The sequence below is a fragment of the Canis lupus genome, chromosome 25 (genome assembly GCF_003254725.2).
Source record: "Canis lupus dingo isolate Sandy chromosome 25, ASM325472v2, whole genome shotgun sequence".
Taxonomy (NCBI): domain Eukaryota; kingdom Metazoa; phylum Chordata; class Mammalia; order Carnivora; family Canidae; genus Canis; species Canis lupus.
Genome location: NC_064267.1, coordinates 25,549,233 through 25,837,590, shown reverse-complemented (window position 1 = coordinate 25,837,590; position 288,358 = coordinate 25,549,233). Strand labels below are relative to the sequence as shown.

Genomic DNA, 288,358 nt, shown 5'->3' with positions numbered 1-288,358 from the left:
TCTTTACATCTTTCTTGATTATTTTAACTCATTTATCATTTTAACTTAACTTTCTTGATTATTTTAACTCATTATCATTGAAAATATATAAAAAATTCAAGGGGTGCTTGAGTGGCTTAGTCAGTTAAGCATCCAATGCTTGGTATCAGCTCAGGTCGTGATCTCAGAGTTCGTTAGATTGAGCCCCAAGTCCAGCTCCATGCTCAGTTTGGAGTCTGCTTGAAATTCTCTCTCCCTCTGCCCCTCCTACTAGTGCTCTCTTTCTCTCTCCAAAATAATAAATAAATAAATCTTAAAAAAAATACACAAAAAATTCAAGATGGTAATCCAAAATATTACTTAATTGCAATTATATTTTAAAATATAATTTTGAACATAAGAGGGATTATGGATACTTCCTAGTATAATTCTTTTATTTTAGTCTCAATGGTTATTTATGCAAATCACACAGCACACTGATAATTTAAGGATTAATCTGAGGATCTACTTAATACATTTTTACTAATCACTAAAGAATAATCTGGCTATTGTAAGAATTAGCTGCAAAACGTTATCACTATAGTATTTATTTGACAAGTTTTGAAACACTTGGTTAACATAAATAGCTGCTATTTTTAGTATGATCTGGCATTATGAGTTTCACTTTCTTATTAATCTACCTTGATGCTTTTTATTTTCTTATTCTTTCGCTTTGAGTAGGGACCAAAATAGTCAAATATAGGAGTGACATTTTTATCTCCTGGAAAATAGCAATTAAGCAGCCAAGGAATAATACCATATTAATTGATAATAACATTAATATTTATTGAGCACTTGCTGCTTTCCTGTTCCTGTGTTAATTACATAACCTGCATTGTCTTATTCAGTATTCACAATGGTGCTATATAAAAGACAATTTTGAATCATTTAGTGCTAACACATGAAAGTAGATTTCATTTGACTTAAGCAAAAAATAAATGAATTAAAGTGAAAATGGAAAGCTAACAGAATTTCCCAGATGGCTAGAAATCCAGTCCAGGAGGATATATATGCAGGAATAAAACTTAAGCATCCTTAATTCCTATGATAATAGCGGTTAACTGGTCCAGTGGGAAAATAGCCACCATTACTGCCACACAGTAGGTACAGCAACTTGTGTGGCTAATGCTCTGGGCACTGCTTCTTGAGGAATGGGACTTTGTTGTAATTGCCCCTGCTCCCAGAGATAATTATCTGAGAGATTTAGACCAAAGTAGGTGCCTCATCCATTTAGAGCAGTATCTGGTATTTTAAGCTTCACAGTGACAAGAATTCCATCAAGATTCATGTACTTGGGGATTTTATGAAGCTAGGAAGATTTAGATGCTCAGCAGCCTAAAAGAACAACTAGTGATCATTTTACAGGTAAGAAAACTGAAGCCCAGAATGGTCATTTAATCTGCAACAAGACATAACAACTGGCGGAGCCTTGACTGGAAAGTAGGTCTGTATGATTCTCACATTTGTGCTCCTAGCCCCCTTGTGCTCTGGTAGTATCCTATCATGCATTTGTAGTTTGGTCAGCTATTCCCCCAGTCATCATCTCTGCTTCTTAGAAATCACAAGTGTATGCTTTTCATTACTTTCTCTCTGTCTGGCTGCTGATGGCTCCCTGCTACTTCATCTCTATTTCACTTTATGCACCAAAGGAAACATCAATTAGCCTTTGCCTGTGTTACTCATTCTAATAGCAGCTCTTACTATTACTTTAAGATACTTTGCACAGGAAATTCACACATAGTTCAGTCTCATTCACACAGTCTTTTCTTTTTAAATGTGAATTTTAAATTCATTTTACATATTACATCCTATGAGGCTATATATTGATATGATGACCAAGATGTCCAAGATTTCAGACATTGATTCATAATTGAATTTTTTATTTATTTTTTTTTTTTTTATTTTTATTTTTTTATTTTTTTTAATTTTTTTTATTTATTTATGATAGTCACAGAGAGAGAGAGAGAGAGGCAGAGACACAGGCAGAGGGAGAAGCAGGCTCCATGCACCGGGAGCCTGACGTGGGATTCGATCCCGGGTCTCCAGGATCGCGCCCTGGGCCAAAGGCAGGCGCTAAACCACTGCGCCACCCAGGGATCCCCATAATTGAATTTTTTAAAATAAAATTTTGTTAGAAAGGCAAATATAGAAGACACAAAGACATCAGTGAAAATATTTGCAGGCTGTAAACATTTTTGAGCAAAGAGAAGAAGTTTCTAGGCATTGTCAGTTGCTAGGAAACCATATCTCAATTACACTGTTTCAAAATTATTGAGTATCTCATGCCTTGCCCTAGGTTTGTAGAGTACTAAAAGGAACAAAAGAAAATCTGATACAATAAAATGTTGTTCATTTTCAGTGCTTAAAAAAAAAGATGACTCCCAAAATAAGTAATTGAAGAAAATATTGTACTGATCTTAAGATTCAAGTCATACATTATCCATTATTTGGAGACCTGGGCTTAAGCTGCTGTACATTTTATGAAATTATATGAGGACATGAGTTAATTATTTAAATTTTTGGAAGATTAGGGTCACTACTTTAAAGTTATAGATACTGATAACTCCTTCATGGGGCTTTCCTGTAACATCAAAAATAGTTTTTTTTTTAAGATTTTATTTATTTATTCATGACACACACACACACACACACACACACACACACACACACAGGCAGAGACACAGGCAGAGGGAGAAGCAGACTCTAGGTAGGGAGCCCAACGCCTGACCCATCCCGGGACCCCGGAACACGCCTCCGGAGGAAGGCAGGCACCAAACCGCTGAGCCACCCAGGAATCCCCTCAAAAATAGTTTTTGATAGCATGTTATACTATATATGACATGTATTAGGATTTAGTATCTGAATCAGATATGAATTTATTTTGCACACCCTCCATCCTGATGAGCCCTCATGTAGCTCCTTCCGATACACTCCATCATCTCCCATTTGGCTTGTGGCCATAACTTTTTGACCAGCCTCCTGGTCAACAATCTTTCTCTTAGAGCTAGCTATCTTTCCTAAACAAAAAACCTCATCCTCTGGGGAGAAATGCAGCTACATAAAAGCAGTTCAATAAACGTCCTTCTCTAAAATTCAATAAGGTGGACTAAAATAAATAGGAGTAGTAGAACATAAATGAAAGAAAGAGTATAAGTTCATTCTATAAACTTTGAAAATTGGCATCCACAGACAGAGTTTTCCATGAGTTACCTGAATGATTCCTCTCTGATTTCTTCTGAAACAGTATAATGGGACAAAGCGAGTGGACACATTTCTGAAAACTATTACAGTAACAGAGATCTAGAAGAAAGAATTCAGGATAGACATATGGAGTTGCAGATCGGTGACAAATGAAAAATGTAAGTCTTAATCCACTGCTATAGGTAAAGAGCACTTAACCTGGGTCAGGGAATTTTAGAGTTTATCACGTTAATTTTTCTTGAGAAAGGAAGAAAGTGGGCAACGCCTGGTAAGTTCCAAAGCTTCTAGTTTCTAGATCTTACAACTTCCAGAGACTTCAGAGAATGGCAAAAGCAAAGACAAAGGAATAAGAAAATTAGGAACTGGTAGAGATGCTGATGGCCCATAGAAAACATGAACAGAAATGTCAGTTTAGTATTCTCTCCTGCTACAAATGAATAACTATACCAGGAGCTACTTCTAAGTTTTGTTTTAATTTAAAAAAATGATTTATGCTGTCCTTGAAATATTAGGCAATAAATGCACTTAGGAAAGAGAATGGAATGAGTGACATACGTAATGGAAGCCGAGAGGAAAAATATAATTACCAGTAATTATGTGACAGAACACTTTGAATTGCAAGAGACTTCACTGTAAATGGAAAAACATGGAAAGATAATTAATATAGCAGGTTGCATCAATAATATCTCAAAGTCAAAGCATTACTGGTACAATGCTAGTAAGGAAATATAAGGAAGTGAATATTATATTCACATTAAGAACATGAACAATAACACGCCTAATGGGGACATAGCAAGATATATGTAGAATCTACATGCAAATAAAATTTTTGAAATAAACTAATGCACTTAAAAGAAGATTTGACTAAAGAAAGCATCCCATTCTTGAAGACTCTATATTTTAACTATATGGATTTTCCTTCAAGGGATCTATAGATGAGATGTAGACCCAATAAACATACCAGGACTTTTCAGAGTAGGGGGGTGGAACTTCACAAAATTATTCTGCAGTTCTTCTGAAGAATAAAAATAAGTGACTAACCATGGAAGGCGAGGAGGGAGGGGCCAACAGAGTAGAGTATAGCAAACATTCAAACACATCATGGAGGTAAAAGAATAGAAACTACAAGGAAGCTGGGTCTATACGTATTCCTTCTATCACAATACATTTAAATGTCATATAAAAATTAAAGTCATGTAAGTCTGAGAAAAATACATACATTAATATTTTGAATGAAACAGCATCTTTTTTGCTTATGCTAGAAAACTCAGAAGTCCAAAATAAAATGATTCCTAAAAATAAATATTCATATTATTTTTGAAAATAAATGTAATCATTATGACAAAAATAAAAATAATAAGCCTGCATAATGTCAATCTTTTTGTGGCAATGTGGAAATTAATGATTGCAGAAGGAAATTAGCACAAGTTATCAGCCACTGTAGATTCTACAGTATGGGGCATTCAGGACTTCAGAGAGCCTTCTTTTTTTTTTTTTTTTCTCCTTAGGTATATATACATATATATATTTTTTTAAATAATAAATTTATTTTTTATTGGTGTTCAATTTGCCTAACATACAGAATAACACCCAGTGCTCATTCTGTCAAGTGCCCCCCTCAGTGCTTGTCATCCATTCGCCCCCCACCCCCCCCCCCTCCCCTTCCACCGCCCCTAGTTCTTTTCCCAGAGTTAGGAGTCTTTATGTTCTGTTTCAGAGAGCCATCTTATGCTAATCCAGTGCTCCTCTAGGGCATTTTTGTATTGGTGTTAACAAAAGCACCTGTAACTCAGGTCTCACTACTTTCCCACCCCAGTCTGGCCTTTAGTAGGATAAAATTCTATCCACAAAGGTGTGTTCAAAGGAAATTCAAGTTTAGTTTTCTACACTCTATTTCATATTTCAAGTCCCTACTTCCATTGAGAGTTTTCTCCCCTTTATCTCAGGCTTGCATTTGATTTCTAAACCATTGTGATATACAATCTTAGTCAATTTCATCCCTGTTGACATTTATTGACATGTCCATTCTCTCCTTTGGACACAGATAAGTGGTTCCCGTATGTTGCAAGTGTGCCTTTTCACTGCTCTCTATTTTTGGCTTGGAGTCCTAACATCTCCTAGAATTCTATTTGGGGGTGGCAGAGTGGGGATCACTGCAAATGATCCCATTTGCAATCAGATTACACGAAGTTACTTGTATATTCTTTTGCACCTTTCTCACTGGGTTTGAGCTTTTTTTCCTTTTCTATCACTCTATTGACAACGATGCTTGCTCTGATAGAGGAGGTTATATTTCTATCTACAGAGTCCTTTCAAAGGCTCAGATCTGAGTTTTGGAACTCATGAGCCTTTTCTCTTCTCTAACATTTCTTTCCTGAGGCAATGAATGACAAGTGACCCTGTAGGTATTGAAGAATGCTTAGGGGAAAAAGTTGATAATATTTAACAGTATCCGCTGACAGTCAGCTGTTCTCACTTGTAACTGATGCCACCTGCAAAAGACAGACAAGGACAGAAATGTGTGATAACACAAAGGAGGGTGTGGGGGCAGTCTGAAGCTTCCTAGCAGAAAAGTATCTGAGCTTCTTTTGAAGAATGGACAGATGGTGATTGGGTGAATGAGGGAGGAAAATTTATGGAATTACCAATGTGTACATTTTGAGGCAGAAAATGGCTTGAGACAGGCTGAACATATAAGTGGGGACCAGGTGATGAATGTGATGATTAAGAACTCACACTTTGTGCTGTAGATTACGAGAAGCCAACAGACATTTTAATCATGAGAATAACATTATTTTTTTGCATTTGAAAAGATGAGTTGGGTGGCAATGTGTTGCATGAATTTGATGGAAACAAACCAGATTTAGGCACACAAATTAAATTTATAGGCTATTTCCATAGTTCAGGCGATGACTTGTCGATGTTAGAACTTAAAAAGACAAACTTGGGAGGTATTTAGGTGGTGTCTTGTGAGAAATTGGATGTGAAGGGTGAGAAAAGGAAAGAAATGAATTATAGCTTTTTTTTTTTTTTTTGTCTTTGTACTCTTGAAGTATAATAAACCAAAAGAGAGAGAAAGTTGAAGAAGAGAAGGATCCTGGAGGACACTGAACATTGAAATTAGAATAGAAATTTGTTTATTCTGAACTTGGAACTATCAAATATTAAGGTGGCTAGAAATTCCGTTGTTTTCTCTCTTCTGCCACACTATTCAGTTCTTTTAAAGATGGAATTTCCGTATCTGGAATAAGATAAAAAGAATAAGAAAAATCAATATTCTTGAGACAAAATGTTGATATTGAGGGAGTGCTCACTTCTACAGTTTTAATGTACTTATTTAAAAATGTAAACTATTTAGTTATTTGATTTTTCTCCCAGCCTAAATTGATACACTTAAAAACACTTAAAAATGTAAAAAGCTGTATATGAGCTGATCAAATCCAAAGAAGCTAACAATTAAGCCATGCAAAAAAGTATCCACCCGTTTCAATGAATTCACAGCTGTAACACATTTTACTGACATTGGCCCACATCAGTTAAAACAGTTTTCTGCTTACTTCTGATTTTAGAGTGTGCATCATCTGTCCTCCTTATAAATTCTATGCTCTTTTTATGCTTCTACTATTAATTAATGCTCATTTTCTTTTATTTAAACTACCAAATTGTGAACTCAAAAATAGTTGAAGTATGAGGCTTTTAAGTACTCCAAAATATAGCCACTGAATTAAAAAAAAAATCAAGATGGCAACGGTAATCCCACTTTGCTTCTACTCAACTCAACTAGAAATGGACAGTGAGTGTCTATGATCTAAATTACTGCCTGAAATTAGTGAAAGTGTTATCTCTAAAGTCAACTGAGAGATACTTCTGTGTAGGCATTGCTGGAACCAGGTAGATGGAACCTAGAGAGCTGCAGTATATGTTCAGTATTATTATATAATGTCATACTGTTCTCCCAAAAGATCAAACAAATGTATACTTGCCCCAGTTGAAAATTAGAGTTCCTATTGTTCCAAATCTCAAGACTTGATTTTTTCCAACATTTAATATTTTGTTATGAAAATTTGTGGTTGTTTCCCTTATTGGTAAAAATTTAAAAATGCCATGTTTTGTCCATTTAACTGAGTATTTTGCAAATATCTTCTCTCAATATCTCTTCATTGTTTTTATGATATCTCCTCATGAACAGAATTTTAATGCCTTTGAATGTATTAATGCTTAATTTTGTAGTTGGTGCTATGTTTTGTATTTGTTTCCCTTCTCTGCCTTGATGTAATAATCTCCTGGTCTTTTTCTAAAATTGTGTACATCTTTCCTTTTTTAGTCATGATCCTAGAATTTATTTTTGTGCATAATCTTCTTGAATTTGTGGAGCTTTGTTCTATGTCCTAAATGTGATCCAGGCTAGAAAATGTTCTGTGTGTGCTTGAGAACAATGTATATTCTTCTGCTGTTGGATTGAATGTTTGGTATGTGTCTGTTAGGACAGTGTGGTCTATAGTTTTGTTCAAATCTGCTGTTTTATTGATTTTTCTGTCTGGGTGATCTATCCATTGTTGAGGATGGGGAATTCTGACCCTCTTTTAAGAATAAGAAATAAAACTGTGAATGAACACAAATTTAAGCTCAAAAGTGAATTTTTCATTCAAACAAGAATGAAATCAAAACAAATTAAAAATTTTGAAAAGCATACAGATGTCTCAAACATCATATAATTCTTAAAAATGTTTATTAAATTATGAACATTTATATTTAATATAAATATTTGATTTATAACAAAGTAATCTTGTAAAAATTTTGTTAATAGATGTAGAATTTGGGAAAACAAATTTCAAAATATTTTTTAATGTATATGAGCTGTAAGATCTCAGTGCCTTCTACATTTTCTTGTGAAGTGGAATCTTAGATACTTTTTTAATCAGTTGGTCACAATGTTAAGGTTTTCTTAAAAAGTCTCATTTCTCTTCATTAACTGGATTATTATAAAATCCAAGAGATTACTCAGCCATAAAGAAGATAAGATTTTGCCACCTGTGACAACATGGATGGACCTAGAGAGTGTAAGTGAAAAAAATCAGGCAAATACCGAATACCATATGATTTCATTTATATGTGGAATCTGAAAAACAAATGAGTTAAACAAACAAAAAGGAGAATTGGACCTATAAATACAGAGAACAAACTTGGGGAAGAGGTGAAGGGATGGGCAAAAATGGGTGAAGGGAAGTGGGAGGTACAGGCTCCTAGTTATAGAATGAAAAAGTCACAGGGAGGAAAGATACAGCATAGGGATATAGTCAATGGTATTGTAATAGCCTTGTGTGGTGACAGATGGTAATTATGCTTGTGGTGAGCAAAACATTATGTATAGAGTTGTTGAAGAATCATGTTGTACACCTGAAACTAATGTAACATTGAGAGTCAACTATACTAAAAAATTTTTTTTAAATGTCACTGTGGTCAGCTTAGATTCATGAGGAAGGGAAAAAGACTCCACAATTTGAGGGGGGTGGCAAGGTCATGTTGCAGACAAACACATAACATAGGAGATTACAGTTATGGCCATCTTTGGAAAATGTGATATGCAGTATATCTTTCTCACAACATATTACAGCCACTTCATGTGTTTGTTAAACCATACTTTGCTCTTCACAATTTCTGAAAATAAAAATATGTGCATACAAGTATAAGAAATTCTGAAAATCTAAGAGATTGTTCTTTTCCTTTGTATTTCTTAATGAATGAAATAAAAAAACTTATCAAGTAGTTTACTAAATCAGAATAATTTGTAATTATTTCATTGCTCAAATGTATTACTTTTGATTCATATTCCATTAAGTGATATCTGAGTTTTCTTTTGCCTTTTGATACATTAGCTTAAAGATAGTAAAATAAGATATTCATGCATGTCTTCTTCTGGAGCTTAACTTATCACTTGTTTTATTGAAACTTTCCAACATGTTTTTAAGGTTATTAAGATAGTATATTTGAATGACTTGTTATATTTGAGTGACTTGTTTAATACAATTCTTCATTCTTATATATTTGAATTTCTCTTCTGAGTTTTTAAATATACATATTAGAGTCTTTAAAATGTTGGATGGGTTAATTAGCTTTTTAGCAAATGGCTCTTAGTTTCTTAAAACGGTGAAGGAGTATGTGTTTAAAATATTTCAAACAAAGAAGAACTTGAAAAGAAAACCTATGTATTGCATACTGTATATATATGTGTATATATAGGAAATATTGATTATTCAACAACTTAAAATATTGTAGATATAGATTTTTATTTGTCTGAAGGCATATATCACTTGTACATATTAATGCATTTAAAGGGAGTTGTAGTCCTTAGTTTTCACCTTTCAATGTGACCAAAGATGATACTGTTCTTCAGCAGATTATAACCATCCCATCTGTGCCTGTGCTTGTGCTATATGAAGTCATATATTGATGATTTCTGTATGGCAAAAACATGTTAAAATAGCTGCAAATACTTTCTGTTTATTTAAAGATTTTTAAAGATTTTATCTTATTATGTATTTGAGAGAGAGAGAGAGAACAGAGACAGAGAGAGAGGGAGAAACAGACTCCCTGCTGAGCAGGGAGCCCGATGTGGGGCTTGATCCCAGGACCCTGAGATCATGACCTGAGCCAAAGGCAGATGCTTAACCCACGGAGCCACCCTGATGCCCCAGTAGCTTCAAATACTTTCTAAAATAAAATAATAAAATAATTAAATAATAAATAATAAAATAATTATGTACAATAATCACTAACAGATCAGTGTTGACCATGTAGTTTCACATGGTGATGTGTGGGTTAAATGTAAGTCAGCTGAATATTCGCTCTTGCCTGTTTGACAAGATGTTGAGCTAGTTCATTATTATTTGATTTACATACATTCCAAGAAAATATAAATTTCTCATGTTCTCTGGAATCTTCATGACCTTTAAGGGGTGTCAAAATATTTTGGTCTGAGAATTCATCGAGGTTGAGTAAGAAGTTTCTTATTGAAAATAGTTTGAACAAAAAACTGTTATATAGCCTTTGTCTTGGAATAGGCTAGCTAGGCTTTCAAAACATTTTGATTATTGGATTAAAAATAAATCAGTTTGAGAAGCATTAATTATGTCAATTGTCTGTTCTATGTGATTTTCTGTAAAAATTATTGGGAGTGTGATTTTGAAGAAAACAAGTTGTCTTTCAATAACAGAATTGAATGGAATTATGGTTCATTGTAACAAACCATAATAAAAGAGCACAGTGCATAACAAGTTAATGCATTCACCAAATGAAGCTGCTACTGACCTTTGGGGGTGCCCTATTTTCTCACAAATTGCGCATCTTGAAATTGCTGTGTTTTACTGAGCCATATGATTGTGTAATCAGATTACTTTTATTCTGAATACATTGCATTATTAACGAATATGTGTGCATATTGGACACTTGTTACCTAAGGCTGTTCTTCCTTGTTAGGACTACATTGCATGCCATTTCATCTAGTGCCACCATCTAGTGCCATCTAGTTGTCAGGGCCAATGTGTCAGATCTGCTAAGATGCGATCCAATACATTGGTATGAGCAAAACATGAATATTGGCACACAGAAATACCTACTGTTTAATTACTGTTTTAAATTTGTGCCCTAAAAACACAAATATTTGGAAAAATTCTATTTCACCTGATTCTCATGAAAACCTGTGGTGCATTTATAACTGCATTTATCACATTATCACATATATTTCACTTGCATTCAATCCCTGCTCTAAGTATTCCTTAATTCTTGGTTCTAAGTGTTCCTTAATTTCCTGCTGGTTTATTGACTCATTCAAGACGAATCTTTAAATATCTTTGTTGTTGTTGTTTTTGTTTTTAAACAGCTTTATGGTTTGGTAACTGATATACAAAAAATAGTGACATATTTAATAATATGCAATTTGATGAATTTGGAGATAAGCATATGCTCATGAAACCACACTCAAGGTAGCAAACATATCCATCCCCTCCAAAAGTTTCACCCTGTCTTCCTTTTCAAAAAACCCTTAACATGAGATTTACTCTCTTAACCAATTTTTAATGGGTATGAAGTCGTTTCAGTTATGCAAGAGGAAAAACTTAGAGAACTGCGGTACTCAACATAGTGCTTCCAGTTAACAGTTCAGTATTATACACTTACAGTTTTGTAAGGAGGGTAAATTTCCTGTTAATTGTTCTTAACACACACTCACACATCTTATTCCCTGTGTTTGGGTGATTCCAGGTAGAGAGTTTTGCTGTTTTGTAATCTCCAGTGACGCTGGAATTAGAAGTACTAAATTAGATTATTCTTATATTTATTCCTACTTATTTATGAGTACAGTTTCTTCCCAACTCTATTCCTAATGTCATCTATTTACAAAATGGCAACAGACTCATATTTGTTCTATCAACTAAATATGATATGTTATTTATTGTTCATGTAATATTAATTTACTTAGTGCTTTTTTTTCATAAGCAAGGTGCTCAATTAATTGTTTTTCAAAACTTTTTCTGGTATTAATAATATCTCCTTGAAATATTGGTTTTGTTTTTACTACTTCTCCTCCATCTTGTCCTGTATTTAACATTTGCCATTAATATATGTTTTAGTCCTTTTGGTCTAACAAAATGCCACAGAATAGCTAGCTTATAAACAACAGAAATTTATTTCTCACAGTTCCAGACTGGGAAGTTCAAGATTAAGGTGCCAGCCTGGTTGGATGAGGGCCTCTTTCTGGTTTATAGAACCTTCTCCTACATCTTCACATAAAAGGAAACTCTTTTATAAGAGCACTAATCCCATTAATGAGGGCTCTGCTCTTGTGACTTAAGCTTCTTTCAAAGGTCTCACCTCCTAATATCATCATTTTTGGAGGTTGAGGTTTCAACATAAATTTTAGGGGGAACAAACATTCAGGTCATAACAGTACATAAAGAGATTAAATTGTTACTGTGCTCGATTTAAATTGTTAAAATTTTTCATTTGGTGGCAATTTTGTTCCCTATAGACCCAGTTTGGGCTAATGAAAGATTCTTCATAAGGTAAAATCTTTTAGTTTTCTCATTATTTTAATTTTATAGATCACCACTATCACTGTATTGACTTTCTCATATAGCAAATACATTTTAGTCTTATTAATAATTCATTATGTTATGATGGGATCTAAAGAAAGACATTAAAAAGTTGAAGAGAGATGTTCCCTTGTAAAACATTTGAATGTCTTTTAAAAATCAAAGTAAGTACATAAATTTGAGTAATGAGGCAAAACAGATGGTTCTCAGTAATTAAAAGCATTGATTTCCAGGTAGCAATTAAAATATTACTTTCTCTGTGTAATTCTCCTTGACTCCAACTCTAAATTGGTTTATTAAGTTACTTTCTCTTCTTCCTTTCCCTGTTCTCTTCCTTTGTATCACAGTTTATTTCTTCTACTTGTCACAATTTGTGATTGTACCCTCAATTTTGTTTTACATCTTTAATATCTTCTTATCCATTAGATTCTAAATGGATAGCGTGGGCACATATTTTGGTCACCTATTAATTGGCAGCATCTTCCACTAAAGTTGAATGACTGAATTAGTTTGTTAAGCAGCCCCTACTGCCAGGCCAAGTGCGAGGAGAGCAGGAAAAAATGGATTGTGGTGGGACCTGCCATCAAGGAGCCCACAAAGTAGTAGGAAGAAAAAGTATTTAAAAAAACCTCCAACAACACTAAATTGAGAGTGTGGTTATAATCCAGAATTGAATGTATGCTAAATTAGTAGAAAGGAAGGTCATTTAACACTATAAAGTCAGGAAGGATTTATGAAATGCTTCAGCTAAGATTCAAAGAATGAGTTCACATGGACTAGAAGGGAGAGAATGATATGCAAAATGGAACAAAATATAATAAATGGAATTTGTAAAGAGGTAGAAGGCAGGAGAGAACACTTTAAAGATATTCTTGGGTTGTCTTTGGATTTCCATTGCTTTTGATGTAATTTATTATTAGTTTTTTTCCCCTGATTACTTTCAAATTTTTCCGTTAGGTTTTGGTTTCCAACAGTTTAATTCGATGTGCCTATGTGTAGTTTCCTTTCATGTTTATATTGCTTCAAGTTTATTGAACTACTTGTAAGTATAAGTTTGCAATCATTTGTTGAAATTCTCACCCATTACCTCTCCAAACATTTTCTTCTGTCTCTATCTCTCTGGTATTCCAAGTGTTTGTAAGCTAGACTGCTTTTTTGTAGTCGTTTTTATTTCTCTGTCTTTAGACCGTTTCTATCGACCTCTTACAGGTTCATTGGCATTTTCTTTTGCGATCTGCATTTTGCTACTAAATCTATCCAGTTATATTTCCAAGATGCAAGGCATGGAAGCAATTCAAGTGTCCATCAATAGATGAATGGAAAAAGAAGATGTGATATATACATATATATACTCAGACATAAAAAAAAATGAGATCTTGCCATTTGTGACGACATGATTGGCCTAGAAGGTATTATGCTAAGTGAAATAAGTCAGAAAAAGACAAATATTATATGATTTCACTTATATGTGTATCCTAAAAAATAATACAAATGAGCAAACAAACACAAAAAAAAGGAGAGACAGACCCATAAATACAAACTGGTGGTTGCCAGAGGGGAGAAGGTGAAGGCATGGACAAAATGAGTGAAGGGGACTGGGAAGTACAGGTATCTAGTTATGGAATGAGTAAGTCATGGAGATGAAAGGTATAGCACAGGGAATATAGTCAGTGGTATTATATTAGGGTTGTATGGTGACTGATGGTGTTCTACTTATGAGGACAGCATAATGTATAGAGAAGTTGAATCACTATCTTGTATACTAAAAACTAATGTAACATTGTATGTCAGCTATACTTCATTAAAAAAAGTGAAAAAATCCAGAACATTATTTATGTCATATATTTTACTATTTCAGTTCTAGAATTTGTACTTCATTCTTTTATACTGTTTTTGTATCTCTGCTGAGATTCCTCATTTTTTTGTTGAATGTGATTTATTGTATTTTAAGACCTAGAGCTATTTTAACATTCTTATCTGCTAACTCCAAAATATGACTTGTGACCTATTGTCTGTTTTTCTCTGGACCATCTTCACATTTTTCCGTTTCTTTGGCTGTCTAGTAATTTTTTATTGCAAAATGGACATTGGGATTATATATTGCAAAAATTCTAACTTCTGTTTTCTTTTTTTGAAGAGTATAGTTTTTATTTTAATAGGCAGTTAGCTTGTTGAACTGAGACTTCGAAGTTTGTCTCTCTTGTTTTGAATAGCAGCTGAAATCTGTTCACCTCCTCTAGCCTTCTGGCTATTTTTTCTTAGAACCTATAATCGTATAGTCTTCTCTCTGTAGATAGAGTTAAGAGGTCATTCATGGCTTTGGGCCAATGTTATACATAGATTTTAGGGGTCCCATATTTAATATTTTTTCCTGATCCTCTACTTTCTAGCTGTCTGACTCCCTTAAAATCCATTCTGTTGTCTTTCTCTGATTGTCTTGTTTCTTTTTTTTTTTTTTAAGATTTTATTTATTTATAATCATGAGAGATACACAGAGAGGCAGAGACACTGGCACAGGGAGAAGCAGGCTCCCTGTGGGGAGCCTGATGCTGGACTCAATCCCAGGACCTGAGATCACGCCCTGAGCTGAAAGCAGATGCTCAACTACTGAGCCACCAGGCATCCCTCTGATTGTCTTGTTTCACTCAGCATAATATCCTCTAGTTCCATCCATGTCATTACAAATGGCAAGATTCCATTTTTTTTGATTATCATATGCTCTCACTCATATGTGGAAATTAAGAAACAAAACAGAATCATAGGGGGAAAGAGGAAAAAATAAAATGAAATCAGAGAGGGAGACAAACTGTAAGAAACTTTTTAAAATTAAAAAAATTTTTTTTATTCGAGTTCGATTTGCCAACATATAGCATAACACCCAGTGCTCATCCCGCCAAGTCCCCCCCCAGTGCCAATCACCCAGTCACCCCATCCCCCCACCCACCTCCCCTTCCGCCTCCCCTGTTCGTTTCCCAGAGTTAGGAGTCTCTCATGTTCTGTCTCCCTCTCTGATATTTCCCACTCATTTTCTCTCCTTTCCCCTAGAATCCCTTTCACTATTTTTTATATTCCCTGAATGAATGAGACCATGTAATGTTTGTCCTGTTCCAATTGACTTAGTTCACTCAGCATAATACCCTACAGTTCTATCCACGTTGAAGCAAATGGTGGTATTTGTCGTTTCTAATGGCTGAGTAATATTCCATGTAAGAGACTCTCAATCATAGGAGACAAACTGAGGGTTGCTGGAGGGGAAGGGGGTGGGGGATGGGGTAACTGGATGAATGCATTAAGGAGGGCATGTGATGTAATGAGCATTGAGTGTTATGTAAGACTGATGAATCACTGACCTCTACCTCTGAAACCAATAATATATTATATGTTAATTCATTGAATTTAAATTAAAAAATAAATAAGTAAATGCACCTGTTTCCTTAAGTCAGTAAGACCACAGCACAGTCTGTGAATGGAATGAGGAATGACCTTAGGTAAATATTAATCTTATCTACTGCAGATCCCTGATTCAAGTGTCAAATTCCCTCTACCTTCTGCTTGGTTTTTGTTCCTCATCTATTGCCTTTAAGCTCTTTTCTTTTAGTACATAAACATTGTGGAATTTTTAGTTGTTATTTCTGGGAGAGTTTGTTAATACAAGTCCTGCCTTTGTTGTAAATAAATTTCTCTATTTCTTCATATGGCATGTATTGGAGGAAACACGAAAAAATTATACAAATTTAAGAATTTTGAAAATGTTTGAGAGCCTACCTAGTCTCTCTCCTTGGCTTACATTTGGTTCTCCTCTTGCTGCCTCTTCATATTGTTGTCCCTTTGTGGGGATGCACACCTCTGGTGTGTCCTTTTTGTGTCCAAATTTCCTCTTAGAAAGATACCAGTCAGAATACTTTTAGGACCCACTATAATGGCCTCATTTTAACTTAATCATATCTTTAAAGGCTCTACCTCCCAATACATACTGAGGCACGGGAGGTTAGGATTTCAACATAAGAAGTTTGAGGGAGGGCAGCCCAGGTGGCTGAGTGGTTTAGTGCCACCTTTGGCCCAGGGCCTGATCCTGGAGACCAGGGATTGAGTCCCATGTCGGGCTCCCTGCATGGAGCCTGCTTCTCCCTCTGCCTGTGTCTCTGCCTCTTTCTCTCTGTGTGTGTTTGTGTGTCTCTCATTAATAAATAAATAAAATCTCAAAAAAAAAAAAAAAGGAGTTTTGGGGACATGATTCAGTTTTTAACACTTACTAGATTTGAATTTCTCAGAAGATTATAGATTGTATTTGTTTTTGCTCATCAATATATTCCTAGCAACTAGTATATAGAATAAAAATTTAATAAATATTATTAAATGAAAGAGGGCTTGAATGAATGGAATATAGAATATGTGTTTTTGAAAAACATAGTTTTCAAGACTATGGGGTCTTTTTATTTTATGTGAGTGGTATTGTGTTATACTTCACTCTGGTTTTGCTTTTTCTTTTTAAACTCAACTTTAAAAGATAGGTCTATGTACATCTACTTGCTCATCCTTCTAACTGTTTCATAGTTTTTCATGGTGTATATCTACTATATTTTATTTATCCATGCTCTTCATGATGTATTTCAAAGTTTTCACCCCACGACACTACTGCAAATAATCTTGCATTGCTAACTCATGACTGTGTGAGAATTTCTTGAGGATTGAGAGTGGAATTGCTTCATGAAAGGGTTTACAGCTTCTCAATTTTACTGTGTACTGGTTCACTTTTCCCCAAATTCCTTTAATAGATGCTATTCTGTTTTCTAATTTTTGCCAAACCAATAGGATTAGAATGTTTTGATTTACATTTCACTAGTTACTATTGAGTGTGACTAACACCTCTGCTTAATATCATTGTCCTTTTCCCTTGTGATGGGCTTTTTCCCAAGAAGTGTATTTCCTTATCTTTCCTTTTCTTTCTTCACAGTTGCTCACTGTGTTATTCCGTCTTTGGTTGTCATATGGTGATATCATATTTCAATTAAAGAAAGTGATTACAGAATATGATCATCGTGAGGATGTGTGTAATGGAGACAATGGGTCAGAAAATTTTCAGGAGGGACTGATTGTGGAAAACACTGATCATGTTATTACCATCTTTGATATATCAAATAATCCCTGGAATCCTTGACTATAATATTTACTTATCTTATCCTTCCGGCTTTTGCCATTCAACCATATAATCAATCTGCTATAAATTTGAGTCAATGTGATGATGTTTAATATATTTAGTGGAAGTATGAGGCAGTTCCTAAATAATTATCGAGCTATAGGAGCCATCACAAACTCCCTCTAAAGAGTGAAAAAATGGAATTTTAGGAACTTTAAGAAAACCTGTTTGGGGCATGTTATAAGGAGTAGATTCAGCTTAGGTGCCATTTAGATGTTACTAACAAAATCTATTCCTTTTTAGAGGCATTTGTTTTTTCCTCTCTCTTTCTTTCCTTACAACTCCTCAGGGAACAGCAGACAGGGGAAACATGCTACCCTTTCTTCTTCTGTTTCCTTAGGCAAGTGCTCCCAACTTGGATATCATTGGCAGAGAGTACTTTTGGAGACCTTGTGGTCATGCATTCTAGGAACTGATCACTGTCAGGGAGACAAACTATTTTCTTTTCCCTGACATAACTGTCACTGTTTCACTTTTAGATTTTGTTTTTTTCCATTAGTACCTCCTTTTTTCTTGTTCTCATTTCTCTCTCCCAAGAGGACTGCTCCTGCCAGATATACTTTAACAAGTTTTACTCAATTTATTTTTTTATACAGTTGAATATTGGATTTGTTGGTAAAAGTTTTTGTTATTAACATATTTCTATATCCTTTGCCCTTAAATAGATAAACGTTTCAAGCAAATAATAGTTATTATAGCCAGAAAACCAAAATGAATACTGAAATATAAACCTGGCAGTCAAGCATAAGACAAATCTAGTTTTCTTTTGCATGCTTCAGAAATGTTTTTTTTTCCCATTATTTTAAAGGACCACTTTGAAAGTTGCAATTCTTTTCACATAATTATTTAATAAAACATCAGAAAGGTATTATTGTACTTGAGCTATCATTCAAATAGTTGCCAGAAAGCATCTTCTTTTCCTAATTATGATGAAAATACCAGGTTTGTATGTTTGGTAGAATGTTCCTCCCTCCTTATACCTGTTCTTGAATGGGACAGTCACCTACCCACTCCTCTGGGGTTTTTACTTACCTTGGAAAAACAATGAGAATAGAAGTTGGGAGGGCAATGCAGTGGAAGATGGAGGAAACGGATATTCTTCACATAATTAATTAAAGTTGGCCTCTCAGAGCTGGGACATTAGCCAGAAATTGGTTTTGTCCATGGGAGGCCTGACCAGGTTTTCCAACAACCTTTGAGACTCTGGGAGAGTGAGTCAGAGGCAAAAGTAAGAAGCAGAACTATTTGCAAAGGACAGGAGTGAGGTAAGCCATGGCTGAGAGAAGAAGCAAAGGGGTATATTTTAAGGATGGAGAACTCCCTGCAGTCCATTCCAGGTGAACTGTATATGAACACTGGAAATGTGAGAGGGAAGATAAAGAATGACTGGATTCTTTTAATATGCCTGATTATTTATTTCTTTTTTAAAGATTTTATTTATTTACTCATGAGAGACACACACACAGAGAGAGAGAGAGAGAGGCAGAGACACAGGCAGAGGGAGAAGCAGGCTCCATGCAGGGAGCCTGACATGGGACTTGATTCTGGGTCTCCAGGATCAGGCCCTGGACTGAAGGCAACACTAAACCGCTGAGCCACCCAGGCTGCCTATATGCCTGATTATTTAATATCACATCTCCCCCTCCCTCCCCACCGGTTTGACACTACTCATTGAATATTTGGGAGCTAATCTGGGATTGGATAACATGGCAATATGCACAGTCAAGCCTGACTGGGCCAAGTCACATTGCCTTTGACTTCAAAGCATTTGAGGACTAGGATGGTGCTAAATGGGTGCAGTATTTCTCCCAGATAGCTGTGGGAGAGAAGATTTTGGTCTAAGCTCTGAATTGCTAGGGGCAAAATATTTAAGAATGGATACTTCATCCAAGTAGTATAGATTATACTGTGTGAGATAATCAGGGTTATTGTCTCAAGAAACTTCCTGAAAGAACTTCCAGGGGAGGGAGCTTGTGGAAGAAAAGTTTGTATATTGTGTCATGTAATGTGAGATTTCAAAAATACGTTGTTAGAAGGAGTTTCTCTAAGTACATAGAGAAGCCAGTGAGAGATGACTCCATGGTAGAAGTAAGACATCAAATTGTATCAAGAAAGCCTTGCATTTGGGTCTGGACCAGTTTGGGATTTTACTACATAACTGTGTGGTGTTGTGTATAGAACACAAGACCTGGATACTAAGGTGCTTAGTTAAGAAAAGACACCAAGGATCATATATTTAGGCTCAGAGAACCCACCAACAATTGTAGTTTTAGCCTTGTGCAAGGATTGTTGGAAGATACCAGTAGCTAAACTAGACGCAACCACTCTTGCTATGCCTCATCAGGTATGAGAAGATGTGGGAGGTGGATGACATCAAATTTTGGGCAAGTACAGTAAATGTAAAATGTGGCTTCCTCACCACCACTGGGGGAGTATAGAGTGATGCTAAGGGCCTTAAGAGAGATGCTTTTTCAATTCGAGGACCACAATAAATAGGCACTAGAATTTTGTTTTCAGGGTGGATTTTGTTAGTAGTTTACCTCAACCACTTTGATACTATCAGAAAAGAGAAGAATACTGGAAGAAGATGGCCTGACTACAGAATAGTAGATAGAATGTATATCAGTATTATTATTCCCTTTCATATTCCTTGTTCCATAGAGGAATTAACAGTGAATTTTGCAGGTACCAGCAAGGCTAAAAATTGGTATAAAAATTAGTTTGGAGAGCTTATTGAAGACCACTGCAGAATGATTCAATTGAATTGAGATGCCAATCAACTAGGAAGACAGGTTTAGAAGAAAAAATTTATGACATTACTAGAAAAATAAAACTGTTTTATGTTTATACTTACATAAATTTAGGCTCCTAACTAAACCAATTAACACTAGTTCATAAATTTTACCAAAAGTTGGAGTTATAGCTAATTCTCCTAATTAATGAATCAAAACTAAATTAGAACCAAAATAATAATCAATGGGATTATCCAGAAGTTCTTTCCTTAAGTCTAGAGAGATGTCCTACCTTCCCACAGGTGAGAAAGGGAAGAGGATTAAAAAAAGGATAAAAGGAAGGGATTGTGACTGGAATACCTTTGACTATATATTATATTCTATTGCTGTGTAACAAATTATCCTATTTTAACAGTTTGAAAAAGAAAACATCTACTTTCTCAGTTTCTGAGGAATTTGGAAATAGATTTACTGAACAATTCTGGCTCGAGGTCTTTGAAGAGGTTGTTATCAAGCTGTTGGCCAGAGCTACAATCATCTCAAGGCTTAGCTGGGGCTGGTGAAGTGGCTTCCAAGTTTATTCATGGTGTTTGGCGGGCCACTGTTCCTCACTGACTGATGTCTGAAAATTAGTTTCCCACCACCTGGGCCTCTGCATATGGCTGTTTACCATATGGCAGTTTGCTTTCCCTAGAGTGAGACCTCCAAAATAGAAAGAGGAGATGCCCATGATGAAAGCCAGAGTCTTTTATAAGCTAAACCTAAAAGTGGCATACTGCATTGTTGCCGTATGTTCTTGGTCAAATGGACCAATGCTAATTCAATATGGACTGGGCTACTCAAGAAAAGGGATCATAGAGGACTGCCTTGGAGGCTTGTTGTCACAATCAGTGCTTTAGTGACTCTCTACATTAAGGCAGGGGTGGGGAAATATTTCTCATTGCCACACAGATGGTGAGTCTATCTAGTAAAGCTTAAACTAGAAAATGTAAAAGGTTGATCTAGAGTATCGTAGGAACTATATATACCAAAAAGGAATGGATGTTTAGATTGTAAACATTCCTGTAAACAGGAATGGATGATTGTAGATTCCAAAGCTGATATCACAGAATCCATCCACTGTCTATTCTGACCTGGGCCTGTGGTCCTGCTGACTCTGGATTTCAGTTTCTAGCCCCTTGAGCCATGAACAATAAATTTCTGTTGTTTTCAGCACTCTGATTGTGGTACTGAGTTATAGCTGCTCTGAGAAACTGGTAGAGACTTTATTTTGGACCAAGGCACTTACCCAAAGTGCTTTGTGCCCTTCTCAAAGCAGTGAATGTAAGAGAAGTTTAGATGAAGATGGAGAAAACATAGAGTTTGTAAGCCTAACAATCCACTGGAGCTAAACTAGAGGAGGTCATCAATATCAAAGAAACAGGTTCAGAATTTACCTTAGATGGGCAAAATTTTCTTAATTTCTCTAAAGCTTATCTCTTGCACTGGTAAAACTATTCCTGCTGATCCAGTAACAGGAAAAATCCCATAGGATTGAATGGAAATAGGAAACATGCTTTCTGTGGTTTCCCACTTCCCTCCTCACTTCCCCAGAGCAGAGCCCTAGGAGGTGCAGTCCCTTCCACCATCTGCTCATCAGACCACTGCCGGAGCCTGCCTTGCTTCCACTGAGTCAGAGGTCTCTCTTTTGTTATCACCTCCCCAAGTGCTCTTTTTGTCTCTAAAGCTTTGTCCTTGTTATGTAAAAAAGCCCTCTTTGGAATTTACAAAGCCTCTTTCTCTCTCAACAAAAGCTGGATTTCCACACCAAAATTCCACAATGAAATTAACAAATCAATTTGGAAAATGGGAAGCAGAGTAGTACTGAGTTCCTTTTCAGAGATTTTCATTTTCAGATGCACTCTGTACTTTGCTGCTTATTTCTCCACTCTAGGAAAGGCTTCCATTTCACTTTTCCTTTTTTGCAACACTGTATCTCGCATGGATTTGCCTGTACTACCTGAAAAACAGGAGTGGGAGAGAAACATATATTTTCTTTAGCAAAATGGTAGTTGTGATTGAAGTCTAAGCTAAAAACACGTTCCTCCTGTTAGAATCATGAATGTCATGCTAAATTATTTTGTTTGTTTGGGGGTGGTGGTGAGGTGGGGTGCTTATGAAAAACAAATTTATTTCTCACAGTTCTGGAGGCTGGAAATCTTGAGATCAGGGTTCCCAGCAAAGACTGCTCCTGAGTGGGGCTCTTTTCTGGATTTGTAGACTTGGGACCTTTTTTTTTTTTTTTTAAGAATTTATTTATTTATTCAGGAGACACACACACACACACACACACACACACACACACACACACACAGAGGGAGAGAGAGAGAGAGAGAGAGACAGGCAGAGGGAGAGGCAGGCTCCATGCAGGGAGCCCGAAGCAGCACTCGATTCCAGGACCCCAGGATCACGCTCTGGGCTGAAAGCAGGTGCCAAACTGCTGAACCACCCAGGGATCCCCGAAGTGGGACTTTTTATATCCTCACATGACAGATTTAGGGAGAAGGATTTAGGGAGTCTTCCTACATGGGCACTCATCCCATTCACTAAGGCTCCACCCTCATGACTTCATCCAATCCTAATCCCCACCTCCTAATATCATCATATTGGGGGGTAGAGTTTCAACATATGAATTTTGGAGGTACACAAATGTTCAGTCTACAACACAAGATTTGATTTTTCTCCCTTCTAACTCAGTATTGAATCATACTGTTTCTTTATAGCATCAAGTCTCAAAAAGGGGAAAAAAATAAAAAATATATTCCACTTGAGTAAACAGATTTCTAGAATTTGATGATTGAATTATGTAGTTTCTAAATGGCCTCTGACTGGATGGGGGCCATCAAGTTTAGGGCAACGATTGGGTGGAAGCCAGTAGTAAGGTTGATTGGAGCATTCACCTGAGGCAGAACAAAAGAGATAGAAGTTTATTGAATACACTGCAATGGAGCAGGGGACAGGACAGCAGAAGAGAGACTGTCTCCAAGGAGGCAGTGGTGGAGCTGTTCTTAAAAGAGGAAGATGAAGATTTATGGTGACGTGTGAATCTCCCTTTTTTGGTAACTCTGCCTACCTGTAAGTAGCCCATTGGTCATTTAGGGCTTATGGATGTTATGATGTGGGCCACCCACCCAATGGGCCTCGCTGTAGTCAGCCACGTGGTTGCCGTGGGCCCTTTCTACCTTCCATCGCTCAAGCCTGTTTGCCTAAAAGTGTCCTCTCCAGATTATAGATGTTTGTATAAAATGTTAACATATACTTTGAATTGAGTTTTATTCATTCAATAAACATTTTATTGAGTGTTATCACTTCTGTACTAGCTGCTGGAGGTACAGTGGTGAAGAAGCCAGCTAAAGCCTCTGTTCTCATGGGGTTTAACTCTGGTGGGAAAGACTTGACAATGAATGATCCAACAATCATTCATTCATTTGTCAGACAGCAGGAAAAAATCAGAAATATCCCTGCATTTTGACTAATGCTTATACCTGTGTAACCCAAGCCCTCATTGACACATGGAACTTTATCCAATTCCAGAGAGTTCCCTAGTGTTCTCTAGAATTTGGCATGACTGATTCCCTTTTGTCATTCAGAGCTCAGTTTAGATGTTTCTTCCCTGTTCCATCCCACCCCTCTGACCATGCTAGTTTTACCCTAACCTTGTTAAACATTCCCTCACTGTGTAGCAGCTCAAGGATGGTACTGCTTAAGAAATCCCTGATTATTAATATGTAACCTGTATATTCACATCAGTATTTCACTGCGAGAGAATCTCCTCAAATGTTTTGAAGATCAAGTTATGTTTTACTTTTCACTGCTGTCCACATTGCTTTCAGACCTCCACTAACCATTTTGATGATCAAATGATGAAGCAATGCTGTTTGTTTAGAGAATTTCCTTGAGCCTAATTAGAATTTTGAAATTCATTTAACAGATATCAAAAACCATGGATAATTGTTATAAATTATTAAGGAAAGGATTCAAGTGTTCTACTGTAGGATCCAGGTTAATTTTTGTTTCTCATGAAATCAGTTTGCATTGTTTTTTCTCAATCATTATTTTGAAGTAGATACATAGTAGAAAATTTCTTTGTAAGAACTTCTATCTGTGCTGTATAGAAACAAGGTGTAGGATCTATCTCTATACCATGTTTATTTTCAAAGAGTTTTGAAAATACGCTTCTCTTCCTCCATCCCTCCTCCTTCCTCCCTTCTTTCCTTCCTTCCTTCTTTCTTTCCTTCCTTTCTATTTTCTTCCTTCCTTCCTCCCTTCCTTTTTGGAAGTACGGAGTATTTTACAGAATAATATACTAACATCCATTTTCTCTTTCTGTGTTACATATTTGTTTTCATCTTCAGGGATTCCAATCACATCAGTGATGACTTGTATGAACTACCATCTAATTCTTCCCTCTCGCTGCATCTGCTATTTATATAGGCATAATGTTACCTGAATTGGCCATCTTGTCAGAAACAGCTCCAACTAAAGTTCAAATTCTTGGAAATAAAATCTTGTAGTATGAGCAAGAAACAAGATTTTTGCAAAAAGAGTGACATATGTTACGACTGAGCAGAAACAACAAGTCTCTCTTGGCATTAATTACCCCGTACCTGATACTACTCATCTCCAATGTGAGTAATTCAGTTAGTGTTATTTGTAACCATTTTAACCTCAAAGAGTATGGAATCTCAAAATACTCCCTAATCCTCCCAAATATTAGGCAAGTGGGTATCTGGCAAATAAGTATGAAAGACAGACTAAAATGGAAAATTAAAAGCTGGTGACATTTAAAAAGAAGAGGTTAAGATAAACACAATCATACCAATGGATATTTGTAGAAATAGAGAAGCTAGTTTTGTACTGTCAGCCAGATAAAAATGGAGATCATAAAGTATTCATGTATATTATTAATAGCAGGTCTTCTTAAAGCAAACTAAACTATCTCCTGAAACTATCTCCTGCTTGCAAGGGACTGCCTCTGAATTAGTGCTGAGAAAAGATACCTGGTTCCTGAGGCCATGCAGTCTGCCAAGGTTCTAGAAGCGGTTGTTCTTATTTGTCATTCTTGAAGGCAAGACTCTGCTTTGCCACTTTACACAGGTCTTTGTTTGCATCTCCAATAGGCAAATAAATGTAACCTATTGAGCTGCTTCTGAAAAGGGTAAGGAGAGATGAGTGCAGCACAGTGGATTAACTTTCTAGCCAAGTTTTTCTGGATCACTGAACATCACCCCATAAACAAACCTTTGACTGTTAAAAGCTGAAAGTCCACTTACACTTTTATTTCATGAATTTTATTTATGTCATTTATTTTTAATTCATTCTTTTTCAAGGTGGGGATGCATTCTGAATTTGATGTGTTGGTTCCAGGGAGTAGCTCTAAAAATACTATTAAAATAATATGTGCTTGCTTCTTTACCTTTGGGTTTTATAAGGTTTGAACACAGTGAAAATGAATATAGCTTGACAATATTAGTTACATTTGCATGTATACATGAAAAGTGCATTTTGAAATACAAAAATATTGAAAATTCTTTAGAAGGGAAGAGAAAAATATCTCACTATTTTTGCACAGCTGTCTCAATTTAGTATGCATATATTTGCTCCAGTTCAGTGAACATCTAGAATGAAAATTCAACAGAATTTACAACAGAATAAAATAAATCTATTTTAAAAGCTAGTAAGCCTTGCTTTTGATGTTTTCCCTTCATAAGATGAATCTTCAGTTTTCGTACTAAAGGCACATGTAAATTCAGGACTCATGAATTAATGAATCATGTAGGCATAAAGAATTAAATTAGAATTAACATATGCATATTCCTATTCTTTTTCCCAGTGTGTACTCCTTTAGTACTACATATTTTCCATTTAGGAGAGGCAGCAAAAGCATAGAAGGAGGTGGAATAATTAAAAGCCACTTAAATTTGATGTAAGTGGACTGAAATTTGGTCAAAATGACAGTTTATCATCTGTATGAAACTTTTTGTAGGAATAAATCTCCACTGTAAGGATAAACATTGGCGAGGCTTTCTTTGTAAAGGAAAGGTGATGTAGATGCAAACTTTCTCTTGGTTTGCCAAAATCCATTTTATCTCTAGGAATTGTGTTATGAAGATAGGAATCATAAGAGCTAGTTGTCTGCATGCCTCCCAGGAATACTATATCATTTCATTTCATTACATGTTTTGTAAAATTCTGTGAATGGAAATGGTTAGCATTACTATTTACTTGGAAACACAACAAATAAATGCAGCTGATCTTTTAAAAATTAAAAAACAAAACAAAACAACAACAACAAAAAGATTGGAGGAAGGTAGTCAAAAGGTACAAAACTTCCAGTTAGAAGATAAATAAATACTCAAGATGTCATGTACAACATGACTAGAACTACCACTGCTCCAGGATATGTAAGAAAGGTGTTGAGAGTGTAAATTCTGAGTTCCCATCAAAAGGAGAAAAAAATTTCTTTTTCTTTTTATTATATCCATATAAGAAGATGGATATTAGCTGAACCTATTGTAGTAATGATTTATTTCACAATATATGTAAATCAAACCATAATGCTATGTCTTAAACTTATACTGTAATATATATTAATTATTTCTTAATATAACTGGAAGAAAAGGTTAAAAAATAAAAACTGTTACAAATACAGCTGCATTTTCTAAAAATGATCAAAAATTATTTTGTAGATCAAAATTATTTTCTAGATCAATATTTAATAGTAAATATACTTGCTTAATCCAGCAGCAAATGGATCAAGTATATTTACTATTAAATATTTACATATAGAGTATGATTCTGTCTCATTAATTGTCATTATGTCACAACAAGATTTAGTTTTTCTGATCTTGCTACAGATTATTTTTCTGATCTTGGCTGCTTAAAACAAAAGGATATTCTGGCTTATCATGTGCTGTTGAAAATAAATATGACAGTTGCTGTGTGACCAAAACAAAGACCCATCTAATTGCTTTCATTTGGGGTCAAGAATTCTGTTTGCCTCAGAGCAAAAAGGCAGCCAAGTAGTGTGGTGGATATATTTTCCTTAATAAAATTATTCAAATAAAATATACTGCTCAATGGGAAGAAGGGTTAGGGAATAGAAATATGATCATAAAAATATTTTACATCCTTCAGAAGTATAGATTACCTTATAGGCAGGAAAGAATATGCCATTATATCTCAACAGTACTACATGTACTTACTAATCAGGGTTCTCTCACAGACACACCTAAAATAATGTTTGGCTAACTATCTGGGAGGCCTATGGCTCAGTCAAGTTGACACACAAAAAGAACCATAAACAGGAAAAAAATATTGCCCCTAGCAAACTGTGGTGGAATTGTCAAGGGCAGATTCTCTATTCTTTTTTCCCGTCACTATAATGGTAGCTACACATATGCTCTGATGCTCATCCCATCAATTTAAACTACTTGTGAGAAGGTGAAATCACATTAGGGTCCAAGGACATAGGAAGCATAAATCAGTACTTTTATAAGGAGTTGCTGATGCAACACGTTCAAGTTAGGCACTACATATGTCATTCTATATGTCCTCATGTTCTATATGACCGTGTCCTTCATTAGAGCAATTATTAACAACTGTCTGTGACTTGCTGGTGTTCTTTATTAAGTAGTAGGTATGATATTGAGAGCAGTCACAGCACCTATTTTTGTTGTGATTTTCCCAGAGCCAAGTGTGTAAGAGTAGACATTGAGTAAATTCAGATCAAAAGGAAGGAAAATACAGATAGGTAGGTTCAGAAATTAAAATCAATCTAAATAATAGTGGAAGAGCTAAACACACAGGAATTGGAACAGTATTTTCTATTAGAAAAATAGAATACCTTTGGCTGGAGGTGGGCAGATTCTGGAGTAGAGCATTATTATAATAGAGGTATAAATTTTGGAAGCACAGTATGGGAGTATAACATTAACAAAGCTCTTTATATCCTAATCTTTTCGGTTGCCTTCAGATTGCTCTGATCTGCTTCCACAATTTATGGATATAATTGAGTTTTGTGAATCCTTGTTGGCCTTTGGTCTCCTAGTTTTCTCTTGATTACCACCTCACTTTTTGATTTATATGTACCTCCTGCTAAGGGGTTATTTTTATAATGTTGAATACTAGAAGGGTCAGGCTTGGGTCAGAAGAATTGGTAATTGTAAAACTCAAAGCTGTTGAACTAGAAGGGATAATAATTAAAGTTAGTCATTTTGAGGAACTGGGGAAATTTTATATGCAGTTTCTGACCTCAAATTTGCCATTTTCAGAAAGCTTCACCAGAAATGTTCCAGCCTTTGACTGTGTGTATTTGCTGGTCTGTGACAATCTAAGGATTTAATCAACAGCCCTCCTAGAGAACAGCAGGTTGTAATAGGTAGATGAACTTCATATCTGTCAGAGTATGTTCTGAAAAAATGCTTGGCGGTCATGGAGAGTTCAAACATGCAAATATAGGGGTTGCAACACATGTTCAAGTTTAGAAGCATTTAAGGAGCTTCGAGGTACTTCAACCTGTTCCACAACTGGGGTAGATGCACTTGGGTAGATGAAGCCCCTAGGAAAGTCATACTGAGGGACAGGAAAACCAGCTGGTGAGGAAGAAACTCAGAAGGCCATTATGAGCTTAAGTGGGACCAACCACCATGTTCTGGTTCTCAGAGGGAAGTAAGATCAGGCTGTACATTGCTATCTCCTGCAGCCAGACACCACCTTTCTTCTCAAATGTTGATGGTGACTGGAAGGAGGAGGTCTGTGGAATGAGGTAAGACGTTTTCAAAATCTCTGCTATGAGAAACTCTTTTGAAAAAGGCTGTTTACCACCAGCTCAAGGATGGGTAAGAATATAATCAAGTGCTTGGGAAGGGCCTGCAGGAGTTTGGTGACAGGGCTGGCAGTGACTAAAATTAGCTTGATAGTTCAATTTGGTGATTACAAAAGTAAAATGTCAATGGAAAGAGATGAAGAGAAAATTGTTTACTTACATTAACTCTTCATTTTTAGTGTTGGCAAATCTAAATGTCAACGACAGATCTGATCTTTATAGTGAAAGGGTCAGAAACCTCACAAGATCAACTCTAAGAAATAAAACAGTAGTTATGGAAATGTGTGTTGTATTTTTTTAAAGCTAAATACGCACATTTGACTCTGACAAGGAAGCTAGGGCCTGTCTGTGTTTAGTCGTCATAGCTACAGGAAGGATGAGTCAAAAAATATTATACAATTTTCTTCCTTAGCATCAGCTGGGGACCATCTTTGAGTGTGAAGCCTACCAGAGAGGAAGAGCTGTCTCCAGCAATTATCCTCTGGGGTCAGCTTTGCCCAGTTGCTTCTACGTTAATAGTCTTTTTCCTTCTTCCTGCTCTGACTGAACCCATTCCTTAACAGCTCTCGATTTTATTCTCAGAAGCTCTCATGGGAGCAGCACATTGTGGATTGACAGTAAAGAGGGGCGATGTATGTGGAGAGCCTCTGTTTTACACAAGATTTATAGTAGCTTATTTTGCCATTGATTGCAAAGCTAGCTGCTCACTAAAAACCTTCTTTGTACCCCTAACCCGTCCACGTTTAGCATGCTGAAATAAACACTAGACTGTTTACCTAGTGTACAAAATAATTTTCCCTGTGATGTATTTCCTTCATTTATTAGCACCAATACAAAGCACACAAGGAGATAAAATGAAAATCAGTGTTTTCACAATTAGTTTGATTTTAGTGTAAGTCAGGGGAAGAGGTATACACTAAGCATTTTATGTTCAATTTCATTCATCTCTAAAATAATTGAATAGCTTTTTGTTTCATGATGTGTGTGTGTGTGTGTTTTCTTTTATATAGAGAGATCTATTAATAACACAAAAAGTGTCTTTAATCTGTGGTGACATTCTGTAGTTCACTGCTCTTAGTTTATTTGTTGGGAGTCTTTGGGGAACTCTGTTGTTTCATAGCTGGCTTACTGATATCTCCTTGGCAGAGTTCATTAAATTAGTTTTATTGCTCTCTGACATGGACCGATTTGATTTCCATTCACTTGTTTACTCTTATTTTCCATTCTCTCAACCTCTGAAGAATAGTATCTTTATTAACACTCTGGAATTGCACTCCCACAAAACAGATAAACAATTGAAACTCCTAGTTCTGTCAAAATTCTTTTATCTTTAAAGGTCAGCTCAAATTGTACTTCCCCTCTGTGGTTTCTCTAGATTTCTCCTGAGTCAGAAGTATTTTTTGAATCTTGTATGATCCTATAGCACATTGTATCGTTTAAAAAAAAAAACCTTTTTCTGTAAATGACATTTGACATTCAGGAAAAGTACATCCCAAGGCTTTAAAAGTCATGAAATGCATAAACACAATTTAGCTTGCAATTTTTTCTTTTGCAGCAGTAGTCAGTGAAGCCACTGCTTTATAAATTTTTCTTTTTGTTTCTACATAGTAGGATAATGAAAGATATCTATATATATTTTTTTTTTTTGAGAGAGAGAGAGAATGTGAGCAAATGGGGGTGGGTGGGGAGGGCAGAGGGAGAGGGAGAGAGAGAATCTTAAGCAGGCTACCAGCTGGGCTTGATCTCACCACCCTGAGATCATGACTTGAGCCAAAATCAAGAGTGTGACACTTAAATGATTGAACCATCCATGGACCCAGGAAGATATCTATATTCTTAATCAATTTACTGTTTGTCACTTTATCTCAAATTTCTATTTCCTGGTAGAGGGTAGCAGTGGGGAAGCTTTTTTAAACCCCTCTACTTTTTCTGTCCTTCGATCACAGCGCTAGTAGCTGATTTTCCTTGGATCATTTTTTTAAGAGAGCCCCCTCATTGAGACGCATGTGCTAGAAGGACAGTTAGGTTTACTCACTATCTGAGTGCTTCATACACACAAATTAATGTCAAAGAGAACCCAGTTTTAATGTCTGTTAGAAGAGAGCCAAAAAAAAAAATGGTTACAGATCATGAACTTTTGGAACTCTGTATGAATAGTAAAAACTACAGTTGTCAAGGATTAATGGTCTTCTGTGGTTATTTATGTCCCTCACTGGATTAAATGAATATTTAAAGAAAAATGCAATACTGATTGGCTTTTTTTTATATATATAATTCATTTTTTTAAAAGAATTTATTTATTTGAGAGAGAGAAGGAGAGCATGAACAGGGGGGAGAGGTAGAGGGAGAAGCAGACTCCCCACTGAGCAGGGAGCCTGATGCAGGCAGGACTCAATCTCAGGAGGGATCTCTCAGGGATCATGACCTGAGGCAAAGGCAGATATTTAACTGACTAAGCCACTCAGACGCCTGACTTTCTCTCTCTCTCTCTTTTTTTTTTTTAATTAAACACACTACCTAGATCAATGCCTTATACAAAAATGGTTTTATACAAAGTGGACTTGTTTGTATAGGTTTGTATTTGGTGGACTGGTCATAGCAATGTGGTGTAAGGGGTTTTAGGGGAAGAGGAGAAGGTGATAGTTAAGAAACAGCACTCTGAATCAGAAATACCATTGTTTAAATCACAGAATTTATGTTCTTCTGCTTATTAGATTTCTCATCTTGGAGGAATTATTTACTCTGAAAATTTTGGAAAAGTTCATCCACAAAATGGAGTAGAAAACTATGGTACATACTCCTTAAAATTCTCATTAGGATTAAATTAGGGAACACAGTCAATTAATTCTGGCACTAATAAGCATTCAATAGAGATCAGTTGTTGCTATTAATTTTAATTATGATAATTGATCCATTAGTTATATTTATTTTCCATGAAGGTGTTCATGGAGGGATATGCTTAGAAGGTATTAAATGAGCAGAGAACTGACAACAATGGCAAGCATTCTTTACTAGGGTAAAACCCACTGTGGATATGATGTGGGAGTCACTTGGAGCATGATGGGTTTCTTTATAGTATAGCATTGTTGTTGATTTTTTAAAAACTAATTATCTAGTGTAAGCCAAATCTCCTTGTATTTTTCATCCACTGATCTTGATATGCACTATTATGAAAATTACAGTATGTGTCCTGTGTCATCTGACAACTCTGTGCTTCATTAGCTTTTGTGTAAATAAGGTTATGTAATAACAGGTGATTTTTAATTGTTGTGACAGTTTTGAATTTCATTCTAATAAAGTCTAATGAATGTTGAAAGGCATTCTCTTGCCTTAGTCTAGTGATTGAGATCACAGACTCTGGTATTAGATTGCCTGGATTTGAAAATTTGTTCCCAAGAGTTGGGAGCCTTTACTAACCTCTCCTTTTGGTTTCCTCAATGGTAAAAAAATAGATGTTAATAGTAACCTACCCTTTTGAATTATTGTAAGAACTAAATATCTTAGTACATTTAAAGTGCTTGGAACAGTGTTTCACACAAAGTCAGTGCTTAACGATTATTAGTTATAATTATTACTAAACATTTTTTTTAAGAGACAGAGACTCTCAAGCAGGCTCTACACTCACTATGGAGCCCAACATGGGGTTCAATCTCATGACCTTGAGATCATGACCTGAGCTGAAACCAAAAGTCTGAAGCTTAACTGACTGAGCCACTCAGGCACCCCTAAGTATTTCAAATTGCTTTGGAAAGAAATTGGTCTAGAACTTAATATACTTTATATACTGTGAACTTCATATACTGTGTAGCCTGAATACAAATACACCTGTAGGACAGACCTCTTTGTTTGCCTGGTATGAATTTACGTATGTGTGTGTATGTGTGTGTGTACTGGAAGCTCTTCCTTGTCATAGAGGTCAAAGTTCAGCAAAAAGGCAAGTGGGTAGATGTACATTATGACTGGGACATATGTAATGTCCACTCAGTCCCCAAATGGCTGACTTGATGCCAGTGTTTAGACTGCGTAGTTCCATAATCTATGCAACAATGCCTTCACCATTCTATTTATTCTTTCTTTTGAAATTTAAATCTTTCAACAATGGCTAGCTTCAATGAGAAAATTTCCTCAGTAATCACCATGGCTGATCAGGTGTAGGGAGACATTTATTGTGACATGTATTTGGAAGGCAAACTGTCAACAACAAAGCAGGGTTCTTGACATGATTATTACTTTTGCTGGAATAAAACTTCCCAGGATAGAAATCTCAGAAAATAGCTGCTTTTCATTAGTACACAATAGCATAGTGTATTTTCAGCAGTAAATCTTTTATTCAGATATACAGAGCACATTATGTAATATAAATTTATTTCTTTAAAGCACTGATGTCTTTGAAATAGACCTTGAGTTCCCAGAGTCTCTCTTACTAAAGGCTCTACTAACCTACATTGATGGTTCTGAGACATTTCCATGGAACTATCGGTACTTCCAAGTCTACTCTTGGCTAGGGATTTTACGATATTTGCTTTCCTGTAAACTTAATCATTTAGTAGTGGATGTTTCACTTTGGGCAATTTCTCTCAATCTGGGATTATTTCCTTAAATTTAAAATGGATTTAATGACCCTCCTCTGTCATTTTATATGGTAATCATGGGGATAAATGAGATATATGTAAAGACATATTGATTGATAAAAGGTACCAAATATAGATTTTATATATGTATCTTTTGTGTTTTGTCTCCCCCACACCAAAGAACTCTTTGAAGTATATGGTTGAAGTTAAAGTTTTATATATTCTCCCAATTAGATATTTTAAAATTAAACTTCTTATTTTGAGATAACTGTAGATTAACATAGGACTATAAAAAATAATACAGATTGGTGCCATGAACCTCTTAGCCAGATTTCCCATTGGTAACATCTTGCAAATCTATGGTATGATATTACAATCAGGGTATTAAAGTTGATATAGTCAAGATACACAACATTTCCATCATCACAAGCATTTCTCAGTTTGCACTTTTGTAGCCACACCCATTTCCCTCATATGGCATCTGCTCTTTAAGCCTTGGCAAACATTAATCTGTTCTACATTTCTATAATTTTGACATTTCAAGAACGTTGTATAAATGGAATCAAATGGTATGTAAACCTTCGAGATTGACTTTTTTCACTCAGCATAGTTCTCTAGAAATTCATCCAGGTTTATGTCTGTATCTCTGTATCAACAGTTCTTTTTCTTTCTTTCTTTCTTTTTTTATTGCTAAGTAGTATTCATGATCTGGTTGTACCACAGTTTGTTTAACTGTTTACTAGTTCAAGTGTATTTGGGCTGTTTTTAGCTGTTGGCTAATATCAAAACCTGCTATAAACATTCATATATAGATTTTTTTTAATGAAACTAAGCTTTAATTTGGGGGTGGGATCAATGCCCAGAAGTTCAATTGCTTGCTTAGATAGTAGTTGCATATTTAGTTTGTACAGAAACAGAAACTTTCCAGAGTAGCTGGAAAGTTTATATTCCTACCAGCCATGGATGAATGATCCAGTTTCTCTGTATCCTCACAAGCATTTTGTGTTGCCACTATTTTTTATTTTAGTCAGTCTAATAAGTGTGTAGTGATATCCCAATGTTGTGTTAGTAGGCAATCCCCTCATGGCTAATGATGTTGAGCTTTTGGCATAGGCTTAATTGTCATCTGTATAGGCTCTTCAGAGAAGTATCTTTCATGAAATTTGCTTACTTCTAATTGCATTGTTTTTATTCTTACTGTTGTTTGAGAATTAATTTTTTTTAGATGCTAGTCCTCTGTCAGATATGTGGTTTGCACAGATTTTCTTTAGTTTAAAGCTTGCTTTTCATCTTCTTATCAATGTCTTTAGCAGAGCAAAATTGCATAGTTTTGTTGTTCTCCATTTAACCACATTTTCATTCTAAGGCTTTTATATTTGTCATTAAGTTAAAGAAATCTTTTCCTGGCCTTAGATCTGAAGATTTTCTCCATGTTTTCCTCTAAAAGGTTTATATTTTGTATTCAAGTCTGTGATCTGTTATGAGTTTATTTTTGTCTAAGTTGTGAGACTTTGTGAAACTTACTTCAAGTTTTTTTTTTATGCCTACAGATGTCTACAAGCTCCAGTATCATGTGATGAAAAAGCTATTTTTCTTTTATCAAATTCCCTTTGTAACTTTGTCAAAAATCGTATGGGGGAATCCTTGGGTGGCTCAGCGGTTTAGCACCTGCCGTCTGCCCAGGGCGTGATCCTGGAGACCTGGGATTGAGTCCTGGGATCCAGCCCCCTGAGATGGAGTCCCACATCGTGCTCCCTGCATGGAGCCTGCTTCTCCCTCTGCCTGTGTCTCTGCCCCTCTCTCTCTCTCTCTGTGTCTCTCATGAATGAATAAATAAAAAATCTTTAAAAAATCATATGGACATAGTTATGTGCATCTATTTCTGACTTCTCTAGTCAGTCTATCTATATGTCTATCCCTTAGCAATATCACAGAGTTCTGATTGCTATAGTTATAAAATATCTTGAAATTGAGAAAATTGATTCTTTCCATTTTATTCTTTTTTTCCTCAAAATTGTTTTGACTATTTTAGTTTCTTTTCCTTTCCTTATAAATCTTGGAATAGTCTTTTCTATATCTGCAAAAATATCTTGATATGATTTTGATAGTAATTTTGTTAAACTTGTACATCAATTTGGAGAGAATGTCTTGTCTATGTTCAATTTTCCAGTCCATGAACATAGTATCTCTTCATTTACTTAATTCGTTATTGATTTCTTTGCTTAGCATTGTGTAGTTTTCGACAAATGAGTCCTGTGCGTGTTTTGCTAGACTTAATACACCTAAGGATTATTCTTTTTTTGAGTGGTGGCTAATGCTTTTGTATTTTCTGTATCATTGTACATGTGATGTTCATTGCTAGTATAGAAATATGGTAGATTTTTTTTGTATGTTGATTTCTATCCTGTAGAAATTGTTGAACTAATTTATTAAGTAGGTACCTTCTCTCACTTCTCATTACTCAATATCTCCTGTATTCATATTTAAAACTTCATTAGACAGTATTATAAGTTTGTTTATACGATCAAATGTAATTTTGAAAACTCAAGAGGAAGAGGAAAATATATTGAATTTACCCAAGTTTTTCTTAGCATGTTCTTTTTTCCTTCCTGGTGTTCCTAGATTTTTTTTAAAAAAATCATTCTCTTTCCATTTAAAAACTTCCTTTTGTCAGTTCTTTCAAGGTAGTTCTGCTGGCAACAAATTATTTTGGTTTTCCTTCATCAAATAGGGAAAATATTTGATTTCCTTTTAATTATTGAATGATATATTCATGGATATAGAATTCTGGGTTGGCAGTTTCCTTCTTTGAGCATTTATAGATATCCTGTTACTTCCTTCTGGTTGAAACAGACTTTTATGAGAAATCCGCTGTCATTTGACTTGTTCTTCCCTTATCAATAAGATATTTTTCTCTCTCAGTGCTTTTAATATTTTTTTCTTTGTTTTTAGTTTTCAGAAATTTGACTCTGATGTACTTGGTGTGAATTTCTTTCTTTCTTTCTTTATTTTTTTAGGGTTCAGTCAGCCTTTTGAAATTGTAGGTTTACATCTTTGTAGAATTTTGAAGATTGTCTGCCATTAATTCCTGAAATACATTTTTAACCCCACCATCTTTTTCCTGTCCTTCTAAGATTCTGTTGACATTAATATTTGATCATTTTTATAGCCCCCTACACCTGTGAGACTGTCTGGATTTAAAAAAAAAATCTAATTTAATCTCTGTTGTTTCGATTGGGCAATTTCTATGGTTTCATTGTCAAATTCACTGATTTTCTTCTTCTGTCTATTCTGTTGTTGAGCCCAACACTGAAATTTTTCATCCTCTTAGTTTTAGTATTTTTCAGTCCTAGAAATAGAATCTCTATTTGTAAATTTGTTTCAAGCATGATGGTGATTCTCATTGTATCACTTTAATGATGGCTGTTTTAAATTGTCAGATATTTCTAACAATCTGACATCTCAGGGCTGACATCTATCTGTTGTATATTTATTTTTCATTCAATGTGATATTCTTGTAGCTTTGGTATACAAGTTATTTTTAACTTAAAATGTGGATTTTTATGTATTATGTATGAATATCTGGATCTTATCAAGATCTTCTTTTCTAGCTTGCTTTCTGAAATGACTCTGGTAAAAGAAGGGTAGGGTGCTGCCTCATTACTACCAGATGTGAGTAGAAGTGCAGATTCCCCACGTGTTTACTCTTGACAACCAAGGGGAGAGGAGTCTCATTATTTGTGGGTGAGGATAAAACTTCTGGCTAACCGCTAGGCCTGCATTGATGCTTCCTTGGCTGAGAGGGATAGAAGTTCCTTTCATCTCCTTGGCCTTGACTTACACCGTGGGATCTTGCTGTCATTGGGATGTAGTTAAAATCCTTAGTGTACACTAAGTCTCCTTTGACTCCATAGTAGAAAAAGAGAGAGGCATCTTGTCACTGCTGGTTGAAGTAGAAATCTAGGCTCTCTACATGGTCTCCATTGACACTGAGGTTCAGGCTCTTGTTGCCCTCCTAGTAGAGAAGAATGTACAAGCTTCTTATCTGGCCTTATCAGATAACATTTAGGTGATGGTAAAGATGGGAGTGGGAAATTAAGTTCTCCTTGTTACAACCTGGCGGTGGTGCAAGTCTAGATAGCCACTGCGTCTTTGCTGGCTATAATCTTTTTCTGTGCGTATATTTTTTTTTTCCAGGTAGAGTGATTATTGTCCTTCAAATATGGTTGATGATGTTAAACTTCCTTGCTTGTTTTTTGGTTCTTCACTGTAACATTAGGTGAAGAGGATATGATCTTGATCATAAAGAACTAGATAATATAAAGCCGCAAAAGTCTGTGTATTTACAAACTATGGAACTTCTGCTTCTTGGAAGATGGAGTAGATGCACTTTTACCAATTTTTTCACTAATTACAACTACAAACCCTGAACATTGTATATAATACAACCATAAAAAGATTTTGAAAAGTGGAGAGAAGAAGGTAGAATAGAAGAAGGCAGATTAGCTAGGGAGAGGGAGCCTAGCAAGACATCTAAAACTTTAGACTTTAACTTTGACTATATACTTCAAAGAGCTCTTTGGTGGGGGGGGGGGGGGAGACAAAACACAAAAGATATATATATATAAAATCTATATTTTGTATCTTTTATCAATCAATATGTCTTTTACTTTTGTTTTCTTTTAGTTTTTGTATAACATGAAATTTTTTGTGAACTTATAAATTTTTAAAATACTACTTTTTTTCTATACAAACATGAGAACTAATGGACAAATTAAGTTCTATACACATTTTTTATTGTCCAGATACACAGCCTCAAGTATGTAAATAAACTGCACCTTCCTTAGTTCTAGACATAAAAAAGTGGGTGTCTGGAGGCTGCCATACGCCCAGGGATGCAAAAGCAACAGGTCAGCATTCACAGAAAGTTAATAACTGACTTCATTTCACTCATGTTCAAACTTGTAGTAAAATGGCATTCTGTCACAAGTGTCCATAGTTTTTTTTAAAGTAACGCTTATTCACGTTGTTCCTTTGAAACTGTCTCATTGCTTCTTATTGACTCCAGCCGTAACCTCTGCTTGCTTGTCACTACTTCATACTTCCAGTGTCAGTGACAGTGAGGAGACCTTCTTGTGACAGCTAATGAGGGTACTGTTGCTGGAGTTAGCATTGGGACCCTGTGGTTTGCTCCTGTTGGCCAGAGGCCTGACACTCTGAGAGAATGTCAGTCGTGTCTGGTTCCTCCATCAAGGGTGGGCTGTCTTGATTATTACCACCAGTCAGAACCCAAGCAACTCATCTTGTTTCATCATCAAACCCTCTGAAAAGGCTTTGAGGCATGCTGATGGCATCTAAGCAAAAGGCTGTGCCCCACTATCCTGCCTTGACATTCTTGTGCTATGTTGTTGTTTGAGGGCTGTTGGACCCTACTCATTCTCTGGGTCCTCTTTACCCATCACGAGAGAGGAACAGGCGTTTTTAAGTATTGTGCTGTCTTTCTGTTCTTTTTTTTTTTTTTTTTAAAGATTTATTTATTTATTTTAGAGAGAGAGAAAAGAGATAGAGGGGGAGAGAGAAAGAGAGAGGGAGCATGTGTGAACAGAGGAAGGGGCAGAGGGAGAGAAGCAGACTCCCTGTGGAGTGGGGAGCCCCATGTGGCTCAATCTCACACCCCTGAGATCATGACCTTTGCTGCAATCAAGAGCTGGTTGCTTAACTGACTGAGCCACCCAGGCACCTGTGTCTTTCGGTTCTTAAATGGAAACAGTGAAAAAGAAAAAAGAATAGGTGGATATAAAGTAAACCAATCCAAATTGCATTGTTATTAGAAAACTTGGCACTTGGGAATCTTGAAATCTTACAAAAGACTAGATAAAAATGGACGTTCGTATAAATTTGGGCTGACAATGGACCTCTCACTTGCTTAGCTACTAATGCACTTAACTACTTTCCATTGTAAATATAAAGTTTATGTCTTGAAGGGCTATAATATTTCAACCTGTACAACCAAGAGATGGAGAAATCACTCAGGTGCAAAATTCTTCAGATTTATGGGCTCTCAGATCACTCATATAAATGGACTGAGACTTTGAGACATAAAACAAGTGACTGGGTGATGAATGAACTGAGAAACAAAGCCATAAACCAAAAATGAGTGTAGATGACAAATGAATGAGTCTAGAGCCAAGACAGTGAAATGGCTTTTTTATTTGTAGAGAAAGCTGCTTCCACATGAAATGGTTTTCATTCTGGATGGCCTCCTTCTCTATTCCTATACAACTACATGTATATTGTTCAAATAGATTAAAATAAACCTGACGAAATAGAATTCACAGTGCCTATAAAATACAAGAATAGCGGAGACTATTTTCCTGAGTGAACACTATATTTGTTAGTAAGTTGTCAGAAAGGGAAAAAATGCCTTTGGGCAAAAGAGCAGATAGAGACCAAAAACAAATAAACAAAAAACCCCCCAAAACCCCCAAACAAACAAACAAATATCTTTTTGCAAAATTTTAGAAATACTGCTTCATAATGAAGCTAAGATGGTGAGTATTTGCCTATGGAAATGCATTTTTATTTAAAAGCACAATGATTAACATATGTATTTTCTTTTAAAGTTTGCGTATTTCAATGTTTGTGTCACTCAGTTCTGAGGATTTAACTTCTTTAGGGTTTATCCTTATCTACTCAATTCTATCTAAATTCTTTAGCATTTGGTGAATAGTAAATTGTTTTTATCCTGCCTAAAATTTTCCTGGTGTTTTTGCTAGCATTAGTTGACATTGAGTAAATTTAGAGGAGAAATAATATGAGGTTATTAATTAATTAAATTTAATTTTGTATGCCAGGCACTATGCTCCAGGTTGGAGATGTGACGGTAACCACAGCAGATTGCAGAATTTTTATCTTTGAGTCTCAAATTCACTGGAAATCTAGAAAGGCATGGATCTAGTCAAGAATTTTTATTTGTACTCTTAGTTTAACACAAATGATAATCAACAGGGAATATTATCCTCCTTAGAGCTTAAGAAAGAAAGATTCTTCTTTATTTATTTAATTCATTTATTTTTTAACAAATTTATTTACTTATTTTAGAGGCAGGAAGGGGCAGGAGAGAGAGAGAAAATCTTAAGCAGACTCTGCACTGAGCACAGATGGGGGACTTGAGCTCATGACCCTGAGATCATGACCTGAGCTGAAACCAAGAGTCAGAAGCATAACTGACTATGTCACTGAGGAGCCCAAATCGGAGTACTTTAAATTCATATGGTACCAAGTTGCTTCTATTGTGATATGTAAGAAGTGATGTGGATTCTAAAAGATTATTACAATTCAAAAAGCCTAGGAAAATAGTATTTTTAAAATTAATTAATTTATTATTTTAAAAGATTTTATTTATTTATCCATGAGACTGAGAAAGAGAGAGAGAGAGAGAGAGAGAGAGAGAAAGGGGGGGGGGGGGAGAGAGAGAGAGAGAGGGAGAGAGGCAGAGATATAGGCAGAGGGAGAAGCAGGCTCCATGTAGGGAACCCATGGATCCCGGGTCTCCAGGATCAGGCCCTGGGTCAAAGGCAGTGCTAAACCGCTGAGTCACCCAAGCTGCCCAGAAAATAGTATTTTAAATCGTTATTTAATAGATAAATTCCTAGGTATGTAACATGAAAAATAAAAGCCTGTTTGTTATGAATCAAGTGCATACTTTCATAATTCTGGAAGTAAAGAGAATGCTAATGTACTTTATATAGTCATATTATTAAAGTTTTATAAATTTCTTAATTGGTGGATATATTTTTTATTCTCTGATACAACAATTTTTTGTAGCCAGATCTGGCATTCTCATTCCATTAGAATTTACATAAACAGGAGCCATAACAAATATTTTTCTGACCTCAAGAAGCAAAAAAATTTCTCAAACAATCTAATCTTATACCTAAAGGAGGTGCAAAAAGAACAAACAAACAAAAAATATTTTTTCCTGCTGACAAACAAGAGATGAAACACCCTGTACTCCTGCAAATTCAGAGCAGACACAGATAATAAGCACATTTACAATCACCCGGCAGCAAGGCTGAAATTATCCCTGCTCCTATTAGACTAAAATATAATGAGCAGTAGTAGGTAACTACATGGTCACACTCCCACAGTCACCATGAGAAAATGAGTTCTGTTGCTAAAATAATGAGAAAAGAAGCAACTCTTCTCTACAAGATGTGTCTTTTTAAAAAACGTTCTTTGCCCTCACATAATGAGAAGAGACAGATAGCGACTTATTTTGCTTAAATTTGCTACTGTAGCTACTTCCAAGCAATACAAATACATTTTTTCCTCTCTCATACTCAAATCCTTTAGGGTATCTGGAAAAATTCTAGGGCATGTAAAATGGTTTTTCTTCCATCCTGTTTGATTTCTTCTGCTTTCATGTGTGTACACACACAGTGGTCAAAAATCAAGCAAGAAAATTAAAAAACAAAATGAAAGAAAACTAGTTAAATTTGGTAAAACATCCCCTTATTTTGAGAACAAGTTAAAAAATGGATAAAAAATTACATATTAAGTTTGAAATTTGATCATTTGGACAAAGTTTTAGAGTCATTTTTGTATGAAGACTATTATATGTATTGGATCACTAATTGAGCATGAAAAATACCAGAAAACTCTAAGAAATACCTCAAAATAATGATTTCTTGGGATTCCAGAGTTTAAATTTATTTGGGAAAGTGAAAAAGGAAAAAAAATCAAGGAATTCCATTGACTCTAAAATGGATATTTTCTGTATACTGTATCTCGAAATATTTTTTATCTTTTTTTTCCTATTCTGAATTGGAAGGAAGAAGCACGATCAAAATTAAAGCACAGCTATGGCCATTGATACTGACTATTATGTCGTTTTTTAAAGTCACTTTCATTCACCATTTCAAATTCCAAAGTCACTTTCAAATCACCACTTTCAGATGTGCCCTGTGTTATGCCCTGAATGTTTGTGTCCCCCTCAACTTCATATGTTGAAGCCCCAACTCCAATGTGACTGTATTTGGAAAAAGGGATTTTACGTCATAAGGTTAAATGAGGTCACAGGGTGGGGCCCTAATCCACTAGGATTGGTGCCCTTATAAAAAGAAGAGACATTTGAGCAAGTGCTCTGTCTCTGTCTGTTATGTGAGGAGGAAGCAACTTAGTACCATGTAACCATCGGGAGGTGACCATCTGCAAGCCAGGAAAAGAGGTCTCACTGGGAATTGAATTGGCCAAGACCTTGGTCTTGGACTCCCCAGCCTCCAGAACTATCAGAAAATAACTCCCTGTTGTTTAAACCACTTGGTTTGTGGTATTTTTTTTTTAATGGCAGCCCATGCAGAGTAAGGCAGCCTAGAAAAAAAAATCAAACCCTAAAAAAAAAAAAAAAAGAAAATCTATATACTGTCAGGTCTGGAAGCCTCAGGATGGGGCAGTTCAACCCCTGAGGCCACGTTCAGGGCCCTGAATAGGAGCCATTGGAGAGAAAGAGTCATTAATCAGTGGTTTACAAAGCTCAGGTTCAGGCATTGACTTCATTTTCACCTGAGAAATTCTCGCTAGCTACCAGAGACTTTTTTTTGAAAAAGAATTAGGAAGGAACTCATTTGCTTATAAACACGTAGAGTCTAGAAACTGCTGAGTTTCAGACAATGCGGAAATGACTTTATTTGTATTCTCAGACCAATGGGAACTGGGGACTTTCTGATGAGAATACTTATTTCCTGATTCTTTTTTTTTTTTTGTATAATATTTATATATTTTATATTATTTTAAATATACGATATTTGTATATCATGACTGACATGTTAATTGTATGTTATCTAATATTATAATCATGTTATTAATCATTATTATATTACTTTATATTGTTTTTTTTTTAATTTATTTTTTATTGGTGTTCAATTTACTAACATACAGAATAACCCCCAGTGCCCGTCACCCATTCACTCCCACCCCCATGCCCTCTTCCCCTTTTATCATCCCTAGTTCGTTTCCCAGAGTTAGCAGTCTTTACGTTCTGTCTCCCTTTCTGATATTTCCCACACATTTCTTCCCCCTTCCCTTATATTCCCTTTCACTATTATTTATATTCCCCAAATGAATGAGAACATATAATGTTTGTCCTTCTCCGACTGGCTTACTTCACTCAGCATAATACCCTCCAGTTCCATCCACGTTGAAGCAAATGGTGGGTATTTGTCATTTCTAATAGCTGAGTAATATTCCATTGTATACATAAACCACATCTTCTTTATCCATTCATCTTTCGTTGGACACCGAGGCTCCTTCCACAGTTTGGCTATTGTAGCCAGTGCTGCTATAAACATCGGGGTGCAGGTGTCCCGGTGTTTCATTGCATTTGTATCTTTGGGGTAAATCCCCAACAGTGCAATTGCTGGGTCGTAGGGCAGGTCTATTTTTAACTCTTTGAGGAACCTCCACACATTTTTCCAGAGTGGCTGCACCAGTTCACATTCCCACCAACAGTGTATGAGGGTTCCCTTTTCTCCGCATCCTCTCCAACATTTGTGGTTTCCTGCCTTGTTAATTTTCCCCATTCTCACTGGTGTGAGGTGGTATCTCATTGTGGTTTTGATTTGTATTTCCCTAATGGCAAGTGATGCAGAGCATTTTCTCATGTGCATGTTGGCCATGTCTATGTCTTCCTCTGTGAGATTTCTGTTCATGTCTTTTGACCATTTCATGATTGGATTGTTTGTTTCTTTGGTGTTGAGTTTAAGAAGTTCTTTATAGATCTTGGATACTAGCCCTTTATCTGATATGTCATTTGCAAATATCTTCTCCCATTCTGTAGGTTGTCTTTGAATTTTGTTGACTGTATCCTTTGCTGTGCAAAAGCTTCTTATCTTGATGAAGTCCCAATAGTTCATTTTTGCTTTTGTTTCTTTTGCCTTCGTGGATGTATCTTGCAAGAAGTTACTATGGCCGAGTTCAAAAAGGGTGTTGCCTGTGTTCTCCTCTAGGATTTTGATGGAATCTTGTCTCACATTTAGATCTTTCATCCATTTTGGGTTTATCTTTGTGTATGGTGAAAGAGAGTGGTCTAGTTTCATTCTTCTGCATGTGGATGTCCAATTTTCCCAGCACCATTTATTGAAGAGACTGTCTTTCTTCCAATGGATAATCTTTCCTCCTTTATCGAATATTAGTTGCCCATAAAGTTCAGGGTCCACTTCTGGATTCTCTATTCTGTTCCACTGATCCATGTGTCTGTTTTTGTGCCAGTACCACACTGTCTTGATGACCACAGCTTTGTAGTACAACCTGAAATCTGGCATTGTGATGCCCCCAGATATGGTTTTCTTTTTTAATATTCCCCTGGCTATTCGGGGTCTTTTCTGATTCCACACAAATCTTAAAATAATTTGTTCTAACTCTCTGAAGAAAGTCCATGGTATTTTGATAGGGATTGCATTAAACGTGTATATTGCCCTGGGTAACATTGACATTTTCACAATATTAATTCTGCCAATCCATGAGCATGGAATATTTTTCCATCTCTTTGTGTCTTCCTCAATTTCTTTCAGAAGTGTTCTATAGTTTTGAGGGTATAGATCCTTTACATCTTTGGTTAGGTTATTCCTAGGTATCTTATGCTTTTGGGTGCAATTGTAAATGGGATTGACTCCTTAATTTCTCTTTCTTCAGTCTCATTGTTAGTGTATAGAAATGCCACTGACTTCTGGGCATTGATTTTGTATCCTGCCATGCTACCGAATTGCTGTATGAGTTCTAGCAATCTTGGGGTGGAGACTTTTGGGTTTTCTATGTAGAGTATCATGTCATCGGCGAAGAGGGAGAGTTTGACTTCTTCTTTGCCAATTTGAATGCCTTTAATGTCTTTTTGTTGTCTAATTGCTGAGGCTAGGACTTCCAGTACTATGTTGAACAGCAGTGGTGAGAGTGGACATCCCTGTCTTGTTCCTGATCTTAGGGGAAAGGCTCCCAGTGCTTCCCCATTGAGAATGATATTTGCTGTGGGCTTTTCATAGATGGCTTTTAAGATGTCGAGGAATGTTCCCTCTATCCCTACACTCTGAAGAGTTTTGATCAGGAATGGATGCTGTATTTTGTCAAATGCTTTCTCTGCATCCAATGAGAGGATCATATGGTTCTTGGTTTTTCTCTTGCTGATATGATGAATCACATTGATTGTTTTACGGATGTTGAACCAGCCTTGTGTCCCAGGGATAAATCCTACTTGGTCTTGGTGAATAATTTTTTTAATGTACTGTTGGATCCTATTGGCCAGTATCTTGTTGAGAATTTTTGCATCCATGTTCATCAGGGATATTCGTCTGTAATTCTCCTTTTTGGTGGGGTCTTTGTCTGGTTTTGGAATTAAGGTGATGCTGGCCTCATAGAACGAATTTGGAAGTACTCCATCTCTTTCTATCTTTCCAAACAGCTTTAGGAGAATAGGTATGGTTTCTTCTTTAAACGTTTGATAAAATTCCCCTGGGAAGCCATCTGGCCCTGGACTCTTGTGTCTTGGGAGGTTTTTGATGACTGCTTCAATTTCCTCCCTGGTTATTGGCCTGTTCAGGTTTTCTATTTCTTCCTGTTCCAGTTTTGGTAGTTTGTGGCTTTCCAGGAATGTGTCCATTTCTTCTAGATTGCCTAATTTATTGGCGTATAGCTGTTCATAATATGTTTTTAAAATCGTTTGTATTTCCTTGGTGTTGGGAGTGATCTCTCCTTTCTCATTCATGATTTTATTAATTTGAGTCTTCTCTCTCTTCTTTTTAATAAGGCTGGCTAATGGTTTATCTATCTTATTAATTCTTTCAAAGAACCAACTCCTGGTTTTGTTGATCTGTTCCACAGTTCTTCTGGTCTCGATTTCGTTGAGTTCTGCTCGAATCTTTATTAACTCCCTTCTTCTCTTGGGTGTAGGATCTATTTGCTGTTTTTTCTCTAGCTCCTTTATGTGTAAGGTTAGCTTTTGTATTTGAGTTCTTTCCAGTTTTTGAATGGATGCTTGTATTGCGATGTATTTCCCCCTTAGGACTGCTTTTGCTGCATCCCAAAGATTTTGAACAGTTGTATCTTCATTCTCATTAGTTTCCATGAATCTTTTTAATTCTTCCTTAATTTCCTGATTGACCCTTTTATCTTTTAGCAGGATGGTCCTTAACCTCCACGTGTTTGAGGTCCTTCCAAACTTCTTGTTGTGATTTAGTTCTAATTTCAAGGCATTATGGTCTGAGAATATGCAGGGGACAATCCCTATCTTTTGGTATCGGTTCAGACCCGATTTGTGACCCAATATGTGGTCTATTCTGGAGAAAGTTCCATGTGCGCTTGAGAAGAATGTGTATTCAGTTGAGTTTGGATGTAAAGTTCTGTAGATATCTGTGAAATCCATCTGGTCCAGTGTATCATTTAAAGCTCTCGTTTCTTTGGAGATGTTGTGCTTAGAAGACCTATTGAGTATAGAAAGAGCTAGATTGAAGTCACCAAGTATAAGTGTATTATTATCTAAGTATTTCTTCACTTTGGTTAATAATTGATTGATATATTTGGCAGCTCCCACATTCGGGGCATATATATTGAGGATTGTTAAGTCCTCTTGTTGAATAGATCCTTTAAGTGTGATATAGTGTCCCTCTTCATCTCTCACTACAGTCTTTGGGGTAAATTTTAGTTTATCTGATATAAGGATGGCTACCCCTGCTTTCTTTTGAGGACCATTCGAATGGTAAATGGTTCTCCAACCTTTTATTTTCAGGCTGTAGGTGTCCTTCTGTCTAAAATGAGTCTCTTGTAGACAGCAAATAGATGGGTCCTGCTTTTTATCCAGTCTGAAACCCTGCGCCTTTTGATGGGGTCATTAAGCCCGTTCACATTCAGAGTTACTATTGAGAGATATGAGTTTAGTGTCATCATGATATCTATTCAGTCCTTGTTTTTGTGGACTGTTCCACTGAACTTCTTCTTAAAGGGGAATTTTAAGAGTTCCCCTTAAAATTTCTTGCAGAGCTGGTTTGGAGGTCACATATTCTTTTAGTTGCTGCCTGTCTTGGAAGCTCTTTATCTCTCCTTCCATTTTGAATGAGAGCCTTGCTGGATAAAGTATTCTTGGTTGCATGTTCTTCTCATTTAGGACCCTGAATATATCCTGCCAGCCCTTTCTGGCCTGCCAGGTCTCTGTGGAGAGGTCTGCTGTTACCCTAATACTCCTCCCCATAAAAGTCAGGGATTTCTTGTCTCTTGCTGCTTTAAGGATCTTCTCTTTATCTTTGGAATTTGCAAGCTTCACTATTAAATGTCGAGGTGTTGAACGGTTTTTATTGATTTTAGGGGGGGGAATCTCTCTATTTCCTGGATCTGAATGCCTGTTTCCCTTCGCAGATTAGGAACGTTTTCAGCTAGAATTTGTTCAAATACATATTCTGGCCCTCTGTCCCTTTCGGCGCCCTCGGGAACCCCAATTAAACGTAGGTTTTTCTTTCTCAGGCTATCGTTTATTTCCCTTAATCTATCCTCATGGTCTTTTAATTGTTTGTCTCTTTTTTCCTCAGTTTCCCTCTTTGCTATCAACTTGTCTTCTATGTCACTCACTGGTTCTTCCACCTCGTTAACCCTCGTCGTTAGGACTTCTAGTTTGGATTGCATCTCATTCAATTGATTTTTAATTTCTGCCTGATTAGCTCTAAATTCTGCAGTCATGAAGTCTCTTGAGTCCTTTATACTTTTTTCTAGAGCCACCAGTAGCTGTATAATAGTGCTTCTGAATTGGCTTTCTGACATTGAATTGTAATCCAGATTTTGTAACTCTGTGGGAGAGAGGACTGTTTCTGATTCTTTCTTTTGAGGTGAGGTTTTCCTTCTAGTCATTTTGCTCAGTGCAGAGTGGCCAAAAGCAAGTTGTATTGGGAAAAAGAGAAAAAGAGAGGAGAGAAAGAAGGAAAGAAAAGAGAAAGAGAAAAAAAAGGGAAGAAAAAAAAAAAGAAGAAAAAGAGAAAGAAAACGAAAGGAGAAAAAAAAGGGGGTGGGGGAAGGAAACAAATCAAAAAGCAAAACAAAACAAAACAAAACAAACAAACAAAAAAAGAACCACGGGGGAAGTATCTTCTGATTCTGTGTACTTTAAGTCCCTTGGCTTCCCCTGGAAATTGTCCGTCTGGCTGGTCTTCTGGGGGAGGGGCCAGCTGTGCTGATTTTCAGGTGTTAGCAGTTGGGGGAGCTGCTGTGCCCCTGCCTGGTGCAGGGCTCAGTGGGGGGTGTTTACCCCGTGAGGCCGCAGGAGGAACAGCCCCAGTGGCGGGCCAGCTCTGGAAACCTGGATTCAGCTCCGGCAGGAACTCCGGAGGTCTCCGTCTGCAGGGCCTGGAGGCTCTGGGGCGGGGCCGCTGATCTGCTCAGCTGGGGCAGGAGCGTCCTGGCTGTCCTGGGCCCTCCTGGCCTCTGCCTGTCCCGGGGGAGGCGGGATCCTGGGCTGTGTCCCGGCGCCCTGTGCTCCGGAGCCTGCGCTGGTGGATTCACGCTCCCGGGCCGCGCAACCCCCTCCGCGGAGCTGCCGCCCGAGCCCCGCCGAGCTGCTCCTGGAACCGCGCAGCCCCCTCTGCACGGAGCCTCTTCCTCCGCCCGAGCCCCTCCGCGCTGCTCCGGGTCCCGCGGGTCCCGCCGTGCGCGCTGCAGCCCTTAGGGAGCTCGGCGCACTCTCCTGGGCGCGCAGTTGCTGTCACTGTCCCGGGGAGCCCGAGGGCATCCCCGCCCTCCTGGGTCCTGCTCCAGCTCCCCGCGAGCCCCTTTCCGCCCGGGAAGGTTGGTGCAGCTCCTGCTCCTCCGGGTCGGGGCTCTCCTGTCCTGGGGACACTCGCCCCGGCCTCAGCCCGGCTCCTCGCGGGGCCCCTCCCCCTTGGAGGCCTTTGTTTCTTTATTTCTTTTTCCCCGTCTTCCTACCTTGATAGAAGCGCGAACTCTTCTCACTGTTGCATTGCAGGTGTTCTCTCTTTAATTCTCAGGCCGAATTCATAGATTTTCAGGATGATTGGAAGGTTTTCTAGGTAATTTGGTGGAGACAGGTGATTTGGGGACCCTACTCTTCCACCATCTTGCTCCCAGAGCTTCCTGATTCTTAATGTTACAGTTAATTATTTAATAAGCACACGTGGATATTGCATACTAAAATAAAAGTAGTAATGACAGTTGTAAAAGTCATATGTAACATACCAAAAATATTTTCTACAAAGGAGGATAGATATTCACAATTATATATTAGCATTTCCTTCACCCTTCCTGCACTCTGCCACTCCTGCAAAAATGCAGCAAGTAGAACTTGTACAATCAATTATGTATCTGAGATAGTCTAGAAGTCTTTATAGGAAAGAAAGACTTTATGCCTATGATGCCTGCTATGGAATTCAACAAATTCAAATGCTGAATCCCTAATACCCAGTCATTGTATCTGGAAGTAGAATCTTTAATGAGGTAATTAAAGTGAAATGACATCATGAGGGTCTGATTAGGTTCTAATATGATAGAATTAATGCCCTCATATGAAGACGAAAAGAATCTGGAAAAAGTACCGCATGAGGACTCGTAGAGAAGGTGGTCATCTGCAAGCCAGGAGGAGAGCCCTCACCCAAACCCAACCTGCTGGCACCTTAATCTTGGGACTTCAGACTCCAGAATGGTGAGAAAATAAATTTCTGTTGCTTAAGCCATCCCGAAGGTGGTATTTTGTTATGCAGCCCAAACAGGCTAATACAATACCCTATGGTGCTAATACCAATGAAGATTTTGCTATAGGTGACACATTCTTATATATGATATTGCTCCTCTGATTGCAATTGGGTCAAGTATTTGCCACATCTCAAACCTGTAATATTACATAAACAATTATAATGATGATAAGTTCTAGACAGTCAAAGCAATGAATGGTTATAAAATGCTGGTAGTTATCATTTTGGTTAATTGATATTAAAATCACTCTGGATATCACTTCCAAAGCAAACAGAAAATAATATTTTTCTAAGAAGTGAGAGCAATATTAACATGACCAAATTTTAGACTACTTTCATCATATTATTTGGAAAATCCCAGATAATGCAAATGCATATGCAAATGATAAAATGTGAAAACAAATTTCTATTTATATATCAAACATCAACAGTATTTTTTATGCAGTTTGTAGTGTTATAACAGATTTTTCTCTTGAATATACAAATTATGACTTACTATGTTGGAGTTAAATCCATTTTTAATTTTATTTCTTTCATATTACAAAAGAAATAGATAATACATATTTTTAAAATTTCCATTGTGAAGAAAAAATAAATTCATTAGTAAAAAATAAAAATAAATAAAAGATTCATTTCATTTAATGTTCTTTAAGACCACCTTCTTAAAAGAACACTAATAGTTTGATGTACAAATAAATATATGTGCACATATGAGATACACTTATACATATAGTTTTTAAAAATATGATCTTACTACATATAATGCAACATGCTTTTTTTGCTTCACATTATATCCTGGTATTTTAGTCTGTTTGGCTGCTGTAACAAAAGTGCTATAGATTGAGTAGCTTAAAACACAAATATTTCTATCACATGATTCTGGAGGCTGAGAAGTGCAAGATAAAGGTGCCAGTTGATTTAGTAACTGAAGACACCCTGCTCCCTGGTTTATGGAGGGCTGTATCTTCACATGGTGGAAGGGGCAAAAGAAACCTCTGGGATCTCTTTTGTAAAAGCACTAATTCCATCCATGAGGACTCGAACCCCTTGACCTAATCACTTACCCAAAGTCCCACTTCCTAATAGTATCATATTGGGTTTAGGCCCTCAATATGAATTTTTGAGAGACACAAATATTCAGCCTGTAGTATCTGGATACAGTTTTATGTCAGTAGGTAGAGATCTGCCTCAAATTTTTAAAGATTTAAAGACTGCACAGTATTTCATCATATGTAACAACTAATCATTTATTTGGCCACTCCTTTTTTGATGCACAGTTGGGTTGCATCAAATCATTGACAATTTTTCTGTTGAAGATGTTTCATAAAATTACACACTCACCAACCTAGCTAATATTGACATTATAATTTAAATATTTGTCAATTCAATAAATGGAGAGTTTTATATTGTTCAAATTAGAAACTTAAAGCTATTTTTTTTTAAGATTTAGTTTATTTATTTGAGAGAGAGAAAGGGAGAGAGAGCACAAGCAGTGGGAGAGGTAGAAGGAGAAGCAGGGAGCCCAATGCAGGGATTCCTTCCAGGCTCCTAGGATCATGACGAGAGGCAAAGGCAGATGCTTAACCGACTGAACCACCCGGGTTCCTCTAAAGCTAAATTTTAATCACTAAAAATAAATATACTGGAGTCAGACAAAACTATGGCTATTTCATGTATTTGCTGTAAGAAATTGGTGAAGGCACTATAATTTGCTAAACTTCACTTTCCTGGGGTGCCTGGGTGGATCAGTGGGTTAAGCGTCTGCCTTAGGATCAGATCATGAACTCAGGGTCCTAGGATTGAGCTCCAAGTCAGGCTTACTGCTCAGCAATGGAATCTGCTTCCTTCCCTCTGTTCTCTCTCTCACTTTCACTCTCTCATGTAAATAAATATATAAAATAAAATCTCTAAACTTCACCTTCTTTCTTTATAAAATGGAGATAATAATACCTATGATGTGATAATTACATGAAGCTATAGCTATAATACAGTAGCACTGTGTACCGCACTAATAAATTCTTTATGTACATTTAAAAGTAGTAGCATTATCATGTGCCTATTGTTGAACTAACCTTCATTTTTACTGGCAGTTTTTTAGTAAAGTTCTTGTTCATAGCCTTTACCTTTATGCTTTTATTCAACATCAGTATTGTTGATTTGAGGAGTTGGCATGGAAAACAGGTAAGGCTTTTCTTTAGGGTGTTCATGTATTTTGTCATTTGGTATTGTTTTCATGGGTTTTCTGGCCTCTTGGGCCATCTTTCTCTCTGTAAAGCCCAGTTTACTAGTCTTCTACTACAGAAGTCTATATCCTGATAGACTCCGAATAGACAGAGCCAGTCACCTGCTATGGCTATGTCATTGGGAAAGTGCGTGTAGTTGATTACAGCCTTCTCTAGTTGCCCAGTGGACTCCTCTTGACCCACTTCTTTCTCATCTCCGGCTGCTTCTAATCTTGTGGTATTGTAGCTGCATTGCAATTTTCCAGGCCTTCCAATGTTGGTTTGGACTTAATTTTATTTTTATAAAAGCCCTTGTCATTTCAATGAAATTTTTGAAGGAGTAATTTTTTTTGAAGGAGTGAATATTAAAAGCTACATGTAAGTAGTAAATATTTAACAGTATTAAATGAAAAATAAGTATTTTTAAAAAATAAAATAACAATGACAATAAATGATAGCAAAAACTGTAGCTCCCAAACCCTTCTAGTCAATGGTTTAAGGTGTTGGCAATAAATAAAGCAACAAACGCTTCAGGAAGAGGAGGCATTCATCAAATAAAATTGTATATTTGAGAGAACCAAGACTATCTTCACAGCTTAAGCTCCATTGGTTTGTGAGACTCAGGTAATGATTTTGTGTTGAATAATAGAAATAGGTCTATTTTGGGTATTTTGAGATACCTGGAGAAATGACCCAGGTATGAAAAACTGGAAAAGCAGTTAACTCTGAAGCTTTGTTCTTTTTCTTCCCTACTCCACATAATCTGGGCTGCCCTGATTTTAAGGTGGAAACAATATAGTGTGGGAATAAGGGACCATATATGGCAGCAGACAATTGAGAAAGAAGGATGGAGAGGTTAAGAAGAGCAATGAGGAAGTGATGAGTTTCTATAGCCACTTCCTTAAATGGATAGAGTTTAGGTGAATTTGAAGATACTTAAATAAAAAAGAAACATGATAATAAATCTCTAAGTAATTATTGATAGTGTTTTCCTTCATTTTGAGAAAGACAGATTACCAGAGAAGTAAGTTAGAATTAATTGATATATAATTATTCAGTGCATAGTATTTGTTATTTGAATAATACATTTAGACTTCTATTTTCACGAATGATTTACATAGAACTGTATCAGAATCAAATGTACACTACCTTTAATAATGTCTAAGTTAGAAAATCCCTGCTCTTTAATGATGTATCTTAATTTTTGAAATTTCCAAAATAGAGTCAAGTTAGGGTATAAGGTTTTCATGAAATTCAACCTATACCTGTCATTTACTCATAAGGCTCATATAGTGACTTTTGAAACAAGTCTAAAAGAGTTACTGCATTAATAGAAAGTGTGGGAGTACCTATGTGGCTCAGTGGGTTGAGTGTCTGACTCTTGGTTTTGGCTCAGGTCCTGATCTCAGGGTCACATTAGGCTCCATGCTGAGTGTGGAGTCTGCTTGAGCTTCTTTCTCCCTCTCCTTCTGTCTTTCCTCTCCTGCACACACACACACACTCTCTCTCCCTCAAATAAATTAATAAATCTTTAAAAAAGTAAATGTGCATAATAGCAAAATAAATTCTACAGGGAAAGCGCATAGCTTTCTTACCTGTCTTCTCCCTGTAGGTGAAGTGCTGAATGAATAGGAAAAGAGAAAGAGAAAAAGAAGTATGAAAAAAAGAAAAAAGACACAGAGTAAGTGATGGCTAATATCATTACGTTATATTCACATTACAAGTCACTTCTGGGTACATTAACTTTAGGACATACACAAGTATAATAAGATAAAGACTTTTGAAAAATTATATTCTGAAATATTCTGTTATATTCATAATTAGTCTTTATTCTCATGCTAACTTTAAGTTGTAGACTCAGTTTTTAATACCTAAGAAAGACATGTAACATCTTAGAGCTTGAAGCAAAGTAAAACCAGGGTTAGCATAATGAGATTGTGGTAGAATTTGTTTAAGGAGGCACAAGAAACATGGTTGATTTAATTTTATCAGAGAATTTCATTTATTCAATTCATGGATATCTAATTCCAGATGAAAAATGACAAACCTACTGCAGCATTGTTTCCCATTTTGATGTAAATTTGTTTCCTTTAAAATATAGTTCAGTTTAAAAATATTACTATTGCTTTATTATTTATTTTTTGGTTGCCTGGATAAAGTGAATTGGAGAGATATATATAAACATTTGTGTCTTTTCTTTTTTCAGATTTTCTTTTCTGTTTAATTTTCTTTCCTAGTACTTTCTGCTCTGACCCTCATCCTGAATATAAAGTATACTAAAGATAGTGACACTTTATATTCTTTACTGGTGATAAAATTCCAGATCTAAGTGTTCTAAAATTTAACAAAAATTCTTCCTAAAAAAGAAAGTATTGGACACTCACTATTCCAAAATATAAATTTCTTTTAAAAAAAGATTTTATTTATTTATTTGATACAGTGAAAGAGCACAAGCAGAGGGAGAAGCAGACTCCCTGCTGAGCAGAGAGCCCAATGTGGGGCTTGATCCCAGGACCCTGGGACCATGATCTGAGCTGAAGGCAGACACTTAACCAACTGAGCCACTGAGGTGCCCGTATTCCAAACTATAAATTTCTCATGAGTGTTTAAAATTTTTTGTTTGGTGCTTGCTTTGGCAGCACATATACTAAAATTTTTTGTTTGATGTTGACAATATTACTTTGGATTTTATTTTTACTCAGAGTGAAGTCATATAAAAATAACATAGACTTTTTAAAAATTTAAGCCTTGGGCAAAGCCTTGGGCAAATTAAATTTGGTCTTCTAAAATATTCACATATTTCCCTAAAATCTGAGATGTGTGGGTTTCGTTCAAATGCCTATGTGTCCATTTCAAAATAGTTGCATGTTTTCATTCGTTCTATAATAAAAAATGGAGGATCTCAGAAAATAGTCTCACTAATTCAAAATGAGTTAGCTTTCAATGAGTTAATGCACAGTGAGAATATTTAACTGTGCTTCGTTCATGAGAAAATATTCTTTGATGTTAGTGGATTAGTTAAAAAATGCAACACATCACTTGCATCTAATACATAGCAAACTTTCACAACTATCTCAACTTCTTATACTAGGGAAGAAAAAATATGAAATATTTATTTCTAGAGAGGAAGTAAGTACGAAAATTAAATTTTTTTATTACTGTACTAGCTCAGAACTGCGTCAGGCCCCTTGTAACCATCCTTTGTAAGAGGCTTATAATTTCTATTTTATGGATGTTAAATAGAAAACTCAAAGAAATTAATGAACTCGCCTCCAGTCACACAAATAGAATGTAGGCGAATCATAATTTGTATTCAGATGTTTCTGCAAAGAATGCCTCTACTATTACTGCTATATTGTACTCTCCCTCCTGTTTTCTCTTTGGGCATTCATATGCGTTTATCTTGATGGTAGCACCATTCTAAATATGTAATTTCCATTATCACACAATATTCATAAATGTATGAGAAAGGAATAAAAATGAAGGGGAAATGAGAAGGAACAAAGGTGGTGCCAGAGCTACAGTGAAAAGAAAGCGTGAAAGTGAAAGCGCAGGCGCACAAGAGAATAGCATTTGCAAGGTCTTTTGCTTTCAAAAGGTAAACGAGGACAGCCAGTCGACTTCTGGTTTTCCTTTGCCGTGGGCAATTTCTGCAGTCATTCTGAGATAAAATTTATTCCCCACATATTTCTGAAGCCACTTAAATGCCCTTTCTTCTAGTACACAAAAGAATTCCTTGGTCATTTGCTTAAATGAACCTAGGGAATAGAAGGGAACTGTCCTCTAGTGATCTTTGCTAGTTGATGTGAATACCCAGTATCACTGTCTAGAGTTTGTCAGTGCCTTTGCCTAAGAGTCTCTGCTCCTCTGAGGCAGTAATAGTTCTCATATTATCCAGTCTAAAAATGTCCTCTGCACTCTTTCATTGTTTTTGTATTTAGTTTTTAGATAAGAGCTATGACATTTAAAAAATTTTCTTATACGTTGCCATTTGACATCCATGGACGAATCCACATGGGTCAAAGTTTTAACAGGCTTAGTGAGAGAGGCTGTGCATGTGTCATTCCTTACTCATAAAGCCACATTTATATACAGACCACTGCTTATCTGGATACTACTAGCCTTCCACACTACAGAAATCTTAACTTGCTCATGACATCTTCCAAGACACTTGCAATCACAGAAATGTCATCTCTCTGTGAATTTCAGTGGAGGAAACATACTGACTTAGAGTTTTCCTTTTACTTTCTTGAATGATTGTTTTCTAGCTGTCAATTTCTTGCCTCCCAAAAAAGGTAAAACCTATTCATTTAATGACTTTTTTTTTTTTTTAATGCTGTCTGCACTGGTTCTACCTCCTAAAGCCTAACCCAGCATCTAGCAACTTGCAGGGAATTAACAAGTACTTCCATCAATATTTTTTCTCAATCCATATTTAACACAGTAATAATGGTGATGATAGGTGACAATAATCTGTTCTGTGATTCCTTAATGGTAATTATAAAAAATTATTGGGTTTCAATGTCTATTGCTTCCGTGAAGTGTGTTATAGTAGAAAAAGTGTTAACTTGAGAACATAAGAGACTGTTCATTGTTCTTGTGTCAACTTGGCATCAATCCATTTGTGTCTGGGCATATCGCTACATCTCCCTGGAACTTTTCCTTATCCTTAAAAAAAGAATGTGGCAGATATTATTTAGTTTTTTGGTTTTTTTTTTTTCCCTGCACCAACCTTTGAAAAAAAAAATCTGATTCCTCTATTTTATCTTTATAATCTATAACTTCAGATGCTGTCAATATGTAGGCAACATGTTATGGATCTTTTCACACATTATGGTTTCTCCTACAGGTTCAAATAGACTCTGAAAATGAAACTCGGCACTTTTGGCTATTGTTCACAAGGAAATTGCATGCTTTAAAGTTAACATTTTCCTACGATTTCTTAGAAGAATGTTAAGGAGCAGCTGGTGTGCTTAGCCATTCTCAACTAGTCTGAAACACTAGATACTACTTTATAGCTCTAAAGGAGAACTCACATGGAGGGAACATAAAAAAGACCATTTCACCTATAGTACAGGGCTAGATTTTTTTGTCTTGTTTTTCTTCACAGAGATGAGCTCTCCCCTGGTTACTGTGTTCTGTCTCTTTAACCAGCAGTAAGGGACTCAGACCTAACAATAGCTTCTGGTGTATTCTGTTTTGTTTGTCTCTTCTGAATACTCTCTCTTAGATCTCCAGCATTGAAATGGGAAAGAATGGTTGAGGGAATAGGGATAGTGAATTACCAGGAAGAAGTAAGTCAAAGAAAAGTCAGTGAGTTACAGTTCTTGCTGGAGTTTGCAGAACACCAGTACTAGGGGAAGAATTCACTGGTTCTCCATGGCTCAACATTCCCATTGTGCACAACAGAAATTTTTGGAGGTATTAACTGACTGCCAGCCATAAATGATTCCTTGGAAAAGTGAAATGCTTTCAGAGTGACTTGTGTGAATATGAAATGAAATGAGAGGAAAGAATGAGCTTCCATCTGAAAGAGGATCAAATATGTCAGAAAAAATCTGAAGGAACTCAGTTGTCATTCACTAGACGGGATAATGGATACCTTCTAGGTGATGGAACTATACCACAGAGACATTTAGGTGCTTACTGGTATCTAGGGGTGAGCCTAAGTGACTAACCAAGGCTTTCCAGTGCTTATAAGTTAACCATGACTAATCTTCTATTTTAGGTACTTCTAAGCACATAAGTATATCTTGGGATAAAGAGAAGGTGGAGTAGGGTGGTGAGTATGCCTGATTTAGAATTGTTAAATCATACTGTGACTAGAACACAAGTGTCATGTTTTTCAAGAAATCAATGGCTTGGGCTAAACATTTAAAATCTGTTTTCTGATATCAGAGAAATGGGAGTTCAGAATGAAGAAAAAATATTTATTAGTTAAAATTTCATTTTGCGTTACTTTTATTTTGTGTTTTAGAATTCAAGGCTAAAAAATTTATACTTATTAAAATTTTGTCATGAGCCTCAGTAATATAATGGTTTATTAAATAGATATTATTTATAAATATTATTTATAAATTATATGATGATATATAAGTTCTCTTTCAATGTCTTTGTAACTTAGGGTCTAAATTACTTGGCAAAAGGATTGGGTGCACCAAGAGACATAATCATATACCACAATATCGACAAGATCATGCCACACATACACCGTTTAATTATTGATCAAATGGGCTGTTGAGTATTATGAATATTCAAAGTAATGGATAGATGTTCTAATAAGGAGATTATTTGAGAGACAAAGCACTTTAAGATTAATTCTGTAGACTGATTTGTACCACACTCCATAAATGTTCACAATAAGAAAACAAAGGTCTGGGGACATACTTTAGTCTATAAAACTTGCTGGGATCACAGGGTATTTCCTTCGCTTGTTGTAGGCTTTTCCACAGTGTTTTAAGTTATTTTTTTCTCTCTAGAGATGGAAGATCTAGAAGGAATGATAATATAATAATGAACCTTCAAGAACTCCTGAAGCTAAACAGAACTCTAAGTAGTTGAGAGTCATTTCCAAGTGTGAGGAATTCCACAGACTGAGTTAAGCATCTGACTCTCGGTTTTGCCTCAGGTCCTGATCTCAGGGGTTGTGAGATGGAGCTCTGTGATCCATGTCCAGCTCTGTGATCAGTGGGAAGTCTACTTGAGATTCTCTCCCTCTGCCCCTCCCCCCACTCACATGTGTGCTGTCTTTCAAATAAATAAATAATCTTTTGATGAAAGGCTTCCCCTTCCTCTCTCTCATCATTCCTTTCTTTTCCTTCCTCTTTATTTCCATCTCTCCATCTTCTTTTCTTGATTCCTCCCTTCCTCCTGCCTGCCCCTGTCTTCCTTCTTTCCTCCCTCCTTCCCTTCCTTGCACAACCTTTCATCCATTCTTTCCTTCTTTTCTATCTTTCCTTTTTCCTTCCAACTTCATTTTCTTGTCATTATTATTTTCCTTCTTCCATGGCCATTTGTTAGAATTCCTATGAGGTAGTAAATTCTATTCTGATTTATGCATCTTTACTTTACTCTTCACAGGCTCCAAATAAGAAATAGAATAAAGAGTGAGCTATTCTAAGATCCTGAAAAATCCCATAATTTTGTTAGCACCTTGGTATCTTGAGCAATATGCTTATTAGCTCAATATTTACTAAACCCAAATTAGAAGCACTTAACTTGAAATAGTGTGTATGTTTGAATTTGTGTATGTACTATAAAAAGAGCACTTTTTTCTCTTTATAGAGCATACACACAGATTAAATTCTTTTGCCTAAGTAAAGGTAAAGAAAGGGTTCCATTTTTCTCAAAGAGTACAATTCTTTGGTAATTATTCTTGGTCGCCATCATGTATTGAATATAATATAAATTAAATGTACCTATATTAATAAAATGTTTCTCCCTTTTGTGATGGACATAATTATTTCTGATTTTTCTAAGTTAAAGCCTTTATTTTCTTATGCAAAAGTCTCCTACTGCTCAAACTCACATTAGCTTCTCTCTTTAGCAGTAGGAGATAATCTGGCTGCTGGTCCCTTGAATGTATAAGATTAAGTAAAAAGAGACATCTACATCATTTTCCATTTAACACACTAAAAATTCTAATAGTTTTTATTTCAAAAGAAAAAAGTATTCTTGAGTTATATAATCAGAATTGAGCAAGGTATTCCTAAAGATTCAAATAACCAAATAATCTGGCTCTTGGTTCAAATAAATTCATACTCAATTTGAGGAGACAAACTAACATACATGCCACTATTAAAGGGTTACAAACTATAATAAAATGTAATATATACTCAGAATATTTTTTTAGTAATCTATAAAGTCAATATCAACTTGATTTATAAAGTTCTACATATCAAATATATAGACATTAAAATAGATTAAAAAAATCAAGATCTTTTCAGTGTACTTTTCTCCATGTCAATTCATGTTATTTAAAAAAAAAAATAGCTGGGGCAGCCCCGGTGGCCCAGTGGTTTAGTGCTGCCTTTGGCCTGGGGTGTGATCCTGGAGACCTGGGATTGAGTTCCACGTCAGGCTCCCTGCATGGAGCCTGCTTCTCCCTCTGCCTGTATCTCTGCCTCTCTCTCTCTCTGTGTCTGTCATGAATAAATAAATAAAATCTTTAAAAAAATAGCTGGATTTGAATTATTCTGATAAAATTCCTAAAGTAATTCACATCATTGTCATATGTATTATTTATAATCGAGGATTTCTAAGGCTGTTTTTTGTAATTCTTTACAATTTTCTATACAAAGAGGTCTAATGTAATAGGTATTTATCAGTGAGATGGTATTTTTCCTCACTGTGGCACAATATGAATCATTCTTTTTCAGAGAACAACTCCTATCATGCCATTCTTCAAGATGATTTACATATCCAAGTCTTCAGCTATTTACACATTTATACACTGATGAGTCTGTGCTGTGGGGCCCATTAAACATCTTCATTTTGGTGTCTCATTCAAGCTCACCATGCTGGAAGCAACACTCATGAACACCTCCAATCTCTACCAGCCATCCCTAAAGCCAGTTTTCCCTCCAGCATTTCTTACGGCCCTGAGTGTGCCCATTTTCCATACATTTGGATAAGCCCCAAACTGGGTTTGTTAAGCTGACCCCGACATTTCCCTAACTTTTACCCCCTTTCTATATCATATACATCATCAAATCCAGGCCATTTTTCTTGCTACATTTTCCTCTGATTCTATATTCTTTCTATTTACAGTACCGCCATCCTATTCTAATATCCAAGATAATTGCAACCACTAACTGGACCCTTCATATTTATTTGTCTCCTTAAAAACCAATCTCTACTCTGCAATTGGTTATTTTTTTCATAAAACATATGTCTGGTTATGTCAATTATGTCTAAAGCCTTTTATGTTTCCCCATGACCCTAAGGGAAAAGTTTGCAATTATTATTTTGGTCTATAAGACCCAACGTGATTTGGTTCTTGCTTGCTTCTCCAGTTTCTTTTTTGTCCTCTTTCTCCATGCATTGGGCACACTGACCTTTACGGTCTCATTTTCTGAATATAAGGGATTCCACATAGAACTGCACAATGTCCTTTTTTGTCTCCTAGTTTTTTTTCTCAAGCTGAAAACAATGCAAAGGTTTCATTCTCAAAATGAAACAACCTCAGAATTATAAGGATTATTTTTCAAATGCATATTATGGGGTTTGATTCCAGAACTTTCTGTGAGTGGGGTTGAGACTGCATTTTATTAGATATCCCAGGGAAATTTTATACACACCAAAAATAGAGAACCCCTATTCCATATGTTAGGTTCCTTTATATTTGATAATGGGTCTTCTCTCCTCAGTCAGTATGCTCATTGTAGGTAATGGTATTGATTCCCCACTCCTTAGACCTCATCTATATGCAAGAAAAACCGACATGTAAATCTCAAGCCTTTCTTTGAACTGCAGACTTGGAAGTTTAATTTCCTCCTTAACATCTTCACTAGATGACTTATAGCATCTCAAATTAATAAATAGGGGTGCACTGACTTCCTCATGGCGCCCCTGCAAATCTTTCCCTCCTCCAGTGTGTCTCCACCTCAGGTATTTGCCCATCCACTTGCTCTTTCAAGAAATTGTTCTTTCATCTCCCACAAATCCATAGCTTATGTCTTGCCTTTATATTAAGAAGTTCTTGTTTCTAATCACCTTTTCTCTATAAAAGGTAGCCCTCTTGGCCAAGTTCCAACAGTTTTTGTTTGTACTACTACGTTCTACTTGGTTTCCCCACTTTAGTAATTACATCTCATATTCATCCTAACAATTGTATGCATTATAGCCAGAGGAAAACTCTTATTCCACTATTCTGTTTAAGATCTTTCAAAACCTTCCCATTACATTAGTGTAAAATTAAAAATCTCTAGGGACATCTGGGTGGCTCCGTGGTTGAGCATTTGCCTTTGGTTTATGTCATGATCCTAGAGTCTGGGGATCGAGTCCCATATCAGACTCCCTGCAGGGAGTCTATTCCCTATGTGTATGTCTCTGCCTTTCTCTGCGTGACTCTCATAAATAAATAAATAAACAAAATCTTTAAATAAATGAAAAATGTCTAATATAGCCCATAAATCTGTGCATAATCTGGCCTTTTACTCCATCCTGGTTCTATCTCTTGCTAGCTCTCTATGCTGCAGCCACACTGGGCCTCTGTCAACTGTTTCTGAAATCAGGCTTTTTGCATATTCTGTATCTTTCTTTCTTCTCTCTTCTTTCCAACTTTGCTTGCATAACTCCTACTTATGTTAAAGTATCTGTTTACATGTATATTACATATACATATACATGTTATGTATATGGTATACATTTCTGTATATACACACAAATATCTGTATCTATGTGCTGTGTAAGTATCCATGGAGAGTATAAACATGAGCAGGAATTACATGTATGTGTGAAGATTTCTCTGAGCCCTAAATTAAAATCATACTTTATTTTATTGCTATTTATTATTCTTCTTAGAGTATATCTGTCATTTTTAATTGTATATTTGGTTTGAAGAATTAATGATTTAATACCTGTTTACAATCAGATGGCAATTTCAGTAGGACAGGGACATTTGCTCTTCATTCAGCATTATATCCCTCATGCTTAGTCCAGTGTTTAGCACATAAAAGGCACTCTCAATAAATATTTATTGAGTAAATGAGCAAACTTGCAAATGGAGTACCAATGTGAAACTACTGAAATGAAAAAAAAAAATCATCCCTCATCTTCATTGTATCTTTTGTTATTTGTTTTTTAAACTTTAAAGAGAAGGCAATGTTAAGTATCAAAATTTCAATGCAGATTTGATATTTTGGACATTTGGAAAGTTGAGGATCAACATATTTGTCAGGTTTCTTGGTATGAATGCAGGTATTCTGAATAAAACATTGTGGTGGTGGAAAACATGAGAAAACAGAAACAAAAACTAGTAGGCAATGCTATCAAATACCAAAATTATAATATAAAGAGGGAGTAACAATGTTTAGGTATTTAGTACAATACAATCATTATGATGGCTTAAATACATGAACAGATATTTATCTTACAGTGAATATATCCCTAAATGAGCTAGCCAGCATGAATAGATAGTTGATGAGCACTCAAACTGATTCTCTCATCTAAAAGTTTTATCAAACGAAAGATGCCTGAGTGGCTCAATGGTTGACCTTCTGCCTTTGGCTTAGGTGGTTATCCCTGGGTCCTGGGATTGAGTCCCATATCAGACTCTCTGTAGGGAGCCTGCTTCTCCCTCTGCCTATGTCTCTGCCCCTCTCTCTGTGTCTCTCATGAATAACTAAATAAAATCTTTAAAAAAAGATATCCTAGGGCTATATTGGAAAGAGAAATAGCATAAGGACAGGATTCAAATATTGCATATTTGTTAAGGTAGAAATACTATGCAAGTATTTCTCATCAATTCTTTTATTTACAATTTATGAAATGCTTCTCTCATGGCATTTCTATTTTGATCTTTTTAAATATTTATTTATTTATTTTAGAGAGAGAGAGAGAAAAAGTGAGAGAGTGCAGTGGGGAATGGCAGAGGGAGATGAAGAGAGTCTTTTTTTTTTTTTTTTTTTAAGATTTTATTTATTTGAAACAAAAAGAGATAGCCAGAGAGTACAAGTGGGAGGAACGCCAAAGAGAAAGGGAGAGAAGTAGGATCCCCACGGAGCAGGGAGCCTGATGAGAGACTTGATCCAAGGACCCTGGGATCATGACCTGAGCCGAAGGCAGACACTTAACTGACTGAGCCACCCAGGTGCCCAGAGGGAGAGAGCCTTAAGTAGACTCTTCACTGAGTGTGGAGCCTGATGTGAGGCTCCATGTAGAGCTTGATCTCACATCCTTGAGATCATGACCTGAGCTGAAACAAAGAGTTGTATGCTTAACCGACTGTGCCACTCTATTTTTAACATAAAAATTATATTCCTCATGTGGAGATAAGGCTGTTTAGAAAGTAATGGGATAAATAGTACGTGGGGAGAAACTCGGTTTACAGATGAACAAAATATTTTATATCATCTTATTGTTTCATTTAAAAAAGAATAGTTGTTATCTAAAATGATTTTCAGTTTAACATGATATTTACTGATTTTTTATAATCCTTTTTCCAAACCCTGAACAGACACAATGAGCACATTTTAAAATTATTTCTATGAAACTGATTTTATTTTTTTATTGAAATTGTCTTTAATTGTAACTACTGTTCCATGTAAATTTCTATAGCAATATATGATTTGATAGGAGACAAAGTAGATAAAATAAAGCTGAGATTAGCATCTGCATTATTTTTAGTCTTTTCAGTTTTTTCTAGTAGTGTCCAATCCTGAATTACTTGAAATCATGTGTTATGCTCTACACAGTGCTTACCTTTGAAAAATCATTGAAATGCATGTTTTCCTTATATTTGGAATAAGAAGTGGAGGGAGAAACCATGGCCTCATTCCTCAAGCAATTTTTAAAAAAGATTTTATTAATTTATTTGAGAGAGAGAGAGGGAGAGAGAGAGAGAGCATGAGTGTGGGGAGGAATAGAGGGAGAAGGACAAGCAGACTGCCAACTGAGCATAGAGTCTGATGAGGGCTTGATCCCAGGACACCGAGATCATGACCTGAGCCAAAGTCAGATGCTTTTACCAATTGAGCCACCCAGCTATTCCTCCTCAAGCAATTTTTATTAACTATAAACTATTATTTTAAAACATCTTACTTAAGACACATGTCAATAATAATACAAAAATTAGCCACATGAATTAAAAGATGGAAAATGGTTTAAAATAAAATAATTTTTTGGGTTTGTCTTTTCCTCAAATGATTGTTTTTAGGTGAATTCTTTTGTTTTGTTTTGTTTTTTTTTTTGGTGAATTCTTTTTGATATATGAAGAGATAAAAACTATAATTGCTCTGTAATAGCTTATATTTGTATTTCCATATTTATTATGTCAATTGCATATTGAAGTGGCAATATTATTGAAAATATATTTGCATTTATGACTGTCCACAAATCTTACTTAAACATGTATTAATCAATGGAGAATTAAATGAGAATTGGATATATAATATATAAATTTCAAATGTCTGAAACTTGATTTTTGATTTAAGAAATTAGTGATTTCTCAAGCTCTATTACAAAACTGTAATCACCAAAACAGTATGGTACTGGCATGAAAACAGACACATAGATCAGTGGAACAGAAGAGAGAACCCAGAAATGGCCCTCAACTCTACGGTCAACTCATCTTCAAAAAAGCAGGAAAGAATATGCAGTGGAAATAAGACAGTGTCTTCAACAAATGGTGTTGGGAAAATTGGACGGCCACAGGCAAAAGAATGAAACTGCACCATTTCCTCACACCATACACAGAAACAGATTCAAAATGGATGAAAGACCTAAATATGAGATAGGAATCTATTAAAATCCTAAGGAGAACACAGGCAGCGACCTCTGTGACCTCGGTTGCAGCAATTTCTCGCTATACATATATCCAAAGGCCAGGGAAACAAAGGCAATAATAACTATTGGGACTTCATCAAGATAAAAAGCTTTTTCATAGTAAAGGAAACAGTTGACAAAACCAAAAGACAACTGACAGAATGGGAGATGATATTTGCAAATGACATATCAGATAAAGGGCTAGTATTCAAAATCTATAAAGAACTTCTCAAACTTAACACCCAAAGAACAAATAATCCAGTCAAGAAATAGGCAGAAGATGTGAACAGACATTTCTCCATAGAAGACATACATATGGCCAACAGACACATGAAAAAATGTTCCACATCACTTGCCATCAAGGAAATACAAATCAAAGCCATAATGAGATATCACCTCATACTAGCCAGAATGGCTAAAATTAACAAGTCAGGAAATGACAAATGTGGGTGAGGATGCAAAGAAAGGGGAACCCTCTTACACTGTTGGTGGGAATGCAAGCCACTCTAACAAACAATACAGCGGTTCCTCAAAAAGTTGAAAATAGAGATACCCTATGACCAGCAGTTACACTACTGGGTATTTACCCCAAAGATACAAATGTAGTGATCCAAAGGGGCACCTGAACCCCAATGTTTATAGCAGCAATGTCGACAGTAGCCAAACTATGGAAAGAGCCCAGATGTGTATCCACTGACTGATGAATGGTTAAAGAAGATGTGGTTTATATATAGAATGAAATACTACTCAGTCATCAAAAGGAATGAAATCTTGCCATTTGCAATGAGATGGATGGAGCTAGAGGTCTTATGCTGAGTGAAATAAGTCAATCAGAGAAAGACAGTTATATGATTTCACTAACATATGGAATTGATGAAACAAAACAGAGGATCATGGGGGAAGGGAGGGAAAAATAAAACAAGAGGAAATCAGAGAGGGAGACAAACCATGAGACTTTTAATTCTAGGAAACAAACTGAGGGTCACTGAAGGGGAAGGGGGTGGGGGAATGGGGTAACTGGATGATGAACATTAAGAAGGTGACATGATGTAATGAGCACTGGTATTATATAAGACTGATGAATCACTGACCTCTACCTCTGAAATCAATAATACATTTTATGTTGATTAATTGAATGTATTTATTTATTTATTTATTTATTTATTTATTTATTATTTTTAGATTATTTATTTATTTGAAGGAGAGAGAAGGCACAAGAAGGGTGAGGGGTAGAAGGAGAAGCAGACTCCCTGCTGAATGGGGAGCCCAATGTGGGACTCAATCCTCCGACTCTGGAATCATGATCTGAGCTGAAGGTAGACCCTTAACTGACTGAGCCATTCAGGTGCCCCTAATTAATTGAATACCAATAAAAAAAATAAATGCTCTAAAAAAATAAGCAATTTCAGGATCAAAGATTTAAATGTAAAAATGAAATAATTCAAGTATTAGAAAGAAACCAGGAGGGACTCCTCCATAATCTACAAATAAATAAAGGTTTTCTAGCTATGACATACAATCCAGATGTAGCTGAAGAAATGACTGATAAAATTGTCTAAAATTCAAAGAATGCCATGTAAATGCCCTCCCCCCAATTTTTTTTTTTAAATGTCAAGAGATGACTGACAAGAGACAATATTAAGACATCTGGGAGATAATATTTGCAACACCTATCACAAATGGCTAGTGTCCCAAGTAAATAACTCCTATTGGTTGAGGAAGACAAAACCAAAACCAGATATAAAATGGGCATCTCCCTCTCCTCCCCACCCCCAAACCCCCACATGTGTTTGTTCATTTGTACAGTACACATGCACAGGATAAATCAGAAACTAATGTGATTATTTTACTTACAGATGGCAGATGGGAAGTTCGTAGAGAAGAGCACACGATTGGAACAGCAGGAGTGATGTGGGCAGGATACTTCTCCAAGTATAGTTTAAAAAGAAAATTCTGAATTTTAAAATCATATTAATGTTTATGAACTCAAAAACTGAATTCAGTAAAAGCATAGGGAAAGGTAAATAAAAGTAGAATTTAACTAGACACAAATGAACTTAACTGCATTTCAAATGAAGAACACACACACTGAAGGGGGAAAAACAAAGCAGTATATTAGTTTTTTTTAGTATAATTAATTTCATAAGGAGTTAAAAGAAGTGAAACCAAGTGTATTTTTCTCTTCCCTGGCTATATTTTAAGCTTACCTGATAATTAATATTTGCTTTGGAAGGAGAGCAACTTAATCACATCATAGCATTTATTTGGTTCTAATGCAAGCATTTTCTTAATATTTAATATAAGTGGGAAAGTAAGAGAAATGCCAAAAGTTTATTTTTAACACCCTTCTCCCTTTCTCTTTCCCACTTAAATGATGGAAAATGAGATACTTAATTTCCCAGACTCCCTTGCAACTTTGTGCAGGAATGTCACTCAGTTCCAGTCAGTCAGACATAGAGAAAATCTCACTTTTCTGCTAATGACGGATACAGGAGGCACCACCACTTTCCACAAAAATGATGCTCTGACTACCAGAATTAGCCTACCACTCTATTATTTGTTCTAGCCATGGAAAATATAAACCTATTCCTTCAAACTACTTTTAGTTTGCTTTTCTGTTAAGTGAAAATAAAAAGCTTCATTTATACACAGAAGATCTGCATGTTCAGATGATGCTTCTAAACTAGGATTATATAAAGTGATTTCAGGTAACAAAGATCAATTAGTTCTTACAGAAATTAAGATATTCTATATATAATAGTTTCATGTGAATAATCTCATTGAACCCTCAGTATGCTTAAGATAAAGGATAGTTAAATCCATCTTACATAAGATAAAACAAATTGCAAGATTTTGATTATAGAACCTTAAGCTTATTCAAAGAGCCAGGATTCAACATCAGGACTTTCTTACCTGATTTCACCACATCATTCAGCTTTATATAACAGATACATTCAAATAAATTAAAAAAAAAAACCCTTAAATCATGATACTATTTTGGAGACAGAATCCAGATAAGTATGGTAAATATAAACCTTGATAGGTACCACCAGAGCTTCTATTTTCTTTTTTTTTTTTCAATTTTTTTATTTATTTATGACAGTCACAGAGAGAGAGAGAGAGAGAGAGAGAGAGAGAGAGAGAGGCAGAGACACAGGCAGAGGGAGAAGCAGGCTCCATGCACGGGGAGCCTGACGTGGGATTGGATCCTGGGTCTCCAGGATCGTGCCCTGGGCCAAAGGCAGGCGCCAAACCGCTGCGCCACCCAGGGTTCCCCAGAGCTTCTATTTTCTAAGTACATGGGATTATAATGGCCTTCACAATTACAATGTGTGTTGAAAGATCAAATAACATTTGTTTCATTAATAAAAATATTTCAAAGAGTTATGACTTTGCAGTTTTTCCTGATTAGACTTTAATAATTTTTTGATTCTGGGCAGAATAATCCTCAACCAGATTACTTATTCAAGATGGTTATAATACTGAGAAAATTTTCTTTTTTTCATAAGTGGCAAAACAAATAACTGAATATACTGGTATTTCTTAGAAATTATGTATAGGATTTGAGGCATAGAATTAGTAACATTTTCATTGAAACATGACCAACTCAGTAGTATATGATTGCGGTGAGCAGGATAATATTTGTAAGATTAAAAAACTGTATTGGGATTTGAAGTATCCTACATTACAATTTAATTAATTCAATAAAGTTTTATTGCATGCTACTACAGATCAGTTAGTTTGTTAATTCTTGTTAATTCTACTGAGAGTATAAAGACAGTACAGTGAGCTTATTGCTTGGTAGGGCAGACAATCTTCAAAGCAACTACTGAACATAATATCCTCTAGTTCCATCCATGTCATTGCAAATAGAAAGATTTCTTTCTTTTTTCTTTTCTTCCCCCCCCCCTTTTTTTTTGATGGCTGAGTAGTATTATGCTAAGTGAAATAAGTCAAACAGAGAAAAATAATTATCATATGATCTCACTCATGTGGAATTGAAGAAACAAAACAGGATCATAGGGGAAGAGAGGAAAAAATAAAACAAGAGGAAATCAGAGGGAGACAAACCGTAAGAGACTCTTAATCCCAGGAAACAAATTGAGGGTCGCTGGAAGGGAAGGGGGATAGGGGGATGAGATATCTGGGTGATGGGCATTAAGGAGGGCACATGATGTAATGAGCCCTGGATATTATACAAGACTAATGAATCACTGACCTCTCCCTCTGAAACCAATAATACATTTTATGTTAATTAATTGTATTTAAATAAAATTAAAACAACTACTGAGGAAAATGCATCGTAATGAAAGGCTAAATAAATATGGAAATTCTATTTAAAAAGTGATGACATAGAAAAGCAGTGAGTGATGCTTCAAGGGAAGCATCTCAGATGAGGTACTATTTGCTCTGATTTGTTCTCTGGTGAGAGAAGTCCTGTGAATTTCTCCTGAGAGAAGGAACAGCTGATAAGACAAGGATAAAGGACAGCCAACTACAGCATATTTGGGAAAGGCTGGACATGTGTATTGGAGTCAGCTTATGAAAATCCATGAAAAAAGTTTTACTGTAATAAATAAAACCCTGGAGGAGATTTTAAGGAAGGTAATGAACTTGTAAACTTTTGAAGTGGTTGTTTCTTTGTTTGTAATTCTGCTTTACTTCATTTTGCATCATGTTTCTTTTTTTTTTTAGGATTTATTTATTTATTTATTCAGAAAGAGAAAGAGAGAGAGAGAAAGAGAGAGAGAGAGAGAGGCAGAGACACAGGCAGAGGAAGAAGCAGGCTCCACGCCGGAAGCCCGACGTGGGACTCAATCCCAGGTCTCCAGGATCACACCCCAGGCTGCAGGCAGCGCCAAACCGCTGCACCACCAGGGCTGCCCTGTATCATGTTTCTTCAATTAAGTCTAAGAATCCTTTTGAGAATTCCAAATCTTCCTTAGATAAGCCAAGGAAAAATGGAATTTACATACATCTAATAAAAAATCACTCAAGTTGGTGGTGGTAGCAGCAATAGTTAGAAAGAAAAGGGAGGACACAGGGAAAATTAATCATAGCCTTTCTTGCTTATCCTTTGCTCTGTGGTCCTCCATAGGAGAGGATAGGTATAAATATTAATTTCCCCAAACGTTTCCATCCATTGGAAAAATGCAGCATTAAAAATATATGCTGTTACAATCAGTGTGTGAGGAGGAGTTTAGTTACACAGTTAAGCACGTATCTTCAACTTCCTGTGTTTGTAGTATGTTCCTTCTCCAGCTTTACAGCATTTGAAGGCATTAGTGGCATAGATAGTGCAAACTCAGGCTACATTACTGCCTGGCATGGCATGCTTCTCATTGGAAATCAACAATCTTTGGGGAAGTGTAAGCTTGCCTCACCACTCCCCTTTCTCCTCCTCCCAACCTTGTCTTAGAACTTATCAGAAAATCCTTTCATTCTTTCTGACAGGGAGAAATTCATCTTTAAGAGATTGTCTCTGGCTTCTGGATTACTTAGGCAAAGCTTGCTTTATTTTATATGGTATTTGATGCCTAAGAGATATACCCGGAATGTTTCTCAACCTATTCACTTTCCTGAACTCAGTTAACTCATTGGGATAAAGCAATTGGAGAAATGAATTACCTAATAGATAGGTGAGATTTATGAATGGAATGTTGGTAGGTAGCATTTTGTATTTTGATTTCACACTAGTAGTAACATGTCAAGATCCTTGTCAACACTGAATTCATTTATTTTATCATTTCTGTATTCTCTGATGCAAAAGAATGATAAAATAACTACATCATCCATTTATTTTATTTATCTGGAGTATTTAATTAGCACAAATAGCTTATGAATTGTGGGTCTCTATGAGAAGAGAAGACAAATATGTATTTTTAAGCTGGATTGTGTGCAGAATTTGCAGAACTGAGATACTATGGCATCCAAATTAACAAAAGAAATGGAGAAATCAAGAAAAAAAATCTTTTTTTTTTGCTAAAAAATAAGATAAAGCCATATATGCTAGTCCCACAAAAAAGAAATATGCCTGGTAGCTATACTTGCTAGAGGTGAAGTGATAAATTGATTCCAAGCTTTCTTATGAAAAAGGATGCAAACAAGATCCATTATGCAATACCTAATGTCCAGAAAAGAAAAGAAAACCAGTCTTTTTTTTTTTTTTCTTTTTAGAAGTACAGCTATTTCTAGTCCTTTTACTGAAGGGATTTTTTCCCCACAGGCCCACAAAATATATGCTGCATAAACTCAGTTCTGAAAGATATCCCTGCAGTGAACACTTCGTGCATTTCTTAGTGCTTCTCACATAATGGCCCTCCATGTCTTATGGTGGTAAAATGCTTACCTGTATTTTGTTGAAAGTTGCTTTGCTGGTACATCTTAGGGAAACTTCTCAAGATTACCGTGTTTCATGAGTAAATGAATAGCACTGTACTGACTTTGCTCATGCAACTCTTGCTTCAAAAATGGAGCATGAATAGTAAGCATGAAATAGGAAGAGTATTACTAAGAGTAATAGTAAGTAATAGTTTTGATTATTTCATGCTGATTGCTTTCTTTAAAAAGGTTTCATTCATTTACTCAGGGGGAGAAAGGTGGGGGCATGAGAAGGGGTGGGCAGAGGGAGAGAGAGAATCTCAAGCAGAGATTCTCAGTGAGGAGCTCTACATAGGGCTCAATCTCACCACCTCAGATCATGACTGAGCTGAAATCAGGAGTCAGTTGCTCAACCAGGTGCCACCCAGGTGCCCTTCATGCTGATTGTTAATATCTCATAACCACAGGTAGTATTAGGGTCATTTAACAAAAGACGAGACTTGTGAGGTGGGAAAGAATGATAAAAAGATGAATAAAATTTGATTTTTCCCAATGCTGGTCTTATATGTTGATTTATAATGAAGATAATTTCTTTCTGTGAGGCATATCAGAAATCTGGGGCTTTCTACCGTAGTAAATGCATTTAGTGCTTCCACCTTATCTCCTTGCAATGGTAGTGTGGTATGGCTAAAAGTGAACAAGTACAACTGAGATGTGCTTGATGCATTGAGTGTAATAGAATGTATTTTTTACACATATAGGATGGTGGATGAGGACGTCAGTGGGGAAGTCTTTTTTTGTGCAGTTGTTCATGTACCACACTCAAAGATGCTCTGTCTTCTTCCAAATGGAATTATTGTCCACTAGGGATAGTTGCAAAGGTGACTGTTAGGGACTGAATGTTTGCATACTTCTTGCCAGTTCATATGTTGAAGCCCTATCCCCCCTTGTACCATTACCCATGTAATGGTAATGAGAGGTTGGACCTTTAGGAGATAATTAGGTTTAGATAAAATCATGAGGATAGGGCCTTCATAATGGACTTAGACATTTTAAAGAGAGACCAGAGACCCTGCTTTATCTCTCCTCCCAAACACTTGAGGGCATAAAAAGAAGTTGGCCCTCTGCAAACCTGGAAAAAGGCTTCTTATCAGACACTGAATCTGGCATACCTTGATCTTGCACTTCAAACTCCAGAACTTTGAGAATGAGTATGTGTTGTTTAAGCCACCTCATCTATGATATTTTGTTATGGCAGTTCAAACTGATGAAGATAGTAACAGAATAGAGGAAATCTGTGTTGGAATTTTTGTGATCAGTCCTGGGAGTGTAAGTTATCACCTTCACAGCCACTTCATTTGTTGGAGTCTGGTCTAAGGTAAGACCAAAACCTATTGGTAAGAGGATCTAGGACATATACTTTCTGACTGGGTAGTCATTTCTTTTCTTTTCTTTTTTAAAATTTTTATTTTATTTTATTTTATTTTATTATTTTATTATTTTATTGGAGTTCAATTTGCCAACATATAGCATAACACCCAGTGCTCATCCCATCAAGTGCCCCCCTCAGTGCCCATCACCCAGTCACCCCAACTCCCCGCCCACCTCCCCTTCCACTACCCCTTGCTCATTTCCCAGAGTTAGGTGTCTCTCCTGTTCTGTCACCCTCACTGATATTTTCACTCCTTTCCCCTTTATTACCTTTCACTAATTTTTATATTCCCCAAATGAATGAGACCGTATAATGTTTGTCCTTCTCCGATTGACTTATTTCACTCAGCATAATACCCTCCAGTTCCATCCACGTCAAAGCAAATGGTGGGTATTTGTCATTTCTAATGACTGAGTAATATTCCATTGTCTACATAGACCACATCTTCTTTATCCATTCATCTTTCGATGAACAGCGAGGCTCCTTCTACAGTTTGGCTATTGTGGACATTGCTGCTATAAACATTGGAGTGCAGGTGTTCCGGTGTTTCACTGCATCTGTATCTTTGGGGTAAATCCCCTAGCAGTGCAATTACTGGGTCGCAGGGTAGGACTGTTTTTAACTTTTTTTTTTAAACTCTATGAAGAACCTTCACACAATTCTCCAGTGGCTGCACCCGTTCACATTCCCACCAACAGTGCAAGAGGGTTCCCCTTTCTCCACATCCTCTCCAACATTTGTTGTTTCCTGTCTTGTTAATTTTCACCATCCCACTGGTGTAAGGTGGTATCTCATTGTGGCTTTGATTTGTATTTCCCTGATGGCCAGTGATGCGGAGCACTTTCTCATGTGCTTGTTGGCCATGTCTATGTTTTCCTCTGTGAGATTTCTGTTCATGTCTTTTGCCCATTTCATGATTGGATTGTTTGTTTCTTTGCTGTTGAGTTTAACAAGTTCTTTATAGATCTTGGTAACCAGCCCTTTATCTGATAGGTCATTTGCCAATATCTTCTCCCATTCTGTAGGTTGTCTTTTAGTTTTGTTGACTGTTTCTTTTGCTGTGCAGAAGCTTTTTATCTTGATGAAGTTCCAATAGTTCATTTTTGCTTTTGTTTCCCTTGCCTTCATGGATGTATCTTGCAAGAAGTTGCTGTTGCCTGTGTTCTCCTCTAGGATTTTGATGGACTCTTGTCTTACATTTAGATATTTCATCCATTTTGAGTTTATCTTGGTGTATGGTATAAGAGATGGTCTAGTTTCATTCTTCTGCATGTGGCTGTCCAATTTTCCCAGCACCATTTATTGAAGAAACTTGTTTTTCCAGTGCATAGTTTTTCCTGCTTTGTTGAATATTAGTTGACCATAGAGTTGAGGGCCCATTTCTGGGTTCTCTATTCTGTTCCATTGATCTATGTGTCTGTTATTGCGCTGGTACCACACTGTCTTGATGACCACAATTTGTAGTACAACCTGAAATCTGGCATTGTGATGCCTCAAGCTATGGTTTTCTTTTTTAATATTCCCCTGGCTATTCGGGGTCTTTTCTGATTCCACACAAATCTTAAGATGATTTGTTCCAACTCTCTGAAGAAAGTCCATGGTATTTTGATAGGGATCTCATTAAATGTATAAATTGCCCTGGGTAACATTGACATTTTCACAATATTAATTCTGCCAATCCATGAGCATGGAATGTTTTTCCATCTCTTTGTGTCTTCCTCAATTTCTTTCAGAAGTGTTCTGTAGTTTTTAAGGTATAGATCCTTTACCTCTTTGGTCAGGTTTATTCCTAAGTATCTTATGCTTTTGGGTACAATTGTAAATGGGATTGACGCCTTGATTTCTCTTTTTTCAGTCTCAGTGTATAGAAATGCCACTGATTTCTGGGCATTGATTTTGTATCCTGCCACACTGCTGAATTGCTGTATGAGTTCTAGCAATCTCTGGGTGGAGTCTTTTGGGTTTTCTATGTACCATATCATGTCATCTGCGAAGAGGGAGAGTTTGACGTCTTTGCCAATTTGAATGCCTGTTATTTCTTTTTGTTGCCTAATTGCTGAGGTTAGGACTTCTAGTACTATATTGAATAGCAGTGGTGAGAGTGGACATCCCTGTCGTGTTCCTGATCTTAGGGGAAAGGCTCCCAGTGCTTCCCCATTGAGAATGATATTTGCTGTGGGCTTTATGTAGATGGCTTTTAAGATGCTGAGGAATGTTCCCTCTATCCCTACACTCTGAAGAGTTTTGATCAGGAATGGATGCTGTATTTTGTCAAATGATTTCTCTGCATCTATTGAGAGGATCATATGGTTTTTGTTTGTTCTCTTGCTGATATGATCTATCACATCGATTGCTTTATGAGTGTTAATCAGTCTTGCATCCCCGGATAAATCCCACTTGGTCATGGTGAATAATCTTCTCATTGTACTGTTGGATCCTATTGGCTAATATTTTGTTGAGAATTTTTGCATCTGTGTTCATCAGGGATATTGGTCTATAATTCTCCTTTTTGGTGGGGTTTTGTCTGGTTTTGGAAATAAGGTGATGCTGGCCTCATAGAACGAGTTTGGAAATACTCCATCTCTTTCTATATTTCTGAACAGCTTTAGTAGAATAGGTATGGTTCCTTCTTTAAACGTTTAATAGAATTCCCCTGGGAAGCCTTCTGGCCCTGAACTTTTGTGTCTTGGGAGGTTTTTGATGACTGCTTCAATTTCCTCCCTGGTTATTGGCCTGTTAAGGTTTTCTATTTCTTCCTGTTCCAGTTTTGGTAGTTTGTGGTTTTCGAGAAATGCGTCCATTTCTTCTAGATTGCCTAATTTATTGGTATATAGCTGCTCATAATAAGTTTTTAAAAATCGTTTGTATTTCCTTGGTATTCGTGCTGATCTCTCTTTTTCATTCTTGATTTTATTAATTTGAGTCTTTTCTCTTTTGTTTTTAATAAGGCTGGCTAATGGTTTATCTATCTTATTAATTCTTTCAAAGAACTAACTCCAGGTTTTGTTTATCTGTTCCACAGTTTTCTGGTCTCTATTTCATTGAGTTCTGCTCAAATCTTTATTAACTCTCTCTTCTGCTGGGTAGGCTTTATTTGCTGTTCTTTCTTCAGCTTCTTTAGGTGCAAGGTTAGCTTTTGTATTTGAGTTCTTTCCAGTTTTTGGATGGATTCTTGTTTTGCGATGTATTTCCCCCTCAGGACTGCTTTTGCTGTATCCCAAAGATTTTGAATGGTTGTATCTTCATTCTCATTAGTTTCCATGAATCTTTTTAATTCTTCTCTAATTTCCTGGTTGACCCTTTCATCTTTTAGCAGGATGGTGTTTAACGTCCACGTGTTTGAGTTTCTTCCAAACTTCTTGTGATTTAGTTCTAGTTTCAAAGCATTATCGTCTGAAAAAATGCAGGGGACAATCCCAATATTTTGGTATCAGTTAAGACCTGATTTGTGACCCAGTATGTGGTCTATTCTGGAGAAAATTCCATGTGCACTTGAGAAGAATGTGTATTCAGTTGCATTTGGATGTAAAGTTCTGTAAATATCTGTGAAATCCATCTGGTCCAGTGTATCATTTAAAGCTCTTGTTTCTTTGGAGATGTTGTGCTTAGAAGATTTGTCAATTCCAGAAAGTGCTGTGTTCAAGTCTCCCAGTAAATATGTCTTAACTTTGGTTATTAATTGATAGTGATATACTTGGCAGCTCCCACATTCAGGGCATAAATACTCATGATTGTTAGATCCTCTTGTTGGATAGATCCTTTAAGTATGATACAGTATCCCTCTTCATCTCTTAGTACAGTCTTTGGGGTAAATTTAATTTATCTGATATGAGGATGGCTACCCCTGCTTTCTTTTAAGGACCATTTGAATGGTGGGTTCTCCAACCTTTTATTTTCAGGCTGTAGGTGTCATTAGGTCTAATACGAGTCTCTTGTAGACAGCAAATAGATGGGTCTTGCTTTTTTATCCAGTCTGAAATCCTGTGCTTTTTGATGGGGTCATTAAGCCCATTCACGTTCAGAGTTATATTGAAAGATATAAATTTAGTGTCATCATAATACCTATTCAGTCCCTGTTTTTGTGGATTGTTTCCTTGGATTTCCTCTTTCTTATACAGAGTCCCCCTTAATATTTCCTGCAGAGCTGGTTTGGTGGTCACATATTCTTTCAGTTTCTGCCTATCTTGAAAGTACTTTATCTCTCCTTCTATTCTGAATGAGAGCCTTGCTGGATGAAGTATTCTTGGCTGCATGTTCTTCTCATTTAGGACCCTGGATATATCCTGCCAGCCCTTTCTGGCCTGCCAGGTCTCTGTGGAGAGGTCTGCTGTTAATCTAATACTTCTCCCCATAAAGGTTGGGGATTTCTTATCTCTTGCTGCTGTAAGGATCTTCTCTTTATCTTTGGAATTTGCAAGTTTCACCATTAAATGTTGGGGTGTTGAACAGTTTTTATTGATTTTAAGGGAGGATATCTCTATCTCTTGAATCTGAATGCCTGTTTCTCTCTCCAAGTTAGGAAAGTTCTCAGCTATGATTTGTTCAAATACACTTTTTGGTCTTCTGTCCCTTTTGGCGCCCTCTGGAACCCCAATTAAATGTAGATTTTTCCTTCTGAGGCTGTCATTTATTTCCCTTAACCTTTCCTCATGATCTTTTAATTGTTTTTTCTCTTTTTTCCTCAGCTTCCTTCCTTGCCATCAAGTTGTCTTCTATGTCACTTGTTCGTCTACCTTGTTAACCCTCGTCGTTAGGACCTCCAGTTTGGATTGCATCTCATTTAATTGATTTTTAATTTCGGCCCGATTAGATCTAAATTCTGCAGTCATGAAGTCTCTTGAATCCTTTATGCTTTTTTCCAGAGCCACCAGTAGCTTTATAATTGTGCTTCTGAATTGGCTTTCTGACATTGAATTGTAATCCAAATTCTGTAACCCTGTGGGAGACAGTACTATTTCTGTTTCTTTCTTTTATGGTGAGTTCTTCTAGTCGTTTTGCTCAGTGCAGAGTGGCTAAAAACAAGTTGTATTGGAAAAAGGAAGGAAAAAGAGGGGGAAAATGGGAGGGAAACAAACAAAAAACAAAAAACAAAAAACAAAGAGGGGTATCATCTGATTCTATATACTGTAAGTCCCTGGGCTTCTCCTGGAGCTTTCCAGTGCTGCTCGGTCAAGAACTTGCTATTCCCCTGTTCTCCAGCTGGTCTTCTGGGGGAGGGGCCTGCTGTGCTGATTCTCAGGTGTGTGCACCTGGGGGAGCTGCCCCGCTCCTGCCAGGTGCAGGGTTCAGTGGGAGCTGTTTATCCTGTGAGGCCCCTGCTCCCTGGCGGCCCGCTCATCCCAAGCACAAGATGACACAGGAGGAACAACAACAGTGGCAGGGCCAGCTCTCCAGCCCTAGAGTCAGCTCCCACAGTAACTACCACAGGTCCCAGTCCGAGGGGCCTCTTTGCTCCGGGGGTTGGGGGTGCTGATCTGCACAGCTCGGGGGCACCTACTGTCCTCGCTGTCCTGTGCCCTCCCCGCCTCCGCCTGTCCCGGGGGAGGGGGGAGCGCAGGATCCTGGGCTGTGTCCCCCAGCGCCTTGGGCTCCGGGGCCTGCGCTGCTGGAATCGCGCTTCTGGGGTGCCTGGGCCGCTGCCGGAGCTGCTCCCGAGCCCCTCCAGGCGTGTGGCGTGCTCTCCCCAGGGCGCATTTCCTCTGTTAGTGCCCCTGGGAGCCTGAGGGCATCCCTGCCCCTCCTGGGATCCTGCCCGAGCTCCCTGCGAGTGCCTTTCCGTGCAGGAAGATTGGTAAAGTTCTCGCTTCTCTGCGGCTGGGCTTTTCTGTCCTGGAGGCTCTCCCCGCCCCCCTTAGCCCGGCTCCTTGCGGGGCCCCTCCCCCACTGGATGCTTTTTTAATTTATTTTTCCGTCTTCCTACCTTGATAGATGCCTGTACTCTTCTCACTGTAGCATTCCAGCTGTTCTCTCTTTAAAACTCAGGCTGAATTCGTAGGTTTTCAGGATGATTTGAAATTTATCTAGGTAAGTTGGTGGGGACAGGTGACTTGGGGACCCTACTCTTCCACCATCTTGCCCTGCCCCAGGGTAGTCCTTTCTTTTCTTTTTTTTTTTTTTAATAAATTTTTATTTATTTATGCTAGTCACAGAGAGAGAGAGAGAGAGAGAGGCAGAGACACAGGCAGAGGGAGAAGCAGGCTCCATGCACCGGGAGCCCGACGTGGGATTCGATCCTGGGTCTCCAGGATCGCGCCCTGGGCCAAAGGCAGGCGCCAAACTGCTGCGCCACCCAGGGATCCCAGGGTAGTCATTTCTTAGTGACAACTCCGCACCACTAGAAGTGGAATTTGAGTTTGGAGTGTAGCTGGACTGTTTTAGCCAGAATAGCTGTATTATAAGCCTAGAATTATACAGACACTTGTAGAATATATTCATAAACTTAACTGACAGAAAATAAAAGATAACACACATAAAACAGCAGTTATAGAATTTCCAAAATAAAAAGCATATGGTACATGACAAGTGGGTGTTATTTGTCTCTTAGTTTTTCAGGCTTTAGAAAGTTAATTTGGCAATATGTAAACTTTTGCCTCAAGAATGGTCTCAGATGAGTCATTCTTCCAGAAACATATACATAAATATTTAATACCAATTTATTAATTTACATTGAAGTATACAGCTGTGGAGGGGACATGATTTTTATCTTCCACCCAGAATTGTCTATGGGAAAATTAGTAGTCAGATGTTATAATTTGGCATTTCCTTAACAGTCAGCCAAATAAATACTTATTTTCACAAATCTATCCATTCATTGAACAAATATTTTTTGAACATTTTCTATATTCCAGTTTTTGGTACATGTCCTTGATAAATAATCAGGGGTGAAAATTTTCTGGACCAAAGAGCATGTAGTATAGGAGATCAACGAATGTGGAAAAATAATTTAAGTAAAGAATCATTTCTGGCTTTTGTCACTATTGTAGAATACTCAAAAAAGAATGAAATTGTTTGAATTGTTTTTTCAACTTCAATTCTCCCACTATTCAGAGAGTAATGTAACCCAACTTGGAGTGCAGGAAATTGTTACTTCCATTTGTCTACAGTGGAGAACTAACAGGACTTTAAATCATGTGGGCTAAAACTTCAGGTGATGACTCTGAGTTCTTAATAATGGGATGAAGGAGTTGGAAGTAGAAGTGGCAGATCCAAAACAGAGACAGTGAGATCAGTGATAGACTTCCACAAGAGGCAGGGGCCTACATGTCACAACTGCACAACTCCAAGATGATATTTGATGGCATGTATCTGTGAAACAAGTAGATATTCTGTCTTGGAAGCTCTGGGAAGGGCCTATGGCAACTCTTCTGGTTAGCATAGATACATACACAGAATTGAATATAGGGGCAGGGCATAGGCAAGGGTGATAACTGGTGAGCTCTCCAGCAATAACCATTTTTAAATGAAAGAGTAGAGGTCATATGGAATCATTTTACAAACTTAAAAGTAGGAAAACTGCCAAAACCATTTTGGAAGAAGTTTCCTGACAAGTCACTCTTCTAAATTTTTATCATTTAGAAAAAATAAGGACAACAAAGTGTGCTATGACCCTATGATTCTGGATTATTTCAAATCTGGTAAGTAAACAAGGCAGTCATTACACAGTGCAATATATGCTATGATTTAGGATCCTATGAGACTTTGTCATCCAACCTAGTTGTTCCTAAATCATGGCAGAGATCAGATGCCAATCTTGAAGAGTAAGTGCCTTAGTATGCGCTAAAATAGGAGAAAGTCAGTACGATTATGTAGTGAATTTTCATCAAGCTAAATATATTAAGCTAAAACAGTTTATTCTGAGCTTATAGTTTTCCCTGTGTTTTGGTGCTAAAATATTTCTTAAAAAATTTTCTTTTTTAGAGAGGACAAGTGGGGTGGGGGGAGGGCAGAGGAAGAAAGAGAGGGAGAATCCTAAGTAGGTTCTATGCCCAGCACAGAGCCTGATGCAGGGTTTGATCTCATGACCCTGAGACCATGACCTGAGCCAAAATCAAGAGTCAACTGCTTAATTGACTGAGCCACTCTGGCATCCCTCAAATATTTCTTATTTTATGGAATTTTAGTGACATTAATGTTGAATGTTTTTCTTAAAAAAGAAAACGACTTTCCAAATCAAAATAAAAAGTTAAAAAAATGAAAGTCTATAGCAAACCTTGCTGACTGTCATGTGTAGTCACAGGGTCCTATCTGGGTGCTTCCTAATCAGCTCTGCCTTCTCCGAATGATACGTTATTATTTGGGAAGACCTCAGTTACTCTAAAACCCATTCTTCAAATGCATTTATTTGCATATTTATGAAATATACTGATATCTAAGTACCTGTCCAAATTGTTTTAGGTACATAGAATTTAACAGACAAAACGTATCTTCATGAAATTTATATTTTAAAGTGGTAATATAGACATGAAAAATAAACACGTCAATGTCTAGTCTGTTAGATGGTGATGTGTGTTTCAAGGAAAAATGAAGGATGAAAAGTTAAATTTAGAAAGATGTAGTAGAGATGATGCTGTTTTGTATGAAGGGATGAATGAAGCTCTCCCAAATTAGATCACATTTGAGAAGAGACCTGAAAGAAATGAGGGGACAGGTCATGTTTATGTACTTTTCCAGATTTACTCTGCCATAGTTTTCTGCTCAGTGCATTTAATGAGAAATTGCTTGGTACCAAATCCAGTCTTATAAACCACAGAGATGAGGTTTTGACCATTGTTGGAAGGACAGAATCATTGAGCACCATTATTACCTTTATGACAGAGTCTGGGTCATGAAGTTTCTGTGTGTAGCACTATCTGAGAACATACAGAAGAACTTTTCTATTGACCTAGTATTCCTTTCAATATTGCCTGAGACAAAATAACCAGTTTTATGGCATGGAAGTTTCAACAATGTGCTTTTAAATGTAGGATTCATGGGACTTACCATGTACCCAATCTTAGAAACAGCTCTCCTAGTAAAACAGTGGACCAGCTTGTTAAATGCTTATCTAAAATGTTTTAGGCTTAAGACTCTCTTCCAAGAAGCAATTCCAGCATTGAACCAATGGCCCATCTACAGTACTGGGTTTTCAAGAACTGGCAGACATGGATCCAGGAACAGAAGTCTGGAAGTAGGCTTGGCTCCTCTCACATCACTCTTAGTGAGCAACTGTGTAACTGTGTTCGATGAATCTGCAACTTTAAGCTTTGTCAAGTTAGTCATTTTTTTCTGGGAGTAACACGTCTGTCAGAAGACATTCTACATATTGTAGTGACCTAAATAGATGGAAGCAACTGCTACCATCTATTTAGATATCTTAAGCCAGTGAATCAACAGAAAGAAAAGGAATTATTGTACTCCTGGAGTACAATTACTCTTGGAGTAATTGACCCTGGCTTATCTGAATTTTGTGAAGCCTGAGCCAATAAAATGTGGTGGGGTGTGGGATGGGGGGATTTCTTTACAAAAACAAGAAGGAAAATTAACTAATTAGAAATTAGGTACAGGGTTTTTGAAGGGATGTTTATAAATTATAGGCATTGATCTGAAGACTAGTTTCATAATACATTTCTGTTAGCTGGGGCTTATTTTACATGAGACATGAAGGTATATGTTTGACATCTAGGGAATTTTCTGAGGCATTCATGTTCCTTATTTTATTCTATTTTATTTTACTTAAATTTTGTTAGTTAACATGCAGTGCAATATTGGTTTCTGGTGTAGAATTTAGTGATTCATCCCTTATATATGGCACCCAGTGCTCATTACAACAAGTGCCCTCCTTAATATCCATCTAGCCCATCCCCCACCCACCTCACTCTATCAACCCTCAGTTTATTCTCTATTATTAAGAATCACTTATGGCCTGTTTTCCTCTCTCCTTTTTTCTCTTTTCCCCCTCCCCATATGTTCATCTGTTTTCTTTCTAAAATTTAACATAAAAGTGAGATTACATGGTATTTGTCTTTCTCTAACTGATTTCACTTAGTATGATGTACTCTAGCTTGATCCACGTCATTGAAAATGGTGAGATTTCATTCTTTTTTATGGCTAAATAATATTCCTTTGTGTGTATGTGTGTGTGTGTTTATGTGTCTGTGTATCATATCTTCTTTATCCATTCATCAATTGGTAGACATTTAGGCTCCTTCCATAGTTTGACTATTTTTCATAATGCTGCTATAAATGTCGGGGTGCATGTGACCCTTCGAATCTGTATTTTTGTACCCTTTAGGAAAATACCTAGTAGTGTAATTGCTGGATCATTGGGTAGTTCCATTTTTAATTTTTTGAGCAACCTCCAAACTGTTCTCCAGAGCAGCTGCACCAGTTTGCATTCCCACTGACAGTGCAAGAGGGTTCTCCTCACCCCTGCTACCCCCCCATCCTTGCCAACGCCCATTGCTTATTGTGTTGTTAATTTTAGTCATTCTGACAGGTGTGAGGTAGGATCTCATTATGGTTTTGATTTGTATTTCCCTGATTATGTGTGATGTTGAATATCTTTGCATGTGTCTGTTAGCCATCTGGATGTCTTCTTTAGAAAAATGTCTATTCATGTCTTCTGCCCATTTTTTAACTGGATTATTTGTTTTTTGTGTTGAGTTTGATAGGTTCTTTATAGATTTTGGATACTAATGCTTTATCAGATATGTTTATTATAAATATCTTCTCTCATTCTGAAGGTTCCCTTTTAGTTTTAAGATTTTATTTATTTATTCATGAGAGACACAGAGAGAGAGGCAGAAACATAGGCAGAGGGAGAAGCAGGATCCCTGTGGGAAGCCTGATGCAGGACTTGATCAGAAGACCCTGGGATTACGACCTGAACCAAAGGCAGATGCTCAACCACTGAGCCACCTAGGTGTCCCACCTTTTAGTTTTATTGATTGTTTCCTTTGCAGAAACTTTTTATCTTGATGAAGTTGCAATAGTTCATTTTTGCGTTTATTTTCCTTGCTTTCGTGACATGTCTAATGAGAAATTGCTATGGCCAAGGTCGGAGAGGATTCTGCTGACATTCTCCTCTAGGATTTTGATGGGATGCCCCTGCAGTGTGGCATTCATGTTCAATGAGAACAGTGATGGGTAATTACAGCAACTGTGATCTGTTAAGGACAAAGTAAAGAAGAGTTCTGACCCTTCAGATTCAGGAAGACTTCCCAGGCAAGAAAATTAGATCACTCAAATTTATAACTCACACTGCGAGGAATATGGAATGGGAAGTTGAGTTGACAAAGACCAATTATGACTCCCAGAATGGCTGTCATCTCAGGAGTTAGAGTTTTAGGTATTTGGTGTATTATAACTGGTCTCATCCTTATTGTGTTTGTACTTCCTCAATTTAGTAGAATTGAGGGCATCATGTTCTTAGAAGAGGGTGTATGTGAATCTACATATACAAGGAGTGGGCTGTACCAGATTCAGTGCAGCTGTTCACTCAGATCACTCAGCCATGTTTTTGCACTCAGTGCTTTTGATTAACTTAAGAAGTATAGAGAGTTGAATCTATAGGGGTTGAATGATAAGCAGTGAGACACAGGAGGGAATTAGCAACCAAATTCTTCTTCTTCCTCCCTCTGAAAGACTGCCCTGAGATGCAATTCATCCATAGACCTGTCCAGAGACTTACTGCCCAGACTGGCAATCAGCTGTGTTTTTCCATATATCTGGTCAGCTCAGACACCACATTGTATTTGCATTTCATTATTCCTTATCCTACTTCCCTTCTGCCCCACAGTTTTGTTTCTTTGAGATTACAACATCCAATAAAAGATTATCACTAAATTTTTTTCACAGGCTCTGGTATCAAAGAAAGCCATGGGAAGATTGCTCAAGGCAGCAGGAACTGTAAATTCAGAAGCTCTGAGTCAGCGGCATGCTTGAGGAATAGCAAGGCGTCTTGTGTGGCTGGAGGTTAATTAATAAGGTAAGTATGTTAGAGTTGAGGTGAGTGTTAACTAGGCACTTGATTTTATGTGGCCTATTTGGTGTCTGTAAAAAGATTTATCTTCCCCCCCACCCCGCCGAAGGAAAAACGAAGCTACTGGAGGGCTTTGAAGATTAAGTGAAATGTTCCTCTTTTCAGGAGTTGTGTGCAGAATGGACCAGAGGGGAGATAAGATGAAAATGGAAATTAGGAATTTTAATTAGGAAGCACTTAAAATAACATAGGTAAAATAATAGTGGGTGAGGCAAAGGTAGTATTGGTGAAGGTGTTGAGGAGTGACCAAATTCTGAATACATTTTGAAAGTACAGCTGACAGAATTTATTACTGGATCAGATAAAGGGTATGAGAGAAAAAGCTTTGGTCTGAAGTATAATAGGAAGAATTGAGTTAGCATTACTGATATGGGGAGATTGTCTGATGAACATAGTTTAGGAGAAGTGAGTTTAGTGTTAGACTTCATAAATGTAAGATGTCATATGTATGACACATATACGTGATATGCACATATATGTATATACACATATACATATAAAATGAGGAAATCTCTACCTCTCCAAATTAGAAATCAACAGTTGGTAATGACTAGCATGTTGCTATTATTTAAAATCATGAAAGACAAATAAGATCACTGTAGTTAATAAGAAAGAGAAGTTCCACAAATTTAAGGTAAAATTCCTCAATTTTATAGGATGAAAAATTAGAGGAGACAGAAAACAGTTCCAGAAGCCAAGTATAGGGAATGTCTCAGAAGGAAGAAGGGATGAATTGTGCAAAGCTGCCATAGATTCCATTTGGCAACATGGAAATTATTCATTACAGAACAACCTTTTCTACAAGGAAAGAAAAGGGGATACATTTAATTCCATTTAAATTTAGCCTCTTTTCTCTCCCGATGGCTCACTCTAACTTGACTATTCCCTATCACTTTTTACTGGTGTGAAGAGTATAGTGGATATATAAAGAGGATCCTTGATCATCTCCAAGGCCATCCCTCTATCTCTCTGTACTCACAGTCTCCTTCTGTATCCTTCTGGCATCAACAATAATTCCTGTAATGCTGTCCTAGAGAGGAAGGCAGATATATAGAGAAAAAGCAGAAAAATCTTCCTTTATATTCTAAAATATTGAAATATTGAAAGCTTATGATGACAGCTTAAGAAAGAAAATAGTTTTTGAAATCACTTTAAAGATAAAGAACAAAAGCCAGAGAGACTATGAGCTTCAAATTTAAGACATTAACTGCAGAATAGGGAAGACTACTTGGTGATGAGGAAAGTTATTTCTGCTCTAAAAGATGTAAAATCACCATTTCTGGGAAGAAATGGGGAACTGGAGGGGCATGATGAGATTTAAATGCTGGTTTCTTGAGCAGGAAGAAGCATCCCACTCCCCACTTCTCCACACCTTTCTAGTGGAACCATAAAAAATGTAGTAAAAATCACAATAATTTTGGGAATCCAGGAGCTAAAGTCTCCATGGCAAGCCCTGTAACCAGTATGGTGACTAATTGGTAGGCTAGCAATTGGTGAGGGTAAGTATTGAGTCAGATGGCCTGATTCGATTCAGTTTTCTTGGGGAATCTGAGTGACTCAGTTGCTTAAGCATCTGCCTTTGGCTCCGGTCATGATCACGGAGTCCTGGGATTGAGCCCTGTGATGGGATCCCTGCTCAGTGGGGAGTCTGCTTCTTGATCTTCCTCTCCCTCTGTCCCTCTGCTCTTCATTGGTATTCTCTCTCTTTCTCTATTTCAAATAAATTAAAAAAAAAATCTTAAAAAAACGATGGGCTGACTCACAGTTTTCTTTAGGACAACGTGGCAAGAAACATAGCTAAGTATTACTCAGCCCGTATAGAAATACTGAGGGGCTAATAGACTATCAGAAAAAAATCTGTGGTCAGAATGAGAAAGATGCTGAATACATGGCTCTTGCCATAGGAGGACATGGGAGACCGTAGCAGATATCTTCACTCCCCTCTCATTCAATCATGACAGATGTCAGGGAATGATGATGGCCAGAAATAGGCAGAAGCCATATTGTGTGTTGGCCAAGTCAGCCACCCTACACTGTAACAGTGTAGAACAAAGAAAGCAATGAGAACAAAGAAAGTGACATGGAACAGACATGCCTATTTTGCTGCCAGAGTGTAAATGAAGATCTTAAGAAATTAGATAGCAAAAAAAAAAAAAAAAAAAAAAAAATTTAGAACGCTTTAGGGGAAGGAAATGGTGGGAGCTGAATGACCACATTTTAATTCAGAAGGAGCAACATTATTGTCAAGTGCAAGTCGGTATTCTACTACAACACAAATAGAACATATATGATACGTTGAGTTCACCTTTGAAGAAAGATAATTCTCTCACTGCACAATTGCCTTTTTATTTTTTAAATTTTTTTTAATTAAAAAAACTTTTTTTTTACGATTGCCTTTTTAAATGGAAAGTTTAAGCTTACATCACAGAAAATATTCTATTCCCTAAGGGAACCTCCCTCTTCACCTTACGGGTGAGATTACAACTTTGGCCAGAAGTATTGGCCCACAATTCCACTTATTACTTGTGATGACTTAGGGAAAAGTAGATGGCTCCACAGAGCAACTAACAGATGCTTATGAACGTACATGAGAAAAATTTGGGTCCCACATTACCATTCTCTGAACAGTGTGGAGTAGGATTAGTGGCACCCTTTTATACTCTTTATTTTACATAATTTGCATTGAAAAGAATAATGAGGCAGTGGACAATACAGTGGACACTATATACAAAACAATGACCAAAAATATGTGATGACTTCAAGTTATGCAAGTCTATTAAAATAATCTCTTTTTTTTAGTTACCTATTTCTTCTGCGCAATAAGTATTAAAATACTTACTTTTTCAAAACCGTTTTGGGTTATTCAGACATGTATTTTGGAAGTCAGAGTTGGGAAATTTGGTCTAAGGGTTCAAGAACTTCATTTAGGATTCATTTTTTAAAAAAGATTTTATTTATTTATTAATGAGAGATACATATAGAGAGGCAGAGACACAGGCAGAGGGACAAACAGATTCCCTGTGGGGAGCCTGATGTGGGACTTGATCCCAGGAGCCCGGGATCATGACCTGAGCCAAAGGCAGACCCCTCAACCACTGAGCCATCCAGGCGCCTCTAGGATTCATTTTTTTTGTGTGTGTAGAGTAAGACACCATTACTCTAAGAATCATATATCCTGATTAGGATAAAGTGGCAGGTGAATATGTTAAAAAAAAAAAAAAAGCTCTGGGACATAATGTTTCCTACGCACATGAAGTTAAATTTTGCGAGAGACATTGGGCACCAGGAGAAATTGATGGTTATTGGTATCAGACCTACCTATGTGCTCAGTGTACACTCTGCGACAATGGCTTCACTTCTCTGAGCTTCAATGTCACCTTCTGAAAAAGGATAACCAAACTACACCTACATGCTATGATTATATGAGATTATATACATGAATCTTTGTATTATATTCACTTAATATTTCTTTACTTAGAGACCTAAAGGTTATAACTTTCAAAAGGCAGGGACTTTCCCAGTTAAAATAGGTTCTGCCATTTATCCAAGTGTGAATTTAAAATTCACAAAGTGTTACTAAACACAAATATAAAAAGTAAAGACAAAGAAAAAAACAAATTATAAGTGACTTTGTTCTAATTACTCTGTTTTCAACTTAAAATCATAGTTTTTGCTCAGAGACTGATAGATCAGTTACATAAAATCTTTAAAAAGTTTCTGCATACTAAAATATCCTTAAATATGACATATTGAGAGGAAAAAATAGTCATATATGGACAAGGCTAATTTTAGCAATTTATAGAAGGGACATACAGACTAATTTTCTTTCTTTCTTTTTATTTTTTTTACTAATTTTTTTCTTAAAGAGAAACAACCATTAGAAAAAGAGACCACAGAGATCAATTCTTGATTTACAAACAAATTTACATTGGTAACAAATATAGGAAAGAATGCTCTGCAGAAGGACCAAAGGGTACAACTGTGATAACATTCTTGTTTGTGAGAATTTGGGAAACTTTTACTGTTAACCAGTGTGGAGGTATTAATTAATGTAATCAGATTGGAAGACAGACAATATTCATTAAAAGCTAACATGCATGTGCTCATTGACCTAGCGATTCAGCTAGAAATTTATCACATGGGTATTCTTTCAAGTTTTCCATGATACATATCCAAGGATGCTTTTTGCAATTTAGTAACAGCAAAAGAATGGAAATGATCTATATAATTATCAGCACAGGGTTAGTTTATTTTATTTTATTATTTATTTATTTTTAAGATTTATTTATTTATTTATTTATTTATTTATTTATTTATTTATTCATGATAGACATAGAGAGAGAGAGAGAGAGGCAGAGACACAGGCAGAGGGAGAAGCAGGCTCCATGCAGGGAGCCCGACGCGGGACTCGATCCCGGGACCCCAGGATGGCGCCCTGAGCCAAAGGCAGGCGCCAAACCACTGAGCCACCCAGGGATCCCCACAGGGTTTAATTTTATATTTTATATTATTTATAAAATAATATATATTTTTAATATATACATAAAATTATTTATATATATAATATATAAATAATATATATAAAATTATTTATATTAATTAATTTAATAAATGTTTTATGTCCCTGGAATTCAGCTACTTAATACAGTGTGGAGCTCTATTTACACTGGTGTTGGAATGTCCCCAAGTAGATTATTAAGTGAACAAAACTCCCAGTCATAAAGTAAATAAGTCGAGCAGCACCAGATCCGAGATGACGGCCAGCAGGAGGCTGATGAAGGAGCTTGAAGAAATCTGCAAATGTGGAATGAAAAACTTCCGTAACATCCAGGTTGATTAACTAATTTATTGACTTGGCAAGGGCTTATTGTTCCTGACAACCCTCCATATGATAAGAGGGCCTTCAGAATCGAAATCAACTTTCCAGCAGAGTACCCTTTCAAACCACCGAAGATCACATTTAAAACAAAAACAAAGATCTAGGGATCCCCGGGTGGCGCAGCGGTTTAGCGCCTGCGTTTGGTCCAGGGCGCGATCCTGGAGACTCGGGATCGAATCCCACGTCGGGCTCCTGGTGCATGGAGCCTGCTTCTCCCTCTGCCTGTGTCTCTGCCCCCCCCCCCCCCCCACCCCGTGACTATCATAAAAAAAAAAATCCGAACATCGATGAAAAGGGGCAGGCCTGTCTGCCAGTAATTAGTGCTGAAAACTGGAAGCCAGCAACCAAAACCGACCAAGTAATCCAGTCCCTCATAGCACTGGTGAACGACCCCCAGCCCCCAGCCCGAGCACCCACTTCGGGCTGACCTAGCTGAAGAATACTCTAAGGACCGTAAAAAATTCTGTAAGAACGCTGAAGAGTTTACAAAGAAATACGGGGAGAAGCGGCCTGTGGACTAAACTCTGCCACCACCGATTCCAGCGAGCGTGAGCGGAGACCCAGAGCAGCGCATTCAGACACCCCGCAAAGCAGGACTCTGCAGAAAATCGACACGTGCCGCCTGGCGTTTGCTTGTGGCAGTTACTAACTTTCTACAGTTTTCTTTCTTTCTTTCTTTCTTCTTTCTTTCTTTCTTTCTTTCTTTCTTTCTTTCTTTCTTTCTTTCTTTCTTTCTTCTTTCATTTTTTTATTTTTATTTTTTCTACAGTTTTCTTAATCAAAAGTGGTCTAGGTAACCTGTAAAGAAAGGATTAAAAATTTAAGATGTTCTAGTTCTGCTTTCTTTGTTTTAAAAATCGCTGCTTCAATCTACTTTAAAATAATGGTGTTTCTTTTCTTGTCCCAATTGATCCAAAACCTTCAATTTACACTTAGCCCTTAAGGTTAAAACAAACAAAAAGGTTGCAGTTCCCCTGCCCTTACAATTCCCACTTTCTTGCATTTGGTTTGTTTTTCACTTATTCACTTCTCCCAGACCCAGGACTATCTCTTCCGCAAAGGAGGAGAAAATGCTCCTGGCGATTCTGGTGGCTTCCCTACTCCCATGTTGCACTGCCCTGTGTGGGAGTTTGTTCAAATTCTCCTGGCTCCAATTTATAACATCCTTTTAAAAAAGATTAAAAACAAGCAAACCACCACTCACCACCCCTCCACCCCTACAAAAAAAAAAAAAAGCGGCGGTGAAAAGGGAGGCCCAATTCTTATGTAAAAATCTGGCCGGTATTAACCACAATAACGTTGATTAAATGGGCAAGCCCTGATGTCTGTGTGCCTGATTGAATTTCAGCCTGGCCTGGCCTGCTTGGGAAACCCAGGTCTGGGCCAACGCCAGAGGAGGGCCTGCCAACCAGAGGATGCTGTGCACTTGTGTGAGGAATTTCTCACCAGAGAGGCTCCTGAGGCCAAAGGTTGACGCTCCTCCCTGCAGCCACTGTGCAAGATGTGCTGGTCACTGCAGACAACTCTGAAGCCAGGATGTCCATGTGAAATTCCACGCTCACCTGTCACTGAGCTCGCTCTCCCAGCTCCCCAGGGCAGCGCAGCCCCACCGCGACCCTCCCTCGGCACAGTTTGGCCCTTTGCGGGGTTGGAATTGGCCGGACTTGGCTGTAGCCAGCAGCAGTCTGGGGGTGCCGGCGCCCTGCTGGCCCCTTCCTTCGGAACAGCCGGCCAGCCCAGAAGCAAGACCGCCTTCCCTCTCCCTCTGGACACACAGCCTTTGCAGAGTCAAGCTCCACTTGAAGCTCACTCAGTAATATCCTTTACATGTGTTTTATATTGTTTTGACTGCCTTTTTTTTGTAGAAATAAAAATTGACCTTAGAATTACAAAAAAAATAAAGTAAATAAGTCATGGGATGTAATGGTGACCATAGTTAATAATATTGTATTGCATATTTGAAAGTTGCTAACAGGTCTTAAAAGTTCTCATCTTAAGGAAAAAAAATTGTAATAGTTAATAATATTGTATTGCATATTTGAAAGTTGCTAACAGGTCTTAAAAGTTCTCATCTTAAGGAAAAAAAATTGTAACTATGTATAGTGATTTAGCCAGGCTTTCACAATATATGCAAATAACAAATCATTATGTTATACACCTGAAGATTATGTAATGTTATAGGTCAAATATTTCTCATTAAAAAACAGATAACACCCCCCCCAAAAAAACAAGACATGAAAGAATTTATCTAGTATACTTAAAATTGTACAAATAAATCAGAATTGTATATATCATTTGTAGGAATGCATTTTTATTGGAAAGATAAAGATTTCTTTAGAGAAATTAATTCCTGGAAAAGAGACTGGGACAAAGGTAAAACTTAAGTTTTTTTATTTTGAACAGTTTAGTTCGTAATCCTCTGCATGTACTATGTTTATTTTAAAAATGTGTTGGTAAACTTTGGGACAATTGGAATAGTTCTCAATACAGGCTATTTATTAAAGCAAACATCACACTTTGAAGTGTTTTAATTATTATTTTTTTCTTTTCCATTGTGCTTCAGTACAGTTTAAATGACTCTGGTGATAGTTACTTTTAGAAACATTCCAGAATTTTGAAGGGCAGAACTTAGTTTGAAGGGCTTGCTACAGTTTTTTTTTCCCTAAATAATTTATAAATGTCCTTCTGAATATGTGACAATAACTATATAACCTTGTTTTTCGTGTATTTTCAATAGTCTCTAAGGGACTGATAAAACACCAATGAAAAGGACTGCACTTTTCATTTTTTTTTCACTGAGAAAGAATAGAATTACCAGCTCCCTCCCCATATATAGATTTAAAAAAGAAATGATCACAAGAAGCTGTTTCCCTCCTTGGGCAATCGCTAGCCAGATAATGGATGGAATCAAAAAGATTGGTAGAGATGTTCATTTGGAGAGAATCATTACTGTACTCTGAATCTCTCCACTCCATTTCCCGGAAATTGGAGGAGTGGGGTTGGGGTGAGAACTACACTGTAGCCCAAACCCAGTCAAGGGACTTCAAGGGGACCATTTGAAATGTGCTTCTTGCATATGAGGACTAGAGTCTAATCTGCATCTGATTAAGACAAAATGCAATTAGGACTAGTTTTGATCTTTCTTGGGAAACCAACATCTCATCCAAAAGAATGACATTAACTTCTTTGGTATTGGAGCCAGAAGAGTTCTGCTCGGATTTGCAGGCTTTTCTTAAATTTACTAGAGTAAGAGTTGCTTGAGTCTTTTGATGGACCATGCTGTGCTGTGCAGGAGAGAAAGCCTGCGTGTGATCCACTTGGTTCTGTCCACAAAGACTGCCCATGTGGAAGTCTCAGCAGAAGGAAGATAGAGTTTATAGAGTTTAGAGCTGGATGCACAGCCTTGGTCATATGCCTGAGTCAAAGGAACAGCAGAAGAGAGGAATTCAAGAGGGAGCCTCTATCTTCAAAAGCTTATGACTGTTCTAGAGAGAAAGGATCCACTTTCACCATCTCAGAAATCAAAAGCCCAAAGCTGCTTAGCTATGCATGAGTCAGCCTACCCCAGTCCCCACTTGCACAACTTAACACTGTAGCTGGAAGGGAGCTCAAGCTAAGTCAAGTTCAGAGTTTTTACTGGCTTTCTAATTACTGCATGCATTCTAATTACTGAAATAAATTACTTTCAATGATTAAAGTAATAAGCAGACTTTTAAAATTATCTTAGTAACCAGAAGGCCAGTCATGGGTCTTCCAGGTTTTTAATTGAGAAGCAGGATAAGATTATCCCTACTGAATAAAGTTGTGACCAAAATTAAAGTGTCATGATTGTCCCACATATGAGCTAACATTAATTAAAATTTTTCTAGGATTTTAATCTATGCTGTGGTTGCAAGCCATGAGTCCATTCAGGCCTGAGTGGGAGAGCTATTCCTTTGACTACCTGGGTGATTGTAGTGAATTATTTAACTTGTATGAAACTTGGTTTGTGTGTTCATAAAATAATTTGGAAATATTCCAAATATGCAGAAATGAACAGAGAATCACTACACTACACAGCCCCAGGTAGCATTAGTCACAGCATGGTTTATGTGATCATCTCTCCAAGCCATAGTGTGGTACTCAGCTGCTCATCTGTCTATGATATCATTGTTTTTAGAGAATGGATATAACAGCTTCATCAACATATTAAAAGTATGCCAGTCTTCTTTAGATATATCTTAATGGAATAATAACTACAGTTAAAATATTACATTTACATTGAGACTGTGTATATCTTCTGATCATACCTTTCTTATCCTGTCATAATTTTCTGTTCATAATTACTACATACTTTTATAATACTAATAAAATCAACATACAATCTTGTTTGCAAATTTTAAAGATTTTTTTTTTTTTTTAATTTTAAAGATTTTGACACGTGGGACTCTTGTTGTATTTACTGGTAAGAGTGTTTCCTTCTCTGGGATCCTGCATCTCTCGATCTCTACACCCTCAGAACCTGAAGATGCAAGTTTCACAAATTCCTCAAGCAACCGCTAGGAGTGATGGTAAGCAGAGCCATGCTTACTTCTAGCCTCTACTCCTCAGACCCATGTGTTCTATATATTGTAAACACAGTGCCATAGAATGATCATTGTTTCTGAATGCATACTACAGCTCGATTGGCATTGTTTTCATTTTGTATTTCTGAGCTGGCATTCGGTTATGCTTTTCAAAAGCTGTTCCATCACTTTATCTCTCTAGTTAGAAGGAACTTTTATCCCTTAATCCAAGGTAAACATAGGCACCAGTGCAATAGTGGTTGATGGTGTGGGGGTCTAGGCCACCTTTCCATGCAGATAATTTGTATATTCTGGCCTTGTTTATGCTCCATACTGGATACCCCACCTGCAATTTTTAATGGGTTGCTTTGAGGATTACCTAACCTTATGGCTAGTAGCGTCTGATAGATCATTAAACATGTTGGCTATTTCTGGTTACAAAGTCAGGTGCTCTGTCTCTTTAAACAGAACCAGGAGCTGTTTTTCTAAGGCTGTATATTTCTCTGTTGCAGATGGTCTGTATCGTGACTCTCTCCCTGGGGCTAACCATAAACTACACATGTAGTCTTTTTCCATCTGTGATACCTGTACCATAGGTATCATCATATGGATCAAGTGGCAGGATGCTTGCACTTAGCCTGAATCCACTTCCCAGCCCTTTCCTTTTTTAGTCACTTGAAGTGGGAAGTTTTCCATGTACCTTGGTAGATGGGATAAGGTAGTATTTCCAAATGAGAAAGAGAACCTAGATGGCTTCTAGCTATTGGTCTTTGTTCTGAGCAGTGAAAGATGAACATTGTGGTAGCTTCTCCTTTATTTTGGGGAAAATGTCATGGCATACCACAGATCACTGGATCCCTACAAATATCACTGGAATTTTCGTAGGATTTATCTCCCATTCTGTGGAGTTCATCTGTTTTACAAAGCCTTTGGTATACTTCTTACTTACCTACTCCTTTTAACAAAATTATATCCATATAGTGAACCCCCGTGATGTTCTGTGGGATGACTAGGTCATTCACGTTCTTTTATGATAGTCCAGGTCCAGGACTATGTTATAGTAGATGTAGCATAGCCCTGGTCTAAGAGCATATATATGTATTTTTATCTTTTCCATATGAATAAGTATTACTTCTGGGTACCTATTGGTTTGGACAATAATGCAGTTTTCCAGATCAGTGACACATTGAGGTCATGCTATATATAGCTCTAGCAAAAATAAAATATCTGGCACTGAAACTGAAATTATGACTATTACTAATTTGAGTTTAGACAGTCCAATGTTATTTTCTAGATTCTTTCTTACCTTTATTTTTGATGGGGATAGGATACATATTTATTACATCCTTTAGGTCTTTAAAGATGGTATTAATCCTGTCCATTGTGTCTGGGTGTGTGTGTGTATGTGTGTGTATTTTAAACATGTACATATATTTGGCCAGGGAGGGATGGGACAAACTTCAAGTGGGCTTTCCCCACTATGATCATTCTTATTTTGCAAGTCAAGGAAGAAATATGGTGGTTGTATTAATTTCCAAGTATGTTCATTCCAATTATACATGTGGGAGCTGGAGAAGTGACCATGGATTGGACCCATGGACCTACTTCAAGTCATATCTAGACCACAATTTTATTAGTTATCTGGCCCTGATAGGCTCTTATCATCCTATTGAGAGGACAACTGATGAGACTTCAGAATGCATGATATCATTGTCAACTCAGATCTTCAATCTAACAGCCCTTGAAATGTCTAGCTAATCTCGTTTCCTTAGTGTATGACTACCTAAGTGGCTGTGGTTCCTTGGGGGAAGGCCTGGGAGAATCATTACCAGAAACATTTGTTGTAATATATTTGTTCTCCTGTTGACCCAGTCTCTCCTTAAATCACTGTGTTCCAGGTCTGAAAAATTAGTTCAAACTAAGTCTGAAAACTAGATCAGTAATCATTACTTTTATTGGACTAGCTGGCCTCAGCCTCCTGATCCTTGATTTAATATTTTAAAAGTAGAGATTGAGCAGTACTCTTGATGGCTGTTCTTCTATCTTGTCTCTGGGATGTCTAAGGGTTGTTTCACCTGGCTGCCATTCTGAACTTTCTGCTTATTAAATAATTGTACGCTCTTGCTTATTTCAGGGTCCTATGATCCCCATTTTATTAAAGAATCCAGTTCTGTAATTCTTACCTTCAGATCATCTCTACAGAGACAGTCTCTGTAGGCTTCTCAAAGATGATGGGGCTTCTCCCACTGGTGCATTTTCATCATTTTAATAAGCAAAGTATTCTCTGTATCCCTGTGGCCCTGCCCTGGATATAGGTTTCTGGAATTGTGTAGCGTATCTAGCATAGCATCCTTTGAAATTTTCTACCCTTTATCTTACCATTTACTAAGGCAATTCTTCCATTTCTATTCCTTTCAGTACCAGCCATAGATATTTGTAGTTTTTTAAGAATGCCACTCTAGCAATGAGTTTATACCATCTCCCTGTATGCTGGCCAGTATGTGAAATCTTGCATTATAGAAAAGTGGTAGCATATCAATAGCCTCTCATTTATCTAATTTCTTTATCCCCTCCACTGCATTTATCTCTTTTAGGATCCCATTCCATAGAGACTTTCACAGCTCCTGCCATAAATGTTGGCTTGATACCATATGCATACTGGGGTACAATCTGTCTCTCCTTTGAGCAGGTCTAGCACTTTCTTTGTCAGTTTATGTTGTATCTTGGCATTTACTATATCCTGGTGACCAGGAAGAGAGGTGGGGAAGTCTTGAGGGGGATCATATTTATTGTACAAGGGAGAGCAAACCCTCTGTTATCTTCATGCAAAAAAGGAAAGCAAATCCTTATCAGGCAGGAGTAGGCCACTTGTTCAGGCTCAGATGCTTCAGAGTGATCTGAAGTTTCAAAGTTTTCAAGAGCATCAATCCAATCCAGATATCTCCATCTCAAATCTCACAGACTAATTCTTTCTCCAATAGGTCCTTGGAGTACAGACTTTTAGGTATGAAAACTTAACTTTCTCTGGAGTGCTTTACTCTTCTAATTATGTCCTGGACTTGACCCTCAGTTTTTCTTGCTCTGGCTGCTGGAGATGATAATTTTTTGTATGCCTCCATGGAGGCCTTCTGACTTTCACACTTTGCTTTAGAGGTTGGTGATTAACCAAGGTTAGCCTTTCACTATGTTTCTACAACAGAATGCACATTCTATGCTCCTTATAATTGCTGGTCCCCTGAAACTCCAAAGTCCTTACACCATTCTCTTTCATTATGGGCCCATTAGAGTACTAGTGGTGAAATTTAACAACTGGAATGTTACAACTTGTTGGGGTTGTCAGTACTCCCCCTAATGTAGGCGATGTGCTCTTCTTTTCCCCCTCATTGTCGTCAGTGGGTGACGACAACCGCATTATAGAGTATACTTCATAAGACCACTCTTAGCAATAATTGTAGTGTGTTGGGCTTGAGGAAACAGATTCTGAAAAAGACATTATCTTGGATGGCATTTATGTGGGAAGGAACTCCGAAACAACACCTAAAAAAGAAGAAACTTTGGAGCAGGCAGAGGGAGAAGTTTATTGGTGATGTAGTTACCATGGAGGCTGCCTCAGATCCCACGGGGAGCTTTGACACAGAAATGGCCCTTCAGAGATGCCCACATTGAGGCAAGAGGCTGAGATTTTGTACCACCACACTGACTGCATTTGATGTGGGTTACCCATGAGACAGGCAGGAGCACAATTTTGGGCTGCCTATTTATCTCTGCTAAAGTGATTCTCACGGAGGGAAAAGCCTACAGCAGCTAATATTCCTGGCATCGTGGAAAATACCTGCATTGGTCCTGGAGGATTATGCTATAAATTTTTTGTGAACATGAACATGTCTTCATAAGGATTCTTTAATCTTTTGTCCACATTTTACAGATAAGGAATGTGCCAAAAACTTGGGTAACTAGCCTAAGTGGATATGACTATGAAGTATGGAAGCTAGGATTCCAACCCAGGCAATCTGACTCACAGACTCCCAATCACTGTCTCTTGCCACCCTAGTCACTACCTTTAAATGACTATATATACTAGATTGTGTAGGTGAATGGTATGGCCTATGTGAAGTATAGTATACTGTGCCTCAATATGCTAACGGGTGTGGACAGAAACCACATTAAGAGGCTTCTAAAATCAATGCTTGCATGTTTCAAATTTCAACTGTTTTTCTTATATACCTAATTGAAAGATACCTACTTGTGGGGACCTGAAATGAAGACAAGGGCATTAATTGTTATTTGATATGCAATGGATGCTTACATAAATTCTTGATGCTTTTCATTCTTGCCCTGTCTACACAAAGAGAAAAATATTTTAAAGAAGCACAGTTTAAACTCTATTTACTTTCATAGCACAGTTTAAACTCTATTTACTTTCATAGCAATTTTCATAGATTACCCTGCTCCATGATACACCAAGCAACTGACCGACATATACACATAGTGCATACACTATATATACATATATATATACACTATATAGACCACTGTACATAAAACATTTAGAATAGTCATAGAATGCAGTCATGAGAGGAAAAATGTAATGATAGAACTCACTGATTATTTCAAGAGGAATTCTAGATTTTTGAGTGAATAAATAAAGAGATAAAAAGTATTCCAATTTGGGGGCTCCTGAGTGGCTCAGTCAGTTAAGCATCTGACTCTTGATTTCTGCTCAGGTTGTGATCTCAGGGTCATGAGATTGAGCCCTGTGTCAGGCTCCATGCTCAGCATGGAGTTGGCTTAAGATTCTCTCTCCCTCTCCCTCTCCCCACTCATGCTTGCTCCCTCTCTCTTTCTCTCTCGATAAATAAATAAAATATTTAAAAAAGTATGCCAATTCAGAAAGTATATTCTAAAATGCTTAATTGGAACTTACATTGGCCATGAAGTTTTAACATCTTTAAAATATATCTAAAAATAATTTTTCTATTTATCACTTGTAACCAGTATTAAATCAGTGGTGAAATTGGTAAAAGTGAGTGCAAGACAAAGTCTACTGTGCCCACAAAAATGCATGTACAAGTTTGATACATAACAAGAATTCATTTACCATGACTTGTTCATCACTCAAAAAAATATCCAATGGCATTATTTTTGATAAAAATGTAAACAAATGATGTTCATTGGCACTTTCTCCAGTAATGGAAATGTTCTGTAATATACAATTATTTTTATCATGACACCATATCTAATGATAAGATTTTATTTAACTTAAAAATAAAGACTTTTAAACATCTCTATGGGTTAGTTTAGCTGGTACAGTTGTTACTACTCATAGAGAAGCTCAGTCTGCTAGAAATGGAATATTGTAAAATGTAGACATGGGTTTTCTTATATCCAATCACATCTCCAGTCTTAAAACTTCAATTGGTTTATATGGAGATGTTATTGTCATTCCTAGTTATGTTGTCATGATCAGCTTTGAAATTTAAATTTCAATGTTTATCTGGACCTGCTTGTCCAATATGATAGCCACTAGCCATGTATTTCTATTGATATTGAAACTGAAATTAATCAGTTTAAATAATATTTAAAAAAATCACTTTGACAGTCATACCAGCTACATTTCAAGTACTAAATAGTGAGAAAGTAGAGCTATCTTATCTTGTAGGCTAAAATTTCCAAATAGTTGGAAGAAGTAGCTAGGGGGCGATGTGGGGCTTCTTGTTTCTCATTCTTGTAAAGTGGGAACAATTTGAGGATTTTAAAGGTTAATGTGAAGCAGCCAGCAGAGTGCAAGAGGTTTGTCAATACAGGAAAGAGAGAGAAAAATCAATATAATAAAGTCCTTGAGAAGGTGGGAAATAATGAGGAGAGCACAGATAAAGATATTAGATGTTGAAAATAGAAAGGAGATTTCATTGTAAACAAGAGAAGGGCGGAGACCTGGGGATAGGGGTGGGAAGATGGATTGTAAAGTCAGTGACAGGAATTTGAGGAAGTTTTTTCCCTCAGTACTTATGTTCCTTATGAGCTATGAATCAAAGAATCTTTTGGGACTCACAGGGGATAACAGGGAGGTCAGAAGCTGGATATGGTTGACAATATAAATCAGGTGACCAGTGGGTAAAACAGCAAGACTAAGGAAAAAGTCGTAGCATTGCTGGCTGGCAATGCATGAGGGCCCCAGGTGAGGTTGGCGATGATCAGATTATAGTTTCAAAGGTGGGATGGTGGTGTGACTTTCCTGCAGCTGTCAGCAGCCCAGTGTGGGTTCAGTGAGTGAAAACAGTTGAGTTACACCAGGATTAATTAAAAAAAAATTACTTTCCCTCAGGTGCTCCGTAACATCTGAATAACAGATTTCAGATAAGTTGCAAGAGTTGGCACATGGAGATGTAAGAAGCTCAGCTGAGCTGGAGGAAGAACTGAGCTGCCTGGTGGTAGAGTGGCCAATTAGAAACAAGCAGCCCCAAAATGAAAGTAACAGTTAAACCTTTAATCACTGTGATAGTATAAGAGGCTAACCCAGAAAAAGTTCTGACTCCCACTCTATTCCATTTAACCTGTGGTTGAGGGTCTCTGGTTTAGGGGCGGGTAGACCAGCACAAAAGTAAGGATCCTATTATTGACGAGGGAACCCCAAACAAAAGGTTCCAGCAGTTTTGTTGACCTGGGGGGCCAAGGAAGGATGGAGAAGAATGCAGACCCTTGAAGAGCAAGGTTAGCCAGGAGCCTAAGTCCTTGCCTGCAACACCCCACAGCACCTGCAACGCGTTTGCTGGGCATCAAGTCTGGTGCAGGAGGCAGTGCTCCCGCTCCCAGAGGAGGCCTGGCAGGTCAAATCTTTGTGATTGCTTGCGTTTGGCCTGATAAATCACACGTAGTTATTTTGGTCTGGAGCCAGGTTGCTCACATGAAGCTTATAAAAAGGGTGAAGAGCAGCTGTCTGTGTGCTGGAATTTCCGACAAAAGGTCAAAAAAGTCATGTATTGGGAAGTTTTTTCAATTTGAAGTTATTTCAGAGGTGATGAGGCAGATTGGGTCAGATAAGTCAAAGGTTAAGTCAGACAGTCAGGTGTGCTTCCAAACTGCCATGAAATCAATCTGAGGATTTGTTATGAAGCATATTTCTAAGTCTCAGTGTAGACTCAATGATCGGCACATACATGCCCACTTCAAGCAAACAGCTGGGGGATTTTGCTGCCAATATATGACCACAGGTTTAGAAAAACTGTCTGTTTTAAAAGTATGGGTGGATTGGGGCACCTGGGGGGCTCAGTTGGTTAAGCGTCCAATCTTGACTTCAGCTCAGGTTGTGGTCTCAGGGTCCTGGGATCCAGCCTGGATGGGGTCTACAGTCAGTGGGGAGTCTGCTTGAGGATTCTCTCTCTCCTCCTGCCTGTCCCCCTACTCACACACGTTCTGTCTCTCTCTCTAAAAAAAAAATAAAATAAATCTAAAAAAAATGAAATAAAATAAAAATATGGGTGGCCATATATAGAGTGAAAATGAATATTGTCAAACATGAGATCATCACATGTGAGAGAGGTATAAATTAACATCAGAAGCAGAAAGGAACCAAGAAACTTCTCAGCAAGGAAGAGGGAGAGGAGAGGAGAGGAGAGGGGCTTAACTACTGATGACATTAGAAAAAGCAGGTAACACTAGCTCACTTTCTACTTTCTAGTGTGATCATAATAATAGTGCTAGCAGCATCCTCTGGATGGCTCTTCTTTTTTTTTTTTAAGATTTTATTTATTTATTTGAGAGAGAGAGTGCACAAGCAGGGGAGCAGTAGAGGGAAAGGAAGAAGCAGGCTCCCCACTGAGCAGGGAGTCCCATGTGGGGCTCCATCCCAGGACCCTGAGATCATGACCTGAGCTGAAAGCAGATGCTTAACCCACTGAGCCACCCAGGTGCCTCTGGATGGCTCATTTTATACCCATTTCACAAACTAGGCCATTGAGGCTCAGAGAGTTTTAGAGACTTGTCCAAGATTGTCACAGCTAGTAGGAAAAAATCACATTCAGTCCGCCTATTATGCTGCTCCATATCCTCAACTTTGTCTCTCAATCAGCATGAAGTGTATTTGGCTTCCTTCCCTACGTACCTCTGATAGAATAGTTCCCCCACAGCAGAAATCTAGAGGTTTAATTCAAATCATTTGCAGTGATTTGGCCTTGCTCTTCTTGTTTTCCTTTGTTTCTCCTGCAAGCCTGTCATGTTGGACAACCCCCTCTTTGAGGTTACTTTCTGTCTTCCATCTTTCTCGCAGGGACATTGACTTTCTCTTCTGACCTCTTTTGCAGCAGGTTCAACAGTCCGCAATAAACATACAAACAGGGATGCCTGGGTGGCTCAGTGGTTGAGTGGCTGCCTTCCACTCAGGGCATGATCCCGGGGTCCTGGGATCGAGTCCCATATCGGACTCCCCATAGGGAGCCTGCTTCTCCCTCTGCCTCTCTCTGAGTATCTTATGAATAAATAAATAAAATCTTTAAAAATAAATAAACACACAAGCAGACACTAAACTAACATACTAAAGTCTATAATTAGATAAAATTTCAATGCATGATTTTTTTTTTTAATGGAGATGGTCCATTTCTAATGGAAGACCAAACAAAACTGAAGCTTTGGTAGCCACTATTCATTCCTTTTGAAAACAACATTCAAAAGTATATCTCTTTTGAAATTTTATACCTTCACTATTATTTTGAGAAAAGTCACATTTTTAAGCTGAGATTTCACAGGGGATTTAGCATCTACCCATGGATCTGTGAACACTTTTTACTGTATTGATTTGTGACTATTTTAACAAGAAAAAGTAGGCCATTTATTTTCAAACCGATAGAGTCGATTCACTACCCAAATAAACACAAATTTTTGCATCCCAGTTATTTTCAGAAAATCAATGTAAAACTGGAATTTGCCAAGAGAAAGAAAATGAGTTAGCTGGATGCACACTGAAATAAATCTTTATTCTAGCTTAAAGCTGTTTGCGTACATGCTCCTAAAGCGGATCCATAGCAGACAAATTGGATTTCAGATTGCTTTAACTTCAGCAAATAGACATTCAATTGTCTTTCTCAAAGAAAGGATATGTTTGCAAAATAGCATGTATTTATAGGCTTCTCAAACAAAAATCTTGTCACTGGCCTACTACCATGATTATTATTTACGGTAGCTTTTTTTTGAAATGAGAGAAGGATTCATACCAATTCAGGCACTGTCTCACTAAATCTCCATATCAGGGTGCCTTGGTGGCCCAGGTGGTTAAGTGTCTGCCTTCAGGTGAGGTTGTGATCCCAGGATCCTAGGATTGAGCCTCGTGTCAGGCTCCCTGCTCAGTGGGAAGCCTACTTCTCCCTCTCCTTCCTACTTGTGCTATCTTTGTCACTATCTCTGTCTTTTTCTCACTCTGTCAAAATAAAATATAAAATAAAACAATAAAATAAAATAAATGAAATGAAATTAAATTAAAAAATATCTCCATTTATCAACAAAGTTGATCCCTGTGAAGATAAAAAGGTTTGGCATAAACCCTAGTATAACTAACTTGGTTTTTGGAAACTGAACCCTTGGCTTTATCTAACCAGATCATTAAGAGGCCCTGCTTGGCTTTCAGGAGGCAATGCATACTTTTAATTTTTTTTTCCTGTGTGGCATTTTAGAATACCCTCAAATTATTAAATTTAGGATTCTCAGGTTAGGACTTCATTTTATACCATGGAATTGAGAAATAGTAATTGAAATGCAGAATATTTTTCAAAAGTTTTTTTGGTTTAATTAATCCATCAGATATTCATAGAAAAGTATGGGAGATAAAATGACTATTCTTTTTTCTTTTTAAAATTTATTATTTTATTTTTTATTATTTAAAAAATATTTTATTTAAATTCAATTAGCCAACATAGAGTATAACACCTAGCACTCATCTCATCACATGCCCTCCTTAGTCCCTGTCACCTAGTTACCTCATCTTCCCCACCCACTTCCCCTTCTGCAACCCTTTGTTTCCCAGAGTTAGGAGTCTCTCATGGTTTGTCTTCCTTTCTAATTTTTCCTCACTAAGTTTCCCTCCTTTCCCTATGGTCCCTTTCAGTATTGCTTCTTTCCACATATGAGTGAGACCATATGATTGTCTTTCTCCGATTTACTTATTCACTCAGCATAATACCCTCCAGGTCCATCCATGTAGAAGCAAATGGTGGGTATTTGTCCTTTCTGATGATTGAGTAATATTCCATTGTATATAGAGACCATATCTTCTTTATCCATTCATCTGTCGAAGAACATTGTGGCTCCTTCCACCATTTGACTATTGTGGACATTGCTGCTATGAACATTAGGGTGTAGGTGTCTCTGCGTTTCACTACATCAGCATCTTTGGGGTAAATACCCAGTAGTGCAATTGCTGGGTTGTAGGGTAGCTCTATTTTTAACTTCTTGAAGAACCTCCACACTGTTTTCCAGAGTGTCTGTATCAGCTTGCATTCCCACCAACAGGGCAAGACGGTTCCCCTTTCTCCACATCCTCTCCATCATTTGTTGTTTCCTGTCTTGTTAATTTTAGCCATTCTCACCAGTATAAAGTAGTATCTCATTGTGGTTTTGATTTGTAGTTCCCTGATGGCAAGTGAATGTGGAGCATTTTTTCATGTGCTTGTTGGCTATGTGTATGTCTTCTTTGGAGAAATGTCTGTTCATGTCTTCTCCCTATTTCATGCCTGGATTTTTTGTTTCTTGGGTGTTGAGATATAGACAGAGAGAGAAGCAAGCTTCATGCAGGGAGCCTGATGTGGGACTCGATCCTTGGATTCCAGGATCATGCCCCAAGTAGAAGGCTGGTGCTCAACCACTGAGCAACCCAGGTGTCCCTGATGGTTACTTTTTAATCTTTTCAATTATTATTTATTATGATATCATTATTATTCTCGGCTACCACATATAAATAACTAAATCCATTTTACAGGAAACAAAGTTCAATCTGAAATATGCTTCTCTCCCGGTGCCTACTCTAATACTGTCAAATACTACCAAGGAAAGAGGTCATAATTTGATTTCTGGTACACTCTACATCTGTATTACCTAAGCAGTACTTGGAATGTGGAGAATGTGTGGGGAAGATGTCATGACTGAACGAACATACAGGCAATCGTAAGGGCTTAGTACTCCAGTGCTCACTATGGAGAAACTTTTTGCTTGTTTTTGCATTTATTTAAAGGTCAGTGTTACAAACAACTTTGATTTTTTTAAAGTCAGGAATAAATGCTTATAATTTCCCTATCAGAATGCATTTTATAGTAACATCCTGGCATTGATTAATCTTATGTCTTAAAATATCCTTTCTAAAAATTTTTTTTTTAATAAAATAAAATAAAATGTCCTTTATGCCGCTTTTTCTTAGGGTATAGAACTGCAGAGGGATTGCAGTTGAGGAGGTAGATAAATGCAATAAAATAATAAAAGGCCTCAATATTTTGTTATAAATTTTCAGTCTCAGACTGTCTTAAAAATACTGTTCCTCCTATTGTTGTCAATAATAGTCATTTTATCCTAGAGGAGAGCACAGGCAACAACCTTTTTGAACTTGGCCACAGCAACTTCTTGCAGGGGCCACAGCAGCTTCCCTTGAAGGCAAGGGAAACAAAAGCAAAAATGAACTTTTGGGACTTCATCAAGATAAAAGGCTTTTGCACAGCAAAGGAAATAGTCAACAAAACTAAAAGACAATCTACAGACAGGAGAAGGTATTTGCAAATGACATTAGATAAAGGGCTAGTATCCAAGATCTGTAAAGAACTTATCAAATTCAGGGACGCCTGGGTGGCTCAGCAATTGAGCGTCTGCCCAGGGTATGATCCCGGAGTCCCGGGATTGAGTCCCGGCCTATGTCTCTGCCTCTCTCTCTGTCTCATGAGTAAATGAATAAAATCTTAAAAAAAAAAAAAAAATAAATAACCATTAATTACTTTTTCTACATAAGATCAATCTATTATTCTTGGCAACATATGAGTCTGTTTCTTTATTTGAAAGAGAAATAAATGGGTATCCTAGCTAATGGTAAAGTTGGTTTATTATGGTATTTGTCTACCTAAATGATTTTGTCTGTCAAATGTCTTTTGAAATAGAAAAAGAGAAGATCAATACCATTATTGTTGATCAGGTTAGTCCATTTAGAGTTAACTAAAAATTAGAAAACTCTGGGATCAGTGTTTTTGTTTGTTCATTTGTTTGTTTTAGTAAAGTTTAGTTTTAGTTTTAGTAAAGGCCCTACTCTAAGGTTTGGCAAAGTCTAGCCTCTATTTACTTGATTCATGACCTGAAGATACTAATTGATCTTCCATAGTTACCAAGAGCCCTATGAGAAGATAACTTTGAAGAATTTTCTTCAAATTTTGAGGAAGAAAGCTATTTCCTCATTGGGCTCTCAGTAACTATGGAAGCTCTTTGACCATATTTTAGCATATATACAATAATATATTCATAATATACAATCATATGTATATATAGCATCTATTAACATGTATACAGTTTTGTCAGTTAGTGCTTCCGAGTAAATAGTCAATATATAATTTATCAAGACGATAGGTTGAAATGTATTGTCATGAACCTTGTGGAGAAATATCTCCTGACTTGGAACCAAAAAACACTTCTATTCTAAAGTTGTCTACTTAATTAGTTTTGTATCTTTAGATAATTCATTTCTACTTTCTGCCCCCGAGTTTAGTCATCTGTGCTGAATAGACTACTGTTTCACAGATTTATAGTAAGAGGCATATGAGATTATATAACTCAAACCATATAGTAACTATAAGAAGTACTGTATCTATAAGATGGTAATATTATCACTGTTAAATAGATTGATAATAGATAGTATTTTTAAAATATCTATGTGGATGAATACCACATGAGCTTAATTCTCCTACTGAGGATCATGAACACATGATCAGGGACAGGTTAGAGGTGCCTCTTCTGAGTTGGCTTTGCCTCCCTACATCTTAGGTAAAATGGAGTGAAAAACAAAGAAAAATAACTCTGGAAGAATAATGCATCAGGAACCAAGTATAACTTGCACATACATGTGATTATATCTTTAAGATGATTCCTGGAAGTGATAGTGCCATGTCAAAAGTTGATTGTCTCCATAATTGTAATGAATGTCACTAAACTGGCTTTGATAGGGTTGTACCAATTCATATTCTTTCTATTCATGTATCAGACTGCCTTTTACCAATACCTCTGTTGGTGTGCTGCCAAAATTGAGACACTCACTCTAAGTAAAAAAATGATATATCAATTTGGTTTTAAGTTTATCTTATTATGAGAATTATTTTATGTATAGAAGCTTTTGGTCTTCACTTTTTCTGGTGAGCTATATGTTTTGTAAATAATTCTCCCCTTATTCCATCTATTCTTTTTTGACATTTTTCTTTTGATTATTTTAAAATTATGTATAAACAGAATATGTATTTTTGTACTTTAGCATTATTTTTCTACTGTAACTTCTATGTTTTATGTAATTTTTAGAAGTTTTCTCAAATTTGAGGTTATAGGATAGTTGTCTTATGATTTGTTCTAGTGCTTTTATGTTTTCATATATTATATTAAATCTGTCAACAAACTGGGATTCATTCTGGTATAAGTCATGGGATATAAATTGAAATTTATTTTTCCAGCTGATTTGTTAGTTGTTGCAACACTATTTATCATATTATACTTTAAAATATCCAATAGGGATAGTCTATTGTATTATGTAAACTTTATTCACAGATAATTGCTATTTTTATGAACTTTGATCTTCTTTAACTTGAACATGATATACCTGTCCATTTATTACATCTTTTATTCATTCGGACTTTTAAAAATATTTTATTTATTACAGAACGTGTATATTTTCCTATTGAGTTGAAATTTCTGTTAGATGATATGAATGGACTGATCTTAAGTGTAAGATCTATATTTCAACAAATGTTTACATCTGAATAACTATCATCCCAACCAAGATAAATATTTCCTCGGAAATTTCCTAATGTCAAAGTCCAGTCAATTCCCACCACCCAGAGGCAGCCGCTGTTAAATTTCTATCACTACAGCTTAGTTTTAAAATGTTTTGAGATTCGCCCACCTTGTTATGAATAGCAGGATTCTTATTGGGGAAAAATGTTCCATTTTGTGAGTATACCACAATTTTCTATTCATTCTTAGATTCATGGACACTTCTAATAGTCGGATGTATGAATATTCTTTTAACAATCTTTTTTGTGGACTTATATTTCTTTCCGAAATATATAGGAGTGAAATTGTATGCTAATATAATAAGAAACTGCCAGTTTCTAAGGTGCTTGACAGTTTTCCTAATCCTCCTAGAAATATATATAAATAGCTACTCAATTCACCAACATTTAGTGTTGTCAGACTTTTACCCATGTATATGGATGTGTGGTAATATGTCATTGCGGGTTTAATGTGTCTCTTTCTCCTAATTAGTGATATTGAGCACTTTTTCATGTAATTATTGGATACTTGAATACCTTCATTTTTTCTGCGCAACTCTTTTTTGTTCCATTAAGATATCATTTGGATGTGGAGAAAGGGGAACCCTCTTGCACTTTTGGTGGGAATGTGAACTGGTGCAGCCACTCTGGAAAACTGTGTGGAGGTTCCTCAAAGAGTTAAAAATAGACCTGCCCTATGACCCAGCAATTGCACTCTGGGGATTTACCCCAAAGATACAGATGCAGTGAAAGGCCGGGACACCTGCACCCCGATGTTTCTAGCAGCAATGGCCACAGTAGCCAAACTGTGGAAGGAGCCTCGGTGTCCTTCGAAAGATGAATGGATAAAGAAGATGTGGTTTATGTATACAATGGAATATTACTCAGCCATTAGAAACGACAAATACCCACCACTTGCTTCAACGTGGATGGAACTGGAGGGTATTATGCTGAGTTAAATACGTCAATAGGAGAAGGATAAACATTATATGGTCTCATTCATTTGGGGAATATAAAAAATAGTGAAAGGGAATAAAGGGAAAGGAGAGAAAATGAGTGGGGAGTATCAGAGAGGGAGACAGAATGTGAGAGACTCCTAACTCTGGGAAACGAACTGGGGGTGGTGGAAGGGGAGGTGGGTGGGGGGTGGGGGTGACTGGGTGATGGGCACTGAGGGGGGCACTTGATGAGATGAGCACTGGGTGTTATTCTATATGTTGGCAAATTGAACACCAATAAAAAATAAATGTATTTTAAAAAAAGATTTCATTTGTATTGATGTGTAATTTAAATGAAATGCACCCATTTAAAAATGTACAGTATGAGTTACGAAAATTTATACTTTATTGTGACCGCAACTAAAATTAAAATGTAACATTTCTACCACCTGAAATGTTGCCTCTTTCAATCAATCCTTACTCTAAGATTTCAATCAATCTTACTCTATTAACTTCAGAAAACAACTATAAAGAGAAGAAAATAAACATCACTTTAATCCTATCTTCAGCTAAAGTAATTTTTAAAGCTGTGATAGCTATCATATTATTTCTTCTTAATTGACCTTAGTCTCTCTTTTGTATTTGTTTTATATTTTGTCCCAACTTGAGGTTTATACATATTACTTTGTTTAATTAATGCTTAATTATGAATATTTTCTTATTTAATTAATCATTATTTAAAACACAATTGTTAATAGATACATAAAGTGACAGATGTAATATTTATTAACAATTTTCTCCCTTATTCTTTCATTCAAAAACTATTTATTGAGTATTCTCTGTTATAATTGCAATATAGAGTGTAGACATGACATAATTCAGAAGTTGAGTGTATTTATCCTTCCCACTAGCTAAGAGGGGTGTGTATTCCTGATTATAAGTCATTTGAAAAGATCTTTTCATTTTCCTTTGTGTTTATTACTATAAAATAACATGAAGATTGGAATTACCAAGGTGCAAATGTACTTTTAATGAGATGAAAGACATACTTTAGTTTGATGGGATGATCATACTTGGAGGTAGGAATACTCAAGCATGCACAAGTGATAGGATACATTTGTAATTTGATGGAAAAGAGAAAATAATGTTTGAGAAGCATGTAATATGCATTTTATAATGATAGAACAAAGAAATAATAGTTTGGAAGCTCAGATGATTTTACATATATTCATCCTTCAGTGCAAAACAGCAAATAGTTTAAACAGAAAAAAACTTTTGTCTGATCGAATGTTGTGCTAATATAAATATTGTATTAAATACAAATGGTTTGGGTTTAAGTAATCCAACATGTATTTTAGTCCGTGTATCATCTTCCACAAAATATTGTTCCCTGGTTTGATATTTCTGTCCTAGTTTTTTTTTTTCAAAGTAATTTTCAGTGCAAAAGTGTAGCATCTGGGTAGAGTTAATTGGCTGGCTGGATTAGTTGCTTTCTGCTCACTTCATGTTATTGTGCATACGCTGTACTTAAAAGACCATAGCTAAATCTAAGCATGATTAACTATCTGGAAATTCCACAGACACAACAAATTTCTTATCAAACTGCAAATGCTTCTTTGTTTTCCATAAAGATAATTTGGTCAGTTTTTAGCATACTAAAAATGGGGCAGTGGAAAGTTCTGTCAGTTTGAATGAACTGAAATCTTCATGTTCATTAAGTCCAGATATAACTTAATCTGAGCTTAATCTCTTGTGGAAGAGGTCATTTTTTAATATACCAACTCCTTTCTTTTTTCTTTTTCTTATCTCCTATCCCAACAGGGTACCTATTAGAGAAATTCTTCCAGGATATATGGATTCTACAGGTGTGAAGCATTCAAAGATATAACCCTAACAGTCAGGAGGAGGAATCATGACTCCTGCCTGGGAAAGACAGTGACATAAAGAAATCAAAGCAGTGAAAGAGCTTCCTAGGGAAGTTGTCTGTGCGCCTTTGAATGAAAACCAGATGGAAGAAGCAGTGCTCTCAGTTCCCTGAAAGCCCAAGGTAAGTTTCTTCCAAAGTCATAAATGATGCAATTACACTTTAGATGTCTTTGTACAATATTTTGCCTTCTCCTTTTATTGAGGGCCTGAGACTTTGGGATGTATTCAATATAAACTGTTTAAATGAAAGAAAAAAAGAGATAAATGAGTATACATGTTTAAGTAGAGCAATGTTGGTAACAGTTGTCTGTTTTCCTATGTTTGGCCAAATATAATCCCTGAGAACCCCGTTCTTCAGAATTCAAATATGAAAACTACTCAGTATTAATTCAGGCAAGAAATTTCCATGCTGAATCTATGGCTGTATCTATTATGAAGTTTCATAAAGAAATACTGAACTGCCAATTAGTTAGGAAAAGATAGATGTCTTTAAGTATCTCAGTCTAACGAGACCATATGTCTTATAAAACTTCAGCTGTCACTAGGAAAGAAAACCTAGTAGACAAGTATTTATTTAGGTATAAAAGGGCAGTGAGTAATTGGGAGCTGAATGTTCTTACACTTTAAAGAATTCTTACACTGACAAAAGAGAATGATTATAATTATTGTGAAAAATTGGAACTGAATTAAGGTCAGTGTCTATAATGTTCTGACTACATGGGTGTGACTCAGGTCATTATAGTACCTGAGATACATTAGTGGCAGGTGAAAAGACAAGGGAGGACTTGTGAAATACAAAGAAAAAAGGGTCTGACGATAAAGGTGTCTAAACCTTTTAGGCAAATCCATGTGAAGATTTATCTAGGGGAAAGTGGAGTGGATGAGGGGAAACTCACTTGGAAAGTATGGATATTCTAAGCCATTTTCAAAAGCTTTGTGTGAAGGATAAATTTCCAAGGGATCCCCATGGGGCACAGTATTTATAGAGTAATTTGCATCTCAAAGATCTTTCCTTATCTCTATGTCACATCTCATTTTTCTATCAGTTTTGTAATCTAAGCGAGACATCCTATTTGATGGATGGTCACACAATTTTCTGTGTCAGAGCAGGCCCTGAAAACAAACTTGGTCCTCTCCAAGGTCCTATGCGCTTTTCACCACACTATACTAAACAGGATGTTTTCCACATTCTATTCTTTTCTAGGAGTGGAATGTTTCACCTGCCTCCAGTTCAATATGTACTGCAGTTGCCTATTCAGCATCAGAACATTGAGGGCTGCTAGTTTGTCCCTAGCTGAGAGAGTGCCAGAGAGGCTTTGCTCACCTAAGGACTAAGTGTGAGTACATCCTCAGCAATCCACTGATTGCTATTTCTGTGGTGCAAGATGCAAAGGTGGCTAAAAGGCTAGGTAACTGTGCTTCCTAAGAAGCTGTGGTGGACATTGGCCTCATCTCCTGAGAAGAGGCAAGCAAGTGTTCATGTAAGTAATTTACCTCCCCTGTTTAAAAATAACTGTGGCCACTATAATGGGAAAAAAAAAAAGCACCTAATATTAAAAAGAAAAGTGATTTTCTTGGAGATGGGAAAATAGTGTTATGGTTGCTGTAACTTTTTATTTTTTAAGAAGATTTATTTATTTATTTGGGAGAGAGAGAATGAGCAGGAGGGGCAGAGGGGGAGGGGGAGAGAATCTTAAGCAGATTCCAAGCTGAGAGTAAAGCACAACTGAGGGTTGGGTCCTAGGATTTGCCTAGATGACCTGAGGCAAAACCAAGTGTTGATGTTTAACCAACTGAGCCACCCAGGTGCCCCCCTTACTGTAAACTTAAAAAAAGAAAGAAAAAAAGATGATGGTTTCTAGAACTGATATTCTGGTTTGCTGAAAAGTATTTGTGACACGAATTACTGATTTTCAAAAAAAAATTAAATTTTTGGAACTTCTTAAGAAATGCTTCTCACTACTTGTTAAAGAGCTCAATTTAACTTAATTTCGGTTTGATAAATCCAAAGAAATCCAAGGACTCTGCATTATACTGATAGCATACTTATCAATATTATCATTACACAGGTTAAAGTTAAGATACAACCTCTGGCCCTTTATATTATCTGCTTATTTGGATTCTGGATTAACTGCTATGTTTTGTTTAATTTTTCCTAATAACACTGCATTTTTATTTGTGCATTTATTCAGTTTATATTTACTGCCCTATTTTCAAATATAACATTTTATTACTCTGGAGAACAAATTTTCCCTTTAGGTATATTCTGACTTCATGGGTACATTTCAAATAACAAAGTAGGCAGAAAATGCTGTCTCTGTATAGATCACCAGTTCAGATAGTTCTCTTAAAATGAATTTCAGTAAGTACAGTTCTCAATTTTTATCTTTGGAATCAAATGGCACTGAATATTAACAAAGATGTGAGTTCACTGATGCTATACCAAAATCATTAGCATTGATGAGACAAAAGTGAAATTAAGATAAAAGAAAAAATCATGATAAAAGTGAATGCTCTATCTTCTGAAGTCTTTGGCAAAAAAATAAAAAGCTTTCATTTTTATTTTTCAAGTATTTGATAGTCAGAGTCAATTTAAAGTAACCTTGTCTTAGATCTCAGTTTAATTATTCACTTAATTGTTCTTACTGATAAAAATGAAGTCACTAACCAAATTATTTATAAGTTGTACTTGATCCTATAAACTGTAAAAGCATTAGGGCTCTACATGTCTTATTTAGCTCCCTCTTCCAGAAACAGGTCCTGGTGAAGCATATGTCCTTGATATAGTTCTTTAGTTTAATTATTAATGGCACCTGCCATTAAGACCAATAAGAGGGTTAACCAGAAAAAAGATAGAGTTACACATTTGGGTGATTTTATATCGTTCTTACAATGAAATGCAAATAAGTCCATTGAAAATTAAATCCATAAGTCTTCTGTTTTCAAAGAAGGTTATAGAGAGTTTTCAGAAAGAAAGAATAATAATGGAAACAAGAGGAGAAAAATAGTTAAGAGTGCATAAGAGAACGTGATTCAGCACCAAAGGTCATCGCCACAATTGCTGTGATTAAGAAGAAAATCTGGAACTAAGACTTCTGGCAGCCAGAGCAAGAGGTTAAGTGCTTTGCTCTGATTAGCAAAAGGGAGAAAATGTCAGTTTTCAGAGGAAAGCAAGATGTTCTAGGACTGTGTTTGATGATAGTAGTGCCTAGCTATCAGCAACAGATGCAGGAGGATGATAGCCTAACATATCAGGCTTATTCTCACATATGAGGAGATGTTTGAGGTTAGACAGTTGTGGTGCTGATGTACCAGGTCAGGAGTGTCAGGGCCAAGCTCTCTGCAATTCTCCTGATCTCATCTTTTGTTCTCAGATGGTTTGCTGAGCTTCAGCCACCTAATACCAAGGGAGATCATGTTTGAGATACCAGTAGTTGGTAGTATTTAAGAGATTTTGGTATCATGTAGCAAAGTCCCACATGTAGAAACTAGAGTTTACATGGGAGGACCCAAAGCCCAGTCATATGGGATCACTGGCCATACAAGACTGGGTTCATACAGAAGGGACAGAATGAAGATCTTGTGGGATCTGGTGTCCGAAGTGTTGGTTTGCTCACACAGAACAATACAGAAGCCAGTGTACATGGCTAGCTGGGCTGAAAATACAGAGACAGTTTAAAATTTATACCTCCCTTAGCATTTTCCAGACCAGTCACAAGATGTGGAGTCAAGTGCAAGAGGATCTAAGTTGTGGGAACTTAAACACTACCATAGAAGGAAGTAGATGAATCTCAATTTTAATTCAGAGATAAATACTAGATGGTAAAAAATCTGGTATATTTTGATTGATAAAGCAGTAGAAAATGAAAACATTTCATGCAGAGGGAGTAGAATTTACAGTATGTATATTCAGTAAATACAGTAAATCCAATGGCACATTAAACAATTTTTATATGTATTTCTTCTAATACAATATTTAAATATTATGGCACATTTTTAGGAGGATTCTATGCTTTTAAACACAATACAGCAATTACACATAGTAATACTTAGGAATGTTCAACCAGTTGACCCATTCAATGTAAATGTGTTTACAAGTGCATTTAAGTTTATTGTTTTATTTGGCAATATCCCAACAAGAAGACTAGCAACTAAAGTTATGCTTTTGAATTCTGTATTCTACTTGGACATCTCAATCTTGAAAAGTGGTCACTAAACACATATTCAAATGAATTCTTAAATATTGGTAGAGAGAATGGTTTACCCATATTTTGAAATTTTGATTTCTCCTTGGTTCACAAGGAAATTCCAACAATTATAAAGTTATTATTGTTTTGGAGCCACTAAGGTTGAAACTTCATAGATGTTAAGATTGAAAAAAAGTCTCAATTTTGTAAAAGCCTTTCCCACAATTCATATCTTTGTGCATTTGGATGAAATGTTAATGATAATGGACAGCTGTGCTTTGTATCCGAAAATAGCATCTGTGGAATGCTAGCATTATAAAAGAGTGAAAAACACAGCCACATATCATGGAACTGGTAGGAATTACAACAGACATATAACTGAAGGTCAAATCATTTTAAAACTGAGATTTTTGTTGTTATTCAATTAATGACTTGGAAGATGTCCCTGAAGGAGTTTTTTAATTATATAGCCCAAAATTTTAAAAAAGGCATTTCCTGCAATGCTTGTCTGTATAACACTTGTATCTTGTTTTGAGATGTGATAATAAGTTAAGAAAAATACTCATTTTCATAAACACAGATTTTCCTGTTCCTCATCAGAAATTTCCCTAGAGATACTGTAGCAATTCTCCAGCAACATTCTATGAATCAGAGGTCATTAACTGTATAGGTAGAAAACTGACTACCTCAGGGTAGACTTCCCAGGGATGAAGGATGGGTTTTTCAGTTATTTTCATCTTTGTTCAAAGTGTCTTGACTTAGCACTGGACATAACAAATTAAGCAATGCAGACAAAAATGAAGTATAATAGTAGATGTATATCAAGATAAGTTAAGGGGTTGTTTTTTTTTAAATTCTTTAATTCACATCAAATAGAAGAAAGGTCTCTACAGAATAAGTTATTTACAGAATGAAGATAAACATCAGTTGGGGTTTCTTTTAATAATTTACCTAAATATGAAAAGCCTGTCTTCAAGTGTCTTTGCCTATCGTGTTTGATTCAAGAAAATCTAAATGCTATAAAAATCACCAGTCTGCGTCTCCATGACATAACACACAATTAATTCCTCCCGCATGTGGCAATCTGCTGGGCTGTGTCAGGTCTGCCATCCACGTGGTGATTCAGAAAACCACCTTCTTTTTCTTTTGTGATTTTGCCATCTCCTAGCACATTGGAGTCCTTTGCTCTTAGCTAGAAAACGGAAAGAGAGAGGATGGGTAAGGCAAATACTCTTCTTAACCATATCAGCCTCGAGGTGCAAAATGCAACTTCCATTTGCAGTGCTACTGGCCGGAATTAGTAATATGGCCGTCGTGGAATTCCCCAGAGAGAGGGATAGAGAAGTAAAGACTGTCAGAGTAGCTGCTTTGCAGACACAACTTTACCCAGCAGAAGAAGGCTAGGAAATTTTAGTGGACAGCTGACTCAAAAAGCTTGGAATTACTTGTGTTGGGGTGGACCTTCTAAAATCTTGGAGAAATATCAAAATGTATGAGAACAAGGTCTCTGTCTCAGGATGCTACAATTTTCAAACATATTGAAAGCTCAAATCTTTTCTCTGAGGACGAGAAGTAAGCAGCAAGATGCCAAAGTTAGGTATGTATACTCACTTGGAGGCTCAGCCCCTAAGCTACCTGTCTGGGCCTTGCTGATCATGGACTCCACACTGAAAACATGGATTTATTTTAAACTAGCTATGTATAACACAGCCTGTTTAGTCAGGAAGGACTTATGGAAGGTTCTTACAGAATTCCACCACTAGCAATATTGCCTCTTTCCATTTCTTCAATGCGCTGCATGAAACCCTTGAACTAATCAATGCATGACCATGCCTGAAAAGTTACTGGGACATTTTCCTTCCACTCTATATAAATTGAATCATCCACAGTGGATCAGGTGTTTAGGCTCACATTATAAGTACGTTTCCAGAGTGTTCAAATTGGGTTTATGCTCTTTAATTTCCTGACTTAAAATATATTGAATATTAGACTAGAAGTGGTGTTTTGGGAGGATGTAACCCATCCTGACTTTGTTTAAAAGTGAGTGAATATGCCAGAAAGAATATTCTTGCTAGACATTAAGCAGCTATGTAGTGCAGAGCTGATGCCCATGTCTATAGGATCATGCCTTCTCCTCTGGGACTGCTTTCTAATTCTTTTTTCTTCCTTACTGATGAATATATGTGAATATTAACTTTGTTTTATTTAATTAGCCATCAGCTAAAGAATAAATCTAGACACTGGCATTTTTTTATTACAAGCATATTCTTTTGAAATGTAATTTATATAAATGAATACCAAGATGAAAAGTTGAAATCAAGATGTAATTGATTTTTTTTTCAGCCAGCTGTTGATAGGGTTTTGAACTACCAAAGAAGAAATAATTACAGCTATTCTTGCAGCACGAAACAGTTAGAAGTAAATGTCATTTACTCCTGAAATATTTTGTATGCTTTCAGAAAGTTAGAACCATGTTTAAACCAGGGTGGCAAAGAGCATATCTTCCGAACTGAAAACAACAAATTCAAATTAAGAGAATCTTTGGGTGAATATCTTCTTAACTAAATATATCTAGAACACCACGTAGCATTCAGCAGTGGGAAATTTATGTTCACCTAGTTTCTTCATTCATATATGTTCATCGAATAGTCATTTCTAGAAGGACAAAAATGGACATAAGAACACAAAATGACATAAAATCCCATTATGAGCTACTTTTTGTTATTTTCATTTGTGGATTTACAACTAAACCTCAAAAGACCAAAGGTATTCAGCATGAAAGCAAGAATCTCATAAGAAAAGGACATTTTTGAAATTAGAAGCTTACTATTACTTCTCTAGGAGAGATGAGATGTGTAAGAATTGAATAAATTTCATATGCTTGCCAATGAGATCCAACCAACTTTCCTTCAAGAGAGCATTAGTTTCTTTAAAATAAATAGATTATTTTTTTAAATTCAGGCAGAAATTATAAAGTGGGAAAGGAGTTATAAAATGAAACCTCTATTAAACATATGGAAAAAACCCTCTGTTGATTATATTAAGATAATTATACTGATTTGATGAGGAGGGACATTCCACCATGGGTCTATCACATTAGTGGGATTGAGGTATTTTTATAGCTGTGCTTCATCTTTCTACCTTTTACAAATATTAGGAAAGATATAAGGATAAAAAATTATCGTGTGGGATTAAACAATATTATGTTATTGTAGAAGCTGTGCCTAATAAAAAAAATAGTATTCTGTGGTAAGAGATTTTTCCAAATTTCTGGGTTTTATAAATACTTTTTTAAGTTACCTGTATATTTACATTTTCTGGATAGTTGCAAATGAGAACAGAAAAATTTGGTACTTGATGAGACATCCTTGATATGCAGGAATATCTGCATATCAGATATTGATATGCAGATATTGATCTGGGGCTTCTCTTTGTTGTCACAAACCAGAGCACTTCTGAGTTTATGAGAAACATGAGTATCCCATTTTTAAAATACAATTATTTCTTTCTAATTGTGCCCTTTAGTGATATGTTACATTCAGTAATATCTTTTGCTTTGTGTACTCTTGGCAGAATTACCCATTTGTGACAGGAATCCAATTTTTTTTTTTTTTAAGATTTTATTCATTTATTGAGAGAGATACGGAAAGAGAGAATGAGCGAGCACGAGCTGGGGGAGAAGCAGACTGTCTGCTGAGTAGCAAGCCCGATGTGGGGCTGGATCCCAGGACCCCAAGATCATGACCTGAGCCAAAGACAGACGCTTAACCGACTGAGCCACCCAGGCACCCCCAAAACCCAATTATTTTGATTAAACTATGGATTCTTGTGTTGGAATTCAGCTCCACTGGACAGATTGGAGAGAGGCAAGAGGCTTAAAGATTGAGAAATATCTGTGGTGTTATAAAAAGAATATGTTAAGATTGTCTCATATTTATGCAGCAGAGGTACTTAAACACCACGAACTATTTGTAAACAAAATCTTCAGTGGATGCCAATGTCCTTGATGACTGATTTTGTCAAAAATAGAAAACAAAGTGCTAGAGAATGTAAATATTTCTTAAGAGTTAACTCTGGGAAAGAAACTAATTTAAACTTACAAGCATCCCAGCATAAGCATACTGTATGCTTATATTATTATTTCTAGTATCAATAGAAACTTGGAATTTATTTTATTGATTTCCAAGTTCTCAACACCAAATATCCTCATGTAGTATTCTGTGCTAATTGATGAGGTCTCACATTGAATGGGTTCGCCAAGTTTTTGGGAATAGGAATCACTGAGGGGTGAAATAAGGCCAGTTAAAGAATTAACTTGAAATTCTCTATAATGAACTGTTTTGGTGAAGATGCATGATTTGAGTATACTTGCAATTTTTCATCCTAACACTAATGGATTGTCATAGAAAAAGAATTAATCTCTGCCACCCTGAAGAAACCATTGTGACTAAAGAAGAAAGCTCTAATCTCTGACGTGAGTGCACTGCCAATCAACAATTTTCTTTTGAAATGGAGCCATTTTATTTCACATAGTTGTTTTTAAATCTTAAATCCAAAATACCATTTCTTTTCTTTCAGAATAGTGTCAGGTTAGAAACAACTTTTGCTGTCTAGCAAATATAAAAATTTGAATGCAAGCCCAGCACAGCCTTTAATATCACAGAGTTCACCTTATTTTTCCATTGACTCTTGAAATGTGACCTAATTCTGTTTATTATGTCCCACTTCTGTGTCTGTTTACTTCTGTGCTTCTATATTACCTGTGAAAATCTCCGTGTTTCATATTTAGAGGATCCACTTTATTTGAGTTCCCTTGGACTTTGATCCATTTGCCTCTGGCCAAGTTAGCAGCAGCTCATAAAGCAGAGTATGGCCACTTAATGAGGCAGGAATCTTCATAAAACCTCATAGTATGTTGGGGTTTTCTTCCAGATAATGTGGGGACTATAGGTTATAAACTTTAAAAGATGATTTTTAACCTAGCTTGTCCCTTTTTATCCATTTTATCACAATAAGACACATCTATTTGCTTTATCCCATTATATATTATATCATTTTCAAGAGGAACAAAGAACAGTGTCTCAAGGATCGTCAACTCATTTTCTTTTTTAAAGATTTCATTTTTAAGCAATCTCTACACCCAATGTGGGGTTCAAACACACAACCCCAAGATCAAGAGTTATATGCTCTATTGACTGAGGCCTCCAGGCACCCTTCAACTCTGTTTTAAAGCTCAGAGTATAGAATACTTGACCTAAGCTACCACATAAGATACTATGTAGAGCTGGAGTGATGTATCAGATCTTCTTACTCCTGTCAAATGGCTTATTACATGCAGATTTCGAAATTGTAGATTTAAGGGTCTAATCCTTTATCTTTATAAGTCTTGAAGCAACAAGTTTTCTGGAAATCAGTTGTCCTGGGGCTTAAACACATATTTAAAAAATCCTTCTAAGACAAGAACTAAAATATCCTTTTAAGAATATGTTTAATTCACTTACAGGGGAGAGAGGAGACAGTAGTGGCCGTCCCTTGGGATTCTGTGGGTGACAAAGGTCTGAAACTCTGTGAAATGTCAGAAGGTCAAGGTCTGAAGGAAAAGGAAAAGCACATTTCAATACTGAAATGAAGAGTTTAAATATATAAACAAGTTTTAAATTTAGTAATACTGATAAATCAACAAAAAGACCCAGATTTACTTGTACTTAATTATAATAATTTAAAAATATTTGGAGTCTATGAAGTAAAATTTATTGGATAAAAATAGAATTTGAGGGGCTCCTGAGTGGCTCAGCCATTGAGCATTTGCCTTCTCCTCAGGTCTTGATTCCAGAGTCCTGGAATTGAGCCCCATGTGGGGCTCCCTGCTCTGGGGGAAGCCTGCTTCTCCCTCTCCCTCTGCCCACTACACTTGGCCTGCCATCAATGCATGTGCACTCTCTCTCTCAAATAAATAAATAACATTTTAAAATCAGAATTTGGATGTCCAAACCATGTATGAAAGTGATTAACCAGCAGTGTTCTAGAAGTAAATCTCTCTACAATCACTTAAAATCTTACTCCATGTGTTTTAATTACTTCCTGTTTTTTCCACTTGATATTTTTTTCAACAACATTAATTTGCATGTGTTTTGGTATTTTGATTTTGATTTGATTTGTATGCACTTTGCTATTTTGGCTAAATATGTGGGGGTTTTTTTGTTGTTGTTTTTAAGATTTGTTTATTCATTCATGAGAGACCTAGAGAGGGAGAGAGGCAGAGACATAGGCAGAGGGAGAGGGAGCCTGCTCCCTGGCAGAGTCTGATGTGGGACTCGATCCTAGGACCCCAGGGTCATACCCTGAGCCAAACGCAGACGCTCAACTACTGAGCCACCCAGGCGTCCCTAAATATGTGTTTAAAAACCAACTCAGATATGGTAAAGTATGCTTCTATTACCGAAGCATAACATTATTAATACCTCATCTTGAATCCAGATGGTTAGTAATTTATAAGAAATGTTCAACCAGTATGGTCAAAACTGTTAAAAAGACTAGATCGTTGCAGATACCAGTCCTATTGAGGCCAAGAGAAAAAAAATTAATTGTAAAATACATATGAGTTTAAGTGATGGCATGGTCAGGAGAGATGAAAGCGACAAATTAAATCAGAAGTTGATGATAATTACATTAAAAAATGCTCTGTAAGCAACATAGGAAAGTAAAAGGCACTGGCATTTAAAAAATTTCAATATGTTATTTATTCTTTACAGAGATATTACTTTCAAATTCATGGATCTGCTTGCAAGCTTTATAATGATTCAGTATTCTCTCTGAAAGCTAGTTTTTTTTATTAAATAAATACTATATTTGAATTTATTCTCTTTTAGCTTTCTTAGATTTATTGAGTAATGCAATTATTAAAATGATACAGATAGCTTTGCACTATTAAAATGTTTCATTTTTTTTCAGTGTAGGAGCATATCTTTTGGCTAAATGTCAATAGCCCTAAATGAAATGAGATTTTTTAGAAAGTCTGTTTTTTTTTTCCCTATCTTTTTTTCCTGGAAGAGAGCATTGAATTTCTATATTAAAAGCTTTTTCATTAATAATGTATATGTTACATAGGTATCATGTTGGCAGATTGGTCCTTCTAATGCAGTATTGGTACTTACTGAAGTTAAGTGACAACAGTTTCTGATTTTCAAGTAATTTTTGTACTTTTACAGTAGTTACCTTTGTATATAAATACATATCTGTGTATATATATGTACATATGTTATGTGTATACACATATGCATGTATAATACATATATTTATATACTTAAAAGCAACATATATGTGGATATGCCCATCTCATTCTGAGAAAGGAATGGGGAGCATTCATTGGCTCCTGCCTTGGCAAATTTGTAGTTGGTGGAAATGCTTCTATAGAACTTAGAGTTCAAGTCCACCATCTAGCCTTTTGATCCTGGAGATAGTTGCATATAATGTCAATTTTGTCCACCTGCCTTATAAATTACACATCACAGATATTTCTTGTCTACCTTGCCAACAGTGCCAAAAAAGTGAGAAGAGGTGGTGAGAGTGGGTGGGTTTGGGAAGTGTTTCAGTCGGGGAGAACCAGCACTTATAATAGCCCAGTAACAATAGGTCTTATGATGTAGTCTCATACAGGTGGAGGTCAGAGAGTCACAGGATAGAGTGTAGGATGAAGTTGGTGAGGGAGTCAGGAGAAACACCTTGTGAGACATTTTAGGTCATATAAATAGTTAGTTGGGTCAAAATCCTAAGAGCAGGGACACCTGGGTGTCAATGGTTGAGCATCTGCCTTTGGATCCTGGGGTTCTGGGAACCTGCTTCTCCCTCTGCCTATGTCTCTGCCTCTCTCTTTGTGTCTCTCATGAATAAATAAATAAAATCTTAAAAAAATCATAAGAGCAAAAGGAAGGGCCAGTAAGAACAAATTTGTATTTCAGAAAAAAACTGTCTGGGTACAGTGTGGGGAAGTGTTTAAAGGGAGCAAAACTGTATACAGATACCATTTGTATGGTTATTACCCAGGATCATCTAATGTTTATTGCAAGTGAAATCACCAACTGATTACCTTTAAATATCAATGAAATACCCTACTCTTCAGAAAAGAGATTTCTGTGTATTACTTCCTATATTGAGATACAGATATTATTTTTTAAAAGATTTATATATTTATTTGAGTAAGGGGAGATCCCTGGGTGGCTCAATGGTTTAATGCCTGCCTTTGGCCCAGGGCGTGATCCTGGAGACCTGGGATTGAGTCCTGCATCAGGCTCCCTGCATGGAGCCTGCTTCTCCCTCTGCCTTTGTCTTTGCTCTCTTTTTCTGTGTCTCTCATGAATAAATAAATAAAATCTTAAAAAAAAGAATTATTTATTTGAGTGAGAGACAGAGAACAAGCTCAGAAATGAGGGTAGGGCCAAGAGAGAGGGAAAGGAACAGAGTCCACACTGAGCATGGAGCCCTACTCCAGGCAATTCCAGGCTTGACATCACCAACTGAGCAGAAGTCAATAGAAAGACATATAACTGACTGTGCCACCCAGGTGCCCCTTGAGTTACAGATATTAAAGACACATGTAGAAAGAACAAGGTGTTCTTACTGAACATGAAGGATGGCTTACTTTATGGACTGTAAATGGTGTTAAAATATTTTGTACATTAACTTTTTTTTTTCTGAACAAATATATAACAGATTGGTTGAGGGGTTATCCAAACTCCCAAAGATAGAATGATCACAGAGGAAATTGGGAGCAAGATTTATAAAACTTTGGCTTGTGGATCTCAAAATTGAAGCCAAAATTAAAGATGGAAACATTTAGAAAAATATATGAGGATGGGGATGATTACGAGGAAAGGTGGGGGAGACTTGAAGAGGGTCACATGTGGTTGGGGCTCAGAGATAATCCCAGTGCCTGCCAGAGCCACGTTAACACAAACAGAATCAGCAGGGAAATGCTCAGTGACATCCACCAACAGTGCAAGGCAAACACATAATTATTATCAATGTCTTAACTGCTCCAGTGTTTGAGTTAGTGCCTGAAATTGCCCGTGCCAGGGAACTCGGTTAATTGTCCTCTTGTCGGCATCTCATATGGAAGTTTTATCAAAAATAGGGAGTATAGCACCTCTTAATGTGCAATAAGGATGCTTCCCCATAACTCTATAATTGTGTTTGGACTCTCACCCTTGGTATAAGAGCAACGGTGAAGATTCCTTTCAATAGCCTCAGACACGTTTAAGATCCTTAAAAATGGGTGGGCATCTAGGTGGTCTGTGGACAGAGACCAATTCACAGTTGTGCTACTGTTGGACTGAAATGAACCAGTAGAGTCATCTCCACACACCTTGGTATACACGTATATTTACATATAATTTAGCACAGAACATATCCCCTAGAGACCCGCACATAATAATGAAGGCAATTTCTCAGAAACCAATTTATAAATAGGGAAAAAGCTTTGATGTGGAAGGAAATGAACTCAGTATTAAAGAAACAATTGTAGCCATATATATACATGTAATAAGTAAAAAGAAGGCCTAATTTAAATTATGAGTCAGGAAATGTCCTGTATTAACAGTGAACTAGAATATACATTTTTGCCATTTGTTGAATTTAAAGGTCTTGCTCAGGCTTGTTCTTCCCACACTAAGGAAAATATTCATTGTGAAGGCTTTTGCAAACCCACAGGGTGCTTCTGCAGCGTGAATAGTCCATTTGTTATCTAGTGGGAATTCTTCGAGATTGTGCAAATAATGCTATTCAGCCTTTATATTCATGAGGTAAGGTTGGTTTGAGATATCATATTTGTTATATAGTTTGGCTGAAGTTGTTCTTATAATGATGACAAGGCTTCTCTGAAGCTGGCATTCTATAAAGTAGTTTAAAGTTGAACCATTTTGAACACTTTATTTGTTGTATTTTCAGAGTATTGCTCCAGGATTTATTCTTTGATTTAAAAGATGGATGCAGTTACAGGCATTTTTGTCTGCCTTATAGTTTTTAGGATGCTGCTGAATATTTTATATTTATTTATATATGTAGATATATAAATTAATATATATATAAATATTTATGTATTTATATAGTGTTTTATGCGGCTATACATACACACAAATAAACACCTATATACATACATGTAAAATTTATATATAATGGAATCCACAAATATAATAGATCCTACTTTTTATGTTTCAAAAACTCAAGTACCCTGATTATGTGTATTTTTGAAGAAGCATTCATAACACAAAATATTATAGGTCTAAATTTTTTATTATGTTCTATTTTCTGTTTTTGTTTTAAGCAATTATATGTTGAATTTAAAACAACATTTAGAATAAAGGTGCAGATTTCAGCAATTATATGTTGAATTTAAAATAGAATTTAGAATAATGACTAACATTTTAAAAATATTTCATGTTCATAAAAAAATTAAGCAATAGAAAAGCAGAAAAGGTAACTCTCAAATTCCAACACCAGAGGTAGCATTTATTTGTTTTAAGTGAATTTCACTCTATGCTTATGTCTATTCATATATTCTAATAGAATGGGAAAGACATATGGATTTACAATAAAGAATTTATATGGAATTATACTTAATTTTAATTAAAAATATTAAACATAAATTTACTTGAACGTAACAAAATAGTGATTGAAGGTATTACTAAAATGTCTATAAGTGCATATTATCAGCAAAATTTTAATACAGTTTTAATAATACCAATAAGATATTAACGAATAAATTATCTTCTAAATTTAAAAATATGCAAGTTATTATAATACCAAATTTTAATTTTATATAGTTTACTGAGAAATTATGTGTAATTTAGTGTCTTTACACAATTTTACCTAGTTTCTCATAATTTTCGCTATTTATAATACTATTATTAACATTATCATGGTAAGTTTTCAATGTTTATGTCATTTACATTCTCAATTTTAAAGATAATTCCCAAATAATTTCCATCTTTGATGTGTTTTTTAATGGAGTTAAAGAGAAACAACACTATTAGGGACAAAGTTAACCTTCTAATGTATCATTCTACACTGGATTTCTTTTCTCTACCACATTTTTTAACCAAACACTGTCCTGAATTGGGGTTTAGTATTCCCAGGTTTCATTTCTTTATAAAAGTTTTCCGTATAGGAATATACTTATAAAATTTTTTTCACTTATTTTAAAACTATATCAATGTGGCAATACCATGCACATTGAATATCCAAAGTGATCTTGGGGAGGAAGAAAACTGGAGGCATCATGCTTCCTGGTTTGAATATATTACCAAATTACAATAATCAAAATAGTATGGTATTAGCAGAAAAACAGACAGAGAGATCAATGGAGCAGGATAGAGAGCCCAGAAATAAGTCCAGAATTCACCTTTATGGCAAATTAATTATTGACAAAGAGCCAAGAATATACAGTGAGGAAAATTTAGTGTTTACAAGACATTTGTTGGAAATGTGGGACAACCAGATGCAAAAGAACCAAACTGGACTATTTTATGCTGTCCACAAAAATTAACTCAAAATGTATCAAAGACTTGCACATAGACATAAAACTCCTGGAAGTAAACATAGGCAGCAAGCCTCTTTATATCAGTTTTGGCTATGATTTTTTGGATTTGACAACAAAAGAAAAAAAAACAGAAGTAAATATAAACAAACAGGACTACATAAAACTAAAAAGATTTTGGTCTTTTATATAACTGCAAATATTTTTTATTTGAGGTAACATTTATCTACCATAACCATAAAAACACTCTACTTCTCCAAAACCTACCAACTGAGAAATGAATAACCAGGTAAAACCAAGGTTTGGCAAAACTATGCACAAAACCCACAGTATTGGAAAAGAGGAAAGGTTGATTTAAACAGTAGAGATATTTTTAATCAACATTTTTAATCATTTCCACATTCACATGCAGACAGTAACTGAAAATATGCTAACACGTATTAATCAAATAGATGGTGGTAATCTTTTCACAATAGAAAAGAAAGAAAAAGAAAAGATGCCAAACTATCATGTCTGGAAAAGCAGTTTAACATTAAAAAATTTTTTTATTTTATTTATTTACTTGAGAGAGAGAGAGAGAGAGAGAGCACTTGAGCAGGAGGAGGGGCAGAGGAAGAGGATCTCAAACAGACTTCACCCTGAACTCAGAGCCAGACATGGGGCTCAATCCCACAACCCTGAGATCATGGCCTGAGCTGAAAGCAAGAGTCAGCTGCTCAACCAACTGAGCCATCAGGTGCCTCAAGTTTAACATTTTCTAAATGGATTTCCCCACATTTACAGTATAATATAGCTTTTAATACTGAACAGGTACAATTAATCATATGTATACTTCGAACAAAGATAAAGGGATTTTCTCCCCTAATGTAAGTTTCAAATATCAAATTTATACTTTGAAAATTTAAAATTTCCAGCAGTCTAAAAATTTCAAATGAAAACCATTGCAAACTTCCCAAATGTTGTTTATATTCCAGGTACATTATCCTCATCATCTAGTGAGAACTGAGATTTTTCAGTCTCTTTCTCACTGGATGGCTTTTTCCTGGTATTTGGCCTCATGCTTGTCTCTGCTTTCTTCATTGATATCTCTGTTCTGCTGTGTCTGATTATCTTCTTGAGGAATATGTCCATAAATTCCTTGCACCTCCTCTCTCCACATACTCAGGGCTGATTAACTCATTTTTAAAAATTTTTACTTTTAATTCCAGTATAGTTAACATATATTAGTTTCAGGTGTATAATGTAGTGATTCAACAATTCTATACGTTACTCAGTGCTCATCACAACAAGTGCACTCCTTCATCCCCATCACCTCTTTCACCCATCCCCCCACCCACCTACTCACTGGAAACTATCACTTTGTTCTCCACAGTTAAGAGTCTGTTCCTTGGTCTCTCTTTCTCTCTCTCTTTTCCTTGCTTATTTGTTTTTGTTTCTTAAATGTAATCACTAAGATTATACAAGTGAACAGCAGAGAATTTCCATTCTCTCACCAATATGCCTACCTATTGGCATCCATACCTTTTCTGCTTTCTTTTCTGTCCTTGCAGATGAACTACCTGTATTCACTTGATTTCATCACAGATCCTTTCAAAGGCTGCACTCCTAGGATTCTCCCTCTCTTTCTTGCATCATCAGGTTTTTTTCCCCCTCCTTATTAGATCATTAACATTAACATTCAAGTAAACAGTAATATCTCTCATCTTAAAATCTTTCTTGGCTCCACAGTTTCTTTAATACCAACTCATTTATAAATTACTTGAAGTGATCTACATTTTTTTTCCTTTCAATTCGCATCTTCACAAATCTTTTAAATATCAGAAGTTGTTCCTTCCAGGTGCTCATTTGAATCCACTCTAATATAAGTCAGAAAAGATCTCCACATTGCTAGTGGTAATTTTTATGTCTGAAGCTGAGCAATAGATCAGCACTAATCTTCCATAAAGGGAATGTTCCAGGCCTAGGGCATTAATTGGGTAAACCCAAGGAGTAACAACAGTTGGAGGATGGCTCCTTTCTCAACACTTAGCTCACCCTTACATAATTTATCCAAGTTGTGATCTTAATCAGCTCTTGTCCCCTCTATTAGGAAGGTATTTTTATCTGCATATCTTTCAATAAGCTTAGTCACTCTTTCCATGAAGAGACAGTTTATAAATGATACAGGGTGATATCAGTGCTATATTTTTAGTATATAATATATTAAGAGTGATAGTTATATAAAATTAGTTATTAAAATAATGCTCTAAACTGTCAATAACCCTACAAAACCAGTGTTTTGATGCTTTTTGTTGGAAATATAAATTACCAAAACATATGGAAAAGCAATTTGGCAATCTGAGCCAAGTATGTTAAATTATTCATACTCTTTTACCTGGTAGTTTTAATGGGAGAATTAAATCAAAGGAAACTAGTCTAAGTATAAGCCTTAAGCACAAATAAGTTGATCATCGAATTATTTATGATTAAAATACTGGAAACTACTTAAGTGTCTCAAAGGGGAAATAGAGGAAACTGTGGTACAAATCCCATGCAATATTTTATAGCCAATTAAATGATGCATAAATAAATTCTAGTAACTGGAATATACCCTCTGAATAATAAGATAAATGAATTTATCCATTGTTGTCCTGCCTGGAAATAGATGGCATATTTTAAGTAGGTCCTTTGGGTTAATGAAAGCATTATGTACAAGACTGTAGAAAACTATAAGGAATAGTACATTATCCTGACACTCATTCCTGAAGAAGCAAGGGCTGGAGACAGTTGTTGTGGAGAGGGAACCATGTAGAAGGATCTTCCCATCCTTGGATATCACTGAGGAAGAAGACAGTAGACTAAAACCTGTCCTTACTCTTTTCTCTCTCCATTTCGCTCCACTACTCATCATTGGTGGCACCCGAGGAGACAGAGACACTAATGTATTCCATGTGTGAGAGGAGAAGGGTGGAGAGTGGATCTAAGATATGTAAAATAGAAAAGTCTGTGTGAGGTATGAACATGTTTAAGTTTTTCTCTTTTAGCACTTTCAATCTGTTGATATTGGCCTACTATCTGAAGTTTCTGATAAGAAATCTGCAGATAACCTTAGTGAGAATACTTTTAGGTAGTGAGTCACTTCTCTTTTGCTACTTTCAAGATTATTGCTTTTTTTTTTTTTTCTTAAAGATTTTATTTATTTGAAAGAGATAGGAAGCACCACTGGGGGATGGAGAGGCCAAAGGAGACAGAGAAGTAGACTCCCCGCTGAGATGGGGGCCCCATGCAAGACTTGATCCCAGGACCCTAGGATCATGACCTAAGCCAGAGGGAGACACTTAACTGACTGAGCCACCAGATGTCCCATCAAAATTATTTCTTTGTCTTTCCAATATTTGGCTATGATATGTCTTGGTGTGGGTCTCTTTGAGATTGTTTTACTTGGAATGTCTTGAGCTTCTTTGATATTTATATTCATATTTTCAGCTATTATTTCTTCAAATATTCTCCCTCTCCTGCTGGAATACCTTTAATGCATATGTTGGTCTGCTTGATCGTGCACCATGAATCTCTTAAGTTTTGCTCACTTTCTTTCAGTCTTTTTTTTTTTTTTTTTTTACTGTTTCTCAGATTTGATCATTTCCATAGTTTTATCTTCAAGTTTTTTTTTTTTTTAATTTTTATTTATTTACTTATGATAGTCACAGAGAGAGAGAGAGAGAGGCAGAGACACAGGCAGAGGGAGAAGCAGGCTCCATGCATCGGGAGCCTGATATGGGATTCGATCCCGGGTCTCCAGGATCACGCCCTGGGCCAAAGGCAGGCGCCAAACCGCTGCGCCACCCAGGGATCCCATGTTTTGCTGATTCTTTCTTCTGCTGCCCAAATGTGCCTTTGACTCCCTCCAGAGAGTTTTTAATTTCAGTTCTCATACTTTTTTAGCTCAGGATTTTTGTTGTTGTTTCATTTCAGACTTTCTTAAGCTTTATGTTATTTTCATTTTTTTCATACATTTTTCTTGACTTTCTTCACATTTTTCTTTAGTTCTTCGAACATCTTGTAGAGAGCAAAATGGAGTTTCTCATGTCAAGCAGAAGCCTGTGTCAAGCAACGATGCAAGCCACAAAGGGCACTGCAGCTAGGAGATATCCCTGAGACCAGTGTCAGCTGACATTCCAGAAATGATAACGAGCAGAACCAGAGGAGGTCTATAGGGGCCTGAAACCAATTAAATCCCTTTTGAAAGGGGTGGATTTTGGCAGCAAACTGTTAGACTCTTCAGACCTGACCCCTCTGTGTCTGACCACTTAAAGGCAACTGCTGCTGAAGGCTCTGCTGGATTGACCTCTGAACAGAACCTAGATCCTTCACTGCTTGAACATAATAAGCAGTAAGTGCCAAGAGCTGACCCAGACCAGACCGAGGCCTTATCTCAACTGCTCGCCCACAGACTGACTTTGCATTTGGTTCATTAACTTCCTGCACCCTTCTGTTATCTCATTTGTTGTGTGGTTTGTCTTCTGTTCTGCTGTGTGTGCTGTGTAAGAAGCCAAGTTTAATTACATGGTTAAACATCACTGAGTTTGGAATCCCCAACTTGCTTTAAAATTGTGACTCAATTTTGCTTTATAATTGAGTAAACCTGGCATTGAGGAAAGACATAACTCGTGTGTGTGTGTGCCTTCATAGCATGCTCATGACACACCTTTAAGACAGTTGTTTTGAAGTTTTTATTTTTTAGATCAGATCTTTTTCAGGGACAGTTTCTGTTGATTGATTTTTTTTTTTCCTCTGATAGGCCATATTTTCCTATTTTTTTGTATGCCTTGTGAGTTTTTGTTGAAAACTGGGCATTTGTGTCTAATAATATGGTAACTGGAAATCAGATTTTCCTCTTTCCCAGGGTTGACTGTGTTTTGTTGTTTTGTTGATTTTTGATTTGTGTGATTGTTTGTATTGTTGTAGGCTGGAGAAGGGGTGCTGCTCCTTTAAGTCCTCTGGGAATGACTTCAGCTGGCATGGGGGGTAGGGACTTGTAAAAATGGGGAAGGTATAAGACAAATGGCTACCATCTCTCAGTATGCATCTCTGGCATCAGAAGGACTAATTAGCAATAAGCTACAGATCCTTAATATTTGGAGAACACAGAGTTTTTTAAAGCCCAACTTGGTTCCCTCAAGCTGAATGCAAGTTGTCCCTGGAATGTATTAAGAGCTGCCTGCCATGGAGCTGAGGGATTAAACTGAATGCAATCAACCACACTTTATTGTCTAAGACTTCCCCTGTAAATTATAAGCCTCCAACAGATTCCAGAATTCCAAAATAGTTGTATTAGAAAGATTATACTAGGAAATTATTATTTAAGTGGGAAGAGAGAATCCTAGTGTTTTGGACTCTGTCATCTTTCCAGAAGATGGAGTCTTTGGGAAGCAATTAAGATTTAGATAAAGTCATGAAGGTGGAGCCCTCAAGAATGGGATTAGGACCTTTATAGGAGTTGGAGAAAGCTTACTTCCTCTGCTCTCTACCATGTGAGGGTACAGTGAGAAGTTAGCAGTCTGTAAGATGGAAGAAGGCTTTCACCAAAACCTGACTGTGCAGGCACCTGATTTTTGACTTTCAGCCTCCAGAACTGAGGCATAAATGTCTATTGTTTATAAGCTAGTATGTGGTATTTTGTTATAGAAGCCAAGATTGACTATGTCCTATGCTTTATAGCTCATTATAAAATTATTGTAGAATATAGGCTAGAGTCAGCACCAGATTGTCAGAAGGCTTGCCCTTAGGTCTGCCTTCTATCTGCGATGCTCTACTAGGTCAAAGTGAAAGAAGTTTATCACTTAAAAAAGTTTAAACTGACAAAATTTAACTATTATCTCAATTCCATTCTTTAATATATTCCCCTACTTAGTGCCACCCCAAAATAAGATTCCTCATCTTAAGATTCCTCATGTGCTTTACCAGTTAATCTTACTAGTAGAAAGTAGTTAGAAATTTCTCTCTTCCCCATAACAATTAAACTTTTCTTGTTACAAGTCTTATTTTTTCCCCAAAACTTAGAAATGTGACTGATTATTTTCTAATAATAAAATTTATGTTTATTACAGTAGTGGCTTGAATATTTCCCTCTTTGTGGTGTCTGTGTATGTGTGTATTTTGTTTCATTTTACTTTGGTCAAGCTAAAGAGAGGTTCTAGAAAATGGGACTTTCATTCCCATGAGGAGATATTTTGTTATTGGTAGTGCCTTTGAAGACACCCCTGAAAGTCTTTAAGCTATACACAATAGTAACAAATCTTATAGCTCTGTAATATATTTTACGTAGTGATTCTGTGTGCCTTAGGTAACCAAGGCCTTCTCTCAAGGCTGAGATAATAAAACTTTAAAGTGGAGATGGATGTATCTTTCTCTTAGAAATTTCATAGATCAAGATGCCCTGCTGGATCATTCTCCACTCAAAAGTACAATATAAGGCTTATCTCTCTAGTATCCTATCACCCAGAACTCTCAGCACTACTCTATATTGAAGCATGATAGTAATTGATGCCTATAGTGATAACAACGAAATACGAAGCTTTGAGGTGACTTCGAACCATCAAACAATATCAAGTTATATTTTAACAGAGACACTATGGGCTAAAAATATAAATAACGATTTAAAGGAATATTTGATTAATAATAATACTATATACTCTTGATAGATTATATTTATTTAATAAAAATTTCAAGATAAGGGATTGATTTGCAAGGTGAATTTTCAGAGTAGAAGTTTAAGTTTATTCTCTTTCATATGCAGATAGAACTATTTGTGCTGAATTCCAAAATATGTTCATAAAAGAATTATAATCAGTACTTATTGGTGAAACATACTTATATAGATAAAAGGAAATAAAATTATATTCAAACAAAAAAGATTTTCTTATATTCTTATTTTATCTCATCTAAATTGCATGAATGCTCTTCATGGATAGAATACTGCTTAGCTGTTGCCAACCAAATGAAAGTTGAAACTTGAGAAAAGTAAGAAAAGAGTTGATCAGACATTCTTTTTCATTTTCTCATTACAGTTTATTTTTCAGGAGTTGGATCCGTTTAGTTGCAGTTTATTTAGACATTTAGACATTTAGACACAAAATGTCATATTCAGGTTGTCACCACTGAATTGGTTTAACATTTTAAAAATCAACTAAATTAAAAATCAAAAATATTTTCAAAAAGCATGCACATCTGATATTTTTCCTTCATTTGCATTCTAATTAAAACCTGTTGAAGCCATGAGGGACATATATCAATTACCTATTTTAAACATTAAATTAATGTTGATATTTACAGCATACAAAAAACATGGGTGAAAGTGTTTTTCCTTAAAAAAAAGAAAAAGTAATACCTTAAGTTCTGTACAATTTCTGTACAAGGAACTAAAAATTTCCATGAGCTCTTAGCTTTTTTTTTTTCCTTAGTTGAATCATCCACAGCTTATGATGTGGAAATCATCTTGAAAGAAGCCTTTGCAAACTATTTCTATAAAATCAGGATCTTTAAATGTAGATCATACTTAACCTGAAATATAAACATCAATTTAATGTTCTTTTTTATACTGATTACACAGTATGTGCTGTGGATAATAACTCTAGCGTTGCTACAGTAACCATTTTGTTATAAATGGAAGATGAATAAAAATTTCATAGAGAACATTTTTTACTGATGTGAAGGTAGAGCAAACCCTTCTATGCTGATCTCAATGGGAAGACAATTTCAACAATGGTAAAAAAAATTGTCATTCCAAGGAAGTAAAAGAAAAAGTTTCTATGCTTCATGGATTGTAGAATGGTCACTTGCAGTGACATACTAAAAGAATTTCAGCTTCCTAAGTCAAGGCTATGCTGTAAACCGGGAGCAACTGCTGCTTTGGGATGGAAGCCAAAGCACAGGGGATTGCAGGAAATTAGTACATTTAGTTGGAAAGCATTTGAAGAAAGCACAGAGAACATGAAATCAATCAAAGAAATAAAAGTGACTTAGACCCAAGAAAAATGGGTACCCACTGTCTATCAGTGAATTAGAAAGTTATGACAAAAAGAATTTAAGAAAAAATCTGAGACGAGGTACGTAGAAATAAAAAAAACATTTATGGCAATCAGTTGGTTTATGACTAGCATCTTTGTCATTCCTGATAAAATGGTTCAAACTTAAATTTTGAATCTAAAAGGAATACAACACTAGCTGGTAGCAGGTAGAGAGAGTTGTTTGGCTCATATATAAAAAATGGCTATTTGACAATTACACACCGTTTTACTTTAGAATTTGTTCTTTTATTTATCCATCCTGAGCAGGTAGCAGAATTAATCATTGTTCCATTTTAATCAACTGTTCCAGGCCACTCTTTCTTAATGGTTTTTGAACATCCCCTACAAACTGGTTAAAAATGCAGAATCACTGGCTCCATCCAGACCTGAATCAGAATCTGCATTTTGAAAGATCCCCAGGCGATCTGTATGTATTTTAAAATTCGAAAAGCATAGATCAATGGAACGGAATAGAGAATCCAGAAGTGGATCCTCAACTTTTGGTCAACTAATATTCAACAAAGCAGGAAAGACTATCCACTGGAAAAAAGACAGTCTCTTCAATAAATGGTGCTGGGAAAATTGGACAGCCACATGCAGAAGAATGAAACTAGACCATTCTCTTACACCAGACACAAAGCTAAACTCAAAATGGATGAAAGATCTAAACGTGAGACAAGATTCCATCAAAATCCTAAAGAAGAACACAGGCAACACCCTTTTTGAACTTGACCACAGCAACTTCTTGCAAGATACATCCATGAAGGCAAGAGAAACAAAGGCAAAAATGAATGATTGGGACTTCATCAAGATAAGAAGCTTCTGCACAGCAAAAGAAACAGTCAACAAAACTAAAAGACAACCTACAGAATGGGAGAAGATATTGGCAAATGACCTATCAGATAAAGGGGTGGGGGTGACTGGGTGATGGGCACTGAGTGGGGCACTTGGCAGGATGAGCACTGAGTGTTATGCTATATGTTGGCAAACTGAACTCCAATAAAAAAATAAAATAAAATTTGAAAAGCACTTATATATAACTATAATTTAATCAGTGGTTCTCAAATATGACTACATATTAAAATTATCTGGGGAATTTTTTATAGACAAGATCCATAAGTAGGGATTTTGATTCAACAGATCTGGAGTTCAGTCTGAATATTGATTATTTTAAATTAAGTGACCAATGGATAGTTATAACAACTGTGCTAGAGAAAAAAAATGAACATTGTTTTGCAAAATGCTTAAGCATTTCAAAATGTGTAAGAAATGAGTATAGTTCTTAAAATATCACATTCACAGGACCATGTCTAGAATCTGATTCATTGTTTCTGGTTTAGGGATACGGATCTTAGCTTGTATTATAACATGCTACTTAGGTAATTCTTATGATCAAACAACTGGGAGATCATGAGTACCTGCAAGACAAGCCATTTCATCAAAAGTTGTATCCTTCTGATTGTCAGCCAAGTGACGTCAAAAGTCTTTCTGGGATTGACCTTTCCAACATAAAATTCTACTCTAAGGGTTAATTTTAATTGATTTTGGTATCTCCAGCAATATAAATTTTCATTGTGAGTTGGAGAGTTTTTTTTTTTTTTGAGAGTTTTTTTTTTAAAAGATTTATTTATTTTATTTTAGAGAGAGAGTGAGTGGGGGGTGGGGCAGAGGGAGATGGAGAGAACCTCAGGCCGACTCTGTGCTAAGCATGGAGCCCCATGCAGAGCTCAATCTGAGGACACTGAGATCATGACTGGAGTGGAAGCCAACTTAGCCACTCAAGTGCCTCTTTGGGTCAGAGTTCTAAAAATCATTACATTTTTCATGGTATCCCTAAAACATGGCTCACTGGAAAGCCTAACCTTTCAGAAGTAGACAAATCTCACTTCCAAATTACCTCCAAAGAACCTGGATAGGCAACCTGGATAAAGTACTCAAACATGATCATTCATGCTCTTATTGGGATAAAAAGTGAACAAAAACATAAGTAGTATGTTTGTCCTCAGTTTCCTGGACCTCATGTGAAGTAGTACACCCTCCAAGACCAGTGGCTCCCCTTTGGTATGAATGTGGAGTGGTGACTTGGACCACAGTTTGTTTATGGTTGATCTCTGCCATCAAATTTAAGTTTATTGAAACAGGACAAATAGAAAATGTTCAATAAACCAATTGCCATGGTTGTAATTTATGCTAACATTCACGTACTCTTAATCTCCTTCCACATCTCATACTTACACTGAAAGAAGAGCATGTCTACAGATTTTTTGTTTCCAAAGGTTGACATACATGAAGGATCTTTTGCCTTGAATTTTCATAAGCTGACCTGATTAGAAGCTAAAATAATCTTCTTATTGAGATAAGTGTATTTTCCCACTAAATAGAATATTCAAGAATACTAAAAGAAATTGAAGAAATCCTCTAATAAGCAACTGTAATCTATTGTCTTTACTAAAATTTGTGAATTATAAATATAATCAGATGCTGCTGTAAATCTTACTCCCCTCTCCTTAAGGCAAAGTAATCATACCACTCTTTTTAACAAATTGCCCTTTATTCGCTATACAACAAACTAGAAAATCATGGAACAACTGGAAATCATTGAACTACCAATCCATTCTTTTTCAGATAATGGAACTAAGACCAGGATGGATGGTATGGCTGGTATGGCATTTTTCATCTAGATTCTAACTTCAGATTGTTGTAAGTCAAACCTCTTATGTTGCTGTCCTTAGCCACTGCCTCTCAGGTGGGGTGAATTCAGGTGACCTGGTTTGGGTTAACTGAGGTCAAGGTGATGGGAACTGTTTACTGACTGGCTAAGTCATAGCAAGACTCAGCAGGAGTAGGAACATGAGCATTTTATTGAATGTATTATTTACATAGTGCTAAGTAATTATCCAAAGTGACTTTTTTTTTGTCAGAGTATAAAATTTTATAAAAAATTCTGTGTTTATTGAATAATGAACCTCTTTCGAGAGTATTTGGTTTGCAGATGTGTAGATTGAATGCACTGAAATGTGGACATCAGTATGTGTTGTCCCAATGTGCAAAAACAGAGAATATGCTAGATATATTTATAAAGGGAAAATAAAAATGATCATTTCCAATATGAAGCTTCTCAAATTTCAAATGCAAAATCATAAAAGAAGCATTATTCTAATTTTGATTACCAGTGTTTCTCCTGGAGAGGGATTTTTTTTTTTTTAAAGAAAATACCTTAATAAGTCATATGAATGGTGAGGGGCACCTGGGTGGCTCAGTTGGTTGAGTATCTGACTCTTGGTTTCAGCCAGGTCATGATCCCAGGGTCCTGAGATTGAGTTCCACCTTGGGTTCTAAACAGGGGGTCTACTTCCTCTCAATCTCTATCTGTCTCTCCCTCTACACCTCCCCCACTTATGCACTCTCTCCTTCTCACTAAAATAATGTTTCTAAAAAATTAAGTCATATGAGAAAGCTTAGGCATAGTTTTGAGGATATCATCTTTTAGAAGATTGTCAAGTAAGATCGAACAAGACTTTCCACTGAAATCATTCAAAAATTGAAGAAGAGAGGAGAAAGGAAATGATCTTTGATGTGGGGGAGATTCATAGGTGGATTAAGCACAATCTGTAAACTAGGGGAGGACAGGACCTTGATGCATATGAACTCAGCTGATCAGCAGAATAAATATATAAATATATATAAATATATAAATAAGTGTATAGATGGAAAATATTAGTACCATTGAAAAAATGTTTAAATCATTTTAACATGAGATTCTTGGAAAGCAGTTACTATGCATTTTTATACATAATTTTCATGTAAAAGATATTGTACTTTTTTTGTTTTTTGGTGTTTTTTTTTTTTTTTTCTGAAAGTAGCATAACAAAACATTACAGAACAAAAGAAATGAAAAAGAGAGCAATTATCTAACATGTGACCTGCACTTATAGATAATGAAAATGAAACTCAGGAGTGCAAAATAACTTTCTCAAGGTTATACAGTGATAATGATGATTTTAAAGACACATTATTATTCTTACTAGTACTACTGTGATTACTTTGAGTCAAACTATTTGGTAACTACAACATTAATAGATTATTTTTATTTGAATACAATAAATTAAAGATTTAATAACTTAAAAGATATGGTAATATTGTCATTAAATTTCTGTTCTTTGCAATCCACAATGAGCAGATCAAACAGTGAACGCCAAACTACTGGTCTCAGTCATTTTTAAAGAGATGATATTAAGTCTGTTTTTAAGTATTAGATATTGAGTATATTTTCTAACAATTAAATAGAAAGAAAAAGCTTTACCTAGGTTTTGTTTAAAATTATTGCAAATTCTCTTTTTATTGATTTATGTAATCTAGGCATAGAAAGATGGTGAAGGATAGTTTGTATTATTAAAAATATACTCCTCAAATGAAATGATAAATTTTGACTATAAATTTAACTAAGAATATGAGAAAATTATAATGTGATTATATAGAAAGGTGTAGACATATTTTTACTGTAGTTGTCAAAAAGCATTTATTCAAATTATGATAAACATACCAATGTCATTTCAATTCAATTGGAAATCCTTTGTGTGAAAGCTTTTAAATAACCAAGAGACATATACAATGTACATTTATACATTTTGTAGTCAGAAAATGTGTACTTGTGGCTTCTTATTGTTCTTATTGTCACTTCTTATTGTTCATAAGCCATAAATTAATTACACCTTTAATTTTTATGATAGATTTTGTGGTTTATGACTACATTTCTTTCAGGAGTTTAGAGATAATTTAGATGGCTGATTTTAATATGATAATTAAAAGAGTAACCATTTAAATTAAAGTAAAATTCTATGCCAGTAAACACACACGAACATACACACACATAAAATGAAACTGCAATGGGATCTGGAAGAGGCAGTAAACATTTGAAAGACCTACATTTTTTTCCATAAAACACCCATAGGTTTCTAAATCTCTAGAGATATTTAGTATAAATTAAGTTAGCTCCTTTATTTCCACCTCTACTTTCAATATTGAAGCATATCTTTTGCTTATTGATTTATTTCACAGAATATAGATTTAGAAAAAGACATTTCAAAAACAAAGCTTTTTTGTTATTGATAAAGAAATTCACATGATTTAGGAAGCAGAGGTTTGAAATTCAAATGGGTTTCAGGTAACAACTTGTGTTATAAACACTTTTGATACTAAAAAAAAAGCTCCCAGAATAATGGGAAATTTACCGCCTCAGCATTTTAGTTGTGAACAGGAACTACTGAATATGTATTGAAATTTCTTATTTGGCTGAAATATGGAAGGACTTGACTATACAGATGATAAAGTGTGAAACAGAATTGTAAAATTAGATGGTGGTTGAGATATTTTACAATAGCTAGACATGAGTATTAAAAATCAACAATGTAATAGTTGCTTATGCTAACTTCATTGTAATTTTACATCTTGTCAGAATAATCACATAGGGGATTAAAAATTAAAAAGTAATCTGGCAAAAGAGTTTAACATTAATTGTATCACATGTATATACTTCAGGCATAGTGGGTATTTGGTTTGTGGTGGAATAAAAGTTTAGGCAGCAATACTTGTGAAATAAAAACTTACTAATGGTCTTATTTTCATCTCGCTTCTGGTCCCAAACCTACCTATAGTTTTGCTTAGAGCAAATGTTTTTAAAGTGTTTTTATTTTTTATTTCTTAAGTAGGTCATTCATATTTATCAACCACATATTTTTATTGGAAATATCCAATTAGAGAATAAATATGAAAGTATTTGAAAAATACATAGAACAAACTGATGGTTGTCAGAGGGGAGGCGGGATGAGATAAGTGAAGGGAATGAAGAGGTACAATCTTCCAGTTATAAAATAATAAGATGTGAAGATGTAATATACAGCATAGGGATTGTAGTCAATAATATTGTAAAGACTAAGCATGGTAAGGGAGTCTGGGTGGCTCAGTTTTAAGCATCTGACTATTGATTTTGGCTCATGATCTCAGAATGGGGAGATCAGTCCCGTGTTGGGCTCCATATTCAGTGGGGAGTCTGCTTGAGATTCCCTCCCTCTCCCTCTGCCCCTCCTCTCATTTGTGACACACACACAGACACACTCTCTTTTTGAAATCAATCAATCAATCAATCTTTTAAAAAAAACTGTATGGTGACAAATGGTAGCTAGACTTATCATGGTGATCATTTCTTAATGCATATAAATACCAAATTGCTACATCATGCACCTGCTACTAATATAATACATCAATTATACTTCAGTGAAGAAAATCAACAGATATTAAAGCTGTTGTAGTCTGTCACTCCTGATATTAACCAATAGACATATAAAATAAATTGGCTTTCAAGAATATAAAACAGTCTCCAAATATGTTTTAGAATTACTTAAGGGTTGTGGCCAAATGGAACATTGTTTCATGACTTTCTTATTACTTTAAATAGAAACTTGAGGGGTAGTCTCAGGGTCTGAGACTCAGCTGGCTTCTGATAGAACTTTGAGTGGGTGAATTAGTCATTAGCAGCCATGCCTTCCCAAGAGGATCCACACAAGATAGAAATCTTTTGGAAAACAGTTTTTCCAAAATTTCTATCACCTAAGATTTGTGGGAGAGCTGTATGTGAAAAAGAGGTGGAATCTTAATCTCTAAGGGGAAATAAAAAGCCACTTTCTGTATTATTTGCAACTGTCTAAAAGAGCACATGACCTGGAACTTGGGTATATGTTTCTCTATTTGCTTAAACTTTTACCAGGCTTTTTCTCCATAGTAATTTCACACACTGCACATGGTCAGATTTCTTCACACCTTGAAAGAATTGTAAACTTCGTCCTTTCATTCTTTTTCCTAAAGTTAATTTCAGGGACCAGGAGTAGGATGCCAATTGGTTACTTCTGTCTTGCTGATATTAGACATGAGATTTAGTGTGTATGGAGCCAGGACTGTGAATGGTGCCAGGATGTCCAGAACAGCACATAACTTCTAGAAGTTTCAAGATCATTTGAGAAGTTTCAAGATGCCCTTCAGAAACTTTGGGATCCATCCAGTTTCTGCTCTTTCCCCTATATACTATGCTAGTCATATTCAAGCTGTTTATAGGCTCAAAAAGAGAAAGCAGATTTGGGAATACTCCTCTATCTTCATAGTGGATTGCCCTTCTGATAATAAAACTTTACTCTGCCTCAAACTCAGGGACTTAGAGGTTGGCTTCTGACATATATTGGACACAAGAATCTGATTTCAGGGTTCAGTAACAATTTGACCTCTCACATCAATTAATGTGGAAAAAGAAAAATCTCATAATTATCTTAAAAATTAGTGTGTTGTGTCTGCTTGAATAGGAATGGAAATTTCAAAAGGCTAGACATTTTTATATTTCCTCTAGAACCTACTTATAAATGATAAATTAATAATTTAATTGAATCCAATTTAATAAATCCTACAAAATGTGTTAAATCTCAATAGTAAGACAAAGTCAAAGTGAACTTTTATATTTGAAATCTCTTAAAAGATATAAGGATGGTACTTCGCTTACTTTGAATTAATTGGCTTACTGAAAGCTAGAATGATGAAATGGATCATACCACAAACTGTTGATCAATTGTGGAGGAACTGTCTGTAGCTGAGGAGACAATTTATTACAAGACAAAGTTTCTTTCATACTAGTGGCCATTAGGCCATAGATGTATGTGTCCAACTCTGTGACTTATAATAAAAAATAGCATTTAAAAATTTATTTTGCCACCTACATAAACAATTCTTAAATTAACATTGACTTGTGTTTCTTGACAGTTTCAAAAGTAACAATGTGAGAAGTGAAGTTTTCATTACTTACCAGATTAAAGACTCTGACAGAATAGTTTGGAAAACATTCCCTCTTTAAAACTGGTAACAAAACAAAACAAAAAACCCTTTATGTTTAGTAGGGAATAGAAAATAAATTTCAGGAAAAAGTAAATGGGCCATGGAAATTATTATCTTAAAAATATTTATAATTATTTATGTATGTATGTATATTTTACTATTGGGGATTGCTGTCACTCATCCCCAATAAACATATAGTTAAAAAATGATCTAGTAGTTAAAGGCATGAATATGTTTCTGATATTTAAAAAAATCACATTTAAGGGTGACTGGGTAGCTTAGTCTGTTGAGTGTCTGCCTTCAGCTCAAGTCATTATTTCTGTATCCTGGGATTGAGTCCATCTGACTCCCTGCTCATAAGTAGTTGTATGTTATCTAATGGTCATTGATTTTCTATACAGTCTATGGTTGACTTGGGTATTTACACTTATTTTGGGATTTTTCCCTTTAGTTAAATTTTAAATTAAATCCAAAATACTGGCCATAATATTGTCTTATCATTTCTTATTTTATTTATACATATTTCCTCATAATAATTCCTTACATATTTTCTTAGTGCTATCTTTTATTTTATTTTTAAATTTTATTTTAATTCTGGTACAGTTAACATACTGTTATATTAGTTTCTGGTGTACAATATAGTGATTCAACAATTCCATACATCATCTAATGCTCATCACAAGTATACTCCTTAACCCTCTTTACCTATTTAAATCCATCCCCCTATCCACTTCCCCTCTGGTAACCATGAGCTTGTTCTCTATAGTTAATAGTCTGTTTGTGGCTTGTCTCTCTCTTTTTTTCCTCTGCTTATTTGTTTTGTTTCTTAAATTCCACATATGCATGAGTCATTAGGTATTTGTTTTTCTCTGATTGACTTATTTCACTTAGCATACTTTCTAGATCCATGCATGTTGTGTGGCAAACGGCAAGATTTCATCCTTTTTTATGGCTGAATAATATACCATTACATAAATATATAATGTTTATAATATACATATTTCACATCTTCCATATCCATTCATCCATTGATGGACACTTCGTTTGCTTCCATAATTTGGCTATAGTAAATAATGCTGCTATAAATATAGGGGTGCATGTATTACTTTGAATTTGTGTTTTTGTATTCTTTCAGTAAATACACAGTAGTGTGATAGTCAGATCTTAGGGTATGCCTATGTTTAACTTTTGTGAGGAAACTCCATCCTATTTTCCACAGTGGCTACACCAGTTTGCATTCCCACCAACAGTGCAAAAGTTTTTTTTTTTTTTTTTACATTTCCTTACCAACATTTTTTCTTGATTTTTGATTTTATTTTTAATTTTTCAAAAGAGTTATTCATTTATTCTAGAGAGAGACAGCAAGTTGGGAGAGGGGTACAGGGAGAAGGAGATAGGGAATCCTCAAACAGACTTCCTACTGAGTGCGGAGTCCATGTGAGGCTCCACTCAGGACCTCAAGATCATGACCTGAGCCAAAAATCAAGAGTCAGATACTTAACAGACTGAGCCACCCAGGTGCCCCTTGTGTTTTTTATTTTAGTCATTCTGATAGGCATGAAGTGATGTCTCATCGTAGTTTTGATTGGCATTTCTCTGATAATGAGTGATGTTGAACATCTTTTTATGTACCTGTTGGCCACTTTGATGTCTTCTTGAGAGAAATGTCTGTTCATTTCTTCTGCTCTTTTTAAAGTGAATAATTTGGGTTTTTATGAGTTTTGATTTATATAAGTTCTTCATATATTTTAGATACTAATATATCAGATATGTCATTTGGAAATATCTTCTCCCATTCTGTAGGTTGCCTTTTAGTTTTGTTGGTTGTTTCCTTTGCTGTGCAGAAGCTTTTTATTTTGATGGAGGCCGAATATTTATTTTTACTTTTATTTCCTTTGCCTTAGGAGACACATCTAGAAAGAAGTTGCTATGGCTGATGTCCGTGAAATTACTGCCTGTGTTCTCTTCTAGGATTTTTGTGGTTTCAGGTCTCACATTTAAGCCTTTAATCCATTTTGAATTCATTTTTTGTGTGTGGTATAAGAAAGTGGTCCAGTTTCATTCTTTTGCACGTAGCTGTCCAGTTTTCCCAATACCATTTGTTGAAGAGACTGTCTTTTTCCCCATTATATATGCTTTCCTGCTTTGTTGAAGATCAATTGACTATGTAATTGTGAGTTTATGTCTGGGCTTTCTACGTATCATTTTTATGATCTACGTATCATTTTTGTGTATGCTATTTTTAAATTTTATTTAAAAAATAATTTTAATTTATTAAAAAATAAATTTTATTTATTTATTTGAGAGAGAGAGAGAGGGGCAGAGACACAGGAGGAGGGAGAAGTAGGCTCCATGCCGGGAGCCCCACGTGGGACTCGATCCCGGGACTCCATCCCGGGACTCCAGGATCACGCCCTGGATCAAAGGCAGACGCTAAACCGCTGAGCCACCCAGGGATCCCCTACTATTTTTTATTTTTAATAAATTTTCTATAATTCTTTCTTAAATTTTTTTCAAAGAATCTTTTATTTTGAATAATCTATATCTCTGCTATTATTTGTTCATATTTTGAAAGTTTTTCTGCATTATTCTTTATGTTCTACTTATTGTTTGCACACTCTCCTCACTGAACTTCCATATCAAATGCTTTTTTTTAAAATTTAAATTCAATTTGCCACCATATAGTATAACACCTAGTGCTCATCTAATAGTGCACCCTCTGTAATGCCCGGTCACCCAGTTACCCTACCCCACCACCTCCCCTTCTGTAACCCTTTGTTTGTTTCCCACACAAATGGTTTTAATACATGTTTTAAAGCTATTTATGTTTCTTATTTTTTTTATCACTTGTGATTGATAATTGCCTCCTCTTCATCCTTCATCTTGTTTTCCCCACCAGTGTTATACAATTTTTCTTAGTCTCCATTGTTAATAGTAGAAAATTAAATTTCTTATTGTACTCAGAACACACATGCTTTGTAATTTATCACATATGCTGTCTCATCTTGGAGTCCTTGTTCTACTCACTCCATGGGCCACTCATGGTAACTTCCTGGTAAATTTGTATTATAGAATGACTTCTCCAGAAACTCAGTTTTTTCAGAACAATCTGTGCTGATTGGTCTCTAGGAAACAAAGTAACACACATTTCCAAAACCTTCAAGGACAAAATATGACACTTTATTCATTGTCAATGTTAAATTCAAATGCCAAGTGGGTTTGAATAATTTGTGTTGAATGTTGACTCTCTAACTGTAGGAAAGCCCATGGGAAGCGAAATTGTAATAGAGTACAAAATTTAAAAAATAGTAGTTAAGCCAAAAGAAATCAGTTGAATGACTTCAAGTGATTATTGCAACTATTTACACTCAGCAAAGACCATGAGTACAAGTAGACTGAACCCAGTAAAATAGTTCAACTACATCTTTGTGGGATGATGCAAAATAAATATTATTATCAATCTATTCACTGAGTTATTTTTTATTATTTTGTTTTTATTTCATAATGACCATTCTCCTTTTATTGATATATTATTTTTCCTATATATTAAGTATGAAATTTAGTTAAACTCCAGGCTCTTTATGCTAATTTTATCCAGAAAAACTGAAAGTGCTAGATTGGGGAACCCAGAAATCCTATACTTGCATCTGAGACCTTCCCTTTTATTTTTTTTTTAAAGTTTGTATTTATTTATTCACGAGAGACACCCAGAGTGAGGCAGAGACACAGATAGAGGGAGAAGCAAGTTCCTCACAAGGAGCCTGTTGTGGGACTCGATCCTAGGACCAGGATCAGTTCCTGAGCAAAAGTTAGACACTCAACTGCTGAGCCACCCAGTCATCCCTCATCTTAGAGCTCCTGCTTTGACTTCTGAAATTTCTTTCTATGTGTTTTATTTATCATTAAAAGAATATCCATCTTTAATGTGACTGTTGGCCTTTTTCTTTTGGTCTTATTGCTCTTCACATCGTGACTAACACACAGGATATTTTGACTGGGCATTGGCTAAGATTTCTTACTAATGTTAAAAGAGAATTACAGATCATCAGGTAACATGTTGAAATGAAATATAGTTCCTGCTACCATTTTGATGAATGAAATAACAGATTTTTAAATTGTACTTTTAGCAGAGTGAGATGCAGCTGAGGTAGATGGTAATTTTAATTTTTATTCTTTCAACAAATATTTTTGAGTGGCTCCTATGTACCAGAAAATCTTATGCATGCCAAAAGCACATATATGACAAAAAGAAACTTCTGCCCTCATGATCCTTGCCATCCTAAAAAATATTCTTTATGTTTTTGTATATTTCTATCATTCTGAAAACCTGGCTAATCCTAGAATCAAGATTAAATAATATACCACCACGTTAGAGAAAGATATATAGTATCACAGCTGTGTGATTAAAGTATAAAATCTCATTTACTTTAAAAATCTTAGCTCTTCAAGAAAATTAAGCCCTTAGAGATTAGTATTTTATTTTTAGATCAAACCACTGCTGTATTCATAAGACATGAAATAGAATCAAATAATTTCGATTTTTAAAGAGACAGTAAAAATTTTGAACTAAAATATATTTTAAATGCATTATTTCACTTCATAGCATATAGTCTTTTTTTTTTTTTTAGTATAGTTGACACATAATGATATGTTAGTTTCAGATGTACAACATAGTGATTTGACAAGTTTATACATTATGCTATGTTCACCACAGCTACCAAATCTCCCAATATATCACTATTACGATATCACTGACTATATTCCTTATACTGTGACTTTTATTCTCATGACTTATTCATTCCATAACTGGAAATTTTTTTCCCATGCCCCTCACCCATTTTGCTCAACCTCCTCACCACCTCCCCTCTGGCAACCATCAGTTTATTTTCTGCATTTATAAATCTGATTCTGCTTTTTGTTTATTCATTTTTTTCCAATGGCTATCTGAATGCATATTCAATCTTAATTGGGAATACATATTCATTTTTAGTGTTAGTATAGCTTTCAGAATTACATAGATAAAAATAAGATATTTTACTAAAAAGTAGCAATAAATTAAAAAAAAATACAAAGAAAAAGTCATTGTTATGACTCCAATGTGGGAAAAAATAACTCTATGTGCTTAGGAACTTAGCCCTCCACCTATACTTATATTGTTTGTGATATCTATTCAGTCTTATGGTTTCACATTTCTTCAACATCCTGGTGATATTTAAATATATGTTTCCATACAGACTTTACTCCTGGACTCTAAAATTCAACACCTGACCTTTCCCTAAAATCTGCTCAATTCATAACTTTATCCAGTCCAGCTTGATGGGAGCCTCATCTTTCAAGATGCTTAGATAACATCTTGAGATCAAATTTCATCCATTGCTTTCTCTAATATCTCACACCAAGGAATTCAGGAAATACGTTTGTTCTGCCTTCCAAATATATGCAAAATCTGTATTTTTTACTACTTTCACTTCTGTAACCTCGCACTCAATCATTATCACCATTCACTGTCATTAGTGGAATAACCTCCAAATTTGGCCACACTTCTTAGCTTATACTACCGGATGCACTTTTGAAAGATAAATAATCTGCTCTTCCACTGAAAATCATGCAATTGCTCCTCTTTTCACTTAAAAGTAAAAGTGAAAGTCTTTATGATGGTACCCACCCACCTCATCCTCTTTTCCTCTCTGAGTTTATCTCCTATTACTCTCCCTCATTCCTCCATGTTAATCACACTCAATGTTCCTCAATCTCTATCATAGGATATTCATACTTGCTAAGTCCTTTTCCTATTGCTCTCTGTTAGCTCTGCTCAGATAGTTCTCCTTGAAATTACAACTTCTCTCATCCCCTGGAAAGTCTTAGCTCTCTTTCTTGCTCCCAATTTTTTGTAAATAATTTATTACCCTTTAATAGCATACATAAAAATACTTATTCCTTATGTCCATTGTTCAGTAAGGCACCATTAATATAAACTTAATGAGAACATGATATTTTGTCTATCTTATAGCCAGATTAATCACCAGTAGAGAGAAGACATTCAGTAAATATGTTTTAAATAAATGAATAAACTGTTATATATTTCAGTAAATCTTATTAGATGATTAGCAAAAAGAAAAGAGGATCTTATTTGATTAATTAATAAGTGCAATGAGATTTCACTAGCAGAAATATGAGGTTTGAGCAATTATTCCTTTTGTGGTCTTAGCCTAACACTAACTCTTCGTTTAGTTTGATTTACTAAAGACTGTTAATAAATTAGAGATGTCTTTCTTTTTTACTGACTCCTGCCAAGAGTCAAGAAAAGCCTCCACATATATGTATATATACTCAGCATAAATGGAAGGAAGAATTAGAGAATTTTTGAGAGTAATGTTAACTAAAGTATCTTGGTAAGGATCAGACATTTAAGGGGATGATGTATTTAGACAGACAAGCCTTCAATCAAAGTTCTTAAACTTTGGATCTCTGGAGCTTCAAGGGTTTCCACACCTTTTGTGATCTGTACAAAATCTCACATGGATCAATACTGCTTATTTTTTCCTGGGTAGAAGGTTCATTTCACCAAAATTCTTGTATAACCTCAATAAAAACAATATGGTTAAAGAATTGTAGTAGAGACTAGAGGTGAACAACATATATTCTCATCTCTAATATTTTAAAGGAATGCAGGAAAATGGTAAAGTATACAGTTATTTCTTTAGCTGGACACTGGCTGATCAACTTTCAATTGTGAATCAACACAACGTGAATATATAAAAACCTATATCTACATATTAATAATGAAATGCCCATATTTAAATCACCATATTTCCAAATTTCATGCTTAATTATCTCAATACTCATGCATCTCTTTAAATAATATACTGTCTTTAGAATTGGTTATAAATAAAACAACTAAAATGATTAGCTAAGTTCTAAGTATACCACTAGCATATTTGCTTTCTAAAAAGTGTTTTACATCTTTTTTCTAGATAAGTACCAATAAATATAATACATACAAACAATTTCTTGTAGGCCTATGCAATATTCTTCATTTCAACATATATATGGGCCAAATGTAAAGCACTATGGCATTTTGAATTCACTTTAAAAGGGAATCTCTTGAAAGTTAAATGCATAAAATTGTTCCTTATTTACTATACAATCAAACTCATATTCCTAAACAAAAGAATTTTCATAATCAGTCTGTTTGACCTATCTCCCATAGACATCTCAACAAACAAACAAATGCAGCTTTTGTTTTAATTAGACATGTTTATTTAAGACTGCTACCCACCATGAACATTTGTGCCTTCAGATATTATTTCATAATACATAAAAATTTTTCCTGTATACAAAATATCAGAAATTCCACTAGAGCACTCTGGAAATGTTCAGAACATGGCAGAGTGGAAAGCAGTTCTACTAAGTATGGCTTGAAGACCAGGGCAGTACTGTCAACCATTTGTTACCAATTTTTGATGAGAAAAGTACAGCAATTGAGATAAATTTTGGAAATTTGTTTAGTAATTTGACAGAAATATTTTTAATTAATTTAATTTTTTGAAGTAATATCTACACCTAACATGAGGCACAAACCCATAACTCTGAGATCAAGAGTCCCATGCTTCTCCTACTGAGCCAGCCAGGTATCCCAAAGAATGGTTAGATGACACAAAATAGGTGGCAATGCCTTCCCCATATGGGTGTTGTCAGGCCAGAGATAGAGTTGACCTTTTGTCCTTTCATACAACTCTTGTGTGCTTTAAGTAGAGAAAATTTGGCTTATATTTTTACATAATTTAGAAATTTTTATATTTCTATTAGTTTAATTTCATTGTAGTTTATAAAAGTATTGGCCCTCCATTTCTATACACTAACAATGAGACTGAAGCAAGAGAAATTAAGGAGTCAATCCCATTTACAATTGTACCGAGAAGCGTAAGATACCTAGGAAGAAACCTGACTGAAGAGGTAGAGGATCTTTACCCTAAAAACTACAGAAACTTCTGAAAGAAATTGAGGAAGACACAAAGAGATGGAAAAATATTCCATGCTCATGGATTGGAAGAATTAATATTGTGAAAATGTTAATGCTACCCAGGGCAATTTACACATTTAATGCAATCCCTATCAAAATACCATGGACTTTCTTCAGAGAGTTGGAACAAATCATCTTAAGATTTGTGTGGAATCAGAAAAGACCCTGAATAGCCAGGGGAATATTAAAAAAGAAAACCATATCTGGGGGCATCACAATGCCAGATTTCAGGTTGTACTACAAAGCTGTGGTCATCAAGACAGTGTGGTACTGGCACAAAAACAGACACATAGATCAATGGAACAGAATAGAAAATCCAGAAATGGACCCTCAACTCTATGGTCAACTAATATTTCACAAAGCAGGAAAGACTATCCACTGGAAAAAAGACAGTCTCTTCAATAAATGGAGATGGGAAAATTGGACAGCCACATGCAGAAGAATGAAACTAGACCATTCTCTTACACCAGACACAAAGTTAAACTCAAAATGGATGACAGATCTAAATGTGAGACAAGATTCCATCAAAATCCTAGAGGAGAACATAGACAACACCCTTTTTGAACTTGGCCACAGCAACTTCTTGCAAGATACATCCATGAAGGCAAGAGAAACAAAGGCAAAAATGAATGATTGGGACTTCATTAAGATAAGAAGCTTCTGCACAGCAAAGGATACAGTCAACAACACTAAAAGACAACCTACAGAATGGGAGAAGATATTGGCAAATGACCTATCAGATAAAGGGCTAGTTTCCAAGATCTATAAAGAACTTATTAAACTTAACAGCAAAGAAACAAACAATCCAATCATGAAATGGGCAAAAGACATGAAGAGAAATCTCACAGAGGAAGACATAGACATGGCCAACAAGCACACGAGAAAGTGCTCCACATCACTTGCCATCAGGGAAATACAAATCAAAACCACGATGAGATACCACCTCACACCAGTGAGAATGGTGAAAATTAACAAGACAGGAAAAAACAAATGTTGGAGAGGCTGTGGAGAAAGGGGAACCCTCTTGCACTGTTGGTGGGAATGTGAATTGGTGCAGCCGTCTGGAAAACTGTGTGGAGGTTCCTCAAAGAGTTAAAAATAGAGCTGCCCTATGACCTAGCAATTGCACTGCTGGGGATTTACCCCAAAGATACAGATGCAGTGAAACGCTGGAACACCTGTACCCCAATGTTTATAGCAGCAATGTCCACAATAGCCAAACTGTGGAAGGAGCCTCGGTGTCCATCGAAATATGAATGGATAGGGACGCCTGGGTGGCTCAGTGGTTGAGCGCCATGCTTCAGTGCAGGGCGTGATCCTGAAGTCCAGGGATCGGGTCCCACATCGGGTTCCCTGCATGGAGCCTGCTTCTCTGCCTGTGTCTCTGCCTCTGTGTGTCTTTCATAAATAAATTATTAAGAAAAAAGAAATATGAATAGATAAAGAAGATGTGGTCTATGTAGATAATGGAATATTACTCAGCCATTAGAAATGACAATTGCTTCAATGTGGATGGACCATTTGCTTCAATGTGGATGGACCTGGAGGGTTATTATGCTGAGTGAAATAAAAGTCAATCAGAGAAGGACAAACATTATATGGTCTCATCATTTGGGGAATATAAGAATTAGTGAAAGGGAATAAAGGGAAAGGAGAGAAAAATATCGGTGAGGGTGACAAAGCATGAGATACATCTAACTCTGGGAAAAGAACAAGAGGTAGTGTAAGGGGAGGTGGGGGGGGGGTTGGGGTGACTGGATTATGAGCACTGAGGGGGGCACTTGACGGGATGAGCACTGGGTGTTATGCTATATGTTGGCAAATTGAACCCCAATTAAAGAAATTAAGAAAATAAAATAGTAAAAAAAGTATTGGCCCTCAATGGATCTATGTTCCTTCATTGAAATATTTTGACAAGCACTGATATAAAGGACCTGGGTTTTATAGAATAGTTATTCCAAGCCCTGGTATGTATTATTTTTATGTCTCTCAGAATACTTCAGTTCTCCTAGTCTCAAGTTTCATATATGTATAACAAGGTTCATCAAACCTAATATATAGCATTGTTTGAAGTATCCAGCAATACTGGTCATTGGGTTCTAAGCACAGAATAAAAGGTGGATTTTGATAAATAATGTATTTATCTTTATAGCTTATCTTGTGATAGCTGAAATAATGTATTTTTTCATGTATTAATTTTTTATCTAACTCAGTTATAAACTAAACATATATTCACAGCACCTAGGAGAATGCCTTGTATGTACCTATGCTCAGTAACTACATATTTGATTTGTTGAAATTGCTATGGAGTTGCAGGTTTTCAGGCAGAAAAGTTAACGTGGTGATATATAAAAACTACAAATGTATTTCAATTCACATTAATATTGATCCTCTATTCACCAATAGACATAATACATGTTCCAAGAGACTGGTGGACTTGTCTGTATTGTTTACACAATAGTCTCAGCCTAGAATGATCGATGACATTGTTAGTATGTCTTGAAAAAGTACTTGTTAATGTATCAAAAATAATTCCTTTCTATAATTGAAGAACTCCTTAAATAATTATGCTAGTTTTCTAAGATTCCAAACCTACTATAAAAAGCTGATGGACTTCTAAGAATTACTTAATTCATAAGCATTGCTAATGAAACCACATAGTTGCTGCCTGCCAATGTGCCTGACCTCCCAATTAAAATCCTGGACACCAAAACTTGGGTGAAATTCTGATTGGCAATACTTTGCACATGCTGTTCTACATTCTTGCTGTGAAAATTAAGCATGTCCATGTGACTCCACTGGGAGACAACACTTGGAAATTTGTGCCGGGTTTCCCCTGGAGTTTGTCCCATGTGTCTTTTTCCCTTTCTGATTTTTAATCTCTTTCTTTGTAACAAGAAGCATGAGTGTAACTGCTTTATTTTTTTTAAGATTTTATTTATTTATTGATGAGAGACACAAAGAGAGAGAGGGGCAGAGACATAGGCAGAGGGAGAGGCAGGACCCTTGTGGGGACCCTGATGTGGAACTCGTTCCCAGGACCCTGGGATCATGACCTGAGCTAAAGGCAGACACTCAACCACTGAGCCACCCATGTGTCCCATAACTGGTTTCCTGAGTCCCATGAGTCCTTCCAGTGAAGGGCATGAGCATGATAGTAGAGACCTCAAACACAGGCTACTTTATTAAGCTCTCTCGAATTTGAGTTTTCTCAGTTGATCCTGTTAAAATTTCTTGGTATATACATCATGGTTTCTGAAGGAATTGTAATATTTACAGCTTGCATTTCTATTTATTTTTAATGGCACTTACCATAATGATCAGAACAATATTCAATTGCAGTGGTGGTAGTGGGCACTCTTGTTATTCCTGACCATAAAGTGGAGAATTCTCTATATTTTAAATTTGTAAAATGAGCACAATGGTATTACTACTTGGAATTACATGTGCCAGGTAAATTAAAGGACTTATGAAATCCCACAGGGTATGCTCATGTAAAGATGTAGTGAGGGTAAAACAGAACACAATCATGAAAGACAGAGTGCAGGCAACCCACAGGATCCTTTCTATCATATAGGATGTACTGGGTTCAGATTTCGATGACAAGTAATCTTTGAAACACCCTGGTCTCAGTGAAGCCATATAATTATGTGAATAAGACGTCTTTAAAATTTTTCTTGTCATATGACCCAAACCAGGCTGCCTGAACCATCTGAACAACAGAAACCAAAAGAATCTGACAGCAACCAGCTAGCTGAAAGGCAACACTACATGCATTTTTTGTAAACGATACTGAGAAGCTGGCATAAGTTGCCTCCTACTCTGCTTTAGACCGTGCGACATACATACACCACTAGCTAATACATTTTATTGAAGGAGGAGTTTTTGCATGAATCACTTGGTACTTGGCCTGTCTACTAAAGTGCATAAGAAACAAATACTTATTTACTCAGTTATTAGTTGTTTTCATATGCCATTTTTATTTTTTTTATTTTTTTTATTTTTTTGGTTTATATGCCATTTTTATAATGTTTAACCTATATTCTTCTATTTTGAGTTTGTTTATAACAATTAAAAAATTTTTAATGTGTTTTTTAATCTCTCTAATAGTATCATCTTTGTATTAAGCACTGTACATAATATTAAATATGATACACACTTGTGAGATATTTCTGATAATCATCACTCAGGTGCAAACTGTTCAATGTACCATTATTCTGAAATATCATCATGAATATGAAACTCCTCTCCCAATCAAAGCAATATTTTTCAAAGACTCTTGGTACAGCAAAAGCAAAGCAAAAACAAACAAAACTCCCTAAAAACTATGAGCAAAATGAAAAGGCAATGTATGGAATGGGAGAAAATATTTGCAAAGCATGTATCACATAATGGGTTAATAAAAAATATACCAGGACTCATGCAGCTCTACAGGAAAAACCCAAATAACCCAATTAAAAATGGGCAAAAAACCTGAATAGACATTTTCCAAAAACATATAAATAGCCAACAAGTACATGAAAAGATGCTCAACATCAGTAATCCTCAGGGAAATGCAAGTCAAAACTACAATGAGATATCACCTTGCACTTGTCAGGATGTCTATTATAAAAAGATAAGATCGAGCAAATTCTGATGAATAGTGGAAGAAGAGAACCCTTGTACACTGTTGGTGGGAAGGCAAACTATGCAGCCACAATGGAAAATAGAATGGTTCCTAAAAAAGTTAAAAGACAACTACCATATGACCCAGCAATTCCACTTCTGGGTATATCCAAAGAAGTTAAAAACCACAATCTCAGAGATACATGCAGTCCAGTGTTCACTGCAACATTATTTACAACAGCCAAGGTATGGAAACAAACTGTATCCATCCACAAGTCAATGGATAAGCAAAATATCATATATATCCAACAGAAAATTACTCAACCTTAAGAAACGTTGTCTTCTACAGCAATGTGGATGAATCTGGAAGGCACTGCACTCAGTAAAACAAGTCAGAGAAAAAAAATTCCATGAGGTATTACTTAACATGTAGAATTTAAACAAATTGAACTCATAGAAATGAGTTGAAAAGTGGTTGCTGGGGGCTGGGGGTGGGGGAAGTAGGAAGAGGGTGGTACAAGGATACAGAAATCAATCAATAAAAAATTAATACTGTTCAGAGAAAGAGCCGCTACATGGCCAAAGTAGTTTGCTTTTAATAAATCAAGGAATGTTTAAGATAGACATTACTCAAAAGATTCAGATCCCAGAATTTCAATGATTCTAGCCAAAATCTAAACATACTAAATTGACAAATCTGATTTTGATATTTTCTGGCATATACCAACATAACTAAAGCTATTGCATATATTTTCCTTAAAGCTGTGACTAAGGGAATTTTTTTTAAAGATTTTATTTATTTATTCAGGAGAGACACAGAGAGAGGGAGAGAGGCAGAGACACAGGCAGAGAGAGAAGCAGGCTCCATGCAGGGAGCCTGACGTGAGACTCCATCCTGGGTCTCCAGGATCACACCCTGGGCTGAAGACTGCAGTAAACCGCTGAGCCACCCGGGCTGCCCCTAAGGGAATTTTTAAAATGCTAGATAATAACTGGCTACATAATGCGGAAAGTGACTTCTTGAAATGAGATCGACAAATGACACATCGTAAATTTCTCTATTTATATTTATTAAAAGCAATATTCCTTATTTTAAACATTCATCAAACTTTCCTTGATAGGTAGCTAAATTTGTTAAGATATTAACCAATAATTTGCATAGGTGGCTCCTAGGGATCACCAAAAGGAATATTTCCTCAGAATTGAATCCGTTCAAACCTGCCCTCCCACATTGATACCAGTTCTGCCACCTATTTCAAAAAGAATTTAACATTTTTTAAAAATTGTGACTTTTTTGGTATTAGTTTTAAAAATTTAATTTGTTTGAAGTTACAATGAAAAAGATATTAATTTTTATCCTCTTCTTTTTGGGGGATCCTAAAAATATATATTGTCGGCCTGCAAAGATAAAAATTTCTTCCTAGCTTTTGTTTCTTGTAATTAGCTCTCATATAGATTTGTCTTGCTGCTGCTATTGTTAGGCTTCAAGCTCCCATGTTCCGTAATGAATTATTCTTACTTCAATTATAATAAAAAAATACTGTCACTTATGACCAATAATATTTTATAAGAAGGGCTGATTTTTTAAAAAGATTTTATTTATTTATTCATGAGAGACACAGAGACAGAGAGAGGCAGAGCCACAGGCAGAGAGAGAAGCAGGCTCCATGCAAGGAGCGTGATATGGGACTTGATCCTGGGACTCCAGGATCACACCCTGAGCCGAAGACAGACGCCTAACAACTGAGCCACCCAGGTATCCCAGGGCTGTTTTTTTTTTTTTTTTAAATATTTTATTTATTCATTCATGAGAGGTGGAGAGAGAGAGAGGCAGAGGGAGAAGTACGTTCTCTGTGGAGCCGGAAGCCAGATGAGGGACTTGATCCCCAGAACCCTAGGATCACATACCTGAGCCTAAGGGAGATGGTTAACCAACTGAGTCACCCAGGTGCTCCAGGGCTGATCTTCTTAATTGAAATGTTCTGTGTGCATTAATGTGTTTGCCAGACAAATCTGTGAAGAGCTGAAAATAATTAAAATGTTGAACATGATAGATGGTAAAAACATTTGGCATTTTCAGAGCAAACCAAGAAAAAGAAAAAAACAAAGACAAAAGGTGGAAATGATCTGGAGTCAGCAAGATTTACAAAATCAGTGGAGGCTGCATATATGTGACAGAGTAGGTGGGAAACCCTTGGTGGCAAATAAATGAAAGTACTTTTGGAACAGGAATATAATATGTTATTTAATTGTCTACCATGCCAGGATCAGTGTTATGACTCCTTATGGTCTCCAAATAATAAATGTACTCTATTATGCAGACACTCATCATTAAATTATTTGTTGTATAGTTTCTCTCCCTTTCTCTTTTCCTTCCTCCCTTCCGTCTTCTTTTTGCCTTTTTTGAAATTGTTAAGAAGCATATCTCTTGTTTGTATGACTCATGACCTAGATAAAAGAACAGCCACTGAATACAGAAAATCCTAGCAAGCAGCAATATGAAAATTTAATCTCACCAATACATCTCTTACTTTAAGATTTACAAGTATCTTAAAAAATGATTTGAATATCCACAGTTAAGCCTAACATTTTCTCTAAAAGTCTAGAGATCATGGGTAAAACCTAGGTTAAGAAAAGATAGAATCATCTAAATGATCATCTTAATTGTGATCGTATCATTTCCCCCAGTCAAATAAGAGGGGGATCCCACGCTCTGACAATGAGAGGGATTTCCTCTTGTTCCTCATGGTGATAAAGTCAAAAAGAGCTAAGGCTGGGACATAATTCCTCCCTCAAACATGTGTTGTTGGTGAATAATTTCATGTTAAACATATTTAGAAGAAAACTCACAGTCTTGTCTTACTGAAACTTTAAAGTATAAGATAAATCCTAAATACTATCCTGTAATTTTACTGTTTGTTTCTTAACATAGCAAACAACCTAAGAAGCTCCTTTAAGTTCTGTCCACGTGTAAGAAGGTTTTTATGATAATTTAAAGACAATTTCATCATAACTTAAAGAACAAGTATTTACATTTTCCTTGAAATTAAATGTTTCGTTTTCCATTATATAGCTCATATTGTATTTGATTTATTTTCAACTAATTTATATATAAATAATGTTATTTATATATAGCTCATATTGTATTTGATTTATTTTCAACTAATTTATTTTCAACTAATTTATATATTTGTGCTGTTATTAGTAACAAATATCAATTTAAAAATTCTAATGTTAGGGATCCCTGGGTGGCGCAGCGGTTTGGCGCCTGCCTTTGGCCCAGGGCGCTATCCTGGAGACCTGGGATCGAATCCCACGTCAGGCTCCCGGTGCATGGAGCCTGCTTCTCCCTCTGCCTATGTCTCTGCCTCTCTCTCTCTGACTATCATAGATAAATAAAAAAATTAAAAAAAATTCTAACGTTAGAAAAAAAATTCTAATGTTATATTGCCGGGATTCATGGAACTGATTTTGTATAATGATTTTATCATTAGTCAAAATGCTAAACTTTCATTGATCTTAATTTATCTATACATACTTCTGATTTTATAAATTAATAATAAATAAGTCAAATAAATATATTACTTTATTTCATCCTTTTCAACATTTACAACTTATATTTTTCTTGTCTTCCTACATTGGTTGGGTCATAAATAAAAATGTTTGAAACAAATAATTATAATAAACATCCAAATCAAGTTCAAGTTTTAAACACATTTTTGCAGCAGTTCATTGTTTAGTAGGTATTTCTTGTGGGATAAACTATAGACAATTTTATTAAGGGGCCATTTATATCTAGGTTTTGTTAATTATCCATGAACAAATGCTAGATTTTCCCAAACACTTTACTACAATTATTGAGATTATTAAAGACTCTTTTCCTTTATTTGCTTAAAGTGTTGAATTGCATTGACACATTTATACAATGGTAAATGAAATTTGCTTTTCTGGGACAAAATCAACTTGATCATTGCTATAGTCTGTATGTTTGTGTCTTCTAGAATTTGTATATTGAGCTCACAACACCTGAAGATAATGATATTTGGAGGTCATGAGAGTGGAATGCAAGTGCCCCTTCAGATCACTATGTTTGTATCCTTTGGGTAAATATCTAATAGTAAAATTGCTGGATCATAGGATAGTTCCATTTTCAGATTTTTGAGGAACTTCCATAGTGTTTTCAGTGTGGCGGTATCAGCTTGCATTCCTACCAGCAGTGTCAGAGGCTTCCCCTTTCTGCTCATCCTCACCAACCCCTGTTATTTTCTGATTTGTTAATTTTAGCCAATCTGCCTGGTGTGAGGTCGTATCTCATTATGGTTTTGATTGGTATTTCCCTGATGTTGACTGATTTTGAACATTTTTTCATGTGTTGGTTGGCCAAATGTCTGTTCATGTCTTCTGTCCATTTTTTTGACTGGACTTTTTGTTTTGGGGGTGGTGAGTTTGATAAGTTCTTTATAGATTTTGGATACCAGCCCTTTTGAAGACATTTGCAAATATCTTCTCCCATTCACTAGGTTGTCTTTTGGTTTTGTTGACTATTACTTTGCTGTGCTTTTTATCTTGATGAAGTCCTAATAGTTCATTTTTGCTTTTATTTGCCTTGCCTTTGGAGAATGTCTAGCAAGAAGTTGCTACAGCCAAGGTCAAAGAGGTTGCTGCCTGTGTTCTCCTCTAGGATTTTGATGGGTTCCTGTCTCACATTTAGGTCTTTCATCTATTTTGAGTCTATTTTTGTGTATGGCATAAGAAAATGGTCTAGTTTCATTCTTCTGCATGTGACTGTCCAATTTTTTCAATACCATTTGTTGAAGTGACTTTTTTCCATTGGATATTCACCTGGTTTGTTGAAGGTAGTTGACCATAGCATTTAAGGTCCATTTCTGGGTTCTATATTCTGTTCCATTGATCTATATCTGCTTTTGTGCCAGTACCATATTGTTTTGGTAACCACAGCTGTAATAGAGCTGTAACCACAGCTTTGTAATAGAGCTTGAAGTCCAGAATTGTGGTGCCATCAGCTTTAATTTTCTTTTCAACATTCCTTTGGCTATTTGAGGTATTTTCTGATTCCAGCACTATGAAAAATGTTGATGGTGTTTCTATAGGGATTGAATTGAATGTATAGATTGCTCTGGAAAGCATAGAAATTTTAACAATATTTGTTCTTCTAATCCATGAGTGTGGAATGTTTTTCCATTTCTTGTATCTTCCTCATTTCTTTCATGTTTTCAGAGTACAGATCCTTTGCCTTTTTGGTTTTCAGAGTGAATACAGATCCTTTGCCTCTTTGGTTAAGCTTATTTCTAGGTATCTTATGGTTTTGGGTGCAATTATAAATGGGGTTGATTCCTTAGTTTCTCTTTCTTCTGTCTCATTGTTAGTATATAGGAATACAATTGATTTCTGTGTATTGATTTTATATCCTGACACTTCTCTGAATTCCTGTTTGACTTCTAGCAATTTTGAGGTGGGATCTTTTGGGTTTTCCACATAGAGTTTCATGTTATCTGTGAAGAGGACTAGTTTGACCTCTTCTTTACTGATTTGGATGCCAAATTTTTATTTCGTTTTGTTGTCTGATTGCTGAGGCTAGGACTGCTAACACTATGTTGAACAACAGTGATAAGAGTGTGCATCCCTGTTGTGTTCCTGACCTTCGGGGAAAAGCTATACTCTGTTCCATTGATCTATATCTGCTTTTGTGCCAGTACCATATTGTTTTGGTAACCACAGCTGTAATAGAGCTGTAACCACAGCTTTGTAATAGAGCCTCCATTGAGAATAATATTTGCCATGGGCTTTTCACAAATGGCTTTGGTAAAATTGAGTTTTACCTCCATTGAGAATAATATTTGCCATGGGCTTTTCACAAATGGCTTTTATGATATTGAGGGGTATTACTACTATCCATACATTGCAGAGAGTTTTAATCAAGAAAGGATGCTACATTTTGTCAAATATTTTTTCTGTATCTATTGAGATGATTGTATGTTCTTGTCCTTTCTTTTATTACTGTGATGTACCACATTGATTGATTTGTAGATGTTGAACTACTCCTGCAGCCCAGGAATAAATCTCACTTGGTTGTGGTGAATAATCCTTTTAATGTACTGTTGGATTGTTTTGGCTAGTATCTTGGTAAGGATTTTGGCATCCATGTTCATCAGGTATATTGGTCTATAATTCTCCTTTTTGGTGGGGTTTTTGTCAGGGTTTGGGATCAAGGTGATGCTGGCCTCATAGAAAGAGTTTGGAAGTTGTCCTTCCATTTCTATTTTTTGGAAATAGGTTCAGAAGAATAGGTATTAATTCTTCTGTAAGTGTTTAGTAGAATTCTGTTGGGAGGCCATCTGCTCCTCGAATCTTGTGTTTTGATTACTGATTGAATTTCTTTGCTTGTTTTTGGTCTGTTCAGGTCTTCTATTTCTTCCTGTTTCAGTTTTGGTAGTTTATATGTTTCTAGGAATGCATCCATTTCTTCGAGATTGCCTAATTTGTTGGCATGTTGTTTCTCATGATATGTTCTTACAATTGTTTGTATTTCTTCGGTGTTGGTTGTAATCTCTCCTCTTTCATTCATGATTTTATTTATTTGAGTCCTTTCTCTTTTCTTCTTGATAAATCTGGCTAAGGGCTTATTGATCTTATTAATTCTTTCAAAGAAGCAGCTCCTAGTTCTGTTGACCTGTTCTCCTGTTCTTTTGGTTCTGTTTCATTGATTTCTCCTCTCATCTTTGATATTTCTTTTCTCCTGCTGAGTTTAGGCTTTATTTGCTGTTCTTTTTCCAGCTCCTGTAGGTGTAAGTTTAGGTTATGAATTTGAGACTTTTCTTGTTTCTTGAGAAAGGCTTATATTGTTATATAATTCCCTCTTAGGACCACTTTTGCTACATTACAATGGTTTTGAACTGTCGTGTTTCCACTTTCACTTGTCTCCATGAATTTTTAAAATTCTTCTTTAATTTCTTGGCTAACCTATTCATTGTTTAGTTGGATGCTCTTTAACCTCCATGTATTTGTGTTCCTTCCAATTTTTTTCTTGTGATTGAGTTCAAATTTTAAAGCATTATTGACCAAAAGCATCTTAAGGCTTAAGAAAAACTTGAATGAAGAAAAAGGAAAGCAATTGCTTCTCACATTACAGAGAAAAGGCTATTTCTCTTAACATATATAGAACTCTTTAAAATCAATGTGAAAAATGCCAATATGCCAGTGCAAAAAGGACAAAGAATATGAACAGATGGTTCACCAGAAGGAGGTGTATGTAGGTATAGATTTTGTGACCTTGACAAATCTTTTTCAGTTCCTGTGAAGGGCAAAGGACTCATTTATTGTACACTAGCACTCTGATCTCTTGGAGTCTCCAATGTGAATCTTTGTCCCCCAGTCTAGATAGTTTTATCTGATTTCCTAGTCAATAACTACTTGAATGTCAGCTATTCATCTCAAACTTCCTGTGTTGAAGTATGACCTCCTACTCTTCTGTCCCACAGCTTTTGTTCTCACAGTCTGCCTGTAATAGATCATGGTATTTTTATGGTTTCATTGTTCAGGCCCACACTGTGAAGACATTCTCCCACTCCCCACATCTGGCCATTGGCAAATTGGGATGTCTCTACCTTCTGGTCACCTCTCAAAATCTCTACTATTATTTCACAAGTCGACATGCTGCAACTCAGTGTGATAATATTAGTTATCTCTTGCTAAATAAAGTAATTATTTATATGTGATCTCACCATATATTGTTTTCCATCATTATTCCTTAAATTCCTTTTCCCTTGGCTCTTGGTACCTTACACTTTCTTGTTTCTCCATCATCCTCATTGGTAAAGCCTTCTTGATCTTCTTGGTGCCTACTCCTCTCCAGACCTCTACATAATGGAATACCTGTGACCTATTGCTAGGCCTTCACTTTTTTTTCTCAATCTGTAATGCCCCGTGCAAGTGATACATAGTCCCACAGCTTTGAAGAATGCTATTTTGATATTAAGACCCTGAAATTTATATCTGAGATTCTAATCTTTCCAGACTCATCACAGTACCTACCACTTTTATATCTTATAGCTGCTCATATCTTTGGCCTCATCTCTTATTCATCATTCCCTTTTAATTCTACCCTATCTACACATTAAAAACAAATCTTAACTTGTTCATAATTGTTAAAGATTGTGGAGTCCTTCAAAATAACAGTAAAAAGTATAGCTCTATAAACAGTCTATTTTAACTTTTCAATTTTTAAAAAGATTTTATTTATTTATACATGAAACACACCCAGAGAGAGAGAGAGAGAAAGAGAGAGGCAGAGACATAGGCAGAGGAAGAAGCAGGCTCCCTGCAGGGAGCCCAATGCAGGACTCGATCCCAGGACCCAGGATCATGCCCTGAGCCCAAGGCAGATACTCAACTGCTGAGCCACCCAGGCATCCCAGCCTTTCAGTTTTCTATCACTATTATTGCCTGTGTAGTAGTGTCCACATTTTCTATACAACTATTTGTATGTCAAAGCTCTAATAATGATTATGATTAGAAAGGAAAAATTTTATATACTTTTAAAATTTTATGTTGAATATTTGTTGAGTGCTCATATATTTGGAGAAAGTGAAAATTGTCATTTCTCCATTAAACTTCTTTATAATTATGTGATCAGGAAGTTCTAAAAGCTCCAAGTGGTTTATTCCACACTAATACCTATATTAAGAGTAAGACAGGGGTTGACATTTATTTCCTCCCACATACCTACTAATTTTACTTAGTTATATTGGTTGGATATCCAGATGCCATGGAGACAGATATCTTAGAAATATATCCAACTGTAAAAGATCAGTGGTGGGGGAAATCTAAATTAAAACTCATATAAACTTAAAGGACAGTGCCAATGAACTGTACTCTAGCAAGCAATAAACTAAATAATTAAATCAGAGTCCTTTGAGTCAAAAAACTATTTTAAATCATCTTTATTTCAAATCTATATTCTTATTTGCAAGATTACTGAGACCTTGGAAGATTATTTGATTTACCTAGGGTTATTCTACTAGATGGCAACATAGCTAGAAATAGAATTCACTCTTTTTGACTCACCTAATAAATACTTGTACCACATTCAGTTTGGTGTATCTCTAGTTTAGAGACACAAACCAAAGTTCTACAATTTGGTTTTAGAATGCATGACCAATGCATAAATAAAATAGAAATTTTGCTTCAGTGACATATAATAAGTTGTTCCTACTGAATATGTTCAAAACCATGGAAGTGACTACGCTGAATGGCATTAATGTTGACTAACTTCAATGTCCATGTGGATAACTATTTTCATGAGAGATATGGTCTTGTCCTCTAAATTTCTAGTATCTCCCCATTGTGGTCCATTTTCTTCCCTCCATACCAGGATTCCACTCCCATGATACTCTCAGGATGTCATAATCAGAAATATAAATTTATTTCTAAAATTTCTATCTCAGTCATCCTGTTTATTAACCACACATCATAACCTTCTTGATCATTTTCTCTAGCAACCTCTCTGCTACAGATCTTCAGTTCCATTACAATTTCAATCTATGGATCTTACTATTTTCTCTCCATTTACTTGCTTCATTGTTTTACATTTCCTTCTATTCAATGGTTCAAATAGAAACCGTCCCCTTGCATGTAGTCTTAAAACTTTTGCTTTTTGATCCTTCCTCTTTCTTACTTGCCTTGCGATAGCTGGAGGTGAACACAAAAACTTACCTTCTACTTCCCATATAAGAACCAAAGTGGTACTGTTGGAGAATTGTGATACTTTTGTTTATTGGCTTTACTTTAATCACTAATTTCATATTAGCACTCATTCTTGTATGGTAACCCTATCATTTCTTGAAATACTTCACATTCTCCATGATGATTTTTCATGCTTTATTGTATCTCCTCAAATCCATCAAATGATTACTCCCCTCAGATGGAAAGTCAGATTAATACTAAATCTAAAAATGTCTCTGTGGCTACCTACCTATATTCATTATCTTCTTTATTTCTCTTACAAAGGAAAAAGCACGCTCACTCAATTTATACTATGAAAACCAAAGACAGGGAAACTATAACTTCCAAGTATTGTGTACTCAGTAAAACTATTTTTCAAAAAAGGACAAAATAAATATATTTTCAAAAAAGGACAAAATAAATATATTTTCAACACACACAAATAAAATGGAGCTTATTATCTGTTGACATCTATCAAAGGAAGGTCAAACAGTCTTGTTTCAGGGAAAGCCTGGGTGGCTCAGTGGTTGAGTGTCTGCCTTTGGCTCAGGTTGTGATCCCAGGGTCCTGGGATTGAGTCCCATATCAGACTACCCGCAAAGAGCCTGCTTCTCCCTCTGCCTATGTCTATGCCTCTCTCTGTGTCTCCCATTAATAAATAAATAAATAAATAAATAAATAAATAAATAAATACATACATACATACATACATACATAAAAAAGTTTTGTCTCAGGTAAAGAATAACTACAGAAGGACAGTCTCAGATGCAAGAAGAAATTATAAATAAATAGTGAACATATCAGTAAGGCTAAATCAGTGGGGCCCATGTAAAAATGTCTAATTTTTAGAATAAACCAAAATATTATCTAAAATTTTAGATTAAATGATATGTAAGTCAGGAAAGACATACAGGCTTCAAATGATCAAGGTCACTTTATGATTTGGAAGAGAGGTAACTATGTGGGCCATAGCAGAAATCTCTATGAATTATAAACCAGAAGTTGTGAAATATGAGAGAAAAAAAAATAAAGTAAGTAATTTTAAAAAGTTGACCTCCCAGTTAAAGAGGAAAAGGAGAAGGAAAAATAAAATGTAACTACAGGAAATAAATTGAAACTAAAAAAAAAAAAAATGTGAAAAACAAAAGAAAAGTAACAGCCTAGTGCAATCTCACATATTCAGCAATGTGGATAAAAATGTCAAACCTAATAATTGTTACATAGCAATCACAAGCTATTGTTCTTGTTAAGAAATACTTGGATGACATTTATGATATTTACTTATCTAACTTGTAACTATGTATATTATTGTACATATATACAAATACCTATAATAACACCTTACATAACAATAGCTTACATAGCTTATTGTTCTAAGTATATATGTATCTATGTATGAGTAGAACACAAAGAAATAAAAATAGAGCCAAACTTTTCATTACTTTTAAAATCCTACATTAATAAAGAAAAATGCTTTCAATTTCTAGAGATCTACTGTACAACATTGTGCCTTCTAACAATACTGAATGGTACAGTTAAAATTTGATGAGAGAGATTTCATGTTAAGTGTTCTTACCATAATAAAATTAACATTTTAAAAAGGTTGTGTTAAATATTTGTTACTTTACTATTTTTCCTTTTTATTTTGGGGGAAAAACAACTAATACAACATTCTGGAAGGAGTGGATTTGACTCTCCATCTTTAATATAGTGAATCTTACAAATCTCAGAAGCTGCTTGCTTACGAATCTATTTTTAATGTTAGAATGTATTTAATTTCATAATGGCTTTCTGTTTAAATTGACCTGCACAGAAAAAAAGAATCAGCAAACAAGAAAAGAAGCAACAGATGTTTTACACACACACATACACACACACACAATTCTTTCTTCTTTATTACCTGGATAATTACAAATCAAGTAATATTCATGTGCTTTTCTAACTTAGTCTTGTTATAAAAATTCTGCACACAGAGCAAATACTACATATTGAATCATATCTACTAACAGAATGGTAGAGGGTTATTCAGTCTTTCCTCCCCTCTTTATTGAAAGGATGGTTAGTGAGGATCAGGGGTACAATTCTTTTCATGGATCAAGTGTTGATACAGTACCAATACAGATAAATATGCCTAGGGTAGAAAAATGAGCAGACTGATTATTTAAAAACATTGTTTACTTCATTTTAAACATCAGCAGAAAGAAAAATTTGATACATGTAATAGTAATAATAACATGTATTAAGTGCTTTCAATGTTTCAAGTACTCTACCCACAAAAATTATGAGATGCGTAATGATATCTTTATTCATTAATTCATGTATTCCTCCTTGGCACAAATAATTCTTTTTTTAAAAAGATTTTATTTATTTATTTATTCATGAGACACACACAGACACACAGAGACAGAGACACAGGCAGAGGCTAGAAGCAGGCCCCATGCAGGGAGTCCAACGTGGGACTCAATCCTGGGTCTCCAGGATCATGCCCTGGGCCGAAGGCGGCACTAAACTGCTGAGCCACTGGGGCTGTCCACAAATAATTCTTTATTGAGTATGTACTTGGTGTCATCTACTTTGGTTTGATGAAGAAAATTATCCAACTCTCTCTTGTTATGGAGCTTCTGTCCTAATCAGGCAAAAACCGGGGAATTACATACACACAAATATTCACATGTATACATGTAAACATGTTTGTAATAGAATGTCAGTAATGAATATTATGGAGGACAAGTTAAATCAAATGGGTTATGGGCTCCTGCCTGGCTTAGTCAATAGAGCTAGTGACCCTTGATCTCAGGGTTATGAGTTTGAGCCCCACATTAAGCATAGAGCCTACTTAAAAATAAACAAAAAACAAGCAAATGACATAAAGTGACAAAGAGTAACAGAGTGGGGATATGCTGTGTCATATAAGGAGATCAGGAAAAGCTTGTCTGAAGAGCCCAAACTGGCATAGACCTAAATGAAGGGAAAGGAGTACGCTATTATAATGTCTGGAGGAAGAAGTGCAAAGACAAGCCTTGATTGATTGGAATATTTTAGGAAAAGCAAGTACAGTGTGAGGTAGAGAGACTGGTGGAAAAATAGGTCAGAAAAATAGCAGAGACCAGATTGTGTTAGGCCTGGTAGGCCAAGAAAATGCATCTAAGACCAGGATAAGTGAAAGATGTTTCTCGGACTCACTTAGTTTAGACATATTGGAGCCAGGATTTGAAACCAGACATGCTTTCTCCAAAGCATGTGCTCTGAACTTCTACTTTATGTCTCTGTCTTTCAAATATATGAGTAACAGCCTTTATTTGCCAAATTTACCACCTTATTGAACAAATACCAATAGAGTTGTAATCATACTTCATTTTCTTTTTACTTTGGTAATATTTCAGTGGCTTTTTGAAACACTATTTGTAGACCTATTGAACATCGGGTGATTTCTTCACAAACTTTTTCTTTGAGGATACTTTTAGATTTTATCTTTTATTTTGTTCCTTCTCTTACTATATTCTCCTAACACATAAGGGGTCTTACTCTTTTATATGTTTATAAATGTTAATTTGATAATGTATTTCTGATATATAGGAGATCTTGGGAAAAATCCATTTCCAATGATTTAAGACATCGTAGACACTTGGATCTGCTCTTTTGTTGACCTCTTTTTCTTTCCTCCATATTGGAGCTTGACCTCTCAGCTACTGTAGCAAAGTGATTGTTATTTGTAACGGAATTGTTTACCTCTGTATCATTATCAGGCTTTCTCTACAGATACATAGTTGTGGGAAGGTTGAAATAAAATATAAAACATGTTGAGGTTAAATGACAGTGCTTTATGACTTAAGTAGCAAATATTCTATACTATATAGAAAGTCTTCCAAAAGAATATGTTGCTCTATCTGAATTCTGAATTAAAGTATTAAAAGTCATTCTCCTGTGCATTATCATCTTCCTCTCCTAGATAACACCATATGGGCTCTTCTTAATACTTTATATCTCATTGCCTATTCCGTTAGTCTTTAGATTTGATAAGCTTTAGTGTTACTTGCAGATACTCCAGGCTAGACTTAGTAAAAACACAGGGGTCTGAGGCAGAAACAAACCAACTGCCTTTGACATACTCATTGCTCATGAAATCAAGACTGGCTGTTCTGACAAGGACAGATAAAAATGAACAAGCAGTAAGATGTTAGAAAGAATGCTAGATATCATTTCCCAAATCTTTACAAGTGAAGATGCTTCTTATATTTGTGTTCCAGATATTTTAGTTGGAAGAAAATTTAATGGTTTTTTTCATACATAATGTTGTATGAAAACGTTTCTTTGAGTTAATCTATTAGCTATAACAATTAGAATAAAATTATTTTTAATAAAATGTTTCATAGATTTTTCTAAGATGACAAACCAAAACTTCATAAAACATCTTCTAGGCCAAGATCATAATCATATTAACAAAAAGATATTGCACAGGCTTAAATTAATTCAATTAATTTGATTCAACAAATTTACTCCTCTTGTTTCAACAAATTTTCTCTTAAGGGAAAAAGTCAAGAAATTTTGATAAAAGGTAGAATAATTAACTTAGAATTTTGGGAAAGTTGAAGATAAAGTGATTTCAAAATAGGGATAAAAATAGGCAAAAAAGTGTATGCACTTTCTGTGCATGTGGAAAAATACTAGATAAATTCACTTATTGGTAGGAATATAGTAAAGTTGGCTTAGAATTCCATCTGCAGACATCCTGATGAAATAAATGGCCTCATGCAGAAGCAAGCAAATTCTCTCCTAGATAGTAAAAATTCATACCTATGCATAATTACCTGTGTACTTTGGCCAGTGAAGCCACCATTTGTCCTTCTCAAATGTAGTCAAAAAGGAACACTAAACATTAAACTTATCTAGGCTCCAAACAAGCGACTTTTTTCAAAATCATCCTTTTATGTGGTTTTCTTTCAAGTGATTTTTCTTTCTTTGGGAAGAACTTACTCCAAATATATACCTGAAATGTGTATATAAATATATAAACAAACAAACAAATAAATATTTATATATGTTCATATATAAACATGCATATATATGGCATCAGAAATTGCATCAGAAAAATTATTTTGCCTTCAGAGAAAATCATATTCCAAATATATATAAGTAAAATATAAATATATATAGCCAAAATTGTACATTTTTTCTAGCTTAAATTAGCATAAATAAAAACTCCTCCACAAAGTGTTTTCATATATAAACTGTTAACTTTCCCTTAAAAAAAGAAAAAGTATACATTGGTGTCTTCATATTTCAATCCTTCTTTATTAAGATTGTAATCCATATGTAAGACTTCATCTGGATGTGATTTCAAATCAAGAGATTACCCCTCCTAATTCACAGTTATTAAAACATGAGAACCCTTTACTTGTTTATAGAAGTTAATGTCTCACTGTCTCACATTTTCCTTAATGACTATTGGTCAATTAGGTTATTTTGCTTTGAACTTTTTACCTTGCTAAACCTATGCTTCTCTTCTGGGTGCTCTCGCCTCTTTGCTGGGCACAGCAACCTTTCCTGGTGACCTTGTCATTTCCCTCCACAACTTTGAGAGGAAATATTTCTCTTAGTAGGTTCAGCTGGCTCTGTACCTATTAGTAGATCTGGGATTCAGACACACATTCTTGCCCTGAGTACAAGCCACTCTACAATGTCACCATAGCAACTATTCCCATTTTACTAGTGAAAAGGATCTTCATAATACGTGCATTCTTGCCCTGCCTCTGCTTGGAAGCAGCAGCTCATACACACCAAAGGAAAACCAAGCATCTCTCTCTTGTTGAGTCCTCTCTCAAACGTCAAGAGACAATATTCCTTCACTCAGTCTGAATATATTTTTAAATTCTGTTCTCAATTTTCTTAGAAAACTGGCATAGGAAAATTATTTTTCTTCAAAAGAAAGCCATATTCCAATAATAATAACTCAATGCCCAAAAGTGTACCACCAGCACATTTTTCAGCTTTATTCACTGTCACTTTGTTACATGATGATTTATGTTTGTGTCTCTCTTGCCTATTAGATTGTGAAGTATGTGAAGGTGTAATTGTGACATAAGTAAAATTATATATCCCACATTCCATTGCACAGGGCGTCACACAATGGAAAGATGCAGTGAACAAATGTTTCTTAGTTACTGTTTTGAGGAGGCTAGAAGAGGGAAGTGTGAGTCTGTATGCCATCTTTGCAACTCTGGAAATTTGCATGTTATATGTCTATTATTAAATAAACAGATGGTATTAGTTAAATTAAATCCAGATGTCTCAACAACAATTGAAACATCTGAGAGGAGAAGCAATTCCGGTTCTGATTATAGACAGGTTGTAGTCAAATGGCAGCCACGTGCTCTATCAGGGAGGATATATACCCAATTAGGCCATATCTTCTTATTTTTCAGGATTACGAGCATTCAAGGCTTTACAAAAACTATCCCAATGTATATATCATAGTTGAAATTAAATTAAAAATACACTGTGCTGCCAAAATAAAAGATCTATTTTTCACTGTTAAGTTTCATTAGTGTTATATTTTTCGGTGTTACATAGTTTAAAATTATAGTAGTGGAATAATGCATTAAAATTTGTTAAGTCTTAATTCTTTCTTCTGCTAAATAGTGGTAGAATGCCATTTCTCGGGGTTAATTTCTTGTTCTTAGGAACAACTAAGCACAAATATAAAGATATCTATAAAAATTAAGTTTTCTTTTTCCAACTTAGTAAGAACCTGAAATTAGATTCAGTTATGGTATGTGTGAAACAAAAATTAAAAATTTGGGTCATGCTCTTGGAAAGTTTTTATATAATTGGATCTTTAAAATATAAATTAATGTATAGAGTTTAATAGTAAATTCCAGTAGAACATAAAGGCAACATTGAAAACCAGAATGCATAACTACTGAAGGATGATGGATATTCAAGAATCCTATATATGATATGATGGTACTCATGTATCATGACAAATTGCAGACACACACATATGTCAGGATTCAGAAAGTATAACATCCATTTGAGGAAGTCTAAATTTCTATAACAAAATAAAAAGTGAGTTAAATCAGTGATGTCAAATTACAAAAGAAGAAGTGAAAACACAGTCGTATACAATGAATTTATGTTGTAATGTACATAATATTGGAGACTTAGAGGAAATGAATTCCATAGGAATTATGGATAATAATGCTGCCTTTAATTTACAAGGGGTCTGAGGAAAAGCTAATATGGCAGCGTGGTAGGAGGACCCTAAGCTTGTGTGGTCTGCTGGATTCAGCTAGATAATATTAAATCATCCTGAATACCCAAGAATGGATCTGAGGACTGTCAGAACAACTTGTACAACTAGAAGGGGAGAAGAGGTCACATTAAAGAAGGTAGGAGGTGCAGAGATGTGATTTGGGGGGGAATAAGATTGTGAGTGTCATGGAGGGGAGGGCGCCCTTGTCATAAAGAGAGAGAGACAGAAAGAGAGAGAGAGAGAGAGAGGCAAATACACAAGAGATCACGCAAGTAAAACACTCTCCCAAAGCCATTGACTGGGGAAACAAGAGGATTTGATTTTCATGAGTTTTACAACCATGGGTTTCAAAGACTGGGATTTTAGAGGTCTGCAGGATGGTAGGTGTGGAACCTGATGGATGCTCTTGAGAGGGAGGGCAGATAGTTTGGGTGGTTGGCTTGATCTGAGACTCACTTGGGATGCACTGAGACAGATGATTTCCCCTTCTTTGAGAGCATCTGAGAGAGGTGGCATTGACTCTGGGGACAAAGGAGTCAGCAGGTGCCATTTTTCTCCCCTGCCTCTCAACATGAACTAACTTCAGTAAGCAGCATGGTGCCAATAGTGGCAGTGTAAACCACTTACCTTGAACCCCATCCTTCTGTGCTCTGCAAGTGCTACTTTTCTAGGTCAAGTGTGCCAGAGAACCAGTGCAGCAGGCTCCTCCCCCAGAAGACCAACACAAACTGCTCCACACTCCCTGCACCACATCTACTGGTCATAGAGTTCTACAAAACTTCAGTTCTACTGGAAATAGCATCAGGTCTCTTTTAACAAGCAGATAAGAGCACAAGCAGATAAGAGCAGATAGTTAAAACTCACCACTCTATGGCCAAAATCCAGACACTACCCACTGCAGGCAAGGAAGAAATCTGCAGAGGACTGACCCAGGAAAAGAACAGCCAAAACACAGCAGCAGAGTGCACACAGCACACACCAGAGACACTTCCTGAAGTGGAAGGCCCTGAACAGTACATGACCTCTTCTTCATAAAGCCATTATTCTCAGAAGCAGGACACATAACAGATTTTCCTAACAAACAGAAGAAGAGACCTAGACAAAATACCAAGATGGAGGAATTTATCCCAAAAGAAAGAACAAGAGGTCACGCAGGGAATCTAAGTAAAATAGATATAAGTATTATAATTGATCCAGAATTTAAAGTAACAATCATAAGGATACTAGCTGGGATTAAGAAAAGCATAAAAGACACCAGGGAGTCCTTTACTGCACAGATAAAAGACCTAAAAACTAGTCAGATCATGATTAAAAAAAAAAAAAAACACGCTACAATCTAAATGTAAAACTGACTGAATATAACAACCATAAGAGCGGAAGAAGTAGAAGAATGACTAAGTGATATAGAAGATGCAATTATGGAAAATAATGAAGCTGAAAGGTGCTTCCCCCCAGAGCACAGGGAAAGAAAAATATTAGATTATTAATGTAGACTTAGGGAACTCAGTGACTCCATAAAGCATAGTATCATTGGAATCCCTGGAGAAGAAGAGAGAGGAAAGGTTTATTTGAGGAAAGTATAGCTGAAAACTTCCCTAATCTAGGGAAGGAAACAGACATTCAAATCCAGGAGGCACAGAGAACTCCCCATCAAAATCAATAAAAGCAGGCCAACACCAAGATATAGCATAGTAAAATTTGCAAAATATAGAGATAAAGAAAAAATCTTAAAAGCAGCAAGAGAAAAGAGATCCCTAACTTACAAGAAAAGACAAATAGGGTTAGCACCAGATCTCTCCACAGATTCTTAGCAGGCCAGAAAAAAGTGGCATGTATATTCAAGATGCTGAACAGGAAAAATACACAGCCAAGCATACTCTATCCAGCAATGCTGTCATTCAGAATAGAAGGAGAGATAGAGAATTTTCCAGAAAAAAAACAAAACAAATAAAGCAGAAAGTATTCGTGACCACTAAACCAGCCATGCAAGAAATGTTAAAGGGTTCTCATTGAGTGGGAGAGGAAGAACAAAAATGACAAAAACTAGAAAGGAACAGAAAAAATCTCTAGAAATAATGACTTAACAGGTAATTCAATGGCACTAAATTCATATTCACTCTGAATGTACTCTGAATGTAAATGGACTAAATCTTCCAATCAAAAGATAAAGGATATCAGAATGTGTAAAAAAACAAAAACAAAACAAAACAAAACAAAACCTGACCCATCTATATGCTGCCTACAAGAGACACATTTTAGACCTAAAGACATCTGGAGATTGAAATTGAAGGATGGAGAGCCATTTATTTTGCTAATTAATGTCAAATGAAAGACAGAGTAGCCATACTTATATCAGACAAATTATATTTTAAAACAAAGACTGTAACAAGAGATAAATAAGGGCACTATATCATAATAAAGGGGTCTATCCATTGAGAAGATCTAACAACTATAAATATTTATGCCTTCAACTTGGGAGCACCAAATATATAAGACAATCAATAATAAACATAAAGAAACTCATTGATAATAATATAATAATGATAGGGGACCTTAACACTTCACTTACAGCAATGGACAGATAATCTAAGCAGAAAATCAACAAGGAAACAATAGCTTTGAATAACACACTGGACCAGATGAACTTAATAGATATATTCAGAACATTGTATCCTAAAGCATTCTTTGTGAGTGAATAGGTCACACTCTGGGTCACAAATTAGACCTCAACAAGTACAAAAAGATTGAGATCATACCATGCATATTTTCTGACTGCAATGTTATGAAACTTGAAGTCAACCAAAAGAAAAATTTTGGAAATACCATAAATACATGGAGATTAAAGAAAATCCTACTAGAGAATGAATGGATCAAAGAAAGTAAAGGAGAAATGTAAAATACACTGAAACAAATGATAATGAAAACATGAAGATCCAAAACTCTTGGGATGCAACAAAAGTGGTCATCAGAGGAAAGTATATGGCAATACAGGCCCACTTCTAGAAGCAAGAAACATCTCAAATACACAACCTAACTGTACACCTCATGGAACTGGAAAAAGAACAAAATGAAGCCTAAAGTCGTCGGCAGGAGAAGGAAAATACTAAAGTTTAGATCAGAAATAAATGATATAGAAACAAACAAAAAAGCCCCAGTAGAACAGATCAATGGAACCAGGAGCTGGTTGTTTGAAAGAATTAATAAAATTGATAAACCCTAGCCAGTTGATAAAAAAGGAAAGAGAAAAGACCCAAATAAATAAAACCACAAATGAGAGAGGAGAGATCACAACCAGTACCACAGAACGATTATAAGAGAATATAATTAAAAATTATATAGGAACAAATTAGGCAAACTGAAAGAAATAAATAAATTCCTAGAAACATATAAACTACCAAAATTGAAACAGGAGGAAATAGAAAACTTGAACAGACCAATGACCAGCAAAGAAATTGAGTTAGTAATAAAAAATCTCTCAATAAACAAAAGTCCAGAGCCAGATCTCTTCCCAGGGGAATTCTACCAAACATTTAAAGAAGAGTTCATATCTATTTTTCTCAAACTGTTCCAAAAAAATAGAAATGGAAGGAAAACTTCCAAACTCATTCTACAAGACTACCATTACCTTCATTCCAAAATCAAAGACCCCACTACAAAAGAGAATTACAGGACTATCCCTGATGAATATGGATGCAAAAGTTTTCAACAAGATATTAGCAAATCAAATCCAACAGTACATTAAAAGAATCATTCACCACAATCAAGTGGAATTTATATCCAGGCCACAAAATGGTACAATATTTACAAATCAATCAATGTGATATATCACATTAATAAAAGAAAGGATAAGATCCATATGATCATCTCAATAAATGTAGAAAAAGTATTTGAAAAAATGCAACATCCGTTCTTGATTTAAAAACTCTCAAAGAAGTAGGGATAGAGGGAATATATCTAAACATCATAAAAGTCACATATGAAAGACCTACAGCTAATACCATTCTCAATGGGGAAAAACAGATCAGGTATAAGACAGGGATATCCACTCTCACCATATTTCTGGAAGTCCTAGACTCAGCAATCAGACAACAAAAAGAAAAAAAAGGTATCTAAATCAGCAAAGAAGAAGTCTAATCTTCACTCTTACCAGATGATATGATATCCTATGTAGGAAACATGAAAGACTCCAAAAAATTGCTAGAACTGATAGACAAATTCACTAAAATCTCAGGATGCAAAATCAACATGCAGAAATCGGTGGCATTTTTCTTTAAGATTTTATTTATTTATTCATGAGAGACACACCGAGAGAGGCAGAGACACAGGCAAAGGGAGAACCAGGCTCCCTGCAGGAACCCTGATACAGGACTTGATCCCAGGACCCCAGGATCCCAGGATCATGACCAGAGCAGAAGGGAGAGGCTCAACCACTGAGGCACTCAGGTGTCTCCTGTGGTATTTCTATACACCAATAATGAAGCAGCAGAAAGAAATCAAGGAATTGATCCCATTTACAACTGCATCAAAAACCATAAGATACCAAGGAATATGTCTAACCGAAACAGTAAAAGATCTGTACTCTAAAAACGATAGAACATGTATGAAAGAAATTAAAGATGACACAAAGGAATGGAAAGACATTCTGTGCTCATATTTTGGAGGATAAATATTGTTAAAATGTCTGTACTACTCAAAGCAGTCTACACATTTAATGCAATCATTATCAAAATACCACCAGAATTTTTCACAGAGCTAGAACAAACAATCCTAAAATTTATGTGGAAACAAGAAAGACCCTAAATAGAGCAATCTTGAAAAATAAAAGAAAAGATGGAGGCATCAGAAGCCTGGACTTCAAATTATGCTACAAAGCTGTAGTGATCAAGACAGTATAGCATTGGCACAAATACAGACACATAGATTAGTGGAACAAAATAGAAAACCCAGAAAGGGGCTCTCAACTCCATGGTCAATTAAACTTTGACAAAGCAGGAAAGAATATCCAATGGAATAGAGTCTCTTCAATAAATGGTGTTAGGAAAGTCAGACAGCCATATGCAAAAGAATGAAACTGAACCACTTTCTTACACCTTATACAAAAATAAAGTCAAAATGGATGAAAGACCTAAATGTGCGATAGGAAATCATCAAAATCCTAGAGGAGAACACAGACAGAAACCTCTATGACCTCTGCTGTAGCAACTTCTTGCTAGACACGTCACCAGAGGCAAGGGAAACAAAGGCAAAAATGAAATATTGGAACTTCATCAAGATAAAAATCTGCACAGTGAAAGAAACAACAAAACTAACAGGCAACCTTCAGAATAGAAGAAGATATTTGCAAATGACATATCCAATGAAGTGTTAGTATCCAAAATCTATAGAGAACTTATCAAACTCAACACCTGAAAAAACTATCCAGTTAAGAAATGGGAAGACACGAAAAGACATTTTCCAAAAGGAAGCCTAGATGCTAACAGACACATAAAAAGATACTCAACATCACTCATCATCAGGGAAATACAAATCAAAACTGCAATAAGATACCACCTCACACCTGTCAGAATTAACAACGCAAGAAACAGGTGTTAGTGAGATGTGGAAAAGGGGGAACCTCTTTCACTGCTGGTGGGGATGCAAATTGGTGTAGTCACTCTGGAGTACATTTTGGAGATTCCTCAAAAATTAAAAATAGAACTACTCTCTGACCTGGCAATTCCACTACTAGGTATTTACCCAAAGAACACAAAAATACTGATTTGAGGGGGCACATGTATCCTGATATTTATAGCAGCATTATCAATAATAGCCAAACTATGGAAAGAGCCCAAACATCCATCAACTGAATGGATTCATCAGTTGATGGATGTTTGGGCTCTTTCCATAGTTTGGCCATATATATATATATATATATATATATATATATATATATATATATATATATAATGGAGTATTACTGAGCCACCACAAAGAATGCAATCTGGTTATTTGCAATCCTCTGAATGAAGCTAGAGTGTATTATGCTAAGCAAAATGTCAGAGAAAGACAAATGTATAATTTCATTTATATGTGGACTTTAAAACAGATGAACATAGGGGAAAGGGAGAAAAAGAGAGGGAGGCAAATCATAACACATTCTAAACTAATAGAGAAGAAATGAAGGATGAAGGTGCTGGGTGAGGGTGGGAGAGTGGGTGGGTTAAGTAAGTGATGGATATAAAGGAATGTACTTCTTATAATGAGCATTGGGTGGTGTATGTAAGCAATAAATCACTAAATTCTACTCCTGAAACCAATATAACACTATGTTAACTAACCAGAATTTAATAAAAACTTAAAAAAAAAGTGTGAGCTAGAGTCCAGAGACAATGTTTGACTTATTTTATTTATTTATTTATTTATTTATTTAAATAAAAAATTTATTTTTTATTGGTGTTCAATTTGCCAATATACAGAATATTACTCAGCCATTAGAAATGACAATGTTTGAATTATTAAAAAAAAAGACAAGAGCTCTACTTTAAGGAATTGTTTCAGCATTTTAAATTATGTCCTAAAATTCTCATGCATTTTGATATTTATATATTTTTGTAGTATAAAATCTTATTGTTTTCTTTCTCGGTTTCTCAAATATGTTTCTTCTATAAGCCAAGGGAATTTTCTGAATGGTATCAAATTGAAAATGTTCCAATTGGAAAGGAGATGAAAATGTGTGTGTGTGTGTGTGTGTGTCTGTGTGTGTATTTTAAAGTTTTTACAAGAATTCATTGTATATATTTTTACATTAAAAAAACCTTATCCCAGATTAACATGTCTCATTTCTGAATGTCTATTTTTAATGTATAAATCTTTTCTTCGTATATATATTCTTTTAAATCCTATTAATATCTATCATGATAGGCTTATTTACTTAACCTCATCATTATTATTCACTGGTAATTTTCTAAGTTATAATAATGTCATATTCCTCCCTCATTCTTGGCTGTTAGTTGCAAAATAACACATCTTCTACTAGCAACTCTGCCTATTCAAAGTATTTTTCATATTTGATTTTACTTGATATAGATTTTAGTAATTAAATGTCCAAAGATACTAGAATTATGTGTACACTCAAATGTAATAAAGTCTAAATGAAGTCTAAATATTAGCAATATAAAATACATGAGTTGGTTTGTGGATTTCATGACAGATCAAATATTCACCCCTAAATGTTTCTTGGTATTTTTATTTTTTCAGTTGTATAAAAAATATGCATTTTGGAAATGCAGGAAGACTAAATTTTAAATCCTCAAGTAAAAGGATATTGTTAGACAGGAAAAAAAGGAATTGTTAAAATAATATTCCATGCATCATTATACATACTAACTCAACAGGAGGTTAGTATATATCACCTTGACCTAAAAATAGCCTAAAAGAATATTTTTTAGAAATACCTAACTTTAAAAACAAAATCACTAATGTACTTTGTAAATACCACTCATTACTATACAATGAATAACATACTACATATTTGAATACTGTTTTATAATTAAAAATTAATTTCATACATATATTATGTAGGAATCATTATGACAAACCTAAGGAGACATTTTTATATATTTTCCCTTTCAGATACATTAAATGGCTTATGGGAAGTTATACTAGATGCTGCTGTCATCCTGGAACCAGAGACCCTTCAATAAAACTTTTGCTTTCAGCTGATAGTTAGAGGCCCTTAGGGTTCTCCCAAAACTCTAAAAAGTGGCATAACCCACTTTATGCCAAGGATCCCTTTGGTAGATTACCGTTAATACACTCTGATGTTCATATATAATCGAAGAAAATGGTAAATTGCATTTACAGGTTTATAAAAATGAAACTATTCTTTTCCTATCTAATCTTATGGATGTCATAAGCTCAGTCCTTCTTGGGTTTTGCAGGCCTCAGGATGAGAATATTTGCTCTGAAGTGTCTCAGAAGTTACTTTCCCATTAGGACAGAGCAGAGGAGAGAAGAAAAGTGAGGTGTGGTTCAAGATCTCTCATGTCTTTGTTTGTATTAGGCAATATATTTTTATAGGAAAGGAGGTAAACATGCTTGACACATGGGTAAAGGTAAACTGTGTGTTCTTTTTACTGATATTTTATCTGCCTTTTATTCCTCCCTCGTTAGTCTTACCAATGAGTCACTGCACGTGTCTTTCTGTCTAAGTAAAGAAGCAGTTGCTACAGATATTTCAATCATATATAATTGTGAAGGAAGTAAAGTTAAAATGATATGTCATATTTGTTAGGAATACAAAGCCACATTTTTATGGATTTGGCTGGACCATATCCATTTTCCCTGTATGGATTCTTCTCAACAGAGCATCTGAGAAGTCCATGTTGAAATTTGTAAATAAGTAAACACAGAAAAGTTAAAAGATTTTAAAATTTTGCTTAATTTTAGCAAATGGAACTTCCGATAAAACTTTATTGTTTCGGCAAACATTTACTGAACACTTTCTCTGTGCTCAGCAATGGTAATGGGTTTCTCAAATAGAAATACGGATGACACAGGATTCCTGTTAAATTTTTTCATTAAAATTCTTAATATGTTTAATAATAGCCAATGAATATTGATCTTTTCTTCATTTCAGATGATAATATTGTCCTCTTTATGAAAGATCCCTTGTTAAAACTGCTAATGTTTCTATTTATTCAAATAACAACGACCAGAAAAAAAACCCCATAGGAATAAATAAGCTTGTACATAAAGAATAGAATGAGAAGGCAAAGGCCAGAAGTTTGGAAATGCTGAGAAATGGGAGAAGCCAGAATTCTTTTATTCTTTGCTTACTAAACATGACTTATTTAGAAGGGAAAGAAACTTCTGGGGCACATTTTAGGACCTATGCTCATAAGAGAAACCCAAGTAATAAGGGGTTTCTGCAATTAAGAATGAGAGCCCTGTAACGTAAGATAAGAATAGCTACTTTGGTATGTTTTCTACTGTAGAATGTATAGAATGTATTTTCTTTAACTGAATAAGGGGTTATTTTATGTAACTTAGGGAAACAGAAAGCACACATCAAAATAATACAAAGAATTTACTAAACAGTAATCACTTTGTAATAATCAGACATAAAAATGTTTCAGGCAATATTTTTCTAGAATGTAAATTCCAAGAGACTAGGCATTTCTGAATATTTGGCATAGTATTTTTAAAATATCGTGATCAAAACATGAGTTCCACTTAAATATCCACTGATAATGAATAGTCCTATAACTTGTTCCTTTCCAATTAATTAGAGTATAGTTCAATGAAACAATATGCTCCTTTACAAACAGCTCCTTGGTTAGAGTTAAGGTGGTGGAAAAGTAGGGGTCCTCATTTCATCTTGTCCTCCATATTTAGCTAGCTAACTTTAAAACCATCCAGAGCATCTATGAATTTAACCTGAGATGTAAATAAAGAACAGCTGGAACTCTACAAATAGAAAATAGAAAGACTACTTCTTGAAAGGTAGGAGTGTGGAGAAGAGAAATGGAGGGAACATATGGGAAGATAAATGGCTGGGGGAGAAAGCCTTGCAAACTGGCTGCAAGAAAGTGATACAGCTTTGGGACTCAAAATCAGGATCTTTAGGAATCTGCTCCTGAGAGAGTCTTCCCTGCCCAAAAAGTGTTCAGTGGTGAAATGGGGTAGAACTGCAGGAGGGACAGTGAGGTCTCAGTATTCCTAGAGGCACAGAAAGAACAGGAGTACCTGAACTGGCAGAGTTCTTAAGCATTGGAGCAGAGAAACGGGTTTAGGTCAGCAAGCCCAGGAGAAGGCTCAGCTTGTTGTGCCATAAACCATAAACTGCCGATGGATCAGGGTCCGTGCTGGGTCCCCACTAAGGACTGGAATGCAGCAACCCTTTATTTTCATCTGGAAGAAGTGGAGCGGTGTGCACACAAGTGGACAAAATTTCTGCTGGGGCTCTGAAAATTGTGCAAATCAATGTCCCCCCTGCCCCCAGGATGATCTGAGTGAGTGGGCCTCAAGAGACGCATGGAACTCCAGGGAACGAATGCCTCACAAGGCAAACAGCTTACAATGAGCCCAGCCACCTGTCAAGTGGTGAGGCATCTCTGCCCAGGCCAGACACCTGTGAATCAGCCCAGCAGGCCCCTCCCCCAAAAGACCAGCTGGAAGTAACCTGACCAAGCAGCACTGGAAAGCAACAGGATTGAGGGAAAATAGTATATAAAACTCAAGGTTTTTTATTATTATTCATTTATCTTTCAGGTTAAATTTTTCCAATATTCTTTCTTTTTTCCCATCTTAACTATAATATTCAATCAACTCTTCATTTTTAAGTTTTTTCTTTTTTGACTTCCATATTTTATAATTACATGTTATAGATATATTCTTCATTTTTTACTTTCTTTCACCATATTCAATTTTATTATTGTATATATATGAGTTTTGTTGTTGCTGTTGTGTTTTATAATTTTGGAATTTAAAACCTTCTAGCATACAGTCCAAAATATACCCAGAACCAAGTGGATCATTGTGTTGGTCCACTCTTTGAGATTATATTCTCTCTTCCTTCCCATTCCCTCCCCTACTTTTTTCTTCTTGTTTTTGTTCTTGTTGTTGTTACTGTTGTTTCTATATATGTTTCACTTTTTTGAAAAATATTTTATTTATCCATGAGAGACAGAAAGAGAGAGAGGCAGAGAGAGAAGCAGGCTCCATGCAGGGAGCCTGATGTAGGACTCGATCCCAGGACTCTGGGTTCACACCCTGGGCCAAAGGCAGACACTCTACCACTGAGCCACCCAGTCTTCCCTAAATTTCAATTTTTTATATAAATTTGGAGTGTATTACCTTCTAACATGCATACTAAAATACACCCAGAACCAAGTAGATCACCATCTTGGTTCACTCTGTGAGATTATATTCTCTCATCTCCAATATTCCTCTCCCTCCCTTTTTTTTTTACTTTGTTTTTCATTTTTGTTTTCTTTTATTTTCATGTTCCTGACCTTTTTGGAATTGTCTAGTGTGTAATCATCAGCCGTGGTTGATGTTTTATACTCTACTCACTCATATAGCCATTCTGCACTGGACAAGATGACTAGAAGGAAGAAATCATCACTAAAGAAAGAATTAAAGGTAATACTCTCTGCCACAGATATAATGTATATGGATTTAAATAAGATGTCAGAGGAATAATTCAGGATTACAATTATAAAATTACTATTTGGACTTGAAAAAAGCATAAAAGACTAGAGATTTTCTTACTGCAGAAATGAGATCTCATCAGGCTGAAACTAAAAATACTCTAATTGAGATGTAGTCTAAACTTGATGCTTTAAATGCTAGAGTAAGTGAGGCAGAAGAGAGAATAAGTAACAAAGAAGACAGGTTGATAGAAAAGAATAAAGCTGAGGAAAAGAGAAAAAAATAAAAATAAGAGCTCATGAGGAAAATTGATAGTTTGAAGAACAATAACATCCATGTTATTGGGATTTCAGAGGGTGTGGAATGAGAAAGAGGCCCAGAAAGTATGTTTGAACAAATCATAGTTGAGAATGTCCCTAATATAGGGAAGGAAACAAGCATTCATATCCAATCCATTGATTGCTACCAAAATCAACAACAACAAAAAAGTGATCAACACTCTGACATATAATAGTGAAGCTTACAAATTTCAGAGATAAAGAGAAAATCCTAAAAGCAGTTTGAGACAAGAGATTCCTAACTTATATGAGGAAAAATACCAGATTAACTGCAGACCAATCCACAGAGACCTGGCAGGCCAGAAAATGCTGGCATGATATATTCAGGGTACTAAATAACAAAGACATGAAGCCAAATACTTTATCCAGCAAGGCTGTCATTCAGAATAGAAGGAGAGATAAAGAGTTTCCAGGACAGACAGAAACTGAAAGAATATGTGACCATCAAACCAGTCCTGCAAGAAATATTAAGGGAGATTCTGTAAACAAAGAGGGAACCAAAGAAACAGACAATCTGTAGAAACAGGGACTGTACAGGTACAATGACACTAAATTTATATCTTTCAATAGTTACTCTGAGTGTGAATGGACTATACCCTCCAGTCAAAAGACACTGGATATCAGTCTGGATAAAAAAGCAAGACCCATCTATATGCTGTCCAAAATAAGCTCATTTTAGACCTAAGGACACCTTCATACTGAAAATGAGGAGTGGAAAATCATTCACCATGCAAATAGACCTTAAAAGAAAGCTGGGGTAGCAATCCTCATACCAGAAAAATTCGATTTTAAACCAAAGACTGTACTAAGAGATGAAGAGGGACACTATATCATACTTAAAGGGTCTATCCAAGAAAAAGACCTAAAAATTATGAATATTTATGCCCCTAATGTGGGAGCAGCCAATTATATCAACCAATTAATAACCAAAATAAAGAGACACATAGGCAATAATACATTAATAGTAGGAGGCTTCAAAACTGCATTCTCATCAAAGGACAGGTCTAAGCAGAAGATCACCAAAGAAACACACTGGGCCAAATATACTTCATGGATATATACAAAACATTCCATCATAATGCAACTGCACATAAAACTTTCTCCAGAATATACCGAATACTGGGTTACAAATCAGGTCTCAACCAGTACCAAAAGATTGGGATTATTCCCTCCATATTTTCAGACTACAATGCTTTGAAACTAGAATTGAATCGCAAAAAGAAATTTGAAGGAATTCAAACACTTGGAGTTTAAGGAGAATCCTACTAAAAAATGAATGGGTCAACCAGGAGATTAGAGAAGAATTAAAAAGATGCATGCGAACTAACGAAAATGAAAGCACAACTGTTCAAAATATTTGGAATACAGCAAAGATGGTCCTAAGAGGGACGTATATTTCAATACAAGCCTCTCTCAAAATGTTGAAAAAAATCTCAAATACACAAGCTAAGATTACAGCTAAAGGAACTGGAGAAATAACAGCAAATAAGCCTAAACCCAGCAGAAAAGATAAATAATAAAGATTAGGGCAAAGTTCAACAAAATAGAGACCAGAAGAACTGTAACACAGATCAATGAAACCAGGAGCTGGTTGTTTGAAAGAATTAATAAGATAGATAAACCCCTAGCCAGACTTATCAAAAAAAAAAGAGAAAAGACTCAAATTAATAAAATCATGAATGAAAGAGGAGAGATCACAACCAACACCAAGGAAATACAAACAATTTTAAGAATGTATTATGAACAACTGTATGCCAACAAATTAGGCAGTCTGGAAGAAATGTATGCGTTCCTGGAAACCTGTAAATTATCAAAACTTAAAGAGGAGAAAATAGAAAACCTGAACAGACCAGCAAGGGAATGGAAACAGTCATCAAAAACCTCCCAAGAAACAAAATTGCCCCCCATCCAGGGGAATTCTACCAAACATTTATTTTTTAATACATTTTTTAAATTTTTTTTATTTATTTATGATAGTCACAGAGAGAGAGAGAGAGAGAGAGAGAGAGAGAGGCAGAGACAGAAGCAGGCTCCATGCACCGGGAGCCCGATGTGGGATTCGATCCCCGGTCTCCAGGATCACGCCCTGGGCCAAAGGCAGGCGCCAAACCGCTGCGCCACCCAGGGATCCCTCTACCAAACATTTAAAGAAGAAATAATACCTATTCTACTAAAGCTGTTTCAAAAGATAGAAATGGAAACAAAACTTCCAAACTCATTCTATGAGGCTGGCATTTCTTTGACCCCAAAACCAGACAAAGATACCACCAAAAAGGAGAGTTACGGACCAATATCCTTTTTTTTTTTTTTTTTTTAAGATTTTATTTATTTTTTCATGAGAGACACAGAGAGAGAGGCAGAGGGAGAAACAGGCTCCATGCCGGGAGTCCGAGCCGGGACTCGATCCTAGGTCTCCAGGATCACGCCCTAGAATGAAGGCGGCGCTAAACCGCTGAGCCACCCGGGCTGCCCCAGACCAATATCCTTGATGAACATGGATCCAAAATTCTCACCAAGATACTAGCCAATAAGATCCAACAATATATTAAGAGGATTATTCACCACAACCAAGTGGGATTTATCTCTGGGATACAAAAGTGGTTCAATATTCATAAATCAATCAACATGACAGGTCATATTAATAAAAGAAAAGACAAGAACCATATGATTCTCTCAATTGATGCAGAGAAAGCATTTGCAAAACATAGCATTCTTTCATGATTAAAATTCTTCAAAGTGCTAGAGGGAACATATCTCAGTATCATAAAAGTCATCTATAAAGAGCCGCCCACAGTGAACATCATTCTCAATGGGGAAAAACTGATAGCTTTTCCCCTGAGGCCAGGAACATGACGCTTACCATTTTTGTTCAACATTGTACTTAGAAGTCCTAGCTTCAGCAATCAGACAACAAAAAGAAAAACATTCAAATTGGCAAAAAAATTAAACTCTCCTTTTTCACAGATGATGTGATACTGTATATAGAAAACCCAAAAGACTCCACCCTAAGATTGTTAGAACTCATATAGCAATTCAGCAATGTGGAAGGATACAAAATCAATGCACAGGAATCAGTTGCATTTCTTTATGCTAACTATGAGACTGAAGGAAGAGAAATTGAGCAATCAATCCCATTTACAATTGTACCCAAAACCATAACTAGGAATAAGCCTAACCAAAGAGGTAAAGGATATGTACTCTAAAAACTACAGAATACTTATGAAAGAAATGGAGGAAGATGCAAAGAGATGGGGAAACATTCCATGCTCACGGATTGGAAGAATAAAAATTGTGAAAATGTCTATGCTACCCAAAGCAATTTACTCATTCAAAGCAATCCCTATCAAAATCGAAAAGTCCATGGACTTTCTTCACAGAATTAAAACAAATAATCCTAAGATTTTTGTGGACTCAGAAAAGACCCCAAATAGCCAGAGGAATGTTGAAAAAGAAAACCAAAGCTGGGGGTATTACAATTCCTGGCTTCAAGCTATATTATAAAGCTGTGATGATCAAGACAATATGGTATTGGCACAAAAACAGGCACATAGGTCAACTGAACACAATAGAGAACACAGAAATAGACCCTCAACTCTATGATCATCTCATCTTTGACAAATCAGGAAAGAATACCCACTGGATGAAAGACAGTCTTTCAATAAATGCTGTTGGGAAAATTGGACAGCCACATGCAGAAGAATGAAACTGGACCATTCTTTTACACCATACACAAAGATAAACTCAAAATGAACTCAAACTGGTTGAAAGATCTAAATATGAGATAAAAATCCATCAAAATCCTCGAGAAGAACACAGGCAACAATCCATTTGAACTTGGCCACAACAACTTCTTGCAAAACATATCTATGAAGGCAAGGGAAACAAAAGCAAAAATGAACTATTGAGACTTCAAGATAAAAAGCTTTTGCACAGCAAGGGAAACAGTCAACAAAACTAAAAGACAATCTACAGAATGGGAGAAGATATTTGCAAATGATATATCAGATAAAAGGCTAGTATCCAAGATCTATAGAGAACTCATCAAACTCAATACCCAAGAAACAATCAATCCAATCATGAAATGGGCAGAAGACATGAACAGACATTTCTCCAAAGAAGATATATATATATATATATATATATATATATATATATATATATAATATACTCAGCCATCATAAAGGATGAATATGTACCATTTGGTTCAATGTGGATGGAACCGGAGGGTATTATTCTGAGCGAAATAAATCAATCAGAGAAAGACAATTATCATATAGTTTCACTCATATGTGGAATATAAGAAATAGTGAAAGGGACCATAAGGAAAGGAGGAAAGCTGAGTGGGGAAAAATTAGTGAGGCAGACAAACCATGAGAGATTCCTAACTGAGAAACAAAGGGTTGCTGGAGGGGAGATAGGTGGGGGCACAGGGTAACCAAGTGATGGGCTTTAAGGAGGGCACATGATGAGATTAGCACTGGGTGTTATACTATATGTTGGCAAATTGAATTTAAATCAAATTTAAAAAATAAAAAAATAAAAACAGCTCTATTGGAAATTATAATTTATTGATAAATTCTGTCAGACTTATGGATATTAAATCACAATGATAAGCTCTATGTATCATTAATGCATTTTGATCAATGCATTACTTAGCAATATAGTGGATTAGATGCCTGATAACAATATTGTGATCATTACCATCTGAAGCAATTTAGGACTTAGTCCTGAATCAACAATGTGTGCAGACACAAAATTAGGATAAGCTTCAGTAAGCAGCTTACAGAAGTGATTCTTTAATGAGTTCTTTGTATAATTAAGTTCAATAGGTTACTTGGTATCTTCTTGAGTTAGTAATCCAACATGCTAATTAAACACTTAGGGACTTATTTGGGCCACTTTTCCTTTGCTGCACATCATTTATAGTCTAATTAAATGTTTTGTTCAGACTAAGGTTAGAACATAGAAGATGTGTCTTTGTAGGTGGAATGAATCAAAGAAACATCTAATATAGAATATAAAGTACTTAGTATCAGTAATCTTTGACATTGTTGACCTTTAAGGAAATTAAATTAATTTGGTTGATATTATTAAAAAATTAGAAGCTTATACTTTCTATTAATTATAATGTTGTAATCTGCATAAAGAACTTTGTGTGTAGCATTGCTACTACCAATATCAGATTTCAAAGATAACTCAATAGTACACTGTTTGTTGAGTGTAAATATAGGATTTCAACAAAAAAGGCAGACCTCTCCACTTATCCAAGATTTTCTCACCTTGTACTCTGTTACATATTGAAATTCTGATTTCCATATTTTGCTTTGGCTCTATAATTTATAGCTTGTTAACTAATATGAATAAATAAAATTTCAACGAGCCCTTAAAATGTTTCTTCATTTTTGTTCATTATAGGAGATAATGCATTGGACAGTCCTTTGTGGGCAGCCCTGGTGGCTCAGCAGTTTGGCGCCACCTTCAGCCCAGGGCGTGATCCTGGAGACCCAGGGTGGAGTCCCACGTCGGGCTCCATGCATGGAGCCTGCTTCTCCCTCTGCCTGTGTCTCTGCCTCTCTCTCTCTCTGTGTCCTTCATGAATAAATAAATAAAATCTTTTTTTTTTTTAAGGAAAGTCCTTTGTAAAGCCATTTGTAAATGATAGGTGACATTATTTTAATAAGCATATTATTATGTTCATCCTGGGGATATAAGCTTCAAATTGAACATTCTTATTTTGATAGGTCCTGTCAGAAGACAGACTATCTCACAGAATACCAATGTTCATAATATTACCTGAACAAGATGTTAAAATGATCTCATGAATTACCACTCAGCTCTCTCAACATCAAGGTCTAATAACTATAGTTAGTGAATGTCAAGAGTTTAGCTAAGCTACTCTATAGCGTAACTATGCCAGGACCCATTTTATATGGTGATCCATTTTATTTAAGAGGCCTGAGGAAGACTTAAATTGAACTAGCCCTTCATGCAAGTGCATACCCTAGATAATACCCACAGAGTCACAAGCAAGGGTAGTTCCTGGTATGACTTTATCCCATATTCCCAGAGTTCACACGTTGATAAGATCCTTGTGGAGCTTACTCAAACACTGCTCTCTTTGGTGTGAATGCAGTTTTGGCCCTGGAACACCAAACCACTCCACCCATAGCCACTAATTTAGGAACGTACCAGAGTCCTATCTGGATGTCTGCCCTGACTACCCCGTGTGGCTTCTTGAGGCTTGCCTTGTACTTTTTCCAGGACCTGTGAGTAATAAAGTTTTCTATTTCAATTTTTCTTGTGGTCTGTTGTGGAACTGCAACTCTTCACCTGGCACCCCAGCCTCTCATTTACAAATGTTAATTGAACAAAGTCATAACAGTGAATGAAGGATGTTTATTTGTATTACACAGATAGTGATATTCTCATTTCAATTTTCTTGAGTTTTAGTTTCAAAAATGATCTTGTCCTTCATTTAGTTTAATCTATCTGCCTATTGTTGAATATTATATTGATTCTATGAACAGTATATTTGGTTTGTTGAACTGATTCTATACAAAAAGGAATCATAAATGGTTCCAATTGGACCTAAGGACAGGCAAAATTAACAAAACTGATCATGTAAAAATACTTTCCAGAGTTACTAAAAGTACATCTTTAATTATAATTTAATTACAGACTGTGACAAGATTAAACTGTTATACAGATTATAATCTTTTTAGGTGTTTTTTTTTTTAAATCAATAAGTAGAAAAGACTGATTAGAAAAAATAAATATTATCAGCTGTCTTAGTAGAAGCTAAATCTGAAATCAAAATGTGTTCTTTAAATATAAAGAGTGTGGGAAAAACCCTCAAATTATGTAATTTCTTATGAATGAAATAGAGGCCTCTTGGCAGAGACGGGATCTGATGTGCCCCTAGGACATATGCGCAAATAGATTTTATGTTTCATCTTAATCATTAATCATGATTAATCATTGATTTATACATGCATGAGCTCAGTTACAAAGATCTACATTTTGGTATTTTGGCACTGATGATTTAAGCTTTAGGCCATAGTAAATTACTTTGGAAAAAATTGACAAAGTTTATATTTTTCCATTGATGAATTTTTAGACTGACAGGATATTTTCACTGAAATTAGACTTAAAAGTTGGAAGAATACTTCAGGATGATCTAATTAGGCAAATTTCAAACATGGCTGGGGTAAAAAGACGTCTTGAGGATTTAAGACAGATTTCTGATCCGTTCTAGATCTATTGGTCCAGGGGAATAGGGTGATAATCTTTGTTAAAAAAATAAATAGAAACAGGAAGATAATAACACTCAAAAAAAGTGGTTGTAAAACTATTGTTATATTCTCACCATTACATTTTTGGAACATTGAAATGGCAGGAAAAACTGTTACTCCTAAGGGTTAGAGTCTCCAACATTTTGTGGCAGTAGCAGTTATTGTGAAATTTGTATTGCTTTAACTTCTGATCATTTCCACATTGTGCTTTGTTATTTTTTTGTCGTCACAGCTTCACATTCCTTCAGAATGATATACTAAAAACATGACTTTTATCATGCAACTTACTTGGTCATATAATTATAATAGCATTCTTTTTTTTTTTTTTAAAAAAAAGATTTGATTTATTTGAGAGAGTGAGTGCATGTGCAGGAGCATGGGCAGAGGGGTCTGGGGAGAAGCAGTGGGAGAAGGAGAAGCAGGCTTTCCATGGATCAGGGAGCTCAATGCTGTGGGGCTCAATCCAAGGACTCTGAGATCATGACCTGAGCTGAAGGGAGCCATTTAATGACTGAGCCACCCAGGTGCCTCTGTAATAGCATTCTGATGCCTGTAATTGACACATGTAACTCCCTAACTTGTCATAGCATATTTCTACAATTTGGAAGTCTTCTGTGTATTTTATTACTTCAAATTATTACACAACTCAAATTTTCTTTGGAAGCAAACTATACACATTTGTCTCTTCTTGTGATTTTGATAATATTTATTTTCTGGAATGAATTTTTTCCTCTCTTTTATGGATAAAGAAAACGTGATATACACACACATACAATGGAATATTACTCAGCATTTAAAAAAGAAGGAAATCTTGCCATTTGAAATAACATGAAGAACCTAGAGGACATTATGTTAGGTGAGATAACCTAGACACAGGAAGGCAAATATTGTATGATCTTACTTATATGTAGAATCTAAAAAAAAAAAAAAATCAAACTCCCAGAAGCAGAGAATGGAATGGTGGTTGCCAAGGGCTGGACTGGGGGCAGGCATGGACTAAGAGATGTTGGTCAAACAGTACAAACTTTTATTTATATTATGAACAAGCTCTGGAGATCTAATGTACAGAATGGTGATTTGATAACTTCAGTTGATAATACTGTATTATATATTTGAAATTTCCTGATGGTAGACTGTTAGTGTTCTCTCCATGTAAAACATGCACACACACACACACACACACACACACACACACAAAGATAACTGTGAGGTGATGGATGTGTTAATTAACTTGATTGTGGTAATCATTTCACAATGTATAATATATCAAATCATCACATTGTATACCATATAGTTTTTATTTATCAATTATACCTCATTAAAGCTGGAAAAAGTGTTCTTCATGAATTTTATGTTTCTTATCTAATTCCAAAGGGTTATTTCTTGACTGAAATTTAACTAAAATAGATTAATAGATTAATCAATTTGTTCCACTTTATAGTTCTATATTCCTGCTAGTCCGTGTATAAAAGCTTACTGATTGTCAATTGTCACTCTGCAATATTCTGGTATCTCTCCCTGAACACCTCAAACTTTCTCTCTTAGCACAAACAGGTTATGGGTCAAAAGTTTGAAAAGGCAGGACTCTAGATCTATGCCCTATTCATCCTATCAGGCTAGAATGGTTTTGGATATAGCTTGTTTTATTTTAGAAGATAAATACAAGCTATGTTGACTTCTCCATATGAATTAAGATTTTTTTGTATTTTATAGTCCACAGCAAAAACTCTACACTACATATGTTTATTCCTCAGTCTCTTCTCTGACAAATCATAATGAGATTTTCCTTTTTCTCTTTTCCTAAATGCATGAGGATGTGTTTTGAGATTTTTAAAGAGAAAAAATGTAAGGAATGTAAGAAATATCATGGATTGCAGTCATCTAAATCATCTTGTAGTTTCCCAGAACATCATCCTATTTAAAACTCTTAAAATTTGTTATTTGCATGAAATTAGAACAAAACTTGCATATATTCAAGTATAACAACACTTGAACATTGAATAAAATGTGCTATACAATTTTCTAAGCTCCCTACAGGTGTTATCCTGACAATACTGTGAGGTAAGTAGGTACTGGTATTTATCTTGCCGGATATGTAAAGGAAGTGTGGTTCAGAAAGTTTAAGTAATATGAAAAAGGTCATATAACAAATTAGAAGAACAAGGACTTTAACTTGCAAGTTAAACACTTCTCTCTTATAATATTGCTAACTCCCAGAATATTTGGCTTGTATATGTGGCTCTCCAGAATGAACTCCACATTCCCCAGCTTCTGCACAGTCACATATGGCTGGTTACGTGACTAGATGCTGGTAATGAGATGTAAATGGAAGCAACTTGTGGTAGCTTTTAGTTGACTTTCTTCAAAGATAGCTGTATGTGTGCTTGGTGTTTCTCTTCCCATTTCTTAAAGCTGTTGTTCAAAATAGAAATATAAACTGAAATTCCATATTGGATCATAATGGTGATGACTTCTGTACCATCAGTTTGGCCTGCTATGACCAATCTAAACTACTGTGGGGTCTTTGTACAACATTCAATTGCCTATATCTCCAATTTTCCATAAGAATGAAATTTACTCTCATGTTTAAGCCACTATTTTTCAGTTCCTTATTATTCACAGAAAAATTTAACCTTGACTGGTAGATTTCTTAGGTTATTTTGAAAAACCTTATAGATACAAAAATACTGATTTGAAGGGGCACATGCACCCTGATGTCTATAGCAGTAATGTCCACAATAACCAAATTATAGGAAGAGCCCAAATGTCCATTGACTGATGAATGGATAAAGCAAATGTATATACATACAATAGAATATTAATCAGCCATCAAAGAGAATAAAATCTTTCCATTTCCAATGACATGGATGGAGCTAGAGTGTATTAGGTAAGCGAAATAAGTCAGAGAAAGACAAACTCTATATGATTTCACTTACATGTGGAATTTAAGAAACAAAACAGATGAACATAGGAGAAGGGGAAAAAAGAGAGAAGCAAGCAAATCATAACAGAGTCAACTAGAGAACAAACTGAAGGTCGCTGGAGGGGAGATTGGAGAGGGATGGATTAAATGCTTGATGGGTATTAGGGAGGGCACTTGTGTTGAGCACTAGGTGTTATATGTGGGTGATGAATCACTGAATTCTACTCCTGAAATCAATATTATTACACTGTATGTTAACTAACTGGAATTTAAATAAAAATTTGAAACAAAAAATTAGGGCATATATATAATACATTTGTTATATATATAATAAAACTATTATACATTGACAATCTTGAGGTAGAAATGGTCATTTTAATATGTTACAAAAAGCACAAAAGATACATTTGTCTTTATAAAAATAAAAACCTCTTTTGCAAACAATATAACCTCTTCCCCCCAAAAAGAAAAACTCATAAAATTCATGTACTCTAGAATACTGGGCTATATGGTGATATTTACAGTATTAAAATTAAAATTAAGGAATTAAATTTTTGAACTAATTTATTTAAAATAACAATTAAAAACCCATTACACATTAATACATTTAATGAAGAACAATCAAATTTTCCAAAGAAAAAAATTAGTGAGAAAAGTTGTATTCTTAATATTTGGCTTAATAGAAAAGAGATTGAGTGGATTCTAGTATTTGATTTTGAGTTTAATATGTTGCCATATAATTTATTGATGAAAATATACGAACAAAATCTGACTTCAGAGAGAGATGAATTTGGAAAGGAAGGAGTATCTTAATAATATTTTTAGATAACTATAGATAAGCTTCTCAACAATTATTTCAAAATTCCACAAGTGTTAGTTTTTCAAGTGTTAGTTGCCCTCAGTAAAACTAACTGAAAGCATTTAAGTAATGATTTTATACTCATTACAATAAAATTTATTGGCATATCTTGTATTTTGGATGAATATTTTACCAGTTTGGGAAATATCAATTCACTAACTAATATAGAACTTTCACATTTGAGACATTTGAATGAAATTTATATTTTATTTTTTCAATTTATTTTTTTATTGGAGTTCAACTTGCCAACATACAGCATAACACCCAGTGCTCATCCTGTCAAGTGACCCCCTCAGTGCCCATCACCCAGTTACCCCATTATCCTGCCCACCTCCCTTTCCACTACCCCTTGTTCGTTTCCCAGAATTAGGAGTCTCTCATGTTTTGTCACCCTCACTGATATTTCCCACTCATTTTCTCTCCTTTCCCCTTTAATCCCTTTCACTATTTTTTATATTCCCCAAATGAATGAGACCATATAATGTTTGTCCTTCTTCACTTACTTCACTCAGCATAATATCCTCCAGTTCCATCCATGTCGCAGCAAAAGGTGGGTATTTGTCATTTCTAATGGCTGAGTAATAATCCATTGTATATATAGATCACAGCTTCTTTATCCATTCATCCTTCGATGGACACCGAGGCTCCTTCCAGTTTGGCTATTGTGGACATTGCTGCTATAAACATTGGGGTGCAGGTGTCCCGGCGTTTCACTGCATCTGTACCTTTGGGGTAAATCCCCAGCAGTGCAATTGCTGGGTCGTAGGGCAGTTCTATTTGTAACTCTTTGAGGAACCTCCACACAATTTTCCAGAGTGGCTGCAGCAGGTCACATTCCCACCAACAGTGCAAGAGGGTTCCCCTTTCTCCACAGCCTCCCCAACATTTGTTATTTCCTGTCTTGTTAATTTTCACCATTCTCACTGGTGTGAGGTGGTATCTCTTGTGGTTTTGATCTGTATTTCCCTGATGGCAAGAGATGCAGAGCATTTTCTCATGTGCTTGTTGGCCATGTCTATGTCTTCCTCTGTGAGATTTCTGTTCATGTCTTTTGCCCATTTCATGATTGGATTGTTTGTTTCTTTGCTGTTGAGTTTAATAAGTTCTTTATAGATCTTGGAAACTAGCCCTTTATCTGATAGGTCATTTGCCAATATCTTCTCCCATTCTGTAGGTTGTCTTTTAGTTTTGTTGACTGTTTCTTTTGCTGTGCAGAAGCTTTTTATCTTGATGAAACCCAATAATTCATTTTTGCTTTTGTTTCCCTTGCCTTTATGGATGTATCTTGCAAGAGGTTGCTGTGGCCAAGTTCAAAAAGGGTGTTGCCTATGTTCTCCTCCAGGATTTTGATGGATTCTTGTCTCACATTTAGATCTTTCATCCATTTTATCTTTGTGTTATGGTATAAAAGAATGGTCTAGTTTCATTCTTCTGCATGTGGCTGTCCAATTTTCCCAGCACCATTTATTGAAGAGACTCTCTTTTTTTCCAGTGGATAGTCTTTCCTGCTTTGGCGAATATTAGTTGACCATAGAGTTGAGGGACCATTTCTGGGTTCTCTATTCTGTTTCATTGATCTATGGGTCTGTTTTTGTGCCAGTACCACACTGCCTTGATGATTACAGCTTTGAAGTACAACCTGAAATTTGGCATTGTGATGCCCCCGGCTCTGGTTTTCTTTTTTTAATATTCCCCTTTTCTAAGATTTTAATATTTAGGGACACCTGGGTGGCTCAACGGTTTAGCGCCTTCCTTCAGACCAGGGCGTGATCGTGGAGTCCCAGGATTGAGTCCCACATCAGGCTCCCTGCATGGAGCCTACTTCTCCCTCTGCCTATGTCTCTGCCTCTCTCTCTCTCTTTCTCTCTCTCTCTGTCTCTCATGAATAAATAAATAAAATCTTTAGAAAAAGATTTTAATATTCACCTGAAACTTAAAATTTATCATTAATAAAAATTATTATCAGTTGCTTTTCCTTGTAGTGATATGTTTTGTTCATTTTAAAAAGAAAATATACCAAATAATTAGGATTGAATAACCATTGTTCATCAATCATTCTTTTAGTAAATATTGTAGCCTGTGAAAGAAACAACTATTCAGATTACAATTCAATCATATGAATTGGGTTTTTTGTTTGTTTGTTTGTTTTGAGATAATCATCATACTTCAGTGTTTAGCCAGAAGTTTTTTACATGCTTTTCCCATTTCATCACACAGAATAATAATTTAAAAAAATATTTGTAGTCAGGGACCAATATGTGATAACATTAATAAATTCCACTGCTTTATCAGGTTGAAATTGGCTTTTTAAAAAGTTCTAAGTGAGTAGCTTCATCACATAAAGGTGATGAAATAGAGATGTAGCCGGAGGGCAAAGAGATCATAGAACAAGAAATGGAAGTAGAAATGTAAGGAATTTATTCCATCCTCACATTGGGACTTCTCAGCCTCCATAGTCTTCTGAACCAATTCTCAGATCTGCAGTCAGCAAGCTGGAGAATCCAAGGGTGGATGGTACAATTTCCAGGTTGGAAACCCACAAGCTTCAGATCAGAGGACAACTAATATTTCTGTTCCACTGTAAAGGAAAGTTCAAATAGTCTCTCTATCATTGTCTCTATCTACAGATACTGTTCATTTCTTTGCTGGTTCACTTATATTGCTAGTTCTCTCATCTGCTGGTTCCATTTCTCTGGAGGAGCCTAAAACACCCCGCCTTCATGATTATGGCAAAAGAATGGCCTGCGTGTCATTTCAGACTCAAGCTTAGGGTCTGTTTTTCCAGCCCTTCTTGTTAATTTTGTAATCAATGAATTCCCAGTATCATATTTTCTTTTAATATAGATAAAGAAGTTTTCTTTCTCACAACTGAAGCTGGACTGATACAAATAAAATTATCCTAATATCACTTAAAATATGTTATAATCAGTTGCTTTGTGCTTTTTTTCCCAGTTAACATTTTATGTTTCTTCTGAGCCTAGTCAAAGAATTACTTGATATCTCAATATAATGCTTCTTTTTAAAAATTAGGATATGCTTTGGGGCACCTGGATGGCTCAATAGTTAAGCATCTGCCTTTGGCTCAGGTCATGTTTTCAGGGTCCTGGGATCCAGCCCCAAATGTGCCTCTCTGCTCAGTGGCGAACCTGCTTGGCCCAGTCCCTCTGTCTCTCCTCCTGCTTGTGCACACACTCTTTCTGTCAAATAAATAAAATCTTTAATAAAAATTAGGATATACTTCAACTTAAAAAAAAAAGAAATTGCATATAAAACATGCATCTTCTACCTCATTTCCATTAAAGTTTTACATTTTACCACACTGCTTAAAAAACAAACAAACAAATAAATGCTAGAGATAACATATACATATTAGTTATCAAAGAGTACTAGCTCTAAAGAGTGCCTTACCCTGGCCCTTCCCTCCTTTACTGTATCATATTGTGTTCTGCCTTTTTAGAAGTAACTAATATTAAGAATTTTATAGTGATTTGGAGTGATATCTTTCTAAAGTTTTTTTTTTTTAATTCTTATTTATTTATTATAGTCACAGAGAGAGAGAGAGAGAGAGAGAGAGAGAGAGAGAGGCAGAGACATAAGCAAGCTCCATGCAGGGAGCCCGACATGGGATTCGATCCCGGGTCTCCAGGATCGCGCCCTGGGCCAAAGGCAGGCGCTAAACCGCTGCGCCACCCAGGGATCCCTGGAGTGATATCTTTCGATGACATACTAGTATTTGTCCAGAAACAATATAGGCTTGTTTTGCATATTTTCAAATTGTATATAGATGGCAGAATAATGTGTGATTTTTGGCAACTTGCTTTTTCACACAGTGTTATCATTTCAGACACGTAGCCTTATTGCTACATACGCCTCTAATTTATTTACTCAAACAGCTATTAGTAGTATATTATATGACTATTTAAAATGTGTACAGTCCTTTCTAAACAATGGGTAATTAAAATATTTCCAATTTCTTCTTAAAAAACTCTGTAATAAGTACTTAAGCTTTTTTCATATGCACATGTGTAAGAATTTATCTGATATATATATGACTTGGCTAAGAAATTCCCAAGTCATTTTTGTGACTATTCTTCTACACAGAAAATTTAGGTAGACATAGGAATAATATCTATAATTATATGTGAAATTTAGGTAAAGTCTGGTTTCCAATGTCACTTTTTCTGACCAGTATTTTGGATAACATTTTTTGTGGCTTTTGCTTAATATGAGGCCTTGGTCCTTAAAGACAACTAAAAAGTATATTTTCTACTTTTGCAATTTTAGTGTTTAGAAGTGAAACTTGTTCATAACTCTTAAATGTCTTATCAATTTGGAAGCAAGTGAGTAGGGAAAATTGAGTTCCACCAATGGAATTCTTGATTGGAAAATAGACTTCTTTAAATAGCCCTCCTGCATTCGGACTCTGGAATGACCCATCCCAGCGAGAATTAAAGTCTGAAAAGTAGATAGACTTGCAGAGAAGTTTTATTCAAATTTGGATGAGACAGAGAAAAAGCAAGAATAATGTAGGCATTCAGATTTCCACCAGAAGTTAGTCTGGGGCCTTGACTCTTGTATCTACAGAAGGAAAACAGGAGAAGAACAAGAGATGTCCATCTTGGGAGTGAGTGAACCCTAAAAGGAGGTAAGACCTGAGCCACATATGGCTAAATCCATTTTATGGTTCATTGGGTATTTACTACGTCTTCTTTGACCATGAGTAAGTAAAGGGTTTCCAAGAAGGATAGAAATGCTTCTCTCACAATTTTTCCTTTTTGAAGCACAGCACAAATATTATCTGTCCTTTAAAAATATGGGAAATGGGGGCTCCTGGGTGACTCAGTGGTTGAGCATTTGCTTTTGACTCAGGTCATGATCCTGGGGTCCTAGGGTCAAGTTCCCCATTAGGGTCCCTAGGGAGAGCCTGTTTCTCCCTCTGCTTTTGTCTTGGCCTCTTGGTGTCTTTCATGAATAAATAAATAAAATCATTTAAAAAATGAGAACTAGAACTTTTTTTCCTCACTAACTAATTTTCTCAAACCATCAAATATTTTGGGTGGTAAATATTTTCAGGTTCCTTTTACAAATTGTTATAGCCAGAAGTTTACTTAATATATTTTTAAGTTTTGAATGAAGGATTATGAGTTTATTCTTGATTTCTGATATATACAAGGGACTCCAAAATCCAGTAGCAACCCCCTCTAGATAAGTCAACTAAAAAGGGACAAAGGACTTGAATAGATATTTCTCCAAAAAATACATAAACATGGCCAGCAGGCATATGACAAGATGCTCAAATCACTAATCACAAGGTGAGTGCAAATCAAAACCAAAATGAGATATCACCTCACACCTTTTAGAATGGCATTATAAAAAAAACAAAACATGTGTAGACAAGGATGTGAGAAATTCTAATCCTTGTACACTGTTGGTGGGAATGTTAAATGGTGTAGCCAGTGTGGAAAACAGTAGCGATGTTCCTCAAAATATTAAAAAATTGAACTATCACATAATCTACAATTCCACTCCTGGGTATGTATCTAAAAGAATTTTGATCAGGATCTTAAAGAGACATTTGAACTCTCATGTTCTTTGCAGAGTTATTTGCATTTGGCAAGATAAGGAAACAACCAAAATGTTCATTAACAGATGATTGGATAAAGAAAATGTGGTATATACATACAATGGCATATTATTCAGCTTCTTTAAAAAAGGAAATCCTATCATTTGCAATAAGATCCATGGAACCAGAGGAAATATGCTAAGAGAAACAAGCCAGTTACCAAAGAGCAAACACTGCATAATTCCTCTTATATGAGTTATCTAAAATAGTCAAAGATATAGAAGTAGACAATAGAATGGTGGTTGTCAGGAACAGGGAAAGGAGGTATGGGCAGTTGTTCAGGGGTAGAAGTTATAGTTACACAAAATGAGTATGTTTCAAAGAGATTTGTGTATAGCATAGTGCTTGTAGTTAACAATAGGGAACTGTATACTTAAAATCATGTTAAGAGACAGATCTCATGTTAAGTGTTCTTAAAAAAAAGGACACAGAAAACCTTTGGAAGTAATGGGTATGGCTATTATCTGGTTTGAAGTGGTGATAACACAAGTATGTACTTATATCAAAACTCACCAAATTGTATATAGTAATTATGTGCAGTTTTATTTTCTTTTTTAAGTTGAATACTTTTAAGAAGAAAAGATCAAAGACTAGAGATTCTGTGAGGGTTTATTGAAGTAGGTAAATTCATGATTTATAATGTTAGTTTCAAATAGAATACAATTTCTATTTCAAAACTTATGAGGCCATTTTTTTTTAACGAGGCCAGTTTTATACATAAAATATTTCAGGCTAACACTTATTTTTTGTCTTTATCAACTTTAATGGAAGTTTTCCCCTCTGAGACATTTTTGGGATACTAAATTTACCCTAGATCTAGATTTACCCACCATCAGTGGATCAGGCACCAGAATCAGCTGAAACAGTTTTCTGGACCCCATCCCTTGGGTTTCTGATTGAGATGGTCTGGGACGGAGCTTGAGAATTTCCATTTCCAATCAGCTCCTAGATGTTGCTGATGCTGCTGGTCTGGGACCACCCTTTGAGACCACTGGTCTGGAGAACAAGATGGTATCTGACATCATAAAAATTTTGGTTTTGAAATATGTCAGAATCTAAAGGAATATCGTTTCATATTTGGCAACTATATGAATAAGTACACATTGCAATATTAAAGAGGATAGCTTCATTGGAAAGGTGAGAATTGACCAATGACTTAAAGGAGCATTCTTCTTATGCCTCAGCATTAATAGCTCTTTTAAGATTTGTCAAAAATTCATCTGTATTTTAACCTTTTAAAAAAGTGATTTATAATTTATGAATTGTTTATCTTTATTTTTTGTGTTTTTTGAGATATAATTGACATGTAATATGTCAATTTCATGTGTACAGTATTATGATTACATATATGTATATTGCAAAATGATCACTACAGTGAGTCTAGCATCCATTGCCACACAATCTTATAAATTTGTTTTTCTTATGGTGAGAACTTTAGAAGTCTACTCTCAACAACTTTTGAATATACAAGATGGTATATTAACTACAGTCAGCATGCAGTCATTATATTCTTAAAACTTATTTCCTGGAAGTTTGTATTTCTTAATTCCCTTCATTTTCCCCCAGCCCTTATCTCTCATTTGCATTTTTTATATACCAATTGGATCTGCTATAGAGTTGGAAAAGACAAGACAGATATTAATTCAAATAATCTCTGAGCTATGTGCTCATTAGCTATGTCTGTTCTTTTACCAAGAAGATGCCAGATATTATTATGATACTGTTTATAGAAAAAATTGTAAAATGTTTTTTAAATGAATTTAAATTAATATGTTATTTTAATATCATATACAAAGTTTTGAATACTTTTGAATTATAACAATATAATAAAACATATTCTATGGACACTAACAATAGCATTTGGCTGTCTAAGTCATAAGTGGGATGCCAACCAGGCTCACTTTTTCTTTTTTAGGATTTATTTATTTATTTATGATAGACAGAGAGAGAGGCAGAGACACAGGAGGAGGGAGAAGCAGGCTCCACGCCGGGAGTCCGACGTGTGACTCAATCCCGGGACTCCAGGATAGTGCCCTGGGCCAAAGGCAGGCGCCAGACCGCTGAGCCACCCAGGGATCCCCCCAACTAGGCTCACTTAAAGCACATTCTTTAAGTATTTTTGGGGATCAGAGAAACTCTTGAGTATAGACAGTGTACATTTTTGGTTGTTATTGACAAGGCATATTTAGAAATAGTAGTATGGGTTGCAAATATTATCCTGTAACCTTACCTGCAAAGAGAAATCTGGCATTTGCATTTTGGATACAAGAAAAGGAAATGAGACTAAACAAGAAAAAATGGCCTTCTATTTGAGGTCTCGGAATTGCAATTTGGGAAGAACAGTTTCTGGGAGCAGCCAGAAAAGTATCCTGCTTATGTGAAGCAAGCAACAGGTTTTTATGAGAAAGAAGAGGGAGATTATATGACTTAGATAAGAGAAGAGAAAAAAACCCCACACTTATTGGTGCAACCCGTGGAGCTGCTTTTGATGATTCTTGGATTAGGTATTTTATCGGTGCTAGCAAACAAAACTATTCTTGGTATGCATTAGTTAATGATTCTGTCTTCATTAAGTTCATACCAACAGGTTTATGGTCTGATGCCAATTGTTTTGTTGAATTTTGAGATCAACTGTTTATAAACAATTAGGACTTCTGGCTCAGTTTAAGAGTCCAGTAGAATTGAAAATGGAGTTTCAAAACAGATTCTCTTATGTCCAGAAATTTTATACAATTTCACACTTAGATCTCTTTTTACACTTGGTGGCTTTCTAAGTAATTCATAGTTCTTTTATGATAGTAAAGAGGAATAGTTTTTTGTGCTTGAGTTTAAGAAAATCCTCCACAAACACTCATAAAATGTTTTTTAGTGTGTGTGAAAGTTTTGGGAAGTTATATTTTGGTTTGAAAAAACAAAGAGTATGTTTTTTTCTTTTGTAAAGAGAAGAACAGCATGATTAGAAAAAATGTGTAAGGACATCAGTTTCTCTATAAGCTCAAATGTGTCAGCAAGACTCCTGTATGTCAGAAAGTATTAAGGGTTTTAGAAGATATTTATGTATGCAGCAAGAAAAAAAAAGTGTCTTGGTGAGTAAGGGCAAATGTGGGATGAACATTCCTGCCCTTTCTGAGTATCCATGACAAATGTCATTCACTAATCTTGACTGAACTCTTTGAAGCATGCTCAATCAACATGGTATTCCAGACAGTATTCAAGTTGGTAATGATTAGCACTTTCATCTAAGAACAATGTATTGCTCATGGCTAACTGATGGCTATTGGTCTCTTTTACTTGTGCCACTATAAGGTTTATTTTGAAGTCAGCTCTGCTTCTTAGAAGTGAATCCTCATGATAGCCAAACATCCCTAATTTAATTCCTCCCTTGGGTTCAAGCTGACTGCTATGTGGCAGTTTGTCAGAGATCAAAGAATACTAAGACATGTAGTATAACAACAACATAGGTTTGGGAATCAGAAATTGGTTTGATCGCAGCTTTGATATTTATCACTGGGTGACTCTTCGGAGAGCATGTAAACTTATTTGATTTTCAGCTTCATAATTTCTAAAGGATAGTAACAATATTATCTAACCTACCATAGTCTTGGGAAGGATAAATGAAATAATACATTTGTAATTGCCTAAAGCAACATGTGAGAATTATAAATAATCTAGAAGTAGAATGTACCAAGATGGGAAATACACTTGATTCTGAGTTCAAACTGATACTTTTAATTTAACATTATCAGGAATTTCATAAACTTCTATTTTTATACGTTTTCTTATACTGAAAATCATGTTTCTAATAACCTTCATATACTTCTTTATATTTGCCGTAGTCTGTTTTGGATACTATAACCAATACCACAGACTATCTAGCTTATAAGCAACAGAAACTTATTTCTCATAGTTCAGAGGCTGGAAGTCCAAGATCAAGATGTCAGAAGAGTAGGGTGAAAACTCTCTTCCTGGTTCATTGCCAGCACCTTTTCAGTGTTTTCACATCACATGGTGGAAGGGACTAGGGAACTCAGTGGGATCACTTAATAAGGGCACTAATCCCATTCATGATGCCTCCAACCTTGTGACCTAATCATCTTCCAAAGGCTTTATACCTTCTGGTACCATCATCTTTAGCATTAGGATTCAACATAGGAATTTTGAGGTGACACAAATATTTAGACCATTGTAATATTTATACTGTTATATGCTAAATTAATTTCAAATAACCAAGACCATGTTAGTATTAGCAGTAAAACTGACTATGTATAAGATTTTTGGCTTTTCAACTATTTAACATTAAAGATACATAGACAACTATGTTCAAATATCATTTGAAACCATTATATATGTATTATATTGCCAATGTGATACTCATTTAGATTAATTTGTTTAATTTTTTATTTCAATGATTTGTTTCTTTTCATTATTTTTCTTTTGATTGAATCTTATTTTGATAATGCAAAACATTTATATGGTTCAGAGGCCAAAATTACTTAAGAAGATAAATTCATCTTGCTTCCATTTCTGGTCCATCCTTTGACATTTCACTTCCCATCCTTTAAGTTAACCATTTTTATTTTATTTATTTCTTTGAAAGATTTGGCAAAAACTAAGCAATTATACAGATGGAAACATACTTTTCTTTTCCTTACTTATTAGACAAACACAGGGAATACATAGTTCTGCTTGTTGCATTTTTCACAAGATAATAAGTGAAATGAGCAAGGTTGCAGGAGACCATCAACATACAAAAATTGATTGTATTTTTACCTATAATAGACAGTCTGAAAATAAACATAAGGAAAAATTCCATTTCCAGTAGCATAGCAACATATCTACGAATACATTTTTTAAAGAAATGTAAGACTTGTAAACTGAAAACTACAGAACTGATGAGAGAAACTAAATATCTAAGTAAATGAAGACTTACTCCATGTCCAAACATCAGAATTGTGGTTAAGATGGCAATTCTTACAAAATGGTCTATTGATTCATTAAACCCCTTAAAATCCCAACAGGAATTTTTTTTCTTACGCAGAAATTGACAAACTGCTCCTGGTGTTTATATAGAAGTGCTATACATTTCTTTAACCATAAAATTTGGGGATCCCTGGGTGGCTCAGCAGTTTAGCGACTGCCTTTGGCCCAGGGCGCGATCCTGGAGTCCCGGGATCGAGTCCCGCGTCAGGCTCCTGGCATGGAGCCTGCTTCTCTCTCCTCCTGTGTCTCTACCTCTCTCTCTCTATGTCTATCATAAATAAATAAATCTAAAAAAAAAAAAAAAGCAAAATTTGAAATTTGAAACCTTTAGTGAACAATGATCTGATCTCTATCTACTCTTTTTTTCTGGTTTCCTTCCAGTTTACTTTGCTCCAGGCACCTGTTTTTTTTCCTTCTATTCTCTGAGTTACAGCTTTACTTTCAGGTCCCACATGAGCTGTTTCTTTGCTCTGTACCCTCCTGACAAAGCTTTTCAAATCCCACCAACTGCACACATTCTTTGCTTCTTTTGAAAAGAACTTCTTCATTCTTCAGATTTTTACCTTAACCTTATTTCTAGTTTTTCCCATCATCTCCTCCATAAATTACTGCTCCCTACCCTGTTATATATCCTCTTCTACTGTGAACATTTCTTTCATATACAAAATAGTAATTGTTGGGAGAAAAATTCTGTACATATTCTAAGTAGAGACATGGACTTCCTTTGTTCCGATCTATGTTTTCAAGGAATTTTTTTTTAATTTTAATTTTTTTATAGTAAAGAGCCTTGCAAGGTAGAGCTCATGTTTTCTTCTAGAGCAAAGTCAGGTTTGTTTACTGTCTGGGATAATAATGATAATGTCTCCCTCTGGAGCAAAGTCAGACAGACTTACCTTAGCATCCCCTAAGATTTGAGTTCTTCTGTAATAAAACCCAACATGTGTGCTGGATTCTCTGGCTCTCTTTTAGCTGTCCTGTGGTAATAGCATAGGGAATCCATACTGTGCTCCTAGAGCTGCTAAAGCTGAGATTAATATAGGCTTTTATTTTAGGCTTCATCATTGTGTTTCTTCTGCTAGCATCCAAGAACCAGTGGCAGGCTAACTTGTTAGTTCCTGATAGTAATACTAAAAAGAACTAATACTTCTAGCATTTGTTATGTGCTAAATATCTTGTATCAATTGGTGTGATAATTTCCAAAGCAATTCTAGTATGTAGGAACTTTTATTTTATATATTCGCCAAAAAGAAAACTAAATTCTTAAACATGTTAAATACTACAGCTATTATAAGTTGTTGAGATGAGGTTTGATCCCAAATTGTCTATCTTCAAAGACCACACATTTAATAAATATATTATTTTGCTTTCTACATGAATTATAAAGAGACTTTTGATAAATTTGATTTTGTATAAATACCTTTGCTTTTCAAAACCCACAGTGAATAAAAGACTAGTACAAAATATTTGCAAAGTATGTTCCAGTTGAGGAGCTGTATCCAGAATATATAAAGAAAATTTACAACCCATTAATAAGAAAACAGTCTATAAAAAGGAACATAATTTGAACAGACACTTCACAAAATAATATATATGTCCACTTGCCAGGTGTTGGGTGGTAAATTAGGGCAACAAGCTAAACTTTTAGTTTATTACTTTTAGTAATAATCAAGCCTTTATTTATTCACTGTGACAATGCCAACAAAAGATAAAAGAAAAAAGATATGTCTTGGATGTTCTATTTTTTCCCAAAGAATGGTACCAAGCAAGGGTGAAATGACACAGTGCAGATGGCAGGGAATCATCTCATTTCCAAGGGGCTGGAGCAAAAGATTCTGAAATGGGGAGTGTGAAGAGTGGAAAAATATTGTGTCAGCTTGGAGAAAAGTACCTAAGCTAACCCCACTGGGAGGTTTCAACCAAAAGGAGGCACCTGGGCTAGCAATATAGCTATTTCTAAGAGCACAACTAGCCAGGGGTTCTTGATTTCATCTTCTTCTAGAAAACTATAATACATTGTCTACCCACAAAGTCTTGTGTAAGAAGGGCACGAGGTTTACTAAGCCATGTAATTGCCATTGATTGGGCCTCCAAAATCATATTTAGCATTTTGCCCTGGAACCAGGCTACTTAATTTGAATAACAAATATGTACAATGTGATTAGTCCTGTATAAATGTTAATTTAAAATGAGAATATAGTACCAGTATTGCATCACCAAAAATGGCTAACATTAAAAGGAATGGCAATATTAATTGTTACAAAGATGTGGAGCTACCAACTCACACATAGCTTAATAGCAATTCAAAATGATATGGTCATTGTGGAAAAATAGTTCAACAATTTCTTATCATGTTAATTATTTACTCAGTGTACGACTCAACAATGCAACCTTTATGTATTTAATTAAGAGAGGGAAACTTACATCTAAAAAAATTTGCGTGTGAATGTTCATAGCAATTTTATACATAGTAGACCAAGTTTTGTGACTATACCACAATTTATCTCTTCTGTTGATGGACATATTGTTTGTTGAAAATGATTTTTTTCACTTTGTAACTATTTGTCATGAGTGGACTATTGATTGCTACAAAGTAAGACAATCAGTTGCCCATTAATAAACCAGCAGAACGTGCATCATGAGAAATAGCTAAATTCCACTATTAGTTCTAGTTTTGTAGATTCTTTGCGATTTTCTATGTAAAAATTCATGTGGTCTGTAAATGATGGTCTGACTTTTATTTCTTCAAAAACAACAAAAAAATTAGAAACAACACAAATGTTAATTTAAACTTTGTTTTTGGGGGAAATTATCATATCATTAGGATGTTTTCTCAAATAATTTTGATCATTTTTTAAAAATTTCAAGTTTTTACTTAAATCCTGGTTATCATGTATGATGAAATTGGTTTCAGGTATAGAATTTAGTGATTCATCACTTACATATAACACCCAGTGTTCATCACAAATGCCCTCCTTAATACCCGTCACCCACTTAACCCACCCCCCAACCCTTCTCAACTCTGTTTATTCTCTATAGTTAAAAATCTCTTACCATTTGCTTACGTCTCTCTTTTTCCCCCTCCCCCTATGTTCACCTGTTTTGTTTCTTAAATTCCACATGCGTGAAATCATATGGTATTTGTCTTTCCCTGACTGACATATTTCACTTAGCATATGGCTCATAGTCTCCTTTGCAACTAATATGGAACTAAGGGATAAAGGTTGTATTAAAGTTTACAAACGTAGGGCTTTGATCCAGGAAAAAAGAAAATAACACAAACCTATTCTAAAGGCCTTGGTGACAGAAATTACATTTGGTTTTTGATGGTCAGTGGTGGTTGAGTGGTCAACTTTATGATACTGAAATGTCCTTGAGTAACCATCATCATATTCAATATCATTGGAGTAAATTTTAATCCTGAACATTAATATTGGGTGATGCCATGAGCTGCGACTTCTTCATCAGGTCAGTTCTACTCCTTGTGTATGCTAATTTCATTGGCATGAGACTTATGCAGTAACATAAGGACCTCACATCTGATTTGATGACCTGCTGTCACCATCTGGAATTTTTAAATAATTTTATCTTTGAATATGTGTTTTGAAAGCAAAGTGTGATGACAATAGAACATGCACATGAGCAGAAGAGAAATGTGTAATATGCTTTGCTGTCATTGTTCCTTGTTTTTGCATTCACATAGAATGTTTGCAATGCCCACATTAGCACACAGTCTAATGAACCGGTGATTGAGAGTTCCAAAAGGCTCAGAATGAGTACAAGGCAAGGATGTTAAGTCTTAATGACAGAATAAATAAGATTGGTGATGCCACTCAAAGGCCACACTTTTAAAATTTTTTTTAAATTTTTATTTATTTATGATAGTCAGAGAGAGAGAGAGAGAGAGAGGCAGAGACATAGGCAGAGGGAGAAGCAGGCTCCATGCACCGGGAGCCTGATGTGGGATTCGATCCGGGGTCTCCAGGATCGCGCCCTGGGCCAAAGGCAGGCGCTAAACCGCTGCGCCACCCAGGGATCCCCACACTTTTAATTTGAACAGGAACTTCCAAATATGAAACTATGACAATGACATTTTAAGAAATAAGTAATCAAGAAAGCCTACCATGTCATTTCTTACTTGTGTTACTTTTGGGGCACCAGACAATTATTTAAACCTAAAGTGAACATAGAAGGAAAAGGAACCCATAGTTCCTTATACCTTAATTCTTTCTCTTACTCATAAGTTAAGTCAAAAGTAGAGAATACTAGTATGTGTTTTTGTCAAAAAGCGAAATAACAACTGAGTTTGTTTGGTCAATGATTTTCACTGTTCTGGTAAGAAAAAAGCATATACATGTAGGGGCTGTGAAATTTTGTTAATTCTGGATGCTAAGTACTTTTACACTTGCATTTAAAACTGGCATGGCATACTATAAAGATAAGTGTTAAAACTTGAGAGACATGACCTAATGATAAGACAGCCCATTCTCTAAGAAGACATCACAATCCTTAATGTGTATATGCCTAATAACAGAGCAGCAAAATATGTGAGCCAAAATCTATTGCATTGCAAGGAGAAATAGGTGAATCCACTGTTATAGTTGGCGACATCAACATTCCTTGATCAAAATAGGCAAACAGTAGGCAGAAAATCAGTAAGGACATGGTTGAACTAAAAAAATGTCATGAATTGACTGGATATAATGGACATGTAGACTATTTTGCATATTATCAGACTATGCATTCTTCTCATGCTCATGTGGAACATTCACTGAAATAGATCAGATTCTGGGCCATAAAATATGCCCTAACAAATTTAAAAGAATAGAAACTCTATAATTTCTCCTCTCAGATCATAAATGAATTAAACTAGAAATCAATAACAGAAAAATTGAATAGAAGATTTTGCAAATGATATATCTGAAGAAGGGTTACTATCCAAAATATATAAATAACATATTACTCAAAACCCAAAAAATAAATAATCCAATTAAGAATGGGCAGAAGACATGGACTGATATTTCTCCAAAGAAGACATAGAGATGGCCAACAGACACATGAAAAGATGCTAAACATCACTCATCATCAGGGAAATGCAAATCAAAACCACAATGAAATATCACCTCACACCTGTCAGAATGTCTATAATCAAAACTCAAGAAACAAGTGTCAATGAGGTGGTGGAGAAAAAGAAACTCTTGTGCATTGCTGGTGGGAATGCAAACTGATGCAGCCACTGTGAAAAACGGTATGGAGGTTTCTCAAAATTAAAAATAGAACTACCCTTGGGTGCTTGGGTGCCTGGCTCTGGTTTCAGCTCAAGTCATAATATCGTGGGTTGTGGGCTTAAGCCCCAGGTGTGTTCAGTGGCAAGTCTGCTTGAATGATTCTCTTCCTCTGCCCCTCCCCCATGCTCTCCCTCTCTCAAATAAATAGATCTTAAAAAAGAAAGAAAGAAAGAAAGAAAGAAGAAAGAAAGAAAGAAAGAAAGAAAGAAAGAAAGAGAAAGAAAGAAAAGAAAAAAAGAAGAAAGAAAGAAAGAAAGAAAGAAAGAAAGAAGAAAGAAAGAAAGAAAGAAAGAAAGAAGAAAAAAGAAAGAAAGAAAGAAAGAAGAAAGAAAGAAAAAAAAAAGAAAGAAAGAAAGAAAGAAAGAAAGAAAGAAAGAAGAAAGAAAGAAAGAAAGAAAGAAAGAAAGAAAGAAAGAAAGAAAGAAAGAAAGAAAGAACTATCCTATGACCAGGAATCACACTACTTGATATTTACCAAAAAAATATGAAAATACTAATTTGAAGTGATATTGCACCTTTATGTTTATTGCAGCATTATTTATAAAAGAAAACTATGGGAAAAGCCCAAGTGTCCGTTAATAGATGAATGGTTAAAAAAAGAAAGAAAGAAAGAAAGAAAGAAAAGAAAGAAAGAGAATCTAAACACAGACCTTATATCCTCCCCCCAAATAATCCAAAATCATAGAGCTAAATGTAAAATGGAAGTTAAAAAAAAAAAAAAAACCCTCCTAGAGGATAACATAGGAGATAACCTAGATGATTTATGTTTGGTGATGACCTTTTGGATACCAAAGTCACTATCCATGAAAGCAAAAATCAATAAAGTGGATTTTTTAAAATTAAAGACCTCTTCTCTGTGAAAGATCATGTTAAAAGAATAAAAAGAGAAGCCCACAGACTGGGAGAGAATATTAGCAAAAGACTTCTTTCTTGAAGAGCTACTATCCAAAATATATAAAGAATTCTTACGACTCAATAATAACAACTTACAAATAAGCCATTTGACACATGAGCTAAAAACCTTAACAGATGTCTCACTAAAGAGGATACACAGATGGCCAATAAGCATATAATAAGATGCTCCATATCATAAGTCATCAGAGAAATACCACTGTGAACATATTAGAATTGCCAAGTTCTGGAGCACAAACAAGACCAAATGCTGGTGAAAATGTGGAGCAACAAGAACTCTGATTCATTGCTGATGGAAATGCAAAATGGCATGGCCACTTTGAAAAACAGTTTCATGGTTTCTTATGAAACTATACATACTCTGATCACATGATCCAGTGATCACACTATTTGGTATGTACCCAAAGAAGCTGAAAACTTATGTTTACACAAAAATCTGCACCCAAATGTGTATGGCAGCTTTATTCATCATGGCCAAAGCTTAGAAGTGACCAAGATGTCCTTCAGTAGGTGAATGAATAAACAAATGGTGGTGCATCCAGAATGTATAGTATTACTCTGCAATGAAAAGAAATAACCTATCAAATGAAAAGACATGGAGGAAACTTAAATGCATATTGCTAAATTAAATAAGTCAATCTTAAAAGGCTACATAGTGTATAGTTGCACTACAAGACATTCAGGAAAAGGTAAAACTATGCAACACAAAAATTTAGTGATTTTCAGAGTTTGGGGAAGGGAAGGATAAATAGGTGGACCTATTTTTAAGGCAGTGAAACTATTCTGTGTGATACTACAATAGTGGCAGCATGTCATTATACATTTGTTCAAACCTTCAAAAATGTACAACACCAACAATAAACCTAATGTAAATTCTGGATTTGAGATGATAATGTGTCAATGTAAGTTCATCAGTTTTAACAAATGTACCACTCTGGTAGGTAATATCAATTATGGAGTCTATGCATTGTAGGGAGCAGGGGATACATGGGAAATCTATCGTTTCCTCAATTTTGTTGGGAATTAAAAACTGCTTAAAAAAAGTATGTTAAAAATTTAGGCTAATATTTTGTATTTAAATTCTTATTTAGAGGGGCACCTGGGTGGCTCAGTGGTTGAGCATCTGCCTTCGGCTCAGGTCATGATCCCAGGGTCCTGGGATCAAGTCCCACATGGGGATCCTTGCAGGGAGTCTGCTTCTCCTTCTGCCTATGTCTCTGCCTCTCTTTGTATGTGTCTCTCATGAATAAGTAAAATCTTAAAAAAATTTCTTAGAGTGACATTACGTATCAAAAAAAAAATGAGAAGTTGAGAAAAACAGCAGAAGAATGGAAAAGGCTTTATATTTCAGTATCTTTTGTGCTACTTTTTTCAGTACCTTTTGAGCAAGGGGCCCTACATATTCATTTTACATTGGAACCTGACAATTATATATCCAGCCCTGGTTTTGGGTGCCATTCTTGGAAACTTAACATCAGCTTTGTTTCTCCTGTCTTTACAAAGATTCTGAGAAGTATCTAAAATTCTTCACTTAAAAATTAATAGAGGATGCTCACTCTTTTTGGCAACTGAGCACTTGCATTACATACATAAAATATAAATGTGATATACATATATACACTTTAAATTCTGAGCGTAGGAGAATTTTGAAAAAAGTTTTAGTTATTAGTTTCACATAAAATGAAGGAAGCATATTCTAGTTATTAATTAAACTTGGTTTTCATTTCTTCAACATTCATTATGACACCCTAAAATTAATATAACCTCATATAAGCATTCAAAAGATTCACAGTTATAATTTTAACAATATATTATAACACCGCTAGTAGAAAATTTTTTCTGGAGCCTGCTTTTATAAAATTGCTATTCCTAAATCAATTATGTCTCTTTTTCTAATCCTTTCAAACCTCCCCTTGTGGAATGCTAATATTCAACAGTGTTCTCCTATTAAGATATTAGCATTATAACTTTGTAAATCTTTATTATCTGTGGCTTTTAGTGAAATGATGGCATTATCTTTGTAGGAATTAGTAGGGACAGTGAAATAAAATAATAATTTTTGGCTTTGTCTAAACTATGCATTGCATTTAGCTCATATTCTATAAGTCTATAAAAAACACTATGCTCTCATTTGTCCAGAAATAGCTAAAGATTTAGAGGAAACAAAAAAATCTGCCATATTCTTTTTATAAAACTGCTGTCAGATAATTAAATATATTCTCTGCTAGGCTGGAAGAGACTGAAAGTATTCAACAAATCTAATAAATGACAAAAACAAAGACTAGTCATTCCTATCTATACCTTGCCATCATAGTTACTTTATTTTTTTTTTTTTTAAAGATTTTATTTATTTATTCACGATAGTCACAGAGAGAGAGAGAGAGGCAGAGACACAGGCAGAGGGAGAAGCAGGCTCCATGCAGGGAGCCCGACGTGGGATTCGATCCCGGGTCTCCAGGATCGCGCCCTGGGCCAAAGGCAGGCGCCAAACCACTGCGCCACCCAGGGATCCCCGCCATCATAGTTACTTTAAAAGTATATTATCTTGTTTCAGTAGTGGCTTAAAATTCGATTTTATGGCAAAGTGGCTTCTGTTAGAGTCTTTTCATTTTGAGTGGCATTCATGTAAATTATTTATACTCAATATAGCTCTAATATTGAGGTTCTTGTATTTTAAAGAGAGTATTTAAATAGTTTTGATTTGATATACATTCTCAAGGAGGACCCAGGAGAAGAAATAGTATGTATATAGGTATAAAACAAGGCACAAATTTACAAATATGAAAGGAAAGTAGTTACTCCTTTGGACCTTTGTGCTTTATCAATTTTTATGGGCTTTTTATGAGTTAAACATAATTTTCCTTTATCTTTTCAAGTTTCTGCTTAATTTTTGCCTTTTTAAGTTGATTTGTTGTATTTAAAATTTTTAAGTAGTCAAGGAATGGGATCATTGCTTTTATGCATAGAAAATTTTGACTATATGGTTCTTATTAATTATATGCAATGTTATTTTTTAAGACATTTTATTTATTTTTTCATGAGAGACAGAAAGAGGCAGAGACATAGGCAGAGGGACAAGCAGGCTTCTCATAGGGAGCCCAATGTGGGACTCGATCTAAGAACCCTGGGATCACTCCCTGAGCCAAGGACAAACGCTCAACCGCTGAACCACCCAGGCGTCTCGTGCAATAAATTATTTTTTTATGTTATGCAAATATATTTGTAATGGACAATTCTTTTAAAATCATATATCAATTCAGCTATACTTATAGTCTCTTTTCTAGCATCTATAATTTATAATTCTTTATATTATATAAACAAGTCATTTGCTTATAGAAAATGATTTAAACTACAAAGATGAATATCAAAAATTTCTATAATGTCCTAGAAAAATTGCAGGGGTTTAAACATTTGAAAAAATACAAACTGAAACAAAAGAATTATACATCATTTAAATGAAAAATGAAAAATTTACCTTGGAAAATAATAATGGAGTTGTTTTTCTATCTGTTTAAAATTCATAGAATAGGGACACCGGGGTGGCTCAATGGTTGAGCACCTGCCTTTGGCTCAGGGCATCATCCTAGGATCTGGGATCGAGTCCTGTATTGGGCTCCCTGTATGGAGCCTGCTTCTCCCTCTGCCTGTGTCTCTGCTTCTCTCTCTCTGTCTCTCACGAATAAATAAAATCTTTAAAAAAAATAAAATTCATAAAATAGTCCTTGAACTACAGGATCAGTTAATACAAGTGGACAATGACCTCAAGTTTTTACTTTCTGCCAGAAGGAAGTTCATTCACATGTATTTCTCCTTTGCATCTTTGTTGAATTGCCTAAGTGCAAAGGATGTAAACAATTTGATCTAGTCTAATTTTAGAGTTAACATTATTTACCAAATTGGGAAGGTCATTTCGGTCTTGTATGTAATTAATATATGAAGCAATAGGTAGAGTACTAAGGATAAAAACAAAGAGTGATAACTTTGCTTTAAAACAGAATTTTTTTTACATGTGGTCACTGAACTTATAAATTACTATCATCTATAGAACTTGAATAATCTCATTTTCTATTTCTTCTCTATGTTCTTGATACAAGTCTCTCCCTGCTAGTCAACTGACCATTTAAATATCACATTTCAACAACAATTCTTGAATTTGAGACATGTAACCAGTTTGTGAGAGCTTTACTTCCTGCCAATGTAGCACATATGTAGAACTTGGGATTTCAGTGTTGAATTATTTGAGATCAGGTGTGGGCATAGGGCTCGCGTGCTGAAGTAGGACTCAGATATGTTTGTTGAATCAGATTTATTCTCAGAAATTTCTAGTGCTTAAAACATAACTTTATAAAGTCATAAAGTGGAGTATCCTTCCATCTTGATGGATATTTCCTGAGAGTATGACTTTATGTCCTAATGTTTACACACCAAATATAGAATGTTTTTCCAACATATAACAATCCTCCATGTTGTTTTTAGTTTTAAAATTAATCCACTATCCAGTCTTTTCCAGGCTTTCCAAGTTTGCAATCAGGACAATGTCACAAGTTTTAAAGATATAACATTCATATACATAATTATAAAAATACACAAAAGTTCAAGGTACTTCTGTGAAAGTTATTTAAAAATATGTTGATAAATTTTTAAACCATATTTTATTGTGTTAGGTCAATAAGATTAACTTATTCTAAAATTAAAGTCCAGCCGTTTGCTTGAAAATAGTATAATAATGTTTACTCTTAATTGCCCCGCTGTAGAACTTAAGCTTTTTTTTTTGTTATGCATATAGACTGAGGCATGTGCTTGAAATGTGCTCCAATTTTTCAACTTTGTTCTCATATAACAGATGAACTATTCTATAGAAATATTTCATGATATTGTGAGGAAGCAGTGCATTAGAGAAAAGAATTTAGGATTAAGCTACAATAAAATAAAAATAGACGTTGTATCTTTGAAATATGTGATTAGAAATTTGAAGAAAAACCAAATTATTTATAAATATGTAGAGAATCTTATACTTTATGCTTATCTGCCTTATGCTTATTTTAACTAAGAATATGATGACTAGGGCAGCCCCGGTGGCTCAGCAGTATAGCGCCGCCTACAACCCAGGGCGTGATCCTGGAGACCCGGGATTGAGTCCCACATCAGGCTCCCTGTTTGGAGCCTGCTTCTCCCTCTGCCTGTGTCTCTGCCTCTCTCTCTCTTTCCTCTCTGTGTATTCTCATGAATAAATAAATAAAATCTTTAAAAAAAAAAAGAATATGATGAATAGAGAAGTTAGAGTAAAAATAGGAAACTAAGATGAAAAGAGTAATGGCATAGGTTTTAAATTCGTTTGTTAAATTGGGGACACAGGGAATTATTCTGACATAACATAGTATCCTCAGGGGAAATCCTAAACATTTTATATATGTACCAAGCATTATAAAGGTTTCTCAGTGCTTTCTTTAGCTTCTCCAAGCAAAGAGAAAATCTATTTGAGCAAAAATGCCTATGCTAATGAATTATAATCTCAGCTCTTTAAACCAATACATACAGATATGTGGTGATATTTGCCTTTTACCACTTATCTTAACCCAGATTCAGCATACCTCAATAAGGAGATCATTTTTATCAACTCAAATCAATCATACAAATGTTCAGTATGTTACAGAAAAGTAAAACAAAAATAAAAACAAGAAAACCTAAATGCACATTTTCAAAATTAGAAGTATAGCTAGATTTTAAGAACTTAGAACGTAAAGGCATACTCCAGGAATAAAGACCCTGGTTCTAATGTTTAAGAACTGTGATACCTAGAGAAATTGTTTAGGTTCCCTAAATCTTGTATATCTTGCTTATAAAATGCATTGTTTGTCAAGAGGACTCAGTGAGATAATCTGTATAAAGCACTTCTCAGAAAGCCTGGTTCAGAGCAAGAATTCACTAAATGTTAATGGTTGGTCAACCAAAAGAATTGTAAATATTTTGACGAAGTAGTAGTTTGCCTAATGTCTATTTTTTTAAAGATATGTACTTAAAATGTTATTTTAATTTACCAATCTTTTTATTTTAAATTAATGCAGTTGATAAACAAGACGGATTTGTATAGAACTTCTTAATAGAATAAATGTGAGTGATAGCACCCATCTAAAGTAGGACACTTCACAGAAATTGCTTAAGGTTTTAGAATATCAGAACTTATTATTTTAATTTCAATTGAAATACCATTACTTAAAAAAAATACCATTACTTAATATATTTGTGAACCATCCTGATACAATAATTGGAAATAAATACAAACATATAATCTGTTTTTATGCAGATAGATTCTGAAAATTTTAACATAACAAAATATTCTGTATTAACATTTCACTTCATTCCAAATTTTAGGAACAAGTACTACTTATGGAAGAGATATTATGCACATATGGATTATAATTTTTCTCAATTTAAGTTTTGGGTGATACCTGAAAGATTAATATAAAAAAGAGACCATTGGAGAAATGCCATAAACTCAATATGGATACTTTAAAGATTTTGTGGTGACTCAATTTTTTTAAAATTCACATTTCAAAGATGTACTTCTGTCCAGTAAATTTTACTAATGCAACACTTTTCCCAGAACATAAAAGATTTTTGAATGTCCTATAGATTAAGATCTCTTATGCGTTAAATACTTTGGCCTGCGTAGTTTGTTTAGAGTTACTACTTCTGTGCTTTAATGATTCTAGACACTAATTCCCTAAAATCATTTAGCTATTTCTTAATGATGATAGCATTACATTGCTCCTGATAAGCTAACTCAACATATGTCAAATGATTTGGGTTTGAATATTTTTTATTTTTAAAACAAGTTTTTATTTATTTATTTTTTAAAGATTTTATTTATTTATTCATGAGAGACACAAAGAGAGAGAGAGAGAGAGGCAGAGACATAGGCAGGGGGAGAAGCAGGCTCCATGCAAGAAGCCTGATAGGGGACTCGATTCTGGGACCCTGGGATCACGCCCTGAGCCAAAGGCAGATGCTCAACCTCTGAGCCACCCAGGTATCCCTTAAAACAAGTTTTTAAATAAGAAAGCAAAATAAGAGTGTGGTAAAAATGGCAAGTGTATGCAAAAACAAATAATCTTTCTTCTCTTGATTTTCAGCTGTTTTCCTATAGAGATAACTATTATTAGCATCTATGTATATTAATATATATATGTATATATACTTACCTAAGTCTATAAATATTATCTTTTTTGCATAAAGAAAAGAATAAAATTTAAGTCTTAAAATACAGTCCCTTGCATATATTAAGCATTTAATAAACTATTGTTGAATGTATTTTTCGTAGTCTTTCCTGGCTTTTCTTAAGAAAGACATTGGGTATATATTTATTAACTTACATTTTTGAGATAGCATGAGTGATCTGTCATTTGAGATATTAGAACATAAGTAAGCATGGTTTATTAAATAAAGAAAATAATGACAAATGATTTCACTATCTTGATTTATTTCAAGAATTTCTTGTATAACATCTTGCTTGGGCCATTTTTCCTAAAGTAATCTCAGTTATGTATGCCCTGTACTGGCAGCAAACCACTGCTGACACATCTTTAATGCAAACATTATCCATTATAGAGCAGATCTTAAATGGAAAAATGTGTAATTGGTTTTCAAGCAGACCAAGATCATTAACATGAAACACACTTGAATAAGCAATGCTGGAAAGGTTTCATGTTCCTGAATATTGATCAAAGGCAAAGGATCACTGGAAATAGTAGAATGAATCTGAAGGAAGGTGGAAAATAGCTAAAGTTGCTTAAGCATGCTAAACAATTAACTTTAAAAATTAAAAAAAAAAAAAAAAGATGGCTTCACTATCAGCCATAGTACTGACTAACTTATCTTTGTGCTTTTTGGTTAAACCAGAAAGAAGATAGACTTATTTTTATTGCCTAGATATTTTACATCTCTGTGTAAGATAAATATATGGCTAAAATTTACATAAATACAGTGCTTTTCTTTTTTGTAAGATTTTATCTATCATCTATCTATCTATCTATCTATCATCTATCTATCTATCTATCTATCTATCTATCTATCTATCTATCATCTATCTATCATCTATCTATCTATCATCTATCATCTATCATTTGAGAGAGAGAGAAAGCATGGGAGAAGAGGGAGAGGGAGAGTGAGAGAGAGAGAATCTCAAGTAGAGGTAGTGGTTGCAGAGACCGACCCAGGGCTCGATCTCATGACCTTGACATAATGACCTGAGCCAAAATCAAGAGTCAGTCACTTAATCAACTTAGCCACTTAGGCTCTCCCACAATGTCCATGAAAATGAAGGCAGTTACTATGTAATTTCTGTGAAATATGAATGGTTGAGTCATTTCTTTTTTTGGTTGAGTCATTTCTATAGTTTATATTTGGAGTTTATAATTTGAAAGTCATGTACTAATTCCAATTTCTTATTTTAAAAATAAATTTGCATCATTAAATACATTAAATAGAATTAATGAAAACTATAGTTATGTATAGATATCATATTTTTATAATTTTTTTTTACAAGAACTCATGTATAATTAATATAATGATTACAATATAGATGCAGAGTGTGCTACATAACATTTTTATTTTGCACTTTAGGAAACTTGGCAAACAGAAAGACTAAAAGAAAGTTTGTGGAAAAGCAAAACTTCTCATTACAGTGACCTTAAAAATATACATTTCCGAAAAGCAAAAATAATTATTTCTCATTTTTAAGGAAAAAGTAAGTTTTCTTTTATGGGATAGCATGTCAATTCATTATGCAATTACAACCAATTAAGGAAGGAAGTTTATTCTTGATATTGATGATAATTCTGTACTTTAATTCTGTAAAACTTTCTAGTATTGATACTGGAATATCAATATGATACTAGAATATCAAAGAGATACTTTATGTATCTCTTTCACATGTATTTTCTTATTTCATGTACATTAAACCCAGTGTCTTATTTTTTTTTTTAAACCCAGTGTCTTAAAATGTGAATAAGTTGAAAAGAAACTGGGGCACACAATCTAGAAATGATTTCACTCGGTCTAACTCTTAAAAGAAAAAATATTTTATTTACTCCTTATCCACGTTAACTTAGAATATTCTGTACTTACAAACTGAATTGTTTGCAAAAATATTTAAAATCAAAATTAAATTTATATGACACTGAGGTATTAAATATGTTTGCATATTCTTTGATCCACTACCTATAGTGGAAACTTTTTCTCCTTCTCTGGCCAAAGAACTGGCCTATTGGCTCACTACTAATGAATAGAATACTATTAAATATTAGAGCTTGTAGGAATCATGGGCTGCTGTCTCAAGGCAGTCATACCATAAACCCAAGAGATTAGTAGGTATTACTTTTGTTTAATGCAACAGATTATAAATTGACTTATTAAAAAAACTCATAATTTTGTTTAAGGAATAGATACCAGCTTGTACTGAGAGGGACAGAATGAGTCCACAGTTTAAAGAGGCAACTAGGTCCCTAAATTTCCATGGTCAGACACAGGTTAGAAAATCTACAGTACTGAAAATACAGCCTATGTTTTATGGAAAAGTAAGAATGACTCAGAAAGGCCAACCCAGACCCCAGAATAGAGAGTAAAGAGCCAGGCTGAACAACTCCTAGAAAGTCGTTTTAAGCTTTAAAGAACTGGCAATATGTGCCTGGTGGATTTCAGAATCACTACAGACCAGCAATTGTTATGTGCCTTCTCTTTCAAAAAAAAAAAATTTTTTTTTTTTCCCATTTTGGACCACTGTGCTTATTGTGCCGAATGAAATGAAGTCTTCTCTTTAGTTCATAGGTTATCAGATTAAGAATAACTACAGTCTAGCCGCAATACTTAAAAAAAAAAATACTCGAGGTACACATTTACCTTATTTAAGTCCTGGAACTTGAGCCTAAATCTGATTCTAAATGGACAAGATATTGGGGAATCTTAAAAAAGAATGAATGAATTCTGCATATGGAGGAAATATAAATAACATGTGGCCAGGCAGAGGATTTTAGTGGCTTTAAATCTGCACACAAATTCTTTGAGCTTCCTCCCTTTAAAGGAGTGATGTCACATCTTCATTCTCCTGAATCCATGCAAATCTTATTAATTCACATTGAATGAATAGATTACCACAGAAGTGATGCTGTATGCATGAGAGGCTATGTGATAAAAAACGGTGATCCTTCTTCCTGGCTCGCTTTGTCTTTGGGGTTCCTTACTTCGAGACCTAGCCATTATGTTGAGTAAGTCAAGCAAATGCATGAAAGTCTTGTGTAAGTGTTCTAGTCCTAGGCCTGGTGAAGCTGTCAGCAACAGGCACGTGAATCAACTACCCGGCATGTGAGTGGCTGAATCTTTAACTATTTCTATCTTCAACCTTTGGTCCACTGCAGCTCATACCACATGGACTGTAGAAAAACAATCCTTACTGAGTCCTGCCCAAATTGCAGATTGGTGAGCAGAACATATTTTAGAATTGTTTTAAGCCACTCAGTTCTGGGGTGATTTTCAATGCAGCAATAGATAACGGGAACATATATCTCAAACTGTTGAATGAGGATAGAATAAACTGTCAATTTATTTGTGTTGAGCAGCTACCATGGGAAGTAGTCTCAGAACTGAACCTGAAGGGATGCCTGGGTGGCTCAGCAATTGAGCGTCTGCCTTTGGCCCAGGGTGTGATCCTGGAGTCCTGGGATGGAGTCCCACAACGGGCTCCCTGCATGGAGCCTGCTTCTCCCTCTGCTTGTGTCTTTGCCTCTCTCTCTCTCTCTGTCTCTCATGAATAAATAAATTTTTTTTAAAAAGAATTGAACCTGAAAATAATTTACAGTCCACATGATTTAAGACAATCTTTTAAATGTTTTATATTTTCTCGTTTCAGGTTTCTTGAGACCATTATCATAAAAATTATTTGTAATGAATTTCCAATTATTTTTTAATGTAAAAATATTTAAGAAACAAGCCATCACAATGAAATGTAGTCCATTATATAAGAATACTTAGAAGGTCATCCCTGGAAATTCAGCTCTGAATTTCTGTGCGAGCATTCATGAGCATTGATTGTGAGTTCAGTGATCACGTATGTGCATTTGTCCTCCAGAAAATTCTCAGAACATTGTTGAAAAGCACCTGTAACTCAGTAAGAACAGTGATATTTCAGAAAATCTACAAGAGGAGAAGCTTACTCTGGGTTTTCTAAAGCTGCTTTCCATTGTGTGCAATCCACCAGAGACTTAATATACAATATTAATTCAGAGATGAAGAATCTAGCTTAGGTAGACCAGTGGGCTGTGCATAGTAAGACTCTATATTTTACCCCATCCCAATACTTAGTTTCACATTAAGAGTTCTGAGGCAAAAATAATTGAAATGTCAATGGAGATTGGCCTAAGTACAGCAGATTCTTGTGGCCAAGTACAGGGACCTCTCATATTACCCTCCCCTCCAATACCAAATGTAGCTGATAAGACAAAGAAAAGTAAGCATTTCAGAGCTATAAGGAGGGCTTCACTGAAGAAGATGTCTAGCCTTGACTTATTGCCCATGGTATTTGCTCTGGTACTATAAAAATCACCACAGCAGGAGGCTAGATAGGAACCCTATCCCAAAGGAAATTGCTCCCACAGGATCAATATGGAGCTTGTACATTTGTTGACTTTCCTTATAATATCCATCACTCCTTCTCTCTCAGAACCCTCATAAATTACTCACTGCTTTTTGAAAGTTCCACATGGGTGTATAGTTAAGCATACTAGTATATACTGGTCACAATCTTTCTTAATACAATAACATTATTTCTTTTGAATGTTGGTCCATTAGGTGGAGTATAAATTCTATATTCACCATAGCCCTTGCCATGTGGATTTGTTTATTTTCCATTAAGACTTACATCACCTATTTTTTGCCTCACCTATTGTACCACTCTACTATTTAGCTGAATACATGTTTAGGAATGTTATGTCTCCTTTGAGAATTTGTCTCTATTATTATATAATATCTCTCCATACTTATCCCTGATAATCTTTCCTGTTCTTGAAGTCTAATTTATCTGAAATAAATATAGCTACTCCAGCTATTTTTGGTTAGTGTTTGAATGACATATATTTCTTTATCTATTGCTTTTAATTTATAAAGATCTTCATATTTAAAATGAGACATCATGTGAACATAATTGGGTTGGTTATTTGCTTTTTTAAAATCAGATCTGATAATTTCTGTATTTTAACTGTGTTTAGAACATTAACATTGAAAGTTATTATTGACATAGTTGGATTAGATATCTATATTCTTGCTTTTTTTGTTGTATTTTCTTTTTATTTCTTTTTTCTTTCTCTACCTTTCCTTGTTTTAATCGAGAATTTTTTGTTATTTACTTTTATCTCCTCAATTGACTTAACATTAATAACTTTTAACTTTTTTAGTAGTTGCCTTAGGGTTTAAAATATCGGTTTTTAAATAATCTGAGTCCATCTTCAAATACTACTATACCTCTTTAAGTGTAGTGTAACGATATTTTCACTACTTATTGCCAATTCCTCCCTCTTATCCCTCCCACCATTGTTGTCATACATTCAATTTATGTATTAACAGCCAATAGTTTATTATTATTACTTAACATGATTTATTATTTAGAACAATTAATAAGAAATGAGAGTTTTACTTTTGTTTTTTCTATTTCTTTTTTTTAAAGATTTTATTTATTTATTTATGAGAGACAGAGAGAGACAGAGAGAGAGAGAGAGTGAGAGCGAGAGGCAGAGACACAAGCAGAGGGAGAAGCAGGCTCCATGCATGGAGCCTGATGTGGAACTCAATCCTGGGTCTCCAGGATCAGGCCCTGGGCTGAAGGCAGTGCTAAACTGCTGAGCCACCTAGCCTGCCACAGTTTTTTCCATTTCTGATTTTTACTTTTGTCTGAGTTTCTGACCTATGTCATATTTCTTCTTACTAAAGAATTTCATTTAATACTTCTTATAGAGTAAGTCTATAGGCAGGAATTTCCCTCAATTACTGTTTGCTTGAGCAGCTCTTTATTTATTTTTTCTTTTTTCTTTTTTTTTATTTTTTTTCATTTTTGAAGGATATTTTTGCTGAGTGTAAAATTCTGAGTTAACAAGACTTTCTTTCTTTCTTTCTTTCTTTCTTTCTTTCTTTCTTTCTTTCTTTCTTTCTTTTCTTTTATAATAATTTAAAGATGTCACTCAATTGTCTTTTTGCTTCTATGGTTTTTAATGAAAAGTCTGCTGTAATTCTTGTTCTCTTGTCTGTAAATATACCACCACTGCCACCTGCCATCTGCCTTCAAGATTTTCTCTTTACTTTTTTTGCATTTCTGTAGTTTGTACATACTTTGTCAAAGTGTGGGCTTTTGTTTGTTTATCTCTTTGTTAATTATCCTATTTCAATTCTCCAAGCTTCTTGGATTGGCCCACAGAATACATGCGTCATTGCTCTCCTTGTTACAGATTAAACCTTTTAATTTTTAAGGGAGGTAGGGGCAAAGGATGCCAGCAGGTCCCTGCAGTAGCTCATGTTTTCTTACCTGAGTCAGCACTTCAAGGATATTCTATCTTATCTTCCCCAAGAAAGCTTGGTGGGTTTCCTAGAAGAGATGCCAGAAAAAGGCTGGGGCTACAAATATGAGTGGTATAAATGAATTTTTTTAAAAAGATTTTATTTATTTATTCATGACAGACAGAGAGAGAGAGAGAGAGAGAGAGATGGAGAGAGAGGCAGAGGGAGAAGCAGGCTCCATGCAGGGAGCCCAACATGGGACTCGATCCCAGGTCTCCAGGATCACATCCTAGGCTGAAGGTGGTGCTAAACCACTGAGCCACCCGGGCTGCCCCAATATGAGTGGTATATAGACTTTTTAAAAAAAATTTATTTATGATAGTCACAGAGAGAGAGAGAGAGGCAGAGACACAGGCAGAGGGACAGGCAGAGGGACAAGCAGGCTCCATGCACTGGGAGCCCGATGTGGGATTCCATACCAGGTCTCCAGATCGCACCCTGGGCCAAAGGCAGGCGCCAAACCACTGCGCCACCCAGGGATCCCAGTATATAGACTTCTCACGTTCATGCTAGCCCACATTCAGCCTTCATCAATGCATTGAGGTTGACCATTTATCTTCCTACTGACTTCTATGGTGTCTAGCAGCATATTCCCCAGGACAACTAGTGCTTGGGTTCGTTTTAAGCTGCAGGCACCTGGCTTTCTATTTCTTAATATCAGGTTGGTTATTTTGCCTTGTGACCTCAGTTCTCTGAGGAATTCAAAAAAGTTTGTTCACTTGGAATATATATTCAACAATTTTCTTGTTGGATGGGAGATGACATCACCCGGCTCTCCACATTTTTAAGTTGAAGTCAAAAGTCCAAAGATAAATATTTTAATAAATACAGAGATCAAATAAATTAATAAGAAAAATGCTAAAGTGGTTTGAAAAATAAAAATTCGGTAGTACAAAATAGTCATTGAATCTAATGTAAGGTCTCCTAAATTTGCATCTTTGTACTGTGACTGGAGCTTGCCAAACCTGTAGTTCTGTGAATTGAGTATCGCCATGGCAGTTTATCAGGTGTATGCTCAAAAATAGAACAAAAAGAGAAAAGTAGACAGTTGTCCTCTGAAGTGGAAACTGAGAAAACAATGGGAAAGTATGAAGAATTTAGTCATTAAGGTCAAACTGAGAAGAAAGAACTACCTGAAGATGTTGCACAGAGGACAGTTTGACTGCAGAAAAGTTCAAGAAACTTATCAGAGAATCCTGAAGAACAGAATGTATTTCAATACAGAAAATTTCAGCAGATTTTATTCACTTCTTTTCCCTAACCATTTCATGGGTTTGGTTTTTTGACTTCTAGAAGGCTTTAATCAAACCATTTTTGGTTTAGCTTCGATACAGTACTTAATTTCTGTTAACAGTACTTGCTACTGGTCTTCTAATGTGGTTAAATATAAAAAGGCAGAATTTTCAAAATCTTTTTTACATACAAATCACTCTATTTTGATATTGAATGATCTTGAATTGATTTCCTGAAATATTTTTAGGTAGAAGTCTTTCAACTTTTAACAGTATTTTTGTAGAATGAGAAAAAAGAGAAAAAAGTCACACAAGTTGATTCTACCAAGCCTTGGTCATAATACATCATGGGCCAGTCTATGATCTACTGAAGAGGTCTAACTATTCCTCTTAACAAGCTTCCATTTTCTGAGGTTTAATTAACTACAAAGATGGGTTAAGAAATCAAACCTTGTGACCTTGCCTACGGAGTAAAACCATAATGACTTGAAATCATACGTGCTAATAAATTAGTAGATTAAATGGTATTTGTAAATTCCAGTTCAATGATTAAGTCAACTATCCTGTATTACAAAACTAAAACCTCAACCGATTTATTTAATCTACAGAAGATCCTACCTTACTATTATGCCTTAGTGATACATTTAGGGGATCCATGGAAGTAATAGCATCAGCCACTCTGCAGTAGGAAAAGACTTCTAAGAAAAAAGTTTTATTAGTATCCAGTAGCACTATTTAGGGAAAAAGAACCCAAAAGAGTGTTGTGTTCAATCTCCAACAACTCTATAATCATATGATAAAGGTTTCTTTTCTAATGGAATTATTAGAGCTTTAATGTGCCAGTGGGTATTGTCAAATTGTAAATATAAGAAATATGAAGAATAAATATAAGGAGTTATATGTTTCATGGGTAAAATGCATTTTCAATCATTACTGGTTATTGGCTATTCAAGGACACTTTGCTCATTTGGAAATAAACCCTTTGATATGCTTTCAAAAAAATCTTGCTTCTCCTTTTTTCTTTCTTATAATCAAGATTAGTAATTACCTAAAATAATGTATTATTTGGAATAGAGAACAAAAGGACATGTGATATCTCTCCTATAATATATTGGTGGTACATATTGAGATATTGTTACTGAGAAGTATAAATTTTTCTGCTTCAAAGTCCATTGTAATTGAAGATTCTATTTAGAAAAGATCTTATGATTTAAACCTGAAGGTAACTGGTGATTTTTTTTTTTTTTTTTGCTTTAGACCACAAACTGTGCCAGTATTAGCAAATATCTGATCATCTGCTGCCGACCATTTTCTAGCAGATAGAATTCTTATAAGGGATGACCTTTGACTACTCTCTCTGTTGATAGTTACCAGCATTCTAGAATAGGTTGTGAACCAGGATCCTGGAAAGTAAAGGATACTATTTGAAGCATCTCAGAAGAGTTCTCACCATCTTGGAATGTCATTTAGGCTGGTGTGGATAAAGGCCAAATTGTCTGACAAAAATGATCTCAGAAATGGCATGAGGTCTGATTTGTTTCCTAGAAGATGGCCACTTTTGGGATCTATCTCCAGCAAATATAAGCAGGGAATATTAAATGAAGTGTAAGTTTTGCTACCCCAGAACAATGTACTATGGAGTAGGGGTAGGTAAAGAAATATTGACAAAAAAACCTTGATCAAACACAAAAAAGTTAACTTAGAAAACACAGGAAACATTTGGAAATTTTAATTGTACACAATAATTGCCTGAACTTATAGGTTTTTTATTGTTTTCCAGTGACTAAAATGAACAGTATATATTATAGTTTTTAAGCATATGTTATAATGTTGATACTTTAAAAGTGTGCTATTTCAAGGTAGTAGGGCAAGCCATTCATTTATTTTACCCTTTTAACATACTAAGTGCTAACAAAGAAGATTGTAAAAAATAAATAATCTATCTGAAATATCTGCATGTTTATACTCCAGGATTATTATAAACCAAAATTTGAAAATTTTACTAATGTAGAGCATATGTTAGAGAGTCAGATAATACTGGTTTTTCTTCTGTTAATGCATTGGAGTTTTTTACTAACATTTCTTATTAACTGGTTATATTTTAGAGAAATGATTTTGACAAGCATATAAACTTTGACAGTTTAAAATTTCTTTAAAAATTTTTTTTAATATCCTAAGTTGAGTTCTAATAACTCATAGGAATTAGACCATATCTAAGTTTCCCCCTCAGTATTTGGCACCATGTTATTTTGTACTTTGTAAATTCTAAGATATATGTTGCAAAAAAAAGAAAATATCCCAAACCAAACCAAACAAAAAAACAACACAGAGTACTCACTCAAGTCAAACAATTGGCTGAGCCTTGGCTCTGCCACATAAATACTGTTTAAAAATTTAAAAATTTAATTATTCAAAATTTGAATAATATCTATCTCAAAGGGACTTTGAAAGGTTAAGTTAAATATTATTTTTAAATATCTAGAAGACAGCTTGGTACATAGGCACAAAAAGGCTTTTTTTTTTTTTTTTTTTTTTTTTTTACTGATTAATTTCAGGAGGGGGACAGAAAGGCAAAGGGAGAGAATCTCAAGCAGACTTCCCACTGAATCCAGAGCCAACCTGGGGCTAGATCCCACAACCTATGAGTTCATGACCTGAGCCAAAAGCAAGAGTTTGACATTTAACCAACTGAGCCACTCAGGTGCTCCTGATCACAAAAAAGTTTTTATTTAATTTCCCTCAAAACTGTTATTGTGTATTAAACAATGCTCCTAAGAAACTCCCTTTTTTGCCTCCATATTCCCATCCACTTTTCACTCACTCATCTCTTTACTTGTATATTCAAAAATGACTACTTGAGCTTTATTTGAAGCTCTAGGCATATAATAACAAATGGTAAATACAAGTGTGAGCCTGTTATTGATCAGATTGTGATTTGAGATGGGGGAAAAAAGACTGTGAAGGAAATAGTTGAGGGCAAGGGCAATAAATGCCAAAAATTTGAGGCCGGAATATGACAATGCAATTGGGGATGCCAAAGAATGCAGTGTTGTTGGAGAAAAATGAGTGGAAGAGTATTTAATAGGACAATAGGGAGCTGAGGCTATGCCCTTTAAGGCTCAGAATCCTTTAGCAAATACCAACTCAGTACATAATGTTGTACTTGTCAGACATCAGTATGAGGTGGGCTCTCACTGGGTATGAGAGGATGGTGAGAAAATTTGTAATGGTCATAGAAGGTACTAGGCACTTTGATAGAGGAACCTAGGAATGAAAGCAAAGTGTATGCATGGGGCAATTGAAGGAATAGTTCATGGGTTGAAAAAGTGGCTTAAATTAAGACATTAAAGAAAAAATGAAAATTATTCAGGCGAATTGGTTGAAAGAAGGACTGCAGAAAGGGTGATAGTAAAAAGGAATCCCCCTCACAAAATCAAAGAATTAGTGAGTTGAAAAAGGTAGTTTGGCTCAGGTACAGAGGAATTCTTCAGGCATTTTTTGACTCAATGACGTTGTCAACAATGGTTTTGAAAATAAATATAGGGGAAATAGTAAGTAAGTAAATAAATTAATTAATAAATAGGAACCATTTGTTCCCACTGCCTTGTTACAGTATTAAGTTATTTTCTTCCAGAGATTGCCTCATTCCCATACTGCATGCCAAGTTTATTTCATGGTAGTTTGATCAACTTGTTCTCTTGTCATGAATCCTTAGATATGTAACCCACTGACTGCCAAATTTTGACATGGGAAGTTTGTATATAAATTGAAGTTGCAGCATTTTCTTTAAATATAAATTAATTTATGACTTAAAGGCAAGTTTTAATCACTCTTACTATCCATTTGAGAAGTAGTTCTCAAGGACATTAGCAAAAGATGTTCTACTGGTCTATATGTCATGTGGTGGAACATTGTTATGAGGGACTTTTTTCTGCGTACATTTCAAATTCGCATAATGTCAAAACAAATGTTCAGTGTTCATAAGTGAGCACAAAAGCTATATTCCCTCCACATACCAGTTCATGGCACTTGGATTCTCAAACATCTACCAAATAAGACAGATGACATAATATAGAAATGTGAAAAACTTTATTTCTTTTAGGGTGAACATTGACCAGTTGGGAATAGAAGGCAGGAGGATCCAGGCAGATAAATTCTCTCTCCTCCCTCTTTCCCCATGTATCCTTGGATAGATTGCATGGAGAAATCATGGACCTAGGAATAGTCTCTTGCCATAGTTTATTCCAGGATGCCCTTTATGACTGAGCTGTTAAACCATCCATGAAGCTCCCTATGTTTCTTTGTGACTCGTCAAACATTAGTCACTATAGTTAACTCATCACTTGTATCTTGTAAGGCATCATTTCCTCCCTCACTTTTCTAGTCACTCACTTACTCTCACTCTCTTGAGATTATACATCTCATGAAGAGAATCACCAATTAATAACCTTATAGGAGGCGTTTCTTTATTGGTAAGCCAGTCTATGAAGTTTTACACAGGGGATTATTCTAAAAATAATACATTCAGGATTGAATTTTTGAGTCTTACTTTACTCTTGTCTAAAAATAATAGATACCACATTACAAAATATGCAACCTTACTCCTTCACCTGTAGTTAATTTGGATGCAGTATAGATGAAAGGAAGGACATTGGGAGATTAAATAACCCCAGCAGTGAAGCAGTATGAGAGCAATGGAGAAGATGTAAAAGAAAGGAATAGATTCAAAATTTTTGGCATAAGTCATAATGCTTCTATTGCATATTTAGGGAACAATTTTATTTTCCTTGATCTGAACTGTTCCTATGATCTGATTTTAAAATATGCAGACATCAAGTATCCTGAGTAAAAGGGTCTTGATAGGAGATAAGTGGAACTTGGACACATAGAATAGAGGCCATTGGCAGAGACTGAAAGTCTTGAACACTAATTATCTTGAATCCTACCACCAGGTAGGAACAAACTTTTCTTCCTTACTGTAAAAGGAAAGCCTCTCCTTCAGTGAATACCATGTAATGTCCTCATATGAAGTGCCTCACAAAGCAATGCTTTTTCTCCTCAGCACTCACACACATAACAGCTTGATAACAAAATAAAACCTAAGTATAATATGGAAGCCAAGTCCTGATCTGGGAATGATTGCCTATATATAAAAGGAATTATATGGCTAGGTTGATATGTATTGATAAAATTTGGGAACATGTACTTATAAAATTTGGAAACAAAGAATGGTAGTTTTTTTTTTTAAAGATTTTATTTATTTTTTCACGAGAGACACAGAAAGAGAGAGGCAGAGACATAGGCAGAGGGAGAAGCAGGCTCCATGCAGGGAGTCTGATGTGGGACTCCATCCTGGGACCCCGGATCACGACCTGAGCTGAAGGCAGACGCTTAACTGCTGAGCCACCCAGGCGTCCCAAGAATGGTAGAGTTTAATGAATTAGGCTAGAGTGGTATAAGGTAAAAAGCTAGATAGAGGAAAATTCACTGACATGAAGGCATGTTCCTTATGAAATTTTTAGGATTCAGTGTTTTGGCAAGCATCCTAAAAACTGATTATAGCTTTCTAGAGTGGTTCCTTGAAGCCTGAACGCAAAGATGGCTTATAGCAATGGAGTAGATGTGCTAGAAATACCTTGCCAAAGTTGTAAAGGTTGTTGGAAATATTGGAATGGATCTACTTACTACCTGGCTATTTTTTCTCAAGGGTGGGCTCAGAAGATGCTGCTTATTTTACAGGTAAAAAAAATTCTCTGGTGATCCTGATTCCATTATCTTAAATATAATCAAATTTAGGTTGATTGTAGGGGATTCTTCCATAGAACTGGATGCCTGATATCAATGGGAATGACAGTGATTATATGATCTAAGAATAACATTAGCGATGTTGCAGAATTTTATTATCAGAAACAAGATTCCATTACTTGCAAGAATTTATGGTGTTGGTTGAAAACTCATGGTGTTTTTAAGGGTAAAGCAAGTAAACAATCCACTATGATATTCCTTGTTTTCTAGAGTAAGAGGAAAATCACCATCAGTGAGAAATGGACTGGTATCACCTTTCACTATGGAAAATCATTGTCCTTCATCTAAGTTAACAGATCAAAGTTAATTCACTCATCCAAAATACATTGAAGAAGAGGCCGGGGTCTCTTAAGTAAAGATGCTGAAATGTCATCATATGTATATGCAGTACATGTTATTCCAAACTTTTTCAAGGAGCCATCTGGCAATTTAGACAAAGGAAAATGGACTAAAAGAGAGAACTACATAGAAATGATACATTTCATGGGACACAAAATGCCACTACAGTCCTCTGATTGAGAGATTAAGGAGGCCAGATGATGGCTAGTTTTGATTTGAGTTCATTTCATGGGGCACCCAATTTGTCTGCAGAATTGCCCCATGGTTTTTTTCCTCTTATTTCCAAATGGATAATTATGATAAATATTCTTAGCAGTTGGTATAAAATTACCTTGGTTCTCTGACCTGAGTAAGAGTCATTAAAGTAAGAGAATTCAAGTACAAGCACCTGAAACTGTGCTTCCCTTTTCATATAATCAAATGAGTAATAAGGGGTAATATCAAATTCCTGAAAAAATTTCAGTTTCAAGTCTCAAAGACTTGAGAAATGCAGAGATAACAGCATCTGTCACATCTCACTTACTTCACTTCCCTGGCTTCTGCAAAAATATGTGGACCATGATGGCAGATGATGGACTACCATAAAATTAACCACATGGTTCTATCAATCAGTTACTGCACTGGATGTATTATTTTTACTGCAAGAGATCTACACAGCCTCTGGTACTTGACATCCAACATTGATTTGGTGAATACTTACCCCTGGAAATCTCATCAGTGGGGGTGCAAAAGCGCTTCAACTTTCAATAGCAAATACAGCAATAGATTTTACTTTATGATCTATGTTAACTGCTTTGTTCCACATCGCAATAAAATCTATACAGTTTAAACATCTAAACTTTCTTCACAGTGCTGCACCAGTCCACTAATTGATGGCATTATGCTAATTGGACAAGGTAAAGAAGTATCCTAGATACCCTGCTAAAAAATATGGTTGCCAGAGAATGGAAGATATATCTATCAGAGAATTAAAACTCTGACTCATCAGCATAAATCTTTTTTTTTTTATTACTTATTTATGATAGTCATACAGAGAGAGAGAGAGACAGAGACAGGCAGAGGGAGAAGCAGGCTCCGTGCACCGGGAGCCCGACGTGGGATTCAATCCCAGGTCTCCAGGATTGCGCCCTGGGCCAAAGGCAGGCGCCAAACCGCTGCGCCACCCAGGGATCCCTCATCAGCATAAATCTTAAGAATTCATTAGACTTTGGCAGGACAGTGCATAACTCTTTATATGTTTCCCATTTTCTTACTTCCAAATAAGTCCAGTGCGTACTGTGTGGCTCTGAATTTTTGGTAATAATATACGCTATATTTGAGATTACCACTCCTGTCCATTTTATTCTCAGGACAATGGAATGAAATCAGAAATAAATAGTAAAGACATTTAGAAAATTATAAAATATGTGAAAATTAAACAATGCACAAATAAATACACAGTTTTTAAAATAATCATAAAGAAAATTTAAAAATGCTCTGAGATGAATAAAGATGAAAATCCAACATGCCAAAATGCATGAGCTTCAGCAAAAGCAGTGCTTGGAGGTATATTTACAGCTATAAGTTTGAATATTAAAAAGGAAGATCTCAAATCAATCATATTCCAATTTTAAAAATGAAAAATATGCTAAACACAAAGAAGGCAGGAAAAGGAGATAATATACATTAGAATGGAGGTACATGGAATAGAAATAGAAAAATAATAGAGGGAATGAATAAACCATGTTGATTCCTTACAAAGATGTTTTTAAAAAGACGAATCTTTAGTTACACTGATTAGACAAAAGGAGACAGGACTTGAGTTACTAAAAGTAGGAATGAAAGGTGGAATATTTCTACCAAACATTCAGAAAGGATTATAGGAGGACATGGAGAACAATTGTATGCTAATGTAATAGGTTACCAAGATAAAATGGACAAATTTTTAGAAAGAACAAATTTCCAAAGCAAACTAAAGAAGAAGTAAAACATATGGATAGTCCAATAACCAGTAAAGCTATTGAATTAGTGATTTTAAAATTCCTACAATAAAAAAAGACAAGATAGTTTCACTCATTAATTTTACCAGATACTTAAAGAATTAATGACAATCTTTAACAAGCTCTTTCAAAAATTAGAGAGGGAGAAAACAATTGCCTACTCATTCTATGCAGCCAGTATTATTACCTTGATACCAAAACCAGACAAAGCTATCGTAAGAAAGAAAGGTATAGGCCTGTATACCCTGTAAATATAAATGCAAAAATCTCAACAAAATATCAGGAAACCGAATCTAGCAACATATACAAATATATTTTATATATATATTTCCTAGATTCACAAATATATATATATATACACAAATATGTATATATATGCTATATATACAGCATGATCAAGTATGATTTAACTGTCAATTCAATTCATTTTTTTTGTTGTTGACTTAGGAATATTTTCATTTCTCTTTACACTTTGAAGAATACTTTTACTGGATATAAGATTCCTGTTTTTTTTTTTTTTTTTTTTAGATTCCTTGTTGATAAACTTTTTCTTTCAGAACTTAAGTATATCATCTCACTGCCTGAAATACTTCAACTCTCCAGGGTTTCTGGTGAGAATAACTCCTAATTTTATTGAAGATTACTTGTACATGCTTGTACCTCTCCTGCTTGTTTGAAGACTTTTTTTTTTTCTTTTTTTTGATTTTCAGTGGTTTGATTACATTGTGTCTATGTATAGATATTTTTGAATGTATCCTATTTGGAGTTTATTGGGCTTCTTAAATGTGCAGATTCATGTTTTTCATCGAATCTGGGAAGTTTCCAGTGATTATTTTTTCAAATATTCTTTTCATCCCTTCTTTTCTTTCTTTTCCTTCTAGCACTCTCATTATGTGCATATTAATAATTTTGATGGTGTCCATGGGTCTTTGAGGATTTGTTGATTTTTAATAATTTTTTTCCTCCCTTAAACTAGATAATTTCAATTGTGGTTATCTCTATTCACTCTTGAATTCTGAAAAATTAGTATTTCTATTCCACTGCTTATCTGAAGCTGTTATCAAAGTGCTTAATTAACATTTTAAATAAAATGGCCAATCTCAGTCTTATTTGTCCTCTCAGCAACATCTGACAAAATTGATCATTGCCTTTTCCTTGAAATCGTTTCTTCCCTTGACCCTGAGGATTTTCCTACTGCATCAACTTCTGTTTTCTAATCATTTTCAGTTCTTTGCTTTTCATTTCTGCCTTAAAGATATTCATAATCATGGCTTCAAACACTACCTATCAGTGACAACTCTGTATCAAATGTGTTTATAATATGTAACCTGATGCTTTAACATCTGCCCTACATGCGTGTGCTAGACACACCCTGTTCTGAGGCACATTGTTTCAGCTTCCTGCATCCCTCATCACCCCCTTCTTTGAGAGGAGTCTGTCTCCCAGGGGTACACTTTCAAATACAAACCAACAAATACCAAGTCTACAGACTTACCTACTTCCTTTTTCAGGCTTTCATATTCTAGGCCACTATATAGTTGCCGTAATAACTCCATTACTAAACATCAGACAACCAGGGACAGCCCTATGTCCCAGAGCCTATTGAAATTATTCAAAGTAGTGAGTATTACCCTATCTTACCTATTCCTTCCACAGAAATCACAATAAAGTATTTTGCCCATGGCTCCTTTCTTTCCCTCTGCCTCATGCCTGATCCTAGTGCTTCCCTATGTAGTCCTCACTCCATGACATGATATGTATTCCCTTTCCTTTGAGATATGTATCATAAACTACCTTTATTAATATATCATTAAAGTATTAATGGTAATCACCCTTTAAAAATATTTCTATTTATTTATTCATGAGAGACAGAGAGAGAGACAGAGACATAGGCAGAGGGGGAGAAGTAGGCTCCTCACAGGGAGCCTGATGTGGGACTCGATCCTAGACCTTGGGATCATGCCCTGAGCCATCCCTGGTAATCATCTCCTTATCTTCCATACCTAATAGTGTTGGCCCTCCCATGCCTAAATAATAATAAAACCTATTGAAACAGACTCCTAAGTTTTTATCAACAATCTGAGACTTTTATCTGAACTTTAGACTCATATATGCTAATTTAATACCTCTAATGTTTAATAATCTTGCCAAACTCCTGTTATTTCACCCAAATTTGTTCCATTTCATTTCTTCTCTAACTCAGTAAGTGGCAAATGCTTCCTTCTGGTTTTATAGACCAAATACCCAGGAGTTGTTTTTGACTCTATTTTATTCTCCACAACCAGTCAATCAGAGCATTTTTTTTTTTCCTGATTTCTCCAAAATAAATTCAAGATCCAACCACTTCTACTATCACTTAAACTTTTACCATGCTGATCCAAGCGACTATCATCTCTGGGTACCTTATTAATTGTTATTTCTGTTTTTTTTTCCTTTGTAATCTATGGTTCACACTCAAAAGAGAAATACAAGTGATCCTTGAGACCAAAAGAGATAATTGTGTTACAGAGAAATGTGGAAGAAGGCAACTTGTAGGCAAAGAGAATTTAGAGATAGGAGCAATACGGTTGGTAGAAGGTTTTTGATTCTCATTATGATTGAGATGAAAAGTTGAGGTTTTATGGCTAAGTAGTTACATAAGTTAACATGTACTCAAAAATATATATGTACTGCCATTTCAAAGTATTTTTACTTCTTATTTTCTCATGCTAGAGTTCTATTTTTCCAGATAAAATTCCTGTAAATTCTCCTATCTCTTTCAGATTTTGTGCAAAACCACAGTCTTGGTGAGCCTTTCCTTAGCTACTCTAATAAAATTGACACCCCCCCCCAGATCCCAATTTGACATTTTGTATATTCTCTCTCTTTCCCTCTCTCTCTCTCTCTCTCTTTCTCTCTCTTTGAGAGACAGAGAAAGAGACTGAGAAGTGAGTGAGCAGGGGCAGGCAGAGGAAGAGTGAGAGAATCTTAAAAGATTCCATGTCTAGTGTGGAGTCTAACATGGGTCTCAATCTCACAACCCTGAGATCACAACCTGAGCCAAAATCAACAGTGGGAAGCTTAACCAACTAAAGCTTTGCCTTTAAGGCATGGGTTTTTGTCTGTTTATCCATTGTTTTCTCCCAAAACCTTGATTAATGACTAGTACAAGGAAGGTATTAAAATATGTATATTTGTTAAATGAATAATATTTTTCAGGTCCATAATGAAATAATTAGATGATGGTGATATCTGTGACCTGAAAAATAGTTTCTATGAATTTTATGTTTGGTAACCACAGTCCAAACCTTCATTTTCCAACTGCCAGTAAGTGCTAGCAAACAAATGATTTCACCCTTAAAGGAGGACACATATCTTCAGCAATGTTTAAATTATTAGAAATAACCTACATATATTATGTATCATAGGGCTTGGCGCTACTAAATAGATAGCAATCAGTAATACTTTTACTCTATTTTCCAAAGTCCAATGTTACTTTTCTTCTGTTCTTCACACATCATTTATATGCAATTTATGAAGTTTCTCAATTATTGATGAGTCTGTCATTCCCTGGATTATTATAATTTAACAATTTCAAAACTTGGCAAATGATGAAAGATGTAGTAGTTTCATAATGATTTTGTTTTGAAATGCTTTTTATAACAATTATTTTTATGATGCTTCACTGCTGACAATAGCTTTGTTTCTTTTAGACTGACATGCATCTATCATGAGCATATCAAAATTTAAAACAAACTTTGTGCTTTCCTTGGTTAGAAATAAACATTTTTTAATTTTTTTGAGGATGCATCAGTCAGTATAAACATATCTCATTTATATCATAAATTTATAGTTATTGCAAACATCTAGATTCCTGAAATTAAAGTTATACTTCAGAATCATTCTAATGTAGTCTTCTTTATTTTCACCCCTGAATTTTAAACAATGATATAATTCTTTCTGCAATATTACTAATTTAAAAGAAGATAATTAAATAATTATTCTCCTCTTCCAGGTTCTAAAATAATGACGTCCTAAGGAATGTCATTTAATTTTAACCAACTGACAGGTTTAAAATGTTTCTGAAAACAAGATATGTGAATAGAAACATTTTGAAATGTCATGCTATGCACACTAAGTACTTGACCTTATTTGTATTCATTTTTCATACAGAAAAGCATATCCGGCAATTGATATTTGGCATTAAAAATCTTATATTATCCTTGTCAGAGCCAAGCACATCCATCTACCTCTGATGCTCAAGAATAAAATACCTTAATATTGGGAAAAATTTAAGAACTAAAAATATCTATACTTTGTTGTAAGTACTTTTGACACATAAGCATTAAGTTTTCAAATGCATATCCAAAGGAAAAAAAACAAATATTATTTTATAGTTATTTACCTGGAGTACAATATCAAATATATTTGTGTCTCCTTTTTCCTAAATTAGGATTATAGCTTGGTGTTTCTATTTGAAGTAAAATGCCTAACACTTAATAGGCTACAGTAATGTTTAATTGAAAAAATTAATCTGACATTTTGAACTGATTACAAAGTAGTCTTCATATGCACAAGTTTTAACATACATGTTTTAAATGAATTTCAAATAGCAAATAATAGTGTTAAGCATAAAAACAAAGATTTTTTTTACCTGCTATATAAAAAAATACTAGAGCTTGGAAAATACTAATACTTTTCCCTCTCTTTGAAATGTATCAGCCTAGAATACTTTACGTGAGGGAACATTAAGAAATGCAGTCTTAAGTAATTAAAGAGACAGACATTTTTATCATAACAGCTAAAAAAATATTTGCTAGAAGCAGGTGATTTTACAGTGTAATTGGTTTCATTTTTCTGCAAATGTTCTACATACAAGTTCCTTACCTCTGTGCATCCAGACTGTTAACAGTATGGAAATAAATCATTGAAATATATTTATAGTAGTGTGAGAAGGAAAAAAAAAGCTGAATTCAGATGTGTTAAGTCTAATAAAGAAAATACCAAAGAATAGATATTTGAATGTACTGATCATCACAGCCAATATAAATCTTCATTGAAAGCCCTGAACTCATTTGGAGACAGAGAGGAGAACACACTGGAAAATAGAAGATGTAACATGAATAGGAGAAGGGAGGCACTCATGTACAATTGATTCCCTTTGGATTTTGTAAGAACTAGAAGATACAATGTTAATCTTAAGAAGAGAACTATGTTGTACACAGTTCTTGACCTAATCTATATTCATGATGGCACAACATTAAACATTTTCATAATAAACTGATCATATTAGAAAGGAAGAAAGATCTCAAATTGCTAATCTAAGCTTCCACCTGAATAAATTTTAAAAAGAACAACAAACTAAACCCAAAGCAAATAGAAGAAAAAAATGATTAGGAATAGTAGGGAAATCAATAAGATATGAAACAGAAAAAGTTAATAAAACCAAAAGTTGGTTCTTTTAAATTATCAATATAATTCCAAGTTGATAAGAAAATATATGAAAAACTTGATGTCTATAAATAAGAGAAGTTACAGGAAATGAACAAATTGTAGAAGGATACATGTTACTAAAACTGACAGGAAAATATAGGAAATATGAGTAGTCAAAGACAAGAAATTGAATAATTAAAAGCCTTTCACAAAGAGAACCCAGGATCATAATTCTATGAATATTTTTTGAAAAAAAATACTAAACTTTTTCTACACAATACAAAAGCTTTTCTAAAAAAATAGAAAGGGTGAAAACATTGTCTACGATTAAGTGGATTTATCCTTTATATGCCAGGTTGATTCACAAGACGTTGTGGTATTAGCATAAGATAGACTTATAAATCAATAAAATAGAATTGGGAGTAAATAAAAAATGAATCCTCCCATTTGTGGTTATTTGATTTGGAACATGAAGGCAATATACCGGTAAAAAGTCTTTTCAACAAATAGTTGTAAGACAATTGGATATCCATTCGTAAAATGATAAATTTAGACCCAAATCTCACATCATACACCAAAATTGTCTTGAATGGGTCATAGATTTAAATGTTATAGTGAAAAATTTTAAAAGCTTACAAGAAAATGTAGTAAATATTCATAACCTTGGACTAAGCAAGTTTTCTTTTAGCTACAATACCAAAAGCATAAGTGATTAAGAAATTATAATTTGAAAAATTATAATTTGGACTTCAATAAAATTCAAAAACTTTGTGTCAAAAATCATGATCTAGAAAGTGAAAATGTGAGTCCTAGACTCTGAGAAAGAAATCCACCAATCATACATCCTATTTGATAATACACAAAATATTTAAAGAATTCTCACAGCTTAATAATAACTATAGTAGTAATGCAAGTAAAAAAAAAAAAGGGAAAATATTTGAATAATCACTCTCCCCCCAAAAATGCAAATGACAAAAAAAAAACTATGAAATTACACTCAACATTATTAGTTGTTAAGGAAATGTGTATTAAACTGCACTGTAATTGGATAAGATCCTTTGTTGAATTTCAATTTCCTTACATTTGCTTAGGCTCCTTTCCTTGTGACCTAATGTGATATATCCTGTAGAATGTTTCCTGTGAGCTTGAATGTGTATTGTGCTATTGTTTGGTGGCATGCTCACTTATTGATGATGGCAATAAAAAGTGGTAGAGACTTAGAAAACAGTTTGTAGTTTCTTACAAAGCTAAACTAACTCACTATAAGATCCAGTCTCAGTTTGGAAGGTGGAAATAATTTTTCAGTGAATATTTGCACACAGGACTTTGTATTGATATATTTTCCTTTCTTTTCTTTTTGTATCCACACCTACATAAAAAGTTCCTAGGTCATAATGGAAATTTTATGCTTAATTTTTAAAAATAATTTTAATCCATTTTCCACAGTGTACTAATCATTTTACATCTTCAAAAATAAGGTATGAGGTTCCAGGCCTTCCATACCTTCCATGTCTGTAGCTTTTTAAATCTATCTTCTTTAGTGTGAAGTAGTTTAATATGAAAAGAAGAAAATTTGGACAGATTGATTACAAGTAAAGAGATTGAATCTGTAATCAAAAAACTCCCAATAAATTAAAACCGAAGACCACATGGTTTTCTTGGTGAATTCTATCAAACATTTAAAGAATTAAGGCCAATCTTTTTAAAACTCTTCCAAAAAAACTGTAGAGATGGGAATACTTCTAAATTCATTTTACAGCATCAGAACTACCATGATACCAAAGCCAATAAAATAAGGATACTGAAAAATATAGAGCAGTATTCCTGATGAATATAGATACAAAAATTTTCAACAAAGTGCTGGCAAACCAAATTCAACAGCACATTAAAAGAATCAAATACCATGATCCCGTGAGATTTATATAAGCCAATGCCAAAAAAGCATTTGACAAAAATGAACATCTTTCATATAAAAAGTCATAACAATTTGGGAATAGAAGAACTAAATTCAACATAATGAAATCTATATATGATAAGCCCACAGCTAATATCATATTTAGCAGTCAGAGATGGAAAGCTTTCTACTAAGATTAGGAACAAAGCAAAAGTATTCACTTTTATTACTCCTATCCAACATAGTACTAGCCAGAGCAATCAGTTGTAAAAAAAATAAGAGCAGTCACGATCAGAATGGAAGAAGCAAAATTGTCTCTGCTATGATGTACTCTCTTATATAGAAAAATCCTAAAGACTCCACCAAAAAACTCAGAACTAGTAAACATATTTAATGGAGTTATAAAATCAAAATCAGCATGCAAAAATCAGTTGAATTTCTATATATTAACAATGAGCTATCTGAAAGATAAAGAAAACAATGTCACTTATTATGTCATTTTAAAAATAATAAAATACTTTGGAATAAATTTAACAAGAAAATGGAATACTCACACACTGAAAACTATTAGACTTTGGTAAAAGAAATTGAAGAAGACACAAATAAATGGAAAGATATTTCATGATCTTGGACCCAAAGAATTAATATTGTTAAAATGTCCATACTTCTTCAAAGCCATCCATAGATTCAATGCAGTCCCTATCAAAGCTTAATGACATTTTTCATAGAACAGAAAATTTTTAAAAAAATGTATGGAAACAGAAAAGATCCCAGATAGCCAAAGCAGTGCTGAGAAGGATTAACAAAATCAGAGGCAATACAATTCCTAATTTCAAATCTAATTACATGGAATGAATTTTGAGGGTGTTATCCTAGGTGAAATAACTCACACGGAAAAAGACAAATACTGTAAAATGTCACTTATATGTCAAATCTAAAAAAGCCAGCCTCATAGAAAGAATAGAATGGTGGTTGCCAAAGTATGGAGAATAATCTACCACCATGAACGTGCCAGATGTCATCTGATCTTGGAAGCTAAGCAGGGTCGAGCCTGGTTAGTACCTGGTTGGGAGACCGCTTGTGTTATATTACCACACACACGCACAGTTAGTTATATCAGGGGATGAGGTATATACTAACCTTATTGTGGTAATCATTTTGGCATATATACGTGTATCAAATAATCACACTGTGCACTTTAAATTTACATATGTCATACTTTAATATTTCAACAGATTGGAAGACAATTTTAAAAGTAATTTTGAACTTCAAAGAAATATTTTAAAATTATCTATCTTTGTTATCTTATTTTCTGTCTTAAATCTTTTTTTTAAGATTTATTTATTTATTCATGGGAGACGCAGAGAGAAAGAGAGAGAGAGAGAGGCAGAGACACAGGCAGAGGGAGAAGCAGGCTCCATGCAGGGAGCCCCATGCGGGACTCAGTCCAGGATCACGTCCTGAGCCAAAGGCAGGTGCTAAACCGCTGAGCCACCCAGGGATCCCCAAATCTTTTTTTCTTTTTTCTTTTTTTTTTAATATTTCATTTACTTATTCATGAGAGAGAGGTAGAGACATTGGCAGAGGGAGAAGCAGGGTCCATGCAGGGAGCCCCATGAGGGACTCCATCCCGGGACTCCAGGATTAAGACCTGAGCCCAAGGCAGACACACTCAACAATTGAACAATGCTTGAGTCCATTTCTGAATAGAATTTGTTTTATGCTAAGCACTATTGTATCTTGTTTTACTTATTGTAGATAATTTGTTTACTGTATCATGATACAAAATCTCTAGTCACATCATATGCTGCACGTGAATTCTCTGACACCGTAAGACTGCACTGGGTGGCTTTTGCAGAGAACTTTCTCCTATTAACCATTGTAAAATTAGCCAGTTAAGATTTATATTGTATTTAATATTGCTTCCTCTCTACAAGTTAATGATTGTATTTTATGTGTTATCATTATCTTTCAGAGGAGCACTCATAGTTATTATGTGTGTGTGTGTGACTGGGAAAGCAGTGGGCAGATTAGCTTTAAAATAACATAATTAATAATTAAGGTCAATGTATAAAAATTTTTCAGTAAATAATTAGTCTCAGTGTAAATTTTCATTTGAAATGATCAACTCTTGTCTCAAAATATGATGTTCAGAAATTAAAAAACTGAATTCTTATTTTCAATATTAGTTTGTGTTAATCATGTTTGTTTAACAAAGTGCAGAAAAATGTCATTTTATTTATTTATTTTAAAGATTTTATTTATTTATTCATGAGAGACACAGAGAGAGAGAGGCAGAGACATAGGCAGAGGGAGAAGCAGGCTCCATGCAAGGAGCCCAACGTGGGACTCAATCCTAGGACTCCAGGACCACGCCCTGAGCTGAAGGCAGGCGCTAAACTGCTGAGCCACCCAGGGATCCCCCAAAATTTCATTGTACTAATGGATTCATGGTATCAATGGAAAACACATGGCATGAAAAGTTAACTGGAACACTGTACAAATACAAAAGGGAAGCTGTCACCATCTAAATCTATTCTTCAACTTTAGCATCCCCAAAAAGATGAGACAACAAGTTTCAGTGTGCTTTTCAAGCAATGAGACCAATCTACTATGTCTCCTTGCTGAAAGACTTGGTATACATATCATCAAAATTTGAAGGTCTAATCACATTTACATGGAAAAACAAGTGACAATGTATGCACATCTCAAAAACCAGACATATCCAAGGAATAATGCTTTCTTCAAGACCATTAATATGGGTTCCACAATAAATTAAAGGTATCAAGGTACAAATATAGGTAGGTAGAGAGGAATTTATCTAGAATATGAGAAACTTAAGAAACACAATTGAGTGCAATGTAGAGTGAACCTGGTATGAATTCTCATTTACATAAATATGGAGAAATTGTTTTATGACAGAAAAGTTGATTATTGATCATTAACTGATATCAAAAAATACTTAAGTTTGGTATTAATGGTTTCTTTCTTTTTTCTTTCTTTTTTTTTTTTTTTTTAGTTTCAGGGGTGAAATGGCATGTGTGGTTTGAGTTAATCTTTAGCAAAAAAGACTAAGGAAAAAGAACATATTAACCACATGTGGCAAAATCTTGATAATTTGGGGATTAAAGATTTCATTAAAGTTCTTTTATACCTTTAATATGTTTAAAGTATTTTATAAGTATGTAGGATCCACTGAAAGAAATCACCAGGAGGGACAGACAACACATTTAAATTTAGAAAAGATCTGGCCTTGGGGAGCCTGGGTGGTTCAGCTGAGTGTCTTGACTCCAGCTCAGGTTATGATCTCAGAATCCTGGGATACAGCCCCTCTCCCCAAATCTGTGCTCAGTGAGGAGTCTGCTTCTCCCTTTCCCTTTGCCACTCCACCAGCTCATGCTCGTTTGCTCTCTCTCATAAATAAATAAATAAATAAATAAATAAATAAATAAATAAAATCTTTTTAATATTTTTATTTTACTATATAATGGTTGTATTTGTTAGAATAGACCTTTATTTTTCATGGGCAAATTTTGTGGCACGTTGGTACAGTATTGAACTTTTTTACAACTGAGTATACAGAAATGCAAAGGTCATATGTCATTAGGGTGATGTAATATCATGCATTCTGTTATCTTATTAACTTCCAGAGCAATTGCACATATTGCATTATTATGTAATTTATTTTCTAAAGCAACACTACTCTCATATCAATTCAATCAACTGTTTACAACCTAACAGTGTTCCCGTCTAAAAACTGAGACTCCAACTTTTCCACCTTTTACTGTTTCTGCTGTATTTTCATCTCTCACAAATCAAATCATTGAGTAAATTGTTTTGTTTTGTTTTGTTTTAATATAGACTTTATGGCTAAGGCAAGGGTAGAGAAGAAAGAATTGCTGGAATTATGTTATTGAATAAACTAGAGGGAATGAAATCTACTGCAAGGTTGAAATATTTGGCTTTATATATGATTATAAAAATCTCTATAATTACAAGAGGGAGGGTAGAATTATTTGGTACAGACATCAATAGATAGTGTTGAGAGTCCTTTTGGTTATTTCAATTTTTCTCAGTGAAATTTGGTTATGGCAATAGATGAATAACTATATATGTAGTTATATATCATTTATATAAAGTGTATATGTGTATAAATATATAATTTATGTTATAATACATCCATGTATAAATATGCAAATTTATCTTTTTTTAGATAGATACATCTCTCCAATATCCAGATCAAAATAGTTTGTTTTCAGCATCTCAGTAGGATTCCTCCTTCCTCCTACCATTACCTTTGAGGTAATCACAATTTAAATATCTCTAACAATGGGGCACCTGGATGACCCAGTCTGGTTCAGTCTGAGCTTCAGGATCTTGGTTTCAGTTCATGTCATGATCTCAGAGTTGTGAGATAGAGTACTGCACCGTGCTCCATGCTTAGCGCAGAGTTGCTTGAGATTCTCCCTCTCTCTCCCTCTGCCCCTTCTCCTGCTCTGTCTCTCAAATAAATAAATAAATAAATAAATTAATTAATTAAAAAATATCTCTAGCAATAGATGGATTCTATCTAACTGTACTCGACATGAATGGAATCAAACAGTATATAGTCTTTTCTTCTGACTTCTTTTACTCTTCATGCATCAGTGAGATTTATGCTATTGTCTGTGGTTAATTCTTTCTGTTATTAGTGTTTTACTTTATTGTTGCACAGAATTCCATTATGTAAATGTTTTATTTTAGAATATATAATTCTAATACTGAAGGAAATTTGGGTTATTTCTAGTTTCAAACAATTTTAAGTAAAGCTTCTATGAGCAATCTTGTACTTGCTTTTGGTCCACACAAGCACTCTCTGATGTTTAAAAATGTAGTAAATCTCAAAATAGATTCATTGGAATTTTTAAGCATTCTGTGAATATATTAATTCTCTCTGGCATTGTTAATTACATCTGACATGGTTGATGAATACTTTCTTCATTTGACTTATAAGGCACCATATTATTCTGTCTTGTTTCATATCTTTCAGTCTTTTTGTTCTCAAATTACTTTCTTTTCTTGTCCATAAGTTTTGAAGAGCTCTTGTCTCTGTCTTTGAAATTTTTCATTTTTCTTGCTTCTCTCACTCTCTTGATGATATCACTCAGTTTCATAGCTTTAAATATGATTGTGTTGATGACTACCAAATTTATATTCCTGGCTTTGCCTCATATTCTGAACTGTAGCTTTCTTATATATGAACTATCTACTGAATGCCTCCATTTAGAATTCTATCAGTCATCATAAATTTAACATACTATGAACTAGACTTCTATTCTTCTCTTCCCTTAATCTCCTTGTTCTACAGGCTATCCTTTTTCAGTTAAGGGCAAACCCATCTTGTATTACTCAGACCAATCATCTGTGGTCTCATCTGTGACTGCTGCTATTTCCACAACTCTTTTTGATGAGATGAGAATCTTGTTCTTTGATGTAAAAATATGTCTAGAATCTAACTACACTTTTATCACCCCCTCTTCTGTCACTTTAGCCCAAAGTAACATGTCTCTGTCCTTCATTTTTTTCTTCAATAGTCTCCTAGCAATTTTCTAGATTCTGTTCTTAGTTTAATATAATTCTTCACAACCAAACATCCTAAGACATTTAAAAGTGTAATCTCTCATTCTTTTTTCAAAACTTTTTTTTTTAAGACTATTTATCTAGTCATGAGAGACACAGAGAGAGGCAGACACACAGGCAGAGGGAGAAGCAGGCTCCATGCAGGGTGCCCTACATGGGACTCGATCCCAGGTCTCCAGGACCACATGCTAGGCTGAAGGCAGCACCAAACCGCTGAGCCACTAGGGCTGCCCTTTTTCCAAAACTTTCTAATGGCTTCCCATATCACTCATAATTACAAACGATGTTGTAAAACCCCAATATTTTTACAATTACCTGATTACCATCCCAACTGTATCTAACTTTATTGTTCTATTGTTTTCATTAACTTCCATCCATACTGGATTATTTGCAACTCCTTGCATACACCAATGTCTATGTGTTTAAAATGGAATAACTCACTCTTTATGTCCTCTCGTTAGAAAGTAAGCACCAGGGGCAGCCCAGGTGGCTCAGTGGTTTAGTGCTCCCTTCAGCCCAGAGCATGATCCTGTAGACCGGGGATCGAGTCCCACATTGGGCTCCCTGCACAGAGCCTGCTTCTCCCTCTGCCTGTGTCTTTGTGTCTCTCATGAGTAAATAAATAAAATCTTTAAAAAAAAAAAGTAAGCACCATAAATCAGAAATTTTGCCTGTTTTCTTCATTGCTATATGTGCACTACTATGAATAGTACTGCTGTCATATTTATACTATCAAAACTAAATGATAATTGTGAAATAAATGTCTTTAATTTTTGAATGAATTCCTAAAATATGTATGGATATTGATTAGAAACTTTCTTTTTTTTTTTGTAGTTCAAAAGTATTTCAGGAGCACTTGAGTGGCTCAGTCAGTTAAACATCTGACTCTTGATTGTGGCTCAGGTCATGATCTCAGGGTTGTGAGATACAGCCCTGCATTGGACTCTGCACTGAGTGTGGAGCCTGCATAAAATTCTCTCTCCCTCTGCCCTTCCCCACACCCTGCTTGTGTTCCTTGTCTTTTTCTAAAAAGTTTTTATAGTTCTTTGTCTATTCCCCTTTACTAATATGATTATTATACTTATTTTGGATACTGTTTTCTAAAATGAATACATTTTATTGTGTCTCAAAATTCATACTTTCTAAACAACTTAGAACCAATATAAAATCTGAGAGATCACATAATTATCTTTCATTATATTTAGGAGAGTAAGAAGTCTCTACTTCATGAGGACAAAGCTTATTTTAAACATATGTGCTTAAATAAGTTATCTGTTCTTAAAGATCAGGACAGAATCACAGTATCCCTACATGGTAGAAGACAAGCAACAATTTGGTGCAGTATAAAAATCACAATTTTGGGGATTATTCTATCAAAATAGCACAAATATTGACTTTTTGGAAACTACTTCTGACTTCACATTTCCCACTATCATTATTGTCATTAGCCAAATAAAGAGCTATTTGTATATTTCCATACTCAATACATAATTTTTTAGATAAAATGCCCCAGAGTTGGTAGATAAGTTTACCCTTTTGCAACTAAACTAAAAAGATGAACATGTGATTGATAAAAATGTTACTGAGATTTGTGAAACAAAGTACCATAGCCTGATTTATAATGGTAATAGTGTTAAGTGTTCAAATATCTGTCAAAAGATTTGTTATAATCTCCATGTACATACATTTTTTAAAAAGGCCGGGGCGGGGGGAAAGGCCAGAGAAATAGGAAGATTCTGAAGTGTTCGCCCACCTGTCGCTAGAATAGGGGTACTCAGTTACCTAAGTAAGTAATTCTTATACTGGAGATGTAAGATCTATTTTTGTACTAGGCATCTTGTTGCAAGAAGATGTACATAGATGGCAAATGGGAGTAGTCAGTTGTAAATTAATCAGTATTCTGGTCAGTCTTTTATTGTCCCATACTGAATTATCCTCTAGCATCTTGACACGTGTACAGGCACACCTGGGAGATATTGCAGGTTCAGTTCCAGACTACCACAACAAAATAAATATTGCAATAAAGTCAGTCAAATCAATTATTTTGGTTTCCCAATGCATAAAAGCTATGTTTACATTATAATATAGTCTATTAAGTATGAAATAACATTTAAAATGTACATTTCTTAATGAGAAATATTTTATTGCTAAAAAATGCTAACCATCATCTGAATTTTCAGTAATTCATATATTCAATAAATAAATAAACATAATTAATTAATTAATATTTAATTAATTAATTTCTCTGGTGGGGGGGTCTTCAGTGTGAATGGCTGGTGACTGATCAGAGTGGTGATTGATGAAGTTGGGGGTAGTTGTGGCAATTTCTTAAAATAAGACAATGATGAAGATTACTGCATCAATTGACTATTCCTTTCCTGAACAATTTCAATGTAGCACACAATACTGTTTGATGGCATTGTACCCACAGCAGAATTTCTTTCAAAATTTCTTTCTTTCAGTCATTTCTCTTGAGCTTTGCTCCTATCTTTTCACTATGTTTATGTAATATTCTAAATCTTTTGTTGTCATTTCAACAATCTTCATAGCACTCCACCAGAAGTAGATTCCATTTCAAGAAGCCACATTCTTTGGTCACCCATAAAAAGTAATTCTTCATCTGTTAAAGTTTAGATTGTGGCAGCTCTGTCCCACCTTCAGGCTCCACTTCTAATTCTAGTTCTCTTGCTTTTTCCACCACATCTGCAGTTACTTCCTCCACTGAAGTTTGAACCCCTCAAAGTCATCTATGAGGACTGGAATCAACTTCTTCCAAACTCCTCTTCGTGTTGATATTTTCATCTCTCCCCATGAATTGGGAATGTTCTTAAATGACATCTAAAATGCTGAATCCTTTCCAGAAAGTTTTCTGTTTACTTGCCCAGATCCATCAGAGGAATCACTATGGCAACTCTAGCCTTAAGAAATGTATTTCTTAAATATTAAGACTTAAAGTCAAAATTACTTATTGATTCATAGATTGCAGAATAGATGTGTTAGCAGTCATGAAAACAACATGAGTCTACTACATCTCCATCAGAGTACTTGGGTGACCAAGAACATTGACAATGAGTAGTCATATTTTGAAAGGAATAATTTTTTTATGAGCAGCTTGTCTCAACAGTGTACTTAAGATATTCAGAAAATCATGCTGTAAACAGGTTTGTGGTCATCAGGCTTTGGTGTTTCATTTATAGAACACAAGGAAAGTAGACCACCAAATACACCTCTTTCATAAGTGAATTACTGGTGTTTCTATACCTGGAATATTATGTTGTTTTACTTACTGGATGTTTACATTTTGGGAAGGCAAACATTTTTGTTTGTTAAAAAATTGAGTATTTGTAATTTGTTGTTCCTAAGATTTTTATACCATAACAAAACTTGTTCTTTTCTCATGAATTTACAGTTTCTAAATAAGCAAGTATAAAACTGGGGGAGAACAGACTTTATTAATTAAATTATGTCTTGATTTTTCTAAATGAGAAGACTCTTTGTAACACTAAATATGGGAGCTGTTTCTTAACAAATTTGTTTGGAAAGATTCATGTTATGTTGTGTATTAGATTGCTCCATCCTGTGTATGAAGCAGATTTGGTCTTTGTCTTAATTCCTCTACTTTATAGTTGTGGATGTACTTTGTTAAAAAAAAAAAAAAAGCAACAACAACACACACACAGAAACCTACATTTCATGTCTTTAAAAAAATGTTTAAATGTTATCTTCGGAACATTGCAAATGATTAAAAACAAAATAATGTGAAAATACTACAGCCTAACTGAATTCTTAATGTCACAAGTGTTTTACTTTGGTAATGTGCCTTTGATTTAATTTGGGACACTTTTAAAAGGATACTTTATTTGTGTTTGTAATAATCTTGGATGAGCTTGGAAATAAAATTTCTGCTTAATTCAAAAAAAAAAAAAAAAAGTAGTAAGGGCCCTAGGATTTTCAGGATGATAATGAGCATTGGCTTCAACTTAATTCACCAGCTCCATTAGCCCCTGACAAGAGACTCAGCCTATCCTTCAAAGCTTTGAAGCTAGGCAATGACTTCTTCTATCTAGCTATGAAGTTCTATTTTTTTTTATTTTATTTTTTTTTTATTTATTTATGATAGTCACAGAGAGAGAGAGAGAGAGAGAGAGGCAGAGACACAGGCAGAGGGAGAAGCAGGCTCCATGCACCGGGAGCCTGACGTGGGATTCGATCCCGGGTCTCCAGGATCGCGCCCTGGGCCAAAGGCAGGCGCTAAACCACTGCGCCACCCAGGGATCCCTAGCTATGAAGTTCTAGTGGCATCTTCTTCCAATAGAAGGCTGTTTTGTCTGTATTGGAAATCTATTGTTTAGTGCAAGCACTTTGATTAATTATCTTAGCTAGATCTTCTAGGTAACTTGCTGTGGTTCCCACAACAGCACTTGCTGCTTCACCTTGCTCACTTCTGTTATGGTGATTGCTTCTTTCCTTAAACCTCATGACAAATTCTCCTAGCTTCCAACTTTTCTTCTGCAGCTTCCTCACCTCTCTCAACTTTAGCAGAAGTGAAGAGAGTTGGGCCTTGCTCTGGTTGAGGTTTTAGCTTATATGAATGTAGTGGCTTGGCTGGTTTGATCTTTTATCCAGACAACTCAAACTTTCTCCATAACAGCAATAAGGCTGCTTTGCTCTCTTATCATTTGTGTGTTCAATGGAGTAGTACTTTAATTTCCTTCAGGAGCTTTTCCTTTGCATTCACAACTTGGTTAGCTGTTTGGCACATGAAACCCAGCTTTTGGGCTATCTCAACTTTCAACATTCCTTTCTTACTAAGCCTAATTATTTCTAGCTTTTGATTTTAAGTGAGAGATGTGTGACTCTCACTTGCACACTTATCGGCCTTTATAGGGTGAAGAATTGTACTAATTTTATTTTATTTTTTTGTCTTGGTAAATAGGGAAGCCCAAGGAGAGGGAGATAGATGGAGGAAGGCTCCATCACTGTGCAGCAGTCAGAACACACACAACTTTTGTTGATTTAAGTTTGCCATCTTATATGGATGTGGTTCATGGTGCCTCAAAACTATTATAAAAATAATATCAGGGATGCCTGGGTGGTTCAGTGGTTGAGTGCCTGCCTTAGGCTCAGGGTGTGATCCTAGAGTCCTGGGACCGAGTCCCATGTCAGGCTCGCATGGAGCCTGCTTCTCCCTCTGCCTTGTCTCTGCCTCTCTCTGTGTCTCTCATGAACAAATAAATAAAATCTTTAAAAATATATAAAAAAGTAAAACTAACATCAAAAATTGCTGATCACAGATCATCATGACAAATGTAATAATGAAAAAATTTCACGTGCCTGGGCGGTGCAGTTCATTAAGCATCTGATTCTACTTAAGCATCTCCAGCTAAGGTAGTGATCTCAAGGTTATAAGATCAAGCCTGTGTTGAGCTCTGCACTCAACATGGAGTCTATTTGTTGTTGTTTTTTTTTTTTCTTTCTCTCTCTCTGCCCCTCTCCCCCAAATAAATAAATAAATAAATAAATAAATAAATAAATAAATAAATCTTTAGAAAACTTAAAAATGTGAAATATTGTGAGAATTGCCAAAATGTGACACAGAGACACTAAGTGAACAAAACCTGGAAAAATAGTGCCAATACACTTGCTTGGTTCAGGGTAACCACAAGGTTTCAATTTGCAAAAAACCCCAAGCATCTGCAAAGCACAGTAAGATGAAGTGTAATAAATAAGGTAGGCCAATATTCTTTTTCTTGAAAACCTAAGGTCCACATTGCTGGACTGTGATCAATTAATTAATGTACAGCTATTCTGTTAAATATTTTGACAGTGGACAGACTTCAGTGCAAGACTATTTTCATTTCATTTTATGTATCAGTTGCCCAGATAATCTGTGATACGTGTATAAATTTAAATCTCTCTGATCCTTTCTGCCTAATTCTGCTGGCTCATTTTGATATTTTTTTTCCTGATTCTACACCAGTGTATTTCTAATTCAAGGAACATGTTGCTAACTAATCCCCTTTTTTTCAAGACTAAGGAGAGAAAAAAAAATGTCTGTGGTAATCTCACAGAACAAACAGTGTATAGACTCCAGTAGGCAATGCATTTGCAGGATGGCACTGATGGCCATCCTCATTTTAGTGATGCATCTGATGAGACTCAACTCAAAATGATTGTACCTTTTTCTAGTCACAGATTTGAGTATGATGATTCTGGGAGCTGTATTTATCTAGAGTTGGTAATACACAAAAATGCAATCTTTATTCTGACTCCAACAGGTGTCTCTCTGCCTCTAACCTCTCTATGTATTGGCTCTTTCAATTTTATATGGATTGGTTTTCTCAAATATATCTTTCATATAGCTGTTTTAACATCTTGTGCCTTTTTCTTGTGCCCTTTTTATAGCTTCCTATCCACAATGTTTTTTTTTCTTTTCAGTGCTATATTAGCTAGCTTTTCTTTTTTCTTATTTATTTGTATTTTTATCAGTTCATTAAGAAAAACTATGTTTTCTTAGATTTGCTTCATATTCCAAAGAAATATCTTTTCAAATTTTCTCTTTTTCTCAAAGGCACAATTCCTTCTCATTCCATATGTGAGTAGGATCTATAATTTCTGGTTATCATAAATTCTTAAGCTTTTGCCTAAGCATTATGTAAGGAAGGGGGCAGGGATGTGAGCCAGGACATCAGACAATTGTGATTTTATCACTATTTGTTGTTACCTTCTTATCAATACTCCTGAGTCTTTTTTTTTTTTTACAATTTTATTTATTCATGATAGACACACACACACACACACACACACACACACACACGAGAGAGAGAGAGAGAGAGAGAGAGAGAGGCAGAGACACAGGCAGAAGGAGAAGCAGGCTCCATGCAAGGAGCCTGATATGGGCCTCGATCCATGATCACACCTGGGCCAAAGGCAGACGCTAAACTGCTGAGCCACCCAGTGATCCCCCTACTCCTGAGTCTATAACCTTACTCCTGCTCAAGAGGACATCAGTCTATTAGCAACAAAACAACATAAAGTTTCCGCATCTGGTGACTTATTTTTGACCATTGCAAATAGAGGCTGAAGACTTGAACCTGCCTGCATCTGTTCTATTTTTCTACACTAAACCAATGTTTTATATATTATATACAACATATATTTAATGGTGTATATAAATCTGTTGGCTAATATGATACACATATGCATTTTTTTCTTTAACTCTGATGCTTACAATAACTTTGAGTAGTGCTTTCACTACTCTGTTCTCCACATATGCCCTATGCCCTATTTCAAATAATAGGATATTGGTTTGGTTCCTTAGAGTATATCCACCTTTCTGACATCACTTTATGTCTTAAAAATGTTCACTCATAGCATTCTCCCTTAATTAGGACAACATTTTACAGTGTTTGGTGACTATTGCCCTAGATTGTTTCTTGTTTCTATATTTTTTTCCACTTTTTAAGTTATTTTTTACTACATTAAAAAAGAAAATAAAACTCTTGGGGCTGAGTGACTTAAAATATCAATATTTATTTTGCGCATGAATCTGTATCTCAGTATCACTTGGTGAAGATAGTTTTTCTACCTTTTACCAGGTGACCAGCTTCCAGAGTAAGAAGTGAATAATCTGAAGATGCTACATTTTATTTCTGGCCTTTGAACTGAGAGACTCAAAAAGCTGATGGCTAGATCAGTCTGACTCTTTAAGTTTCATCATATCTACATGGCCTTACATGTGATTTTTTTTAACAAAACAATGTCAGGGATGTCAGCACTGGGCTCTCATGGTCCGTATGCTCAGGGATATAAACCAGGAAGAAACTGTATCACCTTGTATTCTTTAGACTAGGAAGTTAGTTCAGATTGCTCATAGAAGCCAATTACTAATGCCAGCTAATATTCAAGGCCATGTGTCTTCATGGAGGAGCGTTGATATACTATTGATTGAAGACTTGGGAAGTATATTGCTGTAGCCATCTTTGGGGAGTACAACAATGATAGTTTTGGCTTTCATTGCAGATCCATTTATTTCATTCTCTGCCTCAAGTGGGTCCCTTACATTTCCTAATCATAAGAAGACCCTTTTGTTATACAGAGATTCTCTAATTTTGCTAATAATAATAATAAAATGAAAGAATCCTAGCACTGTGGACACAAAAGGGAAATGGGCCAGATCTTGGAAGGAAGAGGATAAAACCCAAACAACTGATATTAAAGACTCATGATCATAATTCCAGGGTGACTCTGTAAGCCACTGGACAAACTGAAGAATAAATTTTATAATTTATATATTTCTCAGAGTGTAAACATCCTGCTAACTTGGAATTGTTCCATCAGGTTATGATAGTTTGGGGTAAGGGGAAAGATGCAGAACAATGAGTACAAGCATGGTCCAGGTGTACAGTCAGAGGTAAAGGAAATTGAGAGCTGTAGACAAAACAGTAATATGTGCATTGCAAAACAACTAGACTTCTTTTTACTGTGCTGAAGAGTTTCTCCTAGGATGTTGCTGATTGTGGGTACCTTTGAAATAAATAGTGGTTACAAAGGTTTTCTACTCTTATGGTCTTTGGATTTCTTATTTGTGAGATGGCCTCACTATCTTAGCATCCTTACTACGGAATGACAAAAAAAGCAAAGAAGGGAAGTTCTGAATCAAGTTAATTTATCAACAAGAGAAAAAGAAATTCAAAGGCTTCTTTGGATAAGATTTTTATATTTTTACTTCTTTGGCCAGACAATGAAGAAAGATAGGAGTGCCCAGTAAAACTTCCAAGTGATTTTGCATTGGGCATGAAAGCCAAAATAAGTATGCAAGGGGTTGCACATATGTATGTGTGTGTGTATATATATGCGCATAATATATATATAGCATTTTATATATGTGCTTAATATATATATAGCATTATATATGTGCATATATACTACATACATATATAATGGTACAAAATGGCTGGGAAAATCTGAAAAATCATTCTTAAAAATTGTGAATAAAGACATCTCCTGGTCAACCAAAATAGCTCTCCACCCACTAAGTAATAATGGGCTGCCTGAATCCTTAGTACAGTCATTTCTTTTTCCTATTAGATAGAGCAGAGAACAAAGAGAAAGGTCTGATTACTGATGCTTTGTATTTTGTTTCTAGATAGAAACTGTTGCAACAATTATTTATAGCTGAAAATCTCTAAAGTGTTAAGCTTTACAGATTCTGAATGCCAAATATCTGAAAACAGAAGTAGGAATCACGTTAGGCATGAAAACCTGTGGGGTATTATATCCAACTGGATGCAGTTCAATAGTTAAATAGATAAAAATCATAGTCTAAGATACCCAGGTGAAAGTAACAGAAAGCTTTGAAGTAATAGACCATTACTTGTATTGAAATATTGCTTAGACTTATGTTCACTACAGAGTGGTTACTCAATAAATGTTCATTAGCATGTATCTTTTAAGGATATTCACAACACAAATGAAATAAAATTGTGAAGAAAGTACTTTCTGTTGAGTTGTTTAGAAGATTTGAGAAAGATAGTCTTCCCTGTCTTGATAGTGCAATTAAGTTTCACATTAGTACAAAATTAATTTATATATGAAGTCCTTGTAATTGATCTAAAGACTAAACAGCTTAAGGGAACCTGGGTGGCTCAGTCGATTGGGCATCTGGTTCTTGGTTTTGACTCAGGTCATGATCTTGAGGGCTGTGGGATCAATTCCAGTGCTCAGTGGGGAGTCGGCTTGAAAATTCTCTCCCTCTGTCCCTCCCCCACTCCCGCTTGCTCTCTTGACCTCTCTCTAAAATAAATGAATAAATCTCTTTAAAAAATGATAAGATAAAGAGTAAATAGCTTAAACATTATTTGTGTGTGTGTGTGTGTGTGTGTGTGTGTGTGTTGAAAAAAAGGGGAAATAAATTTACCCAACAGGGAAAGATACATAAATCTGCCATTTGGCATTGCTGATTTGTAAAGCATTTGGTTACAGATATGGAAAAATAAATTTTAGCAATTTTTTTATTTGCAAAGAAGTCGACTAAGTAATTGATTAAACCAATCAACTTTTTTTTATAATAAATTTATTTTTTATTGGTGTTCAATTTACCAACATACAGAATAACACCCAGTGCTCATCCCGTCAAGTGCCCCCCTCAGTGCCCGTCACCCATTCACCCCCAACCCCCGTCCTCCTCCCCTTCCACCACCCCTAGTTCATTTCCCAGAGTTAGGAGTCTTTATGTTCTGTCTCCCTTTCTGATATTTCCCACACATTTCTTCTCCCTTCCCTTATATTCCCTTTCACTATAATTCATATTCCCCAAATGAATGAGAACATACAATGTTTGTCCTTCTCCGATTGACTTACTTCACTCAGCGTAATACCCTCCAGTTCATCCACGTTGAAGCGAATGGTGGGTATTTGTCGTTTCTAATGGCTGAGTAATATTCCATTGTATACATAAACCACATCTTCTTTATCCATTCATCTTTCGATGGACACCGAGGCTTCTTCCACAGTTTGGCTATTGTGGATATTGCTGCTATAAACATCGAGGTTCAGGTGTCCCTGCGTTTCATTGCATCTGTATCTTTGGGGTAAATCCCCAACAGTGCAATTGCTGGGTCGTAGGGCAGCTCTATTTTTAACTCTTTGAGGAACCTCCACACAGTTTTCCAGAGTGGCTGCACCATTTCACATTCCCACCAACAGTGCAGGAGGGTTCCCTTTTCTCCGCATCCTCTCAACATTTGTGGTTTCCTGCCTTGTTAATTTTTCCCATTCTCACTGGTGTGAGGTGGTATCTCATTGTGGTTTTGATTTGTATTTCCCTGATGGCAAGTGATGTGGAGCATTTTCTCATGTGCGTGTTGGCCATGTCTATGTCTTCCTCTGTGAGATTTCTCTTCATGTCTTTTGCCCATTTCCTTATTGGATTGTTTGTTTCTTTAGTGTTTAGTTTAATAAGTTCTTTATAGATCTTGGGAACTAGCCCTTTATCTGATATGTCGTTTGAAAATATCTTCTCCCATTCTGTAGTTTGTCTTTTAGTTTTGTTGACTGTATCCTTTGTTGTGCAAAAGCTTCTTATCTTGATGAAGTCCCAATAGTTCATTTTTGCTTTTGTTTCTTTTGCCGTTGTGGATGTATCTTGCAAGAAGTTACTGTGGCCGAGTTCAAAAAGGGTGTTGCCTGTGTTCTCCTCTAGGATTTTGATGGAATCTTGTCTCACATTTAGATCTTTCATCCATTTTGAGTTTATCTTTGTGTATGGTGAAAGAGAGTGGTCTAGTTTCATTCTTCTGCATGTGGATGTCCAATTTTCCCAGCACCATTTATTGAAGAGACTGTCTTTCTTCCAATGGATAGTGTTTCCTCCTTTATCGAATATTAGTTGACCATAAAGTTGAGGGTCCACTTCTGGATTCTCTATTCTGTTCCATTGATCTATGTGTCTGTTTTTGTGCCAGTACCACACTGTCTTGATGACCACAGCTTTGTAGTACAACCTGAAATCTGGCATTGTGATGCCCCCAGCTATGGTTAAAAAAGAAAACCAATCTACTTTTTATGGAGAATTGATAGTGTGATAAAAAAAGTAATCTGATGCCAGGTATTCTGGGCTAATTATCTAAGACAGGTATACAGCAGTGTTTTCAGCCACTTAACAGAGATTGTAAGAGAGGTAAGAGCCTTTCTCAGTACAGTAGTCAGCACCCGATAACTGTTTGCTATTGTCACTACTACTGATACTACTGCCACAATCAGTATATGAAAAGCACCAGGATGAAGGCAAGCTTGATGGAGAAGCTCATCAGAGCGCAGAGGTGGGGCTCAGTGCAAGCAAGTTAGGCAACCAGTGTCAGCACTGCACTGCCTCCTGCTGGTGGCTCTGTGTTTATGCTGAGCGGTGGGGAAGGGAAAAGACACCTGCCAGCTCCCCTTTTCCTGGAAAAGCATCTTCATGAACACTGCCTCCCAGGAATGCCTTCTGAGATCAGGGAATAATTTCCCTACTCTGTGCCAAAGGCATTCTTCAGATGCTCTTTCCAGGCCCTTTATTCCCTGGTTGTTTGCCTGCCTTCTCTCTGGGAGCTGTGTCCTCTGGGCTCTGTTGCAGGCAAGACACTTGTAGAAGCCACTTTTAGGAGGTTTGAGTGATGGAATGCAGGAAAGGTCCACAACAACCACTTGGCTTAACACCACCAGACCTGTAGGGTGGGTAGCCCACATCATGATATCCATAGATCCTAACTGACCAATGGGCTACTTACAACTAGGTACAGACACCAAAAAAGGGAAGATTCCATAGGTCGTCATACCTCTTTATCTTCCCCCTTTAAGAACAACCACCACACACTACCTCTCTGCAGAAAGCCTCTCCTCTGCTGTCCTACCCTCTGCTTCCTCATAGTGTATTCAGTTATCTTCTATCTCTTTTGTTCTGCCTCAGTTGAGTGCTCTCACCTCCAGAACCACTGGCTTTCACCCAATTGTTGCCCCACATCTGGGACCCCCCCCCCCATCTAATAGAGAGATACCCCATTTAGACACCACACATTGACCTTTAAACATTAGGCTTTAAGTTCTGCTGGTTGCAAGAACTCAGGAAATTCAGCCCCTCTTGCTCCAAGCTAATGGCTTTGAGGAAACATTCTCCCTGTGTGTCCTTCTGTGCTCCTCTCTCTCTTTCTCCCCATCTCCAAGACCACAGGTCTGTTAGGATGTCCTTAACATATTTAGGTACTTGGATGTTGAGTGCATATTCATTTATAATTGTTATGTCTTCTTGATAACATTAACATCTTTATTATTATGTGATGTGGGAACCAAAGGCAGAAGAAATATTATTAAATTTCCTTACTACTCACAGCCCCTTGACAAGTCCTTAAAACAGGCAGAGGGATATTCCTCTAGGAACTTAGCTGCCTTGATGTTAATACTTTACTAAGGGTAAAAAGCAATCTTAGGCCCAACCCCTAGGACCCTATAAGTTTACTTTGAATATATGAAGTCCTTTGGAAACTTTATCTCAACCTCTACCTCCCACCCCATCCCCAAGATAGCTGTTGGCAATCATCCTCCAAGCATATGACCCACCTATGTACATCTGAAGGGTTTCATGACTGAGCTATTACCAAACAATAATAAATGATCTTTCCTAACAGTAGCTAGCCTCGTCAGGATCCTGGAAACCTTGTTTCCAAAATTCTTCAGAGATTTACACTCTCCTTCACTCCCTCCCAACTTGAAAATATATAATGGGCCACTCTTCATGACCCCAGTGCAGGTCTTTCTGCCCACAGGTCCTGTCCTGATGCTTTAATAGAACCACCTTTTAGCATTAAAGACATCTCAAGGATTCGTTCTTGACCCTCAGCTTTGAACCCTAACATCTTTCCTACATCATTATATAATGATCTTTTTGCCTCGAGTTATTGTCTGTTTTGTCTGATGTAGGTTTGTCTACTCCCACTTTCTGTTTGCTTCCAATTGCATGGAAAGCTTTCATTTTTCACTTTGAGCCTATGTATGTTTTAAAACTAAAATGAGTCTCTTGTAGGCAGCATATAATTGAGATTATATTTTTAATTCCATCCAGTCAGTCTGTGCCTTTTTAATTGATGAATGCCACCTATTTAAACTTAAAGGGATTATTGATACATAAAAGTTCGCTATGAACATCTTGATAGCTTTCTATTTGTTTTCTATTTCATTGTTTCTTTTTTTTCCTCCTTATTTCACCTACCTTTTATTTTTTTTTAATTTTTTTGTGTATTTATGATAGTCACAGAGAGAGAGAGAGAGAGAGAGAGAGAGAGAGGCAGAGGCACAGGCAGAGGGAGAAGCAGGCTCCATGCACCGGGAGCCCAACGTGGGACTCGATCCCGGGTCTCCAGGATCGCGCCCTGGGCCAAAGACAGGCGCTAAACCGCTGCACCACCCAGGGATCCCTCACCTACCTTTTAAATTAATGTTTTTCCATAGTGGTGTACTGTTTCCCCATTTTTTCTTAACATTTCCTGAATCTACTCTAGATTTTTGCTTTGCAGTTACCATGAGGATTACAGAAAATATCTCAAAGATAAAGCAGTCCATTTTATGAAGATAGTAACTTATCTTTGCATGTAAAGCAACCATCCTGTTATTATTCCTTTTTTATTTTTGATATCATAGTTTACCTCTTTTTGTGTTATGAATTTGTTATAAATTATAGTAGCTATCATTATTTTAATACTTTTCCTTTAACCACTTACACAATTGTTAAGTAGTCAATACACCATCCTATGACATAATTGGAGTTTTCTATACCTGACCAAAATATTTTTGCCTTGAACACTGTATCATATATTTGTATTTTTTAATCTCATTGATTAGCATGTTCACATTTCAGCTTGAAGAACTTTCAGTATGCCTTGCATAGGAGGTCTAGTGGTGATAAATGCCCTCAGTTCACAAGTCTTTTATTTCTTATTCAAATCTGAGGGATAATTTTGACTGAGAGAGTACAGTTAGTTGACAATTTTTATTTTTTAGGACTTTAAATACCCATTCCCCTCTGTCTCTCTTGGCCTGAAGGGTTTCTACTGAGAAATGCACTATAGCCAAACAGGGTGTCTTTCAAAATTCCTATCTAAGTCATTTATTCTCTCTTCTCTCTTTTCTAATCCACTATAGATACTCTGAATTATAAGCTTCAACCCATTCATTGAATTCTTCAGCTCCAGAATTTCCATTTGGTTTTTTATAATGGGTTTTGTCTTTTTTGTAAAGAACTCATTCTGTTCACTTATCTTTTTCCTAATTTCAATGAACTGTCCTTCTGAGATTTCTTACAGTTTGCCGAGTTTCTTCAGTACAGCTATTTTTGATAACTTATGAACAAGATTATCTTCATAGGGGTATCGTTCATTAGTGCGCTTCCCTGGGGATCCTAGGTTTGTCATGGATAGAACTGCTTCATCTTCTTATTCCCTCTTGTGGTAGAATTCATTAGCTTTTTTTTTTTTTTTTTTTCCTTCACTCTTGATCTCGTAACTTATCTAACTGGCTGAGAAACTTCTATTTTGTTTTTCAGAAGGTGATGCCACAGCTCCAGTTTATGATCTCTTTCACTCACAAACTGTGAACCATTTTTCTGAGAGCACATTGATTATCTACATTTCTCTCACTGCCACACTCAGGAGCATATACAAGATACCCACCACAGAGTGGGGAGAGGTGTGGGTTCCGCAATCTGGGTTTTGGAGATACCTATAGGTTGGTAAGGAGATCTTCCCATGGGCAATCCCAGAGGCTTTTGTTCACACTTCTTGTGAAGTCCTAAAAACATAGCATGAACCATGTTTCTTTTATGAACTTTGATATTCTTGTCTGCTTTTTTCCCTTCTTCTTCACAAACTTGGGAGCTACTGGAGACAAACAGGTTTCTCCACTGGAGACTCCCAAAAGTGGGTTAGCTGTGCAGCCACACACTTTTTCCACCTCCTCCATAGGAGAAATGGACTTTGGACCTCTGCAGAAAATATCTCTGCTGCCGCTGCCAGATAGCTTACTCTGCAGTATTATTACCCTGAGGATGGGCCATGACTCTAGTCAAGTTCATCATTGTCCATTGCAACCAAATTTGTCCTTATCCCACTCCAATGACATGCTGGAATCTCCCGTCTGGCAGGCTGAACTTATATCAATTTTTTTCTCACCTATTTATTTCTACTCAGTTCAGTATTCTCCAGGTTTGCTTGTTTTCCCTCTTTGCCAAAGCAAATGGAAGTGGGATAGGTTTGTCAACTCCTTTGGTTTTGCATCTCTCACCAAAGTCTTGATTGTTTATTTGCCCTTGCCTCAAATGAGCAAGAGTCCTCCCTGGTCTCTCCCAATGCTAAGGCACTCTTGTTCATGTATGGGTGTCTGAATAGTTGTTTAAAAAGAGGGGTGAGGGAGGAAAAATGTCTTTTATCACCAAGGTGCTGACATCAAAATCCACAGTATATTTAATTCACTTCTCTCTCCTTTTAAATTTTACCTTCCCTTTTCTTGCTGATGCAGTTCTTTCCTAATAGTTGAGCATATTTATTTGTACATATGAAATGTCTCTGAGTTATTTACTGACCTTGTAATGAAAGTCGCAGATGATTACTGATGTCTGTATCTTTATAAAATGGTTTAAATAGGGTAAAACTTCTTTCTGGAACCTATATATTACAAGTGTTCCATAATGTGGTTTAGTGTTCAGAAAATAATTTGGGAACAGGGCAGAAGTACTGAGGATAAAATGTTCTACTGTGTTCAGGGAGCTCATAAAATTGGGATAAAAAAATGTAATCACATTTATTCATATTGAAGAGTTAAGATAAAGCTTGATAGAGAAGTTGGAGGCAGAGTAGAACTTTTATCCAGTTGCTGTGGTCTTTGGAATTGGGAAAGTCTTGTTGCTAAGCAGTTAAATCTAGAACACAAATCTAGAACAAATGAGAGATGAACTGGAAGGGATTGTTACTAATCTTTGTTATGTAAAGTTTAAAATAAAATTCTGTTCATAGAGATCAGTAGTAAAATTATCTATGACAGGACTATAGTGTGAAAAGACCAGGGGCACCATTAATTCTACTGCTGATAGGTCATTCAAGAATTTAGCAATAAAAGAGAGAAGCAATAGTACTTGTGCATACATGAATACACACACACATACATACATACAAGCACAACATGATTCCTTTGCCAATTTTTTTTCCTTTGCCAATTTTTTAATCTTAAGGAGGATCTGTGGCCTGTATTATGTCTGATTCCAGTCTATTTACTCAGTTGAGAGCCACTAAACTATGTTTCTAATGGGTTGCTACTCATTGTTTGAGAAAAACTGAATTAGGTTTAAATGAAAGTGAGAGTGGAGGTGGTAATTAGGGCAGCTAGATTGATGAATTTTATTAATCTTTAGGGAAAGAAAAGAAGAATTTATAAAAGGCAATGTATGGAGATCCACTGGAAGTTTCTATACTATTATGGCACTCTACCACATTAAAGAAAATGTTATACTCTCTCAGGTGGTATGTCTTTTGTGTCATTCTATAAAATAATGTTATGAGGACAAATTCAGTTTGATATAAATATTTTTGGAGTTTGTCTTCCTTTTACATTTTTGCAAGCTGACATCTTAGGAATTAATTCTGGTTGATTTAAATTGATTAAGATCACTCTTAACACTATATTATTTACAAATAATTATTTTCTATTATAATCAATACTCCATAATAGTTATCAAATATATAAAGAGAGAAATGGAGAGCTAATGGGTATATTAGGATTCTACTCACAATTTTAGAGGTATCCTCAAAGATTTAATTTAGAGATCTTATATCTTCTTGTGGGCTCTTGGCATCTTGTGAAATATCTCTCCCTTTAGTTCTAGAAACGTTTTTAAGCACTCTAGGAATTTAGGTCACTTTAATGATGAGGTCAATGTTCAGCCTGAAACAAGTTTCTCACCAACTGTCTTCAACAAGAAAGACAAATAAAAATATCAGATCCTTATTAAATGTGCCATAAATAAAAAGTCTTAGTTTTACAATTTAAACTATCATTATTGAAATTTAGTAACAACTGCTTGTGAAAACAAAGACAATAGGTTGTCAGCTGAAGGTCCTGCATGTTATTGAGGAAATTTAAAAAACATCAGAAAGTTAAGAAACAAAGTGGACAACAAATTGTTAGATGCATAAATAAATATTCGTTCCTGATTTCATCCTTTAGGTTGGAATGTCAGGCTGTCTTAACCAGTTTGTACTTTTCACCTTTCACGCGTTCATTCCCCTAGAGATATTGATTTTCCTACAGTTTGGGTAGTTTTTTGTAAGAGTGTAGAAAGCAGGAAAGAGAATTGACCCAGTTTGGCTTGAGCCCATTCTAGTTGTATTGATGGAATCTAGAGCCAGGCTATTGGGATAAGAGGTAAAATAAAGGAACTTAAAACATGGGAAAAAATGGAATGAAAAGTTATTTTTGCCCAGAAATTTGAGAATTAAGTTTTGAATGAGAATGAGACTTGTGGTTAACTATTTAATATGTAAGAGGACAGTGGAAGTTGAAAATGAGTTAAGGTTATGGTTAGGGTTAGGGTTAGATTAGGGTTAGGGTTAGGAGGGTGGGTAGGGTTTGATAACAAGATACACTATTTAGCCATAGGCCAATTGTTGAAAATGAGTTGTAAAGCTAGAATAAACCAGATGTTATCTCAGTTGTCCATATGTTCGCTAAACCTGGGATGTGAGTAAAATTATTGGTGGAAATACATTAGTAGATAAGACATCCAATTCTTTGAAATTTACATAAGACTAGTTTGGTAGTTGGTGCGTGAATAGGAAAATAAGCTAAATAGTGGTTTAATGGAATGGCTACTGTCATCTTAGGGGTTGGAAGTGGGTTTGATAATCAGAGTGAACTACAACCAGATGTCTGATAATACAGCCTATGGGTATTCTGAGTGGGAAATCTCTGCTGATCTTTCCATGTTCTTCAGCTATTAACTGGTAGGTTTAGTGTAGTAGAATTAACCATGAATAACCATGGAGTTATCCATGGAGAAGTTTAATAGAGAAATGATTGTTGTTGCTTTTTATAAAAGGAAGTTTCCATAAATGACAGGAGAATAATTCAAGATATTATCAATTATGGGATGTGGACTTGATCAGTCTGTTTTACATCTCTTGTAGCCAACTTCACTATCTTGTGTTTTTTCAACTACACCAACAGTTTTTATTTTAAACAATCTCACCTTAATGATCGGATGAAGACAATGGGGTATTTCCCCAGACAAATAAAAATAAAAATCTCATATATCAAATATTGAATTCAATTTTACAAATTCCTAATGTGTATCTTTGCCCCATCCACTCTGTCTAGATTTGAGCTCCATATTATTAAATTTTCTTGACGATATGCTCATTTATGTTTCCCAAGTGTGTAGCACTATGTGTGCACATTATGTATTTATTTAAAGAAGAAAGCAACAAATCACTATTACCAGCCAGGCATTGTACTGATACCAGATTTCTTTTTCACAAATATGTGGTAATACATTTGTGTTATTTAGACAATTTTTTGTTCTATATTTCAAGCAAAATATGCATATGTATTTTTATTTATGAAATCCATACATTTTACTCTCTAACCCAAGAGAGTGATTACCTTGCAATCTTAAAAATAAGTACAGGCTTTGATGCCTTGCCACCATAAGACAATATTACCTTCCTCAAAGCTTTCTTCCTTCTATCTAGTATTATTGATTTCCTTTGCATTTCTGAAGGAACTTTAGTTTGCCTTCAGTATATGCTGATCTCTAGCTGTTACTCTTCCAGCTAGTTTGATTTCCTTCCATTTTACATGGCTAGAGGTTTTAAAAATATTGTTCTTCTGATTAGGAAGAAAGGAGGGATGCCTGGGTGGCTCAGCAGTTGAGCATCTGCCTTTGGCTCAGGGTCCTGAGATCAAGTCCCACATCAGGCGCCCTGCGTGGAGCCTGTTTCTCCCTCTGCCTCTGTCTCTGCCTCTCTCTCTCTTTCTGTCTCTCATTAATAAATAAAACCCTTAAAAAGAAAAATGAAAAGGAGACTGTTGTATAGATATTTATACTATGCCCATATGTGTACATCAAGAATTCTTCATAAAAACATGATAGGTATTCACCTTTTCATTCTTTTTGTTTTATATATTGTAAAAAAGTCTATACATGTTCATATATTTAGGAAACAGTATAATGGTTGCATCTGTGCCCTTTGTCTAAGCTCTGTACGTGTCAACCTAGGCAAATCGCTATAGTTTTGAACACCCAGTCTCACTCTGCCTTGCTATGCAATGCAGTTTACTGACTCACATCTTGAGCCAAACACTCACCATTTTAACCCATGTCCATACTTTTCTCTTCCTCCTGCAACTGATAACCCTCATCCTTGTCTCTGTCCTTCCTCTTGTGTTTTTTTTTTTCTTTTTTTCTTTTAGCACTGCTGCTGGAATGGTATAGCTGAGCAAGAGGACAGATTAAAAGTCAGCACCACATCCAGCTCAGGGGAAGGAGACAAAATGATGCTTCCTGAGCTGCCGTCTGTTGCTCTTATTAATGACTGAATATGGTGGCTCCGTAATGAGTGTTGGTAGGGCCCTGGTACAGAGCATCCTCCTATGCTCTGACTAAAGGTGTGTCAGTTCCTTCCTGGATGATTACAGGTTGGGCAGTCCTGTCACCATGATCCCCTAGAAATGTGATTCCCTTGATGCAGGCACTGTCATGAAGCTTCCCAGCTGGGTCTCTTACAGCCTGCATTTTGGAGGCCAGAGGCACATTCTCCACATGAAGGTCAAGAAATTTTTTCTGTCCAGGAACATCTCATTGTTTACTTACACCGACCAAAGTGCTCTCTCTGAGGATCAGCTTATCACACATATCAAGTATTGTACTTTTTAATTCTACAATATTCAATTGAAATTTGTGTATAGATTCCAACTTACTAGTTTATTCTACATTAGTTCTTATATTCTGTGTATTTTTCTTTCATTTCATTTTTTAAAGAGTTTTTTATTTATTCATGGGAGACACACATAGAGAGAGGCATTCAGGCAGAGGGAGAAGCAGGCTCCACGCAGGGAGCCCAATGTGGGACTCGATCCCAGGTCTCCAGGATCATGCCCTGGGCTGAAGGCAGCGCCATACCGCTGAGCCACCCGGGCTGCCCTTTTTCTTTCATTTTAAATGCACATAGTTGCTGTTGTGTTATTGTGTGCTCTTGTTCCACCATCTGCATCGTAGGTATAGTCCCCCCCCCCCACCTTTTCTTTCCTTTCTTTCTTGCTTTAGTAATATGTCATGAATTGTGATTCTTAGTATGTGTGGTAATTTTTACCATGTGCAGGAGTTGTGTATAAGACAACCATAGTAGCTCTAGGTGACCCTCTGGAGTTTTCTCTCTTTTCTCTGTCAGGAAGATGGACAGAGGAGCTGATTACATACATCTAATCATAGGTTGTGCCAAGTCAGAGATGAGTGGCTTTTAGTAAATCTTGGGCTAATTCTCCTTTCCTTGTGTTGTTTAGTCATGGGCTTGCTGGGCTTTCAATTATGAGTTTAGGTGACTCTGTTTTAGCAGTCTGAGAGCTTATGGGTGGTTGGCTGTCACCCAGAGGTTCACAGCCCAGCCCTCAATCTTTTGCCACATGCAACAACAAAATCAGGTAAATGTATGATGGGGAAAGAGAGCATGAGCTTGAGATAAGCATCCCTTTACTATGCCTTGTGTTCAAAATATAACATGATGTTGGGGATCAATGCCTTTGAGAAATTCATAAAGGATCTCACCAGCATCCCACAAAGCTCTCAGATTTAGCTGTTGTGACTTGGGGAAATCTGATAGGGAAAGAGGTCCTCAGTGTCTAATGTTTAGAGTCTATCTAACCCTGTGTAGGAACTAAGTCATTGAAGATTTCTTTTTCACTCAGCAGAGTTCCTCCACCTGGGCTAAGCCTAAGGTTCAACTCATACCTGGTGTCAGCAGAGGCTCAGAGGCTAAAATGTCAAGTGCTTTTCAGAATTATTCTACCTTGCCCAACATTTTAGTTCACCCACTCTAAAATATTGTTTAAAATAAAATTGAGATTTTCCAGGATTTTTCCTTACAGAGGACACATGGCCTGCTAAAACTTACATATCTTACCTGGAATTGTAAGTATCTTCTGCATCTTATATCACAAGTGAAGTTACCAAGGGTGGAATGTCAAGTATCATTTTCTTATCTTTTGAGATTTTGAAGTAATTCTACCAGAGTATGAAACATGTCCCCAAGATGGTAAAGGCAGTGGTGTGGAAAATTCAAGAGCTTCTGAAGTCAGACTCCTTCCTGTGTTCTCCATTATCCCAAGACCAGCAAGCAAGGGGGCCTCCCTGAGCCATCCGTGCTTCCCTAACAGGAAGTGCAGCTATTGCATGGGAGACTGAGATCAAAGGGAAGAAATGTGCTTATTGGAAGCCACACTTTTGGAGTGAGTCCCATGGATCTAAGACTCTGACCACTGGGGAAATGGTTGGCAAATGGTGTTCAACCTCCGGGATTTGGTGGAGGATTCAGACACTGGGTGTCTAGAACTCCAAGGGTAAGACATTACATAGCTGTGCCAGTATCTCTGAGGCTAACAGTACTGTCGATTCTGGGAATTACCAAAAGAAAAAAATCCATATGCGTATATATTATAAACATATGCAAATGTATATCTATAGATCATTTATAAACATATGCAAGTGCATATCTGTAGATCATATATATAATACCATTCTGTCCTTATCTACACCTACATTCATATCTATATGTGGTAACATAAAGAGTATAAGGCACTGCCTCTTCAAGGTGAGAGTCAGTGAGGCAACCCCATCATGAACAACATTCAAAACACTTCCCATGTCCAGTCTCCCTCTCATTTCCACTATTGGTATAGGTATAAATGGAGGACTCACAAAGGAGAAATGTGACTTGTGGTCTCTTATTCTTTGCATATGAAAGCAGATTACAAAGGGGAAGGGTGTTTGGAATTGTCAGACAGTGAGTTAAAGACAAAAACACACCCTCTGCTGGTCCTGCCATTGTTCAGGAGACACAGAATAATTCCATAAAATAAAATCAAGTGCTAAGATTACTTAAAATAATGGAAAAGATAAATGTGCCGAGAATTAGTATATTTTGGTTATTGCTCAGCGGCTAGCATTTATGATCTCAAATGATAAAAAATCTCAGGGATTTTCTGTCAGTGATCTGTGATGAAAGCTGTAACCTTTCTCCTGACAGGGTGCTAAAACTTAATAGGCAAGTTCATTGGGGATCGAGTATCTTTTTGGGAATCATAACTCTTTAGTTTTCATTTACTTCTTGATTAGGTTCAGGTGATTCATTCTGCTGTTCATTGGGTGCAGGTGAAACATTCTGTTCTTCCTTCTTCTCCATTTTTTCCCTTCTCATAAAAAACCAAATTAACAAACAACATAATAAAACTGAAGAAGGCACCAACTGAAATAGCAGCTGGTAAGTCTTCTTTTGCTGTTCCTTCCGTGGCACTTCAGTCCCGTTTCTTATTGGGGGTGGGCCGCTATCAACACTACCTCCATTGCCTTTTACCTGGCAGCTGGGGGGCTTCCACTTATGGCTACAATGGCAGTGATGTCTATTGTTGCAGATCCCATTCCTATGGCAGGTCTTGGGTGAACAATCAGTTTTCAAATATGCCAAAGGGATACACTTCCTTTGAACACAGATACGTTCTTCACCACACTCTGTACCATCTTTTACTTCACCAAGATCAGGCAAGGGCATCCCATAGTGGAAATCTGTACCCCAGCAGATGCTGTCATTGAAGTGAAGCCAGTGCAGAGTAGAATGGTCTCTCAGAGTGGGGATTTTTGCCACATCCTGACACTGCACCCTCCCACACAGGGTATCTGAGGTATTACATTTTATAAATTGATTGTTCTTGAGACCACAGTTACCAAAACGGTCACCCTGAATATTCACTGTACTGTAGCAAATCTGACTTGCACTCTTGGCATTTGGGCCAAAAAGTCTGCTACAGAGTTCGTCACGGATATTGCATCTCTTTTCATAGCAGTAGCCGCCACCTGTGCATTTGACTCCATCTTGCACGTACACATCTTCTGGACACTGATAGGATGTCCCATCACACCACTCAGGAAGATCACATTCATTAGCCTGTTCTCTACATACATCACCTGATGGCATGAACTTGCAGTCTTTGCAACAAAGCCCAAAAGCACAAGTAGCTCCAGGACTCAGAGTACAGTCTAACTGACAACATGGATCTTTTGTACACACATTTAAGGAGCCACAGTCACACTCTTCTCCTTCTTCAACCACACCATTCCCACAGCGCGTATACTTGAAGATTCTCTCTGGAGTGTGTGGATGGAAGATACATCTTGATCCTACAGCAGTGTGCCAATATTGAGCATAACTGCAGTTGCTGAATTTAGTTGCCTGAGACTGTTCTGCATACATTATGCACACATTGTCTGCACATTTACACGTTTCTTCATCATGCCACATACCCAGAGAATGGCCAAGCTCATGTGACACAACAAATGCAAAAAAACCCAAATTATCACTTGTGAAAGCATCCACTGCACAGTTAGTATTATAGTTACATATTGATCCGACATAAGATATGCCAAGAATACCATATCTTCTTTTTACAAAAACATGGGCAGCATCATGGGGCACACGGGCATTGAAGCCTTTTTTCTTCCAGGCGCAAAATAAATCCACAAGTACATCCATGTTCTCTATTTCAACAGGGTTTCCTTCATTCCAGACCTCCATTCCAACTAAACTCACGTCGACATTTAGAGGTTGGTAGAAGGTATTTACATTGTTCATAGTAGTAATCACTTCCAGCTGCACGGTTGTGACATTATATTCACGATAGGCATATCGATTGTAGTCTACAACCACTGCCATTTCAACATATCTCTTGTGCATCCACAGACCTTCATATTCACTTTGCACCAAAGTGGAATTACTGCTCTCTTGAAACTTCACATGTCGTGCTATCTTTTCATCTGTTAATCCACACCTCATAGGTGGGAATTGTTTCTCCTCGCTGTACATCTTATATACCAGGTGCTCGAATGTGGTAGAAAGCCTTTTGGGCAAAATTTCATAAAGAATGTGATTTATCTGTAATATTCCTTGAAAGCCCCCAAAACAGGTACTCAGAGAAACCAGGGAATCTGGATCCCCCTCTACATGACCATGATAATAGCAGTCTTTCCTGATAAATGGCTGGTCTTCAAGAAGAGCACCCTGGTCTGTGTAAGTGAACACTGGGAAGTTTTTGGACAGCAAAAGCTTCTTGACCTTTATATGGAAAACGTGTCTCTGGCCACCAAAATGCAGGCAGTAAGAAAGCCAGCCTGTAGGCTTCTTGACAATGCTCCTGTCTGTTATCCTCAAAGGAATCACCACTTCTGGGGGACCATGGTGATAGAAGTGCCCGACATGGGACCATCCAGAAAGAAGCAGAAACACCCTCAACCAGAGAATGGGAACAGCGATCCTCACACATAGCAGGACCTCACCCACAGCCATTATAGAGCCACCATATTCAGCCATTGGTGAGAGCAAACCAGAGCAGATTAGGAAGCATTACTATTTTTTCTCCTCCCTCTGAGCTGGAGATGTATGCTGATAAATCAAGTGCTGATATTTAAAGATCTGTCTTCTAGCAGTCACACCATCAGAGCAGCAGCACTAAAAGAAAAAAAAATTAAAAGAAGGACAGAGACAGAGGTGGAAGATATAAGCAAGTCTAGATGGAGGATGCAGAGAAGATACGGGTTAAAATGAGCTAGTGTTTGGCTCATGACTCAGTACACCGCATTGCATTTTCTCTTAAATAATTTAAGGCAGAGTGAGACTGGGTATACAAAACTGAGGCAATTGGCCATAGGTTGACACTTACAGAACCTAAATGAAGGACACAATTGGATTCATTATACTGTTCTATAAATATATGAATAGGCATCAACATTTTCACTGTATATTTAGTAAAACAAAAGGTTATTAATGGAAACATGAACACCTATCATGTTTTAATGTAGCAGTCTCAATTTATACATATGGACTGAGTGTGAATACCGCTATATAGGTCTTCCTTTCACTTTCAAGTGATAAATTATTTAGTTACATACATTAGGGAAGATATAAAAATTATTCACATATATTATTTTTTCTCATTGTCTCTAATATGTGCTTCCATGTGACAAATTATTAATTATCCTATCTCCTTCCTGCATTCTTCTTTTCATCTAAGCCTGTACAATTGCAAGGACAAAAGTGACAATCGTTCTAAAAAATATTGGCATCAAAGCCTAAATTTGTAAGATTGCAAGATAACTAGTTCCTAAGTTTGAAGTGAAATGTATTTATTTCATAAGTTAAAAAAAATATACATATTTTGTATGAAAAAATGAAATAAAACAATGGTGCGACACATTCAGGAAATATAAATGAACATATATGTCGTGATATTAGTGGTCTGGAGATATTACTGTTCTTAAAATTGGACACAGTGGTTGAGACAAACTAAGCATTAGAAATTTGTAAAAAGTCAGTACTTATATATATATATATATATATATATATATATATATATTGCTTATTTTTATTATCAAGTCAGAATAGCCACAATCTTTAAGAGATCATTAAAGTAATATGAATGTTTGAAGTAATGACACCAAGAACTCATGCTCCAATTGAATAACTAGGAAAGTGAAGTCAGCTATGAGGGATCTAATATAAATTGATCAAACCATCTCCCACAGTAAGAGGTAATATAAAATTTTATATTTATATTTATAGTATTTTATATTACTTCCCATAGAGGTAATATAAAAATAAAATATACATAATTAAGGACCTATCATCTCCTAGTCCTTGTACCCATTTATGCTTAATCTTTTTTAAAAAATCTTGATTCTACATTCCTTGACCTCTTATCTGCAGAATCATTGTGTCATGTATGGAATCTTCCTTTCATGAAAAGCAAAGATCCCTCTACTCTAGCTTTTCATGGAAAGTTTCTTATTCCTATTTCATTTACCTAAACACACCAGTCAACAATTCAAAGCCAGAGCAGAGAGGAAGATTTCCATTCTCAATATTCCTAATATGGCATACAGAACAAATGACTGGTCCCAATTTGCATTGATTACCAAAGCCACTTCCAAACCACTAAACTGGTAGCCATCTCATTAGACCACTATTTAGCTTCTTTCTTACTCATACAGCAATACCCAAATTTATGCTACATAAACCTCAAGAAACTGAGTGTCTAAATTATTAAAGTATTATCCACCAATAATTTTACCCACATTTTGGGTTTAGTGTGCATGTGGATAACCCATATACACCTCACTTATTTTAGTTTTACAACTCATTTTCAACAACATTTAGTCATTGGCCTATGGCTAAGCATTATATCTTAATATCACCTGCATCTAATTATCAAACTCTAACTGTAACCCTAACCATAACCCTACTCTTAACCCTTATTATCACCCTCCAGTGTCCTGACTCTTACATATTAAAATTAACCACAACTCTTATTCTTATTCAAAACTGAATTCCTTTTTTTTTTTTTTAAGATTTTATTTATTGATTCATGAGAGACACAGAGAGAGAAAGAGACACAGGCAGAGGGAGAAGCAGGCTCCCTGCAGGGAACCCAGTGCAAGACTATACCAGGACCTCAGGATCACAACCTGAGCTGAAGGCAGATGCTCACCCACTGAGCCACCCAGATATCCCACATTCCTTTCTTAATATACTTTCTTTTCATTTTTCCCCACTTTTTAAGTTCCCTTCATTTTACTTTGTATCCCTATAACCTAGCTCTAGACTCCTTCAATACAACCACTATGATCTAAAAGCCTCAACCCTAACTAGGTTAATCCTTTTTCCTGCTTTTGCTGCTCCCATAGAAAAATCTCAAAACTGCTGGGAAAATAAACCACAGAGTATCTATAAGGAAGTTAATGTGTAAAAAGAGGAAACCATAATTAGTTGAGATAACCTAATACTTCAGCCTAAAGGATGAAGTCAGGTATAGATATTTACTTCAACCAATTTATGCTTTCAAAAAATTGAGTTTTGTTGTCCACATTGTTTTTTAACGTTCTGGTTTTCCAAATATCCTCATCAATACATAGGACTTTCACCTGAAAATCTCTTGTCTTTGTTTGCACAAGTAATTAATAATTACTGAATTATAGTTACGGTACTAAAACCAATAATTCAACATTTCTTGTATGTCTAATATAAGATTTGATATTTTGTCTTTGCTTTCTTGTTGCAGATAGCAGGCAGGAGACTTACTTCAGGTTAAATATTATCTTCATCATTAATAATATCTAAATTCCTAAGGTACTTAGATATTTTTCTAGGACTAAATCCCCTTTAGTCCTAGAAATATATTTCACAAAATGCCAAGAAACCACAAAAAGAAAGATCCCTAAGTTAAATCTTTGAGGACAACATCTCTAAATTGTGAGTAAAATCCTAATATGCTAATTTGCTTTTTGTTTTTCTTAATATATACTTGGTAATTATTGTGGAGTATAATTATTTAAGAACGACATAGTGCTAGCAAGATGAAATTAATCAATACAAATCTGTCAGAATTTATTCCTAAGACCTCAGCTTCCAAGCAGGTAATAGGAAAACAAACTCCAAGAATATTTGAGATGGACTGTATTTGTCCTCATAACATTATTTCATGTTTCATGAAATAATTTCATGCAATGATTCAAGACACTCTTCCTAAGAGAATATAAAATTTTCATTAATAATTGGGTATAGTGCTATAATAATACAGAAACTTCCAAGTAGATGGTCATACACTATCTTTTATAAATTCATCAAATCCATCAATCTATCTACTCTAATTACCACTTACCCTCTCACTTCCATTTGTAGCCTATCAGTTTTTCCCAAACTATGAGTAACAACCTATTAAATACACAATTTTGTTTATTCAACCAAGTAAAATAAGCCAGAATAAGACATAATCTAGGTCACTGATCCTCCTTAAGATTAAAAAATTGGCAAAGAATCATGTGGTGTATGTGTTTGCATGTGTGTGTTCATGTATGTACAAATACTATGCTTCTCTCCTTTACAGCTAAATTCTTGGAAGACTTACCAGCAGTAGAATGAATGATTCCCACTATCTTTTCTAACTATAGCCCTATCATAGAAAGTTTGTGCTACCTCTTTATGGACAAAGACTTATCTGAAACTTACCTAATAAAGAGTAGTAACAATCCCCTCCCTTTCATCTCCCATTTGATTGTGTTCTAGATTAAACTGCTTAGCAACAAATCTTTCCCAATTCTAAAGACCATGGCAACTGGATAAAAGTTCTACTCTGGCTCCATAATCTCCATCAAGCTTTATTTCTAATTATTCTTCAACATGAATAAATATGACTGTATTTTTTTTGTTCCTGTCCTATGTGTTCCGTGCATACGGTAGAAGCACTTCACCTTCAGTACTTTTGCTCATACTATTGCCCACGCCCAAGTTAATTTTTTCAACATTGAACCATATTATGAAATACTTGAATTACTTTAAGTTCCGGAAAGAAATTTGACCCTATTTAAATCATTTTACAAATATTCAAACATCAGGATTCATCTGTAGCTTTCTTAATTATATTAATGAATAATTCAGATATTTCACATCTACAGATAAAAGTGCTTCATCTATTAGGGAGTACTGTTAGTGAGAAAAGGCAAAACAAAATTTAAAAGGAGAGATAAATTAAATATAGTGTGGGTGGTGATGTCAGCAATGTGGTGCATAAAGCATTCTTCATTTATCCCTCCTCCCCCAACTTTTTAAAAAATAAATTAGATATCTATACATAAACAAGAGGACTTCAGCTCTTGGAGGAACCCAAGAGAAACTTTGCTCATCTGTGCATCAGAAAATAAACAAACAAGACCTTAGTAAGGATGAATTCAAGATAGTTAACAAATCTATCCCATCTCCAGTTGCTTTGGTCAAGGATAAAAAAACCTGGCAAGTGCTGCCTGAACAGCAGGCGAGATAAAATTTATAGATTTTCAGCCTGCCATAGTGGAGATTTCAGCATGCCATTGGAGCAGAATAAAAATGAGTTTGAAAACAGTAGACAGAGAGGAACTCTACTAGAGCTGCCCACCTCCCCAGGTGACACTGCATAAGATTGACCTCTTAAGTGGCAGCAGGGATGTTTCTCACAGAGATGGTGGAAAGAGGTGACCTCCCCAAGGAGTAGTTGGAAAGCAGTGAGTGACTGTAAGATTAATCTAATTGTGGGGGTTGAAACTGGAGAAACCTGTTTTTCTCCAGCAGATCCTGATTTCTGAGAAAGTACCTCATGACTGGAAGCAGACAAAAAAAAGGAAAGAAAAGATAATAATTGCAAGGGTCATGAAAGGAACAGTTTCTGCTGTGGATTCAGGACTTTACCAGGAAGTCTGCCCACAAATTTCTGGAAATAACCTGCTGGAGGATATCCCTATCAGCCTGCAGTCACCCTAATTAGAAGAATAAGACTAAAGGTTTTGTTTGGTTAACTCTAGTTAACTGATTGCCTTTTTTTTTTTAATGTAGCAGATTACGTATTTCATCTTTATACGAGTTTTACTCAACCATAAAAGAGACATTATTTATACACGTTTGCATATAATTTGCATATATTGAAATCCTAACCCCCAAAAGTATTGATATAGTAAATGGGGGTGGGAGGTAAATTGATCAGGAGGATGCATGAATAGATTAATGCTCTAGTAAAGGAGTTAATGTTCTAGTAAAGGAGATCTCATAGAGCTCTCTAGCCCCTTGTGCCATGTGTGAGGACACAAGAAATATGTAACGTGGAAGAGGGCCCTCACTCAACCATGCTAGCACTCTGATCTCTTAACTACCAGCCTCCAGAACTATGAGCAATATATACATATATTTATTTATAAGCCACCCAATATTTATATCGATTTGAATGAACAAAGACAGTTTATGGATTTTGTGTTGACTGATGAGAAAAAGGTTGAGAATTATATTAGCCAATGAAAATATATGTTTGTTGATTCCTTTTATTTGAAATTTTATTCATTTATTTAGCTCTTAGGCACAAAAATTATAATGACATCATAGTTTAGGAACTTTGGGCCAAGGTAAGATCAAAGTTAACATGTTTGGTTCTCATACATACAAACAGGAGCATTTGGTGGGGAATGTATGTCCCTCTTGGACATAAAACCTTTTCTGTTGGATGTATGGCTATGGGCAAATATACTAGTTTTCTGAAAGTATCTGACAAGATCAGGGTATACCAAGGCAGAATATGTACCAAGCCAAAATTTTGGATCTCTTAACAAGAATTCCCTATAGCAAGTATATTGGAGATCTTGAAGTATTAGATGCCTTTTTATTAGAAATAAAAATAGAACTGTAGGCCAAGGATGAATTAGAATTTTTTAAATATTTTGCATACTCTTGATTTTAAAACACTACTAGGTCTGTTCTTACCTTGCTAGAATTATGTGAAATGAAGTAGACATTGAAGTATTTATTTAATGAGGATACTTTATATGCTCCCTTATGTATGTTGACCACAAAATGAGGTTTCTTTTTAATCTCAAGAGAGTATTAAAGATACTTCCTACTGGAAAAACACTATTTTTCTGAGATGTGAAATAAAACGTAAACTTTAGCCTTCTGGAAAATTTGAAATCTGTTAGAGTAACAACGAGATAAAAATTTTTGTTTATTTTTATTTCTATTTTTTTTTAAAAGATTCATTTATTTATCCTAGAGAGGGAGAAAGAGCTGAGAGGAGGGACAGAAGAAGAGAGAGAGAGAGAGAATCTTAAGCAGACTCCCTGCTGAAGATGGACCCCTGATGAGGGGCTCCATCCCATGAACCCAAGATCATGACCTGAGCCAAAATCAAGAGTTGGATGCTCAACTTATTAGACCACACAGGCACCACAAAGGTGTTTTTAATTATTGAAGCAACTGATTAAAGTTCAACTGTTCTTGTGGAAATGACTATTGTATAGTATATACAGTTACAGTTTTGCAAGATAATAAGGGCCTGAAGTGAACAGTGTTGTATTGTGCAATTAAAAATTTGTTGAGAGGATACATCTCATATGAAGTGTGTAATCAGAAAATAATATACATACATAAAAACACAAATTTATTAAAATTTAAAGAGAAGATGCATCAAAAAAAGATTTTCATAGAAAATTATGTTAACTTTATTTCTATATGCTGATAAAATGAGAGTGAACATTGTTTTATTATTGAGAGTCAATTGTGCCAGTAGTAATCTTCTTTAGAAATGTTGTATTAATTTTTCAGCTACTTTTATCTATGAAATGTTACATATATTATATTTCTTATAAGTAGTAAATTTCCATTAATTTTTTTATTTCTTATAATTCCATAATCCAGGCCATTGTATTATGAAAGTTAAGCCACTTTCTCCCTCTTAGTTATAGAAGCAGTATATTTAAAGCATAAGTTGAACATCTTTTCTAGAAAATGTAGATGTATTATATACATCTTTATATAATGTATATAATACTATTTTAACCAATCAAAATAGTTACTTCCATGCAAATTGTGGAAAATCTATAGTTAGATATATTAATTAGAAAAGTAGAAAAGTTATGTAAATTTCTTAAAATTAAAAACAGTTTATACTCTCCAAACAGACAATTTTTATCAATTCTTGGGGGTAAGCTGAAAGGTTTAAAGTTGAAACAGAAATATTGTCTTTTATAAGAATGTTGATTAATGCATGAATTAAATAATATAATTAACATCACTGGATTTTTTTCAGAGGAGCATCACTGGTAAAATATGAAAGTTCTGTGAATTTTCCTGTGAATCTAATAGAATAGTTATTTTCCAAATGTCAGGGACATGGAGAGTCACCCAGCGGACAGACAGTAATAAGCCAGGACCTTTAGACATATAGCTGCAATATATAAATCATGCTGACAGTTTGAATGAGCTTGGAAGTGAGTTTATTCTCAGTTGACTGCCAAATGAAAAACACAACCTGACCAATACCTTGATTACAGCCTTGTGAGACCCTGAGTAGAAGACTTAGTAATAGTGTACCCAGATGCTTGATTCACTAAAATACTAAGATGGTAAATAAGCTCTCAAATTTCTGTTATTTTTAAAACACTAGATTTGGAGAAAAGTCTTATACAACAATCAATAACTCTTGTACTTTGAGGGAATATTTTTTTTTCCTTTTTCTGCCATCTTTAGTCTTATTTGAAGAGTCTTGAAAAGACAATAATACTATGTCCTATTTATTTTACATGCTAACTAAAAGAAAAGAAAAAAAAAAGCTGATCACTCTGCTAGAGATTTTTATTTTTATTCTGAAGTGCTATTTAAGTATGTCACTGTACTAATTCAAAAGTTCACTGTAAGCCATTTTATATAAACATCATCTGGTATGGTAATTCCTTTTTGTAAATATTATTAACTACATGGCCTATATCTCTACATACAAGTAGAGATAAGGATTTTGTTGGTGTGAAAAGACAATGATTTGAGTTAAAAAATAAAAATCACACATTCATGCAAGACAATACAAACATAGATGCTCTATCTGTGATTGAAATGCCAAGACACTAATGACATATAGTCTCAAATATTAGTAAATACCTGGATTTTATATATATATTTTATATATATAAATATAATATATATACAAACACATATATATATCTTTCATGTATATATACATACAATGTAAAAAATCTGAATTCACACTCATTTGCCACTTGAAAAATAGACTATATACTACCCAACAGAAATCTCTAAATGAATGTGCCACATAATTAAAAATCAGAATCCATACCAATGTCCTTAATGAAAACAAATAATTTTCAATATTTGAATCAAAATCAGAGCCTAAATTAGTCTTAGATAAGAAATATTTGACACTAATGAGAGAAATTAAGAACAGTGACCCAAATGCTTAAGTGCTTTGGGAAGCCAAGATACATGTTCATAAAGTACATTTTGTTATTTATATGTAAGTAAAATGTCCAAATGTCAAGGAATACATCAAAGACTAATAGAAGAATCCAACCAAATATTGCAAGTAGATTTTTGTGCAGTGAGTGTTAGGCATATTCTTGATCAAAAATCAAGAGAGGCATCCCACCTTTTATCTGAACCCAAAATTATCTGTGAGGTTTTTGTTTGTTTGTTTCAAGCTTTTATTTAAATTTTAGTTGGTTAACATATAGTGCAATATTGGTTTCAGAAGTAGAATTTAGGGATTCATCACTTATATATAACACCCACTTCTCATCACAAGTGTCCTCCTTAATAGCCATCACCCATTTAGTCCATCCTTCACCCACCTCCCCTCCAGCAACACTTGATTTGTTCTTTATACTTAAGAGTCTCTTACAGTATGCCTTCCTCTCCTTTCTTCCTTTCATCTATGTTCATCTGTTTTGTTTCTTAACTTCCACATATGAGTGAAATCATAGGACATTTGTCTTTTTAAGTATAGTTTTGATTTTTTTTAAGGCAGCAAGCAAGTTCAAAATCCTATCATTAGTTATCAGTAAGAAGCATTTTTAAAGAAAAGTTTTTTATCTTCTTCTCATAATCACATGCAATTCACATTGATCCCCTCAAAGATATGCCCATGAGTTTCCCTCTCTTGAAATAATTTTTCTACAGAGTAGAATTGGAGACTTCTTTGTTTCTGAATGGGTAAGTAAAAGGAGTTTATTATTGGGCATAATATGTTCAGATTATTTATTGCTATTTAGCAAGTGATGATAATTTTTTGGCTTCAATAAAATACACTTAATTAAAGTTCACAAATATGTAGGCCAGTAAAATGGCAAGAGTTGGTTGGGAATTTGTTGTTGTTGTTGTTCTATGTAATGAAAACCAAAGTTCACCTGGTGGTATTGAGGTAATGTTTCAGCACATTGTAGAGGTTTATTTTCCTTTCAGAGATGGACAGAAGGCTGGGCTTGTTAGAATCTATTATTCAAGAGCCTAATATTACTTTGAAGCATGGTGCTATTATTACACTAGAATGTCAGAAGCACAAACATTCCTGGAGACCTAGGCAGAAGCTGAAATACTTTCTAGATTTATCTTCAGTAGTACCAAGTGTCACTTTGCCACATTCTGTTAGTCAAGAAAGCATTTGACCAGGTTGAATCTAAGTGCAGTTTGGAAAGTGTGGAGGAGAAAAAAGAAGAAATCCCATCTTAAAATGAGAAAATGGCATTTTTGTAAAGGAGAGGAAAACAGTAATTGGCATGTGTGATGGAAGCAAACTACTTCAGTCTATCTACTAATTCCAAAAATTTATCCAGGGTAATGAATTATTTTTAAAAAAACTTGATTTTTTTTTAACAATTAAAGGTTTACTCTACAAATAAATTAAAAACATAGAGATTTGCCATATATCACCTGCTCTCACATTGTAGAGAATTTCTGTTCAATCCCATCAACAATGAATAAGAATTCCACTGAGGAACAACAGAACATATATTCTTCTGAAGCATACATGGAACATACTCCAGGGTCACATTTATATATACTAACAATGAATTATCAGAAAGAGAACTAAAGAAAAGAATCTCACTTAAAATAGCATAAAAAATAGCATAAAAACAATAAAATACTAGGCATAATTTAACCAAAGAAATAAAATATCTGTACACTAAAAATCACGAGACTTTGATGAATGACATTGAAGACACAAACAAATGGAAAGATATCCCATGTTCATGAATCAAAATAATTAATATTATTAAAATGTCCAGACATCTCAAAGCCATCTATAGAGTCAATGCAATACATATTAAAATTCCAGGAAAATTTTTCACAGAAATAGAAAAGATAGTTCTAAAATTTTGTATGGAACCATCAAAGAACTCTAATAGCCAAACAATTCTGGGAAAAAATAGCAAAGCTAGAGGCATCACAGTTATTGATTTCAAACTCTATTATAAAGGTACAGTAATCAAAACAGTATGGAACTGCACAGAACAGGTACATAGATGATTGGAATAGAATTGAAAAGCTAGAACTAAACCCATGATTATATACCAACTAATATTTGAAAAAGGAGCCAAGAATATTTATGGAGAATGGATATTCTCTTTTATAAATGGTGTTGGGAAAACTGGATATTCACAACAACAAAAGAACGTGAAAAAAAAAAAAAAGAATGTGGAACCCTATATCATAACACAAAATTTATATCAGAATGGATTAAGATTACAAATGGAAGCCAAAAAGTGTAAATTCCTAGAAGTAAATATAGGGGAAAAAAATTCTTGACTTTGGTCTTGGCAATGATTTTTTTTAATAAAAATAAAAGAGACAAGCAACAAAAGCCAAAATCAGCAATGTGACTATATCAAACTACAAAACCTCTGCACAGGGAAAGAAATAATTAACAAATTGAAAAAGCTACCTATAGCATAGGTGAAAATACTTGAAAATCATCTTTCTAATAAGGGATTAATATTTAATATATGTGAGAAACTCACACATATCAATTCAAAAAATCTAATCAAAACATGTACAGAAAACCTAATAGATATTTTCATAAAGAAGATATACAAATGACCAACAGGTACATGAAGAGGCTCAACATCGCCATACATCAGGAAAATGCAAATCAAAATCATAGTGATTTATCATCCAACACCTGTAGGAATGATTATTATCAAAAAGCTAAGAGAAAACAAGCATTGGCAAGGACATGGAGAAAAGAAAGCTCCTGTGCACTGTTGAAGGGAATATAAATTGGTACAGCCACTACAGAAAAGCAAATAAAGTTTTTTTAGATATTAAAAATACAACTACCATGTGTACAGCAATTCCACTGCTGGGTATATACCTGAAGGAAATTCAATCAATATCTCAAGAGATATCAATGACCTCATGGTCATTGCAGTATTATTCACATAGTCAAGATGTGGAAGCAATCTACATTATAAGTGTCCAACCAACCTGAGTAATTAAAGAAGATGCAGGTTCTATATAAAATAGAATAATATTCAGGTGAAAAAAAAAGTAATCTTGTTTTTATTGACCACATGAATGAAACTTGAGAGTATTAGGCTAAATGAAATAATTTACACAGTGAGAGAAAAAGACTGTATAATACCATTCTATGTGAAATCTTAAAAAGCTCACCTTATAGAATAGAACAATGGTTGCTAGGACCTGAATGGTGAAAACAAATAATAAAATGACAATAAGTACATATCTATCTGTTATTTAAATGTAAATGGGCTAAATGCTCCAATCAATGGATAAAATGCAAGCCAATTTACATGCTGCCTATAAGAGACCATTTCATACCTAAAGACACTTTCAGACTGAGAGTGGATAGAAAAGTATATACTATGCAAATGGAAGAAAAAAAAAAAAAAGAAAGAAAGAAAAGAGAAAGAAACCCAACAAATTAGTGATACTTAGACAAAAAAGACTTTAAAATCAAGACTACCAGAGACAAAGAATGACATTGCATAATGATAAAGGGAACAATCCAACAAGAAAATATAACAATTGTAAACACCCCATTTATATAAATGGATAGATCATCTAGACAGAAAATCAACAAGCAACAGAGGCTTTGAACCAATGCATTAGACCAGATAGTCCTAACAGGTATATACAAAATATTCCATCCCAAAACAGCAGAACACATGTTCTTTATAAGTGCACTTTAAATATTATTCAGGATAGATCATGTTAGGCTGCAAAACAAATCTCAATAATTTCAATATTAAAATTATACCAAGCATTGTCTCCAACAACAATATGAAACTAGAAATCAATTGCAAGAAAATCTATTGAAAATAAATGGTGGCTAAACAACATGTTATAAACAATGAATGAGTCAACCAAAAAGTCAAAGAGGGAATAAAAAAAAGAAACAATTGAAAATGAAAACACATTGATCCAAAATCTTTGCAATGCAGCAATAATAGTTCTATGAAGGAAGTTTATAGCAGCATAGGCCTACCTCAAGAAACAAGAAAAGTCTGAAATAAACAACCTAAATTTACACCTAAGGGAGCTAGAAAAGAACAAAGAAAGCCCAAAGCAAATAAAGGAAAGGAAATAATGAAGATTAGAGGAGAAATAAATGAAATAAAAAAAAATAGAAAAGATCAGTGAAACCTGGAACTTGTTATTTGAAAAGATAAACAACTTTTATCCAGACTCATCAGGGAAAAAGAGAGAGAGGGAGGACTCAAGTAAATAAGTCAGTAATGAAAGAGGAGAATTAACAACCAACACCATGGAGATGCAGAGAATACTAAGAGAATATTGTGAAAAATTATATGCTAACAATTGGACTACTAGAAGAAATTGATACATTTCTAGAAACATAATGTTCCAAACCTGAATCAGGAAGAAATTGAAAATTTGAACAGACCAATAATTAGCAATTACATTGAATCAGTAATCAAAAAATTCCCACAAACAAAAGTCCAATGCCAGATGGCTTCACAGTTGAATTTTACCAAACATTTAAAGACTCAATACTCATTCTTCTCAAACTATTCCTAAAAACAGAAGAGGAAGGAAAAATTCCAAATTCATTCTATAGGACAGCATTGCCCTGATACCAAAACTAGACACCCCCCCCCAAAAAAAAACCCCACAAAACCAAACAACAATAACAAAAAACCTACAAGAAAACTACAGACCAGTATCTCCAATGAATATAGGTGCAAAAATCCTCAACAAAAGTATTAGCAGATAAAATTCAACAATAAAGTTTAAAAATCATTCACCATGATCAAATAGGGATGAGCCATGATTTCAGGGATGCAAAGGTGGTTCAATACTCACAAACCAATCAGTGTAATATCTCACATTCAAAAGAGAAAGGATCAGAACCATATGATCATCTTAATAGATGCAGTAAGGGCAGTTGACAAAGTATAATACTCATTTATAATAAAAAAAAAACTCTCAGCAAAATGGTTTTAGAGGGAATATATAAAAAAATAAAGGCCCTATATAAAAGACACACAGCTTACATCATACTTAATGGTGAAAAACTGAGAGCTTTTCCTCTAAGATCATAAATAAGAAAAGAATGCCCACTCTCAGCACTTTAATTCAGCATAGTACTGGAAGTTTTGGCTGCAGCAATCAGACAAGAAAAATAAATAAAAGGCATTCAAATTGGTATAAGAGAAGTAAAACTGTCTTATTTGCAGATGTCATGATACTATATTAGAAAAGTCTAAAGATGCCACTAAAAATATTAGAACTAATAAATAAATTCAGTAAAGTTTCAAGATACAAAATTAATATTCAGAAATATGGCATTTATATGCACTAATAACAGAGTAGCAGAAAGAAAAATTAAGAAAACAATATGATTTACAATTACACCAAAAAGAATGAAATATCTAGAAGTAAACTTAACCAAGGAGATGCAACACTTGGTTTGATGAAAGAAATTGAAGGCAACACAAACAAATGTCATGATATACTGTGCTTATGGACTGGAAAAATATTGTTAAAATGTCCATACTACTGTCGTCTACAGATTCAAATCAATCCTTATAAAAATAGCCAAGCATTTTCCACAAAACCAGAACAAATAATCCTAAAATTTGTATAGAAGCACAAAGGACTCCAAATAGTGAAAGTATTCTTGAAGAAAAAGACAAAAACAAAAATAAAGTTGAAGGTATCACAGTCCCAGATTTCAAGATATACCACAAAACTGTAGTAATCAAAACAGTATGATATAGGCACAAATAGACACATAGATCAATAAAAGAGAATAGAGAGCCTAGAAATAGAACGACACTTATATACTTAATTGGTCTATGACAAAAGAAGCAACAACATAAAATAAGGAACAGATAGCCTTTTCAACAAATTTTTCTGGGAACACTGGACTGCTACATGCAAAAGAATGACTGGATCACTATCTTACACAATATACAAAAACAAACTCAAAATGGATTAAAGACCTAAAGATGAGACCTAAAACCATAAAATTTCTGGAAGAAATGGAGGCTGTAGCAACATTTTTCTAGACATGTCTCTTAAAGTAAGACAAATAAAAGCAAAAATAA

The 288,358-nt window shown here is 35.4% G+C and overlaps 1 protein-coding gene, 2 long non-coding RNA genes and 2 pseudogenes across 8 annotated transcripts; 3 read left to right on the top strand and 2 right to left on the bottom strand.

The window, feature by feature from the left end:
• Window positions 1-90,599: 90,599 nt before the first annotated feature.
• Window positions 90,600-91,379, top strand: LOC125753623 (ubiquitin-conjugating enzyme E2 L3-like; annotated as a pseudogene).
• Window positions 91,380-91,531: 152 nt separating this feature from the next.
• On the top strand, window positions 91,532-113,637 carry LOC112670120 (uncharacterized). Its single transcript, XR_003142776.3, has 4 exons — window positions 91,532-92,578; window positions 95,176-95,315; window positions 112,057-112,282; window positions 113,366-113,637. It is a non-coding gene; the product is annotated as an uncharacterized LOC112670120 (long non-coding RNA).
• A 2,432-nt stretch (window positions 113,638-116,069) lies between these two features.
• Window positions 116,070-277,546, bottom strand: LOC112669637 (disintegrin and metalloproteinase domain-containing protein 20-like). Of its 6 annotated transcripts, none has more exons than XR_004818550.2 (4): window positions 277,479-277,527; window positions 265,947-266,121; window positions 121,850-121,938; window positions 116,070-117,540 (listed from the first exon to the last, which is right to left on the bottom strand). XR_004818550.2 is itself a non-coding variant. In XM_049101288.1 (2 exons), the coding sequence occupies exon 2, from the start codon at window positions 273,786-273,788 to the stop codon at window positions 271,518-271,520; it is 2,271 nt and encodes a 756-aa protein (XP_048957245.1). In that variant the 5' UTR covers window positions 273,789-273,926; window positions 277,479-277,546; the 3' UTR covers window positions 271,329-271,517. The 6 variants fall into 6 exon arrangements, 2 of the variants coding, with proteins under 2 accessions (XP_048957245.1, XP_025318677.1); XR_003142406.3 differs by lacking the exon at window positions 277,479-277,527 and adding an exon at window positions 277,378-277,468; XR_003142405.3 differs by having other exon boundaries at window positions 116,071-117,540; window positions 265,947-266,125; window positions 277,479-277,546.
• On the bottom strand, window positions 151,434-151,533 carry LOC112670213 (U6atac minor spliceosomal RNA; annotated as a pseudogene).
• Window positions 231,958-234,571, top strand: LOC112669638 (uncharacterized). Its single transcript, XR_007405902.1, has 2 exons — window positions 231,958-232,061; window positions 233,605-234,571. It is a non-coding gene; the product is annotated as an uncharacterized LOC112669638 (long non-coding RNA).
• Window positions 277,547-288,358: the final 10,812 nt, after the last annotated feature.

Coding starts and splice junctions, on each gene's coding strand:
- LOC112669637 (XM_049101288.1), bottom strand. CDS start 273,788: ATGGCTGAATATGGTGGCTCTATAATGGCTGTGGGTGAGGTCCTGCTA.